The following is a 265881-nucleotide window of genomic DNA, read 5'->3' on the forward strand; positions in this document are numbered from 1 at the left end:
CTAGTCATGATGCTCCAAGCAGCACAAGTGTGGGGAAGGCTTGAAGGCCCAACTAGTCTTTACCTGGCCATCATTTTCGTATGTGCGTAAAGTCCCAACAACTCGAGCCTGAGATTTATTAGTTTTTCAGTGTCCAACAATGGCAACAATAAAGAGGATGTAGTAGAACCAACCTCACAATTAAATACAAATTTATTTTGACTTCTTGTTTTCCAATTTTCTTCCCTTGCCCTGAAAGACTGACGTGCTGAGATAAGTCCCACCCACGGTAACAGACTTCCAGTTTCTTATCCAAGTAGCCGTTCCTCATGTATAAGACTGTCACGGTAGCGTAGATTTGCGGATTGATTTCACCTAATAAATGGGCACAGCCAATTGGAAATATGATCGAGTACACCTTAATAAACACAGAAAATGCTGGAAACACCCAGCAGGTCAGGCAGCATCTGTGGAGAGAGAAACAGGGTTAGCGTTTCAGGTCGATGATCTTTCATCAGTGATTTTTTTTAAAAATCTTCACGAGAGGGGGATCATATGCTTATGGAATTCTGTTTGCCCGTATGTTTAGATAGTTGGCTTGCTTCGAGGTTTAGGGAAATCGTGTTTCCTCAGAAGCTTCACGGCCTGCTCCCAAATACCTGTTGTTTTTAGGACTCCATTTTACTTCTGTGCTCCAAAGCCACCTGTTTGTTTCAATGTGCTTTTGACATTTTTGATCTTCGTTCTTGTTGGAATTATGGTCACAGTTTATAATTTACCTTCAATAACATATTGCCTCCTGCATTGTCACCTTGTCTACTTCCCGGGCACTTCGAAGGGGGGCGGGGGCGGGGTGGGTGGGTGAGAGAGAACCTCCTCCGACACAACCCCAGCCTGCCAAAGCCATGCAAATTGTGTTATTCCCCCCCCCCCCGACCTCGTGAACTTTGGCAGGGGTCGGGGGCAGGTCCATCGCGGCACTTGCACAGAGATGCCCATCTCCGCGGTCTTTTACAGCCTTCATTCTTACTAAAGTGTGGAGTCTAGACTTGATAAACCAAACTGCCTCAGAGTTTGCCAAACATCAATTGAGGCAGATTCAACAATGACCTCCAGAAAGGGTGGGGGGAGGGGTACTCATTTATTCCACATAGTTTAATAAGAAGACAACACCCGCTGTCATTGACTGACAGTTCCACCGCCAAAAACAAGGGGATAAATCAAAACAGTGTCACCAAACTGAAGACAATGTGTCCCTAGCAGACAACTTTACACACATCATTATGCAGAAAATACAGAGAAGACTGAACCCGGCTTCTCATGATTAATGACATCCAGATAATACAAAGGTTGTGCTGCTTACAAATCTTGTACCATTACTCTGAGAACAGCTGTTATTTCTTCTCTGTCGCCACTGTAATATCAACACCGGTTGTTTAACCCTCTGCATACTTTGTAGTGCTACGTCTCGTGAAGACTAAGTCAGGAGAAGAACCAGCTGGGAACAAAATGATTTCCTGTAAAATTTCTTGAGTATCATAACCTAGTATTACAGGAAAAGAATGACAGACTGTTTCTTAGCATATGGTGTTCTTATTTTGTTTCTCTTCCTCACTTCATAGTTTCCCCGTGTCCATTGTCACCAGAGGAAACTATGGCCCTGATTTTACTCGGCCGTTCCAGTGGACTCCCCCATTAGAACTCCAGCCAGTACCACGTGAGCTGGCACCAGAAAATATGACCACGAAAGCTGCCAGATCGTCATAAGAATCCAGTTGGTTCACTAATGCACTTCACCTTTACCTGGTCTGGCCTGGCCTACATGCGACTCCAGCCCCATACTATGTGGATGATTCTTAATGCCCTCGTCTACCTTGGCAAGCAGGAGGGGTGTCAGTTCAGCGTCTCATCCAAAAGACAGCACCTGCAACAATGCAGCACCCCTCAGCACTTCACTGAAGCGTCAGCCTGGATCGTATGTTCAAATGGGGCTTAAACCAACAGCCTTTTGACTTGGAGGCACTGAGCCATGCTAACACCTAAAATTATATAGACAAGGACTTATGTAGTGATAAGAATTTGTGCCTTGTATCTATTTCTTCTCTATAACACTTCAGTGGCAAACCAGTCAGAAGTTGTTTGAATATTTAAGTTAACTCTGAGCATTGAGGTTCAAGTACAAACTGATAGGAATTACAAGCCAGCGCAAACAGTGTGTGTAAATGATTGTGTTACTTATTAAGGTGTCAGCCTTGGCTCAGTTGGTAGTACTCTCACCTCTCGAGTAAGAAGGTTCTGGGTCCAAGCCCCACTCCAGAGACTTGAGCATATAATCTAGGCTGGCACTTCAGTGCAGTATTGAGAGAATGCTGCACCGTCGGAGGTGCCAATTTTTGGATGAGACGTTAAATCGAGGCCCCATCTGCCCTCTCAGGTGAATGTAAAAAAAAATCCCACGGCACTATTCGAAGAAGAGCGGGGGTTCTCCCATTGTCCTGGTCAATATTTATCCCTCAACCAACACCTAAAGTAGATGATCTGGCCATTTATTTCATTGCTGTCTGTAGGATCTTGCTGTGCGCAGATTGGCTGCTGCGTTTCCTACATTTAAAACAGTGACAACACTTCAGAGCGCTTTGTGACATCCTGAGGTTGTGAAAGGTGCTATATAAAAGTTCTTTCTTTCTTTATTTGGAGACCACTTGACTTAAAAAGCAACACTGAGCTTCTGTTTTACCTTGTGGAGATGCCTGAGAAATCCCCAAATCATAGCAATCCTGATAACTTCATAACAAGCCTGACTGCACAGTTTCTGCTCCAATCACCTGGGAGTTCTACGGACTGCCCGAGAAATCCACCACTTTGCAATATTTGTACCAAATACCATTTTACTCATTCACTCACTGTGCAGCTGAATCTAAATGAAAATTGCAAACTAGCTTCACCGTTATATAAAAATATATATATTTATTTATGAAACTTGTGTGAAGCAATACCACCGGAATCTAGAAAAGAGCGTTCGATTGAAGGCAAAACCTCCGGCTACTGGAGTCTGTGTCTGTTGATGTACAAAATGATGTGGAATGGGCATCGCGCTTTGGGGCTGACGGAAATCCAAAGAGTTTTATTTGAATCGTTCAGACACCATTTCTACAGGACTTGCTTTCTGTGATGACAAACCCAGTGACATAAATCGCACTTGACAGGAAGCTTTGGGTCTCAGTGAGTGCTTCCTTCCAACGTTAGCTGCCAGGTGATGTTCTGGGCCGACTTTTTTTTTATATAAATGATTTTGTTTTGGATTAAATTCTAGCAGCTTTTTTAAACGAGAGACCTGAGTTTGAAAATCTCTGCAGGCAGCATTAAGCGGACAAATAGGAAAACTGAGATTGCCAATGGGGGCCCACCATATGTGCGAGACGGTGATGGGATTATATCATCATTCCAACAATGTACACATCACCGTTTTAAATCAAGAGATAGAGATAGCAGTCAGGAAAACAAGCAGTAATCTCACCTCAAACAGTGATTATTCTGATGGGGTACGGTAATGTAGTGATTGTGTTACTGGACTAATAATCGCAGAGAACATGAGTTCAAATCCCACCATGGCAGTTTGAGAATTTGAATTCGGTTCAGAAAATCTGGAAATAAAAAGCTGGGATCAGTAAAAGTGACCATGAAGCTGTCGGATTGTTATAAAAACCCAACTGGTTCACTAATGTCTTTTACTTGTTCTATGTGACTCCAGTCTCGCACCATTGTGTTTGACTCTTAACTGCCCTCTGAAGTAGCTGAGGAAGCCACTCAGTTGGATCAAAAACCAGCAACTAGAGATGAGCAATAAATGCCGGCCTTGCCAGCGATGGCCACATCCTGAGAATGAATGAATAAAATTTAAAAATTCTGCTACCAGTATGCTTTCTTTTGAGACACTTGATCTAATCCAGCTCCCCTGCTCACTCCCCATACCCTTTAATATTCCTCTTTTTCAAGCAACTATCTAATTCCCTGTTAAAAGAGTTTGTGGACTTTGCTTCAACTACTTGCTGCCAAACGCAGCCTATTCAGTCTGAAACCTCCATTCCCAACCCTAAACAAATTACACATCATTTGTGTACAGGCATAAAATGTGCACAGTGTACACAAACAAACACACACACACGCCCGTATACAGCGGGCACAATGCTCCAAGACTCCATGCCAGTGGTGGGATCTCACAGGCAGCTGGTGGCTTATCGACAAACCACAGGTGCATCAATGGTTGATTTGAATGGTTGCAAACTGTGCAGCCACCATTTTCAGATAAGACACCCACTCCGTGTCAGGCCCCCACTGGCTCATGGAAAACCTACCTAAACTTTTCCAGGGCTGTACAGGTGCACAAAGACACGTAATTACATAAATAAACACATCACAGAATTCTACTACTCTTTGGGGGGGAATTTCCTCAGGGGTCCTGCTGCTCACCCATGGAAAAGTCACAGAAATATTGGAAAATCCACGCAAGCATTGTTTACTCGATTTTTCCAGGATTTTCGTGGTCCATCAGTCAAAGTTGCAACAGACAAACGAAAGAACTCCCACTGAAATTTATCCCCTATTTGTTTAATCCAACTCCCCTCCCTGGAGTTTATAGTTTTCATAATTTGAGGGGCTTTTACAGAGGAAGGACAGAGGCTAAATGGACTTTGGGAAGAGCTCAAATATTCAAACTGTGTCTGCACATTTTTCAGAAATTGCGCAGCCTAACACAAGTACAAGCTAATCTGATGGGACCCATAACCAATCATTTAATACATACACTCAAGGAATGACTTCTTACAGTTCTACAAGAATAGTTATGATAAGGTAAATAGTGACAGATTGTTTCCATGGGTCAGTGAGACAATAACAGGAGGGCACAGAAAGAATTAAAGGGAAGGCTAGAAAAAGATTTCTTTGCAACAAGGGTGGAATACTCTGCCTCAAATCCTAATTAATGCAAAGTCCATAAGTTCTTTTAAAAGAGGTTTAGATAGTTGCTTGATAAAGAGCAATATTAAAGGGTATCAGGAGTGAGCAGGTGAGTGGGATTAGACTAGGTGGGATACTAAAGGGCAGGGGAGTGAGCAGGAGAGTGGGATTAGACTGTGGGCTATAAAAGGGTATGGGGAGCGAGCAGGAGAGTAAGATTAGACGAGATTGGTCATTAAAGGATATGGGGAGTGAGCCGAGAGTGGCATTAGACAACGTGGGATATTAAAGGATACGAGGAATGACCAGGAGAGTGGGATTAAACTGTGGGATATTAAAGGGTGTGGGGAGTGACCAGGAGAGTGGGATTAGACTACATCATTGAGTTGTATCGAGTCTACAGCACAGAAACAGTTCATTCAGCCCAACTGGTCTACTCTTTGGGTAAAGAAGTTTCTCCTGAATTCCCTATTGGATTTATTAGTGACTATCTTATATTTATGACCTCTAATTTTGGACTCGCCACAAGTGGAAACATTTTCTCTATGTCTACCCTATCAAATCCTTTCGTTATCTTAAAAACCTCTATCAGGTCACCCCTCAGCCTTCTCTTTTCTAGAGAGAAGAGCCCCAGCCTGTTCAACCTTTCCTGTTGAGTATATCCTCTCAGTTCTGGTATCAGCCTTGTGAATCTTTTTTGCACCTTCTCCAATGCCTCTATATCCTTTCTATAATATGGAGACCAGAACTGTGCACAGTACTCCAAGTGTGGTCTAACCAAGGTTCTATACAAGTTCAGCATAAATTCTCTGCTTTTCAATTCTATCCCTCTAGAAATGAACCCCAGTGCTTGATTTGCCTTTTTTATGGCCTTATTAACCTGCATCGCTACATTTAGTGATTTGTGTGTCTGTACCTTGAGATCCCTTTGCTCCACTACTCTATTTAGACTCTTATTAACCAAGCAGTGAGTGGCCTCCTTTTGCTTCCCAACAAATTGCACCAACTCACACTTATCTATATTGAAATTCATTTGCCAATTACATGCCCAATCTTTAAGTTTATTAATATCTTCTTGCATTTTGACGCATTCTTCCTTTGTATTAACTAAACCCCCCCAATTTGGTGTCGTCCGCAAATTTTGAAATTGTACTTCCAATTCCTGGGTCCAAATCGATAATGTAAATTGTGAACAACAGTGGTCCCAGCACTGATCCCTGTGGAAAACCAGTTCTCTCCTTTTGCCAGTCTAAGTAGCTATCCTTAACCCCTACTCTCTGTTTTCTGTTTTGTAACCAGCTTGCTATCCATTCTGTTACCTATCCCCTGATTCTACATGCTCTGACCTTAGTCATGAGTCTACAATGCGGTACCTTATCGAAGGCCCATTGAAAATCCAAATATATTACATCTACTACATTACCCTTGTCTACTCTTTCTGTTACTTCTTCAAAGAATTCAATAAGGTTGGTCAAGCATGACTTTCCCTTCTAAAATCCATGTTAAAAATCTGTTCTTTATTATATTTTTGTTTTCTAGATGTTTTTCTATTACATCTTTCAGCAAAGTTTCCATTATTTTTCCTACCACCGACGTTAAGCTAACTGGTGTATGGTTCCCTGGACTTGTTCTGTCTCCCTTTTTAAATATAGGAATAACATTAGCTGTCCGCTAACCCTCTGGCACTATTCCCTTTTCTAATCAATTTTTATACATATGTAATAGTGCCTCTGCTGTCATAGAATCTTAGAATGATACAGCACAGAAGGAGGCCATTCAGCCCATTGTGTCTGTGCTGGCTCTTCGAAAGAGCTGTACAATTAGTCCCACTCCCCATCTCTTTTCCCATAGCCCAGCAAATGTTTCCCCTTTAAGTATTTATCCAATTCCTTTTGCTCAATTTCTTTTTCTTTGCCCAGTACCTGGGGCATTGTAGGGTATATCAACTGACATCGACTATTCTTATTGTCTCACCAGTTTCACATCAGTTATAGACATTTGGATAATGTAGTTGCCTCACAGTCATGATAGATAGCAAGAATTGTAATTCTAACATAAACCCAGGCACATTGCTGGAATGCAGTAACTTGATATAAAACAGTTCAAGACAATAATCTCCAAACAAATCATGGAACAACTATGTTAGTCATATTATAATGCCATATAAAAGGGACTTGGTAACAATTCTGACCAAATTACATATTGGACTCAAAACTATGTTGCACAATGACACGGGAGACTTTCTTTGTGTAGAATCCTCAAGGTACAAAAGTTTCTCTTTTCCTTCCCTTCACCCCACTCACCCCTGTCTTGTCATCTGCCACCATGGTCTTTCATCAGTTGTAATAAAGTACATTCTCACATACAAATCAGCATCATTGCAAACTCAGCTAGTATTAAAGCTAATACTGCGTCAAGTTTGGTCCAAAGCTCTATTAAACTTGAAAAGTGCAAACCTCAATGATGAGCCACTGATCACAACTGCTATCCTGCTCATTAGCGGCATTAGACAGATTGGCTGGCTCTCTAATCCACATATCCTCCGTCAACATTTACAAAATCTAACACATTCCAGTATCAGTTCAAACAGCAAATGTAATCCCTTCTGCTCCATATATCTTCAGCATCGATCTAAAATAAAACTTTCCATTGAAGTAGAGAAAAGCCTCCTAATAAAATATCTCTTAACATATCCTTCAAATTAATTCTACTTTCACAAGGCACTTATCAAAAAAACATTTGATGCCTGTCTAACCTAGACACACGGGTGCTGCTGGGAAGGTCACCTGCATCTCAGGTCAGCCTATACTTTTCTCAGAACCAAAAATTAATGCAGTGCTGTTTTTACCAATTCTTTTGGGGAATGGACACTAAAATTAAAAACCTCCACGGTTTCCTGGCATAATCTGAATAATACAACCAACTTGTTCAGTTATGACGATTGTCGCATTTCATTAAGTGGCTGAAATACTAAAAATACCCCCATAAAAAAGCTTGTGAACGAAACAATAATTTGTTTTCTAACAATTCCAAGCAGAGTTTTTCTGTAAAGCTCGAACAGTATTTTGCACAGCATTTGGCTATAAATGGGGCTCGGCAAAAGAGCTTTACAGAGATAGATCTTAATGTACCTTTCACATTTAGCTTTTGTAACAAAGACTTAAGCAAATACTTTTCCCTAACTTCTTTTAACTAGATTGGTTGGGTCATTAAAGTGTATGGGGACATCTCATTTGCATGGGGCCAGCAGGTGGAAATACCAAATGGGCACCACTTTGGTGCTCACTTGCCTAATGCACCATGAAGCTGAGGTAGTCGCCTTGCAGCTTTCTCACAAGGAGGAAGAGAAAATTGGAAGGAGTCATCCCATGGCCACTCTCTTATAGCCCCCAAGGGACCAGAGAGAGAGTGGCATTGCTGAATCCCTGTGCCTACGTTGCTTTCCCTGAGCTCAACGGCCCAGAAGATGCTTAGTGTGTGAGACCAAGCAAGGAGGCAAAGGAGGATTTTTTAAAAAACTTTTTTAATAGAAGGTCTTACCTTCCCCAACAGCGATGGAAACAATGTCAATCCAAGGACCAACAAGCTCCAAGTGAGGACTCAGAGTCCACATTTGATAAAGTTTTAATTTGTAGATGTTTTTGAGATTTGTCTTACTTTGAATTTGATTAACCTCAGGGCATAGTTTTACATCTTAACATTGATGAAGAATTTGAATATAAGCAGTTTCCCATTCAAAACTGTAAAATGCATTACAGTTCTATCTAACTGATTGAAAATGTTGCTCCACTAATAAAGCACTCAAGCCCATCCAAAATGATCTTGGGTTACTGACAATGTTCCAGTTTTTGCAGACTTACATTATACACCTATCAGAGATTAAATGACCAGCATCTGGTTCTGTTGCTAATAAATTTCCCTCTTGAAATATTTGATCGCGGCTTGGCTTGCTGCCAGATGCATTTTCAGGATATTGCACGCAATGACTCATATAAGAGTTGGAATATTAGGTTTTCTCCAGCGAGTTTTTCATTACCGAGTAGGCAGACGGGCTGTCAGACCCCCTTGGAGATGTAGTCACTGTCAGATCATTGTCTAACAGTCTGAATGTCTAGCCCAATCTAAGGAAGATGCATGCTGAGTGTTTGGAAAGCACGAGACCCATGCTTTGCAATTGTTTGCTTGGGGTTCTGCCATCTTTATAAGTTTCCCACAGGTTGCTATTGGGGCCACCTGCAATTGTTTAGTATCTTGAACCATCAGCAGACACTCCAATAGACATACTAGAAATGTTCAAGCCTTCTGCTGGTTTCAGTGGGCTGGGGAAGGGCATAGATGAGCACACCTGACCATTGAGTTGGCTTCGGTATTGAATCACATGTTTCCAAATTCTCCTGATCCATGTAGCCTAACATGGAGAGGAAATTTTTCCACCTGGACTCTTGAGAAAAAATTAGTCACCATCAATCCCTCACTACATGAACCTTAGTTCGACTGATAAATGAAGCAATTTTCTACATTTTCGTGAACTTTGCTAAGTGACTGTTCCAGTGTGACCTCGGTTGATGTCTTCAAAAACCTGAGAGGATTTGTGTTTTACAGGACACGACTGGCCTAGTACTTATTTGTACGCCCTGGTAAATCACCCTTCTTTGTGTAAGGCTGTTCTCTGAACACATGTACAGGTGAGCTATGACCTAGTTAGCAAGTGTTGGAATTCAAACGATTGCCATCTACTTGCTCGATGTTTCTTTGCATCTTTATCATATGTGAAGAAAAAGGACTGGCAGGTGTACAGGAGCAATCTTCCCTGCCTTTAATCTGAGCCTTGGTTAGATTAGGGACTTGTGGGCAAGGTTCTTACTCAATCCTGACTAGATCAGTAACTGATTGAGGAGGATTGGCAGACACATGGACAGTGGCAACGTCATCTTTCGGCGGTCCCAAATTCTGAATCATTTTGCTGGTGAAGAAGATACAGACACCAAATCTGAAATGAACATAAGAACATAAGAAACAGGAGCAGGAGTAGGCCATACGGCCCCTCGAGCCTTCTCTGCCATTCAATCGGATCATGGCTGATCTTCGCCCTCAACTCCACTTTCCCGCCCGATCCCCATATCCCTTGATTCCCCTAGAGTCCAAAAATCTATCCATCTCAGCCATGAATATATTCAATGACTCAACATCCACAGCCCTCTGGGGTAGAGAATTCCAAAGATTCACAACCCCCTGCGCGAAGAAATTCCTCCTCATCCCAGTCTTGAATGACCGACCCCTTATCCTGCGACTATGCCCTCTAGTTCTAGACTCTCGAGCCAGGGGAAACAATCTCTCAGCATCTACCCTGTCAAGCCCCCTAATAATCTTATATGTTTCAATGAGATCACCTCTCATTCTTCTAAACTCCAGAGAGAATAGGTCCATGAAGATGCACTGTCCATTTTGAAATGGGAACACATTTACAATCCTCAGAATGTTTTTCTGAGTAGCAGTGTGCTGGGGAAGTGAAGCAGATGATGTCCTGTCCCACATCTGAATGCAACAGGGACTACACTTCAAAAGTACTTCATTGGCTATAAAGCACTTTGGAACGTCCTGAGGTCGTAAAAGACATTATGTAAATACAAGTTCTTCTTAAAGGGATTGCAAGCAAATTAGACAGAACACTTGAGGTAACAGCTTGGCAATAAGTGAAACCAAACATCTGTTTATATGGGGTCACCAAGTAGACTCAATGAAGCAAGGTTCACTTGCCTGTTTGTCGCCGCAGGCAAGGGGGTAACTATATAAATATAACAATTTTTCAATGACTCATTGAGCAATCCCACTTCTGACATTACGTTTCCCAAAGGTTGGGGAGTCTCTAACGAGGGGGCATAGATTTAAGGTGAGAGGGGAGAGATACAAAAGGGTCCAGAGGGGCAATTTTTTCACTCAAAGGGTGGTGAGTGTCTGGAACGAGCTGCCAGAGGCAGTAGTAGAGGCGGGTACAATTTTGTCTTTTAAAAAGCATTTGGACAGTTACATGGGTAAGATGGGTATAGAGGGATATGGGCCAAGTGCAGACAATTGGGACTAGCTTAGTGGTATAAACTGGGCGACATGGACATGTTGGGCCGAAGGGCCTGTTTCCATGTTGTAAACTTCTATGATTCTATGATTCTAATCCAATGTACCGCCTGAAATAAATGCATACTCTTGATATAAGTTCAGCTTTTAACACAGACTGAGCTACTACTTTGCTGAACACCTCTTCTTTCTGCAAGTTGTGATTCTGTGGCTCATCACTTCAACGCAATACTCAAATCTAAATTCACATTACAATACGGTGCTTTAAATACCTTAGTTTCTTATCAATATGCCTTTATATGGCTAGTCCAGCATGACCTAATCACGTCTGGGTTACATGCAACTTTACAGTGAAGTTGACTCAACCTTCAATCATCCTCCTACAAACTAAAGTAAGCAAGTTTCTCTTGACCTCCTTTTCCCAAGGTCTCCATAGCATTCTGTAATTACATTTTAACAGGGTTAGTACCAGACAGTACCATATATGGACAATGTCAAGTTCCAGAGAACGAAGGTGGAATCTGCCTTTTCAAAACCTTGATTAGACAGAGAATTGAATCTTCTGTGCTGCTTTCTACATTTTAACCCTTTCCCACCCATATCTCCTGACAGTACGACTGACCAAAACAAAGACGGGAGGAGAACAACAGACAAAAGTTGTTGGTCAAAGGGTTTAATGGCTGGAAATTATTTTTTTAAATCTGGTTAAAGATGTAAAGTGCTAAACGACAAACAAAAGTCATCTCAGTCAGGCTATGAATAGTCATGAGAAAGACAAGCGGCAAGGAAAACAGCTCCTGAATGGAAGGAAGCTGTGCAGATGTGCAGATGTGAACTGAAAAACAGGCAGGAAAATGTACGAGAGGGCTGCAGAGTTCCAGGAGGAAGTTTGTGTTGAGCTTTGTTGGAACAAAGATGGAATGGCCAGAATGGGAACGGGAGGGGGGAGTTGAAATGTTGAGCCACATGGAGGTCAGGATCATACTTAGACAGGTTGGAGATCATTCAATTGGAGATCCAATCCAGATTGGGGATCATCAAATCCACATTGACAATATACCATGAGCAATGAATCCAGTATACTAGATTGGATACAACTCACTGTCTCACATGGAAAATATGTTTAGAATCCCAGACAATGGTGTGGGAAGAAACAAATGGCCTGGTGTTGCATCTGCTGCGGTTGCATGGGAAAGTGCCTGGGGAGGACTGCCTTTTTATCCATTTTGCCTTTTGTCAAAATGAACACAGATGGTGCTGTAATCCCCAAAGAATTCAGACTTCTCTTCTAATCTGCGTTCTTTCCACCTGAAGGAAGATCTGGGACGCCAAGGGCTTGGCCATGCTCAGCTGATTTCTCCTCTCTTTTCAGGTTAATAAGCAACAGCCTGACAACTCCCCGCGGCTGTGTTGTGATAACACGTGAGGTGGTCAATAATCTCTGAAACCACGGTGTGCTTCAATTTTTAGACCGACTGCTTACATGACTGAGGACTAGGAGTCTTAATCACACCCCATCCAAGCCAAAATAGTTTGAGAGTATCTTCACTGACTGTTTAGACAGTTTTAACTCTCCCTGCATTTTGAAAGATGTTTTTGAATGAAGGACTGTCTGTTAACTTGGCATTTGATGGGTAAAGATTAGCCAGCTTACTTGGCGTTGCCTTGCATCAGCCCAACATGGGGCGTTATAAAAGTAGTTTCACCATGTACTATCGGCTCTGTGAATTCTGGGGATGAATTGCCGCTGGAGTTTTCCCGCTTGTCTGCCGTAACTTCAGCGGAGGAGCTGCGGAAACCCTGGAAAAATGGCACAAACAGACGCGTGTGAGTGAGAACTCCCCCTCCTCTCCTCTCCGTGCCTGGTGATGTTACCGCACATGTATTGCAAGTTATGGTGCTACCGGCGGAAAGAGTGCAGCGACTGTGGTACGTGCTGGTACTCAGCATTCACCGTGTAATCAGCGAGGAACGCCCACTCGAGTAAAACACTGGGATTCAATCTCCGCAGAGCTTCTCCCGATCGTCCGCTGGAACTTCAGCGGAAGATCCTAAACCCCGGAGAAAAGGCGCTTGTGCGGATCTTCTGTCAAAGTTACAGCGCAGAATCGGAAGAACCCCCGTGGAAATTCACGCCCATTATTTTAAAACAATTATTAGGAGACCCCCCCCCCCCCATCATTAGAATAAAATGGACTCATATTTCTTTTGCTGCACCTCCACTTTGCCAGCCACCAGATAGGGTTGGATTCTGCATCCCAATGTCACTTGCCCATTGGCTCCATTTAAAGTCCCCACATTGGGTTTGCCTTCCTTGGTTTTTTGCCAACTACTTCTTTTGCTCCAAATGTCCTCTGAAAAGGCTGCCAAATACTTTTAACGAATTTTTAGCCTCTGAAGGCTCAAGCAATATTTGGCCCCATAGATGGCCCTTTACCTTTAAGTGGCTGCATACCTTCAAATTTCACCCGCAGGCCTCGTGTAACTTTCCACATTCCTTTGTCTTTTTGGCAACCTACGCCTACAAACGCAAGCTCGGCCAGGAGCTGGCGTAAATTATTTAGACTGTCCAACCTCACAAAATACTGCAAGGTCAGACTTGGCAACATTTGGCAAACATCTCACTCACTGCAAACGGGTCTTGCATCCTTTGCACCCGTAGCAGAAAGTCCATCTTGATATTTCTTCCAATGGCCTCTGCTCCCTTACCCACACAGTTACCTCTGGTGTACCCAAGGGTCTAACTTTAGACACCCCCCCCCCCCTCATTATTTATATGCTATCGCCTGGCTGCGTGCCATGTACACTATTGGCACTCAGATCTACCTCTAATCTCCTATTCCATCAACCCAAGTCTGTTGCTACCTCCGCCCCGCACCCCCCACCCACCTCCCCACAACTGCCTCTTCAACATTGAGACCTGGATGAGGTGAAATTTCCTGCAGCTAAATGCCTGTAAAACCAAAAACCAACCTCTTCTGCTCCTGCAAACACCTACATACCTACGCCCTCAGCTCCAGCAACATCCCCGGCTCTCACCTGAGGTTAAGCCCAGAGGTATGAAACTGTTCTCAGTTTCCTCCCTAACATCGGATTCATTATGAAGACTATTAATTTTCACTTCCAGAACATCTGGTGCCTCTGCTCACCTCTCCCCCTCTGCTGCCAAAACCCTTGTCCCACCCTTATCCAAGCCTCAAAACTATTCAATGTCCCTCTTGCCAGCTCGCCAGCCTCCCCACAGCCATCCTCAATTCACCAAAATGCTTCAGCTTGGAACCTCTCCCCCCAGGAAGATTCCACTCCCACCCCTCTCATCTGTCCTCACCCCTCTCACCCATCCTCAACAAGCTCCACCGTCTACCTGTCCCGCTGAATTAACTTTTAGACCCTTGCTCATGCTTTCAAATCCCTTCACGACATCACCCGATCTTACCTCAGTGACGATCTCAAACTGCACACCGCTGCTCCATAAATAAGAATTCAACAGAAGATTGAGGCCTGCATCCCACACTCCTTTGATCCTCTGGAGCATTGTACTACTTTGTCCAGTCACAATTTAACCCTTAGTCTAATACATTTTAATTTCTGTTTAGTTAGGTTTCACCATCCACAGTCATAAAGTTTACTTCTTCAACCTAATTTTAACCGCCCATCTAGTAGAGTTTTATACTGAACCTCATTCAGCTACTTTAGTTTAATAAAATTTCACTCCCTGCACTGGAGGGGAGTTCATTAATCCCCAGCCTACTAAAATTTTAAAACCCTGTCCAGAAAACTAAACTTTTAATAACATTTTTAACCTCCTTTTAACAAATTTCTCTCCCCCACCCACCCTCCCCCCAATCTAATAAAGTTCAATAGTCTGCGGCCAAGATTCAACTATAGCACAAGGCTTTCCAAATATTACTGATGACACTTGTTGAGGCACACAAGTTAAAGACTAAATCATTTGTTCTGAATAGCAGCCAGAATTCTATCTCTCTTGTGCATGTTTCAAGCCCAATCTCTGGAACTTCATGATTATTCCGACTCAGTATTTTTACCATCAAGAACATCTGTTAGCCGAAAAATTCTCAACAGCTGCCCTTAGCAAATTTTCACTGTGACTGGGAGAGAGAGGTCTTTTTTTTATTTTTTTATAAGCAGCTGCAGTCTTCAAAGACAACTCCGTAACTCAAACTTAATCATTGCAATATCAATAGTAAGGTACACTCACAGCTCAGTCACGCCACAGTGTTGGACTATTTTATAAAGGGGGTTTGTATTTGGTGCAGAACACTCTTCTCCATTTGGATACTAGTTAACTAGTGTGCTGTGACATGGTTTTTGTAAGGCACAATCTTCTCCCCATATTTTTTGATACAGCGAGTTCCCAGTATCAACCAGGCAACAATTGGAGACAAGTAATTTCCCCAGTAGGAAGTTGGGGAGATCACAGGGCAACTTATCCTGGTCTTGGAATTCTAGGCCGATCATGACGGAGCAGCATTAGCAGAGGCCTAGGGACAGGCGAAATAGAAACAGAAAATGCTGGGAAATACAAAGCAGGTCAGTCAGCATCTGTAAAGCAAAAAGACAGTTTAGATTATGACATTTCAGTAGGTACTCCTCATTCAAGACTGATGAAGGGCACGTACCTGACACATCATGGCCTGCCTTTCCCTTTACAGATGCTGACTGACCAGTTGTATATTTCCAACTTTTTCTGTTTTTATTTCAGATTTGCCAGTTTTTTCACCCAGAGACAGGTGTCCAGCCACCATCTCAACCAGAGAACAGTGCATGGAACAGGCGCAAAACTTAATGGTCATAGAGGAGAGAAGCTTGCTTCTGTGTGTTCATTTGGATAATGTAACGAACTGAGGCCATTGCATCGTATCCACATAGATCGGCAGTGACGCACACCATGAGCATCGCACCATGAGAACCTAGTCATTTAATGTGGCTTCATATAATGAATAACATGGTGTTTTTGTGCTGGTTGTTAATGCTTTCCAAACTGAGCTGCTGACAGAGTCATACTTCACATTACCCAGAGGGAAATTGCCAGCACACTATTCCTCTCTTCCTGTTTCTTTCAGCTCAAGGCTGTTTTATCTTACAGTATTGAACGCCTGGTAATGGAATGTACCATCCATTATTCCAAAGTCTTCACATTGTTTTTTCGTAGTATGTCAAAATATTTCTGTTGTGATTAAATACAGTAATATTAGAGGATCTTAGTTGTAAACTCTTAAGCAATAAATGCGCTCATTAACCATTTCAGCAATGAGAAGTCTTCTATTGGTGCATTGAAGTGTGCTCTGATGTTAATCACTTGAGTAGTAATTGTCCCTTCATTTAACCCTTTCAGTAATGCCTCATCTTTCATTGAGGAATGAGTGTTCCCTTATTAACTGTTCAAGTAATGAATGCTTTTCTATTAACTGTTCACTGATGTATGGTTAATTATCAATTGTTCCCTTATTAACCATATCAGTGAATGGGCTCTCCATAACTGTGTAAGGAATGAATTATCTCTTGGTAACCATTTCAGCCATCAATTATCTCTTTTAACCATTTCAGCAATCAATAATCTCTTATTACGCATTTCAGCAATGAATAATCTTTGATTAACCATTTCAGCAATAAATAATCTTTTATTAACCATTTGCCAATCAATAATCAATTTTAACCATTTCAGCAATCAATAATCTCTTATTCACCATTTCAGCAATGATGTTTTTTATTAATAATTTCAGCAATCAGTAATTTCTTATTAATCATTTCAACAATAAATAATTTCTTATTAATCATTTCAGCAATCAATAATCTTATTCCCCATTTCAGCAATCAATAATCTCTTATTAATCATTTCAGCAAACAATAATCTCTTATTAATCATTTCAGCAATCAATAATCTCTTATTCCCCGTTTCAGCAATCAATAATCTCTTATTCCCCATTTCAGCAGTCAATAATCTCTTATTAATCATTTCAGCAATCAATAATCTCTTATTCCCCATTTCAGCAATCAATAATCTCTTATTCCCCATTTCAGCAATCAATAATCTCTTATTAATCATTTCAGCAAACAATAATCTCTTATTCCCCATTTCAGCAATCAATAATCTCTTATGCCCCATTTCAGCAATCAATAATCTCTTATTAATCATTTCAGCATTCAATAATCTCTTATTCCCCATTTCAGCAATCAATAATCTCTTATTCCCCATTTCAGCAATCAATAATCTTATTCACCACTTCAGCAATCAATAATCTCTTATTAATCATTTCAGCAATCAATAATCTCTTATTCCCCATTTCAGCAATCAATAATCTCTTATTCCCCATTTCAGCAATCAATAATCTCTTATTAATCATTTCAGCAATCAATAATCTCTTATTCCCCATTTCAGCAAACAATAATCTCTTATTAATCATTTCAGCAATCAATAATCTCTTATGCCCCATTTCAGCAATCAATAATCTCTTATTCCCCAGTTCAGCAATCAATAATCTCTTATTCCCCATTTCAGCAATCAATAATCTCTTATTAATCATTTCAGCAATCAATAATCCTTTATTAATCATTTCAGCAAACAATAATCTCTTATACCCCATTTCAGCAATCAATAATCTCTTATTCCCCATTTCAGCAACCAATAATCTCTTATTCCCCATTTCAGCAAACAATAATCTCTTATTAATCATTTCAGCAATCAATAATCTCTTATTAATCATTTCAGCAAACAATAATCTCTTATACCCCATTTCAGCAATCAATAATCTCTTATTCCCCATTTCAGCAACCAATAATCTCTTATTAATCATTTCAGCAATCATTAATATCTTATTAATCATTTCAGCAAACAATAATCTCTTATACCCCATTTCAGCAATCAATAATCTCTTATTAATCATTTCAGCAAACAATAATCTCATTCACCATTTCAGCAATCAATAATCTCTCATTAATAATTTCAGCAATCAATAATCTCTTATTAATAATTTCAGCAATCAATAATCTCTTATTAATCATTTCAGCAATCAATAATCTCTTATTCCCCATTTCAGCAAACAATAATCTCATTCACCATTTCAGCAATCAATAATCTCTTATTAATAATTTCAGTAATCAATAATCTCTTATTAATCCTTTCAGCAATCAAAAATTTCTTATCAATCATTTCAGCAATTAATAATCTCTTATTAATCATTTCAGCAATCAACAATTTCTTATTAATCATTTCAGCAATTAATAATCTTATTCACTATTTCAGCAAAGAATAATGTTTTATTAACCATTTCAGGAATTATAAATCTCTTAACTCTTTCAGCAATCAATAATCTATTTTAACCATTTCAGCAATCAATAATATTTTATTACATAAAAACAGAAAATGCTGGAAATACTCAGCAAGCCAGGCAGCATCTGTGGAGAAAGAAACAGAATTAACGTTTCAGGTTAATGACCTTTCATCAGTTGATGGAGGGACTCTATGGGTGAGTACCTGACAGTGATGGAGAGACTCTATGGGTAAGTATCTGACAGTGATGGAGGGACTCTATGGGTGAGTACCTGACAGTGATGGAGGGGCTCAATGGGTAAGTACCTGACAGTGATGGAGGGCCTCTATGGGTAAGTACCTGACAGTGATGGAGAGACTCTATGGGTAAGTATCTGACAGTGATGGAGGGACTCTATGGGTGAGTACCTGACAGTGATGGAGGGGCTCAATGGGTAAGTGCCTGACAGTGATGGAGGGCCTCTATGGGTAAGTACCTGACAGTGATGGAGGGACTCTACGGGTGAGTACCTGACAGTGATGGAGGGACTCTATGGGTGAGTACCTGACAGTGATGGAGGAACTCTACGGGTGAGTACCTGACAGTGATGGAGGGACTCTATGGGTGAGTACCTGACAGTGATGGAGGGACTCTATGGGTAAGTGCCTGACAGTGATGGAGGGACTCTATGGGTGAGTACCTGACAGTGATGGAGGGACTCTACGGGTAAGTACCTGACAGTGATGGAGGGACTCTACGGGTGAGTACCTGAGTGTGATGGAGGGACTCTACGGTTGAGTACCTGACAGTGTTGGAGGGACTCTATGGGTGAGTACCTGACAGTGATGGAGGAACTCTACGGGTAAGTACCTGACAGTGATGGAGGGACTCTACGGGTGAGTACCTGACAGTGATGGAGGGACTCTACGGGTGAGTACCTGAGTGTGATGGAGGGACTCTACGGGTGAGTACCTGACAGTGTTGGAGGGACTCTATGGGTGAGTACCTGACAGTGATGGAGGGACTCTATGGGTGAGTACCTGACAGTGTTGGAGGGACTCTACGGGTGAGTACCTGACAGTGTTGGAGGGACTCTATGGGTGAGTACCTGACAGTGATGGAGGGACTCTACGGGTAAGTACCTGACAGTGATGGAGGGACTCTATGGGTAAGTGCCTAAGTGTGATGGAGGGACTCTATGGGTAAGTATCTGACAGTGATGGAGGGACTCTACGGGTGAGTACCTGACAGTGTTGGAGGGACTCTACGGGTGAGTACCTGACAGTGATGGAGGGACTCTATGGGTAAGTACCCGACAGTGATGGAGGGACTCTATGGGTAAGTACCCGACAGTGATGGAGGGACTCTATGGGTAAGTACCCGACAGTGATGGAGGGACTCTATGGGTAAGTACCCGACAGTGATGGAGGGACTCTATGGGTGAGTACCTGACAGTGATGGAGGGACTCTATGGGTAAGTATCTGACAGTGATGGAGGGACTCTATGGGTGAGTACCTGACAGTGATGGAGGGACTCTATGGGTGAGTACCTGACAGTGATGGAGGGACTCTACGGGTAAGTATCTGACAGTGATGGAGGGACTCTATGGGTGAGTACCTGACAGTGATGGAGGGACTCTACGGGTAAGTACCTGACAGTGATGGAGGGCCTCTATGGGTAAGTATCTGACAGTGATGGAGGGACTCTACGAGTGAGTACCTGAGTGTGATGGAGGGACTCTACGGTTGAGTACCTGACAGTGTTGGAGGGACTCTATGGGTGAGTACCTGACAGTGATGGAGGAACTCTACGGGTTTGTATCTGACAGTGATGGAGGGACTCTATGGGTAAGTATCTGACAGTGATGGAGGGCCTCTATGGGTAAGTATCTGACAGTGATGGAGGGCCTCTATGGGTAAGTATCTGACAGTGATGGAGGGACTCTACGGGTGAGTACCTGACAGTGATGGAGGGGCTCAATGGGTAAGTATCTGACAGTGATGGAGGGACTCTATGGGTAAGTATCTGACAGTGATGGAGGGCCTCTATGGGTAAGTATCTGACAGTGATGGAGGGACTCTATGGGTAAGTGCCTGACAGTGATGGAGGGACTCTATGGGTAAGTATCTGACAGTGATGGAGGGACTCTATGGGTAAGTGCCTGAGTGTGATGGAGGGACTCTACGGTTGAGTACCTGAGTGTGATGGAGGGACTCTACGGTTGAGTACCTGACAGTGTTGGAGGGACTCTATGGGTAAGTGCCTGAGTGTGATGGAGGGACTCTACGGTTGAGTACCTGAGTGTGATGGAGGGACTCTACGGTTGAGTACCTGACAGTGATGGAGGGACTCTATGGGTAAGTATCTGACAGTGATGGAGGGACTCTACGGGTGAGTACCTGAGTGTGATGGAGGGACTCTACGGTTGAGTACCTGACAGTGATGGAGGGACTCTATGGGTAAGTGCCTGAGTGTGATGGAGGGACTCTATGGATAAATACCATGTCAGTGATGGGGAGATCCAGGGAAAGTACCATGTCAGTTGCATTGTTCCAAAAAGCTAACTTTCTCTTTATGGGTCCTAAATTGAATTCAATTGCACGAAGTCTCCACTTCTTTATTCAATAAAAAATACACCTATTTTGTACCTTACCTTACATTTCTTTAAACTAGATTGCATTCTTTTAACAAGAGAGCAGGAGCCCTTCTCTCAGGGTTGGATATATGCTGCTGTTGAGCCCAATCGCCCCGGCGGTGCATCATTATGACAAAGCTGACTAACCCTCCAAGTGTTCCTCTGGTGAGGAAGACCCTGGCATCTGCTTCATGATGTCTCCAAACGTCACACCCAAGATTGTCACAGATTTATTTAAGGGAGTTCACCGTGCAGTGAGCTGTCGATGTGAACACCACCCTCTTTCCTTTCTGGACACCGATGAAGGTCCTAAACTGAAACGTGTTTGGGCAATTTAAATCCGGTGATGTTGGACTTGCGTCAGCAACAGATATCCAGAATTTCCTCGGAATCATACTTTCCGCCCCACTGCCGGCAAAGTTGCGTCTTATATTTGCACTAATTTAGCGCTTAAAATAGACTAAAACAAGCTGTGGGTCATGATATTTCTGATGAACAATGGGATTCATGGGGAAAATCAGCTCAATGTGTGACTTGAGTGACTCTGTTTCTCGTACTGCTCAGGCTATATTGACGAGGACCAGTTTGTTACGTGGATATGGAGACTGCCACAAGATGCTGTGAAGTCAATTCTACACTTCCCTGCAATACCACAGGAAGTCATTGCAGCAAGTAAAGGCCAGACATCCAGTTTAGCTGTAAGTCCTAATGCCTCACAACTGGAGAAGTTTAGCATCACTAATTACAGATCAGCCAAGTTATACAGTGCAGCATATAACTTACAAGATATCTGAATTCAGCAAAGCAATCCTAAATGTATATGATATATGGTATGTAAAGTATATAATATAAATATTTTTTTTGTATATCACAGTGATGCCAGTGAAATTGGGAACCATAGTGTTCCCTCCAGTCACTGTCTCTCTGGCAACAACAGTGCAATACAGGGCATATGTGGCTTTAAAAGGACGTGAATACATTGGGTAAGGTTCAGTACAGTTCTGAGGGAGTGCCGCACCATCAGAGGTGCCGTCTTTCAGATGAGACGTTAAATTGGGGCCCCCTCAGGTAGATATAAGAGATTCCATGGCATTATTCAAAGAAGAGCAGGGGAGTTCTCCCCATGTCCTGGCCAATATTTATCCCTTGACCAACATCACTAAAAAACAGATTATCTGGTCATTATCTCATTGCTGTTTGTGGGGCCTTGCTGTACGCAAATTGCTGCGTTTCCTACATTACAACAGTGACTACACTTCAAAGGTACTTAATTGGCTGTAAAGCACGTTGGGATATCCTGAAATGGTGAAAGGCACTTTATAAATGCAAGTCCTATCTTTCTTAAGGACACTAAGGTATAAGCGGAAACACAGAGAACTCAACTTGTTGTCATCTGAGAGGAGATTGAGAGGAGGGCCAAAATTTTCTTTACATATCATTAGGAAAACCCATCTTAGGTTAGGTGGATTTGTCATTCCGTCTCAATGGTATAAACGTAGACGAACAGAACCGTGTATTATACCACCTTGTTGCTAGATGTAATTTAATTGAAGATCAGTTGCTGGGGGCTAGACTTGCAACTTCAACAAAGAACCCATTCTGGATCCCATAGTCGGAACAAGCACGTTATATTGGGAGTGAAGCATTAGGAAATGAAGACAGACAGCAGTACAATACAAAAGGAATGAGCATCAGAATCCATGTGACTAAGTGTAGGATGTCATCTCTGAGGCAATGTGTTTCTAGACATATTTTACAAGTTTAAACAGCTCTCAAGCTTGATTGGCATTCTTCTGAGAGAGAAACAACACAATGCTCTGGAGCATGTTCCTTAAAACATGTTCTGGAATACATCAAGTAATAATTAGATGCTTGTTGCATATCACTGTCACTTTAGTTAATGTCACTTTCCCAGGGCGGTGAACATTATCACTAAGACCCATGTAATAAATTCTATTTTAATACATCACCTATCGTTATATAAACCCTTGGTCCTTCTTCATCTATCATCACTCTTAGCTACAGTTTTTTTCAATCTTCTGGTTATTTCCTCTTGACAACAGGTTCTCTGTACCACTTCTGGCACCAGTTAGTTTCCCAATCAGACACCCCTATCTGATGAGTCTGAAAGAAGTGGAGGGATACTGGGCAGGACCAGCTGCCTGAGCTGGTGGCATCAAACCTATGTCTGCAGATAAAGGCTGGCAGACAAAGTGCGAGTGGAGGCTCCTCTTCCCATAGGAAGGTGTAGCAGCAGGCCGACAATAGCATCACTTAAAATGTGTGAATACCTGACAAACTGTAATGTTGGTATCCCAATCACAGTGTGTTCAGATTTCAGTGGCATAGCATGAAAGAAGGCATACCAGAGTGATCAACAATCAGCATCACCAGAGTGGTCACCCCTGCCAAGATCCCCCCCAACCATTTCTACAGCCCCTAGCACACTTACCTGCCAGTGACCATTGGAACCTGTTTTCTCAGAGCCTGGGCCAGCAGAGAGGCAGGTGTCAGCCTTGGCTCAGCTGTAGCACTCTCACCTCTGAGTTAGAAGATCATGGGTTCAAGCCCCACTCCCGAGATTTGTGTAAATAATCTAGGTTGGAACTTCAGTGCAGTAATGAGGGAGTGCTGCCCTGTCGGAGGTGCCGTCATTAAGATGAGATGTTAAACCAAGACTTCACCTGCCCTCTCAGGTGGACATAAAAGATCCTACGGCATTATTCAAAGAAGAGCAGTGGAGACCTCCCAGTGTCCTGGCCAAAATCTATCCCTCAACAAACACGTAAAACAGATTATTTGGTCATTTATCTCATTGCAATGTGTAAATTAGCTGCTGTGTTTGCCTATATTAGATTACATTTCTAAAGTTGGTTGTGAAGCACTTTGGGACTTCCTGTGGATATAACAGGTGCTATATATTTATAATGTGGAGATGCCGGTGATGGACTGGGGTGGACAAATGTAAGGAATCTTACAACACCAGGTTATAGTCCAACAAATTTATTTTAAAATCACAAGCTTTCGGAGATTATCTCCTTCGTCAGATGAATGAATGAAAAGGTTCTCAAATCGCATATCTTATACTATGTTGGGACAGCATCACACCAATCAAAAGGTGTTGTTGTTATTCAAACAGGCCAGTCACGGAGAACAGCACGTCCCAGTATACTAGATATACATTGTGTTTATTACACAGGCAGGCAGAAAGAAACTCAAAATGGCAGAGAGAGAGAGAGAGAGAATTTTAAAAAACATATAATTTTTCCCCCCTTTTTTTGCTGGTGGGGTTACGTGTAGCGTGACATGAACCCAAGATCCCAGTTGAGGCCGTCCTCATGGGTGCGGAACTTGGCTATCAACTTCTGCTCGACGATTTTGCGTTGTCGTGTGTCTCGAAGGCCGCCTTGGAGAACGCTTACCCGAAGATCGGTGGCTGAATGTCCTTGACTGCTAAAGTGTTCCCCGACTGGGAGGGAACCCTCCTGTTTGGCGATTGTTGCGCGGTGTCCGTTCATCCGTTGTCGCAGCGTCTGCATGGTCTCGCCAATGTACCATGCTCCGGGGCAATGTACCCGGAGCATGGTACATTGGCGAGACCATGCAGACGCTGCGACAACGGATGAACGGACACCGCACAACAGTCGCCAAACAGGAGGGTTCCCTCCCAGTCGGGGAACACTTTAGCAGTCAAGGACATTCAGCCACCGATCTTCGGGTAAGCGTTCTCCAAGGCGGCCTTCGAGACACACGACAACGCAAAATCGTCGAGCAGAAGTTGATAGCCAAGTTCCGCACCCATGAGGACGGCCTCAACCGGGATCTTGGGTTCATGTCACGCTACACGTAACCCCACCAGCAAAAAGGGGGGAAAAAAATTATATGTTTTTTAAAATTCTCTCTCTCTCTCTCTCTCTGCCATTTTGAGTTTCTTTCTGCCTGCCTGTGTAATAGACACAATGTATATCTAGTGTACTGGGACGTGCTGTTCTCCGTGACTGGCCTGTTTGAATAACAACGACACCTTTTGATTGGTGTGATGCTGTCCCAACATAGTATAAGATATGCGATTTGAGAACCTTTTCATTCATTCATCTGACGAAGGAGATAATCTCCGAAAGCTTGTGATTTTAAAATAAATTTGTTGGACTATAACCTGGTGTTGTAAGATTCCTTACATTTATATATTTATAAACACACAAGTTCTGGGTTCAGGCAGACATGGGGCTTTCACACTGCAGGGCAACAATGCATTCTGAAATTGTGGGTCAGCAATTAACCCCACACCCTTGCTTGTTCATTTTACAGAATGTTGCAGCTCCACAGAAGACCTCGGCAGTGACAGACAAACATCTTCTTAGGATTGCCAGTGAGATGTCCGGTCGAAAGAGAGACTGGAAGCTTCTAGCAAATAATTTGGGATTTCTAGAGAAAGACAGCCGTGCCTTTGAAGGCAGACATTCAGATGTCAATCATCAGGTAACAGAAGGAAATTGTTGAGTTGAAATGTTTGTGCATACTATTCAACACTTTGGATATTTATACACTTATAGGTACCTAATTATTAGTTCCTCACTGGTCCCCAACATCACTTTTCAAATGTTTAATTTTGAATTATATTGGTTTACAGCCTCATTGTGAGGCTCTGACAAAAACTAAGGGTAGATTTTTCAAGTACTTATCCATAGCAAGATATTTCTCCTGCTGCCAGCCTGTACCATGTAGCTTGCAACAATCGTTGGTCCATTGATTTGACTATAGACGCCGGTGGCAGGCCAGATACCTCATTGTTGGCGAGGACTCGGTAAATCTACCCATTAGTGTACAACAAGACATTTTGTGCAATTTCAACAGTTCCTAGTTTCAGAAGAGTGGCGGAAATTTGAATCTGTTTTTTTTTGTTTACTTCAATTAAACAATCGAGTGACTCTCATTGCTACAGTTGTTTTTTTTTTCTCAAGCATGTTGTGCAGTAATAGACATAGTGCTATAAACACAAGGGACGGTGGAGGGGAAGGGGCAGCTTAATTATGGGTCTCTTTCCATAAAAAAGGAATTGCTTACAATTCTGTTCATAAGAGACTACTTTCCCCATTTTCAGATCTTGGAGATGTTGCACACATGGCAGAAAAAGGCAGGATCGCTGGCTGAAGCTTCCACACTGCAGTGTGCATTACGGGCCAGTGGAAATACAGACATAAGCAATGACGTCTTCCAGCTCAGTTTCTGAATGTTCCGTGGTGGTCTGTCGTACAGGATCACTTTGGATCGACAGACAAAATCTGAGAATCAAACCTGCCAATAGAGACTGAGAGAGGTACTGTGCCATTTGGCGAGCTAAATGCTACTGATGCATCATGGGAAAATGCGCACACTTGCACATGTTCAGACTGCAGGATGTGCCTTCAACTGGAAGAGGCAGAACATCAATTCCCAGCCTAGGCTTTTGGGACAACCTGAACTCTATGAAGTAAAAATCTTTATCAAGGTTTTAAAAAAAACACAAACGACAACTCAATGGTATAAATTTAATCATGTTACTATGAAATGTTTAATTTTTTAAAAATTCTTATTTTGTTTTAAAATTGTTTTGGCCACGGGAAATTTTAGTTACTGAGAAAAAATGGCAAATTAAAATTTTTCTATAAAGCATTTCCACTGATTTGATTGGTGAATATAGGGCTGAATATACAACGTACAGAGGAGAAGTGAAGAAGGAAATAAGAGGGGCAAAGAGGGAGTATGAGAATAGACTGGTGGCTAACATAAAAGGGAATTCAAAAGTCTTCTATAGGCATATAAATAGTAAACGGGTAGTAAAAGGAGGGGTGGGGCCCATTAGGGACCAAAAAGGAGATCTACGCATGGAGGCAGAGGGCATGGCTGAGGTACTAAATGAGTACTTTGCATCTGTCTTTACCAAGGAAGAAGATGCTGCCAAAGTCACAGTAAAAGGGGAGGTAGTTGAGATACTGGATGGGGTGAAAATTGATAAAGAGGAGGTATTAGAAAGGCTGGCTATGCTTAAAGTGGATAAGTCACCCGGTCCAGATGGGATGCATCCTAGTTTGCTGAGGGAAGTAAGGGTGGAAATTGCAGAGGTGCTGGCCATAATCTTCCAATCCCCCTTAGGTACGGAGGTGGTGCCAGAGGACTGGAGAATTGCAAATGTTACATTCTTGTTCAAAAAAGGATAATCCAGGACAAAATCAATAGTCACGTGGACGAGTGTGGAATAATAAAGAAAAGCCAGCATGGATTTGTTAAAGGCAAATCGTGTTTAACTAACTTGAGTTTTTTCATGAGGTAACAGAGAGGATTGATGAGGGCAATGCAGTTGATGTTGTGCATATGGACTTTGAAAAGGCGTTTGATAAAGTGCCACATAATAGGCTTGTCAGCAAAATTGAAGCCCATGGAATAAAAGGGGCAGTGGCAGCATGGATACAAAATTGGCTAAGTGACAGGAAACAGAGAGTAGTGGTGAACGGTTGTTTTTCAGACTGGAGGAAGGTATACAGTGGTGTTCTCCAGGGGTCGGTACTAGGACCACTGCTTTTTTTTATATATATTATTGACTTGGACATGGGTGTACAGGGCACAATTTCAAAATTTGCAGATGACACAAAACTTGGAAGTGTAGTAAACAGTGAGGAGGATAGTAATAGACCTCAAGAGGACATAGACAGGCTGGTGGAATGGGCGGACACATGGCGGGTGAAATTTAATGCAGAGAAGTGAAAATTGATACATTTTGACAGAAAGAACGAGGAGAGACACTATAAAGTAAATGGTACAATTCTAAAGCGGGTGCAGGAACAGAGAGACCTGGGGGTATAGGTGCACAAATCTTTGAAGGTGGCGGGACAGGTTGAAAAAGTGGTTAAAAAAGTATATGGGATCCTGGGCTTTATAAATAGAGGCATAGAGTACAAAAGCAAGGAAGTTATGTTGAACCTTTATAAAACGTTGGTTCAGCCACAACTGGAGTATTGTGTCCAATTCTGGGCACCGCATTTTAGGAAAGATGTGAAGGCCTTAGAAAGGGTGCAGAAAAGATTTATAGAATGGTTCCGGGGATGGGGGACTTCAGTTACGTGGATAGACTGGAGAAGCTGAGGTTATTCTCCTTAGAGCAGGGAAAGTTGAGAGGAGATTTGATAGAAGTGTTTAAAATCATGACGGGTTTAGATAAAATAAATACAGAGAAACTGTTCCCATTGGCGGAAGAACCAGAGGACACAGATTTAAGGTGATTGGAAAAAAAACCAAAGGCGACATGAGGAAAACTTTTTTACGCTGCGAGTAGTTATGATCTGGAATGCTCTGCCTGAAAGGGTGGTGGAAGCAGATTCAATCGTGGCTTTCAAAAAGGAATTGAATAAATATTTGAAGAGAAAAAATTTGCAGGGCTATGGGGAAAGAGCAGAGGAATGGGACTAACTGGATAGCTCTTACAAAGAGCCGGCACAGGCTCGATGGACCGAATGGCCTCCTTCTGTGCTGTAATGATTCTATGAAATGTGTACAAGTTAACATGGGTTTTTCTCCTGTTAGAAATGTTTAATAGGCAGTTTGTATTATCAAAAGCATGACTCAAAAATTGCAACAATAGGAAATAAGGTTTGTGAACAGGAAGTTTGCACAGTCAATAGATTTTTAATAATAGATTAGTAGATCTCCCATGACATTGCTCACTGTAATTCCAAGGAATGTTCACTCTCTTACCTATCTGTATTGCTTCTCTCTTTCTCTCCTTAGTTTGTTTTGACTATACACTGTCTTCAACTTCTTTCTTTCTCTCTTCTGTCCCTTCAGGGAGTGGGGAACGTGGTCTGGTGATCAAACATTTTGAGGTGCTGGCCAGGCATCTCATCCGGCCAGGGAAGAGAGGCAAAATGAGGGAGACAGAGGGCAAAGGATGGGAAAGAAAGGTGTCAGGAGGGAGAGGGAAAGGACAAAGAGTGCCAGGCGAGGAAGGTATATAAGCAGTGCTGCAGGTCAACAAATCAAAGGTGCCTTTTGGAACCTAGGTGGCTGGGGGCAAGGATCCAGGTCACAGGCTGCATTTTTTTTGGTGCTGCCTGGAGTGGGATGTGGTCGAGGGTGGGATGTGCTGGGAGGGAGAGGGAAGGTCGAGGAGCAGGAAGGCACGGGTGTCCCCTGGTGAGACTTGGTAGGAAGGAGATGGAAAGAGGGTCGGGCAGGAAGGAATGAATGCTTGCTGCAGGAGGCTGTAGGACTGAGAGGAAAAGCACAAGGGGTGGGCACTCGGGGTGGAAGCTGAGAGGTGGGTGAGTTAAAGGGCTTGGCTTCTTTAAATTTCAAAATATACTTTATTTCATTGAATTTAAAGATACTCACAGTTCAAGTAAAAAGACACAATTCCAAGCTAGGCAGTTCAAAGCAATTCAGTGCAGATTATATACACTATGATCTCATTATTACAATTTTAAAACACAATACATCTCTTCTAATACATTCTGTACAATACAAGGTGGGGCGGCCTTACACGGTGGCCTTTCCCCATAGAGCCATTGCGTAGGTCACACCTCCCTTCAGTGCGTCGCGTAGCACGTACTCCTAGACCTTGGAGTTTGCCAGTCGGAACAGGTACTCAGGATGGGGCAAGGGAGGGTTCCTCTTCCAGGCTCATATCTGGGGAAGGCTCTCTTAAGTCTTTCTGGTTGAAATAAGAAAACCTCCTTATACTTCAACAGTAAGCTCCGGGCCTTGACCTGGAGCTAGCTTTTGAAGTGCTATGGCAGTTTCACTAAAGGGCTTCCTCATGACTTTGGGGAAGCCCCTGTTATTTATATTGCAAATACGTTAAATAGCAGGGCTTTGCGTAAAGTCGTGGGGAAACTCTTCCGAAGGGCAGAAATGGGCTTTTGAAGCAGATACTATAATAGCTTTCAAAAGGGAATTCGATAAATACTTGAAGGGGAGAAAATTTGCAGGGCTATGGGGAGTGCGACTAATTGGATCGCTCTTTCAAAGACTGAGACCAAAAGTAACTGATGTTGAATCTAATAAAAAAGCCTAAATATTCCATTAATTAGGAAGAAAAATGATTGAAGTAATGACCAGGTTCCATAAAGTTGGTTTAGATCAACTGTCACAAAAATAAATGGAAACCACAAAGCCTCCAAAATCCAAGTGAGATGTTGGGGAATTTGTTTATTGTTTTCACCCTCCTCTATCCTTCCCATTCCCCTCCTCTCTCTAACTTTTCCCCTTCCTTCCCCACACATTCCCCCATCTCTCTCTCCTCTATCCTTTCCCCTCCCCTCTCAATCCCCTCTATCTACCCCCTCTGTTCTCATTCCCCATTCCCCTCCCCTCCACCTCCCCTCTCCCCCCTCTTTCCTCCTCCTCCTCCTCCCCCCCTCCACGATTATTATCCATAGCTCATCCTTCGTTAATGAACACACATTTTAGCATCCATATTGAAACGCAATAGAGATGCTAACTTGACAAACTGCTCTTGTTCTGTGAAGTAAATCATATTGAAGGAATTGTTCATTTATGTGCTGGGAGTCTCTTGCAGAAGTGCATCGTTTAAAACATTCACATCAATCAAATTTAAATAGAGCATTAAACTTGTTACAAATGTAATGTGTGTGCCAAAAATGTCAGCCTGTAGTGGCACTTGGATAGTGGCCATCACATCAATTTCTCCTTTTTTATTCTTCATTACTTTGTTTTACAGATGATGCACAATATAAATCAGAGAAGTAAACAGAGAAAGAAGCTTGTAGTAAACCCAACTTTAACAGTGCAAAGAATTAGGAGCTGATTCTCAAACCATTTGCAGTCACTTTATTTCGATGTGTCCTGTGTTATTGACAACTATTCCTATCTGTGCCAAGTTTTGTGATGTTCTGTAAGTTCTGTTTGATGCAAATCTCGTCAGCTTGCAGGAGTACTAGTTGCATACATGCCAGGAACTAACTTTAGACGGGCGGTGGTGGAGAGAGGAGGATGGGGAGCACTATGATGTCTCCTATTCACAACCTACTCAACAGCTTTACTTCTGCCCAGTTTGTGACGTTTTATAAATACCATGTGAAAGAAAGAAGAAAGGACTTTTCTACTTGAATTTAGTAGTCTGAGAAATAATTAAGTTAAAAGAAAGAACTTGCATTTATATAGTGCCTTTCATGACCTTAGAAGCAACCCGATAGAGGCCTATAAAATAACGAAAGAGCTAGCTAGCGTGCTTGTTGATAGATTATTCTAGTTTAACAGATTGGGGAGGACTAGGGGACATGAGTTTAAGACAATTGAAGAGTAGGAGTAGATTGGATGTTGGGTAGTTCTTCTTTTTCCAGAGACTAGTGAACCTCTGGAATGCCTTCAAGAGGGAGCTGGACCAGTTCTTCACTGGGGCAGATACCACATCATATAGAAGGTTAATGGTTTTACAGATAACACTTGGTCCATGTGATCTCCTGGACTGGTTTTGATCATCTGAGGGAGTCAGAGAGGAATTTTCCAGAGTACTTTTTTCCCTTATTGGCCCTGGGTCTTTTTGCCTCTCCCAGGAGATTACATGGCTGTGGGTGGGCAGTGCTGGGAAGTGTCTAGTCATGATTAGTGTCTCCAGCCATCATGAGCATGGGGCAGGCTTGATGGCCCAGCTGGTCTTTTTCTGTCCATCAATTTTGTATGTTCATAACATCCCATCCAAAAGACAGCACCTCCAACAGTATTACATTAAAGTGTCAGCCTAAATTATGTGCTCAAGTCTCTGGGGTGGGTGGAGAGATGCACAGTTTGATTTATCTGGTCCTGCCACAGCGTGTGGGACTATTAAGAACATCAGAAATAGGAGCAGGAGTAGGCCGTACGGCCCCTCGATCCTGCTCCGCCATTCAACAAGATCATGGCTGACCTTCGACGTCAACTCCTCTTTCTCGCCCGATCCCTATATCCCTTGATTCCCTAGAGTCCAAAAATCTATCCATCTCAGCCTGGAATAGACTCAATGACTCAGCATCCACAGCCCTCTGAGGTAGAGAATTCCAAAGATTCACAACCCTCTGCGTGAAGAAATTCTTCCTCATCGCAGTCTTGAAAGGCCGCCCCCTTATCCTGCGACCAAGACCCCTAGTTCTTGACTCTCTAGCCAGAGGAAACAATCTCTCAACATCTACCCCGTCAAGCCCCCTCATAATCTTATATGCTTCAATGAGATCACCTCTCGTTCTTCTAAACTTCAGAGAGTATAGGCCTATACTACTCAACCTCTCTTCATAGGACAACCCTCTCATTCCAAGGTGCTTGTTATGCCAGCACAGCTGATCCACCTGCATAGAAAGAAGATCTGGTGATCCACCTGCACAGACAGAAGATCTGGTGATCCAGCAGCTCTCAGAGGGCCTCTGCTCACACTTCAATGGAAGCTGCACTGAAGAAATGGCCACAGGTTCTTGAAAAGGAAAAACTTTCAGGGCTATGGGGAAAGAGCAGGGGAGTGGGACTCATTGGTTGGCTCTTTCAAAGATCTGGCACAGGCACGATGGACCGAATGGCCTCCTTTTGCGCTGTAAGATTCTATGATTCAATGACGTTTTGGTAGGATGGAGGCCAGAAAGAACAGGAAACAGAAATGCTCCATTTGAGAATTCTGCCCAGGAGATGTTGATCTAGTTGGTGCAGCAAAGGACTATCCTCTTCCAAGCAGAGGGATGCCCTCCGAACAGGAGCAATATACGAACTGCTTGGGTAGAGGTGGTACAGCGAGTTAATGCAGTCTCCCATGTCCATAGATTGTGGAAGCAGATGCGTAAAAGCAAATTTAAAACTCAGGAAGATGACCAAGATTAAGAGTATCCCAATTTTCCCACTGTAAGTGTGTAATGAAGGAAAATAGAGGCTGTTTCCTTTCAGGTGTGCACTCAAACCTGCCCAAATTTCCGATGGTTGCTGCACCCAGATGATTCAGTGCAACAGGAAATTCTCCCCTCTAATGTCACACATAAATCTTGCAAATTGGGACCACCAAGAACACCATCTACAATAGTTACCTGCATGATGCATGCTCATGGACTCACACAAGGTGGCATGTAGGCTGGGCACTTGTGCAACCACTGTCCATAATCTTGCAAATTTTGAACTTCTGGATATGTTGTTTCAAGAAAAGGCCGCACACAACAGACTAGGAAGTAAAGAAGGCCAGAGGGGAGCCTCTCAACTACCATCTACTGAGTCAGTGTGAGGAGTCAACCCTCCATTTTTGGGGTCAGGGGCAATAGAGGGAGTGGGGAGAGAAACTACAGAGCCAAGGTCAAGGCTTGTACCGTGATTAAGAACTGGTAAGGGCAGTACACCTCAGTGTATACACATCTCGCTTTCTCCCCTCCTCCGCAGGTAATCCATTTTCTCCATTATGGTTGTGACAAGTTAAATTGCAGTTTCCGACAAGTCAAAATACTTGCCCCCCCCCCCCACCCCACCAAAAAAAATTGGAAAAATTCACAAAGGAGGCCTAAAGCCAAACGAGAAGCCTGTACAATTAAAAAAAAATGCAAAAATCCAACTGGAGACTGATTACTACGGGAGAACTAATTTACAAAGGGTATTAATGGCACTCACCTTTAAGAATGCACTCACCAAATGGTTGACCTACCCTTCTCTTCAGCAGCCATTTTGAATGGGCACTGAAAAACTTCAACATCCTGGGTGATGGGGATACTGGGTACTTTGCATCCACTTGAAGAATTTTTGGAACTTTGGTGTCATTGCATGAAATGATTGCACACAATCGGGAGTCGGTCCTGTAGTCTATGATTTCAGCATTCATGAAAAGCCAGTATATAACCTCTCTGGCTTTGTGCAGACCTCTTTAAATCCCAATATGACTGGAGTGGATTTTCTGCATTATCTCTGCCCTCTTGCCCCGAGGGACGAGCGCTCTGCTTTCTTAGAACGAAGGTCTCTTCTTTAACAGACAGCTCATCTTCAAGATGTTATTGCTCTTTAGTCTCAAGAGGAACATCATTTTGGCCATCTGCTCAGAATGATCTGTTTCAACGTTTGTAGGGTGTGATTTTTCGGCTGTATTTCAGCTACAAGTTATTGTGCAATTGCCAGATGTTGCAGTGCACTGGTTTTCTTGATCGTTCCGATGAACTCATCTTTGGCCAGAAGTACTTCATCATTTCTGCCTTTTTTTGGCATCATCGTTCTGGGCAAAGTATCACCATTGAAAAAATGCTCGTAATTTGCCTTCAAAGCATATTTCCACAAATGTAGCCACATTCTTTGTAAGTGTTTGAGGTAGGAGAGGTTTCTTGATGATATGTTCAATGGTTTATGGTCAGTCTCAATCATACCTCCTTTTCCATAACCATGTTGTCCGAATCACTCATACCCTACACCATGGTAAACATTTCACCACCGTACAATACAATTCAATCAGTTTCTCACTCTGAGATTTCAGATATCTTTCAGATCTCGGATTTCAGATACGGGTTTAGATAAAGTAAATAAAGAGAAACTGTTCCCATTGGCGGAAGGGTCGAGAGCCAGAGGACACAGATTTAAGGTGATTGGCAAAAGAACCAAAGGCGACGTGAGGAAAAACTTTTTTACGCTGCGAGTAGTTATGATCTGGAATGCGCCGCCTGAAAGGGTGGTGGAAGCAGATTCAATCGTGGCTTTCAAAAAGGAATTGGATAAATATTTGAAGAGAAAAAATTTGCAGGGCTACGGGGAAAAAGTGGGGGAATGGGACTAACTGGATTGCTCTTACAAAGAGGTGGCACAGGCTCGATGGGCCGAATGGCCTCCTTCTGTACTGTAACGATTCTATGATTCTATCTTTTCTCTTCTTCCTCGGTTGACAAAAATCCTTAAACTTCTGAAAAACTTTTTTAAAATTATTTTTATCGCACACTGTATTTTGCATAAACATATTATGCACAGCAACAATTTCATCACTGATCACAGTGAGGCATACTCTGCCCTTTAGGTTGCTATGGTAGTTAGTGGGTAGGGTACTGGACAAGTAATCTAAAGGCCATGAGTTTACATCCCACCATGGAAAATTATGTAATTCATTAAATCTGGCAATTTATTGGCTAGAATTAGAAAACAATGACCAAGACAGCTGCTGATTGTCAAAAAAAACAACTCAACTGGTTCATTAATGTTCTTCAGAGAAGGGAGGCTGTCATACTACATGTGACTCCAGTGCCACTCGACTCATAATGCCTTCTGAAGTTGTAACAACAATCATGAAGAAAGCAACTAGGTATTTGCAATAAATGTGGCCGTGCCAGTATCACAGGAACAAATAAAGATCAATCCTTTCCTTTCTCTCTAACATCTGTAGCTAGCTCAGAATTCACTCAGCTTTGCTTAAACTTTGGACTTCAGGTGACATTCCTTTGCCTGCTATTTTAGCCCAGGTATTACCCCATTTATCTTCACTGGGTTAATGCCTCCATTAAGATAGCATACGGAGCAATGTTGCATGTCATTTGGCTGCTAATATAGTCAACAGCACTTTCTAGGATATAACACAAAATACAGATCTATGTAGTGACAGATTGTGGGCAGTGTAGTGGATATGGTAGCAACCTAATGGTCATGAGGTCAAATCCCGTTATGGCAAGTAAAATTGCATTCAACAAATCTGGTAATTTGTGGGCTGGCACCAGAAAATTACTGTGAAAGTTACTGGATTGATGTGAATACCCAACTAGTTCACTAATGTCCTTCAGGGAAGGGAACCTGTAACCCCTACTTGCTCTGGCCTACCTGCGATGCCAGGTCCACACTACGTAATGGTTGATTCTTAAGGCCTTAGTAAGCTACTCAGCTTCAAGAAGGCAGCTCACCGCAACTATTGTCTCTGGACAACTAGGGATGGGCAATAAATGCAACCTTGCCAGTGGCACCCACAGACCAAGAACAAATTTTTAAAATATATTTTTCTTCTGTAATATAATATCTGTTGGCTAGGTGTCTCCACTAGAGTTTATTATTGCTATTTGATTCATATTTTCTGTTACATTTATTCAGAAATTTAACACTTTGCAGTGAATTTCTGATTTTACTCATTGTTTTCTCCTCCCGTCATCTAATTACTTTTTTCAAAATGTCCTTATGGTTTCAAGTTCTCCTTAACATTGACCCTTGCTTTCAAATAACTCACTTCCAACCTAACTCAGCTTACACTCCACCATTCAAGATTTAAAGTTCCTCTGAACAGTGTTAACTGGCACTAGGTCACTCACCAAGTGCTAAATATCAAGAAATGCAATCATCCCATATCCAATACAAAGTTTCTTTAAAGCTGAGTTGAATGAGGGTAGAGCTCCCCTTAGTGTCAGTCCAGGGAACTGTGCAGCAATGGCTAGAGTAAGGTTTGATTCATGTGTTTTCCAAACTGTGGAGAAGTTGGTACAGAGCTAACATACTGCATCTAAGTACAATGGTTGGGTGTAAGGTCAGTTAGGCAGAAAGAACTTGCATTTATATAGAGCCTTTCACATCCTCAGGACATCCCAAAGTGCTTCACAGCCAACGAAGTACTTCTGAAGTGTAGCCACTGTTATTATATAGGCAACTGCAGCAGCCAATTTGTGCACAGCAAGGTCCCATAAACAGCAATAAAATAAATTACCAGATAATTTCTTTTTAGTGAGGTTGGTTGAGGGATAAATATTGGCCAGGACATTGGGGGAACTGCCATGCACTTCTTTGAATCACACTATGGAATCTTTTCTATCTACCGGAAGAGGCAGACAAAGACTCAGTAAAAAGACAGCCCTTCCAACAGTGCAGCATTCACTTAGTACTGAAGTGTCAGCCTAGGTTATATGGCTAAATGCCTGGACTAGCACTTGAACAAACGATCTTCTCACTCAGAGATGAGAGTGATAGAACTGACACTTACGATATAACACTAGCAGGGTAGAAAGAACACTTCAATAAAATTAAAATCAAGCACAAACCGCATGAGACTAATCAAATGTCTCATACGGCAAATATTTTAATTGTCATCAAAGGCATCAGGGCCAGCAATAGGGGGACAATAATGCAGCAAAATGTGTGTCTCTTACACTTTCCTTCCTCTTTCAATTTGTAAACAATTTTACAACACCAAGTTATAGTCCAGAAATTTTATTTTAAATTCACAAGCTTTCGGAGGCTTCCTCCTTCGTCAGGTGAACGATGTGAAAATGAAAACCTCGAAATGAAATCGCATTTATAATTATTATCACCGGCATCTCCACATCATGACTTTCAATTTGAGTTAACCTAATATATTAGAGTCCCAGTGAGTGGAGATGAAAGCTCTGAATACTGGGTTGACATCCAGCGGGGTACTTGCATCCAATGGGAGGGGAGTGATGACCACCCACCTCCCCTTCCCATCATATCTAGCCGGTTCTCCTGGTAAGCAAGGAGCTGTGAGTTAGGCTAACAAACTGTCCACATAATAAGGAGCTTCATTAGAGAAACAGCCCACAGCACGATCCGCTGGATGTAAAGCAGTGGAAGAAATGGGTTGCCTCGTGCGCCGTTAGACACGGAAGAGGAAGACTATATTAAAGCTTATTGGCCTCCATGCTGAATACCCAGGCCTACCTCTCCCTAGGGTCCTACCAGTACTGTTCTGCAACAGCCACAGGCCTGTGTAAATAAAAATCTGTACCTTCCAGCAATGATCCGAACAACAAATACCAGCAATTCATCCATTATATCGAGTTCGTCTCATTTCTGTCGTATTTATACCCAGAGATTCATAGATTCCAAATACTTTCAAAGCTTTTAAATAAACCTTTAGTGCTAAGAGACACTGTCATATTTTGATTATGTCCACAGCCAGTGCTTTACATCTAGGTACTCCCCCTAATGTCTCCTGATGTCAGAGTCATCAATTTGGCCACAGCCAAGCTCGGTGCCTAGTAATCTTTGATGGTCAATGAGGGGTTACAAAGACAACGCACTACCTTCAGCTGTTGAGATAATTTGAGCCTGTAGTGTAGTTATTGATTCTTGTATTACCTTGTCTCCATAGGCTCAAAGGTTTTGGCACCAGCACAGGACATGAATCAACATATCCTTTACCAACTTACACTTCCGATACTTTGAGATTTCTGACTACTTTGAGTCCCACCCTAGACAGCCTCTACTGTGATATCTACGTAAATTGGGATGTCACCTCTATGTACTCCCTTTCACCATTGTGGAGTAACTCAAATTATGAATCCCTCTTGTATTGATCTCAGCCGCTGATGGAAATCTAGGGTGTAAATTTATAAAAACATGAACTATATACAACTAAGATGCTAAAATATCACAACATAGTTTTCAACTAAATCCAGGCTCCAATTTATTGAGGGCCTGGCTGCTGAACCCAGTTTTGGCCAGCACGATTCACACTCAGGTTCCTCTAGTGGGCCATTTTACTGATCTTAATCGGGTTGTGTAGGGAGATTAAGGGCAGGAGGAACACTGTTCAAGCATTTCTCTTGGCAGATCAACCAAAGAATGCCATAGACTGCATTCAACTCTGCTTTGTTTTCTGACCAAAGAGGATGACACATATGATGGCCCAACTTGGAATGGAGTGGGAGAAAGAAAATACAGAAAAGGTAGATGTTGGAGAAGTTAAATCGTTTATCTTACAAGTTTTTAATTATTTTATTTTCCTTCCTCGTGCCACATAATATAAAGGCCAAGAGGTTGAGCCACAGCCTGCTTCCAATGCCACTCTTGGCTGCTGGGAGGTCCATGAGAATGTTCCAAGGTGACTCGCCGGCCCGTTTTTTCCCCTTCCCTGTGGGAAAGTGGCCAACCGCCACCAGACAACCATAACCCCCTCCACCCCCCACCCACCGACAGCACAGTCAAGTTTGAAAACCTATCACTTGGGAGGGGAAGGGGAGTCCTATATGCCAGCCCCAAGACTTCACACTTGGTGCAGTGTGTTGAGCACTAGCATATTAAACAATATTTATATTGTGAAAACATAAGAACATAAGAAATAGGAGCAGGAGCAGGCCATACGGCCCCTCGAGCCTGCTCCGCCATTCAATAAGATCATGGTTGATCTTCGACCTCATCTCCGCTTTCCCGCCCGATCCCCGTATACCCTTGATTCCCTTAGAGTACGGAAATCTATCTATCTCAGCCTTGAATATACTCAACGACTCAGCATCCACAGCCCTTTGGGGTAGAGAATTACAAAGATTCACAACCCTCTGAGTGAAGAAATTCCTCCTTATCTCAGTCTTAAATGGCCGACCCCTTATCCTGAAACTATGCCCCCTAGTTCTAGACTCTCCAGCCAGGGAAACAACCTCCCAGTAGAACCACATTGTACTTGGTAAAGAAAGAAAGACTTGGCATTTAAATAGCACCTGTCGCATCCTCAGGATGTCCCAAAGCACTTTATAGCCAATCAGTTACTTTTGAAGTGTAGTCATTGTTGTAACATGGGCAAACACAGCAGTCAATATGCACACAGCATGGTCCCACAAACAGCAATAAGATTAATGACCAGATAATCTGTTTTTTAGTGATGTTGATTGAGGGATAAATATTGGCCAGGACACCGGGAAGAACTCCCCTTCTTTTCTTCAAATTGTGCCATGGGATCTTATACGTTCACCTGAACAGGCAAACGGGGCCTCAGTTTAACTTCCCATCGGAAAGAGTAGATTATTATTTAACGGCTTCATCAGAACTCAGAGAAAAAAAATAAAGTGAATTTATCTTCAGTACAATCTACACAGATTACATAACATAATGAAAAGTTCTCTGTAGAATAAATAAGAGCCAACACAGGTCTACGTGTGGGACTATAACTGGTCATTTTAATGAATTTATATGCAAAACTTGTTCTTTAAAATGCCTTCCGTGTGCTTCTGAACCAATAGCAGCACCTAGTGGCTGAGGAAAAGCTGTGATTCTCAGCTTGTTAAAGAATGGTATGTAATTAACAATGATTTAAACACTTAGCACTGGCTCAATATTGGGTTTTATTTTCTTCTAGTAATGCCATGCTCAAGAGGCAAAAGGCACTGAGGGGAAATGGACAAGGAAACATTGGGCAGAGTCTCCTGCACCGGGATCACCTGTCGGGAATTGGGCAGAGTTTCCTGAACCCGGATCACCTGTCGGGAATTGGGCAGAGTTTCCTGCGCTGGGATCACCTGTCTGGACTTGAGCAGAATCTCCTGAACCGGGATTACCGGCCGGGAATTGGGCAGAGTTCCCTGCATTGGGATCACCTGTTGGGAATTGGATAGAGTCTATTGCACCGGGACCACCTGTACGGAATTGGGCAGAGTCTCCTGCACTGGTGCTACCTGTGACCCTGGAAACCTCATGCCAAGGGAGCAATTGCTCAACGAAGTAGAACATAGCATGTAAGCTGGAGCCCCAATTAATTGGCTGTTACGTAATTGTTCTCTGATTCAATTCTATTTTGTCAGCCCATCTATCTGATATCAAGTCGTGGTTGAGCCAGAACCTTCTCCAATTCAATATTGAGACAGCTAATGTCACTTTACTCAGCTCCTGCCAAATATTCCGTACCCTTGTCCCCAAATTTGACCCTCCCTGGCTGCTAATTCAGGCTGAACCAGACAGTGCGCAGCCCTTTCAACCCTGAACTCAGTTTCAAACTCCGTATCCATTCGATCCCTGGCACTGCTTACTTCCACTTCAAGATCAATTCCACCCCAATCTCCGCTGGAAACCGCCTTCCACGATTTTGTTACCTCAAGTCTGATTTCTCCAGTGTTCCCCTTGGCTGCTGCCCAAGCTCCACCATACACAGATACCAACTTGTCCAAATCTCCAACACTCGCATCTATCCTGCATGAGCCCACCATCCTGGTTCTTGCTGACCTCCACTTGCTACCAGTTTGCCAAAGCACCTGGGTTATAAATCCTTATACTTGTTTGAAAATCCTTCCAAGGCCTTGCCCTACTCTAACTCTGCCACCTCCTCCAGTCCTATGTCCCAGTCGCTGCCCTTATGGTTCTCTGACTGGTCTTCGGTGCATCCCCCTGGCCCCTACCTTCCCATTCCGCCACTCCTCATTCAGTGGCAGAGAATTCAGCTGTTTCCTGCGTCTTTACGGCACTCATGGTGGGCTCCGCAGGATTGCTGCCAGTGAACGGGAGCCCACCAACGGCTCCCAGAAAACCAAAGCTATGTTCCAGAGTGAAGTGAACATTAAAGTGGACAGGAAATGGGGCAAAATTGTAATGTAATGAACAGCCACAGCGCATGACCCCAACATTTACTTTACTTAGACAAGTCCATGAGAACTAAGGAGGTGCTTCTGAGTCATACACAGGCTTCCACTTGTGAAAACAAAGTCAACATCCCATTCTTGACCATGTACTATTATACATGTAACATGCGGTACTTAACACACATTGCAAAAATACTTTTGAACTGTCCAAACATGTTTCTAAGGTGTTAGCCTTGGCTGAGTGATAGCATCTTAACCTCTGAGTCACAAGGTTGTGGGTTCAAGCCCCACTCCAGAGACTTGAGCACATAATTCAGGCTGACAATTCAATGCAGTACTGAGGGAATGCTGCACTGTAGGAGGACCCGACTTTCAGATGAGATGTTAAACTGAGGCCTTGCCTGCCCTCTCAGGTGGATGTAAAAGATCCCATGGCACTATTTTAAGAAGAACATGGGTGTTCTCCCATTGTCCTGGCCAATGTTTACCCCACGACCAACATAACTAAAACAGATGATCTAGCCATTTATTTCATTGCTGTTTGTGGGACCTGACTGTGTGCAAATTGGCTGCCACGTTCCGGCCATTCAGGAGTGAAATCAGGAAGCATTTTTTCACACAAAGGGTAATAGAAATCTGGAACTCTTCTCCAAAAGGCTGTTGTTACTGGGATCGATAGATTTTTGTTAGGTATGGGTATCAAGGGATATAGAGCAAAGGCAGGTAAATGGAATTGACATTCATGATTAAATAGAATGGTGGAGCAGGCTCAAGGGGATGAATGACCTACTCCTGTTCCGATGTTCCTAGATGCCATCTTTCAGGTGAGACAATAAACCAAGCCCCTGCCTGTCTGCTGAGGTGGAACTAAAAGATCCCATCGAGTTATATGAAGAAGAGCAGGGAATTCTCCCAACCAAAACAGATTATGTAGTCATTTTTCTTATTGCTGTTTGTGCGATCTTGCTGTCTTCAAATTGGCTACCGTGTGTGCCCACATAACAACAGTGACTGCACTTCAAAAGTAATTCACTGGCTGCGAAAGGCTTTGGGACCTCCTGAGGATGTGAACGGTGCTATATAAATATAAATTCTTTCTTTCTTCTGAGTGAAAGAAATGGGGCTATTTTTATGAACAGTATCCAGGGCTCTACATTGTTTGAGGTGAATGAGGGCTATTGAGCTCATTAGGCCTCTCATTCACTCTACATTTATATCAAGAATTATCCTATATGGCAACTGATCTAACATCTGCGATATTTAATTTAAACATGTAATCCTTGCTTTCATAACTTATTTTGATAATAATAAATAAAACTTTTAAAAAGTCTTTCTAAATGACTATTGACATTTGCACAGTTCTCCCAAATGTTCAAAGTCATGTCCTGCAGCCCACAGCATTAAATTACAGAAAGATAAACTCGTTTTTTGTTCCATTTGAAGACACATTCGGGAATAATCACTTGTTTAACTCTCCATAACATCTAATAACATTCCAAGCATGCAGAATAGGTTTTAACAGGCTGAGGAATTCTTGGCGCACATTCCCATGGGAAGGGCCAGGCAAGCCCCACAGTACGTGTGCGTTATCCTGTTCTGGTATGCAAATCCCACAAAAGCACCTTTGGTGGGAAACTGAGTCACTGCTGCACCCTCTAGGTGTGTGTAGGTGGTCAGCGGGTCTGTGCAGAGGCTGCCCTCCACCGAACATATCAAAAGGAATTTAATTAGCTAACCGTGAATGAATCAATGTGCAGTTAATAATGAATAACCCATGGATGGAGCGTGTGGTTTTGATTTAAGTGTTCTTGAGAAAGTGAATTAAATGGACACTGATTTCAATCCTTTGAGTAATGAGTCAGGATTTGGCAATCTTAAGTAATCTTATTTTTAAAATATCCGCAGCATTTGCTATTAGCTTTTAAAGTGAATTTGTGTTCATTTTCAACATGTGGTTCTGTTGTTATTTTTATTAAAAACTTCTGCTCTCCCACCCGCAGTGACCAGCACAGTTTCCCATCCTGGAGGACCACTGGATAACTGATTCCAGTTCAATGCTAATTTCACTGTGCAAAAGAAAGAACTTGCATTTATATAGCGTCTTTCACGACCACGGGGTGTCCCAAAGCACTGCACAGCCAACGAATGACTTTTTGAAGTTTAGTCCCTGTTGTAATGTAGAAAATGCGGCAGCCAATTTGCGCACAGCAAGGTCCTATAAACAGCAATGAGGTAATGACTGGATCATCTTTTTTTAGTGATGTTGGTTGAGGGGGTAAATATTGGCCAGGTTACCAGGAGAACTCCCCCTGCTCTTCTTCAAAAAATGCCACGGGATCTTTTACGTCCACCTGAGAGGGCAGACGGGGCCTCGGTTTAAAGTCGCATCCAAAAGACGACACCCCCACCAGTACTGCATTGAGATGTCAGCCTAGATTATGTGTTCAAGTCTTTGAAGTAATAACATTAGGATTTTTAAAAAAGTTATTCTCGAGATGTGGGCGATGCTGGCACGTCTGCATTTATTGCCCATCCCTAATTCCCCTGAGATGGTGGTGGTGAGCCTTCTGCTTGAACCGCTGCAGTCCTTGTGGTGATGGTGCTCCCACAATGGTGTTAGGTGAGGAATTCCAGGATATTAACCCTGAGAGTGGCCCAAGGTGGCTCAGTGGCTAATGTTCCTCCCCTTAAAGGAGTATACTTTGTAATAGTCAAGTGGTTGCTGAGAATAATAAGAATTTTCTATTTGTTAAGAAAAATGATTTTGATCAGGGCAGATTGGCTTGGAGAGCCGACTGAGCTCAGTATCGGGGGTATGGGGTGAATTAATGTACACGGAGTTGAAACAGTGCAATCATTTAAGCAATCCCTGGATTAATTACTTCAACCCCAAAAATCCGCGGGATAAGATACTCCAGGATCCTGCTTGATGGTGGCCTCCAGCTCTGACCCCATCAGGTCGTTGCACTGTCAGTGGGAGACACTTAACTTGGGCCGTGCACATCACACAATGGGCAGCCACCCACCAGCCCCAGGCAGCCAGCAAGTTCGGTGCCCGGCTGCCTTTGGGTGGGGGGGGGGGGGGTTTACTAAGGCCCCCAGGTTGATATACATAATATATTAGATATTTTTTACAGAATTGCCCAGTCTTCAGGTGTTCCAGCTATTTCCCTGGCCTGAACCCCACCTTCTCACCAGTGGGACCCACGTCCACCTATTTAGAGGCTACTGTACCTCACCTCACTGGCCTCCGGCAAAACGCTGGATCCCAACCGATCCAGGGCAGAGGGAACTCCTGGAAACGGGGGGACTCGGCCCAACCCGAGTCCCTGTTGTTTTCCAGAGGGTTGCGCTGGACTCCTGGTCAAACCCCAAGGAAATTCAGGGCCTGTATCTTACTAAGTTAATTCAGTGACAATGCAATGCTGGGATTCATTACCGTAACTGTTTCTGGTCGAGTGTGTTCAACTTCCTTACTTAAATGTTTAATAAATGTAATTCTCCCCCCACCCCACCCCCCCCCCCCACCCCACCCCCCCCCCCCCCCCCACCCCACCCCCCCCCCCCCACCCCACCCCCCCCCCCTCAAACCACAAAGAAAAAAAATGTTTTTTCACTGCATGAGATTTCATAGAAGCAAAGTTTACAGCATAGATGGAGGCCGTTCAACCCATTTTGAGTGCTCTAACAAAGAGCCAGCACAATCAAAAACTAATCCCACTGCTCTGCTCTCTGCCTATAGCCCTGTATTTTCCTCTGCTTCAAATATTTATCCAATTTCCCTTAAAAGGTACAATGGTCTTTGTCTCAATCACTCCCTGTGGCAAAGCATTCCGTGCTCCAACAACCCTCCGCATAAAGAAATTACTTTTTAACCTCTCTCCTCACTCTCTCAGTGACAATTTTAAATGAAACATATTTATATGTTCCCAACCCATAGCCCACAAACCATTAATGTATAAACAAACAAATGGCACAACTCAACGTAGCTACGGACTATTTAGCAACACCAGCCTAACCATGTTGTTGAGTAGTATCTTGTTGCCAGAACAGTGCTTTTTAATAAGCAGTGGTAGAAAACACTCCCTTAAGGTAAAGAAAAATTGCACTCCTTTGGTCTGTGACTCAGCTGTGTAATATGACAAGTGAAAAACAGCTCTTGATATAATTTAGCACTTTGGTATGCAAAACGCCTCCAGCAATATTACCCGTCACATTTGGGGTTAGTTTGGTTTTGTCAGATGGTTCTCACTGCCAAGAGAATGAATTCCCTTCTCGATTTCAACAAAGCAACAACTTCGTGTTAAAGACATTGAATAAATATGTTACCTCAGATTACATATTTTATGTTAAATGTAAAAAAAGTTGTCATTCTCATCCACGTACATTGTTAATACAGATTTTTTTCTTTCATTGTATTTTAATGCAAATGTAGGGTCTAATTCGACATACTACGAAGAACTAACTACACATTCTGATCTTGCCTTTTACAGGCACGGTGGTAGCTCTGAATTCCCTCAGGTTTCAAACGGACACTGCTGTAACGAGAAGCGTAACCGGTCAGAAAACGGTAGGGACGCCATTGTGCTGCAGCGGGGGGGGGGGGGGAACACTTTTTACGCCAGGATTTCCTGTTTCGCCAATGTACCATGCTCTGGGGCATCCTTTCCTGCAACGTATGAGGTAGACAACGTTGGCCGAGTCACAGAAGTATGAACCGTGCACCTGGTGGGTGGTGTCCTCTCGTGTGATGGTGGTATCTGTGTCGATGATCTGGCATGTCTTGCAGAGGTTACCGTGGCAGGGTTGTGTGGTGTCGTGGACGCTGTTCTCTTGAAAGCTAGGTAATTTGCTGCGAACGATGGTTTGTTTGAGGTTGGGTGGCTGTTTAAAGGCGAGTAGTGGAGGTGTGGGGATGGCCATAGCGAGGTGTTCGTCATCATTGATGACATGTTGAAGGCTGCGGAGAACATGGCGTAGTTTCTCCGCTCCGGGGAAGTACTGGACGACGAAGGGTACTCTGTTGGTTGCGTCCCGTGTTAGTCTTCGGAGGAGGTCTACGCGATTTTTCGCTGTGGCCCGTCGGAACTGTCGATCGATGAGTCGAGCATCATATCCCGTTCTTACTAGGGCGTCTTTCAGCGTCTGTAGGTGTCCATCGCGTTCCTCCTCGTCTGAGCAGACCCTGTGTATTCGCAGGGCCTGTCCATAGGGGATGGCCTCTTTGACGTGGTTAGGGTGGAAGCTGGAAAAGTGGAGCATTGTGAGATTGTCCGTGGGCTTGCGGTAGAGTGAGGTGCTGAGGTGCCCGTCTTTGATGGAGATTCGTGTGTCCAAGAAAGAAACTGATTCTGAGGAGTAGTCCATGGTGAGCTTGATGGTGGGATGGAACTTGATGTTATCGTGTAGTCTCTTTAGTGATTCCTCACCATGGGTCCATAGAAAGAAAATGTCGTCGATGTATCTGGTGTATAGTGTTGGTTGGAGGTCCTGTGCAGTGAAGAAGTCCTGCTCGAACTTGTGCATGAAAATGTTGGCGTATTGGGGTGCGAATTTGGTCCCCATGGCTGTTCCGTGTGTTTGGTTAAAGAACTGGTTATTGAAGGTGAAGACATTGTGATCCAGGATGAAGCGGATGAGTTGTAGGATGGCGTCTGGAGTTTGGCTGTTGTTGGTGTTGAGTATTGATGCTGTCGCAGCGATGCCGTCATCGTGGGGGATACTGGTGTAGAGTGCCGAGACGTCCATCGTGGTGAGAAGTGTTCCTGGTTCAACAGGTCCGTGGGTACTGAGTTTTTGTAGAAAGTCTGTAGTGTCGCGACAGAAGCTGGGGGTTCCCTGCACGATGGGTTTCAGGATGCCCTCGATGTATCCAGAGAGGTTCTCACACAGGGTTCCATTGCCTGATACGATAGGACGTCCGGGTGTATTGGCTTTGTGTATCTTTGGGAGGCAGTGGAAGTCTCCCACGCGGGGAGTACGTGGGATGAGAGCGCGTAGGATGTTTTGACGGTCTGGATCGAAGGTCTTGATCAGTTTGATCAATATCAGTTTGATCAATATCTGTAAGGACACCTACAGTCACTCTGTGCCATAGGGTCAGCACTACAAGTAGCAGTCAAGACCACCACTTTCCTCAACTGTTTTGCTGTCATCAGCAGAGATACTCTGGAGCGTTGTCCTTTGAATTCCGCTAGCCATTTCTTTTGCCTTTTGCCTTAACAGATCCTGCAGTAAGGCTAAATATTCCCCCCGCATGCAGCCACTTACCTTTAAGGGATTGATGACTGCAGTTTTTTGTCATCCCAGCACAATGCCCAATATGGGCTGGGAATTCACCATGAATAGGTAATAAGGACCAATCTCAGGACATCCCACAAGGTGGATCCATTGAGATATCAGCACAGGGCCTGGCAAATTTATCCTCTGATCTTCTTTCTGCTCAGGAAGTCCCTGTAGGGAGATGCTGTAAATAGGAACATGCTGAGGTCAATGTGAGGTTAATTGTTGCTATGCAGGAAAATTTGTTTGTGAAAATCTGATTTTTTTTTTACGATGCTAATTGCCCCATGACCGGTTCCTAACTGTACTCGTGATTTGTTACCGTTTTATGTATATAATATTTGAAAAACAGGTGCAACTGTAAAGTCTCAGTGTTGATTTAGAAGTTTTGATTCAATAACAGCATTAATATTGACGATCAACATTGAATATGTACAGGATATGCCATTCCCTTATTAGATTTAATGAAATCTCTACAGCCGGTTGAAGGCAATGGAAATAAAAATCGGGAGATGTGAATCAGGCTGCCATCTCGCCATCACCTGTTTTACACTATTGCACAAAGTCAAGATCAACCCCCTACAATGAGACAATGTTGTATGGTACAGTGACATAAAACTTGCAAAATGGGGAAGATGCTATGTTAGAAAAAACACACTACTGTGGAGGTTGTCTACTTTCAGTTTGATTTAGCGTCAGCCATGGTTCAGCGGTAGCACTCTTAACTCTGAATCAGAAGATCATGGGTTCAAGTCCCACTTCAGAGACGAGCACATAATCTAGGCCAATGCAGTCCAATACATCAGCCACTAACCACATGGGAGAATCCAGAAGTGGCTAATTGGGAATCCAGATGTGGCTGACCATAAATTTAAAAATTGAGATAGATACCATTGTTGGGCATGTGACTTCAATACTCACATTCGCATGGGTAGGCATGTACACTTTTTGTGCATTTGTTAGTAAAATGGTAAGACAAAAAGCAGAGTGTGCAAGAGTTTTTTGATCTTTGTGAGTAGTTCCTTGATTACTGAAAGGTGGTAGATGTTTGTTAAGAAAATATGCACGTGAAGTACATTTACCTGTATTGTGTGGTTATACGTAAGGGGTCTTCTACAAAAAATAGTGCATGTGGTTAAAACAGTGTAATTGTATCCACACTTGTGGCTAGTCTGCAATTTCTATTGGACAACACTGATCTAGGCTCACTCTTCAGTGAAGTACTGAGGGAGTCCTGCATTGTCAAAAGGTGCAGTCTTTCAGACAAGATGTTAAACTGAGATCCTGTCTACTCTCTCAGGTGGATGCAAAAGATCCCATGGCACTATTTTAAGAAGAGCAAAAGTTTTCCCAGTGCTATGGCCAACAACTATCCCTTAACCAACAACATCTGAACAGATTATCTGGTCACTTATCTCGTTGCTGTATGTGGGATCTTGCTGTGTGCAAATTGGCTGCTGAGTTTCTCTGCATTATAGTAGTAACTACACTTTATAAGTACTTCATTGGCTGTCAAATATTTTGAAAGGCGCGATATAAATGCAAGCTTCTTCTTTCTTTCTTGTCCTTTGAGAACAATAAACGTATTTTGCCATTCAAATCAGCAACAGACTGGGAACATATGGGGTATTAGGCTTCTGATACCTGTTCTATAATTACAGCAGCAACTTAATGGAGAGCCAGATGCACACTCGAAAACAAGACCATTAACAAAATAGCTGTTGTGCTAAGTCAAAGCAGAATTAAATCAGACGTTCGCATGAATGCAACACCCTTTTAGGTGCTTCTGTGAAGATAACAACAGATAAAGATATTTTTAACCAGATACAGGAGAAAAAGCTGCTTTAAAAGAGTTGGTAATTTGACTATCATAGTAACTTACAAACAGGTGCATTAGAACTGAGGTGATGAATGAAGGGCAGCTTTTTAAAAAAAAATCCCTAAAATCCGTCAAACTACACCCACATTTACACTACGGCCTCTTTATATTACACTCTCTCAATCTCTTTCGTTTAATGCTTGCTCCCACTGAATTGCTAGAACACCTGTGCAGAACATTATAGTTACTGGTACAGATTATTACTTCCGTTCAAGGCCATACTTCACGGGTGTTAGGGTTAAGCAGCCCACACACAGGGAAAAATCGACAGCTGCATTCTTGGTTAAAGCTCTCTGGATCGTAGGATTGAGTGTGTGAATGGCTGCCATAAGGGTTATTCTAAGTCTTGTGCATGCATAAGTCTTAGAATACATCTAAAAAAAAATCTTTATTTAATTGAGAGATTATTGACCACGATGGAATTTTGGAATGGAAGGGCCTTGGCCCTCCCTTTCTCTAAGCTCCTCTAGCCCTCCCTTTCTCTAACCTCCTCTAGCCCTATTCCCCCACCCCCAACTCTCCGTTCCTTTAACTCCGGTCTCTTGTGCCTGACCCTCCCTTCACCCAATTAGCGATTGTGCCTCCAGCCACCTAGGTCCAACTCTCTGCAGTTTCCTCTGTAAATCACTCAGCCTTTTTGAAGTGTAGTCACTGTTGGAGCGAAATTTGCAGAGCAAGGTCCCACCAACAGCAATGAGGTAAATGACCACAAAAAAAATGTTTTAGTGATGTTGGTTGAGGGATAAATGTTGGCCAAAACACTGGGAGAACTCCCCTGCTCTTCTTCAAATATGGCCATGGGATCTTTTACATCCACCTGAAAGGGCAAACGGCTTGACATCTCATCCGAAAGATGGCACCTCCGACAGTGCAGCACTCCTCAGTACTGCATTGAAGTGTCGGCCTCGATTGTGCGCTCAGATCTCTGGACTGGGGCTGCCCTTTTGACTGAGAGGCAAGAGGACTACCAATAAGCCAAAGCTGACATTCCCTTTATAAGACAGTCCTGCAAAGCTTGTGGTCAAGGCAATCAATTGGGAGTCCACTCAATTTCCAGTAGCCCTATTGTTATGTTACTCAAAATAGCTTGGGAGCTTTGCAAGCACAAAAACAAGCTCTTAAGGAAACTTCGAGAAATCTCCTTTCTACACTGACAAGACAAAACTTTTTTAACCCGAAACAAAGAATGGATAAACAGCGTTAAACTTCTCCTGGTGTGAGATAGAACAGTGACTTACTACAAACCAAAAAAAAAAAATGACAAAGGGGAACTGAGCCATTAAAGCCAGCAGAGTGGGAAAAGTACACTTTCCCTGGTATTTTTAAGCTGTGGGTTGTGGCAACACCCTCGTGGTATGAACAAATGAGGATGAGGTAAATCTCTAATATAAAGACACAATTCCTTTGTATCCCAAGTACTAATATTGGTTAATGCTTCTGTAACATCCTACTTACTGTGATTGTAAAATTCAGTTTCTCCCCCTAATTACTAACATATTCAATAAGTGGGAGGGGGGTGGAGAGAATACTTTCATTGCTGGGCGATTAGGTGCGATGCTCATCCAGCATCCTTTTTTAGAAGAGGACCCGAGAGATCGGAGTCCGCAGCCTGCCATCTGTGGAGCATCCACTTCCCACTATCTCAAGGGGGCTGGAATACAAAGGGAAGGAAGCGATGCTTCAACCTTGGTCAGACCCACCTGGAGTACTGCATTCAGATTTGGACATTGCACCTCAGGAAGGATATATTGGCCTTGGAGGGTTTACAGCACAGATTTACCAGAATGAAAGTGGGGCTTAAAGAATTAAATGATGAGGACAGGTTCCATAACATTGGCTTGTATTCCCTTGTGTGTAGAAGGTTGAGGGGTGATCTAATTTAGATGTTTAAAATGATAAAGGGATTCGATAGGGTAGATAAAGACAAACTATTTCCTTTGGTAGGGGAATCCAGACCCAGGGGACATAATCTTAAATTTTTTGTAAAATTTGTTCATGGGATGTAGGCGTCGCTGGCGAGGCCAGCATTTATTGCCCATCCCTAATTGCCCTTGAGAACATGGTGGTGAGCCGCTTTCTTGAACGCTGCAGTCCGTGTGGTGAAGGTTCTCTAACAGTGCTGTTAGGAAGGGAGTTCCAGGATTTTAACCCAGCGACTATGAAGGAACAGCGATATATTTCCAAGTCGGAATGGTGTGTGACTTGGAGGAGAACGTGCAGATGGTGTTTTTCCCATGTGCCTGTTGCCCTTATCCTTCTAGGTGGTAGAGGTTGCGGGTTTGGGAGGTGCTGTCGAAGAAGCCTTGGTGAGTTGCTGCAGTGCATCCTGTGGCTGGTACACACTGCAGCCACAGTGCGCCAGTGGTGAAGGGAGTGAATGTTTAGGGTGGTGGATGGGGTGCCAATCAAGCGGGCTGCTTTGTCCTGGATAATGTCGAGCTTCTTGAGTGTTGTTGGAGCTGTACTCATCCAGGCAAGTGGAGAGTATTCCATCACACTCCTGACTTGTGCCTTGTAGATGGTGGAAAGGCTATGGGGAATCAGGAGGTGAGTCACTCGCCGCAGAATACCCAGCCTCTGACCTGCTCTTGCAGCCACAGTATTTATGTGGCTGGTCCAGTTAAGTTTCTGGTCAATGGTGACCCGCCAGGATGTTGATGGTGGGGGATTCGGCAATGGTGATGCTGTTGAATGTCAAGGGGAGGTGGTTAGACTCTCTCTTGTTGGAGATGGTCATTGCCTGGCACGAATGTTACTTGCCACTTATGAGCCCAAGCCTGGATGTTGTCCAGGTCTTGCTGCTTGCGGGCACGGACTGCTTCATTACCTGAGGGGTTGTGAATGCAACTGAACATTGTGCAATCATCAGCGAACATCCCCATTTCTGACCTTATGTTGGAGGGAAGGTCATTGATGAAGCAGCTGAAGATGGTTGGGCCTAGGACACCGCCCTGAGGAACTCCTGCAGCAATGTCCTGGGGCTGAGATGATTGGCCTCCAACAACCACTACCATCTTCCTTTGTGCTAGGTATGACTCTAGCCACTGGAGAGTTTTCCCCGATTCCCATTGACTTCAATTTTACTAGGGCTCCTTGGTGCCACACTCGGTCAAATGCTGCCTTGATATCAAGGGCAGTCACTCTCACCTCACCTCTGGAATTCAGCTCTTTTGCCCATGTTTGGACCAAGGCTGTAATGAGGTCTGGAGCCAAGTGGTCCTGGCGGAACCCAAACTGAGCATCGGTGAACAGGTTATTGGTGAGTAAGTGCCGCTTGATAGCACTGTCGACGACACCTTCCATCACTTTGCTGATGATCGAGAGTAGGCTGATGGAGCGGTAATTGGCCGGATTGGATTTGTCTTGCTTTTTGTGGACAGGACATACCTGGGCAATTTTCCACATTGTCGGGTAGATGCCAGTGTTGTAGCTGTACTGGAACAGCTTGGCTAGAGGCGCGGCTAGTTCTGGAGCGCAAGTCTTCAGCACTACAGCTGGGATGTTGTCAGGGCCCAAAACCTTTGGTGTATCCAGTTCACTCAGCCGTTTCTTGATATCATGTGGAGTGAATCGAATTGGCTAAAGACTGACTTCTGTGCGGGTGGGGATATCGGGAAGAGGCCGAGATGGATCATCCACTCGGCACTTCTGGCTGAAGATGGTTGCAAACGCTTCAGCCTTGTCTTTTGCACTCACGTGCTGGACTCCGCTATCATTGAGGATGTTTACAGAGCCTCCTTCTCCCATTAGTTGTTTAATTGTCCACCACCATTCACGACTGGATGTGGCAGGACTGCAGAGCTTTGACCTGATCTGCTGATTGGGGAAATCGCTTATCTCTGTCTATAGCATGTTGCTTCCGCTGTTTAGCATGCATGTAGTCCTGAGTTGTAGCTTCACCAGGTTGGCACCTCATTTTTAGGTGCTGCTCCTGGCATGCTCTTTTACACTCCTCATTGAACCAGGGTTGATCCCCTGGCTTGTTGGTAATAGCAGAGTGAGGAATATGCCGGGCTATGAGGTTACAGATGTTGCTGGAATACAATTCTGCTGCTGCTGGCCCACAGTACCTCATGGTTGCCCAGTTTTGAGCTGCTCGATCCCTTCTGAATCTATCTCATTTAGCATAGTGCCACACTACACGTTGGATGGTGTCCTCAGTGCGAAGACGGGACTTCATCTCCACGAGGACTGTGTGGTGGTCACTCCTACCAATACAGATGCATCTGCGACAGGTAGATTGGTGAGGACGAGGTCAAGTAGATTTTTCCCTCGTGTTGGTTCGCTTACCACCTGCTGCAGGCCCAGTCTGGCAGCTATGTCCTTCAGGACTCGGCCAGCTCGGTCAGTAGTGGTGCTACCGAGCCACTCTTGGTGATGGACATTGAAGTCCCCCACCCAGAGTACATTCTGTGCCCTTGCTACCCTCAGTGCTTCCTCCAAGTGGTGCTCAACATGGAGGAGGACTGATTCATCAGCTGAGGGAGGACGGTAGGTGGTAATCAGCAGGAGGTTTCCTTGCCCGTTTGACCTGATGCCATGAGATTTCATGGGGCCCGGAGTCAATGTTGAGGACTCCCAGGGCCATTCCCTCCTGACTGTATATCACTGTACCGCCACCTCTGGTGGGTCTGTCCTGCCCGTGGGACAGGACATACCCAGGGATGGTGATGGAAGAGTCTGGGACATTGGCTGAAAGGTATGATTCTGAGAGTATGGCTAGGTCAGGCTGTTGCTTGACTAGTCTGTGGGACTGCTCTCCCAATTTTGGCACAAGTCCCCAGATGTTCGTGAGGAAGACTTTGCAGGGTCGACTGGGTTTGGTTTGCCTTTGTCGTGTCCGGTGGTCCGTCCGGTTTTATTCTTATGACTTTTTTTTTTAAGCAAGATTTTTACAACTGAGTGGCTTGCTAGGCCATTTCTGAGGGCAATTAAGAATCTGGAGTCATATATAGGCCAGACCGGGTGAGGACTTCCCTGAAGGACATTAGTGAACCAGATGGGTTTTTACGCGGTAGTTTCATGGCCACATTACAGATACTAGTTTTTTTTATTCCAGATTTTATTTAATTAATTGAATTTAAATTCCCCAGCTGCTGTGGCGGGATTTGAACTCATGACTCCAGATTATTAGTCCGGGCCTCTGGATTACTAGTCCTGTAACATAACCACTATGCTACCGTACCCTGAGCTAGGTGATTCAGGAATGAAATCAGGAAGCATTTTTTCATACAAAAGGTAATGGACTTCTGGAACACATCCCCAAAAGGCTGTGGATGTTGGGTCAATTGATATTTTCAAGATTGAAATCGATAGATTTTTGTTAGGTAAGGGTACCAAGGGATATGGAGCAAAGGCGGGTAAATGGAGTTGAGGTACAGATTAGCAATCATCTGATTGAATAGCAGAACAGGCTTGAGGGGCTGAATGGCCTGCTCCTGTTCCTGTTCCTAAGTTCCCACATTACTTATGGTGCCAGAGGAATCAAATGTCAATGAATGAAGTAACGCTACACATATAAAGAAACTCCAACGAAGGGTTGCATAAGCAGGTAGCTTACCTTTATTTTGGCACGGTTGTCGAACTTATTGCTGCACTGCAAAGGAGTCCTGTGGCTTCAGGAGGTGACAATCACAGCCACCTCCCTCCACAAAGTGTGGACTGCATTCTTGGTGGGTCTCCGGCTCCCAGACCTAGACCGATCCTCCTGCTTCATATCTCGTTGTGAGGAAAAGCAGGTCCGGCCCTCTGAAGTTTGTTGCTGGTTTCCTGGAGCTGGCTGCTGTCTTGGTCACTCGCGTTGCCTACTTCCCCTTTAAGTAGGTTTTACTTCCTGCTGCTGCACCAGGTCTCTGCCTCTCCACCAGGTATTTTTCAGCCCTCTCCCCCTACCTGCTTCCAGCCTCCAGGTATTTTTGGTCCTCTCCATGGCTCACATGGGGCCTATCTCCCGCCTCCACCGCAGACTGCAGTTTTCCACCCTCCCCCAGTATATCTGAGGCATTGCAGGCTGCATTTATACAACTTACACGTCTCTGCATATTTATGTGAGCTGACCACACAATTAATAGCATAGGTCAATGCCTGAAGGTGAGTGGAAGTTCTAACAGTATCATCGGAATTCCTGCCCTAAACGATCAAGAATTGGAACTTCCAAAATTGATTTGGACCCATAAGTAAACTTTTAGCACCAGAGATGGGTAATAAACTTATTTATTGCCAATGAACATTGTTCTGACAAGACAGTGACTATACTTGTTCCAAAATATACAAACAAAACTGAACTTCATATGCAGTCTGCTGCTATACAGACCTACTGAAGTGGTGACATTTGCCTCATGTTGCATTTCATCTTCCTAGCTGTAAAATTTGAAATAGTGATTGCTTTTTCTTCTGGTAGTCATTTTGCCCAACACATATTTTAACAAAGGCAGTAAACATAGCATAAGCCTCTTCATTAATGTTTGGAAAACTCTAGCTACATCCCATCCAAAAAAAACAGGACAGTGAAAACTGTGCTCATTTAATATAGTTCAATTATACGTGGACTTAAAATTATCAATATTTAGAAGTCGTCTCCTTTTCCAAGTAACATCTCTCCCATCTGCATCATGAGCGTCCCTCTCCTTATGCCTCACGGGGACACCCAAATAACTCGGCTCAAGAAAGCGAGCAGATGACCTATTCTAAGATGTCTGAAAAATGTTGCAGCTGAGGGGTATTTTACAGCAACTTCAGGTGACCGCTTCCAGGCTGCCCCTCACGTGGAGAAGTGCCTGGGCAATGCTGGACATCGTCCTTAATTGCATGACTGAGACTGGGAAATTCTTCACACTGGGAAGCAAAGGTGCAAATCCACAAATTCTAACTCCTTGTGGCACAGTGCATCAACGTTCCAAAACATGATGCCACTTCTGTAACCCTACAAAAATTAATTTCGGAAACCCAAAGAAACATCATGTGATGAACAGACTAGTCAACATCTTCATGTGGAAAAATCCCTATCCCTACTGTCTTAAGAGGTCAACTAGAAGTCAACCTGAGGAAATTAAAAACACAAAAAATTATCTTTTGCATAAAGACATCACGCACCAGTTAGTAATGTGCAGTATTCCTTTTTAAATTATCTAGAAGAGTTAACAGAACCATCCTCAGTACATGTTGTACAACGGTGCAGTTCCTATAGACTTTCTAGCGGTGAGAGTCCTTCTAGGATTACGAAGCGATAATGGCCATCAGGTAGCACAAGTAGAAATATATTCCCTAGAACTTTTGCTGCAACAGAATATCTTACTGTACAATAAGGGCAGACGGTGGCAAAGCAAATGAGAAACGGACCATCGTCAATACGTCCGATTTCTTCCTCATGTCACTGCAGGAATGATCCCACTTTCACTGCATTTCCAAAACACAAAAAGTGCAGAATAGTCTTCTGTTGTAGGATTCGGCGATACATGTTAACGGGTCTAACAACAGCAAGAAAACAGGCATTGTGTGAATTTTTTACATGGCAAAAAGGATGTCATTTAAAACTTAAAAGTGAATTCTGATACATTCAAGATTTTGTTTTAAAAATACAAGTACTTTAGTACAACAAAAATATAATCTTGCCATCTTCTGCTGCTTTCCTCTTGCCTAGCTGAATGCTCCTCACCAGGTTATCTCTGGCAATACATTTGGAGCATTGGGCCTGGCCCGAATGGCTTGCTTTTTATTTTGCCACCAGGAGTTTTGTAGTGCTAAGAAAGGTTTATCTGATAGCAAAATAGGTTCAATTAAAAAGTCCTTTCCCCTTTTTCATTTTCTTCTTGGTAGTATTGGAGATTTTCTGTGGGTTTGAAGAGCCAAACCACTCCGGGAGTTTCCTTTTTATTGACTGACTGCAGCCCTGGAAGACAATAAAAACATGCAATCAGCACCTAGTGTTAAATCCCAAAGGCACAGTTTTCATGTTCCGCAAGGATCCAGTCTGAATCACAGTCAAACTTGCATAACAGAGCCACTTGTCCATAGCATCCAAACATCTTGGTCCCAGCCACAACTCACTTCTCATGAAGATGTGCATCTCAAAGAGCATGACCTACCAATGCAAAGTGAAGAGCTAATATCCAAACATTCTTAAGCACATTATCCCAAAGGTGACGTGACCTACAAGCATAAACTCAACAACCAGTAATGCTTAATGACAGCAAGGAATGAGTGCCTTGTTAGCCAGTACATCAAGATATAGCATCAGGGTGCTTCAAAGTAATGTCTTCAGTGAATTATTTATTAACAGGCTGCCAATTATTTTTTGCTTTAAATACATTCTCAATAAATTAGTGTCTTATGCTTTCAATGAGAGGTGATGAGATTAGCAACAAAACACTGAATTTTGAGACATACACAATATTTGCTTTAACCAGACTTCTATAATTAATGTATTTGCCTTTGCTCCACTGTTCTATTGTCTGTCAGATCTGTGTATTGCACATGCAAGTTAATGAGACCTGTGTTTTTAAGAGTATATTATTCAAATAATCATTTGCTTATGAAGGTCAAGGAAGGGGAGCGAAGAGGAATTTTCCTGATTTTTTTCTCCCCTTAATTGGCAGTGGTTTTTTAAAAATATGGTTTTTTATCTCTCCCAGAAGATTTCATTTGTCCTGGAAGGGAGTGTCTTAATCGTGATGCATAAGGCATCACAACTATATGAGACAGACTTGATGGTCCTTTCTGTGAATTGTAATAATGTGATATATATCAATTAGTGTTAATTGTATTCAGGTGGTGTGTATCAATTGGGGCTCTCTTGTATCCATACATAGGAGAGCTGATCTAGGGTGTAGTGTGTAATGTGGAGCTCTGTGAATAAAGGCTTGGAAGCAAGTGAAGACCAGGCTCCAGTATTCTATACTTCACCACTGGGCTATGCAGCTTAGAACACTTTGTGTCAATCATAGCTCAGTGGTTGTGCTCTCACCTCTGAGACAGAAGGTTGTGGGTTCAAGTCCCACCCCAGACACTTGAGCACAAAAACTAGGCCGATACTTCAGTGCACTTCTGAGGCAGTGTCAGAGGAGCCATCTTTGGAAGAGATGTTAAAACGTTTTCCCTCTCAGGTGGATGTTCTCCCAATGTCCTGGACAATTTTTATCCCTCAACCAACAACTTAAACAGATGATCTGATCATTTCATTGCTGCTTGTGGGTCCTTGCTATGCACAAATTGGCTGCCACATTCCCTATACAACAGTGACTACACTTCAAAAGTACTTAATTGGCTGTAGAGCACATTGGGATGTCCTGAGGCTGTGAAAGGCACTATATAAATGAAAGTTCTCTCTTTTAAATGAATTCTCTCTCAGACTACCAATTTCTAAATTCAAGTAGAAAAGTGCAATTATCCTTAACCAGCATAGACTGCACTACCTTCTGCTGCATCTCTATCCCTTCTGCCTCTTTCTCATCCGGATTGCAGAAGTACACAATTACATCACAAGGTTAGATACGAACAGGGAAGAAAAGTGTAGAAGGATTACTTTTTTGTTCAAAGTACTTCCCCAATTGTATATTGAAAAGTCAAAAATATTGATCAAAATATTGGATCAACTTTAACATCAATTCTTTATCCCAGTGGTGTGTGCATCCAATGCACATTTGGTCTTCTTGCCTCTAAACTTTTCTAATGATGTCAGTAGTAGGGAAGAGCTCCACCAAAGAAATCATTAGAAAGAGAAGTGTAGAGGCAAGGTGTGTCAGCTTGGCTCATGAGGTAGTACTCTTGCTGCATTGTCAGAGATGCCGTCTTTCAGATAAGTCATTAAAACAAGCACTAAAACCTAGCACTGAAGAGGAGCAGAGTTCTCCTGATGGCCTGGCCAACATTTATCTCTCGAACATCACCACTGAAACAGATTATATCTAGTCAATCATCTCACTGCTGCTCGTGGGACCTTGCTGCACTTAAGGCAGTTCACTGGTTGCGATGTGTTTTGGGATGTCCTAACGTGAAAGGTCCTATATTTATGCAAGTTCATGCATCCTGGTACAGCTCCACTGATTGCAATGGAAACACGACTTTAGACTGGCCTGGTGCTGACTTGAGCTGTTTTGTCTTTGGAAGCCACGCTGCCTTCTGGGTATGCAGGATACTCGGGTGGTAGAGCATTTTCCCAGGGTCAAGCAACTCCCATCGGCTCTCAGGCTAGTTCAAAGTCAAAGCCCCCTCTGCATCAATGGAGCTGCAATGCCTCCCAGTCAGTGCCTGATGACACTGGACTGACATGGAGGCAAGTAAACCTGGCATTTAGAGGATGCAATGCTTTCCTAAAAAACTCAGGGTTTTGATGCCAACATTTTTGTTTTCAATATACAAAAAAGCATTCTAGACTTCCCTTCCTGCAGAGCTTCTAAAGCAGTACAACAGGTGAAAAAAAAATCAAGTTACTCCTTTAACAGTGTTAACAATTTTTGCAACTTTGATTAGTAAAAAGCACATCTCTTGTGGCATTACTCACAGTAATTGCGATGCATATCTCTTGGTTATGGCACACTGTCTTATTACAACAGGAAGATTGCAACACAAAGTATTATTGCGCTACCAACGCAGAGTTGTGTTTAAGCTTGCCTTTCTTTTTAAGGTCAAAGGCAATCTATAAAGTGCTGAGGTCAATTGGAGGTTAATTGCTGTTGGTGAAGGAAGTTTGCAGATTTAATTATTTACTGGCAGAACTGTGCGGATGGGGTTGTTCTTCAGGTTGCAAACAGGAAGAAATAACCAATTTTTTATTCTCCCGCTCAAAAAAATTGCTATGGTTACTCTTTAAGTCAGTCTACAGATATTCTTATTCCTGTGTTACTACAGTATTTTCTGGGGTTTTTTTGTGGGGGGGGGGGGGGGGGGGGGGGTTAAGTTTATCTATAAAAAAAGATTGTTTGCAAGAAATTTGCAAACAACTGCAAGAAACGTGCCTAGAATCCTTTTAGATAAATTTCAAACAAGGCCCAGTACAATGGTTTCTGTTATTGCTTGCTGAAAGGAGTGCAGTCAGCCTTGATGTGTGGATGGGGGCTTAATCTGGTTTGAGACTTCAGGAAACAATGATTTTCTCTCTAGTGACATTAATTTCTGAAGGGAGAATACACAAGCATCAGTCTGGAGACTGACTCCAATTAAGCCAAATCTTGTTTGACTAGGCATTGTTGGAATTGATTACACTTCTTGATTCACTTTTTGTGTTTTGTCTTCCTTTATACTACCTTGAATATGAAAGCACAGTGAGATATGTAACCAGGTGGTACCCTACATTTAGTTTCTTACTTCTCTGTGCTACTATATGAATCAGGGTTAACAATGACTGTGAGGCCTCACCTATGCCTTTGTTACCTCTAGACTTGACTACTCTAATGCTGTCCTGGCTGGCCTCCCATCTTCCATCCTCCATAAACTTGAGCTCATCCAAAACTCTGCTGACTGTATCCTAACTCGCACCAAGTCCCATTCTCCCATCACCCCTATGCTCACTGACCTACACTGGCTCGATTTTAAAATTCTCATCCTTGTTTTCAAATCCCTCCATGGCCTGTCCCTCCCTTTCTCTATAACCTCCTCCAGCCCTCCAAGATCTCTGTACTCCTCCAATTCTTGCCTCTTGCGCATCCCCGATTTTAATCGCGCCACCACTGGCGGCTGTGCCTTCAGCTGCCTAGGCCCTAAGCTCTGGAATTCCCTCCCTAAACCTCTCCGCTTCTCTCTCCTCCTTTAAGACGCTTCTTAAAACCTACCTCTTTGACCAATCTTTTGGTCACTTGTCCAAATACCTCCTTATGTGGCTTGGTGTCAAATTTTGTTTGATAACGCTCCTGTGAAGCACCTTTTGGACATTTTACTATGTTAAAGGCGCTACATAAATGCAAGTTGTTGTTGTTGTATTAGTGGTTTATTGTTCACGTAAAGCTTTTCATCATGGACTCGTGTTCAAATGTTACTGAAGAAAGCTGCTAAGACTTCAGAACCTTTGTTTTGGAACAGATGAAGTAAAGGTAAGTCCAATGTTTGTTGTATTTTCATCTGCCAATTTATTCTTGCTTCTGTATACTTTTACTTTATTAATAAAATGAATTAGTAGTTTTAGCCTGAGCTGTATGATCTGCCAGCATTGCGTTTTCGGTGGTTGGGAACAATCTGGAGTACACGATGAGTAGGCCGTATTATTTCCGATGCATACCGTGACAAAACTGTATCAGATATTTAGTGTGTAGGGTCAACGTTTGGTTCATAAGAAGCATAGGCATACCTTGATTTTTGCATATAGTACGAATAAAGGGAGTATTGGGAAATAGCCCAAAATGTAACAGTGGCACCGCTCTCATTTGCTTCCACTCTTTCTTGTTCCAACAGTCAGCAGATCTACTACGTTGATTTTTCCTTCCGTTTTTGCACGTGCGCCTCTGGAGTAATCATTCTTAGACCTCTTCCTTGTCCTCTCCTACATGATGCCTTTCAGTGAAATAATCTGTAGGCATGGAGTCAGCTGTCAAATGTATGTCAACATCCAGCTCTACCTCTCCACATCAACCTAGACTCCACAGTCATCACTGTGCTGTCTAACTGCTTGTCCAACGTCAAGTCATCAATAAGCAAGAACTTTCTCCAATTTATCAGCAAGTTGAAGTTACTCTTATCCGCTCCAACAAAAATCCCCATACCCTGTGTCCTGGATGGTGTCAAGCTTCTTGACTGTTGTTGCAGCTTCAATGTGAAGAGTGGAGTGGAAAGTATTCCATCATACACCTGACTTGTGCCTTGTAGGTGGTGGAGAAGCTTTGTGGAGTCAGGAGGTGAGCCATTCGCTGCAGTTCACGGGTCAAATGCCACCACTACCGACTAGGAAAAGAAGTCGACAACATCTCAACTATACACACAATAACATCAGACTAAAAGAACTTGCATTTATATAGCGCCTTTCGTATCTTCAGGATGTCCCAAAATGTTTCACATCTTCAAACTGTTGTTTTGTAGGCAAATGTGACAGCCAGTTTGCATAAAGCGAAGTCCCACAAACAGCAAACAAGACGAATGACCAGTTAATCAGTTTTTGGTGGTATTCATTGAGGGATAAATATTGGCCGAGACATTAGGAGAACTCCCAGCTCTTCTTCAAATAGTGCTACGGGATCGTTAACGTCCTCCTGAACAGGCAGACGGGTACTCGGTTTCATGTCTCATCTGAAAGAGGGCACATCCAACAATGCAGCGCTCCCTTAGTACTGCACTGAATTGTCAACCAAGAATATGTGCTCAAGTCATGAGACACTGACTACCTCCAGCCCCTCTCATCCTCACAATCCTACAGGATGAATTGCTCCCTGCCTATCCTGTTCTCCAGTTCCATCTGACAATATTCTCCCATGGAACTCCTCTCTCTCTCAGGCCTAGGCTCTTATCTCTCCTGAAGAGGGCCAAGCTTACCTCTGCCTCAAGCATCCTCTATCACCACTGCTGTGGCACATGCAACTTGCTGTACCCCAGAGTCACCCAAACTACCTTATTCTCCTCTCCTGGCACCTCGCTCACCTGCCATACTCCTGTCAGGTAAATTGCTCCAAGCTCCTCCCCATTCTCACCACTTCCCAACTAGCATTGCCACTGAGAATCCTCCTGAAACTGGTCTCTGACCCCCTCCACACCACCCTAATAAAAAGGTCCACTCTTGCAAACAAAGCCCTGCCATCCCAGCTTCTATCCACCCAACTTTCTTTCCTCAACACCATGCTTGCTGACATTAAAAGCTTATATGAATTCTCCAGCACTGTCCCTCCCCTCTTTAAAATCTCCATTATCATTCCACTACTCAAAATACTGACCCTCGACCCCTTGATTCTCTGAAACAAATGCCCTATTTTCCAACCTTCCCTTTTTCTCCAAATTCCTGAATACGTTGTTAACCCAAAGCTACACTCTCACCTCTCCCATAGCTCCCTTTTTAAGTCCCGCCACTCCAGTATGGCTTCTGTCCCACCTACAGCATCAAGACTTCTCTGGTCATAATGACATTTTGAAGAGACTCTGACCGTGGCTCAGTGTCTCCTGATCCTACTTGACTTCTCTGTTGTCTTCAACACTCCATCACTCCATCCTCCAGCAACAACTCTCCTGCATCCTTGGTTGCCTCATCATTTAGAGACTGCCCTTCAGTGACAATATCCAAAAGCATATAACTAGCTTCCACTTTGATGCTGATGAATCACAGCTTTACTCACCAGCCTCTCCCTTCGATTCCACTGCTGTTGCCATCCTCTCCAAATGCCTGTCCGACATTAAGCTCTTCAGTCATAACTTCCTCCAGCTTAACGTCAGTAAAATCAAAGCGAGTCATTTTTTCTACCCATGATGTAATCAGACTGCCTCCCCACGTGCCACCCCCTGTTCCCAAGAGGTTGGCCGACAGTAACCATAAAATTACTCCCCATAAAACTCCCTGACCACAAAGCAAACAATGGCAATCCAACTGTAACTGAGGGTGAGGGTAATAGCAGTGAGAGATCCTGATGCATTAGAGATTTGAAGAATGGCGAAGAGCCTAGAAGCCAGATAATCTTACCTTCTTTGTGATTAAGGCATCCCTCACACAACTTGGAAGCCATATGAAAATAGCACCAATTTAGGAGGCCGTCCCCAATCCCTGCTTCCAAAACAGATCTGCCAAAGATATTGCTCCAGGTGTTGGTCAAATTTAGACAGTAATATCCTGGTAAAAGTATGAGGGTACTCCGCATAGCTGTCTTACAGACATTGTCAATGGAAACTCAAGAGTAGAGTAGAATAGGCCACTGGGATGGCTAAATGGTACAAGGGAGAATATATTCACTAACCACTTTACCACTATATCATCTACAGTTTTCTTTTCATTTGACATAAACAACTGCTGGGACTTCCTAAAGCCCAAGTTTGATGAACACAATCTACATAGCAGCCCCTACGATATTTATCTGATTGTTCTACCCTTGTTATCTACCTCCCCAAACAATCTCCTGACTCATATTAAACTGAGACACCATCTTGGAAAATAAACTCAATGATTTCAAGGACTTTCATGCTAAATAATGATGATCAACAACATGCAGCTCGTGAATGCAGAGGGCTGAAACTAACACTAACTATACTGTCTTTCAAGTCAGAAACTTGAAGATTTTGAAATAGTGCATTTACCAGCTTATTCAAAACTACATTACAATCCCAGTAAGGAACTAGTGGAAGGACTATCTGGATGCGCCTTCCCTGCAGCTCACCTAAAGCGAGCCAAAAAGGGATGAGAAACTACCGGGTATCATGACTATCTCTGATGACAGCCACATAGACTCAAATAGAACGGGCTTTAGATCCGCCTCAAGTAAAAAGTGCAGCTATTGTAGAGTATAATGAATCTTCCATGTGTAAGGAAGATAGACCTAACTGCAAACCATTCTACAAATTCCATCGCTTGACATTATAAGTCTGCTTAGTGAAAGTTTTCCTTGAGCTTATCAGGGTCTCAACCACAGACAGAACTTGGATTAGAAGTCAATGCCATTCAATAAACATGCCATCAGCTGAAAATATTTCAGTTATGGATGCACAATCTGATTCCCTTTTTGTGACAGCAGGTCCCATCTGTGAGGCAGAAGAATGCTAGCTTGGCTTACTGCCAAGGTCACCAAGAACCATGGCTGCCGGGGCCAGTACGGGACGATCACAATGAGTTGCACCTGGTCCACATTGGCCTTCTGCAGCAAGCCCTGGATCAGTGGAAAAAGAGGAAACATATGCAGTAACTGCATCATAATTCTCCTGATGATTTACACGTGGAACATAGAAACAGGAGTAGGCCATTCAGCCCCTTGAGCCATGAACTGATATGTACTTAGAAGTCATTAAAAACTCCCCATTTATAGCAAGAAAAAAATTCACTTTTGACCCCTCTCTGTGTTTTTCTCTTATGGTGATTTTTATTCAATTTTCTTTCCTCCCTCAAAACCACACAGAATTACCTAACTAAAAATGTCAGCCGTGAATTGGAGAATGTTGAGGGATGAATGGTGGCCAGGACACTGGGAGAACTCCTTCCATTTTTTGTTGAACAATCTCAGTAACCAATTTTGAATCACTTGCTGCACCTTTATGAATTTCCAACCTGTCTGAATCACGTGAAATTGGGTAGGAAAAATCAATTATAAAACCTCATGAAATGCTGCTTATGGTAGCTTTCCCTTCCTGTGCTAACCAACAGGATGACACTTTTCCCAATGTTCAAGATCCATTTTTTTTTCCAGAGGACGTTATAATTTTCGACACATTCATCCTATAATTTATCAAGATTAGAATTACACAATATTATAGAACATATACTAGCGAGGAATCATGTAATCTGTCTTAAGAACAGCCTTTTTGCACCCTTTCAATTACACAATTAACAACTTATATTAATAGACTTCAAGAGGTCATGTGACAAACATTTGCTATTATTGCATTGAGATTAAACTCAGAACAAATGATCTCATTCAGTGTTGACTTATTTTGGACAAAATTGCACACTACTTGTATATAAAATAATAGCAGTCAACACAGGAGTTCAAAATAATTCCATAAATTGAACATACGACAAAGGGTCAGATGATACTGTAAATGGTTTTAAGAACTCCTCTGAATTAGGAGTGTGTTCTGCCATATCTTGTAACTCAATTCCAGTTGTTAATCTATACAGTTTGTTGCAGAAACAGTGATAATAAAAAAGCTAACCCGTTACAAAATGCAAGGAATCTGAATACATGGGTGAGGTCATGAGACCCCAGTAACTATGCTACATGCACTAACCTTGGACTGACATCCCAACAGTTGGCCCTTTTGTTATTGTGACTGACTGGTCTGTGCTATCTTCCAATCACTCAGTGACACAGCTGATGGCTTTGGCTGATGACTGAAAGTTGATTAATGTTACTAGCTCCATTGTAGCTTTCACTGGGCCTGCTCAATGTTTTGTGATTCTTTGAACAGTAAAGTGATGAGCAATGCACAAGGGAGGAAGTGATAAATTATTCTGAATAATTACTAAACTGTTTTTTTCAATCTTTTGCATGAATTCAATGCAAAGACTGACAGTGAGCTACATGATTCCCTTATATTAATCTTCAATACTTCATGCTAAATTACTCTGTAGTTTTGGATAATTTCCTCATGGAAATTGATGGAGTTAATATTCATTCTGTTTTTCCTTCATTAATTTCTATTTGTTAGTATCAAAAGCAACACCATCTCCATCTTCGCAGTGACATGGGCATTTAAATAATGGCAATAACTAAAGAATAAACCCAATTTAAATGGAAGGCAAAACCCTGGGGAATATAAAATATCCCACAGTGGTTATGGTACTGACCAGCAACCCAGAGGTCATGAGTTCATATGCCACTGTGGCAAGTTGCGAATTTGAATTCGATAAATCTGGTAAATTTGTGGGCTATCACCAGAAAAAACGACCATGAAAGCTGGCGGACTGTCGTTATAAGCCCAACTGGTACACGAGCGTCATTCAGGGAAGGGAACCTGCCAGCCCCACCCTGTCAGGCCCCCACGTGACTCCAGTCCACACTATTTGACTAGTAACGCTCTCGCGACATTAAAAGATTAAACAGAAATATATATTTTTTTAAAGGTTATATAATATTAAGATAATATGAAGCCAATTTTTCTGTTACTGCACTTGAGTGTAATGGATTTCCTCAACACAGTGCTTGGCGAGAAATCAGGTGGAGAGAATTGCATGCTAGTAACTGAGCCAACTCGATTTTCGGCCTATTTAAATTAACATATGGGTAGAGCAATGTGGTATTGAGGATACTGCACTTGGATAGGGTAATTTACCAGAAAGTATAAAAAAAGTGAATTTTCATCTTTAAGCAATTTTGCCAGAAGAAAACTTCAGTTGTAAAAATTGTTCCTATGTGCCTTTAGCTGGCATACAATTTTCTTGTATACAGTAGTTAAGAAATGTGGTCACACTTCAAAAGATTTATAGATACATGAAAGAATTGCAAGGGTCTGCATCACTCAGCACAGGTTAACTTGACCCACAAAGCGTCACATAAATGGTCATCAAATGAACTGATTCACTTTGTCTCACCTCTGTCTGTGAATCATTAAACAAATCTTCTGCAGAAGTATCAGTCAATGGCTGGTTCCATGATGCTAAACTAATAGAGGATCTGGTGCTCTGAACTCTTTGACTGCTGCCAGCAGCCCGACTGGAAGATATCACTGCAGGTTTTTTTGCATCTGTACGCTCCCCCTGAAGAGCGAAATGCAAATTTTTAGTTGAGAGTAATTTTTGAACCTACCTTTAATATAGAAAAACATTCCTTAAGGCTTCACAGAGGCGTAATCAAAAAAGTGGATGCCTAGCCAAAAGAGGAGATATGAGGACAAGCTTGATCAGGGGTGGGCCTTAAGGAGGATCTTAAAGGAGGCAAGGGAAATGGAGAGGTACAGGGAGAGATTTAGGGATGGAATTCCAGAGTGTAGGTCCAAGATGGCTGAAGGCACAGCTGCCAATGGGGGAGATCAGAATATCTATCCAAAACATCCTTTTAGTTTTGTGCACTGCTACAACACGAAAGTAATTATTTGAGATTCTAACTGTATTTTGTAAAAGTCTTATAGTTGATCAACCAAGCAATGTCTTTCCACAGTTCACATCTGTGCAATGATAAGAAACAGGTTACTTAGCACAGATGTAGTGACGATGTACAATGGAAGATTTCATCAACACAATAGAAGCAATAATCTGAAGAACCTGTCACCTTAGCATCACAGTGTGTGCTTCCATCAGGTGACCGGCACCTTCACTGTACCCCAAATAAGAGTCAAGGACAATCAAACCGATTTACTGATTGAACAACAAGGGCAACGGAAGCCCATGAGAACAAAGCACTGCTGCTCCAATACATTACAAAACAAAACCATAAGGTGCAGATTAATGCCACTGATTTCTCCCTCCATACAGCAACTCCCTATCTTAGCCAGGCTTTCAGACCAAAGTGCTTCACTACAGGAAGGTAGAGAAAATTAGAGGGTGAGTCAACTCAGGCTGTTCTTGGAAACCTGCAGGTGGTTGGTTACACAGCAACACTGGCAGAAGTCTCAGATCACCTGTCCACTCTCTTGAGGATTGATGCACTCCACAAGGAAGCTACAGGATGAAAAAAAACAAACACAAAATGCATGCAGGCATGCAGTGAGAAGAGAATAATTGAAAAACAAGAACATGGTACATTACTATAAAATATAAAGTAGATAGAGGCAGACATATACATACTCAAAAGAAACAGAGAACAACAGACAAACACAAACACAAAATGAGCGTGCCTGCGAGAGCGAAACAGACAGAGAGGCGGCGGTGGAGGGGACAGATTACACGAGGGAGGGGACAGATTACACAGGTAAACTCTAAGCACTCCAGATCAATTTGCAATAAGAAAGTAAAGTAGGAAAATAGCATTTGGAGAATAATCACATTTAACAAACTAGGCAGGCCAGGCCAACGGCATACAACCGAAGACATGCCTAATGTTTACACAATATAATATATTCTGCATTCACTCCTAAGGCCTTACAGCTCACTCATTGATCAAACCAAACTACAATGTAAATGCACCCTGAATCTAGAAGGATGCACAAGAGGCTAGAGTCAGAGGAATGGAAAGTTTAGCAGTCGGGGCAGGGGAAATGGTAGGGTTGGAGAAGGCTACAGAGATAGGATGGGGCAAGGATTTCAATTTTAAATTGGAGGTGTTAGGGGAACGGGATCCAATGTAGGTCAATGAGGAAAGGGGAGATGGGTGAGAAGGACTTAATGCGGGATAGGATATGGGCAATACAGTGTTGGATGAGCGTGAGTTTAGGGTAGGGGATAGGAGGCCGGTCCCGAGAGCATTGGAATAGTCAAATCTGGAGATGATTTTGGCATGGACGAGGGTTTCAGCAGCAGATGAGCTGAGGCAGGATGGAGACAGATGATGTTACGGAGGTAGAAGCTCTTTGTGACGGACAGGATATGGGGTCGGAAGCTCAACTTGGGGTTGAATACGACGCTAAAGACGTGAACAGTCTAGTTCAGCCTGAGACGATTGCCGAGGAGGAGAATGGAATCGGTGACAAAGGTACGGAGTTTGTAGCAGGGGCCAAAGATGATGGCTTCAGTCTTACAATTGTTTAACTGGAGGAAATTGCGGCTCATCCAAGACTGGATGTCGGACAAGCGGCGGAGCTGTTGAGAGGTGCTGGAGTTGGGTGTCAGATAGATCCAACAGTCTGTCAGATTAACTCTGGAGTCCATATGGAATAAACTTCAGCATAAATTGTGCAGTTTGAATGGATTAAAAGAGTAAGGATGCAGTTTAAGAATATTACACTTGGCTACAACTTACCAGAAAGCATAAAAAAGCCTCAACTGTTTTCATCTTACAAAAATCTTTCTTTAACCATTTTAAACAAAAGATTATCTCAGTTACAGAAATTATATCCATTTTTGCTGTACAACATTCTTGTGTACTTACAGGAGCTAAGAAACACATGGGTATGTGGTCACAGTTCAAAAGATTATACACACATGAAAGAGTTGTACATGAGGCTGAATCACTTAACACAGGCTTATTTCTCATAAAAATATCAAATGATCAATGGAACTGACTCACCTCTCTCTGTGAATCATCAAACAAATCTTTTGTACAAGTATCAGTCATTGGTTGGCTCCATGATGCTAGACTAATAGAGGATATGTTGGTCTGAACTTCTTGATAGCTGCCTGTGCGCTTCCCCTGAAGGGAGAAACATGCTCATTTTTTGTTGGAATAAATTACTGAATCATGAAGAGGTACTTTATGCAAAAGAGCAAATTTCACTAATACGGCACTTAAGAAGAGCTTGTATTTATATAGTGCCTTTCATGTCCTTGAAACATCCCAAAGAGCATCACAGCCAATGAATTAACTTAAAGTGTTGCTACTGTTGTAATGTAGGCAAGTGTGGCAGCCAAATTTGCACATAGCAAGATCCCACAAACAGCAACGCGATAAATGCCCAGTTAATCTGTTTTTGGTGGCATTGATGGAGAGCATCTTTTCAACATCATAAGTTAATCAGAACATTTATTTACTGGATCTGAAGTTTCAGACAACTCTCTGAATACATTGATAGTGTAAACAATCAAAACATATGGTATAAAAAAATAAATTTCACCACAAAATCTTATTAGAAACAGGTAGGTGACCGGAGTTACCCTGAGATATAAAAAGTTGTACCTAAAAATACATTAAACCAGAGTTTAATAACTCAGCTAATTCTAAATAGTCATTTGCATTTGTATTACTGTTCATAGTTTTGTCATTTGAAATAAACTTTGTACATTAATTCTTAAAAAAACATATTTAATACCCAAAATAAACTTGCCAGAGGATTAGATGGAATGCCATCCTTTCCCATCTGGATCCTTGGGTGAATCAATCCCAGACCAATAGAATTATAGTCTTTTCCCCCTACCCACTATTGAAGTCCAATGTGACAGCATGAGCACTCTCAGTCCACCCAGTGCCTGATGAATTTAGGGACAGAATGCGAAACAGTCAACATGAGATTAAATTGGAAATCTCACCATAAATATGGCAAGAGTGGGAAATGGAAAAATGAACATTGTGCAAGTTGGGGGTGTTCTTTGGAGATTGGAGTTACAGCATGTTGTTGGGGCACAGTCAGTTTGGAGATACCTATGCTATATCTGGCCTGCATCAGTTAACTGCTGACTTGAGGGGCCCCAATTGGAACAAGAAAATTGGTTCCATTTCCCTTATTCAAGGTGAGCAATATCAGACATGAGAACGAGTTTGAAAAGTAGATGCCACTTGTCTAATATGATAGACTGACCTAAAATTATCTGCATTGTTTAGAATGCATACAAGTTATAGCAAATGTTTGTTTCTCCCCCTCTCCCATTGCAGAACACATTTTTAGCATATTTATTCACTTATTAAAATGCATGAAAACAAATAATCTTAATAATCCATGTTGCATAGCAAATTGTACGTATAAATAAGGAGCAGAAGGACTTCAAAATAAAACAAACAATCTCTGGGACTCTACTGCCACCTACTGGCACGACATCTGACAAACAGACAATATCCTAAACGAATATAACCCAATGCATGAACCTCAAACAAGAAAGGCTAAAATGGAATCACGTCATGAACAAGTTTTTCTTGATATATATTAATGACTTAGACTTGGGTGTACAGGGCACAATTTCAAAATTTGCAGATGACACAAAACTTGGAAGGGTAGTGAACAGTAAGGAGGATAGTGATAGACTTCCAAGAGGATATAGACAGGCTGGTGGCATGGGCGGACACGTGGCAGATGAAATTTAACGCAGAAAAATACGAAGCAATACATTTTGGTAGGAAGAACGAGGAGAGCCAATGTAAATTAGAGGGCACAACTCTAAAAGGGGTACAGGAACAGAGAGATCTGGGGGTTTATGTGCACAAATCGTTGAAGGTGGCAGGGCAGGTTGAGAAAGCAGTTAAAAAAGCATAGGGGATCTTGGGCTATAAAAATAGAGGCATAGAGTACAAAAGTATGGAAATCATGATGAGCCTTCATAATACACTGGTTCGGCCACAACTGGAGTATTGTGTCCAGTTCTGGGCACTGCAGTTCAGGAAAGATGTGAAGGCCTTAGAGATTTACTAGAATGATTCCAGGGGTGAGGGACTTTAGTTACGTGGATAGACTGGAGAAGCTGGGTTGTTCTCCTTGGAAGGGAACTTAATAGGTACTTGAAAGGAAAAAAATTGCAGGGCTACAGGGATAGGGCAGGGGAGTGGGACTAGCTGGATTGCTCTTGCATAGAGCCGGCATGGACTGGATTGCTCTTGCATAGAGCCGGCATGGACTCGATGGGCTGAATGGCCTCCTTCCATGCTGTAACCTTTCTATGATTCTAAGTATACAAAGAACAATTGCATTTCATATTGCTATGAACCAATTATTATTTCATGTCAGTTACTTTTGGCTGTTTCTCTGGCTATTAAGATGTTCACCACTGTCCCCTCTCCTGGCAATTACAGGAGTGACCTGGAGTGTACAATGATCACTCAACCATTGAAGGTTTGGTTTAATTTGTGTTTATACATTATATCTCAGTGATAACTACAAGTTGTGATCTGATTAAGTTAAGTGAAGAGCCTTCAGATTACCTTGTTTTCTTTCAGTTAGCTCTTAATTTTGATTTCTTGTCAAAAATACAGACACACAATCACATCAATATGACAGTTGCGGTGTTTCATTAATTTTTATGAAAAAGAAAAATTAGAATCTTGAATAAAATACTCACGGCTGTTTCAATCCAGGTAAGTTCTTCTTCTTTGATACAAGGTCTGGCATTTCTGGATGGTGGAGACTTTACTTGGGGAGATTGTGTTTCAGTGCTTTGTGGCTGTCCTATTTGCTCACCATTATGCTGTGCCTCAACAGATTCCAATTTGTTGAAGTCTACAGGTGCAAGAAGAGTCGAGGGTTCATTTAAAAGTATACAGTGATACAGAGACATTAGTTAAAAAAATCTTGAGGCACTTTGGCTTGTTTTGTTTTCTTCCCCTTTCTCTAGATCTTTTCTAGTCCATAGAGTGGAAAGTTGTTTTGCTCTCAAGCCTTTGATGGTACCTTATTTGTTGCCATTAGGTGGTGTGTAGGATTAGCCCTGCTCAACTTGTCCTTCCTATCGGAAAGCATTCAAGACTGAGCATCACAGCTGAGATCACGAATTTGGGAAACTGTGGCCGCAAACTCTTAGCGTACCATTCACCAGTGCAGTAGCTTGGAGCACCAATATGACTTTACACTGTCCCATTCTACATGGGATTTTAAATTTCTGATTTCTCAAATTTAATACAGCATTTGGATAAGGGACTTACATTAATCTGTTAGGAAAGGATGTTTTAAAATGGCATCAATGGTCAACTATATGGCTCCACAAGCAAGTCTGACTGGACAACCCATGAGGAACAAAGTCATTGTGTGTGTGTGTGTGTGTGTGTGTGTGTGTGTGTGTGTGTGTATAGACATTTAGATGTTCGTGGTATTGGCCCTGGTGTTTTCCAACACTGTTACACGATTTCAACAAAAATAGCCTTTTAAAGCCCACAGAGGCATATACTGAAAGTCAGAGACACAAACAGCAAAGAAACAGACATGGGTGCAGTAGAGTTGTGGTTCTGTTACCAATAATCCAGAGGCCTGGCCTAATAATCCAGAGAAATGAGTTCAAATGCCACCATGGCAGTTTGAGAATTTGAATTCAGCTTTTTTAAAAAATATGGAAATAAAAAGCCGATATCAGTAAAAGTTACCATGAAGCTGTCGGATTGTCGGAAAAACCTAGCTGGTTCACTAATGTCGTTTCGAGATGGAAACTGACCGTCCTTACCTAGTCTGGCCTGTATGTGACTCCAAGTCCCTCACTAACTGCCCTCTGAAGTGTCCCAGCAAACCACTCAGTTGTATCAAAATCAGGGCACATCTCAAGAATGAATAAAACACAAAAAAAAACCAAGGCACAGACACATACCTAAGCAACACACACACAAATAGAGTCACAAGAAGTAGATACACAGAGCGTAAAGAAAAAGCCAGTTAGAATATATCCAAAGGTCATCAGGAAGACAGATCCCTAGCAGAAAGGAACAAAAAAGAACAAAAGACTCCTGCGCGAACTTATTTTTAAGTTATGATTACCATGCCTCCACTGGAGCCCAGTTATGCTGCATCATGCTTTATGGATATGCATTGGGTTCAGAAAGAACATTTGTTTTTGTTGAAGGCATTTACTGGCTTCAGTGAAGTGTGTACCCATTGCGATTCTGCGTTCTGTCAGGTCCCTTGCTTCTAATTGTGAGATGACAGATGGGCAATTTGCTTCTAGACATTTGCCAACTGCTTCTTTGACCAACAGCTGGGATATCTGTGATGACTAGTGATCCAGCAACAGCAGTCCCATCCAAAATCCCCTTGTCTGTGCAGGAAAATATCATCGTCAATGGAGAGAACATTTCTATTTTCCCCCCCAATATTTTATTTTCCTTAGTCTTGGGCCTCCTACTACAATGCACCATTCCCCAATCCTTGCTATTGCAAATTCTACAACTAAGTCCAAGTGTGTAAGAGCAGCTCAGTGTGACCTGTCCATCAATTTTTCTCTCTTCCTATGAGGAACTGCCTGGCCTCCTCTACAACCCCACCTCACAATAACCTAGTTGAGACTAAGAGTTCACAGGTACAAATCTATAATCTACCAATCTGTGGCACTGTGTGGAAAATTCTTCATTCGATTTTGTACCCTTCCTCTCCTATGTGTGGCAGTTGCTCTCCAGTAACTTACCCGAATGGCCATCCTTCCTGTGTGTGCCTGGACAACATACATGTGGACAATTTGACAACTAGACTGATCATGTTATATATACACCTTCAGCAGGCATGATTGGATAGTGATGGGAACTTGGAATTGGCTAATATTTTTTCTTCCCCAGCCTATGAGCTCAAGGCCAAGTGCAGTGTCCCCAATGTCACACCAGATGAGATGAGCCAACTTGGCAAGGATCAAGGACTGAAACTGGGACTTTTACAGTCTGCACAACTCAGTACCGAAACACACTATGCATTTATCCATTGAAGAATACTTTCAATTACTAAGATCTATATGGTTTTATTCCTAAATTTCAAACCGGATCCTACCTACTTAGTTAGCTTATTTTTACTGTAGATTGGGTAAATAGATGTAACATTTTTTTAAGGAAGATTGGAATAGTTGAATTAGACTAAATTCTTTTCACCTGAGTTAACTGGAGGATTCTGAATGGTGTTGATGTTCAGTTCCTGAACTGGATGACCAAGTCCAGCTTGATTAACATCCATATAGTAACCAGATTTCAGTGCATCAGGTGAATGGTGGCCAACTACAGGAAGAGCCACGTTGCTTAAATCTCCGATTCTTGTCTGAAACTAAAAAGGTACCATAGAAAATCACCAGAGTGCAGCATATAAAAATCACCAAAATGTAGCATAGAAAAAAAAAATCACCAAAATGATTTCCAGGATTAAGTTCATGGTATCTCATGAGTGATTTCTCAACAACTATATATCTATATCTATCTTTACATCGAATATATACAATATGTGTATTATATATTTGATATAAAGAAAGATATATATAGTTGTTGAGAAATCACACACACACACACACACATATAAAGGCTGGATTTCCCTGTGAAAGCAATGGCGAAGCTAACAGGGCTCACCGTTATTTCTGTGCAAATAGAAGAGCAACTTCCAGCGACCGCACATGCACAGTCAAACGCGGAAATCCGTAAGTTGCTGTACCAGATGCGACCCTCCTCCGTAAGCTGCGTGAGAACAACATCTCGCCGTTCAGATGAATGGAACAGCGTGAAGTTCCTGCACTAACCAGGTGGATATGAACTAATTTCGCCAAAAAAAGCTACATCAAGTCACTTCGGGCCCGATATTAGGAGGGCAGCGGGTTCGCAGTGGGGGCGGTCGACTGGGCGCATGGGTAACGCGCCCAGTGAAATCGGGGTGCTCCGCACGCAATCGCAGGCTAATTGCAGCCACTTACCTGTGCTTCCGGGTTTCGTGCTGGAAAGCTGCGCAGCGGGCAGACTGCGCACGCGCAGCATAGGCGGTCAGCTGGAGGAGCCCTATTTAAAGGGGCAGTCCTCCACTGACTGATGCTGCAGAAAATAGGAAAAATTACAGCATGGAGCAGCCCGGGGGAAGGCTGCTCCCAGGTTTAATGATGCCTCACTCCAGGTATTATTGGATGGGGTGAGGAGGAGGGGGAGCTCAGAGATCTTCCTCCCCGGTGGGCGGGCGGAAGTGGCCTGCATCTGCCACCAAGGCCTGGCTCGAGGTGGCAGCGGAGGTCACCTGCACCACCAACATATCGCGCACCTGCATACAGTGCAGGAGGCTCTTCAATCACCTAAGTAGGTCAGCCGAAGTGAGTACAATTACTCATTCCCTTACACTCCGTCTGCCACATCACCGCCCCCACCCCACATCTCCTTCTGCACTGCCAACACTACTCTGTCACATCACCCCTTACACCCACTCAAAGCTCATCCTCATCTTACCTGCACTTACTCACCTCGCCAGTACTCATCCTGCCACTACCAATCAACCCAATCCTCATATAATCGCATGGCTCTGTCTCATATTCACCCTCTCATGCATCTCTCTCACGGTCAGCCTCACTCAACCTGCCACTACCTGTGCTGCAGCCACAGGGCATGCTTCACATGTGTGCAGTAGGAAGCGTAAGGCAAACGTGTCGTGAGCATGAAGGGGATGCGCAAGGGTGTTTGAGGGTTTGTCATGGTTTTTACTTATATTTAATTTCTGAGCAACTCACATTACATATTATACTGTCACCACTACTGCCACGTCTTTGCGAATCCTGTCTGGTTTGTGCAATAATGCCCTTTCCTGAGGATCACAATGAAGATCCACAACTGATACCATCCATTGTGTCACTGCAGAGTGGGTATAGATGTATTTGCAGGGCTCTTTTGTGCAGATGACTGAGAGACGCCGGCGATGGCCCCAGTGGCACCTGGAAGGATGCGGAGAAGTTGTTGAGGGCAGTGGTGACTGACAGCGGCAGGTAAGAAGATGGTGCTCGGGCCGGCCGGGAGCAGCTCGGCATAAAGGAGGCTGCAGATGTCCATGACTACATGTCGAGTGACTCTGAGCCTTCGTGTGCACTGCTGTTCAGAGAGGTCCAGGAAGCTGAGCCTCGGTCTGTGGACCCTGTGGCGAGGGTAGTGGCTTCTGCTACGCATCTCTCTCTGCTGTTGCCCTCCCTCCTGCTGTGAGGGTGGATCTGTCTCAGCACTGTGTTGTGGGGCTCCACGTGTCAGAGGTGGACGGCGTGGCTGGTGATGCTGTTCATCCTCCGAGGAGGTCATGACTGCAGCTACAGCGGCCCCCATCCGGAAGATGTACATTTGAGGGGGTCCGCAAGGTAGGTACATGTGTCTGGACACCGGGGTAAGTGTGCAAGTTTGTGAATTTTATTGTTAGGAGGAGGGTGGTGGAGGCCAAACTTTGTCCAAAGTGACAGAGTGGCCTCCTGCAATGAGTGAGGGTCTCCCCCCCCCGCCCCCCCGCCCCCCCCGACCTGTCAAATGGACCTTTACAGCTGCTACAGGCTGATGGCTGTAACACGTCCATTTGAACTGGAAGCGTTTCCCCCAATACGGGAAACAGTCTCAGTTGTTTGGAAAATCCCACCCCTCCTAAAATATCATGTTAATCAGGTCTGTAAACGACCTGAAGTACCTAAATAATTACTTTAAATGGCACTCCACTGGCTTTAATAGCCGGTGGGAGTCTCACATGCAGGGACTGCGCGCGCATATCAGCGCGTCACTGGGGAACCCGGATGTGGGCAGGTTGGAGCCGGGTTCCGGACCCGCCCCGGGAATCCCCGAATTTCGCAGCCCCCCTGCCACGAACTCACCCGCTTGGGGGTGCGAAAAAAATCGAGCCCTTTATGTCTAAGCACCCTGCTAACGGTGCGGTATGTCTTAATGACTGCCAAACAACCTCTCTGGCACTGAAAATTAACTTTTACAAATGTGGAGTCTCATTCCATCAGATTTTAATTGTTGGGCATTTTTTTTAAAAATGTACACTCTTTTTTCAATATTTCTTACCCCTTCTTTATTTCACTTTCTGTACCTGATTTGATATTGAACTCACTTTCGTACTTACACTTCCTGGTGTAGTCTGTGTGGTTTATTAATAATCTTCAATCTGATTGGTTCTGGGGACACACACACACACACACACACACACCTCTTCAAATAGTAAGCAGAGGAGAGTAAGGCCCAATCGCACGTGATGCACAAATTGGACTTCAGAGAGCAAAGATGGGAACCATACCAGGGATATTAACAATCAGGATGGGAGAGAGTTAAGATTTTACTGGGAACAAGGACATCAAATGTGGAGGTGAGGGAATGGTTAAGCAGATCAATGGCTGCAAAAGTATTGTGGTAAATGGAAGACCAAAGGCTAGGCAGGTTAAAAAAAAGTCACTAAATATGTGAAAATTATGCACAGAACACCTCAGAATTTAAGAGCAGCACAGCAATCATTGTTATTATGTTACATATACTAAGTGGCCAAATACTGGACAGTATACAAACTGATCCATTTGCAGGCTATACATGCAACAATGAAAAGTGATGGGTAAAATGAGAGCACCTTTGAATGATTTCTTACCAATGGTGAACGTGGAACATCAGACGGGGGGCCAAAAGCAGAGCTCAGCTTTTGCTCTGCATTGAGAGTCAAAACAGAAAACTTGTCCATCTGGTGAAGAAATAGTACATGTGTAATACAGCTATGAATTTGGCACAAATGTGCTTTAAGTCAATACAGTAAATCTAATTTCCCAAAATTTGTTAGTAAATGAATTCTGAAATAAGTCAGATGAAATTAGATTAGATATGCATCCAAGAACTTACTTATGGCCAGTTAGTAATATTAGATGACTGCTTTGGTTACTGGACAGTTTTTTTTAATAGCTCAGCCTGACAAATATTAACATCTCAACCTTATTCACTACAAAGATCAGAAAGATATTTTATGGTGAAAAGGATAGCGGAATTTTTTTTTAAAACTGAAAAGGCAGCTTTAAACAATGACTAGCTTACATTGGTCTATCTACCTAACTATGCAATTAACTCTGTGATTAGTTGATCAATACAACACGCTTTATTACCTCTGCAGTATCATTACAAAACCTGAAAATGCTAAATGTGGATGAAATGCAGCAACACTCGCCTGCTCGTCTTCAAATAGTATCATGTAATCTTTTATGTCCGCCTGATGGGGCAGATGGGACCCTCAGCTTAACGTCTCACCCAAAGGATGGCATCTCTGACAGTGCAGCACTTCCGCAGTAATGTGTTGAAGTGTAAGCGCTAAATGGTTCTTTTTCAGTTCCATCCCTGGAATCCCAATATTTGATGCGCTCCACTTTGTCCTTACTGGAATATACTTAATGCCATGTCCCGGTTAAATATTTTCCATTGCTGATCTACGGTTCTATTTGCCAATTTCTCCATCTACTTACTTTGAGCAAGGTCCCTTTTCCTTTTCTGTTCTTTCACTTAACCAAATTACAGGCACTGCTTCCCAAATGATCCTCTACTATATTGGATCACTTCATCACCCAGAACCAGAATTACCCCAGATATTGGGGCGCCTCATCAGCCTTCCTGATATTTGATTTTAATGCATATGTGCTGCTGCTAATTCTCTGATAAAAGTCTTATACCACTTGCTGGCTATCCAATCTGGTGGCAGGTGAGATTTCTTTATTTACCGACTTGTATGTTTTGGATTGCTTATTTACAATTGTGCGCTATGAATTGGCAATGAATATACCTGTTCCAGACCAAAAGAACAGGCAGGTGGGTCCAAGGGGAAGTGCCTCAGCAATGGAACTATCTGTTGCCTGCTGTATAAGAATAGTCAAATGCTTGATCTGATTATTAGGAGTCTAAGGCCTGACAGCACAGAGTTTATGCATCAAAGGGATCTGGAGTGATTCAAAGTGGATAGAGATGGAGGTGGAGACACAGAAAACAAGAAAGCAAAGTCATACCACATGACAATACATTGTCCTGATAAATTCTTCTCTCCCTTTTGATGGCACTGTGTTTAACTGCACACACCCAGGGCACCTCAGTGTTCCACCCCCTCCCCCCCCCCCTCAAAATGTTTTGTACAAGTCTGTGTCTATGCATCCTATACTTTTAAGGAGATGAGGGAGCAAAAAAGGTGTGTCTCTTTGCAACATACCTCCAATTCATTGGCTTTACAAAACTCCTTGATAGTATTCAGGAGGGGAGCCAACACAGCAGATTTAGCTTCAGATACACCATCAATTCTTTTCAGGTTGTTAGCAGTTGTTGGCCTATGGTTAGAAGGGAAAAGAATCCAGATAGGTATTTGTATTTTAATATACACCTCATGTGAAGTCTTATTAACAAAGATGGATATGGCAGCAACAGCTGTAGGCATTCAGCCAAAAGTTACAGTACGAAGGTTGATGCAGTGAATCCAACCATTTTGACCATTTAAATCCTTTAGATCCCTGCAAAAACAGGACCCAGCTTATATCACTTGCACACGAGCCACAAAGCTAGTATTACACATAGCGGTAATTACAGTAAAACTTATCAACTGGCTAAAATCAGTTTATAAACTGACAAGTACAAGATAGTACTACATCAGTGTACCCTTCCAATTTGGGAGCAAAACGAAGTAAACTTTTAAAATGAAAAGGCTAAAACCAACAAAGTTCAAGAAACTAAAATGCCTAGAATCATAATACTGGCAAAATACACATCCCATAGTTATTATAAGGCTCTCTGCTTCAGCACCAACTCAGTCACAGATTGGACTTTGGCTCCAAAGGTCTTAATGTTCCATCTTTACTACTGAAGGCATCTTATATATGCAAAATGACTGGTTCCCAGTGCAATAATGTAGAGTGTTCCATTAACAAAACACTGGAATGAGAAGCGATGATTTGAACACTTTCTGAAATCAGCAACAATGGGATTGAGCCATCCCCTGGGTAAAGTCACATCCATGTTGGCACCTGGGGGAGGGGGAACATGCCTCACAATTTTGCAAGAGGAGCTCCTCCCTGCCCAATTTGAGTAGACTACTGGCACATGAAAAACCTGTCCAGAGAGCTCAGCCTGTAGCTCACTCAGCTGGGGAGTGCAAAATCCAGTTGGGCAGCAGTCCTTAAGGGATGCAGCTTGCCATTAAAGGGGAAGTTCTGGTGCTGGAAGGAAAATGGACCAATTGTTCACAATGGCACAACTCTGAAGCAGAAGTGGTGAAGACAGTCTTCCTCTGACATGTCAGGGATCTGTAAACACAAGGGCTGCAGTACTGATGGGTGTGGCCAGGACACATCAGGTTATTACATAGGCATTTGTTGGCCCCACACAAACTTCTCCATCTCATCTCAATTATGCAGTCCATTCATAAATCCGCAAAGGAATACCCATCTTTATCCCCAGTGTTGCAATTTAAACATCAGTAGCAATCAAAGCAAAGTACTGAGAAAAACACACACACACACACACACACACACACACACACACACACACGTGAAAAAATGGTAGTCTGCACAGCAAAACCAGCTAATGCAGGGAGCAAAATGCAAAAAAATGTAGTTGAAAATGCAAAACCTGCAACAGAAGCCACCATCTCCCTTTAAGAAGCCTACTTGAGCAGGCCAGGTCCCAGGAATTCACATGGGCCCATTTCTTATGGACAAGGCTCCACAGACAAGAAATTCACAGTGGGACCAATTTAATATTTTAATGAGGCTTGTGCATGTCAGTAGTGTGGACTCTTCCTATCCCCAAAAAATTGAGTGCCACAAGATGTGGCATGCAACGCATCGAACACATGTCAGCGTCACCCGATTTATCAGCATGGATTTGTAAAGGGCAGGCCATACTTACCCAATTTTATTGAATTTTTGAGGAAATAACAGCGCTTAGATACAGAGAATCCAGTGTATGTTGTATTTATGGATTTTCAGAAGGCAATAAGATGCTACATAATAGAAGATTGATATCTTAAAGGGAATATAGCCACATATATAGTTAGATGGCTGGGGACAATAAGCAAAGAGCAAGGGTTAACATGTATTTTTTAAATTGGCAGGATGTACCCCTAAGATTGCCAACTCTGATTGGACCTTTCCTGGAAGTTTCATCAAATGACCTCCCACCTCCAACAGCCTTCCCATTCCCCCCCCACCACCTCTAATTTTTTTTTATAACTAATAAACAAAAATGTTCAAAGGAAATGAAAGACTTCTTTTTTAAAATACCTCTGATTTTTCTCTCAGGTTGCTCACAGCAGTATCCTGGAGATGAATCTTCAATTCCTGGAGACTCCAGGATAATCCTGGACGGTTGGCAACCCTATAGTGCCCCAGTGATATGTGCTGGGAACTCTTTTGTTTTTGACATTTAAATAATGGATTTGGGCATGGCTACAAGATGAATGAGATTGAAGTTTGTTGATGAAACCAAATTAGGACGGCTTGACAAACTGAAGGAGAATGCAGGACATTACAGGAGGGCACACTGATATCAGATATATCTGAATGCAAAGAAAGGTGAAGTAGCACATTTCAGAAGCAGGAACAGTGAAGGGAAGTATACCTCAAACAGTGGGGGGGGGGGAGGTGAATTTCCTCACTGCTTCCTGCACACTTACCACCCCGGTAGGCACAGGAAACATTTTGTGTGGGGAAGGTGGGGTGGAAGCAGTTTCCACTCTACTTCCACGTTTAAGTGGCTTTCCCCAAGTTTCCTCGCGCTTCTGCTGCCTGCAATCCTCCCGCCAAATCGCCACTGGCCTCATTTGAATACGTCAAAGTGAGAACCGGTGGCAAAACACCTCAGAGTTTCCTGAAGTTGGAGCGTTGCTGCACCTAGGGTAATTTAGACACAGTTCAGTGAAGCACAGAAGCTGTCAGGATCAGCTGATCAAGGCAGAAGTGAACAGAAGAGGCCAAAGATCTTCAAATTCAGGTTTCTGGAGGCAGGAAACAATTTTTAAAGCATTTTTGTTTTTGCCATTCTGTCTAAAGACACCTGCACTTGCTTCGAGCTGCTTCTCACAGGGTCGGAGCGTCTTCAGGAGCAGGTATGGCATTCCCTGTGGGCACCTATTCTTGCGCTTCTTCTAGGTGCCACCTGCAGGCTGGCAAAGCAGGAACAGTTTTTCTGCTCATGCTCTACAGAAGGCTCATAGCACAGAGGTGATCCTTGTCTCAGGTCAGCTTGCTCTTTGGCAGCTTAGTGTCATCTCACAGTTCCATTGGTGTAGAGCAATGAGGGAGACTGCTGTCCTGAGAGATGGCAGTATCATGCACTTGCCATGCCTGGGTATCTTGGTGCTAATCATTATGTTCCCCCTCCTGTGCCGCCTGTTGGATCTGGAGGAAAGAAGGGACGAAGCAAAGGCTGAGCAAGCATCACCTCCATGAGATTAAGGAGACAGTAAACAGAGTGGAAGGTTGTCTGTGTGGTGCTTCACAGGGTTACTAGGGCAACAGTGTAGGTACTCAGTCAGTAACCTGGGGTGGGGGGTTTAAAAGATGGGGATGCCCACCCGGTGGCCTGCCTTTGGCGGGCAATGTGTGCCAATCTGTCCTGCAAGAAGATGGAGTGAATGAAGGTAAGGCTAGCAGTTAAGGAGTGTGTGTGCCAAATGGCATTGGAGAAATGAAGAAAGAGATGTGAGGGTATCAGGCTGTTAAAGTAGAGGAAGGGGAATTGGGGTTGTACATGTAAGTAATTGCTTTGAGGGGAGCTGGGTAGCCGGGTAGCCATATTGCAAGATGCTGAGTTGGCGCCCCCTTTAACCAGAGAGCATTGTGAAGAGTTAGTGAAGCACGTGTTGCTTTAAGAGAGTGAAGAGTGTGCTGGTGCTCAGCAATCTGTCCAACGATCTATGGGTCATAAAATACCCTGTAGTGTTGAATCCAGCAGGAATTAGACCATAAAAGAAAATGGTATAAAAAGTGATACAACATTTCACTCATTAGGAACTCCTTGACTACCTTGAAGATCAGATAACGTGAACAGGCTTGGATAAGCCATGCTCATGATTTCTCAGTAGAAGTTCCCTGCACAGATTGTTTTAGACGTTGGGCTAAATGTATACTATTATGTATGAAGTTTTAAGATGAACGTTTTGAAACAAGACTAAACTAAGTTAATTCTCATACATATTACTGTCTCTAGCTTTACGAATCTGTTAAAAGGATAAGGAAGGAATTATCCCAACAGCTAGCAGAAAGAGTTTGGGAGAAAGACATTTATCTGTGTCAAAGATGTGTTCCCTATCAGGCCATGGTAGATTTTTTAATACTTCTAATCCATCATATATTAAAAACGGTGAATGGGCTCAAGATGCTAATGGCATTGAACCTGTAGATGGCACCGTAACATAACGTTATGTGACAGCCACCAAACAAACCCATAGGAATCACAACTATAGCCTAGTTTGAAATTCTACCACCCTACTAAGCAAGTTTTGGCCCATCCCCATCCCACTGAGTTAGATTTCTGCCTCTAAGCCGACTGAGGCCTTTGGGCTTAAACGCCCTCCCACAATGAGCAAATTCTCTCCCCACAAACCAATATTTCAGCCTTCACCTTACCATCACTAAAAGGAAGGTTTCAGAATCCCTACCTGACTGAGCAAGATTATGCTCCCTGCCAATGAGCTAGATTTCAGCCTCATTCCCCTCCCAACCCCAGTGGCTACAATCCCAACCCCCCAGTGGCTGCAGTTGCCCTTCAGGCTACCCTTACACTGCTTCATTTCTCCTTTTACAGTAACATTCTTTGCCCGGAATCGATTTCCCATCCACAGCACCCCTCTCTTCCAACTGGCCGCATTTCTCCTCTCCCAACAGCAGGTTGTTTCATACCCCAATCCCCAAACCCCCGCTGATCTGGATTCCCTTTCCTCAGCACTCCCTTCTTTTCCACCTCCCCTCACTCTTCTCCCCTCCATGTCCCCTCCCCTCCCACGGTCTTCCCCTTCGTTTCCCTCTCCCCTAAAGTCCTCTCCCACCTCTCCTTTCCCCCTCCCCCACAATGGTTCCATTAACCCCGACATTCTGCACCTGCTCGACCTGAAAGATTGAAACTGGTCGAATACCCATATGCAACCGGTCAATTTCCTGATCTGTTCACCTGAATTCTTCAATTTTCTACATTGACAGGGCTGTCCTGCTCCTATGGAATCGTTTTTTTTTTATTTATTCGTTCATGGGATGCGGGCATCGCTGGCGAGGCAGGCATTTTTTGCCCATCCCTAATTGCCCTTGAGAAGGTGGTGGTGAGCCGCCTTCTTGAACCGCTGCAGTCCGTGTGGTGAAGGTTCTCCCACAGTGCTGTTAGGAAGGGAGTTCCAGGATTTTGACCCAGCGACGATGAAGGATATATTTCCAAGTCAGGACGGTGTGTGACTTGGAGGGGAACGTGCAGGTGGTGTTGTTCCCACATGCCTGCTGCCCTTGTCCTTGTCCTTCTAGGTGGTAGAGGTCACGGGTTTGGGAGGTGCTGTCAAAGAAGCCTTGGCGAGTTGCTGCAGTGCATCCTGTGGATGGTACACACTGCAGCCACAGTGCGCCGGTGGTGAAGGGAGTGAATGTTTAGGGTGGTGGATGGGGTGCCAATCAAGCGGGCTGCTTTGTCCTGGGTGGTATCGAGCTTTTTGAGTGTTGTGTGTCAGAATGTTGCTTTGGGTCAGAATTTTTCATGCAGCGTCACAGTTTTTCTTTCCACTTGGCAAACCCATTATGCTGTTGTTAAGCTCTTGAATCCTATTGATCCGAAGGCAGCTTAATAAGCAATTTTAAATGAGACTACGATTATAAAATACCAACTAAAAAATAAAAACAGGCCTATAACCATCTGTCACATTTACTAATTTAGACAGAGAAAGTTTCAAAATTGTCACTTTTTCTAAAAAAAAGTCAGTGAACTAAAAAGAAAAAGGATCTTTTTCTGGTTGATCAGTTTAAATTAGATGAGTTGTACTCAGCTCTCCAATCTAGAAGCAAATGTATGTTTTATATACCTTATCTTGGCAAACTCTAATAGTATCTTGTTCGTAGCCAAAATAGCTGGAGGAACATCCCTCTCACTGGCAATTTTCTGCCTTGCTGCCAACAATTTGCCATATAATTTCCCCTGTTGACAAAACGAGACAATGTAAGAACATAACATGATGCGAAGAAAATAAACTATAATCTGAGAGCTTAATATTTTTTTTAACACTCTTCATAAAACAAAGAACCTCTTATTCACAAAAGGATTAAGAAAAGCACAATGATCAATAAAGACGTAAATCCTGAATAAAAGGGGGAAATTAACAGCTAAATCTTGAGGTAAACAATACTGATACAACAACCATTTATATAGGGCATTCAAAACATCCCAAGGCTCTTCGCGGAGGCGCAAGGAATAAAAACACAGTTGCTGAAGGAAAGGAGGTGTTAAGAGGGGTGATCAAAAGCTTGATCAAAGTAGTAGGTTGTAAAGAGAGTGTCATTTCAGCCGCAATAGTTTTTTTCCACAACACCTGTCATGTTAAATATTAATGCAGTAAGCATCAATAAGCTTTTTTTTTAAAAACGCATTTATTTGTACCATGAGTTCATGACATTGTCGGGACTTTCCCCTCTCCCCAACAAACAAACTACTAACCTATTTGCATAAAGTCTTGTCGATTGTCCAAAAACTTATTGACACTGCAATTACTGAATTGATGCTGTGATCATAGTGTTATTTTCATAACCCCAACATGTTAACTTTTCACTAGCTAAAATGATACACACCACACATGTGAAACCAAACAAAGTTTCCAGTGACAAATGGATCAGCTCAGTTTCACACCATATTGTCCACAAGAACCGCAGACACTGGCCACCTCCTTTATTAAAAATTTACTGTTTTGAAAATACTAACTTCTTTATGCATATCCATAGTGTGGAATATTATATACAAGTGGTGCATTACTTAGGGTCAAGATCTTGGAATTCACGTGTGCTGCTCTGCTCATAAATTGCAGGCTTTCCCGCACGTAAAATCCTGAACTATTGGTATTCTGTGTAGATTTCAAAATTACCAAATCCAAAATCACATGGCAGCTGGAAACTTATAAAACACATTGATGGTGTGCAGGTGCTTTGCAGATGTTTAGTAATCTTGTGACACAACTTCACCCAGGATTGCTCTCTGATGATACTTGGAGCATCACAATGTTAAGATCTCAAGTAGGAATCATGTTTCTTTTGGTAGGGAGAGGGTTCGTTACCTGTTTCATGAATCTGGAAATTCATGAATATATTCGTAAATTATAAAGTGGAAGTATTTGTTGTAGGCACCCAAATGGTAATCAGTGTAAGACCTGATTGTAGGAGCTCCTGGAGATAGTTTCTTCCCCCTCTCTTATTTGTACCCAACATCCTTCTGGTACTTTGTTCAACCGCCCATTCTTCACAAGTGAAACTACAGTGAGCATCAGCAGGTAAATTCACCACAGGAGGCAGCATAGCCGAACCTGATCCTGTCCTCACAAGTGCACTTTCTGGCAAGAGGGTAACAAAGGACTATGGGTGGTATTTTACCTCCTTTGCCTGGGCACTGTGACCAATTGCAGCCGCATTAAGAACACAAACAGCTGCATTTTTGTAATTCCCTTCACATCCTCATGAGATACCAAAGTGCTTTACAAACGATTACTTATTTTTGAAGTGTAGTCACTGTTGTTTTGTAGATAAACTCGGCAGCCAATTTGTCCACAAACAACAAATAAGATGAATGACCAGTTAATCTGCTTTTGGTAGTACAGTCAAGTCCATTTAAATGAATAACTGATAAAAGAATAAAACATTGATGGAAATAAAATCTCCATGCACAAATCCCTTTTCTACCTTTTCCAATGATAACTGTCTGTTTAATGAATAATTGTTAAATGAATAAAATGATTAAATGAATTGCAAAAGTCTGGATTTTTGGATAATGGAAATGCCACCTCTAAAGATTCTTTCTCTTGCTGATGAGGTGAAAGCTGAATGGGCTGAATTTTTCCCAGATTCCCAGAGTGAAATTGCTAGTTTGGTGTATCTCAGACTTTTTTTTAAAAACAAGATTTGTTGTGCTGCACTATATTGTGTATATTATAGAATCATACAGCACAGAAGGAGGCCATTCTGCCCATCGTGCCTGTGCCAGCTCTTTGAAAAAGCTGTCCAATTTAATCCCATTCCCCAGCTTTTTCCCCATAATCCTGCAAATTAGTTCTCGTCAAGTGCATGCCCAATTACCTTTTGAAAGTTCCTCTGGAATCTGCTTGAACTACCCTTTCTGGTAGTGTGTTCCAGATCTGTGGAAAAAAAATTCTCCTCATTTCCCCTCTAGTTCTTTTGCCAATTATTTTAAATTTATGACCTCTGGTTACCGACCCACTTGCCAGTGGAAACAGTTTCTCCCTATCTGCTCTATCAAAACCCCTTGTTATTTTGAATGCCTCTATTAGGTCTCCCCTTAACCTTCTCTGCTCTAAGGAGAAAAATCCCAGCTTCTCCAATCTCCCCACATAACTGATGTCCCTCATCCCTGGTATCATCCTGGTAGACCGCCTCTGTACCCTTTCCATGGCCTTGACCTCCTTCCTAAAATGTGGTGCCCAGAATTGGACACAATACTCGAGCTGAGGCCTAACCAGTGATTTGTAAAAGGTTTAGCATTACTTCCTTGTTATTGTATTCAATGGCCGTATTTAAAAAGCCAAGCATCCCATACGCTTTCTTAATCGCCTTATCAACTTGCTCTGCCACCTTCAAAGATTTGTGAATATGCACTCCCAGGTCGCTCTGTTCTTGAACCCCCCTAAAAATAGTACCATTTAGATTATACTGCCTCTCCATGTTGTTCCACCCAAAGTGCATCACTTAATACTTATCCGCATTAAATTGTATCTGCCGTGTGTCTGCCCATTTCACTAGTCTATGTCCTCCTGAAGTCTGCTAATATCCTGCTCACTATTTACTACGTTGCCAAGTTTTGTATCATATGCAAACTTCAAAATTGTATTCCCTGTATCCAAGTCCAGGTCATTTATATACAAGAAAAGCAATGGTCCCAATACCGATCCCTGAGGGACCCCGCTGCATACTTCTCTCCAGTCAGAAAAACATCCGTTCACCACTACACTCTAGCTCCTATTCTTTAGCCAATTACATACCCAAATTACCACCGTCCCTTTAATCCCATGTGTTTCTATTTTCCGAATAAATCTGTTATGTGGTACCTTATCAATTGAAAGTCCATCTTTACAACATCTACTGCACTACCTTCAACAACCCTTTCTGGTACATCAAAGAACTCAGACGATTTGCCTTTAACAAATTCATGCAGGTTGACCCTTATTAACCCATGCTTCTCCATGTGAGAATTAATTTTGTCCTGGACAATGGTCTTGAAGTTTTCCCATTACTGACGTTAGACTGATGGGCCTGTAGTTATCATGTTTACCTCTCCCCTTTTTCTGAATAGAGCTGCAACATTTACAATCCTCCAGTCCTCTGGCACCACTCCTATATCCAAGGAGGATCGGAAGATTGTGGTCAGAGCTTCTGTTATCTCCACCCTTGCTTCCCTCAGCAACCTAGGATACATCCCATCTAGACTGGGTGACTTGTTAACTTTGAGTGATGCCAACCTATTTAACACCCCCTTTCTATCTATTTTTATCCTATCCTGCTTCTGATTAGCCATGGAGCCTCAACATCAAAGTGTTGATAAGTAAGACTGTGCTGCTGGTCAACTATCATGTTGTGGAAGAGGAGATTGTTGGGGCTGGCTTTGTACACCAATAACCAATTTGAAAAAAAAATCTTTGTCTTGCTAATTTTCTGTTCCATCCTTCTTTTGCCTCCTCGAGTCGCTGACTCCTGGCTAGGATACGGTTCCTTAAATTCAGTACCTTATCCAATTGGCCAAGCGTGAGCCATGACATTGAGTGTTGGCAGACTATTCAAAGGGCACCAAAGCCCAGCCCAATCCTGTTATCATCTGACATATGCAGTGCACTTATAGCAGGAGCTACTGGTCTCTTCCTATGCCAAGGGCACCTATAACCCCACCCTGGCTGAGATGAGCTAATTCGGCACAAACAGAAAATCAAATGTGGGGTCTTCTTGCTTGTCTAGTTCAGCTACTCACACGATAAACTCACTGATCCACGAAGGAGCTGCCCATTAAACCATTTTAAATGCTATTCAAAAGGAGCAATTTGAACATTTTGGCTAAAAAAAGGTGCAATTTAAGTTTGACTAATAAGATGCAGTATTATTGGTCACAATAGTTGAAGAACTAAGCAAAGCCACCTGGGGGAGCACTTTTACAATGCAGAAAGAGGAAATATAGTTTGGCTATCAGGGCTGCTCCACTGGTGGAGCCAATGAGACATTTAAAGAGAAAAACCCATAAATCTGACCCCAATTCTTTCGATGACTTTATCTCTACCTTTTTCCCTTCAACCTGAAAACCAGCACAAAGTTTACACTTGGTGGGATTTTGTTCAAGAAGTAAAGTGGTTGGCTGTTGCAAATGGGTAAGGGTAGGGGGCGGAGTTTCACACGGTTGGGAGGGGATGAGGTGAAAGTTTCACCGGGATTTTGGTGGGGGGCGGGTACAATTATAGGTCAACAATTTCAAAAAGAGTATATAGAATGAACAACTGAGCATTAAGGCAGGGAGAGTTTAGCAATTAGTTTGATTATCAGGCTTCTCGTGTGATGCAGCAGAGCTGGTAATATTAGTAACATCAGAACAGAAAGAACTGGACAGGTCCACCTGGGAACCCTCTGATATGGTTAAATTCACTTAAAGAATCGAGCGATCAACAGAATTATCCAGTAGACTTAGAGGCTTATCTGTGATGTTGTTCTATACAAATGAAGTAAAGGTGTTAAAACATTGTTGATACTGAGCAGGTATCACCACCATGCTCTGCCACAGGCAGTTGAGTTACCTTAGATTCTCCACATGGTGTGTTCAAGATCTTTACAAAACTGTCCAGGTAGCACCAACTGACTATTAGATGTTCCCCCCACCAAATAAAAAGGCAAAGGAAATCAGAAGGCACATTATTCCGGTTCTCTGGTACTCCTAACATCCATTAACGAGGCACTGGGAGGAACCTTGGAATGGGTAGTGTGCCAGCCTCTCTTTTCAAGGATATACTGCACAGTGTATGGGGACTGTGAAAAAGGGTCTTATTTGGTTACTTTATTGGTATTGTGAGAAAGTAAATAAATGGACTTTTCCCCATATACCTACTGAAATGTCATTACTAAAAAGCACACAGTAGTATGAGATGAAGAACACACAAGACAACATTCTGTTAAGCTAAAACACTTACCTGCAGCCCCAGTTCTCTGGGTGATATGAATGGTTGGGAGCCAACGGGTTTTACTGGAGAGCCAGAAGAAGCTGGAACAAAGAAATGACTGCAGAGAAGAATATACAGATGTGATATTTCGCATTCAGTGAGATACACGATATCCCCAGTCATAGTATTTATTTGTAAGGAATCTTACAACACCAGGTTATAGTCCAACAGTTTTATTTGAAAATCACAAGCTTTCGGAGCTTACCTCCTTCGTCAGTTTTAGGAGCTTACCTCCTGACGAAGGAGGAAAGTTCCGAAAGCTTGTGATTTTCAAATAAAACTGTTGGACTATAACCTGGTGTTGTAAGATTACTTACATTTGTCCACCCCAGTCCATCACCGGCATCTCCATATCATAATATTTATTTAACATGGATCAAAATACAGTGCTTTTTATAAATCTAAGAATCAGCTAGTCTAAAACTTGATATGTTGGCCAGTGGGACTGCTCAATGATATCATCAAGGAGATGCAGCACACTACCAAAATGGAACACCATGGAATTGAATGGTTGAGAAAACAGAATGGATTTACTGGAATATATGAGAGGGAGAACACAGAAGTGAACAGGTGAGAGAGAGAGTGAGTAAGTAAGTATGGCTGGATTCAATGCATGAACAGAGCAAGTGAGCCAAATTAATTGACATTAATGTAGAATCAGTCTGGGTGGAGTTAAGAAGCACCAAGGGGCAGAAAACACTGATGGGAGCTGTCTATAGCCTCCAAACAGTAGTGGTAATGTAAGGAACGGCATCAAACAGGAAATTAGAGATGCATGTAAAAAGGGTACTACAGTAATCATGGGTGACTTTAATCTACATGTAGACTGGCCAAACCAAATTAGCAATAATACTGTGGAGGATGAATTCCTGGTGTGTACAAGATGGTTTTTTAGACCAGTACGTTGAGGGCCCAACTAGGGAACAGGCTATCCTAGATTGGGTATTGTGAATTGAGAAGGGGTTAATTAATAATCTTGTTGTGCAGGGTCCTTTAGGCAAAAGTGACCATAACATGATAGAATTCTTCATTAAGATGGAAAGTGAAGTAGTCCAATCTGAAACTAGGATCCTAAATCTAAACAAAGGAAACTACGAAGGTATGAGGAGTGAGTTGGCTATGATAGATTGGGGAGCTTCACTGAAAGGCAAGACGGTGGATAGGCAATGGCTAACATTTAAGAAACAAATGCACGAATTGCAACAGTTATACATTCCTTTCTAGTGCAAAAACACAAAAGGAAAAGCAGCCCAATCATGGCTAACAAAAGAAATTCAGGATAGTATTAGATCCAAAGAGGAGTCATATAAAGTTGCCAGAAAAAGTAGCAAGCCTGAGGATTCGAAGCAGTTTAGAATTCAGCAAAAAAGGACCAAGAGATCGATTAAGAGGGGAAAAGTAGAGTATGAGAATAACTTGCAAGGAACATAAAAGTGGACTGTAAAAGCTTCTACAAGTACGTAAAAAGAAAAAGATTAGTGAAGACAAATGTAGGTCCCTTACAGTCAGAAACAGGAGAATTTATAATAGGGAACAAGGAAATGGCAGAGCAATTAAACAAATACTTTGGTTCTACCTTCATGGAAGAGGACACAAATAACTTCCCAGAAATGCAAGGGAATCAAGGGTCTAGTGAGAAGGAGGAATTAAAGGAAATTAGTAATAGTAAAAAAAGTGCTGGAGAAATTAATGGGACTGAAAGCCGATAAATCCCCAGGGCCTGATCATCTGCATCCCAGAGTACTAAAAGAGGTAGCCATGGAAATAGTGGACGCATGGGTTGTCATCTTCCAAAATTCTATAGATTATGGAACAGTTCCTGCAGATTGGAGGGTGGCAAATGTAATCCCACTATTTAAAAAAGGAGGGAGAGAAAACAGGGAACTACAGACCGGTTAGCCTAACATCAGTAGTAGGGAAAATGCTAGAGTCTATTATAAAGGATGTGATAACAGAACACTTAGAAAATATCAACGGGGATTAGACAAAGTCAACATGAATTTATGAAAGGAAAATAGTGTTTGACAAACCTACTGGAGTTTTTTTTGAGGATGTAACTGGTATAGATAAGGGAGAACCAGTGGATGTGCTGTGTTTGGATTTTCAGAAGGCCTTTGATAAAGTCCCATGTAAGAGGTTAGTGTGCAAAATTAAAGCACATGGGATTGGGGGTAATATACTGGCATGGATTGAAAATTGGTTAACAGACAGAAACAGAGAGTACGAATAAATGTTTTTTTTTGGGGTGGCAGGCGGTGACCAGTGGGGTACCGCAGGGATCAGTGCTAGGGCCCCAACTAGTCACAATATATATCAATGGTTTGGATGCGGGAACTAAATGTAATATTTCCAAGTTTGCTGATGACACAAAACTAGGTGGGATTGAGAGTTGGGAGGAGGACGCAAAGAGGCTTCAAGGCGATTTGGACAAGTTGAGTGAGTGGGCAAATACATGGCAGATGCAGTATAACGTGGATAAATGTGAAGTTATCCACTTTGGAAGGAAAAACAGAAAGGCAGAGTATTATTTAAATGGTGATAGATTGGGAAAAGTTGATGTAGAAAGGGTCCTTGTACACCAGTCACTGAAAGCAAACATGCAAGTACAGCAAGCAGTTAGGAAGGCAAATGGTATGTTGGCCTTCATTGCAAGAGGATTTGAGTACAGGAGCAAGGATGTCTTACCGCAGTTATACAGGGCCTTGGTGAGACCACACCTGGAATAGTGTGTGCAGTTTTGGTCTCCTTACCTAAGAAAGAATATACTTGCTATAGAGGGAATGCAAGGTTCACCAGACTGATTCCTGGGAAGGCAGGACTGTCGTATGAGGAGAGATTGGGTCAACTAAGCCTGTATTCACTAGAGTTTAGAAGAATGAGAGGGGATCTCATTGAAACAAATAAAATTCTGACAGGGCTAGACAGACTGGATGCAGGGAGGATGTTTCCCCTGGCTGGGGGGTCTAGAATGAGGGGTCACAGTCTCAGGATACGGGTTAGGACATTTAGGACTGAGATGAGGAGAAATTTCTTCACTCGGAGGATGATGAATCTGTGGAATTCTTTACCATAGAAGGTTGTGGAGGCCAAGTCACTGAATATATTTATTTAAGAGGAGATAGATAGATTTCTAGACACAGAAGGCATCAAGGGGTATGGGGAGAGAGCAGGAATATGGTATTGAGATAGAGGATCAGCCATGATCATATTAAATGGCGGAGCAGGCTCAAAGGGCCAAATGGCCTACTCCTGTTCCTATTTTCTGTGTTTCTATGACATATATCACAAGAAATTAGGGATGAGTTATCAGGTGAATGCACACAGTGGATGCCTTAAAATCTAAAATATATTTCTCCATAATGGTTTCAGAATGTAAATACGTTAGAAAAATAAGTTTTCTCTCTCTGCCCTGTTTCCTGGCCTTTCTGAGACCCCTATCTGTGTTCCAGATAGCTGGCAGCCAACCAGCTGCCAGGCCTCTGGCAGTATGGTCCTCCAGCGAACATTCAAGAACGTGTGGGTTTAAACCCATATTCCATCACTCTGTACTGTCATCTTAGTGCAAGTTATTGACGAGAAGAGTTTGCATTCACAGACAAAAAAAGGGCAACACATCATTAAAAGAAAATAGTATTACTGGTTTTTACACTGGTGCAGAAATGGTACTGTAACTCTTAGAGGGTTGAATAATGATACACCATTAAAATCAGCACGCTGTAAGTTTATACTTGCCCACGCAGGATACAACACCATGTGTCATGATTTAAAGAAACATAATAACACAATCACAGCTGATCTGCTTATTTAATTAAGGATTCCTTTTATGCTTTTACGCCTGTAGAACATGGACCCGATTCATCACTCTAAATTTCACTGTTGTGTACTATCACATTATTGGTCAGTGATATTATCATTCACAGCCACCCAATGCCACAAATCCTTTAACATCTTTCCATCACTTTTTGGGATTTATTAATATCCCACATCCAACTAGAACAGATGTCTCTTAATAATCTACAAACAAAAATGCAAACAGCCTAAAGCATAAAGGGTGCATCAACAGCTTCATTGGCATGTATAAAGTTTGAAAAGATACACATGCAAAGTTATGGAATACAGCTGTTACATTAGCTTATGGCTAAAATATTAATTGATGGAGTCGGTAAGAGAGACCTTTTTTCAACCATGATTCATTGAACTGTCAGTTTATTAAACATGAAATTAAAATCTCTTGCTGTGGATCCCACTTCCCAAAAGGAGACGGTTTCTGTTACTCTAGCTTCAGTTATGAGTTCAACTTTTGGAATAATGCCTGAATTTTTCAGAAGCTACTAATTCTGTGCCTTGTCAGTCTATGAATTATGGTGGCAGCAGGGAGTCTTGTCACAGCCTCCAAGTTATATTGATTCAGTCTTTCCACCAGCCAGAACATCAGCTGCTCATGTCAGCCTGGTGGTTAGAACACCAGGTGCCAGACCTTCAAGCAACTATAAATGGGAAGAATATCTAGCCCTGATAAACCAACGTCAAGCACCCATCAAAAACACCACAGGCATTTTCTACCTTTTAACTGCAGATGCGGCCACCAGCTTTTCGTTCTCTTGTCCAAACCTGTCACACAATGTCTTTTTCTAAAAGAATTGAAAAAAGTAGCATTGGTTTAGTAAAAAAGTTGTGAATTAAGGAAGTCAAAAATACTGAACATTTTTCAAATCGACCACCAGGGAAGTTATTCAAAATACAAATGGATAAAGAGGGATAGGATGGGGGAGAGCCGAGTTGAGTGATGAAATGAATCTCATTGTCTAAACTGGGCTGACTGAGGTGCGAGTGCGGTGGAAAGTGAGTAAATCCTAACCACGTCTGCCATTCTCCATCACGAAAATCATTGTCGCCTACTCCCTGATGCGACTTTCTGACTTCTTGACTCCTCCTTGCCACCACGCCTGTGCTCAGTTATCCAACTCTGCTGTACACTGTGGGGGCAAATTTCTAATCTCACTCCATTTTTATGGGTTGAAGAATTCATGCCCACAGGATGCAGCTAAGCTGCAATCCCAAGTAAAGCAAAAGTGGCAGGAAGGAGTTGGTAGCGTTGGTGAGTGGTGAACTGGGGGAATTGGAATGCCTCCATGAACTGGGACGAGGGGTGAAAGAAGAGTGATTGTGTTAACTGGGTGGGTGATAAGTTGGCAGGGAGGAGAATAGTGTCTCCATGAATTAGGAGGAGGGGGGAGAAAAGCGAAGAAGGCGGGATGCACAGTGGAGGGAGGCATCTGGGAATGGGTGGGAAAGAACATTCTTTCCGCTGTGCAAGTTATGGTTCTGAGTAAATAAGTAACTAATTAATAAAAAACAGCATTATTTATTGCTTTCAATATCCTGGGCTTTGTAAAACTTCAATGTTGCTTGGCTTTGACACTTGAAATTGTGCTTTTCAATGTTACTACCAAACTATTTAACGCATTATTGCGAATACTGTACCATGCCATATTAACCCATTTTTATTTATTTGGGAACTCTGGACCCCAAGATCATTATTATTTTTGGTCAGTGGACTTCTGTAAAACTAATTGAGCACCCCAGTCGATACTAAGTATTAAAAAAGATCACCATTCCCATATTGTTCACAGAGTTTTTGTTTCTAAAAATTAAAAAGGAAGTTTTGCTAGAAGAGCCTCCTTTCAAATCAATAGTTATAAAGATCATCCTTTAAGATTTTTTGTTTGCATTGTCGCACTTGCTATTTGGATTTTTTAAAAACTGAATTCCTACATTTTTCTTGCATAAAACACAAATAGATTTATCGCACAAATAGGATCAGTCCACAATTTACTGTGCCAAAGGTGTTAGTGAATCACAATGCAAAGCTACTGGCACAACTATGTCCATTTATTCTATGGGCTTTAATGTCTCACCAAAGATTATTAAAAAGGATAAGTAACTGGATAGCACAGTGGATGAAAGCACCATCCGGGTGCAAACTCAACCCAAACAAATGGGATGAAAATGTCTCTCACATCTGTAAGGGCCCCAAATAAAATGAGTTTGGTCAGTCAACACCGTTATGAGTGAGGCTGGAGGACATAGCACAAAACTGAAAGTGGCACAAATTGTCACTAAATTTTCAATCTCAGTTAAAGAGCAATTAGAATGGCCAGTGTGAATAATTAAAATAGCACACCAATGCAGTAGATGGTGCTCATCTGTGGTTGAGACTAAGGCATGTTGTTGAGTGGAATACATTCTATGCCTCTTAACTCAGTCACTTAATTCAAATTATTTGATGATTCAATTAAGTTCCTACTGTGCTGGGTTACTTATGTTGCCTAATTCAAATTATTGGAAAGATCAATTTTTTTTTAATAATGCAAAAAAGTAGGAGCGAGCAGTACAAGCAGCTTTTACATTGCATCTGGTTCATCCTACACCTGATGTAGGAGTGCTTGATATGGACACTGGGTACCCAAAGTATAAATGTTGTAATCCCCAGCACTGACATCTTTCACTTTGATGAGCACAAGTATAGCAAAGTTTGAATTGCTGGTTTAATTTATTTAAAGATCAAAGTGATTTGTTTCCTTGACTTAAGTAGAAGCCTTGTTCCTTTCAAACAAATTAACAAGGTTTGTTCTGTTTTATAATTTTGCATGATCAATACGGACATGCAAAGTGGTCACATCTCCCAGGATATGCACCACTGTCTTTGTGACATAAGCTTTTCTTTTTTTTTAATAAATTGTACAAATTTCCTTGTTAGAAGATACTTGCTTTGGCATGTCCAATAAATTACACAATGCCTGGATTTCCCATCTGTCAATTATTCTCAGCATCCTTTGGAAGGTTGTATACACTAGTGATCACCAGTTTATATTTTCACAAGTGTCTAATACCCACTGATATGAAATATAAACTCTACGGGACTGGAAAAATAAGAATAAAAGCAACAGAAGAGAGAGATTTGTACCACAAGTGCAATAATATAAAAAGTAAAAATCCCGTCAACAATGTTCAATTAAGAACTGGGAACTTATTAAGTACTTCCCATGTAAGCAAATTCTACAATAGGAGATCAGACAGACACAATTTATGCTGATTGCAAGAAGCAAATTAAATAAAGGTGAACAATAAAGACCTGAAGCTCTGACTGGCAGGCCCATGCAGAAGATCGTTGAGAGGATACTGAAGATGAGGTTGGAGACTGAACCTGACTGCAAAGAAATAAAGTACATGTGATTCAACCAGGAAAATGGTGCAGTTTTAAAATTAAGTAGGTACGTGGGAAGGTACCATTAAATGCAATGGATCAAGTACGCTATACATACACTTTCAGTGGAACATGTGGACACAGCTCTTCAGTGGCCTGAAGTAAAAGGGTACGACAGGACTCATTAGCAGCCTTATTCAACCAAGCTCTTCCCTGTGAAAATGAAAATTTTCATGCAATAATTGAATATGGTATGCCAATTTCAGCTACTGTTTTAGTGGGGAAACAACACATTTGCGTACATACTGTTTAATACCTTATTCAAAAACCTTCTCAGCAACTTTGTACACAATGATTCTGCATATTTCATACTAAAAGATTCTTCTACAGGCCCAGCGTCAATATCCCTTAGGCATATAGGTCGTCATTCATTCCACTTTAACATCCATCATTACATTTGAAATACATTTCCGTAAAGTGTATATTTAAAAAAAGTTATGGTCGACAGAAATGTGCTCAAGAGATTTGTAATTAAAAAAGACATTGCAACTGCTCAGTTTTAAGGGCCAATTTTACTTGTGTGGGTTACTGGCAGGAAGCCTCATCCACCAATCCTGGATGTTGGGAAATCACGAACACAGTCCACGATTAATAGACAGTATGTACACACAGCAGGGGAGGCTCCTTGCCGGGAGCATGTATTCATCAAATCCGCCTTCTAATTTTTTGGGGGCTCATCACAGTGACAGCCATCAGTTAACACCTTTCCACGTTGTCATCTAGTGTCAGCATCAAGCACTACAACGTAAGGCAGCACGGGCCAGATGTAGAGTACACTTCCCTCTACTTTGTACCAACACCATTAACCCCAGAGTCATAACTATAAAACTAAAAATCTGCACGATACTGACCATCAGCAATTGTGAATCAGGGTTATTTTGTCCAACGTGTTACTTTCTTCACTTTACTAGATTAGGTCAGGTTTTATGGGTGCAATGTGGGGGGAAACTATTTTGAACCTGTGCTTATTGATGTGGTCTTTGATTGAGTTTGGCAAGTGTCAGCCATGGCTCATTGGTAGCACTCTCGCCTGAGTCATTAAGTTGTGGGTTTAAGTCCCACTCAGAGACTTGAGCACAAAATCCAGGCTGACACTCCAGTGTAGTACTGAGGGAGTGCTGCAATGTTGGAGATGTCATCCTTTGGATGAGACAGTAAAAATCGAGGCAAAATCTGCCACTTAAACTTTAATAAAATTATTCTTCTGGGACAGCACTTTTGGTATAAACGAGAAGCTATTTAGTACAGAAGGGAAGAACAGCAAAAGTCATGTGAAGTGTAGCAAAAAGCTAATTTAAGCAAAAAATTTTTTTATTGATAGGTCAAGTTAAACATTTCCATTTGGAGAAATGAAGGACAGTTCTCTTTGGAAAAATCAGAGAGATAGTCCCCTTACATCATCACCTTGGGGTGGAGAAAATGGGGAGGGGATTTTAAAAAAACTTTCAAAATTCTGAAGTGAAAGGAACTTAAGAATTCGTTTCGGAAAAAAAGACATCTTTTTGATGGGGATTGAGAACTGAAGTACAAATCCCAGTTGCCGGGAAACTAAATAAAAAACTTACAAATACGGACATTGGTTTATCTCTATGGAATGGGCAGTCAATCAATTTGGCTTCAGTATGAGCTGTCAAATCTATGTCTTTCACAAAAACTAGCTTTGCGAATTTTACATAACCCCATTCTAAGAGTATTGCATTTCTCTTTTCACGACCAGATTGAACATAGAATCTCTATTGCTTGCACACTGAATGTATTTGCATAATTTATAACCACCCCGTTTCTTTTACAGTACCCCAGTACAAATACAAAATGAGCCAAGCTGACCTTCATAGTTAAGGTGCATTTGATGGCGAATCTGTTGAAACTAGAAGCTTCCTGCAGGTAGCCCTCACTGATGAGCTGCCGACCCAAGACCTTCCACCAGGTTTCAGGATGGTTCTTTCCCATGCCAAACAGATGGTGATTACGGTGCCTTTCTGGCAAACGCTGAGAGTGCTGCGAACATAAGGAAAATACGTTCATCATTCATCAAGGAAGCCAAGCACTCAATATCCCAATTACTCCTACATGCATGGTATATTAGTTAGATCATTGTCGAGATTCTTGGCTTTAAAAATAGAGACAGAGTACAAAAGCAAGGACATTGTGCAAAACCTTTATAAATCACTGGTTAGGCCTCAGCTGGAGTACTGTGTCCAATTATGGGCACCACACTTTAGGAAGGATGTCAAGGCAATGGAGAGGGTGCAGAGGAGATTTACTAGAATGGTACCAGGGATGAGGGATTTCAGTTATGTGGAGAGACTGGGATTGTTCTCCTTAGTGCAGAGAAAGTTAAGGGGAAATTTAATTAGGAGGTGTTTAAAATTATGAAGGGTTTTGATAGAGTAAATAAGGAGAAACTGTTTCCATAGGCAGGAGTGTTGGTAACCACAGGACATAGATTTAAGATAGTTGGCAAAAGAACCAGAGGAGAGATGAGGAGAATTTTTTTTACACAATGAATTAATATCTGGAATGCACTGCCAGATAGCATGGTGGAAGCAGATTCAATAGTAACTTTCAAAAGGGAATTGGATATATACTTGAAAAGGAAACAATTGCAGGACTATGGGGAAAGAACAGGGGAGTGGGACTAATTGGATAGCTCTTTCAACCCAGGCACGATGGGTTGATTGCCCTTCTTCTGTGCTGTGCGATTTTATGTCCTGTCACAAACAAGACAGCTAAAAGCGTATACAACAATATTAGTGAAAAAGACATTAAGAGATGTTTTACTTCAATCATTTGAATCAGTATATGCAGTCACACAAAGTGTTCCTATAGATAACATAAAATCTCATTTCCTCCCCACCCAATCTACTTCCCAAGTACGGGATTTGCCACTCATGCTCTTAAAAACTTACGCTTGCGTTACAATTGAAAATGCCCTTAACTCTGGTGAGTGTTAATCCAAAAAGATACCCCTATTTAGTATCAACATAACAGGTCAAAATAACTGCTCCGATCTATACGTCTTATAAATTATTGAAGTTTTGGCTGTGCAGTGCCACAAAACATTATGACATCAATAAATTGTGCCACAGCCGTCAGAGATGCAAGCTCATCTACACTGTTGAGCACCCATGTCATGTAATGCTGCTGTGGGAAAGCACCCAACAGGGAAAGGATGTAAAATCAGAAAGACGACAGGAATCCCTGGGTCTCCATCACACACTTGCAGCTGCCACCTCAGTGGCATCAGTGGAGGCTTGGGAACAAGTCACCCATCTGCCAACCTGCCCACAAGTTATACATGACCCATAAACAGCAGAGGAACTGTAGAAAAAAAAACAGAAGATGGTCGTGAACAGAAAATCTGCGTAAAGTTAAAATATGCAGCACGGAGCTACGTTCCCATAACAATGGACCTGTACCTGCAATACCTTTTTTAAAAATTCGTTCATGGGATGTGGGCGTCGCTGGCTAGGCCAGCATTTATTGCCCATCCCTAATTGCTCGAGAAAGTGGTGGTGAGCCGCCTTCTTGAACCGCTGCAGTCCATGTGGTGAAGGTTCTCCCACAGTGCTGTTAGGAAGGGAGTTCCAGGATTTTGACCTAGTGACGATGAAGGAACGGCGATATATTTCCAAGTCGGGATGGTGTGTGACTTGGAGGGGAACGTGCAGGTGGTATTGTTCCCATGTGCCTGCTGCCCTCGTCCTTCTCGGTGGTAGAGGTCGTGGGTTTGGGAGGTTCTGTCGAAGAAGCCTTGGCGAGTTGCTGCCTTCTTTCCCAGCAACGTTACATGACATATACATATTAAAAATCTGATATCTGCACACACTTTTCCTCATTATAAATTCCTGCATTTACATTTATAATGGAATCTGCCTTATGTAAATTTGCCACGCTGTAATTACACTCTCCTGCCAATGGAGGGACTGCATTATAAATGGAGGTGCTGCAAGTGCAGTTACAGCATGACAACTCTAAATGGGTAGTTTCCATTATAAATGTAACATAGTAATTTATAATGAAAAAGCTAAAAATAAGGACAAAATGTATGACTGGGGACTGAATTACATCTGCGCACCCTGGTCCAGTTATCCCCCATCCTCTAATCTCATTTCACCTGACTTGGTCTTGACTCTTGAAGTGCAATGCTATGGGAAATCAAGGAGTAGAAATAAACAGCTGATGCAACACTTGCCAGTCATAGGTTGGGAAACAAGTTCACTGGAGCCAAATACTAAAACCGACCCCCAAATTTGACATCTTGAGAGCAAATTTCTTCTGCATATTTGATTTTCACAGTAATAGACTTACAGATCCTCGCAAGAACAAAACAGGGACTCCAATACCAAATTTTTCTCCTAAAACACAGACTGCAGACAGCAGCTGATGCACTTCTTTTCCAAAATCTTGCATTTCACTTTCTGGGTCATCTGCAGAAGTGCAGCTACCAGCTCTACAGCAGGAAACAGAAAGAAAAATAAATTATTTGACTGTTAATGGAAGTTAACGTAAACAAAAAAAAACCACAAATGCAATCTTTCTCGCACCTCTGTGTTGGGGAGAGGTGGTTTGATGCCAACTGCCCTTATATTTCAGAATTCCCTTTGCAAAACTGAACAGACATATATAGCACCTATCATATTCTTTAGACATCCTAAAGTGCTCTGAACTAACAAATCACTTTTGAAGTGCAATCACTGTTTTGTTGGCAAATGCAGGAGTCAATTTGAGGTAAGCAGGATCGCACAAGCAGCAAGCAAGATGAATGATTAGTTAACCTGTATTTGGTGGTATGGGTTGAGATATGAATTAATGGCCAAGACAGCAAGGGGACTCCTTGCTCTTCTTTGAATGGTGCCATGGAATCTTTTACAATGACCTGAACCACTGTCACTTATATAGGGGAAGCCTAGGCCCAAACATTCATCATTTGAACTCTAAAATTGGGTCACTGCCTAAAATTCAGACAGCCATCCAATATGCATTTAGAATTTTAAATCACTTGAGTTTTTTTTATATCCTTAATGTGTTTTCTGTGTTTACAGCATTGATGGCATAAGATTCCAGCGATAAGTCTCCAAGTAAAAGTGGACTTTATAAAATAGATTTATTTTGGGTAGTGAATTGCGTGAAATTGTACTAAAAGTTTTATATTACAGCTTACTTCTTCTCACCTCTCCCATATAAAAATCTCAAAACATTGTGAAAGTTGTAAATTTTCATTATATTTTCAGTTAAACAATTTAATATAAATGGTCCCAGTCATATAACACATTGTTGAGTATCTTGTAATTAAATTTACAGTAATAAAAGGGAACTAACAAAACACAAAGCAAGTGTTTATTTTAAATGTACACAGAAAATTTCACAAACCATTTATCTGAACAAGATACTCAACAGGATGAATTCTACAGTGTGAAATAAATTTTTGAGTCTGCACAGCTCATATGCTCACAACTCGCCCTTATTCCCAAAATGACACCTCAATCATTAATCTTCTAACTTTGTCTGTGATCCCCAGCTGGATCACTTACTTCAATCTACAATTGTCACAGCATCTATCGGTTCCAATGATCCCAAGGGTGGCCTTCCTGAGCTGTTCATCTTCAAAATGGGACAAGATAATACTGTAGGAATGGAAAAAATGTCATCACTTACACAGCATCAGATGAACAGATTTAGGTTGAAGTTCTGTAACCTAACCGCTCAACTGTCAAAAAATTTTCAGTTCAAGACTGCAAATGAGTTAAGAAGGGGAAGAAATTGGCATTTTTACTGTGAGGTACCATAAGAAAGGAAAGAAAGATTGAAAGAATGAGCAAGCTTGCATTTATAAAGCGCCTTTCAATTCCTCAGCATGTCCTATGATGCCTCACAGCCAACAAGTTACTTTTTTTTGACGTGTAGTCACGTATGATGCAGGCAAACAATGTGTGCACAGCAAGGTCCCACAAACAACTTGCATTTATACAGCACCTTTAACATAGGAAAAGGTCCCAAGGCGCTTCACAGGAGTATAAATCAGACAAAAATTGACACCGAGCCAAAGAAGGAAATATTAGGACGGATGACTACAAGCTTGGTCAAAGAGGTAGGTTTTAAGGAGCGTCTTAAAGAAGGAGAGAGAGGTGGAGAGGTTTAGGGAAGAAATTCCAGAGTTAGGGCCTAGGCGGCTGACGGCACTGCCATCAATGGTGGGGCGAAGGAAGTGCAGGATGCATAAGAGGCCAGAGATGGAGGAACCTAGAGTTCTTGGAAGGTTTATGGGGCTGAAGGAGGTTACAGAGATAAGGAGGACGAAGCCATGGAGGGATTTGAACACAAGGACGAGAATTTTAAAATAGAGGCGTTGATGGACTGGGTGCCAACGTAGGGCAGCAAGCACAGGGGTGATGGGTGAGCAGAACTTGGTGTGGGGTAGGATACAGGCAGTAGAGCTTTGGATTAGCTCAAGTTTATGGAGGATGGAAGATGGGAGAATAGCCAGAAGAGTATTGGAATATGCGAGTCTGAAGGTAACAAAAGCAGGGATGAGGGTTTGAGCAGCAGATAAGCTGAGGCAGGGGCAGAGAAGGGCAATGCGACGGAAGTGGAAATAGGCGGTCTTTATGAATGAGAAGCTATGGGGTCAGAAGCTCAACTCAGGGTCAAATAGGATACCGAGGTTGTGAACAGTCTGGTTCAGCCTGAGACAGTGGCGAGGAAGGGGGATGGAATCGTTGGCGAGGGAACGGAGTTTGTGGCAGGAGCCGAAGACAATGGCTTTGGTCTTCCCAATGTGCAGTTGGGAGAAAATTTCAGCTCATCCAGGAATGGATGTTGGACAAGCAGTCGAACAACAAAGAGGCAGCGGAGGGGTCGAGAAAGGTGGTAGTGAGGTAGAGCTGGGTGTTGTCACTGTACATGTGAAAGCTGATGTCATGTTTTTGGATGATGTCACCAAGGGGCAACACGTAGATGAGAAATAGGAGGAGGCACAGGAGCGATCCTTGGAGTACTTGAGCTAACTGTGCGGAGCGGGAAGAGTGGAACCAGGCGACAGAAGTCTATTGAGTTGGACAACGGAGGAGGTGTTGGAGGAGGATGGTGTGATTGATCATATCAAAGGCTGAAGCGAGGTCAAGATGGATGAGAAGGAATAGTGCACCACAATCACAGAGGATGCCGCTTTTGACTTTGATTAGGGTCATTACAGTGCCGCGGCAGTTGAGGAAACTAGATTGGAGAGGTTCAAACAGAGATGTGGGAAAGATGTGGATGGACAGATGGGCACAGACAACAATGAGATAAATGACCAGGTTGGGGGCATTGGCTGAAGGATAAATGATGGCCAGAACACCGGGAGAGCTCACTGCTCTTCTTCCAATATTGTCATGGGGTCTTTTACACCCACTTGAGCAGGCAGACTGGGCCTCAATTCAATGTTTCGTTCGAAAGACAGCATTTCCAACAATACAGCCCTCCCTCAGTACTACACTAAAGTGTCAGCCTTCATTATGTGTTCAAGTCCTGACGTGGAGCTTGAACTCATAATTCTGACTCCGACGAGTGCGCTACCAAATTAGCCAAGCTGGCACTGACAGGCATAGAAAATTGATAAAACAGTGTGTAATTAGAACAAAACACTTACTTTCTTCTGCACTTGGATGACGTGAGGTATTTCTCAATTTTTTCCATCATCTTAATTTTGTAGTTACGGAACTTTGGACTTTTAATCTCACTCAGCAGCCGCCTGAAGAAGAAACATCAGCTGCATCAATTACAACATACACACTTCCTGCGTTCTCAACAGACATGCATGTTTTTGTCCACATTCTTAGAAATTATTTTATGCCCTACCTTCAACCCACTTCAATCTTTCTTGGGCTGCACACCATTCTCTGAGAAAGCAAACCTGCCATGCCAGTATGCTGGCAATGTCACTCTCAAGCTAACCACCAGAAGGTATGCAACAGTACACTTAGTATGACTTGCTTTCTGAATTTGTCTCCCTCCTTATAGTTAAGCACTTGGCTTTGACTTGGTCAATCCAAACCAACAGTGCAGCTAAGACTGGAAACTTAGTCACAATTTATTGCTTCAAAGCACAATGTGCTGGGCTCCAGCATGCTAGGCCATCTCGCTGCCCACATATACACAAGCTTTTGGTAGGACATACAGCTTTTTTCTATTCTCTTGTAAATAATGCTTCACATACAATATACAATTGTACAGGTTTCCAATGTATGATATTTTTCATATGTCCATATAGTTTTACATCAGTACCTATATTAACTTTAATATCTAAATATCCCTCATTGGGTGTAGTACTAAGCCATGCAGACCAGAAGGTCCTAAAGCTTACTAGTCTTTGTTAAGTTTGCTGATCTTATACAACGTATTAACGGGGTTCTACAATTTAGCACCTTCTCCTGGACTAGGGAGGGGATAAAATAATCAGCCAGGGTTCCTAATCCTGATTCTACACAATGACCTCTATTAGAAAATGTATGTGGATGATCACTGAGTGAGGCAGGATTGACCTCAGCCGTGATGTCTTCCAATGTAAAGTAATCTGACAACACTCCCTGTCCAGGTTCACTGATGAAGAATGGTCAGTTTGTGTGATACCAGAAGGCCGCTGATACCTGTGGAGTCATATTCTGAACAAGAGTCGGTTTCTTCAGAAATCACAAGTGACTATTCCTAGAGCAAAACGTCAAAAATGTACAGTGTTTATGGTTTAAATAATAAATATAACAATTACATCACTAGCTCTTTCATACAGACAAGTGTGCCAGCTAGTCTTCTACTGGTACAAATCATGTGGCTTCAGAGATTACACCTTGAACTAAAGTCTATGTGACAAAATCACTAACTAGTTTAGAGAGATTATAGCTGGGACACCATTCTGAGAGTGAAGATAGAAATGTATTGACACAGAAACATGTGTGGAGAAGGTGGGGAGTGGAGGAAGGAAGAATTGATTAGAATCCCACACTGCCACTAAACCTCACCATTTTTGACCAAGAAAGTCAAAAGCTGGAGTGCTGGAGAGCAGAAATTATTGAATGTCACTGGAATCCCAATCCTCAATAACTGTGCCTATCCCATTGGAAAAGTGAGAAAAATACTAAGTTCTTTTCAGTCATTAATAATTGCCTCATCAAGCAAAAATGCAGCTGTACCAGTGGCATTTCCTCCTACTGTGTACACTGCAGATCCCATTATGCCAACTAACAAACACCACCTGTTCATCTGGATGAATGCAGAGTGACGGTAGACGTCTATACCTGTTTAACATCATGTCAGCAGGGGACCACAATACGTGACAAGCACTGGGAAAACCATCTCGTCCAGCCCTCCCAATTTCCTGATAGTACGATTCCATTTCTTTAGGTGCTCCATAATGAATGACTTTTCGAATATCAGGCTTGTTAATCCCCATGCCAAAAGCAATGGTAGCTACCACACACTGGGAGAAAAGGAAGGTGGTTGAAAATGTAAACTGCTAAATTAGAGCTACTTGTGACCTACATAAAGTATTGTACAGATTTACTAGAACAGAAACCACATCTCATAACAAAATTAGAACAGTTTCTACGGTAGAACCAAAAAATTATCCAATTGTGAACATTTCAAATTTGTGAAGTTGAAGGTAAATGGGTGGTGCATTGGGTTAAGAGTACTCTTCTCTCATTTTTGGGACCTTTCCATCGAGTCTTGTATCTATTTGTAGCAGTACTTTTGGAACAGACACACTCAGCACATCAGCTGCAAAGCATTGGGGTCAATATTTACAGCCTCTTTAAAGACTGAATGCTAGTGATGATACTACTTCAGGCTTTGGCAAAGAAAAGAAACCCCCAAAAAAGACATGCAGCAGCCCTGTAAATGGAGCGTTTTCTTTAAATAATAATGGCAATAACTAGGGAGGTGCTCTACGAGCAATCATAATGACCAATCATAGTGGTTCTCCAGAGTCATACAGATCAGGAAGAGCCCCAGGATTGATCAGCGTTAGCTGATCTCAGACAAGATGCAGAGGAAGACTTTACAACTGTTTGTTGCCTTCCAAAGCCATTAAAGGTGGTGGGGATAAAAAAAAACAAATCAGCTGGAATACCTGCTCCTATTTGCTATCCACTGGCTGCTGGAAGTGTGCACATGGATGCTGGGTGGGGTCTTGGCTACCACAGCCCCCACAGTTGAACAGTCGACCCACATTCATACATGAAGAATGACCACTTGGTCAATGTACTAGAAGGTCACTGGTGATGTCAGAAATGTAGCATGAGTCATCACCACCTTCAGAAGGGGAGTAAAGGGAGAAAATTGGGAGTAAAGAAGTATAGGTCTTTGCAGGAACTGATTTCATTCAGTTCATTTTATTGTAAACAGCGATGCAGAATATTTGATGCCTTACAAAAAAGGTGAAACAGCTGGGAGACACCACCACCCTGGCTCCCAGGGTTTCTCAATTTTTCTTTTGGTGATAGTTTTCACATTCAAGGTGTAAATAGCTGCTAGGGAACACTTCCATTTTGGGAACTGAGTGCAAGCATCAAGTACAGTCAGGAGTAAAGCTCTCTACTCTGCAGCTCAGCCAGGAATAAAGCTCCCTCTACTCTGCAACAATGTGCCTTAACCTGATCCTCGGCAGTGCAGCGTTCCCTATACCAAGCCATTATTTTTAGCAATCTCACTCAGAGTCCTGTGTTTATTTAACTCTAGTGTCAACTCCTGTAATTTATATAATAAATATATATAATCAAAATTGATAAACTGAAAATACTGACCAATATTCAGCTTTACACTATGTATAATGCAGTGCAGCACCAGCCCTGGTAATTTAAACAAAAAGTGATGAAATTGTTTCAGACCTGAATTTCATCCCTCATGAACTTGTGATGCACGTCTCTCCTGGCTTTGATGCCCATGCCTGCATGGTATGTGCCACAAACAATATTCATCTGTGACAACTCTGCAGCCACTAGTCCTGTGGCTTTCCTGGAGGGGCAGTAAACTATAGTGGGACCTTCAAACTCAAAGGTGAACCTACCATTCAAGACAAAACATACATGTTCAAAAAGTTACAAACCATATTAAACTAAATGGATAGAATGTGGGGTGGGGGTGTAATTTTCTACATATTCATAATATAGCAGAGAACCAATCTGAATACAGAAAAGTACAGAGAAGATCTAAAAAAGGAAATAAGAGGGGCAAAGAGAGTATGAGAATAGATTAGCAGCTAACATGAAAGGGCACCCAAAAATCTTTTATAAACACAAATAGTAAAAGGGTAGTCAAATGAAGGGTCGGAGCCGATTAGGGACAAAAAAGGAGATCTTCTTGCGGAGGCAGAGGTAATAGACAAATACTTTGCATCAGTCTTCACTAGAGAAGAGGATGCTGCCAATGTAGCAGTGAAGGAGGAGATAGTAGGGATATTGGAGAGGATAAAAATAGATAAAAAGGAGGCACTTAAAAGGTTGGCAGTACTCAAGTAGAAAAGTCACCCGGTCCAGATGGGATGTATCCTAAGTTACTGAGGGAAGTAAGGGTGAAAATTGCGGAGGGACAATAATCCGGTACAAAATTAATTGGCACTTGGAAAAGTATGGGCTAAAAAATGAAAGTCAGCACAGATTTGTTAAAGGAAAATCATGTTTGACTAACTTGATTGAATTCTTTGATGAAGTAATGAAGAGGATTGATGACGGTAGTGTGGTTGATGTTGTGTATATGGACTTTCAAGAGGCATTTGATAAAGTATCACATAATAGTTATTAGCAAAATTAAAACCCATGGCATTAAAAGGGACAGTGACAGCGTGGATACAAAATTGGCTAAGGGACAGAAAGCAGAGAGTAGTGGTGAATGGTTATTTTTCAGACTGGGGGAAGTATACAGTGGTGTTCCCCAGGGGTTGGTATTAGGACCAATGCTCTTTTTGATATATATTAATGACCTGGACTTGAGTATAATTTCAAAGTTTGCAGATGACACGAAACTCGGAAATGTAGTAAACAATGTGGAGGATAGTAACAGACTTCAGGAGGACATAGGCTGGTGAAATGGGCGGACACATGGCAGATGAAACTTAATGCAGAGAAGTGTGAAGTGATACATTTTGGTAGAAAGAACAAGGAGAGGCAATATAAAATAAATGGTACAATTTTAAAGGGAGTGCAGGAACAGAGAGACCTGGGGGTGTATGTACACAAATCTTCAAAGGAGGCAGGACAAGTTGAGAAGGCTGTTAAAAAAGCATATGGAATCCTTGGCTTTATAAACAGAGACAAGGAAATTATGTTAAACCTTTATAAAACACTGGTTAGGCCTCAGCTGGAGTATGGTGTTCAATTCTGGGCACCACACTTTAGGAAGAATATCAAGGCCTCATATAGGGTGCATAAGAGATTTACTAGAATGGCACCAGGGATGAAGGACTTCAGTTATGTGGAGGGACTGGAGAAACTGGGGTTGTTCTTCTTAAAGCAGAGAAGATTAAGAGGAGATTTGATAGAGGTGATCAAAATCAGGAAGGGTTTTGATAGAGTAAATAAGGAGCAACTGTTTCCAGTGGCAGAAGGGTCAGTAACCAGAGGACAAAGATTTAAGGTGATCGGCAAAAGAACCAGAGGCGACATGAGGAAACATTTTTTATGCAGCAAGTTATGATCTGGAAAGCAATGCCTGAAAGGGTGGTGGAAACAGATTCAAAAGTAACTTTCAAAAGGGAATTGAAGGGAAAAAATTTACAGGGCTATGGGGAAAGAGCAGGGGAGTGGGACTAATTGATAGCTCTTTCAAAGAGCCGGCACAGGCTCGATGGGCTGAATGGCCTCCTCCTGTGCTGTACCATACTCTAATACTATGCTATCTGACCAACTTAAGTCAATACATACTTGTCCCTTTTAATTAAGAAAGGCTTTAAATCTCGTTGAACGTCTGCAGATTTACGGCCAACTTCTAAATACAAATTCGGTCGATCAAAAGTAGTGCAGACGACATGAGGGTTCTTCAGCTTCAGACTTTCTATGATGTCACATCTGATTGAAGGGCTGGCAGTGGCAGTCAAGGCAACAACTGGAATCTAGTACCATAAATGACCATATTAACAAGAGCAAAATAGTCCCATTTAAACACTAACTTTTTTTTCATTCTTATGTTGTGGGTGACACTGTCATGGCAGCATTTACTCCCTGTTAATCTCTAACATCTTCCAGTTCTGATGAAAGGTCATCGACCTGAAGCGTTAACTCTGTTTCTCCCTCCGTCGATGCTGCCTGACCTGCTGAGTGTTTTCCAGCATTTTCTGTTTTTATTTCAGTATTTATTGTTCATTCCTAGTGGCCCTGAAGACATTAAGAGACAACCACATAGTGTGGAGCTGGAGTCACACTTAGGTCGGACCAGGTAGGGGTGACAGGTCCCTTCCCCAAAGGACATTAGTGAATCAGTTGTATTTTTTGACAGCTTTCTTGGTCATTTTTTATGGTGCCAGTAAAACTTGCCATGGTGAGATTTGAACTCAATCTCATGGCTGCTAGTCCAGCACCATAACCATGAGCCCAGTATACCCAACAATTTAAATAACAATGTCAAAATCCAATTCTCGAAAGTAAAAGAATGTTTTTAATAAACTGAAATTAAGCAATTATGTGCTACTGAAGTTTCCAAATTATTAAATAAAGATCAACCTAAACTTTCCTTCAATGCATCAAATCCACTCTTCCTGGGACTGACTGACAACTCATTACGCAAACACTATAAACTTGAAATACAAAGCTGTAATAATTAAAACACATTTTAAGACACTATTCTTTACCCCATTAATGCCACTTTGATGTGCACTGTACAAGACAAAAAATGAGAAATAAAATTTTAAACCAGGACAAAATATCAAGCCCTAATCAGCGAAAACAGCAATATCTTCCTCCACATAGCCTCTGTAAATCTCACGTACACACACTCTCACTCCCATGTCCTTCTAGCCTAAAAGTGTCTTTGGAAGTTAAATGGAAGCGACATAAAATTACTTCATTTTTGTGACCGTGTCACATGCATTTCCAAACCTAGTGCACTAATCTATCATTCCAGCTTGTACATGAATGGCCATTCATCATACAATATAATGTGTTAAATTACATTTTAAAAAATCAGTTGTACCAAAGTACCAAATTACTATATATCTAACCAATAGCTTGTGTTGCTATTGACTCTTTTTGCCCCTCCATCTCCCCACTCCACATGAAAGTTAAGTCTATAAATCACCACTGTTATCATTTATTTTCTTAAGGGAAAAATGCTTAGAAAACTTTTTTGACAAAGACACTTATCAGTTCACCTGCGGCAGAAAACTCTTTAAAGCTCCAAGCTTTCTGTAGGAATCTCTGAAATCATGCCCCCACTCTGAGATACAGTGAGCCTCATCCACAGCAACAAGGGTGATACCTGGCAGTAAATCATAAAGACAACAAATATATTGAATTGCTTCCATATGTGCAATATTTAATTCATAGCTTTCATCACTGGGCAACTCTGCAAATTGGTTACTGGTCAAAGAGACAGATTACCTCTCTTCCCTTCGTGTAGTTTTCCCACACCATGTGCCTGGATGAGAGGACAGGCAGAAAAATGCTCCCAGACCTCTAGCAATTCCACTTAGAAAGCCAACAGGAAGTTCACAAAATTGGGTTGGGATGGCTGGTCCTTAAATTAACCCTCTTTCCATCCCAGTGAGAGAGCTCCTCAATGACTCTCTATGGTAATACTGTTAAAGATCAGAATTCATCATGTGGGGAACCTCAGAAGTGAACCAATGTCCTAGTGTTCTGTAGACCTCCAAACATTGTGCATCAATGTACTATGCTGGCTTGCCACGAATCCTCATCTTACAAAATAAAATTACTCACCGCCACTTATTTATGGTAACTGAATCTTGGGAACCTAAAATTGTGCTGGCTTTTCCAACATTGGTCCTTCTCTCAGTACCTACTAATGCAGCATACTATTCTGGAGTACATGCACTGCAAACATTCAGTACACAAAAAAAAGCAGCACTGAAATGGTGCATTTTAGAACACATGGCAGCAGACATTGAGAACATTCTCATACTAGTTCCAATGGAGAGTCCAAGAAGTTATTGGGAAGAAACATACATTCTTACTCTTCGTAATGCTAACCCTTTAGGTTGGTTTGGAGATAACACTATGCTAGGAAATGCTTAACAAGTGCTGTCACATCAGAGCTGTAAGCAATAAAACTGTGCCGATCCAACGAAGGATCAGTTAGGCCATGATTTTATGACCTTATCCTGTTACATTAAGAAATGGTGAAAAATGTGCCAACACAGATGCCTGAAATCAAAATTTTAGCTTTAATCCATGCTTGATGTGGAAGGAGGCATCAGTCACTCACATCAGCAATAAGAGCATTTGAAGCGGAGTCACAACGTATTTTTACCGAATATGATTGAAGTTTCTGAACTACATGCAATGAATCAACCATCAGGTCTCTTAAAAATATGATTTTTCTGTTTTTGTTGCGCACCTTGAAAACTCATTAAATAAATTAAGTTGTACGTACCAATGCAATCATCAAGTTTCTTGAGTAACGAAATAGACCCTGAACAGAATTCAGGAGTCATGTAAACGACTCTGAAATGACCCCTAAAGATTAAAACAAAAAATATGAAGTAATTTTAAAACATTACTTCCCCACAGTATGCTAAGCCCCAAAACAGTTACTATTCATATCAAGTCCATTTCAATCGACCTATAAACCTTCTAATTTCTAATGGCGTTTCACAACTTAGTAACAAACTGAACCTTTTTGTAGCATGTTGCGGTTCTCTCCCACCCTATTATTATTTGATTAGGTGGTCCATTTGGGTCTAGATTTTTTTTTAAAAAAGAGTGTTATAAGTATTCAGTGTTTCCTTTCTATCTTTCTTTCTTGCTCTTTTTTTTTTATTATTTCACTGTAGTGTTAACACAATACTAAAAAAAAAGCACTCAGAATATCTTGGCATCTGGTGAAAGAACCAGAGGGGAGATGAGGAGAATATTTTTTATGCAGCGAGATATTATGATCTGGAATGCACTGCCTGAAAGGGTGGTGGAAGCAGATTCAAAAGTAACTTTCAAAAGGGAATTAGATATATACTTGAAAAGGAAACATTTGCAGGGCTATGAGGAAAGAGCAGGGGAGTGGGATTAATTGGGCAGCTCTTTCAAAATCGCCGGCACAGGCACGATGAGCCAAATGGCCACTTTCTATGGTTCGATAATATAACGAAATAGGCTAATTTTTCTTGCTAATGTTGTACAAAGCTCAGCTCACACTGATCTTGGGAGTTTTAGAACAGTGATTTAATTTGCAAAACAAAGAAATGCATACATTATATATACCAGAAAGGCTTTGATTATTGCTTAATTAAAATCACAGTTGTAAATGGTTTTATTTTCCTACTGCAGTGAAGTAGCCAACTTGTATGGATACCAAGCATGTACTCTCACCAGTACTACAGCTATGAGCTAACCGAGTGCTCTCCAAAGTAGGAAATTCAAAATGTGTGGTTTCCTAGAACAAGTGCGACAAGTGTTGATGCCCTTTTTATTTGAAAATGGAACATGGTTATTTGAATCTTTTTCTCACGTTAAATTACAAGGAATTGATGCAGAACTAATTTTGAAGCAACAAGTAACATACACCTAACGGCAGATGTTTTTCAAAGAGAAAACAAGTCAACTCAACTTAGCATTTCAAATAGGAAAAAGGTCATAAAAGCTACATGGCAGAGATTTCCTGCATCAGCTTATCATTCCCTCGGTATTACTATTATCCACAAAAATGCCATCATAACATCACAAATTTACATATTGATAGGAACAATTTTTAAACATTTTAATATCCTCAAAAGATAGATGCCACAACATATTACAAATTTACCAAGATTAGACTTTGCAATAATTTTAATTTTTCATCAATGTACAATTGAATTTTTCTAACAAAAGGCTAAACAGCTTTGTGTTTTTTAAACTTTGTTTCAATCACTACACATCATCCAAGGATTAAAGAAGAACTATAGAGTGTTGTTTTCTCTTCAGCTTCACTTCACAAGGAGAGCACATAAGAATTCACTGGCTGCATACTTACTTTGTCAGTTCATGGGAAAGATTTTTTGACTGGGAAGAGCCAAGGAAACAAGCTGCTACGTTGGACATGCTACAAAAGAACATCAGATACGGGGATGGTGAGCCATTTTGTTGCATTAATACAGTTTATTTAATTAGCTACATCGTGAAGCAGATGCAATGACTATGGATGACAAAAGTTGACAACTGGTGCATCTAATGCCTCCGTAATACTAGTGTTGCCTCTGATGGCAATCCTGTATCTAAACAGCCTGACACACTTGCCAGATGAGATGCTAAAACCCCCCTGGAATTAATTTTCTCTGTTTTTCCTCGTGCCTCTGTGAAACACCTGGTTAAAGGCATGATATCAATGCAAGCAGCTGCTATTGGTGCTTTGAATCAAAACTGGTGGCGACAGCAACTATATAAACAATTTGCACTGGTGACATTGAGTCAGGGTGCCATTTTGGGTACACAAAGGAATTATCCACTAACTGCACACTGGTGGGATTTGCGCAGGTGCAGTATCATTAACAAGTCAATTCTGTGATTTCGGAGCACTTTACAATCTCCCACTGTTGCCATATCTGCCCCGTAGTAAAAAGGGTATACAATGGGATATTAACAAACGTGTATTATAAACAAACACCATTTGCTGATACTTCCTTTAAAATTAGCATGGAGCTGCATAGTCTTGCCAGAGTGAATGAAGTGAGAAACTGTGGTGGTTGTACTAGGCGACAGTATAGTTAGGGGGATGGACACTGTTCTCTGCAGCCAGGAGCATGAGCTCCGAAGGCTATGTTGCCTACTCGGTGCCAGGGTTAAGGACATCTCCTCCGGGCTGGAGAAGAACTTGGAGTGGGAGGGGGAGGATCCAATTGTCGTGGTCCATGTAGCTACCAACAATATAGGTAGGACTAAGAAAAAGGTTCTGCTAAGAGAGTTTGAGCAGCTAGGGACTAAATTAAAAAGTAGAACCACAAAAGGTAATAATATCTGGATTATTACCTGAGCCACGAGCAAATTGGCATAGAATCAGGGAGATGAATGCATGGCTCAAAGATTGGTGTGGGAGAAGTGGGTTTTGATTCGTGGGGCACTGGTACCAGTACCGGGGAAAGAGAGCGCTGTTCCGTTGGGATGGACTACACCTGAACCATGCTGGGACCAGAGTTCTAGCGAATCGAATAACTAGGGAGGTAGATAGGGCTTTAAACTAAATTGGGGGGGGAGGGGGGCGGGTGTCCCGGTGGAGAGAACTCTAGAATGCTAAAGAGAAAAGACAAGGAAGCAATACAGGAAAGTGTTTGGGGTAAGGATAACCAGATTGTGTCAGGAAGGGACAGAGCGTACAAACAAAAGAGTGCACTAACAAATAAAGTCCGGGTAAGAAAAAAATGGTAAGACGACAAGTAGGGCCATAGTACAAAAAAATGGTAAGATGTCTAAAAATGTTAAAAAGACAGATCTAAAGGAACTGTATCTGAATGCACAAAGTAATTAACAGATCAAACAGATGTAAACGGATACAATATAATTGCAATTACTGAGACATGGCTGCAGGGTGACCAAGGCTGGAAGCTGAATATCCAAGGGCATTCGATACTTAGGAAGGACAGGCAAAAAGGAAAAGGAGGTGGGGTGGCGTTGTTAGTAAAGGATGAAATCAGAGCAATAGTGAGAAAGGATATTGGCTCAGAAAATTAAGATGTAGAATCAGTCTGGGTGGAGTTAAGAAACATCAAGGGGCAGAAAACCCTGGTGGGAGTTGTCCATTGGCCTCCAAACAGTAGTAGTAATGTAGCGGACGGTATCAAACAGGAAATTAGAGATGCATGCAACAAGGATACTACAGTAATCATGGGTGACTTTAATCTACATATAGACTGGCCAAACCAAATTAGCAATAATACTGTGGAGGATTAATTCCTGGAGTGTGTACGAGATGGTTTTTTAGGCCAGTATGTTGAGGAGCCAACTGCTGCCAGACTGCCTCAAGTCATGGACCACTCAACTTCCTCCTGAATATTAAGTAAACTGAAGCCATTGTTTTTTTGGCCCCCGACATAAACTCTGTTCCCTTGCCACTGACTACAGGCCCCTCCCCATCCGCACACTCAAACTGAACCAGGCTGTGTGAAACCATGGAATTTTGTTCAACCCGAGAAGAGATTCAAACCCCTTGTTCTATCCATCATCAATACCACTTATTTTATCCTTTAATATCGCCACCTTCCACTACTACCTCAGTCCCTCTGCCACTGAAACCTTTCACCAGGCTTGTGTCACCTCTAGACTTAATGGGCTCGATATTAGGAGGGCTGCGGGTTCGCGGCAGATGGGGGGGGGGGGGCGGGGGGCGCGACTGGGCGCGTGGGTAATGCGCCCGGTGAAATCAGTCTGCCCCGCGCGCGATCGCAGCCTAATTGGATCCACTTACCTGGTCTTCCGGGTTCCCCGCTGCTGAGCTGCGCGGCGGGCGGACAGCGCATGCGCAGTAAGGTCTGTCAGCTGGAGGAGCTCTATTTAAAGGGGCAGTCCTCCACTGACTGATGCTGCAACAAATAGCAAAAATTACAGCATGGAGCAGCCCAGGGGGAAGGCTGCTCCCGGGTTAATGATGCCTCACTCCAGGTATCATTGGATGGGGTGAGGAGGAGGAAGGGGCGGACAGAGATCATCCCCCCGGCGGGCGGGAGGAAGCGGCCTGCCTCTGTCACCAGGAAGGCCTGGCTCGAGGTGGCAGAAGAGGTCACCTGCACCACCAACATATCACGCACCTGCATACAGTGCAGGAGGCGCTGCAATGACCTAAGTAGGTCAGCCAAAGTGAGTACACTTACTCATTCCCCCACACTCCATCTGCCACATCACCGCCCCCACCCCACATCTCCTTCTACTCTGTCACATCACCCCTCACACCCACTCAAACTTCATCCTCATCTTACCTGCACTTACTCACCTCGCCAGTACTCATCCCGCCACTACCACTCAACCCAATCCTCATACAATCTCATGGCTCTCTCTCATGCTCACCCTCTCATGCATCTCTTTCACAGCCAGCCTCACTCAACCTGCCACTACCTGTGCTGCAGGCACAGGGCATGAATCACATATGTGCAGTAGGAAGCGTAAGGCAAATATGTTGTGAGCATGAAGGGGATGCACAAGGGTGTTTGAAGGTTTGTCATGGTTTTTACTTATATTTAATTTCTGACCAACACACATTACATATATTGGCACCACTACTGCCACGTCCTTGCGAATCTTGATGTGGAGATGCCGGTGATGGACTGGGTTGACAAATGTAAGGAATCTTACAACACCAGCTTATAGTCCAACTGTTTTATTTGAAAATCACCAATCTTTGAGCCATGCATTCAAATAAAACAGTTGGACTATAACCTGGTGTTGTAAGATTCCTTACATTTGCGAATCTTGTCTGGTTTGTGCAATAATGCCCTTTCCTGAGGATCACAATGAAGACCCACACCTGATGCCACCCATTGTGTCACTGCAGAGTGGGTGTAGATGTATTTGCAGGGCTCTTTTGTGCAGATGACTGAGACATCAGCGATGTCCCCGGTGGCACCCTGGAAGGATGCGGAGGAGAAGTTGTTGAGGGCAGTGGTGACTTTGACAACAACAGGTAAGAAGATGGTGCTCGGGCCAGCCGGGAGCAGCTCAGCACGAAGGAGGCTGCAGATGTCCACGACTACATGTCGAGTAACTCTGAGCCTCCGTGTGCACTGCTGCTCAGAGAGGTCCGGAAGCTGAGCCTCGGTCTGTGGACCCTGTGGCGAGGGTAGTGCCCTCTGCGAAGCATCTCTCTCTGCGGTTGCCCTCCCTCCTGCTGTGCAGGTGGATGTGTCACAGCACTGTGTTGTGGAGCTCCACGTGTCAGAGGTGGACGGCGTGGCCGGCGAGGCTGGTGATGCTGTTTGCCCTCCGAGGAGGTCATGACTGCAGCTACAGCGGCCCCCATCAGGAAGATGTACATCTGAGGGGGTCCGCAAGGTAGGTACATGTGTCTGGACACCGGGGTAAGTGTGCAAGTTTGTGAATTTGATTGTTAGGAGGAGGGTGGTGGAGGCCAAACTTTGTCCAAAGTGACAGAGTGGCCTCCTGCAATGAGCGAGGGTCTCTCCCCCCACCCCCACCTGTCAAATGGACCTTTGCAGCTGCCACAGGCTGATAGCTGCAACACGTCCATTTCAACTGGGAGTGTTTCCCCCAGTACGGGAAACAGTCCCAGTTATTTCCAAAATCCCACCCCTCCTGAAATATTCCCTTAATCAGGTCTGTTAACGACCTGAAATAGCAGAATAAATACAGTCAAGTGGCACCCCGCCGGCTTTTATTGCCTGCGGGAGTCCCACATGCGGGGGCTGCGCGCGCAAGTCAGCGCGTCTGTGGGGAACCTGGAAGTGGGCGGGTTGGAGCCAGGCTCCCGACCCGCTCCAGGATTCCCCGATTTTCGGAGCCCCCCCCGCCAGGAATGCACCCGATAGCGGGTGCTAATATCGGGCCCAATAATTCTCTGCTTCCTTACCAGCCTCCTACCCTGCACAAACTCCATCTTTCAAAACTCCGCTGCCCACATCCTGTCTTACAACCTCGCTGCGCCCTTCACTCCACTGATTTTAGCCTTTTCTGCACTCCCCTTCCTTTACCTCACCTTTTTAATTATGCTCCAGAGTAATTACACTCTGAATGGAATTTGGCTTGGTGCTGTGGAAGAGCAGAGGGATTTGGGGGTACAGGTCCACAGGGCATTAAAGGCAGCACCTCAGTCTGATCAGGCCATTAAAAAAAGCTAATAGAATTCTAGGTTTTATCACAAGAGGGAAAGAACATGAAAGCAAAGAGGTAACGATGAGCCTATGTGAAACCTTAACAAGACCTCAGTTACAGTACTGTGTGCAGTATTGGACTCCAAACTATAGGAGCCATTTGGTGCACTAGAATGCTGACTGATATGAGGAAATACAAATACAAAGACAGACTTGAAAAATTGGGGCTTCTTTTCGTTAGAACACAGATTATGAGATGATATGTTAGATGTGTTTAAAATTATGAAAGGATGGGACAGTGTAGATGGAAGCAGACAGTATCCAGTAGTTGAGGGGCCTAGGATGAGGGGCCATAGATACACGATTAAATGTAAGACATTTAAAACAGAGGGCAGGAGAAACTTCTTTACACAGTGAACCTGTGGAATTCACTTCCAGGGTTAGTGGTTGAGGCAGAAACTATGTCAACAACCAAGGTGAGATTGGATAGGTGGATGAAGGAAAGGTGTGGATAAATTTGATTAGTCTTAACTTGCTTGTGTGGAGGGTCAACACTGACAGTCTGTTAGGCTGAATGGCCTGTTTCCATGTTGTAACTTCTAAGAACATCTATGTGCAGTATTTCTGGAGCAGGGCTTCAACCCACAATCACCTGACTCGGAGGCGAGACTACTATCACTGAACCAAGACTGACACTTATAGTTAAGTATTGATAGCATGTGCTTTTCTGTTTTGCAATTGATTTCAATAATCATATTCGACAAAGCAAATGACCAATCACACTGTCAAAAAACACTTACCTTTCTGAATTACCAATCATCAGTTACTTAGTTACTCAGATAGGCTAAAGGACCTTGGTCTGTTTACTTTAGAGCAGCGTAGACTTAGAGGCGATCCAATAGAGGTTTATAAAATAATGAAAGGGCTGGATAGTGTGCTGACTGATACATTATTCCAGCTTGACAGATTGAGGAGGACCTAGGGACATGCATTTAAACTATGCAAAAGCAGGAATAGACTGGATGATAGGCAGTTCTTTTTCCAGAGAGAAGTGAGCCTCTGGAATGTGTTGTCAGCTGGTGCGGTGGGTGCCTTCAAAAGGGAGCTGGATCAGTTCTTGACTGGGGCAGAGATCACAACATATAGAAGGTAAGTGGTTTTTCAGATAACACATGGTCCATGTGATCTCCTGGATTGGTTTTAATCACCTGAGGGAGAGGAATTTTCCAGAGTATTTTTACCGTTATTGGCCCTGGGTTTTTCGCCTCTCCAAGGAGATTACTTGGCTGTGGAGGGATAGGCAGGAAGTGTCTGGTCATGATGCTCCAACCATCAGGAGTGTGGGGACAGGCTTGATGGACCAGCTGGTCTTTTCCTGTCCCATATTTTCATAAGTTTGTATGTTGGAAGGTCCCCTGTTCAACCCCCATTCTGTACTGTTGGCTGATCTGAACCAGGGCAGAAATAACAGGACTACAAAAGGGAGTCAGCAACCTGGATTTGTGAGGGGAAAAATTAGGCAGGTTTCCTACTGATCATTATTGGTGACCCTGTTAGAAGTGTACGTATGTGGACTTCGGGTGAAGACAGGACCAGGCTTGGCTGTGACGTCCCTTGTAGTCAAATAATCTACTAATATTCACGGTTTGGTCTCAGTCATGAAGAATTGGCCAGAGGGCAAGTGGCTGATATGGAACTGTACCCCAGCAAGAAGTCTTCCAGCAGAGGAGAGGGGGAAAGGATAAAGAAAAAAGGAGGGAACAAAGTTAAATAAACTTACTTCAGTTGTAATACCTGGTCCTCCATCAAAGAGATGAGCGGCGAAATCACTACTGTAACACCTCCTGTGTAAATAGCTGGGAACTGGTAACATAAGCTCTTACCATAACCTGGAAAAAAAAGTAATTGGTTTCTCAAACCCCACCATAGAAGAAAAGTTGTAAGTGATCTGTACAGTCACAGTCATTATGGTGCATTATTTCTTTTCTGCTTCAGGTGTTTACATATGCTGAGATACAGTTCTAGGAGCAGCAGGAGACATCTGGTGCCATCCCCAATTGCCCTTTATTCATAGGTGAGTCAGGACAATGAGTGTCAGGACTTCTAATTCTATTCTTAACTGTCATGGCTCTCAGGCAGCCATTAGATGGCACCTTTGGAGGATTCTGCCACTGTATTGCTCAAAAGAGATTATCCAGCAAACCATTCCTGTATTGGAGAAGTGCAGTTACTGTCTGCTGTATATAACTGCATTATTTGTATATCAAAAGATTTGAAACTTGCATACTATAATTATACTGCCTCTCTTCCATTCACTCAGTATGGAGCAGGGCAGAGGCTGGGTATTGAGTGGCAAGTGGCTCACCTTCTGACTCCCCAAAGCCTCTCCACCACTACAAGACACAAGTAAGGAGTGTGATGGAATACTCTCCCCTTGCCTGGATGGGTGCAGCTGCAACACCATACAGGACAAAGCAGTCTGCTTGATCAGCATCCCATTCACTGGCTTAAGCATCCACTCCCTCCACCACCGGCGTACCGTGGCTGCAGCGTGTACTATCTACAGGATACACTGCAGCAAATCGCCAAAGCTTCTTCGGCAGTACCTCCCAAACCAGCGACATTTACAATCTAGAATGACAAGGGTAGCAGGTGCATGGGAACACTATCATCTCCAAGTTCCCCTCCAAGTCGCATACCATCATATATCACCGTTCCTTCATTGTTGCAGGGTCAAAATCCTGGAACTCCCTACCTAAGTGCATTGTGGGGGCACCTTTATCACACAATTGCAGCACTTCAAGGAGGCGGCCCACCAGGACCTTCTCAAGGGCAACTACAGATGGACAATAAATACTGGCCTTGCCAGCGACGCCCACATCCCGAAGAATTAAAAAAAGTTCTTTGTATTGCAGCACACATATTCTTCCAACACTCACCAGTTGCCATAACAACTAGATTATCTCTTCTCTCCTGAAGTACTGAATAGATAACCTGCCACTGAACCCTATAATTCAAGAACAGAACAATCAGATCAATTGACATTGCAAAATGTAATTTAGAACCTCATGGTTGATGCACCAACCAGTTTCACCTTTTGAAATAATTCAACAGCTTGCATTTATATAGCATCTTTAACGTATAAAAATGTCCCATGATGCTTCACAGAGCAATAATCAAATCAAATTGGACGTTGAGCCAAAGGATATTAGGAGGGGTGACCAAAAGCTCAGTCAAAGCAATGGGTTTTAAAGGAGGTTCCTAAAAGGAGGAGAGGAAGGTGAAGAGGCGGAGAGGTTTATGGCCGGGGTTGGGGGGGCGGGTGGAAAGTTTCAGGGCATTGAGCCTAGGCAGCTCAAAGCGCACACACGGACAAAAGAGGGAGATGCACAAAAGGCCAATGTCAGAGGAACGGAGAGTTTGTGTGTGTGTGTGTGGGGGGGGGGGGGGGGGGGGGGGGTGGGGGGGGAGGGGAGGGTTGTAGGGCTGGAAGAGACTACAGACATAGGGAGGGACAAGGCCATGAAGGGATTTAAACACAAGGATGAGAATTTAAACTCTGAGCTGTTTGAGGACCAGGAGCCAATGTAGGTCAGCAAGGACAAGGTTGATGGGTTAGCAAAATATGAGCAGCAGGGTTTTGCAAGATTTGAAATGTACAGATGGTGGAAGACAGGAGGCCAGCCAGGAGAGCACTGAAATAGGGGAATCTGGAGTGACAGAGGCATGGATGAGGGTTTCAGCAGCAGATGAGTTGAGGTAGAGACAGAGGTGGGTGATATTAGAGGTAAGAGGAGGCAGCCTTTGTGATGGAGCAGATATGGGAATGGAATCTCAGCTCAAGGTCGAACAGTTTGGTTCAGTCTGAGACAGTGGGCAGATGGGGGATGGAATCAATGACAAGGGTACTGGGTTTGTGGCAGGGGTTGAAAACAATGGCTTCGATCTTCGTACGGTTTAACTGAAGGAGACTGCAGTTCATCAGAGACTGCAGTCTGACAACACAATAGGATTGGAGAAGTTGAAAGAGGTGGTGGAGAGGTAGAGCTAGGTATTGTAAGCATACATGTGGAAGCAGGAGTTGCAGGAAAAATGAGCACAGATTTGAGATGCGACTCTGTTAAAAGACTTTCGAGAGAAAAGGGGGGTGGTCGGAGATGGGATGGTAATTTGCAAGAACAGATGAGTCGACGGTGATTTTTTTTTGAGGAGGAGGGTGATAATGACAGATTTAAAATGGAGGAGGACAGTATCTGAGAGGGAACCATTTACAATGTCAGCTAGCATAGGAGTCAAGAAGAGAAGCGAGGCGGTCAGTAGTTTATTGGGAATGTGGTCAAGGGAGAAGGTGAGGTTCATGGGCAAAATGAGCTCAGAGGGGGCAAAAGGGGAAACAGGAGAGAAACTAGAGAAATACACAAGTTCTGGGCTAGGGCAGAGGAGAACCTGGGGAGAGGTTTGGCTTGGTGAGCAAGGGGAAGGGGAAAAGCAGCAGAGGCAGCTGAACGAATGGTATCACTCTGAATCTTAGTGACAAAGAGCTCCTTGCACTTTTGTTGGAGGCAAGGATGGGGTGGGGAGAAGGGTTTAAAGAGGCAGTTGGTAGTGGAGAAAGGAAGCCGGGTGGTTTTGGCAGAGGAGTGATTGCACCAGATCCAGATCTGATGATGGTTGCCTAAAACAGCTGTGAACCAGATACACTCAAGTCTGCACCGCTTGGACTTGACAGCAAAGATGGGGGCCATATTAGGGGGAAATACCAGGATAGGGAAAAAGTAACGTTTTTGCTGAGGACAAGGGCATCAAAGGTGAAGATGAGGGAGTGGTTAAGCAAATCGACAGCTGCAGAAGTATCATGGCGAACGGAAGGCCAAAAATTATTTAGCAGAAATAGTATCATACATTATTCTGAAGTCGTTTTGGGAGACCATGGTTTAAAATCCAGCCTTACATGGTGGGGAACTGAGGAACATTATTATACTTATAAACTAAACATTTATCTCCACTCAGCTACAGTTCACAATGGCCTAACCTTGTTTCTTTAGGGTGCATTTTTTCCTGACAGCAAAGAGCATCTGGAAGGTCAACAAGGGTCACTTTTATTTTAAACTTGCATACCCCAAAGAAAAGTATTGTGTTGGTTAGTCAGTGTTGATATGATTTAAAAATTTAGGTATTAACATTTTTTTTTAAAAAACTAATCTCCATTTGTCACCTTTTGCTCATTCCAGAGACAACTTCTGTCTGGTTTAAGCAGCAACATTTAATGCACAAACTCAGAAGATTCTTAGCAAAAGTATAAAGTACTTATCAGTAATTAACCAGAGCTTAGTCTATACTAGACGTTTCGGCAGATTCACAACTGGCGAGCGCAAGGGTTGAAGTTCCAGAATTTTCCTTAAGCCAGTGAGCCAAAGCAACTGATTTTGCCATTTGGTAGTACACTGCACGTTTGTTCTGAATGCAACATTGAAACCAGAAAATATACTATCAAAATACTCGTACGAGACCAGCTCTTCCAGCTGGTCCAAAACTTGTGCAAATTTTGAAACTATGGTGGGTTTGTCCTGTTTGAATGCACTTTTGGGTTCAGCTCAATGCCTAAGATGGCATGATGCCAGTACCATATGTGCAGCAGAAATATATTAAAGCTGGTTAGAAATGCGCACTCAATAATTAACATTTTACGATAAGGAATGCAACTGGGAAATGTGAACAGAGATTGTTGCCTTGATGTGCAGCTGAACAGGTTGCCAATGTAAAGAAAGTCATGTAGAGCACCCAAAAAATTGAAACATTCTAAAATTAAGTTAAAACCAGATACCGCTTTCCTTACAACAAAAGAGGATTATTGTACCTCGTTTTCATGGAGTCTTAGTGTTCTAATCCAAGTATTAAAACCGACAGTGGCAGACCGAGTGGAGCTGCCCAATTTTCACAGCCACTTTTTTTTTAAATTTGAGTATCAACATGAACATTACACCCCATCTATATCAGACACTGCATAATACATACAGGCAGAATACCCTCCTCCTCCCATCCTGTTTACCATGAGAGAACACAGCAGATGTAGCAACAAAATTAATGAAGCCACAAATCTAACAATAATTTGGACTACGCTGCCTATGAAATTGGTCTTGTTTACACTGGCAGATCTCGAATCCACTCGACCGACTGCCCGTCTGAAAAGAATGCCAGACTTCAAGCAGGCAGGTCACAGAGACTAATTATGAAGCCTCTGTTTGGTGAGCCTTGGAAAGTGTAAAGTGTTAAGTTGACATGCTCTTTTTTAAAATGTTATTTTATCTTAGCTGAAAAATTATTCTACTATAACATAGATTTTGTGTAAAACAAAAAAAAATTATAAACACTTCTATTATATAGTTAACATCTCATGACTATTGGTAGAGAAAATGACAAGAAAGGTACATCAGACAGCAGGAAGATATTCCAAGGCTGCAATCTAATCTGTGGGTTCAGATGGTGATTATAAGGATACTGAGTTCTTCCATTTGACACTGTCTTATAATCACAACTTGCTCTTTTAGAATCATTTGGGCTGACAAAGAAAAATGATTTTCTCTGGTATTGGGGGAAGCTGGTACCCCTTTCATTTTCCATAAATGGAGTTTAAGTTTCTAATTTCAATTAGTTCAAGCCATTTTGGTGGGATTTTTTTTTTAAAAAAACAAAAGCATCAACTTTGTCAAGAAAACTGAAAAACCATTATGTGTAGATTTTATGTGGATTGTAGTATTAATTCATGCCAAGTGAGCTAAGTGTTTTGTAAAAATAAAACTTACGGTTTAAAATTAGAATGTCCAAAATAAGTCTTCAGGCACTTGATCTGTTTTGCATTTGGTTCAGGTATTGAAGGATCTAGATCAAAAATAACAAAATGGACAGGTATGTAACAGATACGCAGCTTGAAATATTTTGATTACAGAAGAGTGCAAATTATACATTTATTATACATACATGCATATAATGGAAATTACTTAGTTGGACTCATTCTATGATTGTAAGGAATCTTACAACACCAGGTTATAGTCCAACAAATTTATTTTAAAATCACAAGCTTTCGGAGATTATCCCCTTCGTCAGGTGAATGAGTGAAAAGGTTCTCAAATCGCATATCTTATACTAGGCTGGGACAGCATCACACCAATCAAAAGGTGTCGTTGTTATTCAAACAGGCCAGTCACGGAGAACAGCACGTCCTAGTACACTGGATATACATTGTGTCAATTACACAGACAGACAGAAAGAAACACAAATGGCAGAGAGAGAGAGAGAATATTAAAAACATAATTTTTTTTCCCTTTTTTGCTGGTGGGGTTATGTGTAGCGTGACATGAACCCAAGATCCTGGTTGAGGCCGTCCTCATGGGTGCGGAACTTAGCTATCAACTTCTGCTCGACGATTTTGCGTTGTCGTGTGTCTCGAAGGCCGCCTTGGAGAACGCTTACCCGAAGATCGGTGGCTGAATGTCCTTGACTGCTAAAGTGTTCCCCGACTGGGAGGGAACCCTCCTGTCTGGCGATTGTTGCGCGGTGTCCGTTCATCCGTTGTCGCAGTGTCTGCATGGTCTTGCCAATGTACCATGCTCCGGGGCATCCTTTCCTGCAACGTATGAGGTAGACAACGTTGGCCGAGTCACAGGAGTATGAACCATGTACCTGGTGGGTGGTGTCCTCTCGTGTGATGGTGGTATCCGTGTCGATGATCTGGCATGTCTTGCAGAGGTTGCCGTGGCAGGGTTGTGTGGTGTCGTGGACGCTGTTCTCCTGAAAACTGGGTAACTTGCTGCGAACGATGGTCTGTTTGAGGTTGGGTGGCTGTTTAAAGGCGAGTAGTGGAGGCATGGGGATGGCCTTAGCGAGGTGTTCGTCGTCATCGATGACATGTTGAAGGCTGCGGAGAACATGGTGTAGTTTCTCCGGTCCGGGGAAGTACTGGATGACGAAGGGTACTCTGTTGGTTGCGTCCCGTGTTTGTTTTCTGAGGAGGTCTATGCGGTTCTTCACTGTGGCCCGTCGGAACTGTCGATCGACGAGTCGAGCGTCATATCCCGTTCTTACTAGGGCGTCTTTCAGCGTCTGTAGGTGTCAATTGCGTTCCTCCTCATCTGAGCAGATCCTGTGTATTCGTAGGGCCTGTCCATAGGGGATGGCCTCTTTGACGTGGTTGGGGTGGAAGCTGGAAAAGTGGAGCGTCGTGAGGTTGTCCGTGGGCTTGCGGTAGAGTGAGGTGCTGAGGTGCCTGTCTTTGATGGAGATTTGTGTGTTCAAGAAAGAAACCGATTCTGAGGAGTAGTCCATGGTGAGTTTGATGGTGGGATGGAACTTGTTGATGTTATAGTGTAGTCTCTTCAGTGATTCTTCGCCATGGGTCCATAGGAAGAAAATGTCGTCGATGTATCTGGTGTATAGCGTTGGTTGGAGGTCCTGTGCAGTGAAGAAGTCGTGCTCGAACTTGTGCATGAAAATGTTGGCGTATTGGGGTGCGAATTTGGTCCCCATGGCTGTTCCGTGTGTTTGGGTAAAGAACTGATTATCGAAGGTGAAGACATTGTGATCCAGGATGAAGCGGCACCACACAACCCTGCCACGGCAACCTCTGCAAGACATGCCAGATCATCGACACGGATACCACCATCACACGAGAGGACACCACCCACCAGGTACATGGTTCATACTCCTGTGACTCGGCCAACGTTGTCTACCTCATACGTTGCAGGAAAGGATGCCCCGGAGCATGGTACATTGGCGAGACCATGCAGACACTGCGACAACGGATGAACGGACACCGCGCAACAATCGCCAGACAGGAGGGTTCCCTCCCAGTCGGGGAACACTTTAGCAGTCAAGGACATTCAGCCACCGATCTTCGGGTAAGCGTTCTCCAAGGCGGCCTTCGAGACACACGACAACGCAAAATCGTCGAGCAGAAGTTGATAGCCAAGTTCCACACCCATGAGGACGGCCTCAACCGGGATCTTGGGTTCATGTCACGCTACACATAACCCCACCAGCAAAAAAGGGAAAAAAATTATGTTTTTAATATTCTCTCTCTCTCTCTGCCATTTGTGTTTCTTTCTGTCTGTCTGTGTAATTGACACAATGTATATCCAGTGTACTAGGACGTGCTGTTCTCCGTGACTGGCCTGTTTGAATAACAACGACACCTTTTGATTGGTGTGATGCTGTCCCAGCCTAGTATAAGATATGCGATTTGAGAACCTTTTCACTCATTCACCTGACGAAGGGGATAATCTCCGAAAGCTTGTGATTTTAAAATAAATTTGTTGGACTATAACCTGGTGTTGTAAGATTCCTTACATTTGTCCGCCCCAGTCCATCACCGGCATCTCCACATCATTCTATAATGAGAGAGGGAAACATTGGGGAGCGTTGTGGGGGAAAATGTACCATGGAAAATTGACAATACAAAGGAATGATACCTGTTAGATACTATTAATACAAAAATATACCTCTACCAATTATGCTAAGTTCTTTTGACGTTTAGTTTCAACTATCTTACTAAGCCAATTTACCCCACTTGTCCTCCTCTTCCTTGATTCTTTCATCTTCCTCATCCTCCACTCCACAAAATTCCTCTGATGCATCAGTCTTGTCAGTTAAATACTTGTGAGATTCTTTAGTCTCAACTCCAGAACTGCTGTCCAGATCCTGCAGCGCCTGGAGAGTGAGCAGACCAGTGGGAAAATTAACAGAAACAGTTAATGAAAGTTTTTTCATGTAATGAGGTGTCCTGGTTGACAGTCTTCCTTGGAGCACCATTATCGTAACAGATTAACTCGTAATTCAGCTCAATGCTACTTGTGAGAGCTTGTTTCAATAAATATTCACAGATTTTTCTTCTATTGGGATTTACTCTTATCTGTTAGAATATTCTGAAGGTCCCAGTGCAGGTCTCAAGAGTAACTGGAACCAAGACAAGCCACAACCCCATTAAGTATTTTTGCATTCAAAATATCTCATAGAAAATCATTTTATGCTTATATTATGTGTGCTACCAGGGCGTAAAGTTCACATATAATAAATTTGTTTTTGAAAGACCCTAGATAAGGAAAGAATCATACCTGCGTTTATATAAGATCATCATTTCTTTCAGAAAAATCCCAAAGTGCTTCACATACAACAAGTTACTTTCAAGTTACTATCCTTATGCAGATGAACAAGGCAGCTACTTGTGTGATGTTGACTGAAGGAAGAATGTCGAGCAGGACAATAGAAGAACTTCCTGCTCTTCTTTGAAAAAGTGTCACTGGAACTTCCAGAACAGATAGGGTCTCAGTTTAGCGCCTTATCCGAAGGACAGAAATAACCCTCTCCCCTGAAGCATTGACAATTTCCACAATGGGGACTGAAGCAATAAGTTCATGGTATCATTTCATAAACAAAACAAACTGTAGCACTGAGTCAGTGAGCTAGGTTGAGATTAAGGTATTTTCAGCTATTAAGATCACAATACAGTTCCACTAATCTGTGTGTTACTAAAAGTGAGTGTGTTGGTAAAACCAAGAATGCAACCCCGCCATTGCTCATATCCCCTCCCATGGAATTCTACAATGCACAGGAATATGGTTGTAGATCTGATGTCCCCCTAATTAGGCAGACACCTTCCTTCCTTCCTTTCATTTTAATTTGACCTGTGGTGCACCAACTTCAGGAGATCACAATTATATTATTTAGGTTATCACTGATGTTCCAAGCTGCCAACAGAACATCTGAAAAGTAACATGTTACAATTTTGGGCATTCCATTATAGAAGAGGCATTAAAGCCATAGAGATTGATCAACATAAATTTGCCAGGTTGATAAATTTATAGTTATGAGGAGAGATTTGAGATACTGGGACCATTTCCAATGAACCAGAGAAAGCCAAGAGACAATTTCATGGAGATATAATTTTTTAGATTTTTTTCCTGTATTATCTGAACTGAATTTTGTTAACTTATAATAGTTCTGTAATATTCAATTCAGCTGTCTGCCTTAACTTTAAGACAGCAGACATGGATTCAGATTGGTTACCATAGTGTTTGGAATGCTAATAAGTAAACAAAGGAGTGATCATTGTGTACAATCTCAGGCATTTGAAACAAGGAGTGCAGGAAATATTAGGTTTCATTGTATTCTGTACACATCTATACTTTATGTAAAATAAACCAGCTTGTTGGTCTGCGGTCCAACCTAGTCATGTTGGGCTTTTCAGTTTGCCTTCCATGGAAGGAGAACGCACGTAGCAGAATATGCTATTATCACAGTAGCCAGAATGCGCAGCATGGGTTTTATGTTATGATCCTTGGGTGATGCTAGTACTTAACTAGATATTGGGCAGGAAAAGGTATACTTCGGATCGTAGGAGGTGCAAAGTTCACTTACAGGAGAGACTAAGAAAATATTACACAAAACCCAAAAATTCTAACAGGTTTTTAAAATTATGAAGGACTTTGATAGAGTGAAGAGAGAAAAATTATGTCCTCTGGTCGGGGGAGGGAGTCAACCATTTAAAATTGTCACTAAGAGAGGAAAGAGATTAGAAGTAATTTCTTAATGCAGAGAATTGATGGAGCAAGGAATGCTTTGCCAGAGAGTAATTGAGGCAAAGACCATTACATCTCTTAAGGGAACAATGGATAAATATTTGAAGCAGAGGAAGATACAGAGATACAAAGAAAGCAGTGGTATTAGTTTTGGATTGTTCTAGTAAAGTATCAGCATGTACACGAAGAGCACAATAGCATCTTTCTGTGCTTTAAATTGCTATGGCTCTTTTTACAAGCTAAGCTTCCCCCCCCCCCCCCCGCCACACCACCAAAGAGCTGTGTACAGCTGCGTGGCTCCATTAAAATTCTAATTCAACTGCAACTTGTTTTCTTTGCCTGTATTCAGCTGGGAAATGTGGAAGGGAATAGTCTATTCAGTAGGGAGACTGCAGTTTACACCCTTCCTTGAGCAGTTGTTTTCATGGCCTTCCAGGGAGCCATCTGTGCCAATGGCCAGGTGAAAACAGGCTAATTCAAGTTTCCACATTCTGGTGGGAATCCCTCATCATATCCAAAAACACACTACATGGGAAAAATTGGCTGCCAGTTCAGCTAAAATACCACTGCATGAACACCCATGGGGAAATTACTCCTGCATTGCAGTTCTGTTCCTTTGCATAGCTATTACTGGGGTGCCATCTAGTGGGTATCTCTAAATGAGCAGTTTGGAATTCTGCTCTGAATCAAAATGCTCTTACCCATAACACCCTTTCCATCCCTATACTGAAAAGACCTTCCTACCCTCAAATGAAATCTCCAATTACTGGGCTTCCCAAGTCAAAAACTTTTGATCATATAAGCTACCCATTACCATTGTTCAACAGGCAGGCCAGGACAGGCTTTACAGGCACCACCAATACAGCAAAACTGGAAGATGCAGCAAAGTTGTGTCAGGTTTGTGAATCCATTTACATAGTTACATAGAATGTACAGCACAGAAACAGGCCATTCAGCCCAAATGGTCCATGCCGGTGTTTATGCTCCACACGGGCCTCCTCCCAACCTTCTACTTCTAACCCTATCGACATATTCTTCTATTAAACTTGACAGACAGCATCTCAGTTTTTTGCTTTCTCAGAGTCTAATGTACAATAAGGGTACTGCCGATACCAGTACAGCAGCACCCTTAATATACTGGTACGAACAGAGAGTACACAAGTTGTACTGCTCCTTGAAATTGCAATGGATTGGACAGTAGGGGCACACTCAAGTAAATGCACAGCTTGTGCTCTGTGTTTTCTGGACAGTAAGCTCTTTTCAGTAATGAGGAAATAGCAATGGAGCCTTCTATATCCGAACCTTAAGAAAAAGTTAGGCTTCACTACTAAGTAAAACTGATGAAAGATGACCTCTTGCTTAAATTGACTGGAACCAACAAAATTAACACCTGGCACAGTAGCAGCATCAAAACTGACACAATGACATCAGAAAGCACAGGACGCAAAACAAATGACTTATCTATCGCCTTTCAAAGCTTGAAAAAACCTCTACATCTTTATTGATGATCTAATATTTGACAGTCACAGCTAAGCAAGACGTTTTAAAGAGCGACTTTGGTGTGAATATTGAGAAGATTTTCTCTTGTGTTATAATAACTTAGTTGATCCAGTATTATGTTTCCTCATATTTCAATGATAACAAGGTAAACTTCCTAAATGTAACACTAGGTACTAAATGAAGATGGTCAGGCCCACAGACTTTCAACTACTGTCAATGGCCATTAAGGTGGGGCAAGTTGGACAATGTCAAGGTTCCTTAACCAAACACTTCACTTCCTCAGTGTTCCCATGAGAGCTCCAGTGAAGAAAGAACTGAACTTATTCAAATGAGACAAGAAAGTTTAGCTGACAGGTGGGGGTTAGGGTTTTAAGTACCTGAGCTACTGTGCCATTTTTGCCAAAATCAAATCAAACCAAGAGACTTCAATGGATATGTAGAGTTGAGGAGACTGGTCAAGTTATATTTTGCTGTTACTGTTCCCGTGCTTCATTCTACATTTCAAAGTAACATGCTACAAACCTCCACTTTTCGATCTTACCTTGAGCATCTCATTCTCCAGCTCCTCATCACTTTCAATCACACAAGAGAAATCTGTTTCTTCATCAGCATTAGCAGCCTGCAGAATTACAAAACATACAATTACTGCGAAATGAAAACAAAGTGATGTTTCATCCCCCATCAACATCTGCCCCAATATGTTGGGGTCATCAATGACCAGTAGATTAAATGGACCAGCCACACACCTGAATCATTGGCTTCCACACGAACAATGATGACTGGATGATCTCCCTCTCTTTGCAAAATCTTTCCAGTCTATGCGGTATGCCCCTTCTCCTAGTACCAGGGAGCCAACAAAGACTGGCATTTTGAACTGCAAAAGATCAAGGCAGCTCCTCTAACTGTAAAATCCCTTATCACTACTGCATTTCTCATTGTTTTGCTAATCACTTCCTCCCGAACCATCTGTTGGTGCCTTTGATATTTATTTGATGGCCCTATCCAGAATGGCCATTTTCACCACAGCAAGCTAGAGCTTTAAATCTGTTTGAGAGCGTAGTTGTTCTGGGTTCTCCTTTTCTAACCTTTCCTTCCTGCCCCTCGGACAGTCACCCAATCTTTCCTCCTCCACTGCCTGCTCCCTATCTGTCATCGGTGTGACTATCCTCTCAAACTCTCACTTCATAAAATGCTCTCCCGCCCCGATGTGTCAAATTATCTCCATCTCCCTTCTCAAGTTCTGAGCTTGAGCAACGTGAGTTGGTGGTGATTCCCACAGATGGGTTTGTCCAAGTCAACTCCTGATGCTCAAAACTCCCACATCTTGCAGGAATGCTGTGATGTGTTCTTGGCTCGAGCTGGAACTCTTGCAACTACCTCCTTTTCAGACACAAATCAGTTTCAACTGGTCAGTGAGTCCCCAACTACACACTATCTAATTAACACCTGGCCGGTCACCTACTTACAGTTGACTGGCAGTTAACTGCCAACTGACTTGCAGTTACACATTAAAAATTCTAAGCTTAAATTTCAGTTCAATAAAAAGCACAATTTCCGTTCTACTTCCTCACAGCTTATTCCCTACTTACCACTGAATTCCCACTCACCAAATTTTCATTTTAGAAGTCCTTACTCTCACTCTGTTCCCAGCTCACTCTGATGTGCTCCCAGCTTGATCCAACATTTTCTATTTTTGCTTCATTATAAATCAGGTCGTTGCCAGGACAATTTTTTGTGCTAGTACCAATGCAATTAGTTTTCACAGATTATATCGTAACATGATATGTTACCTTCATTGGCAAAGAAGAAATCGTATTTTCCACTGCATCTTCTTCTTGTGCTTGACGCTCTAACATCTGAAGCTCATATTCAGTTATGGCCAAAGACATCAGGTTTTCCTCATGCATATCTTGACTGGATTCTGCACAAACATCGCCATCATTTTGGTCAATTCCATGCGGTTCCGAATGTGGCACATGAGCTACACCACCGTTATGTGGATCCAACGGCAAGTCAGTCAAGTTATTTTCTTGGTCTACTCGGCAACTCCCACTTGCCTTTTGCATAGCTTCTAAGCCATTTTCTGAATAATCATTTGCAGCTCGGTTGTCTGTATGTAATTCAGTTTTCAGTCCATTTCCTAGTTCTGCACCAGTCCCTGGTGTTGATTCAAGCAAAAGGTTCCATAAAGCAGAAACATTTTCAGAAATGACACCCAAGATATCTGCAGCTCTGTTTTAAAAAACAAAACAAATATGTTAGTATATGGCACACTAATTCGTCAAGGCTTCTTAGACAGCACTCCCAAACCCGCGACCTCTACCACCTAGAAGGACAAGGGCAGCAGGCGCATGGGAACACCACCACCTGCACATTCCCCTCCAAGTCACACACCATCCTGACTTAGAAATATATTGCCGTTCCTTCATCATCACCAGGTCAAAATCCTGAAACTCCCGACCTAACAGCACTGTGGGAGTATCTTCACCACACGGACTGCCGCAGTTCAAGAAGGCGGCTCACCACCACCTTCTCAAGGGCAATTTGGGATGGACAATAAATGCTGGCCTTGCCAGCGACGCCCACATCCCATGAATGAATAAAAAAAAAACACTAATGCTAAATGTCACAGTAGAAACAAGTGTTTGTAATCTATATCGCTTCCACACACCAGACAACTATAGCCATACATGTACAATATCGATTGGATTATGATGTAGGAAAAATGGAACCTGTTCCTTCCAGTGGACTATGGACTCTAATGGACAGTGCCCAGGTTATCTAATTTCCAGAGGGAGTTGAATATCCAGAGGTAAAATATCAAAAAAAATATACAATTAACTCTGAAATTCTTTCCTGCCTCCCCAAAGTAACTTCATAAGTGAAAACTTGTACATGCACGGTTTAAAAGTTGCAGCTGGGACTTTTATTTTCTGACCACTGACCTTCACAAATGGCTTGTCCACGAGGCCATTCGTGTGCGAGCCTACAGTGAATCGGGCAGGCTACACAATTTGATATGGGAAACAAAGCATCTGAGAACTACCAGAAAGTGTTGGCATTTGACATTTATCAAGTTAAAAGCAGCAGTTTTGAGACGGTCCTTCTGAAAGCTAGAGATTTTTAATTACTCTTCTCCAAAAGATAAATGGAATTTGCAGTGCAAAAAACTATAGTCAAACTGAGAGCAACATTTGAAGCACATCTGAAAGCATTCTCACTGAGGATAATTGACCAAATACAGATATTCTCTTTAGGCTTATGCTAAATATGTATTGTAGTTTTAGGATTTGCAGTTTGTTGTGTTTAAATTGCTATTTGTTTCTAAATAAACTTATAGTGACTTTTGTTTATAGACCTTAGATTGTTATGATAATACTCACCGTTTAGAAGAGGATTGGATAACCCGGTACAAGACTACATGAAATCTACTATATTACTGTTGAGTATAGAAAAGGCATAGCTTCCAGAATGTAGGGCCAAAAGTTCACTTGCAGGAACAGCCATTACATTGTAGAAAGAGAAGACAATAGTAGGAAACTCAAACGCTAACAAGCCCAATTTGAAAGACTGATTAAAGTAGGCATTTTTTTTGATTAATACAAAGACAACAAAACCACGATTGGCAGATCATCGTATGCTATCTCCCATCACTAACCTCTGCACACCGCTAATGTAGGAATCAGGAACCATCTCTGCTAATTTCTGCATCTTACAGGCTAGAGAGGTCAGTTTAGACCTTAAAAAAAGGGAAGGGAGCAGTTTCTGGTCTGAAACACAAGGTAGAAAATTATCAGTTGGCAGGTATGTCATCCATATGTACAGCGCAAAGTCAAGCTCATTTTTTTTCCTGTCAACATTAGTCACTTTAGGTTAAGTGATCATTTTTACCTAATACCCTTGTTTTTTTTTGAGGGGGAAGTGGGAACCACAAAGCAACAGGAAATAACAAGAATCAGGGTTTTTTCTTTGGCTGGAGAGTCTAGAACTAGGGGGGCATAGTCTCAGGTTAAGGGGTCAGCCATTTAAGACTGGGATGAGGAGGAATTTCTTCACTCAGAGGGTTGTGAATCTTTGGCATTCTCTACCCCGAAGGGCTGTGGATGCTCAGTTGTTGAGTATATTCAAGGCTGGACTCTAGGGGAATCGAGGGATATGGGGATCGGGCGGGAAAGTGGAGATGAGGTCAAAGATCAGCCATGATCTTACTGAATGGTGGAGCAGGCTTGAGGGGCTGTATGGCCTAATCCTGCTCCTATTTCTTAGTTTCTTAACTCCTTTATTTCCCTGATCTTTCCTATGGCACTGTAGGACAGAGTGCTCATTTCAGCTCCCAAAATATCTCTGTGCAGGGCTCCCTGTATGATCAGAATGAAACTTATGTTGACTTTTGGGAATCCCAATTCTAACCAGAGGGTAGTCCTGCTATTAAACAAACAACTGTTGTGATGTCCATTTGTCCATAAAAAAGCAGTTCTTTCCACTTGGAAACCCATTATAGATGGAGGAATACAATCACTACTGAGTACCTGAAACAGGATCTCCAGCAGATGAACACAAAATTAATAAATCAATTTATTGTACAGTTTTTTTTTAAAATGGTATTATAGATTTTCTTCTTTCCCTTTTCTAATTAACAAATTAACATCCCCACTAAACACTATCATGGTCATCCAGGCCTCTGTAAATGACAGTTTGAAGCTGACTGCTAAAAGGTGTGCAAGACCAGCTCAGTTGATGCCTCTCATTTCTATTTCTCTGAGGGAAATGCATGACCTCTGCTCGGCGCCTGCCGGGAACTCAGCAGTAAGAAGTATTGCCATAAACCCACTTCCTACTGCTCTGTGGCCTAGTGCTCTGGTCCTCCAATGCCTTGCACCATCGTACGGCTTTCCTTTTTTTAAAAAAAGAAACTGTACCTCATTGAGGGGGGAGCAATAGAATCATGCACTGACATTCTAGGACACTGTGCTAGATTGGTAGGTAGTGTGTTTGTGCCTGGTAATTCTACACATAAGCAGCACCATTGTGGGGCTGCGTTTCCACATAAGCAGCACCCCAACACATCGAGTGGCGGTCAAATGGTTTCCCACTGAAAATGGGCAATCACCCCAGGCTGTGCTCTCACACTTGTTATCAGCCAGTGAAGTGTCAGCACTTTCAAGAGGCTGGGAACAGGTTCTCTGTCTTTTAAATCTACTAGAGCATGAATCATCCATTCTGAGGATATTCTCAATTCTACTAAGACAATACATCTTCAGAATTAGATTAAATAAATTACCACGTGGCAGCCTGGCAGGGTAAGATGTTGATGCACAAATTTGCTTTAAAATGGAGTAGCAGAACATACAACCTACCAATCTGGTACAGTGATTTGCCCTACGGGACACTTCCTAATCTCAGCAACCAAAAGGTGATGACTGATATTGTAGGCATTAACTACAAGCAAATATAGATTGAGAAAAATCTTTTTAAATTTGAAACAAATAAAAAAAAATTAGAGTTTTGGTTAAAAACGATAGTTTTCCATTTAAAGTACACAAAGACAATAACAATCTAAAACAAACATACAAACAGTAAGGTGAAAAAAGATCACAGCCATCAAAGCTCACTGGAATATGCAACTGCAGCTGCTAGCAATGATAATCCCTGAGGAAGCCAAAAAAAAGTGGGAAAAAACCTGAGCCAACTTCAGGAAAAACTCGAGAAATTCCTTCCCGATGTTCTAATGGAATCGAGCAAGCTTAAGGAGACTTTGGTTACTAAGACGCATCATTTGGGGAACTTATCCAACCCACACACAACTTACCATCTTTATTAGTAAACAGTTTTCCTATGCTCACATCCAAACTATTTAATTTTTGGTAAATTAGAAGACCGGCCTAGAGAAAGAAAAAGGAACACAAATGAGTGCTATCTTAGTCAATTATAAAATATCACCACACTGCGCAGTGGACCTCCTGACAACAAACTCAGCATTATCTTACCTTCCTGCCATGTGATGTCGTCCTGTTGTGAGCAGCAGATCCAAAACAGCAAAACATACCACTGGCAGTGGAGGGCATGAGCCCAAATGGCAATATATAATAAGAAATGTTCTAAAAAATATACAACCCAATTAATAGCTTAATGCTTGTTACAGGGCTTCAAAAAACTCTCAGAATTCAGATAACTTAAAAAAAAACTCCTATCGATTTGAACCCTAACACTGTGCTATGACTATACTATGCCATGGCCAAGATGACACTTACTCAACTTGGTCCCAACCCTCCACTAATGCTACTCTGAAACCAGCTGTTTGAAGGCAAGCAAGGGCAGTCTGGACTAATTCCCTACTCTGCATTCTCGATTTTCCTTCCCTCTCTCTGGCGATGTGCATGGCTTCCACTTGCTATCTGGACAACACAACTGACATTGAAACCTCAGCACATGGACAATTTTGGCCACAACTCCACATCTTACTAAGGTGCTGTAGCACAATAGGGTCATTGCCTCTAACTTCAGGATATCATCTTGGGTTCTTGGAAGTAAATGGAGTTAAGATACAAATCAGCCAAGATCTAACTGAATGGTGGAACAGGTTCGAGGGGCTGACTGCCCTACTCCTGTTCCTATGTACCATTCAGTAGCACGGCACCACCATTAAGCTTCTCTATACCTTCTCGTTGCAATTTTAGTTTTTTTTAAAAAGGAAATTGAAAACCAATTAAAATTTTTATCCCACAGTACATAAAAGATATATGAATTAACGTCTAATTTCCTATTGGTACAAACTATATTAACAAAACAAAAGCACTTGAATTAAAGAGTGTTCCAATTAGACATATACATACATATGCATCGGTTGCTGCATACCGCTGCTGCTCATCACTGAGTGGAAATGTATCCCAGTCACTGCAGCGGACAGATGCATCCTTCCACAGCTGTTTCCCGCAGATATGTTTCACCAACCCATTCAGACTCCACTTCTCTGCACATTTCAACTATGGCGTATCAGAGGAAAAGAAGTCTCAGAACCAGAACGAATCTTTTCAAAGCCTTTGCAAAGTAATTTCTATTCAGCTTAATGTCATGAAAAAAAATCTGTACTCTCGCTTTAACAAACGTGGCACATGCTTCTAGAAAGGAAGTATACCTTGGGTTTCTATAAACAACCAGACTTTTACATTAAAGGTTAAGATAATAGTGACTATCACCTCTCAACTGGCTCAATCAAGATCAGAAACTGACCTTGACAGGAACTGGAGATATTAAATTTTATCCCAGAGCTTGCAGTGGATACCCAATTACATTATTACATCATGTTGACATTAAAAACTCAATTAGAATCTTCAGGCAGATGGGATTGCAAAAAGCTTTTCGCAAGAATGAAAGGGCCCTTTGATACGTGGTTCAGATACAGTCAAGGGAAAGAGCAAGAAAGTCTTCTCTTAACGACAATTCATAGAAACATAGAAATTTACGACACAGAAGGAGGCCGAAAAAGAACCATCTAGCCATTAATTAGATTCACAAACTTATGGTTCGTTAGAGCCTTGAATTTTCCACTAAAGAGCAGCTTAACTGGAAATAATGCAAGTTAAAAATTTATTTATAAAAAGATTCTTCAAACCCAGTTCATCTTAAAAATTGCTATGGCAGCAATTTTACTGTTAGAACACAAACAAAATTAAAATGTTAGCATTATTCTACCTCCTCAAAAAGAAATGTTAAACAGATTTTTCACCAGAAGTATGAAACAGAGTTTCACTTCTCTGTGAGCCATGTTATTTTAGCTCACCTCCAGCTTAAGGACATTGCTCACGTGGAAGGTAAATGCCAAATATAATATTTGGGCAAAGCATCTTTTGCTCACTTCAATTAATTTATAAGAAGAGATGCAGATTAGGGTCAGGTCAATTGCCAATTCATGCCAATATCCCAGATATCAAACTGTGTGACTGTATCAATCATTTTATAAAAAGTACTTTTCAGTTCAATTTTGTCAAACAAAACATAGTACATGATTATGTGTGGATACACAGTGTGAACTGAGTTTGGTGAGTGTGGGAGTTCGGTGAAGTGGGGGAAGGAGGTGCTGCTTTGCCTTGCTTTTCCTAACTTTTTCCCCAGAGCGGCAGTGGACCTGAGAGTAGAAGTCTGAGATTGGGGAATAAAAAGCAGCAGCAGACCTGCAACAAGAGACAACTACTGTGCGACGTCACAGGTGAGGCAGGAGAGTCCGAGAGGTGAGCACAGTATAAAAGGAGAGACCTAGAGCGGGAGGAGAGTCTGAGAGCAAGTCATGGCAGCAGACCTCGCACCCGTGATATGCTCCTCCTGCACTATGTGGGAAGTCATGGACACTACCAGTGTCCCTGGCGACCATGTGTGCAGGAAGTGTGTCCAGCTGCAGCTACTGGCTAACCGTCTTTCGGAGCTGGAGCTGCGGGTGGACTCACTGTGGAGCATCCGCGATGCTGAGACTATCGTGGATAGCACGTTCAGTGAGGTGGTCACACCGCAGGTAAAGAGTACGCAGGCAAAAAGGAAATGGGTGACCGCCAGGCAGAGTAAAAGGACTAGGCAGGTAGAGCAGGAGTCCCCTGGGGCCATCTCCCTCTCAAACAGATATTCTGCTTTAGATACTGTTGGGGGAGATGGCTTATCAGGGGAATGCAGCAAGAGCCAGGTTCGGGGCACCACGGGTGGCTCTGCTGCACAGGAGGGGAGGAAGAAGAGTGGCAGGGCTATAGTGATAGGGGATTCCATTGTAAGGGGAACAGATAGGCCTTTCTGCGGCCGCAAACGTGACTCCAGGATGGTATGTTACCTCCCTGGTGCTACGGTCAAGGACGTCACGGAGCGGCTGCAGGGCATTCTGGAGGGGGAGGGTGAACAGCCAGTAGTCGTGGTCCATATTGGTACCAACGACATAGGTAAAAAAAGGGATGCGGTCCTGCAAGGTGAATTTAAGGAGTTAGGAGATAAATTAAAAAGCAGGACTTCGAAGGTAGTGATCTCAGGATTACTACCGGTGCCACGTGCTAGTGAGTATAGGAACAGGAGAATAGACAGGATGAATGCGTGGCTGCAGGGATGGTGTAGGAGGGAGGGATTTAGATTCCTGGGGCATTGGGACCGGTTCTGGGGAAGGTTGGACCTATACAAGCGTGACGGGTTACACCCGAGCAGGACCAGGACCAATGTCCTCGCGGGGGTGTTTGCTAGTGATGTTAGAGTCATAGAGTCATAGAGTCATACAGCACGGATAGAGGCCCTTCGGCCCATCGTGTCCGCGCCGGCCATCAGCCCTGTCTACTCTAATCCCATATTCCAGCATTTGGTCCGTAGCCTTGTATGCTATGGCATTTCAAGTGCTCATCCAAATGCTTCTTGAATGTTGTGAGGGTTCCTGCCTCCACAACCCTTTCAGGCAGTGAGTTCCAGACTCCAACCACCCTCTGGGTGAAAAAGTTCTTTCTCAAATCCCCTCTAAACCTCCCGCCTTTTACCTTGAATCTATGTCCCCTTGTTATAGAACCCTCAACGAAGGGAAAAAGCTCCTTAGTATCCATCCTATCTGTGCCCCTCATAATTTTGTACACCTCAATCATGTCCCCCCTCAGCCTCCTCTGCTCCAAGGAAAACAAACCCAATCTTCCCAGTCTCTCTTCATAGCTGAAGCGCTCCAGCCCTGGTAACATCCTGGTGAATCTCCTCTGCACCCTCTCCAAAGCGATCACATCCTTCCTGTAGTGTGGCGACCAGAACTGCACACAGTACTCCAGCTGTGGCCTAACCAGTGTTTTATACAGCTCCATCATAACCTCCTTGCTCTTATATTCTATGCCTCGGCTAATAAAGGCAAGTATCCCATATGCCTTCTTTACCACCTTATCTACCTGTTCCGCCGCCTTCAGGGATCTGTGAACTTGCACACCAAGATCCCTCTGACCCTCTGTCTTGCCTAGGGTCCTCCCATTCATTGTGTATTCCCTTGCCTTGTTAGCCCCTCCAAAGTGCATCACCTCGCACTTTTCCGGGTTAAATTCCATTTGCCACTGTTCCGCCCATCTGACCAACCCATCTATATCGTCCTGCAGACTGAGGCTATCCTCCTCGCTATTTACCACCCTACCAATTTTTGTATCATCAGCGAACTTACTGATCATACCTTTTACATTCATATCCAAGTCATTAATGTAGACCACAAACAGCAAGGGACCCAGCACCGATCCCTGTGGTACCCCACTGGCCACAGGCTTCCAGTCACAAAAACAACCTTCGACCATCACCCTCTGCCTTCTGCCACTAAGCCAGTTTTGTATCCAAAGTGCCAAGGCACCCTGGATTCCATGGGCTCGTACCTTCTTGACCAGTCTCCTGTGGGGGACTTTATCGAAGGCCTTACTGAAATCCATGTATACCACATCCACTGCGTTACCCTCATCCACACGCCTAGTCACCCCCTCAAAAAATTCAATCAAATTAGTCAGACATGATCTTCCCTTGACAAAGCCATGTTGACGATCCCTGATTAATCCTTGCTTCTCCAAGTGGAGACTAATTTTGTCCTTCAGAATTTTTTCCAATAATTTTCCTACCACTGATGTTAGGCTCACTGGCCTGTAGTTCCCCGGTTTTTCCCTACTCCCCTTCTTGAATAATGGTATTACATTAGCGGTTCTCCAGTCCTCTGGCACATCCCCTGTGGCCAGAGAGGTTCTGAATATATGTGTCAGAGCCCCCGCAATCTCCTCCTTTGCCTCACACAGTAGCCTGGGATACATTTCGTCCGGGCCTGGGGATTTATCCATTTTTAGGCCTGCTAAAACCGCCAATACCTCCTCCCGCTCGATGTTAATATGTTCGAGTATATCACAGTCCCCCTGCCGTATTTCTATGTCTGCATCGTCCTTCTCCATAGTGAAAACAGATGCAAAAAATTCATTTAGAACCCCTCCTACATCTGCCGGCTCCACACACAGATTGCCATTTTTGTCCCTAATGGGCCCTATTTTTTCCCTAGTCATCCTCTTACCCTTAATATACTTATAAAACATCTTAGGATTTTCCTTTATTTTGCTCGCCAGTGTTATTTCATGGCCCCTCCTAGTCCACTTTAATCAATTCCGCTCTCATACCATCATAGTCTCCTTTAACTAGAGTGGCAGGGGGATGGGAACCTGAGCGGGGAGTCAGAAGGGAATAAAATTGAGAGCAGCAAGAGAGGGGAAGACCCAGGGGAAATCTACAATACAAATAGTACAAACAGTTGTTCAAGAACAAGTGAAAGGGAAAAGCGTAGAGCAGCGGAAAGAAAGTGTACTTTAGGCACGACAGAAAAAATAAAAACTAGAAGGCGTAAGGCGATTAACCCAGCATCAAAGCTGTGGCAGGGGGTTGGGAACCTGAGCAGGGAGACAGAGGAAAGTGTGTCAGGAAGGGACGGAAGGTATGGAGTAAAAGGTAAAGTGTTAAAAAAGGAAAAAGCAGGAACTAAGTGTCACAAAACATATTTGAAAGTTCTTTATCTGAATGCACCTAGCATTCGTAACAAAATGGACGAGTTAACGGCACAAATAACTACGTATGGGTATGATCTTGTGGCCATTACAGAAACATGGCTGCAGGGTGACAACGACTGGGAATTAAATATGCCAGGGTATTTAACAATCAGGAAGGACAGGCAGGAAGGAAGGGGAGGTGGGGTGGCTATGTTAATAAAGGAAAGAATCACTGTAATACAGAGAAATGATATTGGGACAAAGGATCAGGATAATGAAACAGTTTGGGTAGAGATAAGGAATAATAAGGGGAAAAAAACACTAGTGGGCGTAGTATATAGGCCTCCTAATAGTTGCAACTCTGCTGGAAGAAATATTAATCAGGAAATAGTCAGGGCATGTAATAAGGGAACAGCTATAATTATGGGGGATTTTAACTATCATATTAACTGGACAAATCAAATTGGGCAGGGCAGCCTTGAGGAAGAGTTTATTGAGTGTATTAGGGATGGATTTCTTGAGCAGTATGTAACTGATCCTACAAGGGGGCAAGCAACCTTGGACCTGGTCCTGTGTAATGAGCCAGGATTAATTAATAATGTCCTAGTTAAGGATCCCCTTGGAATGAGTGACCATAACATGGTTACATTCCATATCCAATTAGAGGGTGAGAAGGTTGGTTCTCAAACAAGCGTACTGAGCTTGAATAAAGGAGACTATGATGGTATGAGAGCGGAATTGATTAAAGTGGACTGGGAAAATAGATTAAAGGGTAAGACGGTACATGAGCAGTGGTGTTCATTCAAGGAGTTATTTTACAACTTTCAAAAAATATATATTCCACTGAGGAAAAAAGGGTGTAAAAGAAATGACAGCCATCCGTGGCTAAGTAAAGAAATTAAGGACAGTATTCGACTAAAAACAAGGACATATATGGTAGCCAAACTTAGTGGGAGGATAGAAGATTGGGAAGTCTTCAAAAGACAGCAAAAAGTAACTAAAGGATTAAGAAAGGGAAGATAGATTATGAAAATAAATTAGCAAAAAATATAAAAACAGATAGCAAGAGTTTCTATAGTTATATAAAAAGAAAAAGGGTGGCTAAGGCAAACGTAGGTCCTTTAGAGGATGAGACCGGGAAATTAATGGTGGGAAACATGGAAATGGCAAAAATGCTGAACAAATATTTTGTTTCAGTCTTTATGGTAGAGGACACTAAGAATATCCCAACACTGGACAGAGAGCTCGAGGGGGGGAGGAGTTAAATACGATTAAAATCACTAAGGAATTGGTACTCAGTAAAATAATGGGACTCAAGGCAGATAAATCCCCTGGACCTGATGGCTTACATCCGAGGGTCTTGAGGGAAGTGGCAGTAGGGATTGTGGATGCTTTGGTAATAATTTTCCAAAATTCTCTGGACTCGGCAAAGGTCCCGGCAGATTGGAAAACTGCTAATGTAACACCCTTATTTAAAAAGGGTAGTAGGCAGAAGGCTGGAAATTATAGACCAGTTAGCCTAACATCTGTGGTGGGTAAAATTTTGGAATCTATTATCAAGGAGACAGTAGCGGAACATTTGGATAAACATAATTTAATAGGACAAAGTCAGCATGGCTTTACGAAGGGGAAGTCATGTCTGACAAATTTGCTTGAGTTCTTTGAGGACATAACGTGCAGGGTGGATAAAGGGGAACTAGTGGACGTAGTGTATTTAGACGTCCAGAAGGCATTCGACAAGGTGCCACATAAAAGATTATTGCTCAAGATAAAGAATCACTGGATTGGGGGTAATATTCTGGCATGGGTGGAGGATTGGTTATCTAACAGGAAGCAGAGAGTTGGGATAAATGGTTCATTCTCAGACTGGCAACCAGTAGCCAGTGGTGTTCCGCAGGGGTCGGTGCTGGGTCCTCAACTCTTTACAATCTATATTAACGATTTGGAGGAGGGGACCAAGTGTAACATATCAAAGTTTGCAGATGATACAAAGATGGGAGGGAAAGTGGAGAGTGAGGAGGACATAAAAAACCTACAGGGGGATATAGACAGGCTGGGTGAGTGGGCGGAGATTTGGCAGATGCAAAACAATATTGGAAAATGTGAGGTTATGCACTTTGGCAGGAAAAATCAGAGAGCAAGTTATTATCTTAATGGCAAGAAACTGGAAAGTACTGCAGTACAAAGGGATCTGGGGGTCCTAGTGCAAGAAAATCAAAAAGTTAGTATGCAGGTGCAGCAGGTGATCAAGAAGGCCAACGGAATGTTGGCTTTTATTGCTAGGGGGATAGAATATAAAAACAGGGAGGTATTGCTGCAGTTATACAAGGTATTGGTGAGACCGCACCTGGAATACTGCATACAGTTTTGGTCTCCATACTTAAGAAAAGACATACTTGCTCTCGAGGCAGTACAAAGAAGGTTCACTCGGTTAACCCCGGGGATGAGGGGGCGGACATATGAGGAGAGGTTGAGTAGATTGGGACTCTACTCATTGGAGTTCAGAAGAATGAGAGGCGATCTTATTGAAACATATAAGATTGTGAAGGGGCTTGATCGGGTGGATGCGGTAAGGATGTTCCCAAGGATGGGTGAAACTAGAACTAGGGGGCATAATCTTAGAATAAGGGGCTGCTCTTTCAAAACTGAGATGAGGAGAAACTTCTTCACTCAGAGGGTAGTAGGTCTGTGGAATTTGCTGCCCCAGGAAGCTGTGGAAGCTACATCATTAAATAAATTTAAAACGGAAATCGACAGTTTCCTAGAAGTAAAGGGAATTAGGGGTTACGGGGAGCGGGCAGGAAATTGGACATGAATTTAGATTTGAGGTTAGGATCAGATCAGCCATGATCTTATTGAATGGCGGAGCAGGCTCCTATTTCTTATGTTCTTATTATCCCTCCTAATATCTCATTCGTTGGCTCAAAATCCATTTTTTTTTCTTACGCCTCTGTGAAGCGTGTTGGGACATTTTTCTATATTAAAGGCATATATAAATACAGGTTGTTTAATATTTGTTCAAAGTAATTAACACTGAAGATCACACCAACATTTATTTATTAATAATTAAAATAGACAAATAAATTCAGCCCCCCACCCTATCTCACACCAAAACCCGCTTACCCGTTAAGCAGATGCTCACTGACCTACATTGGCTCCTTGTCCAAGGAATTGAATTTAAAATCTTCGCCCTGGCCGTCAAATCTCCAGTTTTGCCCTACCAATGTCTACAATCTCACCCAGCTTTATATCCCCTTCCATGCCCTTCCGTCCTCTGACTTGGCCTTTTGTGCATTCCCCCCAACTGTTGGTAAAGCCTTCAGACACCTAAGCTCTGGAACGCCATCAGTAAACACCTACATCCCTCCTTTAAAAACTGTCTCAAAACCCATCATTTTGACCATCCTTTTGGCCGCCCCTCCTAATCTGTCACTCCGTGGCTCAGCATCCCACTCCCCCATCTATTTCCATTAGTCTTAGGACATTTTTTTTTCATGTTAAAAGATGCTATATAAATGTCAGCATTGGCTCAGTGGTAGCACTCTCACTTCTAAGTCAGAAGGTCATGGCTTCAAGCCCCACTTCCAAGACTTGAATACATAATTTAAGCTGACACTTCATTACAGTAATGAGGAAGTGTTACATTGGAGAAGATGGTGTCGTTCAGAGATGTTAAACCGAGGCCCCATTTGCCTGTTCAGGTGCATGTAAAAGATCCCATGGCACAATTAGAACAGGAGCAGCAGAGTTCTCCTGACCAGCATTTATCCCTCAACCAACACCACATAAAAAAAATTAACCGATGATTTATCTCATTGCTGTTTGGGGGACCGCTGTGTGCAAAATTGGCTGCCTCGTTTACCTACATAACAGTGACTACACCTCAAAAGTAATGCATTGGCTTTGAAGCACTTTGAGCTGTTCTGAAGACAGAAAAGACAGTATAAATGCAAGATCTTTTTACAAGTTGTTGTTGGAATGATGGCACAACTGGGAGGACGCATTTTAGCTGAATTTAGCGCAGTAAAGTCCCCAAGATTAAAGATAGGCAGGAATTGCAAGCAGAGATATGATTCTGAAGTCAGCAAAAGTCACAGGAGGAAACCAGGGTTAACTTAGAAGTCACCGGACATTATGGAGAAAGATGAGAATTGGAGTACTTGACACTGGCCCATCTGAATGCACATATGAAGTGTACGTTTGGTGATCCAGATCTGTTATTGTTACCTTGTGACTAAATCTATCTGTAAAATCTGGAAAAAAACAAATACATTTCTTAAAAAGGTCTGGCCTATAACTGATTCCATGAACTAACTTTGATCTCAGAAGACCTTGCATCAGTGACATTTTAACCAGAGGTGGCGGTACAGTGATATACAGTCAGGAGGGAGTGGCCCTGGGAGTCCTCAACATTGACTCTGGACCCCATGAAATCTCATGGCATCAGGTCAAACATGGGCAAGGAAACCTCCTGCTGATTACCACCTACCGTCCTCCCTCAGCTGATGAATCAGTCCTCCTCCATGTTGAGCACCACTTGGAGGAAGCACTGAGGGTAGCAAGGGCACAAAATGTACTCTGGGTGGGGGACTTCAATGTCCATCACCAAGAGTGGCTCGGTAGCACCACTACTGACCGAGCTGGCCGAGTCCTGAAGGACACAGCTGCTAGACTGGGCCTGCGGCAGGTGGTGAGCGAACCAACACGAGGGAAAAACTTACTTGACCTCATCCTCACCAATCTACCTGTCGCAAATGCATCTGTCCATGACAGTATTGGTAGGAGTGACCACCGCACAGTCCTCGTGGAGATGAAATCCCGTCTTCGCACTGAGGACACCATCCAACGTGTTGTGTGGCACTACCACCGTGCTAAATGGGATAGATTCAGAACAGATCTAGCAGCTCAAAACTGGGCATCCATGAGGCGCTGTGGGCCATCAGCAGCAGAATTGTATTCCAGCACAATCTGTAACCTCATGGCCCGGCATATTCCTCACTCTACCATTACCAACAAGCCAGGGGATCAACCCTGGTTCAATGAGGAGTGTAGAAGAGCATGCCAGGAGCAGCACCAAGCGTACCTAAAAATGAGGTGCCAACCTGGTGAAGTTACAACTCAGGACTACATGCATGCTAAACAGCGGAAGCAACATGCTATAGACAGAGCTAAGCGATTCCACAACCAACGGATCAGATCAAAGCTCTGCAGTCCTGCCACATCCAGTCGCGAATGGTGGTGGACAATTAAACAACTAACGGGAGGAGGAGGCTCTGCAAACATCCCCATTCTCAATGATGGCGGAGTCCAGCACGTGAGTGCAAAAGACAAGGCTGAAGCGTTTGCAACCATCTTCAGCCAGAAGTGCCGAGTGGATAATCCATCTCAGCCTCCTCCCGATATCCCCACCATCACGGAAGCCAGTCTTCGGCCAATTTGATTCACTCCACGTGATATCAAGAAACGGCTGAGTGCACTGGATACAGCAAAGGCTATGGGCCCCGACAACATCCCAGCTGTAGTGCTGAAGACTTGTGCTCCAGAACTAGCTGCGCCTCTAGCCAAGCTGTTCCAGTACAGCTACAACACTGGCATCCACCCGACAATGTGGAAAATTGCCCAGGTATGTCCTGTCCACAAAAAGCAGGACAAATCCAATCCGGCCAATTACCGCCCCATCAGTCTACTCTCAATCATCAGCAAAGTGATGGAAGGTGTCGTCGACAGTGCTATCAAGCGGCACTTACTCACCAATAACCTGCTCACCGATGCTCAGTTTGGGTTCCGCCAGGACCACTCGGCTCCAGACCTCATTACAGCCTTGGTCCAAACATGGACAAAAGAGCTGAATTCCAGAGGTGAGGTGAGAGTGACTGCCCTTGACAACAAGGCAGCATTTGACCGAGTGTGGCACCAAGGAGCCCTAGTAAAATTGAAGTCAATGGGAATCAGGGGGAAAACTCTCCAGTGGCTGGAGTCATACCTGGCACAAAGGAAGCTGGTAGTGGTTGTTGGAGGCCAGTCATCTCAGCCCCAGGGCATTGCTGCAGGAGTTCCTCAGGGCAGTGTTCTTGGCCCAACCATCTTCAGCTGCTTCATCAATGACCTTCCCTCCATCATAAGGTCAGAAATGGGGATGTTCGCTGATGACTGCACAGTGTTCAGTTCCATTCGCAACCCCTCAGATAATGAAGCAGTTCGAGCCCGCATGCAGCAAGACCTGGACAACATCCAGGCTTGGGCTGATAAGTGGCAAGTAACATTCGCGCCAGATAAGTGCCAGGCAATGACCATCTCCAACAAGAGAGAGTCTAACCACCTCCCCTTGACATTCAACGGCATTACCATCGCCGAATCCCCCACCATCAACATCCTGGGGGTCACCATTGACCAGAAACTTAACTGGACCAGCCATATAAATACTGTGGCTACGAGAGCAGGTCAGAGGCTGGGTATTCTGCGGCGAGTGACTCACCTCCTGACTCCCCAAAGCCTTTCCACCATCTACAAGGCACAAGTCAGGAGTGTGATGGAATACTCTCCACTTGCCTGGATGAGTGCAGCTCCAACAACACTCAAAAAGCTCGACACCATCCAAGATAAAGCAGCCCGCTTGATTGGCACCCCATCCACCACCCTAAACATTCACTCCCTTCACCACCGGCGCACTGTGGCTGCAGTGTGCACCATCCACAGGATGCACTGCAGCAACTCGCCAAGGCTTCTTCGACAGCACCTCCCAAACCCGCGACCTCTACCACCTAGAAGGACAAGGGCAGCAGGCGCATGGGAACAACACCACCTGCACGTTCCCCTCCAAGTCACACACCATCCCGACTTGGAAATATATCGCCGTTCCTTCATTGTCGCTGGGTCAAAATCCTGGAACTCCCTTCCTAACAGCATTGTGGGAGAACCGTCACCACACGGACTGCAGCGGTTCAAGAAGGCGGCTCACCACCACCTTCTCGAGGGCAATTAGGGATGGGCAATAAATGCCGGCCTTGCCAGCGACGCCCACATCCCGTGAACGAATAAAAAAAAACCCGCGTCAAAAATACAAAAATGAATATGGTTTTACCTTTTGATTAGCCACATCAGTTAGTTCCACAAAGCTTTTAAGTTTAATGTCATAGTCCCTCATTAGTATCCACTGATCGCCATTAATTCCAACCCCAACTTTTTTAATTGCTTCATCTTCCAGTAACCTTTTGAGTCCACTTGGAAATCCTAAAACAAAATTAACTTCATCAATACAGATTCAGCTCCTTTGTAAATGGCATATTATTGCCAAGGAACCGTTTCATTTTCCAAATCCTTTGTTATTTATTATTCATTGTGACTTTTAAAAAAAAATTATACAGAGACATGATTATTAAATTGATACAGCAGGCAGGCCAACCTGCAGCCAAGCCTTTGACAATGCTGCCCGTAGCGAGGATGTGTGAGGGAGCAGATCAGATTAACTCACTGGACACATCTCTGATCAGCACCTCAGTTAACAGCACAGCCAATATCATGGTGGTTGGAGGGAGCAATAATCTACACTTTGTGTTTTTCTAAATGTGAAAGTGAACACTAAGAAGTATGTTCTAGAGCACAAGTTCTCAACTTAGCGTTGGTTGATGCTGGCTGCATGACCCTCCAAATACAATGAAGGCCACATTTACTTATTAACAATGAACTTACCGCTGTGGCCGTTTACTGTCTCTAACAGGTGGAACAGGACCACAAGAACAATATTGTAACCAGAGTTGGAAAGAAAGACAAAGGCGTCAGCACATTCTGACTGCTAGTCAGGCTACAACAAATTACATTTATATAGTACCTTTAACATCCCAAATTGTTTAACAGGGACATTAAAAAACCAAAATCGATGCTGAGCCAAAGGAGGAGATAGTAGGGGATCAAAAACTTGATCAAAGTGGAGGGTTTTAATGAGTGTCTTGAAGGAGGTGGAGCAGTTTAGGGAGGGATTGCCAGTGCATAGGGCCTAGACAGTTGAAGGCACTTTCACCAATGGTGCAGCAAAGGGAAAGGGGGATGTACAAGAGTTCGGCATCAAAGAAAGAGAGTACCAAGGAACTGGGAGGGGAGTTGCAGACAAAGAGGAGGTTACAGAAATACGGAAGGGGTGAGGCCAAGAATCGATTTAAACACAAGGATGAAAATTTTAAATTCGAAACTTTAAGACCAGGAGCCAATGTAGGTTAGAAAGAACATGCGCGGTGGGTGAGCGGTACTTGATGTGGGATAAGATATGAGCAGCAGTGTTTTGCATGAGCTAAAGATTATAGAGGGTGGAGGACTGGAGGCCGGCCGGCCGGGGAGAATAGGTATAAATGGTGGTAACTTTATATGGACTCTGGGTGGTATAGATTTGATGCGCCGATAGGCCTTTTCTTACACTGGACTTGCTTATGAACCCCCTCCCTCCAGCGAGCCGTGTTGGAGCGTGCAAGTGTGTGGATGTCAGACGAAGTCAGGATTGGGCTCAGCGGTCAAATATCTTGCTGACACTCACTGCCTAATTTATACAAGAACAACAGCCACTTCTGTGAGGTATCAAAGGGCTGCCAGTACCTGTCTTCAGGAGAGGAAGGGGGAAAATTGGAGAGAAAAAAAAACATCAAGCTCTTACCTGACATAGAAGAGATATGGAACAGGTAGCACTTCTTCTCTGAGGCACACAGCTGAACAAGTGCTACTTTTCCCACCTTTCCTTTTATGTATGTCGGAGGCCACTCTATGTCAAACCCAATGGCTGATTCCTGTGGCATAGAAGACCTGAAACCAAAATAAATTACACTTTATTCCAAAAAGAGTGCCTGGCGTTTACAATCTGTAAATATTCAAAACCTGTAAATAAAATCCACAGTTCTAAAAGAGAGAAACTCACCGCTAGAACCTCCTCTTTGTAAAAAAAAACTGTTGAAGAATAACTAATGAACATTCATCTATATATTTTTATTACTCCTTTTTAATGAGGGAGTCTGGACGGCATCAGAGGACTGATTTACCAATTCTGACAGGGCAAGAATCTTGAATTATCAATACCCAGAGCTTCTCCTCAGATAAATGAACTATGCCTTTTTTGATTTGGGGGGGTGGGGGGGGGGGGGGGGGGGGAGGGGGGGAGGGGGGGGGGATGAAAGAATGTAATACACCATTATTTCACCCACTCACCTTTTTTGTCATTTTCTGGTCTCCCCATATTACATATCACTCACAACTGACAGAACAAGAGGCAAGTGACCTGCTCCCAGGCTTGTGCCAATGCCACTCAAGCTGGCTCCTAGAAGGAGAATGACAGCAGCCAAATGATGACTGCACCGATGATGTTCCTTCACTCTCTGTGAGTAAACAGTCCACTTTTGCTTGATAACTCTCTGCAGGGAAGTGGAACTAACTTAGGAGAGTGAGGAACTCTTGTCAACCAAAACAAGGAGACAACCTAAGCACCAACCACTAGAAAACCATTGTGCTTCATCCAAATCAATACACAAGGAACATAGGGCTATTCAATTTAGGTATCAGAGGCGAAGTATAGCTCACTTTCAGAAATCTTACCTTAAATCTTCCGATAGAAAGGAACAGTCATTTCCTTCATAGCTGCAAATAATGGACCCAGGAAACTCCAAAAAGGGAAGTTTGTCCTCCAGAACATTTTTCTTGATACAAGAAACCTTGAAAACAAGAAAACCTCTTTTTTTCTGTGTTTTAAACAAACACCTGTCAAAACATGTCTGCTATGCCCTCTAATAAAAAAGGTACCTGGTAGCATGATGTTACGCTAATCCACTATCCCACAGAGCAAGCTCCCTGCTGTGATTCCCTACTCAGTGAGTTCTACCTTGAGCTGTCGTAACTGGGGTAGTAAATTGCCAAAAGGAGAGTGAGTTGATTTTATATTAGTGGTTGAGTTAACCCATGCAAATTTTGCTTTTCCTCCCAAACAGCAGCTCCATCAAACAGTAATAGCAAATGCCCAGAAAAAGTGTGTCTGGTCCCTCTATTGGGTGGAGAATAATTCATGGTTGAGAAGCAATTTGGCCCAGCTTAAACTGCAAAAATCACAGTGCAGTTTGTTGGGAAATTGGTCAAAATCATGGGCAGTTTGTTGGGAAATTGGTCAAAATCATGGGCAGTTTGTTGGGAAATTGGTCAAAATCATGGGCAGTTTGTTGGGAAATTGGTCAAAATCATGGGCAGTTTGTTGGGAAATTGGTCAAAATCATGGGCAGTTTGTTGGGAAATTGGTCAAAATCATGGGCTGTTGCAGAGATTGTTTTCTTGCAGTCCCAATCAGTTTCTCCCCTCAACCCGCACTTCCATTTTCATCAGCAGCGTGCTTTCAAGTACTCTACTTCTTCCAACCCACCCATGGGTGAAGTAAGTTTCCACCATTCATAGGAATGTTAACTAGAGCTGTGGGGGAGGGAATAAACTAACATGGCAGTGGGAGGAGAAAAGCAAGAGTAGAGCAAACAGATTGGAAGGGAAAGTGAGCTCATGGTGTACAGTAATAAAGAGGTACAACAGGACAAGATAATAAAAATGCATCAGGATGTGGGAAGAAAAATTGCTAAACCAAAATGTATAGGTATCAACACACACTGTAACAAACAAAATTGGTGAACTAGAATCCTTAATTCAAATGGAAATGTGGCTGCAGCTAGGTCGGGATTGACAATTAAATATTCTCAAGCATAAAATTTTCAGAAGGGATAGGGAAGGAAGAAAGGGAGGGGTAGCATATTAGCATTGAGCTGAGGAGTAACAAGAGATGAATCACATTATTGGGAGTTTATTATAAACTATATTACATCACAAGTATGTTTCTGGACTGACCAAAAGCTTGGTCAAAGAGGTGGGTTTTATGGAGGTCAGGAGTTCAAATTCCACCATGACAAGTTGTGAAACTGAATTTCTGGGCTAGCACCAGAAAATTACCATGTAATCAACTGGATTGTTATTAAAAACCCAACTGGTTCACTAACACCTTTCGGGAAAGGGAATCTACAGTCCCTACCCAGTCTGGCCTGGATGTGATTCCAGTCCCACACTACATCGCTTCAAGGAAGGGGAACAAGGGATGAGCAGTACATACTGCCCCACCTACATCCCAAAAACAATTTTTTAAAAATACCAGCAAACAGTGGAAAGATGCAAGAGTCACAAGGGTAGATCTTAATTGTCCAAAAACAGACTGGGATTGGAAAAATGTCCGAGAGAAAGTGGAGTTGTTTTTTTTTTAAAAAGAGTATGTTCAAGACAGTTTTCTCAGTCAATATGTAGCCCCTCCAACAAGCACTATTTGACTTGCCTCTGGGTAATGAAGCAGAACAAAGTGACCTAAAGATAGGGGAACATTTGAGAAACAGTGATCATAATGGAATCAGATAAAGTGCAAGAATAGAAAAGGAAAAAGCAATGTCAAGGACAAGGGCACTTGATTGGAAATGGTGAACTTGTAAAAGACCTTAATTAGGCTGCAGCTGGAGTATTGTGCAGTTGTGAGGAGCACCATTAAAGGATGGATATAAAGGCATAGGAAAAGGTGCAGAATAGATTCACCGGGATGATTACAGTTATGGGCAGAGGCTTGAGAAGTTCGGGCTGTTTTTCACTAGAGCTGAGAAGGTTAAGAGATTACCTAACAGTGGTCTTCAAGATTATGAAGGGATACGATAAGGTAATGGTGATCGTTTTGCTCACCAGACAACCCAAGATAAAAGCAATATTAGTAGCACTGGATGCAATGGTATCATTCTCTTACTAATTATATCAATGCACCTCCTCAATTCAAAAACATGAGAAAGTTTGAGATCCTCTATTTCCACCTTTTGCATTTTACTATCTAGGTATATAAAAAAAACTTAGAAAGTAAACGAAACAGCTGATTAAAATGTGCCAAAATTAAATTAAAAACAATTACATTAATATATATTTCAAACAATATAGTACACCAAACACCGGTAGAAAAATAGTCAGTCATTCCTGTGTACCTTCTGTTGCTTTTCAATTTCTTTTATTTCTTCCAATGACATCCATTCAGGTAGTTTACGCTGCTGATCGGTCATCTTTTCACCATTTAATGAATCCTCTCAAGATTTTCTGCCCAAATACAAAGACATTTTTTGTTATCACTGATAAAACGTTGATAGCTACCAGATCGCAGAAGTAAAATTTACGGAAAGATTCTGTCCGTCAAACATGTACTGGCTAATAATCTCACATCCTGACTAATTTCTGCCCATCACTGGCCATAATAAAAGGGAGGTCAGATTTCCAGACATGAAAGAGGTCAGATTCTTGCTTTCTCAAAACACAATGGAGCTATCATTTCAATTTTGACCACATATTTTATAGTATAATCTCAGATTGATCTCACAAACTTGTCACAGAGACAAATGAATATTAATTTGTACTTGTTCCAATATATTTGTACCGAAGTGGTTATTTCTGACAGCGCCCAGTGCTCAAGGCCGAGACCTTTACTGGGTTGCTGGTACAAACCTTCTAACGCACACTCATTGCTAAACAATAGGAACATATGAAATGCTACATGGAAAAAGACCAAGGTCCATCTAGTTCGCCTTCTACCATCCTGGTGGTTGCATGATACATTGATAATGGAGTTGTTGACTAACCATGGCGATCAATCTCCATCAATTAGTCTGCAACAGGCCCAGACATGACACGAAGTAAACCCCAGTGGTGGAGAGCTTTGGGAACCATAGGCCCAAAAAGTCACATTTTTCCTCCCAAGCATGCTACACTTACCACGGGTCATATCTCAAATTACTCATACTATAGCCCAAAATGTTGCTTTCCTGAAAGAAATCTATCTAATTTGCATTTGAATGAATCAATACTAAATGCTTCCACTGCCTCCCTAGGGAGCCATAAATCATCACATAATATGACATATTAATCAGAGTAAATGAAGGGTTTGTGGCAACTGAAAGCTTCTGAGGTCCTAAAGCAGCACCAGAATCTCCACTTGACTGTGTCTTCATCCTCAAAACATTTGCTGGATTGGAAGGTAGTTCAGTCAATACCTTTTCATTTTCCTCTATTTGGTCACAGAATGGGTGGATCTGCTGCACCATGTTCTATGTGGTGATTATAGTGATTACTTTCAAATTACAAAACAAGTAAATAAAAAGTAGGATGAGACAAGGGTTTCATTCCAAGAACATGTTTTGTTCCCACGGAGAAACATTAACGGTGAACTATTTTCCAACAAAAGGTCACTTTCACTAGCAACTACGACTTCAGTTTTCTTGAGATCTGAGTTGTATTATCTGTTGGAAAGTGGCTGCAAACACCTGCACATGATTGACGTAATGCAAGTTTCTACAAGTTGCATGTGACAGCTGGAAATGAGAACTGGCTCAGGTTTTAAAAAATTGTACTCTATCTATATAATCAAGATTGCGTGACAGCAAATGAAGTGTAATACAAGAGATAACTAAAAGTAAGTGTAAGCCTTGGCTCACCTCTGAGTCAGAGGTTTTGGGTTCAAGACCCACTCTTGAGTCTAAGGCACATTATCTAGGCTGGCACTTCAGTAGTACTATAGGAATGCTACACTGTTGGAAGTGCAATCTTTTGGATGAAACAGTAAACAGACGCCCAGTCTATCCTCAAGGTGGATGTAAGAGACCTCGTGGCACTATTCAAAGAAGAGTTCTCCCAGTGTCCCGGCCAACATCTTTGACGGCACCTCCGACAGTACTGCAGTGAACTGTCAGCCTGGATAATGTGCTCATGTCTCTGATGTGGGACTTGACCCCACAATCTTCCACTCATCCGAAAGACAACAGACTTGCTGACCCGCTATTTATTACATTAACGGCGTGTACATAAATGCAAGTGTCTAGGGGTTGTGTTGTCCAGCAGTCTGCAGAAAGGACTTGGCAGTGAACAATTTTAACTCTCCTGCTGGTCACAGCATGCCCAAAGAAGCCGGCAAATAATGCATCCCAGACACAAGAGCAGTTCTTCACACAACGCACAATTACCGGGTCACAGAGTGGCGGTCACCGTTGCTGCTGCCGCCGCCGCAGCCGGGATGGGCTCCAACCAAACCCCGGGGCTCCCTCACGGCCCAACGCGCACCCGCCGGTGCTGCCACTCAATCGGTCGGCCTCCCGGCAGCATTGGCAATCAGGCTTAAAAAGTGGAAACGCGACTTCCCGGAAGCCTCGAGAAGATGAAGAGAGGGGAAGGGAGAAGAAGGACGGCGGCGGCGGCGGCAGTCCCCGCGCGCCAAAGCGCTTCACCTTACGAATTAGAATCGATTAATTATTCTGATTGCGCCCACCCCCGCCGGCCCGGGATACTGGCCACGTGATCCGCACGCGCACGCGCAAGTCTGACCCGATCCCTTCGGTCGCGCGCGTTCGGGTTTTTCGGCGCTCGATTGACGAGGTCTCACATCGATTTCTCTCACTCCCTTGCTTCAGGAAAAGAAAGTGCCAAATGCAAGCGGCGGTGCCACCCGCCACCCTATCATCATTATTATTATTATGATGATGATGAAAAAGAAGCTTCGATCCACCTCCCGGCGAAGGATCGAACATGTCTTCCCCACCGCCCTCCATTCTCAGTCTCGTCTTCTTTTAATAGGAGCGGCGCCGCTCGTTGTCATGGTGATGGGCGTTCCTCTACCTTCTACCCCCCCCCCCTCCCACCCCCGCCCGCCTCGATCCGCGTGCGATCAATGAGTCTGCGCTCTGGTGGAGGGGTCTGTTGCCGAGCGGGAGAGTGAAGGTAAATGAATTGAAGAAGTGGTTGCGGGGCGCGCGCGAGCGGCGGCGGTTGACAGTTGGTGGCACGCGACGGACGGAAAAGGCGGTTTGAAAACAACAACGACGACATCACCCCCGCCTCCTCGAGCCACGGATCCGGGGTGACAGTGAACGCGAGGCCGCCGCGTCTCGACCCTGATCCGCCACCACCACCACCACCACCACCACCACTCCCAATGGCGAACAGAGACAGTGACCGCGGCACAGGAGGAGCTGCACCGGCACCGGCCGACGCCACCATTACCGCGCCCCTGGATACTCATCCGTCTCCGCTACCTGTCGCTCTCCCACCTCCCGAGGAGGAGGAGGAGGAGGTGGTGGTGGTGGAGGCGGCGCCGCAGGAGGATGGAGAAGGAGGAGAAGAAGAAGAAGAAGAAGAGGCGCCGCAGTGTCCGGAGGCAAGGGATCCCAGCCCGGCCCCCGGCGCCCCGCCGCCTCCAGCCCCCCCGCCGCCGCCGCCGCCGCTGCTGCTGATGATGCTCGAGACCCAGGAGCTGGCCTCCAAGCGGGTGGACATCCAGAACAAGCGCTTCTACCTGGACGTCAAGCAGAACGCCAAGGGCCGCTTCCTGAAGATCGCCGAGGTGGGCTCGGGAGGCCACAAGAGCCGCCTCACCGTCTCCATGTCGGTGGCGGCCGAGATGCGCGACTACCTGGGGGACTTCATCGAGCACTACGCGCAGCTCGGGCCCAGCGGCGGAGGCATCGGAGACGCGAGCTCCCGGAGGCAGCAGCAGCAGCACCACCACCAGCATCAGAGTCCGGTCCAAGCCCCGGCATCAGCCCAGCCTCAGGTCCATGCCGGGCCGGGCCGGCAGGAAGAGCCGCCGCCGCTGCAGCGGGTGTTGAAGAGCGAGTACCTGGTGCGGGAGAACCGTAAGTACTATCTGGACCTGAAGGAGAATCAGCGAGGCCGCTTCCTGCGCATCCGGCAGACCATGAGCCGAGGCCCCGGCTGGGGCTACTCGGGCCAGGGGCAGACCATTGCCCTCCCCGCTCAGGGACTCATAGAGTTCAGGGACGCTTTGGCCAAACTGATCGAGGATTACGGAGCCGGTGCGGCGGAGGCCGGCGGCGTTGCGGGCGCGGGAGGAGGCGGCGGCCTGGGGGACGATGGCACGGCCCTGATGTCGCTGGAGCTGCCCGAAGGGATCTCGGTGCCTGTCGATAACAAGAGGTTCTTCTTCGACGTCGGCTCCAACCGTTACGGGGTGTTCCTGAGGGTGAGCGAGGTGAAACCGTCTTACCGCCACTCCATCACCGTCCCTTACAAAGCTTGGGCCCGCTTCGGGGATAACTTTATCAAATACGCCGAGGAGATGAGGGGTATCCAGGAAAGACGCAGTGACAGGAGGGCCGAGCTGACCACAGAAACTGCCGCAGATAGTGAAGAGGAGGAGGAGGAAGATTGACATCCAACATCTGTTCCCTTGATATCATCCCCCGCTTGATCTCCCCACACCCATCATCATCTCCCCCCACCCACCATCGTCAGAGCCTCCCCCCACCCACCATCGTCAGAGCCTCCCCCCACCCACCATCGTCAGAGCCTCCCCCCACCCACCATCGTCAGAGCCTCCCCCCACCCACCATCGTCAGAGCCTCCCCCCACCCACCATCGTCAGAGCCTCCCCCCACCCACCATCGTCAGAGCCTCCCCCCACCCACCATCGTCAGAGCCTCCCCCCACCCACCATCGTCAGAGCCTCCCCCCACCCACCATCGTCAGAGCCTCCCCCCACCCACCATCGTCAGAGCCTCCCCCCACCCACCATCGTCAGAGCCTCCCCCCACCCACCATCGTCACCGTCCTCGCGCCACCCAGCATCGTCACCGCCATCTCGCGCCACCCAGCATCGTCACCGCCACCCAGCATCGTCACCGCCACCCAGCATCGTCACCGCCATCTCGCGCCACCCAGCATCGTCACCGCCATCTCGCGCCACCCAGCATCATCACCGCCCAGCATCGTCACCGCCACCCAATCGTCACCGCCATCTCGCGCCACCCAGCATCGTCACCACCATCTCGCGCCACCCAGCATCGCCATCTCACCCCACCCAGCATCGTCACCATCGTCATCTCGCCCCACCCAACATCGTCAACTCCCCCCACCCACCATCGCCAACTCCCACCCACCCACCATCGTCATCTCCCCCCACCCACCATCGTCTCCATCGTCATCTCCCCCCCCACCCACCATCGTCATCTCCCCCCACCCACCATCGTCATCTCCCCCCACCCACCATCGTCATCACCCCCCACCCACCATCGTCTCCATCGTCATCTCCCCCCCCCCCCCACCCACCATCGTCTCCATCGTCATCTCCCCCCACCCACCATCGTCATCACCCCCCACCCACCATCGTCTCCATCGTCATCTCCCCCCACTCACCATCGTCTCCATCGTCATCTCCCCCCCCCCCCCACCCACCATCGTCTCCATCGTCATCTCCCCCCCACCCACCATCGTCTCCATCGTCATCTCCCCCCACCCACCATCGTCTCCATCGTCATCTCCCCCCACCCACCATCGTCTCCATCGTCATCTCCCCCCACCCACCATCGTCTCCATCGTCATCTCCCCCCACCCACCATCGTCTCCATCGTCATCTCCCCCCCCCCACCCACCATCGTCTCCATCGTCATCTCCCCCCCCACCCTCCATCGTCATCTCCCCCCCCCCCACCCACCATCATCTCCATCGTCATCTCCCCCCCCCCCCACCCACCATCGTCTCCAGCGTCATCTCCCCCCACCCACCATCATCATCTCCCCCCACCCACCATCGTCTCCATCGTCATCTCCCCCCACCCACCATCGTCTCCATCGTCACCTCCCCCGACCCACCATCGTCACCTCCCCCGACCCACCATCGTCACCGCCCCCCATCCGCCATAGTCACCATCGTCATCTCCCCCCACCCGCCATCGTCATCTCCCCCACCCACCATCGCCACCATCGTCCTCTTCCCCCCACCCACCATCGTCATCTCCCCCCCCACCCACCATCGTCACCATCATCTCTTTCCCCCTCCCCCGCCATGATCTTCCCCCTCCCCCCCCCCTCCCCTCCTCCACAATCAACATCATTTCCCCATCTCTCCCCCCCCCCCCCCCCCACCCAGCTATTCCCCAAGACCACCGCCGACTGATCGCATGTACAATAGAAAAAATTATCTGGCCCCGTTATACTTTATTGGTCCAACCCTCGAAGTAGCAAATTGATGGAGTTGGGTTTGTGTGCTCGGTTTAGCCTCCTTAAAAGGAGTTAGAATTTGCTGTGGTTAACATTGCATTTTAAAACCCTCCTGCCACGCTTTCATAAATCCTTTAGATTATACAAACAAGAAGCATTTTTAATATAAAAATGCAGTTGCTTTTTCTTTTTCAGTACAAACCTACCAACAGAAATATGACTGGCATCTCAATAGTTGTAGAACCATCCACGGAAAAAAATACTCTCCTATTCTCTACGTGAACAGTTACAGCCTGCCTGCTGTAAGTAAAGTTGTAGCAATTTATTTCACTTGATTCATGGCGTAAGCGCCATATGCCCATTCTTTTCCTGAAAGAATCAAGTTTTTTTACAACTTTTAGGCTATCAAAGTCTATGTAGTTGTCATGTGATATGGCAATTTAAAATTCAAGTCATCTAAAAATTCAAATCAGCACAAAATATGATATACGTTTTGCATGTACTGTATTGTGATTTTTAGTTTACCAAAATTTGAACGGTACTTTCTAGAGTATTCAGTACTAACTCTGTACAATGTGTACCGCATCGAGCGCACTTCTTTTCCTTCCCCCCCCCCCCCCATTGGAAAAAAAAATGGGGTTCAAAAGCAGGCAATAACTCCCTAGATTGCTCACTTTAGCTTGTCTAATGCACTTTAATCAATTTATAACCAATGAGAATAAGTGCATTATAAATATTTTATTCCAGACTTGTATTGAATAACCATGGGAAATAAACCACAGACCAGTGTGCCATAGGATTGTCCCCAGCCACAAAAAACTGTCCACTCTGGATTGTGTAAAATTCTTCTTTCTTTTTGTTAGGACATGGTTGGGGGGGGCAGAGAAAGCGGAGTCACTACCGTACCTGACACGTATAACTGTGACAGGTACTTAATAGCCTTTAATATTGTTTTTGCACTTCTTTTAAAGAATAGAAATGGGGTGCTGCTCTCCTTTCCCTATAATAACTGGGGACAGCCCTTCACCAATATAAGTTTTGTTCTGCACCAAGGCAGACCACTCCAGTGCAGTGCCTGTTACTTGTCTGAACAAAATGGCAAACTGTAGCAATCACTTCACTTGAGTACAGAGGCGGTACCAAAAACATTCAACAATAAACCACAGTAATTGTTATAACATGAGTATGGAATAACTATGCTACTTCATACTGCAGTTACTTTTATAATGATGTAGACCATGGATTAAGAGCTCTGCTGCAGTACTGGGTGCATGACATTAATCCTCTGCATCATCAAAGAGAAGTGTAGGACTTTTTATAACATATTTACTGACATCTGGGGATTTTTTTGATTTGTGGGTGCACATTGTTATGATCTTGGTACCCCCATGCAGGTTATCCTGCAGTGTTATGACAGCTTTTTGGACTGTGACCTATTATCAAAGGCACATAATGTAACTTTATAGCATCAGCTGGAATTAATTGCATACCTAGTATATTTGCAAAGTTTCTTTGCTGTGTTCTATAGAACTAACTGCACTACAAGACATCGGCGACCATTTCTGTAGTGTGTAGAAAGGACTTGGGGATATTTTGGAAATGAGTACATCTAACTAGTAGAGTTGTCAAGTAACCTGCAAATTAGCCCTCATTTTGCTATCAAAAGTCTCTAACCCTTGTAATTCAAACTTTGCATGAGACAATCAAGTAGATATCCAGGCAAAACACCATGGCGGTTGTAAATCGTCATACAAATTCATAGGCTGGAAATTGAAATTATTTTGTGTTGTAAATTTTTCTATTGTGCTCTACATTTTACACTTTTTTCCCCCTAAAGCGGAGGGAGAAAAGATGGTTTACGGGGAATGTTGCACTTCAGCTCCTGTTAGAAAGTTGCCATTAAACTGGTGTTATAAAGTTATACATTTATTTTCTGGGTGGGGAGAGAGGAAAGTGTTTCAAGAACCAACAGATTTGTAAAGCTTAGTGTTTAATCTGTTTACATTTTGAAAAGTTTCCTGCCACTTTCCCAAAAGGGATTGTTCCAGTTGCCTGGACATGTGGGGTGTGTTTCACTATATTTGCACATCTATATAATGTCAAGTTTGAGTTCAGTTTCTTCTGATTTAGAGTGGTGTAATGATTTATAATCCACAGTAATGCAGCAGTACGGTTCTCATTGAAATAGTGAGTGCTACCCTTACTTGTATACATCATGTAGAATGTATTGCACATTGGCACTGTGCAGGTACATAACAAAGAAATGCTTATTTGAGCCTTCATTAGTCTCCATATTTCCGATACAATCAAAATTAGGATAGGTAAGCTAGATTAAAAAGGATCTAAAAGTGCAGTTGGCTTATAAATTAACAATCCATTCTAAGATTCCCTACAATGAATGATCGCAGTACAATCATAAATACAAGAGTAGACTGGAAATGTGTACAAGCTGTACAAAGCATTTTTATGTGCAGTTTGGAATTTACTAATGATCATTAGCAATAGATCTTGTAAATGCAAGTCAGTTTCCTTTTTTTTTCTTGAAATCAAAGAGTTGTCATTAAACTGATAATTCCTTGTAATTAAGTTAAGTAATAATAGACCAGCACAGTGGGTCATAACTGAGAATAGTTTTGATGGAACAGCCCAACCGTCAGTCAAGCTTCCTGTACCACCAACCGTACAGTAATTTTCCATTATGGTTAGTCAACAGCATTTTTAAAATAGATTTTCATATTTGTGTTCCACATTATTTTCCTTCCAATACTGTATTTATCTCCCTTATTTACTATAGACATTGAACCAATATGATGTTGAGCATCATCAATCTCACATGCCCATCAGTTGAAATTAAGAACTCATAACTAATCAAATTTCAGTCATTGCAGAAGGTGTGATTACATTATTTAATTTCTTTTGGCCTGGTTTTCTCATTTTTGTTGCTCTTACTTCTTGTCCTGTTTCAGCCAGGTCGATGGGACTTACTAGGTTGTGGATTGCTTCATAACTTTCATTAATGCCTTTCTCAGTAAGTTAATAAGGTAACTTTGTAGGGTGAGATTTAACATCTCGTGTTTTTCTTCTATCGAGCTGGACCAAGGTGCTGCATGTAACTGATCAGCCCACTTCATTTAATAGGGGGCAGTTAAGTTCAAAAGACTCCCAGTAGCAACTGGGTCATCCAGAGAGTTAGAACACTTTCAGTTCTCTGACCTGGGTTTGAAAGCATCCCAGATTGGTAAAGTGAAAGTCCATGTTGTGCTGACCGTAAAGACTCAATATAAAATTAGTTTGGCGTGATCTAGTGCCTAGTTAGTGAGTTGGCAGTCCAAAACTGGCAGTTTCCCTTGGAGAAGTATGATGTGGGAATGGAAATGTCACATTTTGTAATAGGTAGTGTTCTGAGGTTGGTTAAGGCACACTGTTGAGCAGAGCAAAAGGATATTTACTCTGCATCAAATCTGTGCAAAAGCTGAGCAGGGAGTATTTTATGCTGACACTAGGTGACAAAATTGCAGGGGTGTCCATTCCCCAAAATTTATATCACTAGTCTTCATATGAGCACAAAATTCTTTTTTTTAATGCCTCCCCTCCCAAAATAATTAAGGCTAGGATTTAGATCTATGCTCCAAGTGATGGTCCAGCATTGTATCACTGGAGCCTCTTAATTCTCCAACTACTTCCAATTTGTTTTGGTTTCCAAGTATACAACAATATTAACCCAGTTTGTATAGCATTTATTGGATTGCTTTCTAGTTTTTCTTTCAGTTTATGTTGTCTTAGATTTAATAATTGATTAAAAAATATAACCACATTGGGTTTTTTTAAAATGGAGAGTCAAACTAGTACATTTTCAGTTTTTCATTGACATGCACTTTGCTAACATCTTGGCAGACGTGGCATGTAGGTGTTCTGCAATCCAGACTGACTTTTAATGGATGACATTAGACCCAAATGATGTGTATTGGCAAGTTACGATTACCAATGAATTTTAAATACAATTGTCTACTCTACTGATTGCTTGCATCCTTATCGCTGTCATAATACAGGTGTTCCAGTCATTTAATTTTAAAGCAGTTCCAAACATGTGGAGATTTTTGCACATTTTGAATCTGAAGTATCACCGGTATAGTGCAATAGGCAAATGGTTACCATTTGTCAAGAGTTTTGCTTGCACCTTATGTTGCAGAACTGTGTGGTGTTTGTTTGATCAGTGTACTGTTGTATGAAGTGTAATAGAATTTGTGCACATGCTGCAATTTAGAAACTGTCTAGTTTTGCTTTCCTTTTTGGGCTCGCCTACCTTTTTTGTCTTTTGGAATGTTAATCCTTTTTGCTAGTTCAATTTATTAGATTACAGCTAAATATTACCATAATGAATTATTATTTGAATTTGTGATGTACATGTTTTGAGGGAGAAAAAAGTTAATCTATGTGTGCATGCTTCTATCTAATATGTACACATACTAGATCAAGATTACGTAATGAAAACTCCATTGCAGTTTAACAATGAGTAGGTAGTTCCTTAATAATAATACCTACTATGATCAAAATGAAGAAAGAGTTGGAATACAATGCAAACACTTAACTACCATAATATTAGTTATTGTAATCTTGATATACAATATAATTATAAGTATGACCACTGAAGAAGACTGTAGTAATCCTGTAAATGCTACAGTATTTTGCTGTCACGTCTTTGGTTAGAGCCGTTGAAACTATGCTATTGTAGAGGAGGATGGAAAAAGTGTGCAAACCAGGTGACGTTAAGGCCATCTATTGATTTCAAAAGATTGTGTCTTCTCGCAGATTTTATTAGAATTGAACGTTGTACAGATACTTTATTTTGACATAGGTAGTCAAATGCTAAGGGACGTGATGGTTCCTGTGCTGTTGGTGCATTGTTGAAAGCAAGTGTTTGGGATTGAACAATGGAAGTTGCATGGCTAGATTATATTCTATTAACTTTGGGTCTTGAAGAAATTTTGCTTCATCTTCCTGGAAGTTTTATCTTTGTTTGATTGCATCTCACAGGTGGCCTAGATATGTTGAATAGAATACACGATGAAGGTAAATTGTTCTGTACATGATCTATGGAAGGAATGGATTTGATAGGAGTAATGGGTCCTTTCTCATTTCATGCTTATATTTTTGTTCCTCCCAAGAGCAGAAATGTTGTGGCAACACCGTCACCTCCAAGTTACACACCCTCCTGACTTGGAAATATATTGCCATTCCTTCATCATTACTGGGTCAGAATCCTGGATTTCCCTACCTAACACCATTATGGGATTGCCATCACCACAGGATTGCATCAGTTCAAAGAGAAGCCCCATCATCACCACCTCAGGGCAAGTAGGGATGTGCAATAAATGCAATCTAGCCATCATTGCCCATGTCCCAAGAACAAAAAAAATCCCATTCAGAGCAGCAAGATTATAGTTAATAGCTTAAAGAAAAAGTGCTGCAGGTCTAGAATTTTGTGTTCTCTTCAATTTAAATACAAAACATTTGAACAAACATTTTCAGTGCAAAATAGTTAAACAAAAGTTTTAAATACAAGGATGGAATATTCCAGTCCCGTGAGGCTAGTATTCATGTTGAATAATTTCAGCTCTTTTGGCTGAACTGAAAAAATTGGCACTTGAGTTTAAAAGATATATAGATGAGCACTTCACAACTTAATCGCAAAGATTGATTTGTCATGATCAATACCAACTGAAACTAATCCAAACAAATCATTGCTTGTGTAGCTTTAAACACACCCATTTCAGACATAACCAGATATAGTGCAGTGCACTAATTCCACCCTTTTACTTTTAATACAGCTGCCCCTAAAGGTTTGTATCTGTGAATACCCAGAAAGCAAGTGTAGAATACCAGTTGTGGGATTTGGTTTGATATACCAGGTTCACTAACTTAAATTCTAGCCCTGCAGTGAATACATTGGTGCATTGTTATAAAAATGCTATTTTTTCTTTGTAAATTTTCTATCAACATGATTTTTATTTTCTTCTAAACTGGCCACTTACCTTGGAGATTTAGAAGGGAGTCCATTTCACAAGGTCATTGTATATTTTTCCATCCCTGTTAATAATGTGGACGGTTTGATATGTACTTTGTGTAGAGTGAGAAAGCAGATGATGTAGCTTAACGTGCACACTTAACATTGTCTGTTTCCCGTTTAGCCTTTTAGTAACTAAATTTTCTTTTGTGGCTTCTAATATGGCTGAATCAATATCTTAAAGTAGAATTAAAGACATACCAAATAATGCAACATTTTTGTTGGCATTTGAAGGAAAAATTTTAGGTTTTTGATGCAAAAATGCTGCTGCAGCACAAGATTGAAATTGCAATTATGCTTTCCCTGGGTTATCAATAGGTCTTCACTGAAATCTATTAGAAGTTTTAAAACTACCTTCTCTTCTGTTTCATTCTTAGGGTGTTGTCTGAGTATTTTACGGTGGGGGGAGGGAGAGAAACAGTAAGAGAAACAAAGTTGTGGGTTTTTTAAAGCCCTTCTGTGAAATACCGAGATAAATGATATTGCAACTTGAGTTTATTGTAATTTCAGATTCAAATAAAAATTATGGAGAGAGGTTCTGAAAACCATTTTGGTACTGGGGAGGAAAATTGCTAATAGGCTAGTATCTCAGTGGAAAGTTGTTACCAGTGATTGAAGATTTGTTCATGAATCATAATAGTTCTAGAATTTCCCCTCTTATTGTTTTTGAATTTTTTGTTTTGCCACCTGTATGCTGTGAATTGTATTCAAATGCATGATACTGTCAGTTGAAATGTTTCGTCTGTATATTTAATTGTTAGTTTGATTGCCTGACCAGCGCATAAAAATGAATCAGAAGTTTCATTCCACTGCATTATTTTGTTTGTATTTTACTATACCTCTCAACAGTTGTGCATTAAACAACTCAACATGATTGTTGCAGTAAGCGGTACCTGTTCTTTTGGCCCATGTAAGATTGAGAAAGCATCAAAAATCAAACTTTATTTTTTTACATGTGCTCCCATGAAATTAATGCTAGTTTTTTAATAAAAATAGATACTGTAATAAATCTGTTTGGAGCGAACAATTCAGTAGTTAGGTTTTACTATAAATAGATTTGGATGTATGTAAATAGTGATATGATTTTGGTCAAGCGCATGGCAAACATTTGGAAGTGTTGACTGTAGGAAGCTACAGTTCAAAATATCCTTTCATTTCCATAGATGGAGAAGCAATTAATATATTAGAAAGCAGCCATAATTGTGCTTGAGTCCCCTTCCCCTTTTGCTCCCCACCCCCTCACCAAAATAGCTGCATCTTCCTGTAAAATGCCTTTGAAAAAGCATGATTAGTCTTTATTATACCACTAATCAACTGGAGTCAATTCCAGGTTAGCTCGTGATTTTGACAGTCTTTTTAAAAACTATGCAGAGGGTGATAAACCGAATACCAGGACTCTGGCAATACAGAAATTGAGCCTTCTGAGTTTTGCTTTAATTAATTGGCATTTGAAATGTTGCTACATTTGTTCCAGTTTATGATACCAGTGCCTCAATATTTGCTATCTTAGCTTTGGAATTATTTGCTGTGTATTTGTTTCCCTGCGGTCCTGACTATTGCTTGCAGGCTTGGATTGGTTAGCATCTTAGCTGCTGATTTTCTGTAATGCTGAACTATTTTTAATGGTAAACTTTATTCGTTTTGAATTTGTTTCCTACAACATTGCAAATTTTTACTCAAGTATTAAGAAGAAATATTGCCTCATATGTCTATATGAAAAATCCTGCATCTGCTCACATTTTCCTTTATAAATTCCTCTGTCCACATTTGTTATGGGAGCAGCCTATATAAACATGCCACACTAATTACATCCTCTTCCCAGTGAAGGTGCTGCAGTGCCACCAGTGGCAGGAAGGTATAATTACTGTGACATTTTTACATGGGCAGCTTCCATTATAAATATGGATAGAGGAATTAATGATAGAAATTTAAAAGTAAGGACTGAATGTATGACTTGAAAATTAGGATTGAATCTGTACATTATCCCTGGCATCTAACCCCACCTTAGTCTAAAGGCTGTACTTGGCCTTGAAAGCAACTGGTATAGTAATAAATGTGTTATAAGGTGAGCATCTAGAAAACAATCCAAATTTAGCATGAGAATTGTAATGAAGGATTATGTTAACATCTAGGAATTTATAATTTTTCCAAAAAGATTCTTTATTTATATTAGATTTCTAGGAAAATATTACATACGGCTTGCAGTATTTACTTGGGTCATTCTTTAACTAAAACAATGGCTGAGTGTAACCAGAGCTGCTTTTATTTTGTAATGAACTTTATTCTGAAGGAAATAACCTTACCTTTTATTAAAAGCACAAATCGTTTAAAATATCCAACTACAATACAAGCATGGAATTTTTAATTACCTATGAAGATCATAATTAAAAGATGAAATTACATTTTCAATTTAAATTTGATTCAAACTAGTGTTTCCCCCCTCCTCCCGCCCATCTCTGCAATCTCTTCCCCTTCAAATAGCTGTTAGAGATGTCTTCTAATCTCTCTTAATTCACTGAATTCTCAACGGAGTTAACAAAAACTTCTTAAACATTCTTGCATAACTAACAATGTACACAAAATAACGTTAATACAGAACAGCATCAACACAAGCTACCAGAAGATTTGAATAATGTATCATAGTTTGAATTGTCGAGGTTGCATAAAATAAGTTGAATTCTTCGAAGAAGCTTGTCTATGATTCTCACTAAATTGTAAATCTGTTGAATAGGTTAAAGTCATCCTTTTAAAATTTAAATGCTAACGGAAGTTCTTTTTGAGTCCCATCTTGTGCAACACAGTCTTACAATTTGTACTGTTAGTTGCTGTAAGATTACGAAAAGTATCTCTGGAGAACAAAATGCTTTTCCATATCTAGTCAGAAATAACTTTGACTTGAGTTCATTTTCGATTCGTTCGCTGTAACAAAAAATGCTGGAATATGCAGTGGTTTGATCAGCTTCTGAAAAGATAAGTGAGACAAAGAGTCTCTACCCAAAAATTTAACTTGTCTTATCTCTTCAGATGCCAACAGAGCTGTTGTGTATTTCCAGCATTTGTTAGAAATTATTTGGGAATCATTTTCTCTCAAAATGTCATTGTAGGAATGATCCCAAAAGAGTGATCTAAAATTTAGGCAATTTTCATTTGAAGGTTTTGAGTTGTTTACTAAAGTCAGAGACTCTCATTTATTTCAATCATGTATATTTTCCCATATTTCATCTACATAATGTGACAATTTTAGTGTTAGATTGTTGTGCAATATAGTATGTGCTCTGAGATTATTTTATCTTGCTACCCATTCACAGCACACTGAGTTTTGAAGTGTTACTAAATAGCCAGATACTGGTAATTGCATCTGATTCTATCAAATAACTTCATCTTTTCACTTCCCCTTTGTATATAAACCTATATAGATTTATCCGGTTATCTTTCAGGATAGCACATGTGTATTACTTTGGGAATATGCTTCATCATGAACATTAGAATATCTGTCACAATAATTAATAAGCTGCATTCTCAGAAATTGTACTGTTCAAAGCCATGAGTCATTTTGTTAGCAAGTCATTTTATTTTGGAGAAAATGTGCATTTTTTGTTAAGAATTTCACCTTCTTTGTGTCTGCACAAGTAATCTTTTGCAACTTTGTGGCATTCTACAAATGCACTGTGCCCCTGGTGGATGTAACTAGCCAAAGACCATCAGTTTTCAATTTTAATATAACAGAGAGCAAAATCTAAAAGCAACTGGAACAACCAGCACAATAACCATGGCTTTTGAATAAATATGGTAGGTTTACAGCAATTTAAGAAAACAATTATCAGGCTGAACTGATTGCAGAAATTATGGCAAAATGTACATTCATTCCATACCCGTTACAAATAGCCTACGCATTTGTCAAGCATAACATTTTGTATCGTGCATCGGTCTAAGATTCTGGAGTGTCGTTTTACTTACAGTTCGATTTATCTGAAAGTCCACAAATCAAACTGTAATTATTTATTTAATTCTAGCCTTTTAAAACAAAATCTTGCACTATTTTAAGAAACCTATTCAAAGCTGCACAAGTCTGCATTAAATGTTAAATCATGTTTAAATTACTGTACTTGGTCACAGCTGCCAGCCATGTAAGTGGAACCTATTAAATTATATAATTACTTTAGGCAATCAAAACATCTAGGAAAGGAATGCTTCAACCATAAGACAGAATTTTGATTAGCTGTCTTGTTTTTCTGAAGGTCGCCTTTGTTTTGCATTTTGTTGAACTATCAGTGATTGGTTTAAATGTTTCATGGGTAGAATGACAATTCTGAGGTTAAGAAAATACAGTAAAATTACTTAATTAAAAAAAGTGTGCAAAACAAGAAGCTTATTTTGTTAAAGTGTCAGCATTTTCGCTCTGAGCTGTTTCCATGGTAAAAAGGTTAAAATCTGTACTTGTATGTGGAATCTGTAAACAACTACAGCATTGGAGACCTAGCAGCTCAGCCTCTCATGTTAATTCACGTAGTTTTGACATTCATGGCAATGTAGATGAGAGATACAGTAACAACTGAATTTTTGGAACTTTTTGATTTTTTTTTTAGTATTGCGTATATTTATTTTCCAAAACGAATGCATCTCTATTAGTGCAAAAGATATGCTGAGGTTCATTTTTATATAATAACTTTTAATTTGATTACTTAATACCTTTGGGTTTAAAAGTTTGTGCCTATTGATGCTGCATTATCAAAGAGCCAGCAATGAAATGAACGGGAAGCCATTTCCTGCAGCACTGTCTGCATTTTACATCAATAGTAGTTGTGATGTAACTGGAAGCTCACTGGGGAAGAAAAAGTAATGGCTTTGTTGTGGGGAGAATTTTTTTTGCCCACTCTGTTAATTCTCTTAATATATTAAAAGGTTAAATACTGAATTAAAGTCTTAAGATTACAGGGGCACTTTCAACATTTCATTCAAGAACTAGCATTTTGTTTTGTACAGATAGTGATTGAGTTTGTGTATCGTGGCGGGGAGGTGGCAAAACAAACTAATTTTACAGGTACATTTACAGCATGTACCTAGCTTTGGGTCCCTGTGGATATTTTGGTGTATTAATAAAATGTGACATTGGCTGCTCAAAAGAAAAGGAAACTACTTAATACATGGTTATCCACAGTAATACTCATGGCACCTAATAACCACAGACATGTTTGTCATCAGCTCTCCTCGAACTGATATTTGCTGGAACAGCATGCTCTATTTGAGAGAGCGGAATTGGAAGCTTCAAATTTAAATCTTTATTTTTTATGGCGACTTTGAATGATTTGATAGCGGAACTAGAAGCAGGATAGTGCTAGAAATTTTACTTTGGGAGTGAATATGAAATGATTTACTAAACCAATTTGAGAATTTTCCTGCTTCAAAAGGGGTCACACAAACAATTAACTCTCAGTTGAAAAGCAGGCTGTTGTAGATCATTTTTATCTCGGAGGTTATGGTTAAAAACAAAACTGAAAGAAAATCAAATGCATGTGATACAAGGAGCTTCAGCTTGTTAAAATGATGACCAAAATATTAGAGAACAGTGCTGCAAGGCAACATCTACGGGCTGATGCAGTAAAACGTCCCTGAATTGGTGTTTTAAGAACTATCCAGAAAGACGTTGCAATCTGTGGGGTAGATTTTCAACTTGCCACCCAGGCGTAAAACTGGCATTGCTGATTGGCCACCCGTTATGGCAACTGTCTGATTTTCATTTCAAATCAGTGGAAATGAAAATCGGGCGGTTTCTATAACAAGTCGATGTGCAAAGGCAGTTTTACGTCCCTACAGCAAGTTGAAAAATTACCCCTATAACTTTTTTAATTTTTCAAATATCTAATGCATAGTATGCACTTTGGCAATTCTCTTTGCTACATACTTTCCCATGCAGAGAGAATGAACTGGACACTTGCTCTTTTGCTTGTGCTAATACCTCTCTTTTGCTGATGGACCCTCTTATTTTTGAGATCCAGAAATACCCAGTTTGGAATCAGAAGCACAGATCTGCCTCCTACCACTCCATGTTGACATTCTAGTCTGCTGCGCTATCATGCTGCCCAGGTAAACATACTTTTCATTCTAGTGCTTTCTGAACTGTAGGACTAGGAAGGGTTGTCATCAGGTTAAGTTTGTGAAATGCATATGAAGGAATAACTATTTTCATTTAATTAACAAGTAAACACTTTATTTACATTCCTCCATTTACAGCAAAAGTAGGAACAACTGTGGTTTTACAGGATCTCTTGCCCTTTCAGAAATGTGGAATAACTTCATGAGAATTGCGTTTAAAACTGGATGCATTAATTTGACTGTGTCGTCATACATTGGTACTTTATAAAATGCCAAAAATGCTTTGATGTATAAAATTTGAAATAGTTTTTACTTAGAAACAACAAAGTAAAGCAACATTTATTGTGTAATTTAATGGGGTCTCAATTTGAACATGCTGTAAATTCTTAAATGCGTAACCCTCCACAACTTTAATGGACGCTCACGTGCATTACGACTAAGTCATAGCGATTGAAAAATTCACATAGCCAAACATTGATAATATGAATGCGCTGACTCAATGGAATGAAAATCGGACGGGTTCTACAATGGGCGGGTGATCCGCTCCACCAGGTTACTTCCCAGGCAGTGAAAATGAAAATTTACCCCAAGAAGTCTGGATTTTAGGGGAATAATGCTATTTTGGTACTGAAAAAAACAATGCTGGTTAAAATAAAACACTATAGAATGAGTTACAGTGAGAATTCCTTAAATAATACCCTATAATGTCCTGTGGGGTGCACCCTGCCTCTTAAATTTATGATTTGGTCAGACATAGTTTTGATTAGTGAAAACAGTCTGATACTAGCCCATCACAGATGCTTTGGTAATGTATAATGAATCTGTGATCAATTTACACTCCTCACTCTATTTATTAGTGACATGACATTAAGTCACTTTTGGTATAACTAGAAAATGATTGAACAAATAGGCATTTTATGTACATTCCTTCATTTATACTGAAAGATGGACCATGCTGGTCTTACAGAATTTATTGTCCAAACACATCTACTCTGAATACTTTTGGAAGCATATAAATGGGCCTTATTTTCTCAGAAATGAAACAACTTGAGGCCTTATATAAGGTATCAAGTAAGAAATTCCATTTCCACACAGTTTACATTGCACACGTGTTTCACCAACAGTTTTTGCTCATCAATTTAAAAAAACTCAAACCCTGTTTTGGAGGGACAAAAGTTAATACCTTTTATATCGCCACCTTTTATTGCAATACTGTATGCCTTTTATCACAGTCTGTCCCCTCCCCCATTGATTTGTGATGTAACAAATGTAGTCTAATAGCAGAAAGTTACAATTTTATTCATTATCTTCCCCATACTGTGCTTAACAAAAATCCATGTAAAATAGGAATTTATGAAATAATCTGATTTTTTTTTTAATTCAAGGAGTTGTGTGTATATAAGAACATAAGAAATAGGAGCAGGAGTAGGCCATACGGCCCCTCAAGCCTGCTCTGCCATTCAATAAGATCGTGGCTGATCTTAGACCTCAACTCCACTTTCCCGCCCGATCCCCATATCATTTGATTCCCTTAGAGTCCAAAAATCTATCAATCTCAGCCTTGAATATACTCGATGACTGAGCGTTCATAGCCCTCTAGGGCAGAGAATTCCAAAGATTCACAATCCTCTGAGTGAAGAAATTTCTCCCCATCTCAGTCCTAAATGGCCGATTCCTTGTGTCCTCCTCACAGCTTACTTTCCCACCTAGCTTTGTATCGTCAGCAAACTTGGATACATTACATTCAGTCCCTTCATCTAAATCATTAATATAGATTGTAAATAGCTGAGGCCCCAGCACCAATCCTTGCGGCACCCCACTAGTTACAGCCTGCCAACCTGAAAATGACCCGTTTATTCCTACTCTCTGTTTTCTGTCCGTTAACCAATCCTCTATCCATGCTAATATATTACCCCCAACCCCATGAGCCCTTATCTTGTGTAACAACCTTTCGTGTGGCACCTTATCGAATGCCTTTTGAAAATCCAAATATACTACATCCACTGCTTCCCCTTTATCTACCTGCTAGTTACATCCTCAAAAAACTCTCATAGATTTGTCAAACACGATTTCCCTTTCATAAAACCATGTTGACTCTGCCTAGTCATATTATGATTTTCTAAGTGCTCTGTTACCCCATCCTTAATAATGGATTCCAGCATTTTCCCGACTACTGATGTCAAGCTAATTGGCCTGTAGTTCCCTGTCTCCTTTCTTGAATAGCGGTGTTAAATTTGCTACCTTCCAATCCACTGGGACCGTTCCAGAATCTGGGGAATTTTGGAAGATCACAACCAATGCATCCACTATCTCTGCAGCCACCTCTTTTAGAACCCTATATATTGTAAATACATAGTAGAATCACTGCTACCACAACAGTAGTCTGACGATAGATGTCTGGAAGTCACCTCAGAGCAGTAATTCAATCAAGTGGTTCAGGTGCTATGGTTTACAATCAGCATCTGTATCCACTCCCCACTAAGGTATTAAGGGATATGGGGCTAAGACTGGTATATGGAGTTACGTCACAGATTAGCCATGATCTCATTGAATGGTGGAACAGGCTCGAGGGGCTAAATGGCCTTCTCCTGTTCCTATGTTCCCTAATGTTTTATAAACTTATTTCATTTTTTTTGCTGAAGAGAAATAGAATTTAGCTTTGGAGTCTGATTTGCTATTGCGTGTAGTTTAAACAGGTTAGAACCTCATTTTAAAAAAATAACGAACAAAGGAATTTCAGACATTAACGTATTTGTATGCTGATATGGACAATGTCATTTCACCCCAAAAAAGCCATTCTTTGTGTGAACCTGGACAGTGAGTGTTGGCAAACAATTCAACACACAAGGGCATCATAGCCCAACACAGCCCTGTCCCCACCTGCAACCCACTGTTTAAATCTGGCACAGATCATGGGTAGTAATCAGGAGTGGAATTCCTGGCTCTTTTCTTTCCCCCCCCCCCCAACCCTTCCTATCAAGACACTACGGTCAATTTTATTGCCTCTCAGCCTGAATACTGCATAACAAAATACTCAGAGGGTTTCTCTGCTTATAATGCCCTCTAAAGAAAGAACTTTAATCTTGTGTTTTTGCCACCATCATACGGTTATTCTGTCTTGTCTTTATAAATATTTTCAATCTTTTATGCCTAGACTTTTCAATGAAGGTTGTGCTGACGTCCTTCTAATACAGGATAATGTACTGTATTCAAATACAACCAAAGATGAAAAATTCGTTTTTGTAATTTTCAGATGTATAAAATTAACGAATTGCCTCCCTCAGACTGAACCTAGTAAATGAAGTTCCAGCGTATGAGTATACTTCAAATGTTTTTGGTCCATCTCTAATTTTTATATTTATGAGCATTTATAAATTTGAATACTGATTCCTGTCTACCTTACAGTAGAGAAATCCTTCAATAATTGAAGGGGTTACTTATTGAATCCATCCGAACCCTTTATAGGTCCACAGCAGTGGACCTATAATGGATCCTTCTGTCACAAGCACTTTTTTTTTTTTAAAAACTTCCAGTGATGTTTGCATTGAACAGAAAAAGTGAGAAACTGTCCATTGAATATTCTGCTGGCTTTTGCTGATGCTTACATGGCATACTTTTAAAAATAAAAATCAGTTGGTAGAAATCAGTAAAAGTAAATTATGTATAGTGGTCACATCTTCATACAGAATTTTATGGTTTGCAAATTTGTGGGTGGTTTAAACTGGAATTTAACCCAGGTATAACAAATAGAACTAGATTTGTAACAGCAACACCCATGGTTAACAAACACTTTCACAAGTTTGCATGGTGATCTAAACTGCCTTGTAGTAGTACTTAGAACCTTGTTGTCACAATAATTGTGTTGTACAATGAACAGAATGAGAGTATTGCATCAGGGTTAGACGGTATTTGTTTGCTTGCATGCTGAAAGAACCAGTGTAAGGACTGAGTGGTCAGTCGTTAGTCACCTCAGTGCAGAATGCTATCTCTGGAGTGTTTCCAACTACAGCATGATCAGCAGAAAATATATTTTCTCAGCTGTAATTGGTTTAAAAAAAAAAATTTTTTGAATAACCTTTATTATAATTACATAGAATAGTTTTGTTTCAAACCCTGCTGTTTCCTGTAAACTTCGATGTCTTGAGTGGAATATTAAGTGATTTCATTACAGTTGAAACCTATTAGTGAGTACACCAAGACTATAACATTCCCTTTAATTCAGTTGTTCCTATTGAGTGAATTGTACAAAATGTGAGGGATTGAAGTGGTGTCAGAGTAAATGCTCCCTTCAAACTAACATTCATATTCACAGCAAGCCTAGAACTAGCGTGTTGTGAAATACAAAAGCATTTGTAGTGGTTTTGCTCTGGCTAGTTGGCAGTAAGTTTACAATTTAAACTATTGCACTACTATACTGTTTCAGAATCTTTTGGTACTTAATTGTTTAGCCAAAATTCTGCAACTTTGCACTTTGAGTAGTTTTATCCTCAAAGGTGTGCACTGACTTTTTTTAGCCTGGCTAAATACGGCAATGTAACTTTTTAGTGGTTCATTCAAAGACTGTATATATTCTACCAGTTTTTAGTTGCAGTTTCTATTATATTTATGTGAAATTTTTAGGTCTTACTGCTGTGAACATGATATTTAACTGCTTGAAAATAATTATACAATATGCAATTTTGTTAGATTCTGCAGTTCTTTGTCACTGGAAGACTTATTTAACAATTGTATTAATTGGTAAACAATTAATAATGTAATTTCTTTCAGTGTTGTTGTTAGGCTTGAGTATTGGTACCAAAACGCTTTAGAGAAAATCACAGTTGAAGTCCATATGTTTTAATGTTGTGCCAATATACTGCTATGTGATGCTTTTATTTCATCTCAAATAACTGCACTACCATGACCAGTGACTGACCCGTAACCAACAACACTTCACCCTGGTTTTGTATTGCTCAAAGTACCCTCCCCAGGCACAACACAAATTTGGAGGGGTAAAATATATGATCATCACTGGAAAGTTTTTCCACAGTGCTTAAATATTCACATGACCACAATTACCCTTTACAGCAATCCTAGTAATGACACTCCTGTACTTCAAATACTGAAACCTTGATGATTGGTTTGGAATATTTAAACTAAATGTTGCTCCCAAAAAGGCCCATTTTACATTTTTATCTTTTAAAAGCAATAGTGAAAATGAAACCCATGTTGTAAAATTTATACAGCATTTGAATCACTGAATAGATTTCTTGAGGGGAAGGTGGGTAGATTTAATTTTCATAGTGGAAGATGTGTATGAATCCTTGTATTTGGTAGCCATTTTCTATATTAAAAGACATCTCAAATTCCTTGCTTACCTTTTTTCAAAATTTTTACTTTCTATAAGTGTAACCCCCTAATTGCTATTATTATTATTATTATTATCGCTTTTGATGCAGTGATATAGTATCCCCATTTATACTCAACAGGGAGCATTGCATTTCAAATCTTATACACTTGTTAAATTGCACTAATCGTGTATCAACCTACACTTTGTGTGTGAGGTTTGTACACTTGAGAAAGCTCTTACTAGTCACTGTACAAGTGAGTTTATATTTCTGCATGAATATCTGCACAGTACAGTGATAACATTATGAGATAGTCACAAAAAAACCAAGCACTTTATATTACTTCCTCAATATTTCAAAACGTTGCTTTGGTAAACTCTTAAAAAGACTTGTCTTAAATGTTATATGCTTATTCATCTATTCAAAAGTAAAAGTTTATTTCTCAGGTAAACCTTCACTTTTTTTTACTTTTTTAAAAAAAAGCCTTGTTAATTATGTACATAAGCTTTGAAAAATCCTCTGTCTATTTAATAAGATAAGCTGTACCTTCTCCCTAACCTCTCTTTTACTGCCCCATTATTCTTGATCAATAATGTACAACTTTTAGCTTACAAAGTGAAGCTGTCAGCAATGTCTTAATGTATCCATATATGTCCTGTTCACATGCATTAATATTAAAACCATTATTTGTATGTGGGGTTCCTGAGCAACACAAAGATAACTTGGTAGCACAGTAACACTTTATTACATTTGATTTGTATTTTGTTTGCACCATTCTTTTTACTGTTCTATATGACTAAATATGTAATATATTCAGAAAAGTGAAAGTGTGCTATTTGGCAAAATTTACTGTTGTATTTGAGAATTTTTAGACCATTTGTTTCATGTTCAGAAAAATGCAGTGTTGAAGCACTCAAAAACTGCCTTTTTATTTGATAACATGATATGTCAGAGACAAGCAGTTAAGGCTTGATGCTGATTGTTTTGCCTGTATGTCTTGTGGGAGTGATTAAATCCACAAGGGTAGGACACGCAAGTAGCTGATCCTGCCGATCAGATCATCGCTGCTTAACTTCAAGCTTTGACTACCGTACATGATTTTTTTTTGCTACAAGATATCATCCCATGGTAGCTGAGCATCATGCCCTTGTTAAGGAAGAGATCATTTTTCGAGGAGAAACAAATGCTGTAATTGCTATTTGAAATGGTGGTCCGGTAAGGGTTAAAGGTTATATATTGTGAAAGGTTTTACGCCCATAAACGCACAAATAAAACATAACTCAATCCTAGTTTTTTTTAAGCATAATGCAGTTTGTTAGTCCCTTAAAATAATGTTGAAAAACAACAATCCCCTGTGGGAAATGGGTATTTTCTGCTTCTAATATATGAGCTGCCAAAGTGCACACAGCATTTCCCACTTATGGTGCTTTTGCAGACCCTAACTGCATATGTGCTAAAACCTTGGAGTTTAAAATTTAAAAAAAACATGCTGTTGTATTTGTACTATAAAATGTTCATAAATTAAATCACTCTTTGAAAATGATCTTTGCCACATGTTCATTTCTAACAATCACTGACAATCCATGAAACAAAATTATTTTATTAAACTTTTAAAAAATTTAAATATTTTTATATGGAAAATGATCTCTTCCCCTGAAGTCTTCAAATTCAAAACTGGTATGTCACAATGAAATATGTATTTATATATATATGTAATAAAATTGCTTTACTGTATTTGTAATTGTGAGGTCTAATGCAGCTGGTATGTTTGTAATGCATTTGATACTGTATGTAAAACCTAATAAATATGGTAGTCTTGTGAAACTGTAGTGACCACTTATGTTTGATTATTAAGGTTGCATTAAAATGGCTGCTTGTTTGCAAGGAAAAAAAATTCAGCATGTATTGATTACCTTATTCCCAGTTAACCCATTTTAATACTTACTGATCAATGAATAGTTTATGCAATTTTCGCTATCTCCTCAATACTTTGGATGGCTAACTAAGTCTGCAGGTACATTCTATAAGATTCCTTTTGGCAGATAAACCTTTTTACTGGATTGTTAACTAGGTCTGTCCCATCTTGGTGTGGGCATGCAGTACTGTCTGCATTTTGAAGAAGACCGCTGGTGCTGATGCAAAACAAATGATAAGTTGTATTTTTGGTTTTAATTAATAGCTGGGCAATTAATTTACTGCATATGGGGCTGAATAATGCAGTGTAAACATGCTGGGGTTTATTCAACATTTTACCATAAAATAATTCTGGAATTTCTATATGTAGTAAATTGTTATGATCATCAAGATATAAGATACTAGTGCTAGGAAATGGTAGTGTTTTCCGCTATCGCCTCCCTGTATCTGCACCAAGCACATTCTGGTCAGGTGTAGTATAGCTAGATAGAGAATGGCTCCCTCCTCCTGCCCTGCAATGTGCCTTAGCCCCAACCTCCATACTGCACTCCTTGCTGCACCAGTATATTTCCCACATCAGCCTTATGGCCTCTCAGACTTGCGATTTTGTTTAATGCTCAGCAGTTTGTGATGTGAACTCTCAAGCCCACTAGTAATTGGGTAGAGAGTGCAGTGGTTTATTTCATATAAGATCATTCTATAAAGGGGCCTTCATCTAAATCGTTCTGGGCTTGATCTAAACCCACATTCCGGAGGGGAAAGAACACAATTAACCCACTGAACCTCGTCTTACTTTTCTATTCAAATCTAACTGATTACGCAACATGTAACACTTACTTGCTGAATCATGGAATGGTCGAATACAGGCATGCACACAATTCCCATGCGTCAAGTTCTTATCTTGGCCTTTCCATTTGATGTGCTAAACAGGAGCTGGGTGAACCTAGCGAAAGCAAGATAAAGCCAATTGTGCGTGCTTCTTAGATGACTGGAGTGAAATTGGCAAAGACTTGTCCGCAGGCCAATCAGCTGCAGAACCATACCACAGGTGCCTAAAGGAAAAGGGCACGAACAATTTTTTTTAAGGGTCCAAAAAATAAATAATCAAGAACAATCCTGATGTTTAAGCCAACTTTTGTGCACAGAGAATTGTGTCATGGGATAGTGGCAGTTGGGGCATCTCTGTGTGTTTACCCTATTTGTGAACTGGCTAGATAACTAATTTGGAATGATAGATACTGGAATTGTAAGTAGGAGTTTGACATCTTTACCCATAAAACTGTCCAAGTTCTGTTAGAAATCCAAACCGTAAGTTGTGCACTTCTGAGGTCTCCTTTTGCGTGGGATTCTGGGACTGCAGTTTTGCTCTTTTTCTGGATTTTTGTGTTCCACTGCGATCACCCACTGGCTACCTTCAACCCTTCTGGTGTGGCTGCTGCCATTGATGCTCTGCATTGCTACCTTACAGTTTCAGTGTGCTTCACACCAAACTGCTGTATAACTCCAGCACTGTCAAACCCCAGATCCTCCTCCTGCCCCCCCTACCCCTCTCCCCCAGATCACAGCCTCCATACTTCATGTGTTTTTATGTTTTGAATATGTTACAGCTGCCCATAATCAGTGAGGTGTAGCTACACAGGGGACCACTGGATGTCACTGTTTTGAATTGGAGATCCAGTAAGCTTAGAATTCCCAGAAACATGGGGGGTAATTTTAACTCCAAAGAACGGGTGGGTTGGGGGCCGGTGGGAGATGATAATAACATTTTTTTGAAGTTTTTTTTTATTCGTTCATGGGATGTGGGCGTCGCTGACAAGGCCAGCATTTATTGCCCATCCCTAATTGCCCTTGAGAAGGTGGTGGTGAGGCGCCTTCTTGAACCGCTGCAGTCCGTGTGGTGAAGGTTCTCCCACAGTGCTGTTAGGAAGGGAGTTCCAGGATTTTGCCCCAGTGACTATGAAGGAACGGCGATATATTTCCAAGTGGGGATGGTGTGTGACTTGGAGGGGAACGTGCAGGTGGTGGTGTTTCCATGTGCCTGCTGCTCTTGTCCTAGGTGGTAGAGGTCGTGAGTTTTGGAGGTGCTGTTGAGGAAGCCTTGGCGAGTTGCTGCAGTGCATCCTGTGGCTGGTACACACAGCAGCCACTGTGTGCCGGTGGTGAAGGGAATGACTGTTTAGGGTGGTGGATGGGGTGCCAATCAAGCGGGCTGCTTTGTCCTGGATGGTGTTGAGCTTCTTGAGTGTTGTTGGAGCTGCACTCATCCAAGCAAGTTGAGAGTATTCGCACACTCCTGACTTGTGCCTTGTAGATGGTAGAAAGGCTTTGGGGAGTCAGGAGGTGAGTCACTCGCCGCAGAATACCCAGCCTCTGACCTGCTCTTGTAGCCACAGTATTTATATGGCTGGTCCAGTTAAGTTTCTGGTCAATGGTGACCCCCAGGATGTTGATGGTGGGGGATTCGGCGATGGTAATGCCGTTGAATGTCAAGGGGAGGTGGTTAGACTCTCTCTTGTTGGAGATGGTCATTGCCTGGCACTTGTCTGGCGCGAATGTTACTTGCCACTTATCAGCCCAAGCCTGGATGTTGTCCAGGTCATGCTGCATGCGGGCTCGGACTGCTTCATTATTTGAGGGGTTGCGAATGGAACTGAACACTGTGCAATCATCAGCGAACATCCCCATTTCTGACCTTCTGATGGAGGGAAGGTCATTGATGAAGCAGCTGAAGGTGGTTGGGCCTAGGACACTGCCCTGAGGAACTCCTGCAGCAATGTCCTGGGGCTGAGATGGTTGGCCTACAACAACCACTACCATCTTCCTTTGTGCTCGGTATGACTCCAGCCACTGGAGAGATATCCCCCTGATTCCCATTGACTTCAATTTTACTAGGGCTCCTTGGTGCCACACTCTGTCAAATGCTGCCTTGTTGTCAAGGGCAGTCACTCTCACCTCACCTCTGGAATTTTTTGAAGTGGGACCGCACCTGGCTCCAACACTCCCTCTTCCGGGTTTAATCCAGGCGCGTTTGGACACCCGTCCCCACTTAGTGCTGGCGGGCGGATTGTTAAAGGGGCAATGTACCTCGTTGAAATAGTTGAGGTACTTATTTTTTGTGGATTCTAAAGCTGAAACGAATTTAAGCTCACCTACATGGGTTTCCCATGGCTTCTGATTCTCGTCAGGTGAGTGCCTTTATTACATTGCTTGTGGGCCAGGAGGAGCAGGAGTGCTTCATCCAGATCCAACAAGCTCACCTGGCGCGATTGGAACCCCATGATCGGTCGACCCACTTCCCCCCTCCCCCGATGGTAGACTCCTTCTAACCTCCGACTCATCACCCAACTGCCGATCCGATCATGTCCCTGCCCCCCGATCTTCTTCAAGGCCCACGATCTCCCCCTCCCTCCCTCTCTCCTCTCCAATTTGCAGCTCCTTTCTCTCCCCGCAGGCAGCTAACCTGTCAACCTGGCTGGCTGTCGTGCGGGAAACTTGGAAGCAAAAGTAATTTCATTAAGTTGCGATCGCAGATTGCAATGCACTCACTTGACTTCCGGGTTCCCCACACGAACATCTACCCACCCATTGGTCTCCTGCTCAGAGTAAAGGTCATGCCCATGGCATTTGTAACAGGCAGGCTGTTACTATCTACCACCCATTGATTATGACCGATGGTAGGTTAATCTCGCCCCCTATAAGAAATAGATTAAAATAATTTACTGAATGCTGGATGGAGATGTAAAATAAAGTAGGTCTTGTACTAGGGGGTTGTTGATGGTCTTCACAACTACAACAACTTGCATTTATATAGCACCTTTAAAGAAAAACGTCCCAAGGCGCTTCACAGGAGCATTATCAAACAAAATGACACCGAGCCACATAAGGAGATATTAGGACAGATGACCAAAAGCTTGGTCAAAGAGGTAGGTTTTAAGGAGCGTCTTAAAGGAGGAGAGAGACGGAGAGGTTTAGAGTGGGAATTCCGGAGCTTAGGGCCTAACCAGTGGAAGGCACGGCTGTCAATGGTGGAGCGATGAAAATCGGGGGTGCGTAAGAGGCCAGAATTGGAACAGTACAGAGATCTGAGAGGTTTATAGGGCTGGAGGAGGTTACAGAGATGGGGAGGAGCAAGGCCATGGAAGCATTTGTAAACAAGCATGAGAATTTTAAAATTGTGACGTTGCCAGACCAGGAGTCAATATACGTCAGCGAGCACAGGGTGGTAGGTGACCAGGACTTGGTGCGAGATAGGATACTGGCAGCAGAGTTTTTGATGAGTTCAGGTTTATGAAGGGTGCGAAGTGGGAGGCTGGCCTTAACAAGTCATGTCCTCTCGTTCTCTAGGCTCGTTATGAAAATAAGGATGACAAACATCAGTGAGTCTGTAAGTAGTCTACAGTTCATTGCAAACTTGTCATGTTACTAATTTAAACATGTTTTTGAATGCAGTGCACTGGAGCACCAATTCATCCTGGGCTGTTCATATATACTCTCCCAAAAGCTTGTGGATGCTGTGTCAAATGAAATTTTCAAGACAGATCGACAGAGGTTGTACAGTTTGGTTCAGCCGGAGACCGTGGCCAGGGAAGGGAATTTGTGCCAGGGGCCGAAGACAATCGCTTTGATCTTTCCAATGTTTAGAGAAAATGCGACTCATTCAAGATTGGATGTTGGTGAACCAGTCTGACAACACAGAGGCCATGAAGGGGTTGAGAGAGGTGGAGCTGAGTGTCATCCCATGTCTTGGAGTGATATTACCAAAGGACAGAATCTGGATGACAAGGATGGGGTAAGGATAGGGGTAAGGGGGAGTCTGGCGGTAATGGTGGGGGGTGGCAAAAGGAAGAGAAGTCATTGTTGGAGATGTTCTGGCAGCAATTGGATAGACACGAATGGGCAGTCCCTGAGCTGTACATTGGTAGAGGATGATGTGGTCGACAGTGTTAAAGACTGCAGATAAATCGAAAAAGATGAGCAGGGTCACAGTCACAAAGAATGTCATTTGTGTCTTTGATTAGGGCTGCTTTGGTGCTTCATTGGCTGTAAAGTTCTTTGGAACATCCTGAGGTAATGAAAGGTTCCACATAAATGCAAGTTCTTTTATCCCAATAAAAAAAAATAAGCATTCCACTGTCTTTGAACTACTGTCTAGAGCTGGTGAGTAAGTAGTCACGTCTTTTAAAAAGCATTTGGACAGTTACATGGGTAAGATGGGTATAGAGGGATATGGGCCAAGTGCAGGCAATTGGGACTAGCTTAGTGGTATAAACTGGGCGATATGGACATGTTGGGCCGAAGGGCCTGTTTCCATGTTGTAAACTTCTATGATTCTATGAATCCAAGGCTAAAATTCAAACCAGGATTATCCAAATGGGACTCCAACGCTCTTATCACCAATTCAGCTGGCCCTCTTGGGAGGTGAAATTCAGCTTCGGCAGGGGCACAGTGCGGGCAGTAATGAATCGGCCGCCTGTTATACATCCCAGCCGATTTTTCTTTCCATTGAATTTGCTATCGCCTGTTTTGCACCCCAGGCAAAGTTGAATTTCACCCCTCTTGTGACTCTGGACTTTTGATTCAGAAACATAAGCCCATTAAGTCTGCTGCTTCCACAGATCAAGTACCAATAGCCTACAGTCCATCGTGGACGCTACCCAAATTGTTCAATCTCTTGAGGGAAAGCTCTGCAAAATTTACTGACCCCCAAATATAATTGAGAAAACAGATAATATCTATCCATTATCTGTCTCAATTATTCAAGACATTAGTTGTTTTCTACAAGTGACATTTCTTTGGCCTCCGCAGTACAGAAGCCAACTGTGAAGTAGTCAATTATTCATGCTGGTAATCTTCAGTCCAAATTATAACTATGTATTCATCCAGCTTTTTCTTTGAAGGATTTAACTGACACAGAATTAACCACTTCTACTGGAATGTGTTCTGTAATCACTTCTTCTATTTTCTGTCTCACTTGATTATTAGGAGTGAAATTGATCTTCGTCAGTCGTGCAAAACGGGTGATAGCAGCCCGTTTCACACTGCACTCGGTTTTCGTTGGCTTCAACGGAAAAGTAAATCAGCGCGGTAAACCAGGCTGCTGATCCGCTGTTGCACATTTCGCGCTACGGCCGAAGACCAATTTCACCCCCATTCGTTTTGTAGTCGCCTCCACTATACTTGAGCTGATATCCCGAGTTAAATAGTAACCATACATCTACATCATCTACTCCAATCCGCCAGATTAAAGACCAGACCTGCGCTGGGAATTCCCTCAGGGATTCACTCACTCCGCCACCGTAACTTTGGCGGAAACCCCGTTTACGCGCGTAAGCAGGGTCTCCACCGAAGTTATGGCAGTGAAGCAGGAGATTCCCCGAGGGAATTCCCGATGCTGGATCGTGTTGCGCCTCACTCTTCTTTCCTCCAATGGAATCAAGTTCAGCTTTGCAGGTCTGCCTTCCAAATATGAATTATTTACATTGTTACTATCTTGTCCTGTGAATGGTATCAATCCAGCCTAACAAGCCAAAATGATCCAAAGCATAGCAACAATACAAAATTCATATCTTTATGTGCAGACACTAAGTGTGTAGAAATTTATTTGGTATAAGAAAACTCTCACATTTGTGTTAACATGAATTGTCCCTTTTTTTGCTTGGAGTGACACGTGCTCTTTATTGCTTGTTCACTACTTTGCTTTCTGTTTGATTTTCACCAATTTTGCAAGGTAAGGAAAGAATTATTTTTAAAATTTCTGTGCAATAGAAGCAAACCAATGTGGCTAGAGGGGGTGTGGCCTGGCAGCCATGTTTGTGCTACATCATTAGCAATGAGATTGGCACTGTACACTCCCATCAAATTGACAATGGCATTTATTAACAGGGAGCTGAAAATTCCCCTCTTTGCTCTTTATAGTATTGTTGTAAGTGGACGATTTTCTCTAGCAAAATTATGAATGTATTCTTTAAGAGTTTGATTTCTTTAGAAATTGGAAATCTTTCCAAATGCACTTACGATGTTGCTCTACAGCCCGACCATTGGAATTTTCATATCAAATGAAAGATTGCAAATAATTTTAATTTAATTTCCTTGGCATCTCTCTAAAACTCAGGCTTTCAAAATGCCTGGTGCTAAAGGAATGACATGTGAGGAAGGATTGACTATCCAGGTTCTTTTCTCTCTTGAAAAGAGAAGACAGGGGATATGAAAGAAGTGTTGAAAATTATGAAAGGTTTGGACAAATTGAATCCAAGTAAGCTTTTCTGTTGTGCGTGGAATTTCCATATTATAGGGTCATATTTACAAATTAAGGACAACAAAAGAAAATAGGAAACGGAGGAGGAACTTATTTAATAAAAGGGTGGTGAATATATGGAACAGATTACTGGCACGGGTGGTGGAACAAGAAACCTTAACCGGTTTCAAGAAGGAATTAGACAGGTTCTTGTCAACAAATGTGATTCAGGATTATTAGAAATGGAGCAAGGAAACACTTGTGGATAGGTGGACTAGATGGACCGAAGGTCTTCTCCTGCCTAAAGCTGTTACTATGTTATTACGTTTTAACCTGGGAAGTGTTCCATAATGGATGTTTGCTTTGAAATGCAGTGTGAACCAATAAAGAATATACATGGTTTTAATATCAAGGTGTGTGATTGGCACACGAGGTGTGCCTTGTATCAGCAGAGCCTGCTCTTTAATTTAAAAGAACACTGTATTCCCATTAATGCCCCACCACCAGCTACTGTTACCAGGCACCATCCTGCAACCTAGGGATCAGGCATTTGATTTCCTGGACTAATTTCAATCACCTGGGTGGGGGTGGGGAGTGGTCGGAGAGGAATTTCCCAGATTTTTTCCCCCACCAAATTGGCTTGGGTTTTTATCTGGTTTTTCGCCTCTCCCAGGAGATCACATGGTTTCGGGTGGGGTAGGGAGTGTATATATTGTGACACACAAGGTATCACAATTGTGTGGGATAGGCTAGATGAACCAAAGGGTCTTTTCCTGTCTGTCGTTGTTGGTATGTTCGTATGGCTCTGCTGACGTCAGTAAGAGTACAAGAGCAGCCTGCAATGACCCACACTCTGATCGACAGTACTCTCTTTTCGTGTGAGGAAGCAGCTGGTCTCCACTTAGCTGAACATATTCAAAATACCAGTCACCTCCAACCTCATCAGTGTCTGCCCAGTGGGGATATTGAGACAAAATACTTCATTCTGAAACAGCAGCTTCACTGCCATACACAAAATATGAGAAAAGAGAGAAGTGCCCTTTTTAAATCTGATTGTTTATCCTTGTATAGTGACTTGGAATATCAAAATTTTCATTAGTCAGCAGTTTGGATGATGTTATTTGGGTCGTTAAGACTGTTTAATGGTTTTGAGTCTTTAAATTTGATGTTGAGTGTAGTCAGTTTCTGGGATGTTTTGTACTTAATTTATTGCAGACTTTTCGCCTTACTGTTTTTCTCCCCGTCCTTACTTTTAGATCACTATCCGGTCAAGAGGATGGACAGACATCCTGTTCCCAGTGTTTCGCTAATGCTGCTCTATAACTGGCCACAAGGTACTGCACAGGCAGAACATGGACTGATTTGAACTCTGATTCCTTTTGATATTTGCCCTCTGCGAGGTACAGTTCCTTTTTTAAGTGAAGATTTAAAAATAAAATCTCTTTTCTGGTCCGATTAAGCACCTGTCAATCAAACAGGCAGGGGCTTCTGGGACTCCTCCCTAAGGTTTAGTGCTCATTGAAGCCTTAAATCTCCTCTGCTGAGAAACTAGCCAATTAGCACACACCTGCACTGATGGTAATTTCACAACATCTTGAGCAGCTGATGAGAGGTTTAACTAGTGTTTATTGCAAAGAGGTCGGAAATTCAGGTGTGTGGGAAGAAATCTAGGGGTCTTAATTCTACACGACATACGTCCAACCAATGCAGATCAGCAATCACCAGCTGGAATGCTGATATTTTCAAAGCAAATTGGGCCAGTCCATTCTATATCTAGCTCTACATATATGAAGGTGACACCAGCTAGTTTCTTCCCTTTCCTGGACTTCCCGAGAAATGCACTTTTTTAAAAATTTGTTCATGGGATGTGGGTGTCGCTGGCGAGGCCGGCATTTATTGGCCATCCCTAATTGCTTTGAGAAGGTGGCGGTGAGCCATCTTCGTGAACCGCTGCAGTCCGTGTGGTGAAGGTTCTCCCACAGTGCTGTTAGGAAGGGAGTTCCAGGATTTTGCCCCAGCGACGATGAAGGAACGGCGATGTATTTCCAAGTGGGGATGGTGACTTGGAGGGGAACGTGGTGTTGTTCCCATGTACCTGCTGCTCTTGTCCTTCTAGGTGGTAGAGGTCGCGGGTTTGGGAGGTGCTGTCGAAGAAGCCTTGGCGAGTTGCTACAGTGCATCCTGTGGCTGGTACACACTGCAGCCACAATGCGCCGGTGGTGAAGGGAGTGAATGTTTAGGGTGGTGGATGGGGTGCCAATCAAGCGGGCTGCTTTGTCCTGGATGGTGTCGAGCTTCTTGAGTGTTGTTAGAGCTGCACTCATCCAGGCAAGTGGAGAGTATTCCATCACATTCCTGACTTGTGCCTTGTAGATGATAGAAAGGCTTTGGGGAGTCAGGAGGTGAGTCACTCGCCACAGAATACCCAGCCTCTGGCCTGCTCTTGTAGCCACAGTATTTATATGGCTGGTTCAGTTAAGTTTCTGGTCAATGGTGACCCCCAGGATGTTGATGGTGGGGGATTCGGCAATGGTAATGCCATTGAATGTCAAGGGGAGGTGGTTAGACTCTCTCTTGTTGGAGATGGTCATTGCCTGGCACTTTTCTGGCGCGAATGTTACTTGCCACTTATCAGCCCAAGCCTGGATGTTGCCCAGGTCTTGCTGCATGCGGGCTTGGACTGCTTCATTATCTGAGGGGTTGCAAATGGAACTGAACACTGTACAATCATCAGCGAACATCCCCATTTCTGACCTTCTGATGGAGGGAAGGTCATTGACGAAGCCGCTGAAGATGGTTGGGCCTAGGACACTGCCTTGAGGAACTCCTGCAGCAATGTCCTGGGGCTGAGATGATTGGCCACCAACAACCACTACCATCTTCCTTTGTGCTAGGTATCACTCCAGCCACTGGAGAGTTTTCCCCCTGATTCCCATTGACTTCCATTTTACTAGGGCTCCTTGGTGCCACACTCGGTCAAATGCTGCCTTGATGTCAAGGGCAGTCACTCTCACCTCACCTCTGGAATTCAGCTCTTTTGTCCACGTTTGGACCAAGGCTGTAATGAGGTCTGGAGCCGAGTGGTCCTGGCGGAACCCAAACTGAGCATCAGTGAGCAGGTTATTGGTGAGTAAGTGCTGCTTGATAGCACTGTCGACAACACCTTCCATCACTTTGCTGATGATCGAGAGTAGACTGATGGGGCGGTATTGGCCGGATTGGATTTGTCTTGCTTTTTGTGGACAGGACATACCTGGGCAATTTTCCACATTGTTGGGTAGATGCCAGTGTTGTAGCTGTACTGGAACAGCTTGGCTAGAGGCACAGCTAGTTCTGGAGCACAAGTCTTCAGCACCACAGCCGGGATGTTGTCGGGGCCCATAGCCTTTGCTGTATCCAGTGCACTCAGCCGTTTCTTGATATCACAAGGAGTGAATCGAATTGGCTTAAGACTGGCTTCTGTGATGGTGGGGATATCGGGAGGCAGCCGAGATGGATCATCCACTCGGCACTTCTGGCTGAAAATGCTTGCAAACACTTCAGCCTTGTCTTTTGCACTCACGTGCTGGACTCCGCCATCATTGAGGATGGGGATGTTTGCAGAGCCTCCTCCTCCCGTTAGTTGTTTAATTGTCCACCACCATTCACGACTGGATGTGGCAGGACTGCAGTGCTTTGATCTGATCCGTTGGTTGCGGAATCACTTAGCTCTTTCAATAGCATGTTGCTTCCACTGTTTAGCATGCATGTAGTCCTGAGTTGTTGTAGCTTCACCAGGTTGGCACCTCATTTTTAGGTACGCCTGGTGCTGCTCCTGGCATGCTCTTCTACACTCCTCATTGAACCAGGGTTGATCCCCTGGCTTGTTGGTAATGGTAGAGTGAGGAATATGCCGGGCCATGAGGTTACAGGTTGTGCTGGAATACAATTGTGCTGCTGCTGATGGCCCACAGCGCCTCATGGACGCCCAGTTTTGAGCTGCTAGATCTGTTCTGAATCTATCCCATTTAGCACGGTGGTAGTGCCACACAACACGTTGGATGGTGTCCTCAGTGCGAAGACGGGACTTAGTCTCCACGAGGACTGTGCGGTGGTCACTCCTACCAGTACTGTCATGGACAGATGCATCTGCGACAGGTAGATTGGTGAGGACGAGGTCAAGTAAGTTTTTCCCTCGTGTTGGTTCGCTCACCACCTGCCGCAGATCCAGTCTAGCAGCTATGTCCTTCAGGACTCAGCCAGCTCGGACAGTCGTGGTGCTATCGAGCCACTCCTGGTGATGGACATTGAAGTCCCCCACCCAGAGTACATTCTGTGCCCTTGCTACCCTCAGTGCTTCCTCCAAGTGGTGTTCAACATGGAGGAGGACTGATTCATCAGTTGAGGGAGGGTGGTAGGTGGTAATCAGCAGGAGGTTTCCTTGCCCATGTTTGACGTGATGCCCTGAGATGCCATGAGATTTCATGGGGTCCAGAGTCAATGTTGAGGACTCCCAGGGCCACTCCCTCCTGATTGTATATCACTGTACCGCCACCTCTGGTCGATCTGTCCTGCCGGTGGGACAGGACATACCCAGGGATGGTGATGGAAGAGTCGGGGATGTTGGCTGAAAGGTATGATTCTGTGAGTATGGCTATATCAGGCTGTTGCTTGACTAGTCTGTGGGTCAGCTCTCCCAATTTTGGCACAAGTCCCCAGATGTTCGTGAGGAGGACTTTGCAGGGTCAACTGGGCTTGGTTTGCCTTTGTCGTGTCATGTGCCTAGTGGTCCGATGCCAGGTGGTCTGTCCGGTTTTATTCTTATTGTGACTTTTTTAGCGAGATTTTACAACTGAGTGGCTTGCTAGGCCATTTCAGAGGGCAATTAAGAATCAACCACATTGCTGTGGGTCTGGAGTCACATTTCGGCCAGACCGGGTAAGGACGGCAGGTTTCCTTCCCTAAAGGAAGATCAGATGGGTTTTTACGACAAACCGGTGGTTTCATTGCCACCATTACTGATACTAGTATTTTAATTTCAGATTTTATTTAATTAATTGAATTTAAATTCCCCAGCTGCCGTGGCAGGATTTGAACTCATGACTCCGGATTATTAATCCAGGCCTCTAGGATTACTAGTCCAGTAACATAACCACTATGCTACCGTACCCTAGAGAGGCAGGCTTGGTTGAACTACACCGAAACCTCCAATATCCACACTGTCGACCAACTGTTGGGTGCTGAGGAATGGGCACAGGTGACAGTTCCTCCAATATTTTCCTCCCTATGGGGAAGCACCTGGCTCCTGCCTGGCCCCAAGAAGCAGTGACCTCTTTTGCCCAAACTAAAATTGGATAAAGGAACAGGACAAGGTGTGGGGTTATGTTTGCATTTGGTGCAAAAATCTGAGCAACCTTGAAAACTTAACAAACCAGAAGACTTAAGTGCGGAGGAGGAAATTGACTTTTCTTTTTAGGTTCTGATTTTGGGGGTTGGATTTTCCTCCAAGGAAATGAATTAGAATGGGCCATCCCCCCCCCCCCCAACCCAACCCACTTCCTGGGCCTTCCTTCCCCTCCCCCCCCCCCCTCAACACTGCAACTCTTCAATGAACCCGACCCATTTTCCTGGGTTAGGCCTCATTATATGAGCAGGGCAGGCTCCTGCTCTATGAAGGGGGGAAGGAAGGGAAGTTCGATAGTGGTGTCGTCGATGAGGGACCACTACCAAAGGGATGGAAATGCCCAAAAGAATGAGCTACAGCCAAGGGAAAGAAAATTGGGCTGGTGTAAATCAGGCTGCCGATTCAGTATTGCCCTGTCTTGTACTATCACCGAAGACCAGTTTCATCCCTGCTAAGGTTTCAGGTGTAATCCTTCACAAGAATTGGAAAAATTAAAAGATGAACAACATTTAAAAAGGACCAGAACAAAGGGAAGGGGGAGGAAAAACATCGCACAAACATACAAGAGAGGCTGTATGCGTAAAATAACCTGTAAAGTGCTAAAAAGGAAAACTGGAGACGGTTAATGACTGAAGTGATATTAACATGAGACAATAGGAAGAGGCATAAAAGAAATTAAGGGTAAGAGACAGAGAATGTGTGCGTAGCTGAGGCATTGTGGGTAAGGCCAGTCTGAGGTGGAAGCGGGAGAAGTTGGCAAAGTGGAACAGGAGCCAGCAGCCTGAGAAGAAAAAAACAACAGGAATGGTGCAGAGTGCCCCGCTACCAAATATTCTCACAGCCTGAGGAGCAGCAAGACCTGTATTCTGAAATTCCAGATTTACAAATGTTAGTGAGTTGTTTCACAATGGTCGTCGCGTTTCTTTTCATTTTCAAAAGGAAATGTGTTTGCAACCCTTCTTTTCATCTGTTTGCAAATACTCAATGCAACGACCTAAAACAAGTCGAAAGCGTGACTGTGTCATTTGCATATGTTGGTATCACGACAAAAATGACGCATGGGTTTCTCGTCCTTTCTCAATAAGAGAAGGTTCGACAATCACTTTTCACTGAGGTGGTGAAATCTTTGTAACACCCTGTTAAGTTGCATGAACCCATGGAGAATAATGCGTACAATCCCATGATAGTCTGGAGTTGATGTGATGCACAATTAATGCAGCCATATGTAAACAAGATAAGTCTACAACCAGCAAAGGGGCTGCATGCAAATCTACACCTGTGTGTTATTTTATATATCATTTTATAGTTATATATCATTCACTTTTTGACTGACGTTTAGTAGTTTGACTGAGATGTTGTGCATGAATGGATTGTGTTAATAAATAGACTAAAGGGTTGAGGTGATCAGAATGGTGTTTATTGTTGAAAATGATTGATAAAAGACCAGGTTTATTAAAGTGCATTTCCATTATTTGTTTTTTGAAAGAAAGGATGCTTTTTGTAGTTTAATGTAAGCACGAACATGAATCGCTATTAAATTACAGCCCACTAAACATTACTGATTTATAGATAATCACTACAATCTTCAGGAGATCATTTTCTTTTTTCTTTTGCACACCATCTGTCTTGTTATCTATTATAGTGCTCACTACAAGGTAAAACCTTTTAGAAAAAGAATTTCCTGCCACCCCCTTTTTAGTCTGTTTTTGTTTCCTCTTCATTTTTTTAGGTTCGTCACTTCAACTGGCTAAGTTCATGTCTGAACATCTACCGTGCTCGTACGACACTCGTGTGTGCGTTATTTTTACACAAGTGTTAATCCATTTATTTTAATGTACTATTGAGTACATTAAATGTTTGCATGTGAATACCGCCAATCAGAAATTCAACCTCATGTCAGTGACTATAATAACATTCAAGATTCATAGCAATGAGATCAAGTTCTTATAAACATCTACATTAAATAATGATATTCCTCTTATCTGGTAAATGGGGACTGCTCAAAGCATCTACGTCTTCTCATTTAATTTGCAATGAGGCAGCGCCGTTGCTTTTTTTCAGGTGCCTACTTGTGTCTCCTTGCCTAAAGTCTGGGCAAAATCTAAAGGTCCATTACTGTTAAAGAGATTCTTTAACTTATGTTCAAGGCATGCTCTTTGAGTGAACTGTAAATTTTGAGAGTACTGCGAGTCCTGCAGAATGGGTTCATTTTTGTACGAGAAGCTAACCTTACATCATAATCATCATTACCCTGATCATAAAGGTTTATTTTAATCATGTCAGTTCTAAAAGTCACCCAGAAATTACAAGAACTATTTTCTGTGAACAACTTTGCTTTTTATAAAGGAGTCCAAATAAACAAAAACATTTTTGTTTGTGTATGTGTGCAAGAAATCTAGTTGCTGTAGATTGAGTGAAGCCCAGAGAGTTGACTGGCCAAATGAGATCATTTGAAATTCCCACCCCCCATTCCCTGTGTGTTCTCCAGGGAGAAGAAGTCTAGACAGGATGGGTGTTGTTTTGATGCTGCTGAAAGGGGTTGCAGAGTTCACACCAGCTCTTCCATCTCAACAACAACTTACTTATATAGCACCTTTAATGTAGTAAAATGTCCCAAGGCGCTTCACTGGAGCGTTACCAAGCAAAATTTGACACCGAGCCACATAAAGAGATATTAGGACAGGAGACCAAAAGCTTGGTCAAAGAGGTAGGTTTTAAGGAGCGTCTTAAAGGAGGAGAGAGAGGTAGAGAGGTGGAATTATTAGGGAGGGAATTCCAGAGCTTAGGGCTTAGGCAGTTGAAGGCACGCCTGCCAATGATGGAGTGATTAAAATCGGAGATGTGCAAAAGGCCAGAATTGGAGGAGCATGGGGATCTTAGAGGGTTGTGGGGCTGGAGGAGGTCACAGAGATATGGAGGGGCGTGGCGAGGGCATGGAGGGATTTGAAAACCAGGATGAGAATTTTTAAAATCAAGGCGTTGCCGGACCGGGAGCCAATGAAGGTCGACGAGCACAGGGGTGATGGATGAACGGGATGATACACGTTTAACCTAATCAGTGCAAATTTATTTTTCTTCTTTCAGCTGCTTACAATAATTTTGACAAAAGGAGAAGCGCAAATAATGGAAATCGGCAACAAAAAGCAAAATTCCTGGCGATGCACAGCAGAGTTATCAGCATTTGAAACAGGGAGACATTAATTAGCACCTCCGTCATCAGATCCCTGACAAAGAGTGTTCACCGATCTTTCTCTGCCAAGAGCTGGCAGATCTGTTATGCAATTCCAGCACTGCCTGTTTTAATTACAGAATAATTTTAGTCTTTTTTCATATCAAAAAATATTTAATTTATTAAGAACCTGACTACACCATGAAACTATTAAATGGTTAGTATAGATTTTTTAAGTCATTTTCAGTGATTTCAAATCAGGTTACTCACAGGTGGAGGAGTGGACACCCTTATCAAAAAAGCTCATGTTTGGTGAGCTCATATTTGTATTAATAAAACTGCACCAGGTCACCACTCTTAAATACATAAAGGAATACTTTTTAATGGAAAGAAAAAAAGGAAATCATTACGTTCTATTACGCTGCCCAATTGCACTAGTTCATGGGCATAGGTGTAAGAGTCAGGTGTGGGCGGAGTTTGATTCAGGTGTGGGCAGAGTTTGAGTCCGGCACGGGAGGAGTTTGGGTCATGTGTGGGTGGCGTTTGAGTCATGTGTGGGCAGAGTTTCAGTCAGGTGTGGGCGGGGTTTAAGGCAGGTGAGGGTGGGAATTAAGGCAGGTGTAAGTGGGGGGTATGTGTCAGGTGGGGATATGTGTCAAGCGTGGGTGGTGTTTAAGGCAGGTGTGGGTGAGGGTATGTGTCAGATGTGGATGGGGTATGTGTCAGATATGGGTGGGGGTATGTGTCAGATATGGGTGGGGGTATGTATCAGGTGTGGGTGGAGTCTAAGGCAGGTGTGGGTGGGAATATGTGTCAGGTTTGGTTGGGGTTTAAGACAGGTGTGGGTGGGAGTATGTGTCAGGTTTGGTTGGGGTTTAAGACAGGTGTGGGTGGGGGTATGTCAGGTTTGGTTGGGGTTTAAGACAGGTATGGGTGGGAATATGTGTCAGCTGTGGTTGGGGTTTAAGGCGGGTGTGGGTATGGGTGGGGTTTAAGGCAGGTGTGAATGGGAATATGTGTCAGGTGTGGGTGGGGTTGGGGTTTAAGGCAGGTGTGGGTGGGGGTATGTGGTAGGTGTGGCTGGGGGTTCTAGTCAGGTGTGGCTGGGGGTATGGGTCACGTGTGGGTGGGGTTTAAGGCAGGTGTGGGTAGGGGTACGAGTCAGGTGTGGGTGGGGGTACGAGACGTGTGGGTGGGGGTATGTGTCAGGTGTGGGTATAAGTCAGGTGTTGGTGGGGGTATGAGTCAGGTGTGGGTGGGATTTAAGGCAGGTGTGGGTGGGGGTACGTGCCAGATGTGGGTGGGGGTATGAGTCAGGTATGGGTGGGGTTTAAGGCAGGTGTGGGTGCGGGTATGAGTCCGGCGTGGGTGGGGTTTAAGGCAGGTGTGGGTGGGAATATGTGTCAGGTGTGGGTGGAGTTTAAGGCAGGTAGAGGTGGGGTTTAAGGCAGATGTGGGTGAGGGTATGTGTCAGGTGTGGCTGGGGGTACAAGTCAAGTGTGGGTGGGGGTATGTGTCGGGTGTGGGTTGAGGTACAAGTCAGGTAGGGGTGGGGGTACGGATCCGTTGTGGGTGGGGTTTAAGACAGGTGTGGGTAGGGGTACGAGTCAGGTGGGTTGGGGTTTAAGGCAGGCATGGGTGGGGGTATGTGTCAGGTGTGGGTGGGGTTTAAGGCAGGTGTGGGTGGGGGTACATGCCAGATGTGAGTGGGGGTATGTCAGGTGTGGGTGGGGGTATGTCAGGTGTGGGTGGGGTTTAAGGCAGGCGTGGGGAGTATGTGTCAGGTTTGGTTGGGGTTTAAGGCAGGTGTGGGTATGGGTGGGGTTTAAAGCAGGTGTGGGTGGGAATATGTGTAAGGTGTGGGTGGGGGCATGTGTCAGTTGTGGTTGGGTTTTAAGGCAGGTGTGGGTCGGGGTACAAATCAGGTGTGGGTGGAGTTTAAGGCAGGTGTGGGTGGAGGTACGTGCCAGGTGTGGGTGGGAGTATTTGTCAGGTATGGGTGGAGTTTAAGGCAGGTGGGGGTGGGGGTTAAGGCAGATGTGGGTGGGGATATGTGTCAGGTGTGGCTGGGGGTACGAGTCAAGTGTGGGTGGGGGTATGTGACAGGTGTGGGTTGGGGTACAAGTCAGTTGTGGGTGGGGGTAATTGTCACATGTGGGTGGGGGTATGTCAGGTTGGGTGGGGGTACGAGTCAGGTGTGGGTGGAGTTTAAGGCAGGTGGGGTTATGTGTCAGGTATGGGTGGGGTTTAAGGCAGTTGTGGGTGGGGTTTAAGGCAGGTGTGGGTGGGGGTATGTGTCAGGTGTGGGTGAGGTTTAAGGCAGATGTGGGTGGGGGTATGTGTCAGCTGGGGGTGGGGTATGAGTCAGGTGTGGGTGGGGGTATGAGTCAGGTATGGGTGGGGTTTAAGGCAGGTGTCGGTGGGGGTATGTGTCAGCTGTGGGTGGGCTTTGAATCAAGTGTGGGCGGGGACTGAGTGAGGCGGGTGAAGAGCTTGGATGCTCCTGAGAGTGAGTGAGGGGAGGAGACGGGGTGGAGGTTGAGTGTCCGGAAGCCAACAACGAGTGGCCCAATCCGTGCGCCCGATGGACCTGTGGAGCCTTTGATCGCAGAGGAGGAGCCGGGAGAGCAGCAAACGAAAGACGGGAGGTGAGCGACAAACAGGGAAACAGCGACCGCCAGGAGGGGTGGGAAAGGGAGCGACTTCAGCCCACTCACCGAATACAAGGGCTTACAGTGTACGGACTGAACCACCGTCATCCCTTCAGTTTACTTTAAAATAATAATTAAAATGGGTTCGGTGGTTTGAAATATATGCTTTTTGCAACTTCTGTATTTCCAGCATTTAAAGTCATTGCTGCAAAACTTTCTTCGTCAATATATTTGAGTTAGGAGTTGCTGTTTTATGTAACAGTAGTTTAGTGATCTGGGTTGTTTCTTATAAAACTATTTCTAATTTATACTGTTATCTCAATCCACTAGTTTTATAGAAGAGCTCATTTAACTTTGATCTAAGTATTCATATTTGTCTTAATCAAAATCGTTCAATCCTACATACAGGTGTTTTTTTTTAATGTAAGACTGTAATTCTTTAGCCAGTTCCCAATGGCGTGTATATCATTCACCCTCCTGAACAGGAGATCTACTACCTGAACCATAAACGCTGAGAGCGAAACACAACGACAGGCTACTCCTGACCATTTGAAGTCTTTTTTTGTGCACTGAAAAAAATGAAATCATCCAATAATTTGAATTAAGCAATGTGAATAATGCAGCAAAATGGAACGGTAGTGCTTAAAAATGAATGATCAGATAATTTGAATTAAATGACTTTATAATTGATAGTAGAAATTATGTGGCATAATGTTTTTTTCTCTAAATTATGTAGTTCGATGATATGTAGATTAGATTAAATACCAGTGCTGTTGACAGTAAATATTACTTTCCACTGATTAACTAACTATGGGATATGCATCATCCTATGTCCCTGCATTTGTCATACCATGGAAAATTTTGCTTGCTTCAGATCAAGGACGTGTATGTAACTATATGTAATAGATGTTTAATTGGATAGTTTAAGGTCTATAGTAACAGTCTTTCCTTCTCTCTGTGCAACAGCTTTTCAATACATTGAACTGCCTTGTAATATTAGGTTATCCTGAACTTTTCAAAATTACTGCTGCATATTCCCTTGTTTGAATAAGCACCTTGCTAAAATTTTTTTAAGTTAATAACAGCGCAAATAGAGAGGACGTTATGAGTGCAGGAAATGTTCCCTTCAACACAAGATCCATTGGTGCGTCTCAACTCGAGTCTGCATGCCTTCTCTGTCACCCTTCTAAGTAAGAAAGACTGTGACTAGTGTCAGGGGATGGGGGAGGTAGACCCAAGGAGAGAAACTGGAACAAAACGTTATATTAATGACCTGGACTTGGGTATAATTTCAAAGTTTGCAGATGACACAAAACACAGAAATCTAATAAACAATGTGGAGGATAGTAACAGACTTCAGGAGGACACAGACAGACTGGTGAAATGGGCAGTCACATGGCAGATGAAATTTAACACAGAGAAGTGTGAAGTGATTCATTTTGGTACTAAGAATGAGGAACGGCAATACAAACTAAATGGTAGAATTTTAAAGGGGATGCAGGATCAGAGAGACCCGGGGGTGCACATACACAAATCTTTGAAGGTGGCAGGACAAGTTGAGAAAGCTGTTAAAAAAGCATATGGGATCCTGGGCTTTATTAATAGAGGCATAGAGTACAAAAGCAAGAAAGTTATGCTAAACCATCATAAAACACCGGTTAGGCCTCAGCTGGAGTATTGTGTTCAATTCTGGGCACCGCACTTTAGGAAGGATGTCAAGGCCTCAGAGAGGGTGCAGAAGAGATTGACCAGAATGGTACCAGGGATGAGGGACTTTGGTTATGTGGAGAGACGGGAGAAACTGGGGTTGTTCTCCTTACAACAGAGAAGGTTAAGGGGAGAAACAGTTTCCAGTGGCAAAATGGTCAGTAACCAGAGGTCACAGATTTAAGGCGATTGGCAAAAGAGCTAGAAACATTTTTTTACGCACAAGTTGTTATGATCTGGAATGCACTGCCTGAAAGGGCGGGGGGAGCAGATTCAATAGTAACTTTCTAAAGGGAATTAGAAAAAATACTTGAAGGGGAAAAAATTTACAGGGCTATGGGGAAAGAGCAGGCAAATGAGACTAATTGGATAGCTCTTTCAAACAACCAGTACAGGCACAATGGGCCGAATGGTTGTGCTGTACCTACTCTGATACTATGATTCAATGAAACCAGGAAGCTGAAGCAGATTTTGATATGCTATGGTGCCATATTTCAAGGCAAGGCCAACTGGGCTAAGTTTGATGCCATCAGAATGGCAGCAATCCTGTCATCATGTAATTTTCATAAATATATTTTTGAACCATTTCAAATGTTAATGAGCATCAATATTACAGGCGCCTCCATGAAACTGCTACATTGGATGACCATAATATCCATTAGCTCCGTGGAGTTTTCCTCTTGCAGTGCAACATTTGTAAAATTATAAAGTCACTTAAAATTTATAGGTGAAATAGGAATTTGAATCGGAAACTGTATCAGTAATGCGAGTGAAGAAACTGTGACTTCAAACATGGCATCGCTTTGAAGTGTGGAAAACACAGCACCGCACCACCACACCCGGTGGTCTTTGTTTCCAGCATTCTAATTTATAAAACTGACTGAGGAAAACAAATCATGATTCCAAACAGTTTAAAGAACAACACATTCTACCTCACAGTGACAGTCAGGCTTCTGTGCATTGTTTCCCTCTGATTCTGCATTCCTTAAGGCTTCAACACAAGTTAACACAAGACCAACAAGACAAACACAGTCTAGAAAATCCAATCAGCCCTTCTAACCAGAAGGAAAAGCCTACTCCGTCCCATTGCGCCTTCCAACAGGCCATTGGGTGACTCCACTACTCTCATTGGGAGTCTGGTCCAAGTGCTGATTACTGTTTGTGTGAAGAATTTTTTTTTTGACATCAGTCTTAAATTTGCCCTTCAGCCTTGCCCCACTCTCTCAGTTTATCTTGTAGCAATGCTCCAGATTTAACTCTTCTACACCACTTAATATCTTACTAGCAGACCTTCTGTGGCATTGCTCACGGTGAGTCACAGGGTTATCAACAAAGTGTGACGGGGATGTGTCACGGGGAGGCGTTACAGTTACGTTAATCGTGACAGTGAGGGAAAGTGCATACTTTAATGGAAGACTTAACATAGCAGACCTTTTGTGGAATTACTCATAGGAGTTGGATGTATTATTACAATACGGATATTATGAATAAACTGTCACAGGGAAAGTGTGACCAAAAAAAGTACGCTTTATAGAAGACTTTTAATATATTGTAGGGAATTCTGCGTTCCTCCAATTCTGGCCTCATGCGTATCCCCGATTTCCTTTGCCCCACCATTGGCAGCCATGCCTTCTGCTGTCTGGGCCCTAAGCTCTGGTATTCCCCCTCTGCCTCTCTCTCCTCCTTTAAGTCGCTCCTTAAAACCTACCTCTATGACCAAGCTTTTGGTCATCTGTCCTAATATCTCCTTATGTGGCTCAGTGTCAAATTTTGTGTGATGACATTCCATTGAAGCGCCTTGGGACGTTTTACTTCATTAAAAGGAGTGATATAAATGCAAGTAGTTGTTGTTGTTTTACTAGTGTGTGTCCTGTGACACCGTTGACAGAAAGCTGGAATTTCTGTCATCTTTGTGTTGCTGTTTCTGTTTCCGTCCCCATCTTGTTCTGGTTGTCTCTCTCCTGCTTCTCTCTCCCCTTTTTTTTTTGTACTTGTCTCTCTGTGGTTTGTCTGCTTCTCTCATTCTTGCTCTTTCCTTTCGAGTAGAGGCGGTTAGTCCTATGGCATTGTAAACCAGCCACAAGACAGATTGGGGTGGAAGTGGGTGGGAGTTTGGGGAATCTAAAAATGGCTGGAGGCAGTTTTTGAGTGGCGGTTGGGGGGAGAAAGACAGAGATGTAGAGGGGGGGTGGAGGGGGAGGAGGGGTCATTCTCAACGTCACAGCCTGGGTGCTAATGTGGTGGAGCAGATCGCCCGCTCGCCCATTATAGTACTCGTCCAATTTTCGTTCCGTTGATTTCAATGCGATGAAAATCAGAGTGTTCTACAACAGGCGGGCGATCCACTCCGCCACATTACTGCCCAGATAGTGACCCTGAAAATTACCCACGTGGACCATTGACTGAACCTGGAGGCTTCACCTCTTATCTCCTCTCTCTGTCTGACCCTTCATTCCTTCCTTCTGGTTGATCTCTGCCCCTCCCCAATTCCCTTCCTCTGTCTGATCCCTGGTGTCCACAGGTTGACCCCAAAGCCCGTAATTTTAAAGCGCTATGTTCTATTTACAGGTTTTTTTTCGAGAGCAGGATGCCTCGAGCGCAAAAGCAGGGGAGCTCCAGTCTCACCAGTTTTATTGGTGGCGACACAGGCAGCGGGATTGCGATGGCCTGATGGGTTGAGTGCGGCCAGAGCAAGCAGAGCTTGAAGCCCAAAGTTTAAAGAGTGTCCCTCACAGCAAAAGTGACGGGAGCCGGGAAACAAAGGCTCCAGGACAGCAGTAAGAAGGTAGAGGCCGAGGATTTAGGACGGGTTAGAAGCGACTGAAGAAAGGTACAGGGACGACAGGGAAGAAATGGCGGGAAAAGTCCGCCGTGGGAAATGGCGTGGCAGAAGCAGAAGCCAAGAAACGAGGGTGCAGGCTGGCCAGAGACACCAAGAGCAGGTGAAGGAATGGGGCTGGAAATTGAAGATGCCAAATGAGCAGGGGGTAGCTGAGAAAGGGAATTGTGTGGCACCACAGTGCCACCGGTGATGGGAGGCTTGAAACTGCAAGCCAAAGAACCAGAGTATTTTCTCAATGATTTTTTCAGGAAGCATTAAAGGCCAGTGATCCGATCCTATCAGAGGGCCTGGTGTCACGAGGAAACATCATCAGTAAAGAGTAACAACTACCTGTGGGCATTTTATCATAGGAATTTCCATATGGAATGTTTACATAAGGATTAGACTTCACATGCCAAAAAACGGTCAGCACAGACTTACCTGAACCAAATCGAGAGATCACACAAAGGGTAGCGGGCTCATTGTTTGAGGCACTTCTCACAGGGCACATCGTCTTAAACTCAGCTCAGCCCCAACATTTCTAAACCACTCCCTAAGCTTGAACTCAATAAAGGAGACTTTTCATAGAATGATAGAAATAACAGTACAGGAGGAGGCCATTCAGACCCTGTGCTGGTGCTGGCTCTCTCTCCTGTAACCCAATTCCCCCCCCCCACCCCCCCAGATCCTTTAACATTCCTCCTTTGCGAATACTTAATCTCTTTTTCTTTTAAATGATGTTCTAGTCTCTGCTTTAATAGCCACTTATGGTGAAGCATCCCATGGTCTAATAGCCCTCCGTTCAAACGCCTTCAATTTCCCTACCTCCTTGCTTCTTCCAGTGAGAATCCTCAGTCTCCATCCCCTTGTTCCCCATTCCCCCACCAGTGAAAACCATCTTTCATTGTTTACCCACAGTAAAGGCCCTGGGTTTCACTCGCCCCTTTACTGGCTGCTCCTCTCTCGGTGCCGCTCCCACTTACCACATTGCTGCTGCTCTACAGGAAATTCTGGACACTACACCCACTCCATTCCACAGTCTCCCTCTCTTCCCCCCACCGCCCAAGCCCTTATCCCTCAGTCCCTCCAACCCCCAGTCCCCCCCAATCTCCAGTGTGCCTCCCTACTCCCGCCCGAGCCTTCAATCCCCATTCCCCAGTCTCCCTGTCTCCCCGTGAGTCCCCATCCATCAACCGCCTGTCTCTCTCTCCCCCGACCTCCAGTACGCAGTCACTCTCTTCCCCCCGCCCTGAGCCACAATCCCCTATTGCTCCCCATTCCCTGGTCACCTGTTCTCTTTCCTGTCCACCCCCCCACAACCCCGTCCTTTTTCACCTTCTTCCAACCCAGCCCCGCACCTCTCCCCTCTCCTCTTTATCTATCTATCTCTCTCTCTCTCTCGCTCTCTCTCTGTCTGTCTATCCAGACTCCCAGTTGTTTCACCAGCAGCCGGTCCCATTTCCGGTCACCCCCAAGCGATGTCACCCAGCCGGAGGCTTCTCTACGATGGCAGTCGGTAACGTCATGGAGCGTGAGGGCTGCTGCCACGGCGAGAGATTTAAAGGGCGGAGTTCTCCGGGACAATCCGGGACAGTTGGCAACCCTAATCTAAGTTAGCTGTCTAAAGAGGATTCTCCAAAATAAATATTCCGGACAATTTCACTTTGCCTATTGGTAGCTTCTTCTGACTGCTCATTGTTGATTAGTTCCCTTCATATATCTGTAGCAATTTTTCATTGGATGTTTATGGACCCACTTTGCCTGCTTTTGATTGGTACAGTTATGATTTGTTGCAGATTTATGAATGTGAAATTTGAGCTAATCGGGTTTAAGAGCGAAGCCTGAAGTATGACAGACACTGGCGTGTGCTCGATGTAAGTCTTTGTAGGGATGGGTAAATTTGGATATATTTGTTCGGTAGCTTTCCCTGTAGGAAGTGGTCGAGAGGAAAAGATGCAGGTTTGAGTTCATAAGGGACACAGTGCCTTACACAGTTTACAGAAACTGTTGTCAAACTGATCACACAAGTAAGAGTATGAACTATAGCAATTTGACAAGAGTACAGTTTAGCACTACCTCATACTGCACTAATTTTGGCAAAATAGTTCAGCTTTCTGTTTTCTGAGTTAATTTGCTTCTCTGCAATGCTACAACATGTTAAGTGCTGAGTCTACACATCTTCAGACCTCTTTCAACATCAACCTTCAGCTAATTCTACAGCATCCATAAAGTATTCATATGGCCCATTTTTTTTCCAAAATAGAAGGGGGATTCCCCTCCCTGAATGTTCATATAGTTTGTGTCCAGCAGCAACAAATTCTCCATGTCCGTACCGAGTTGTCCTGAAACTTCTGTTGTGAGGAACGCCGAGCTCTTCAGGGAAGACGGTCACGTGTTGAGTTCGCTTCTGGGCAACACTCTACCTTTTGCTTCCAAGGCTCATGACTCCACTTCTAGTGGCAACTTTACCAGGCCGACTGAGGCCGATTCATCAATCGGTTGAGGTGGTCATTGAGACCACTGTTGGGATTCTGAAGGGGAGGGTCCGGAGCCTTGAAAGATCAGGACGGACCTGCAGTACAGCTGCAGTAAGCTGCCGAACACGTCCCTCACATCGTGGATGCTTACTGTGCCCTGCCCAACTTCAGGAAAAGAAAATAAAGACTTGCATTTATATAGCGCCTTTCACGACCCCAAGATGTCCCAAGGAGCTTTACAGCCAATTAAATACTTATGAAGTGTAGTCACTGTTGTAGCCAATTTGCACACAACAAGATCCCAGATAATCTGTTTTTTAATGATGTTGGTTGAGGGATAAATGTTGGCCAGGACACCGAGGAGAACTCCCCGTTCCTCTTCGAATAGTGGCCGTGGGATCTTGTACGTCCACCTGAGAGGGCCTTGGTTTAACATCTCATCTGAAAGATGGCACCTCCAACAATGCAGCACTCCCTCAGTTCTGCACTGAAGTGTCAGCCTAGATTTTATGCTCAAGTCTCTGGAGTGGAAAGGAAAGGAATGGAAATGGAACCCCTGGAGGGGATAGGCTGCTGTAGAGGCTGAGGAACCTGGAACTCAACTGACTCCAACAAGCACTGACGCTGAAATGTTCTGTAGGCAGGCCCTGTGAGTTCCAAATACCCTGGGCCGAGTGTGGCATCAAACTGGTCTTCGAGCCAGCAGGTTGTCTCCTGCAATTCTAACCGTACTTTCTCCACTTTACTCATGCTCAGTGCTTTGCCAAGTGCTCCCTCCTGCAACTCGCTAACAGTGCCTCCCAGTGTGGGTATATCTGAGCATGCCACAGTGGGTGATGCGGGGTGCTAGAACTGCCACCTGCTCTTCGTAATTTAAAAGAAGCGCAAAAAGTACACGCTTTACAATGCTTGCAGTAACACTTGAAACAGAGCTACACATGTCAAGAGACTACGGTGTGTTACACTGAAATGCTCTAATGTGTGTCTGAATGAATGACTTGAGTAAATAAGGAAATAAAAGCAAGAGCTTGGGGAGGCCTCTAAATTCAGGCTCCCTCAATCTCATTATTGTTTCTACACTCATAAGAGGGTAATTTTAACCTGGCCCACAAAATGGGGCACAAGTACCCCGTTGGATATCGAGCCAGTATTCACAGGCCACAGCTCTGATCTCCTGCTCGCTGGGACTGTGCAGCCTTCCCCTGACAGCAAGTGTGAAAGAGATGCCTGTAAGAAAAATTACAGTGCAAGAGAAGACGACATCTGCGTTAAGTGTTCGCAGCAACAGTCTCCTTATGTGGGTGCATGAACATGTAATGAACTTTGTGTTGGCATTGGACTTGGAGCCTGATACTTGACCCATTCAATGGCCAACACGGGCAGTGCTGTGAATTGGCAAACAGCCCAGGGAAACAGAGAGAAATGAGCATGCATCACTATTCTCCCTTAGTGATGGTGTACCAAGCTTACAGCGAGAAACAGTAAAGAAGCTTGGCAAGACAATCTGATTATGATATTGTCACAATTTTGCACACTTGGCAACCTTGTGGAAGCCAAAACATTTTCTTCCTCCCCTGCTTCCAGGTTTGGGTCACAGATGAGACTGTATTGACATGCTCCCTGCCCTTCCCTCCATGCTGCTCTGGTGGTACTCTTATTGCTGGGTGACCCTCTCCTCCAAATAGGACCACCCTTCACTTTGCAGCTGGACCTCCAGCACCAGATCATTGAATGCCGCCATTTTCTATCATTCAATCGGGGGGGTCTCAAGAGCAGCCAGCAGACCTTTAAGAGCTGCTGATGCCAGAATTCTCCACACCGCCATATGCTCCCAGCTCATTATGCACTACGCGCTGGGAGAGCTGTCAAAGTATGGTAATGAGCCTACCTTGCATTGTGGGCATGAGATCAGTTCATTCAGGGGGTAGATAAGACCAGTGCTTCAGCAGTGGAGGTGCTGGCCCAGCCAGGTTGGCATTATTGGCCCAATAGTTTTATGGGTTAACGTCTTTGTTTAAACTTTGGTCAGAGGAATTTCATGTTAACGTACTGATTCAGGAATGTCTATGCATTTTGTCCTTGTGGGCTGCTCAGGTGCATACCTTTTTAAGGTTTAGCTTTAAGAAAATCAGGCACGTTGTAAAACGGACTAACGATTCGCCATGAGCCCATTTCACGCTACTGGCATAGACCAATTTCACCCCCTGGGCCTCATATAAGGTCAGACTTTCCTCTGTTGCGCTTGGGTGTAAATAACTGCCTAGGAAGAGACTATAGAGGAGAATGAGGCAGGTGGGATGTTATCCCAATAACAGAGCCCACCCGACTTTGTATCTTTGGAATTCTCTGCCCCAGGGGGCTGTGGCTGCTCAGTTGTTGAGTATATTGAAGACTGATATCGATAGATTTTTGGACACTAAGGGAATCAAGGGATGTGGGGATCGGGCTGGAAAGTGGAGTTGAGGTCGAAGATCAGCCATAATCTTATTGAATGATGGAGCAGGCTCAAGGGGCCGTATGGCCTACTCCTACTCCTATTTCTTATGTTCTTATATTCTGTCCAAATACTTGCCGCCCCCCCCCCAAAACTCATCTACCTCAAGTGCCCACTACCCCAAATCCCCACTACTTTCTTCTCCAACTACCTGCTACTCTCCCTAAAGAACTGCTTACTTCCCCAGCCTCCTTAACTCCTCCCACATCCATCCTCTCCCGAATCCTCACAAGCCCAGCCGCCATCTCCCAAACAACATAGCCTCTCGCCTACTGTGAGCAGCACCACAGAATATGTACTCCCTCGGAAGACACTAAGGCTGACTTCAACTGCAGAAAATGGCCGGCAGCGGATCAAAGACAGCGGAAAGAAAATCGACCAGGGGATATGACGGGATCAGCTACCGCCTGCTTTCAGCCACCGCCGAGAGTTAAAATCAGCCCTACTGTGTCCTCTGACTTCCTGCAAGCAATGCCGTGGAAGACCAGCTACTTGGTACGTCTGGTACGTGTTACACTCCAGGCAGCGCACTTTAATGCTGGTTGCTTCTGACCTACAACCTGAAACTGACGGGCAGTTTCCAATGTGCAAAATTCCCTGGCCAAAGAAGAACTGAACTCTGACAGACCTTTGACCCCGTGTTTACTACTTGAAATTTCTTTCAGCCGCCATTTTGTTTCATCAGCCAGCCAACTGCGCACAGGTTTAAAAAAAATACAATTTATAACAAATAATTTGCAAAAACCATTTCAGTTTACTCATAAAATTGCCCAATTCCTGTCAGAAATGCGACTATGAAGTTGCTCCCCTCATCCACCTCAAGAACTAACTCCTGCCAGGAACTTGAGTTTGGCTCCAGTGTTGCTCTGTCTTCTCCATGAGCAATGCCAGAGGAGCACCCCCTCCTGCTTACAGTCCATCCTAAGCTTTCCCAGCCTGGCCCACCACAACCTGCTCTGGCTCTTTGCCATCCCATTGTGACACCGACGCATGTCACGCTCATTTCTGGCTTTTCTTTTCATTCATTCTTGGGATGGGTGTCACTGTCAAGGCCACATTTATTGACCAAGTTGCCCTGAGAAGGTGGTGGTGGGTGACCTTCTTGAACCGTTGCAGTCCATATGGTGAAGGTACTCCCACAGTGCTGTTAGGCAGGGAATTAATGGTTTGATACAACTGAGAGGCTTGCTAGAGGGCAGTTGAGTCAACCAGATTACTGTGGGACTGGAGTCACATAGAGGCCAGAATAGCTAAGGATGGCAGGTTTCCTTCCCCAAAGGACATAAGTGAACCGGTTGGGTTTTCGTTAACGACAATTTAACTGCTTTGTGGTCACTTTACCGATACCAGCCATTTCTCAAACAGCCACGGTGGGATTTCAACTCATGTTTGCTGGATTATTAGTCCAGACCTCTGGCATACTAGTCCAGTAACATAAACACCACGCTACCGCACCCTTCAGGCTTCCTCCCCCCTCCCCCATCCATCCGTTCGTTCCCCCCACCCTCACCCGATGCTGTTGTTCCTGACATTTTTGACCCTTCTCTGAGTTGTTGCAGGTCTTTCTCCTAGAGCCACCTTTCTGTGCTATATTTGACTTTACACTACGTTTGCTTAATGTAATCTGAGCTACTGTCATCAAAAAGAGTGGGAACGTGAACACTGTGATGAGCCTGAAACTGAAGAATAAATACTTCAAATGGATCAAAAATGTAAACAGCTGGCAATACTAGAAAGGTAAACATAATACAAGTTATTTTAGAGCCACTGCTAATTTTAAATAATGATTTCAGGTACCAGGTGGCATCAAGCACACTTGGAAGCACTTTCCTTAATTCAGCATTTGGAAAACCAAGGAACAAGCCTGCAGATGAATGTTGCCATATTAGCAGGCAAACATTTGACGCATTCCTTTGCCCGCTGTTTTAGTGCAGTGTTGTCCTAAACATTAACCACTAGCCACATATGCCTAACTGGGAATCCAGATGAGGAGAATTACATTTCCGATTAGTGAATAAAAAATGAGCACCGGACACCGTTGTTAGGCGAGTGATAAAGTAGAGTGTGCGCGTGTTTTTCGATCGTTGTGAGTCCTTTACTTCCTTGGTTACTGAATGGTGGTGGATGTTAAGTAAATGTGAAGTACATTTACCTTTATTGTGTGAGTCTGTGTAAGGGGGGTTTTCTACTAAAATCAGTGGAAGTGGCTAAAACAGTGTCTCCATAGTCTCACCTGTGGCTAGTCAGCAACTTCTATTGGACAACACTGTTTTATATTAACCCATTTAAAATAAATGGGCTGAGGCTGGCATTAACAACAACATCGCCTTGTGTTTATGTAACACCCTCAATGTAGAAAAATGTCCCAAGACACTTCACAGGAGCGTAATCAGACAAAAATTGACACTTGGCCAAAGAAGGGGAGAGTAGGACGGGTGACTAAAAAGTTTGATCAAAGCGGTGGGTTTTAAGGAGGGTCTTGGAGGAGAGGTGGAGAGGTGTAGGGAAGGAACTGCAGAGCTCAGGGCCAAGGCAGTTGAAGGCACGGCTGCCAATGGTGGGTCGAAGGAAGTGGGGGATAGACAAGAGGCCAGTGTTGGAGGAATGCCGAGTTTAGACTGATATTATTGTGTCACTGTTACAATTTAGGTTTTAATAGAACTGTTTACTCGCTCACCATTTTTGGAGCACTTACCTTAATTGAACCTTGTCCATTAAGACCCAGAAATTGAATTTTCATCGATACTCTCCCCTTCGCAGATTCACACGATCTGAGGATTAACGTTTCCCTATTTTCCTACATTGTCAATCTGTTTGGGATGCTGGATGTTAGACACAGATCAGATTTTACAGCCGAAACGTCCAGCCAAATGATCTACACACAAGAGGTGTAAGTGAACAGATTGGTGAATGCTAACCGTACTTTAGTCTGGGTGGAGGTGCAGGAACTACAGGCGAGGGTGGAAGCGGCCTTGTCTATTCCTTGGCAGTGTCATCCCTATGGTGCATTTTGGCTGCAGGACTCTTTGCAGCAGATGGCACAGCCATGCAGCCACCTCCCTGCTTAACCTGAGCCTACGGAGGCAGTTCTCCCTTATCGCGAGGTAGCTGTGCCTGGGCTTGTGGATAATGACTCGTGGCATAATGGCTCTGGTGCCAACTGGTCTCCCTGGCATGGCTTCTTTGCTCTTCTTCATCTGCTGGTGTTATCCTACGATGGGGAGCATCGAAAGCAATGGAATGGCATAGCAGTGTGCCTACAAGAGACCCTTTCGTGACAGCTAATGAGCTTATAGAACCATAGAATCTTACAGTACAGAAGGAGGCCATACAGCCCATCATGCCTGTGCCGGCTCATTGAAAGAGCTATCCAATTAGTCTCACTCCTTCCTCGTAGGCCTGCAATTCTTTTCCTTTTCAAGTATTTGTCTAATTTCCTTTTGAAGGTTACTATTGAATCTGCTTCCACCACCCTTTCAGGCAGTGCATTCCAGATCATAACAACTCACTGCATTAAAAACATTTCTCCACATCTCCCCTCTGACTCTTTTGCCAATTATCTTAAATCTGTGGACCCTGGTAGAACATAAGAACATAAGAAATAGGAGCTTGAGTCGGCCATATGGCCCCTCAAGCCTGCTCTGTCATTCAGTAAGATCATGGCTGATCTTTGGCCTCAACTCCACTTTCCTGCCCGATCCCCATATCCCTTGATTCCCCTATAGTCCAAAAATCTATCGATCTCAGCCTTGAATATACTCAATGACCCAGCTTCCACAGCCCTCTCAGGTGGGGAATTCCAAAGATTCGCAACCATCTGAGTGAAGAAATTCCTTCTCACCTCAGTCTTAAATGGCTGACCCCTTATCCTGAGACTATGCCCTCTAGATCTAGACTCTCCAGCGTGGGAAAACAACCTTTCAGCATCTACCCTGTCAAGCCCCCTCAGAATCTTATGTGTTTCAATGAGATCACCTCTCATTCTTCTAAACTCCAGAGAGTATAGGCCCATTCTACTTAATCTCTCCTCATAGGACAACCCTCTCATCCCAGGAATCAATCTAGTGAACCTTTGTTGCACCGCCTCTAAGGCAAATATATCCTTCTTAGATAAGGAGACCAAAACTGTATGCAGTACTCCAGGTGAGGTCTCACCAAATCCCTGTACAACTGTAGCAAGACTTCCTTACTCTTTTACTCCAACCCCCTTGCAATAAAGGCCAACATGCCATTTGCCTTCCTAATTGCTTGCTGTACCTGCATACTAACTTTCTGTGTTTTTTGTACAAGGACACCCAGATCTCTCTCAACACCAACACTTAATAGTTTCTCACCATTTAAAAAATATTCTGTTTTTCTATGAATAACCTCACATTTCCCAATCTTATACTCCATCTGCTGCCTTCTTGCCCACTCACTTAACCTGTCTATATCCCTTTGCAGACTCTTTGTGTCCTCCTTGCTGCTTACTTTCCCACCTAGCTTTGTATCATCAGCAAACTTGGATACATTACACTCAGTCCCTTCATCTAAGTCATTAATATAGGTTGTAAATAGTGTGGCACTCCACTAGTTACAGCCTGCCAACCTGGAAATGACCCGTTTATTGTAGCAGTAACGGTTTCTTCATATTTACTATCAAAACTCCTCATCATTCTGAACACCTTTATTAAATCTCCCCTTAACCTCCTCGGCTCTAAGGAAAACAATCCCAGCTTCTCTAGTCTCTCCACGTAACTGAAGTCCCTCATCCTTGGTCTTGTTGGCCTTTAATGTCCAATTTAAAATGGATTAACTTAGCGCTGGGAGGGAATGAGGCAGGAGGACAGGAAAACCATGTGATGTCTCATTTTGCCCTGATTTTGAATTAAATTTGACTTCCCGGTAAGGTATGGCTGGTGGGTGACAAAAGCCAAAAACCTCGTGCGTAGGGTAAAGATCAGGGTGAGCCTGCGAGCTCCATAATTTCTGGTTTTCCGCCCCTTGTGTCTCCGTAGCTTCCAAAGCTGTTGTTTAGAACCTTTTTCAACAATTGAAAGCCCATGGGCTCCCTTGAATATCGCAACATCATTGTAAAATACGACATCGGCTGCTGTCAAATAGTTTCAGCTCCTACCGAGGTATACAGTGAGAACAATGTGCAAAAACAGATGTGACTTTTTTTCTGCCTCGTTTTCCTTCAACTTTTGTGACTTTCCTGTGATCGTAAATCTTTCATTTGCTGTGTTTTGAATGTGACAACGTTTTGAGCCTCTACACAGATGTGGAAAATGCTGATTTGTTGACATGAGCTGAGAATGTTCCGGTGCCTTCCCCCTTTTAAGGAAAGATGTGGTTTTGTCGTTCTGTTTGGGCTAACAGTTATTGGCTTTTCTTCAACTATTAAAGGGGCAGACGACATGTACTTGTGCAGACAAGGAATCTGTGCTGTTTATACAGTGTGTAGATGATAGACATTCTGCCTAAATATCTGACCTGCGGTACTGTTTAGCATTGTAAATGCTTGGAGTTCAGTGAAGAAAACAGCTAAAAGTGCCCATTTTCTGGTGAGTACAAAATGAATCTTGAGCGGATATAATTTTGTAATGTGAATTTTGAAGTGTTAAAGGGGGCAGGTACATGACTCTCAGCGATTTCAGTAGAACATTTAAAGTGTTCCGCTGTAATCTTCAGATTGAATGGATATATGGGCTAACCTGGGAGGACAAAAGAGGAAAGAAAGCAGAAAACCAAAGAAAAATCTGGGTGAACAGAATTGTGAATAAAGTACTGAAGCTGAGAGAGGGGGGAAGAAAAGTGGAGAGAACAGTGAGTAACACAAACAAGGGGAAAATAAGACTTTGGGGGGGGGGGGGAATGAGAAAGAACTAAAAATAACCTTTAATTTATAGACAGAGGTTCAAAGAAAAGTGCTTTGTTGACTTTGGTTGTAATTTCCTTTTCAGAACTGAGAGGCTATAACTATCAGGAAAGACTGAATGGGCCGAGGCTCTTTTCTCCAGAAAAGAGAAGGCTGAGGGGTGACCTAACAGAGATCTTTAAAATTATGAAGGGGTTTGATAGAGTAGATGTAGAGAGGATGTTTCCAACTGTGGGGAGTCCAAAACAAGGGGCCTTAAATATAAGATAGTCACTAATAAATCCAATAAGGAACTCAGGAGAAACTTCTTTACCTAGAGAGTGGTGAGAATGTGGAACTCGTTACCACAAGGAGTAATTGAGGCGAATAGCATAGATGCATTTAAGGGGAAGCTGGATAAACACATGAGGGAGAAAGAAATAGAAGGATATGTTGATAGGGTTAGATGAAGAGGGGTGGGAGGAGGTTCATATGGAGCGTAAACTCCATCAAAGACCTGTTGGGCCGAATACCCTGTTTCTGTGCTGAAAAATCTATGTAATAATCACCAATTTCTCTTGTCTGACACAATGCCAGAGTAGTGTTCCCAACCCTCCTGGAATGACCGGGAGTTTTCCGGAATGGGGGGTTCCTCCAGGAGATCAGCGATTTTAAATTTCCCGCTGCGTCTGCAGAGCCGCGGCCGCGTGGAGTTCCGTCAGAAGGAGGCTGGAGAGTCGGGAACCGAGGTTCTCAGCAATCGGGGGGTCTCAGCAGTCTGGGGTCTCTTAAATTGGGGAGGTCTCTGAAATGGGGGGGGGGGGGTTCTCGGTTTCCCCTCCTCCCCTCTCTCGGTTTCCCCTCCCTCGATGATTAGTGATTAACGCAGGCGAACGTGCGTTGATCACCAATCGTTTGGGGCACCAGAGGACATTCTACTATGCCGTGCATCTTCGAGGAACAGAAACAAGAGCTTGCCTTTCCATAGCACCTTTAACTTAGGCCACACTTGGGGAGTTCTGTGCACAGTTCTGGTCTCTATATTATAGAAAGGATACAGTAGCATTGCAGAGAGTGCAAAAAAAGATTCACAAGGATGATACCAGAACTGAGAGACTATCCTTGTGAGGAAAGGCTGAACAGGCTGGAGCTCTTTTCTCTAGAAAAGAGAAGGCTGAGGGGTGACCTGATATTGGCCTTTAAGATAATGAAAGGGTTTGATAGAGTAGATGTAGAGAAAATGTTTCCACTTGTGGGGGAGTCCAAAACTAGAGGTCATAAATATGAAATAGTTGCCAATAAATCCAATAGGGAATTTAGGAGAAACTTCTTTACCCAAAAAGAGGTAAGAATGTGGAACACGCCACCTCAAGGAGTAGTTGAGGCAAATAGCATCGAATCATTTAAGGGGAAGCTGGATAAACACATGAGGGAAAAAGGAATAGAAGGATATCCTGATAGGGTTAGATGAAGTAGGGAGGGAGGAGGCTCGTGCGCAGCATAAACGCCGGCACAGACCAGTTGGGCCGAATGGCCTGTTTCTGTGCTGTAGTTTAGATGTAACTCGATGTAAATGCATCCCAAGGTGCTTCACAGAGGTGTAAGGAAATCTGACGCCGAACCAAAGAAGCAGAGATTAGGAGGGTTGTCCAAAAACATGGTCAAAGGGGTAGCTTTTAAGGAGGGTCTTAAAAGGAGGAGAGGAAGATGGAGATGGGGAGGGCTTTAGGTAGGGAATACTAGGGAGTAGGACCCACGTGGCTGAAGGCAAGGCTGCCAATAATGGGGTGAAGGCAAGGGATGTGTAAGAGGGTTGAGGTGGGGCGGGGGGGTGGGTGGGGGGGGGTGCAGGTGAGAAGTCCAAGGTCATGGAAGGATTTAAACACAAGGATAAGAATTTTAAATTTGAGGTGTTGGGGGACCGGGAGCCAACTTAGGTCACCGAGCAGGACTAGGTGTGAGATTGAACAGGGCAGCAGAGTTTTGGATGAGCTGAAGGTTAGAGGGTGGAGGATGGGGGGCTGAACAAGAGAGCATTGGAATAATCAAGTATGGAGGTGATAATGGCGTGAATGAGAGTTTCAATAGATGCAATAGCCAAGAACCAATGCAATAGATCAGAGAGCCTAAATAATTCTAACTTGTAGGGATCTGGCCTGCTACCCAAAAAGCATTTGTCCACTGGTTCAAGGCTATTATAACTGACAGCAATGTGGTTGATTCTTAATTGCCCTCTGAAATGGCCTAGCAAGCCACTCAGTTGTAAAATCTCGCTAAAAAAAGTCACAATAAGAATAAAACCGGATGGACCACCCGGCATCGGACCATTAGGCACCGGACACGACAAAGGCAAACCAAGCCCAGTCGACCCTGCAAAGTCCTCCTCATTAACATCTGCGGACTTGTGCCAAAATTGGGAGAGCTGTCCCACAGACTAGTCAAGCAACAGCCTGACCTAGCCATACTCACAGAATCATACCTTTCAGCCAACGTCCCAGACACTTCCATCACCATCCCTGGGTATGTCCTGTCCCACCGACAGGACAGACCCACCAGAGGTGACAGTACAGTGATATACAGTCAGGAGGGAGTGGCCCTGGGAGTCCTCAACATTGACTGTGGACCCCATGAAATCTCATGGCATCACGTCAAACATGGGCAAGGAAACCTCCTGCTGTTTACCACCTACTGCCCTCCCTCAGCTGATGAATCAGTCCTCCTCCATGTTGAACACCACTTGGAGGAAGCACTGAGGGTAGCAAGGGCACAGAATATACTCTGGGTGGGGGACTTCAGTGTCCATCACCAGGAGTGGCTCGGTAGCACCACTACCGACTGAGCTGGCCGAGTCCTGATGGACACAGCTGCCACACTGGGCCTGCGGCAGGTGGTGAGCGAACCAACACGAGGGAAAAACTTACTTGACCTCGTCCTCACTGATCGACCTGTCGCAGATGCATCTGTCCATGACAGTATTGGTAGGAGTGACCACCGCACAGTCCTCATGGAGACGAAGTCCCGTCTTCGCACTGAGTATACCATCCAACGTGTTGTGTGGCACTACCACCGTGCTAAATGGGATAGATTCAGAACAGATCTAGCAGCTCAAAACTGGGCATCCATGAGGTGCTGTGGGCCATCAGCAGCAGCACAATTGTATTCCAGCACAATCTGTAACCTCATTGCCCGGCATATTCCTCACTCTACCATTACCAACAAGCCAGGGGATCAACCCTGGTTCAATGAGGAGTGTAGAAGAGCATGCCAGGAGCAGCACCAGGCGTACCTAAAAATGAGGTGCCAACCTGGTGAAGCTACAACTCAGGACTACATGCATGCTAAACAGCGGAAGCAACATGCTATAGACAGAGCTAAGCGATTCCACAACCAACGGATCAGATCAAAGCTCTGCAGTCCTGCCACATCCAGTCGTGAATGGTGGTGGACAATTAAACAACTAACGGGAGGAGGAGGCTCTGCAAATATCCCCATCCTCAATGATGGCGGAGTCCAGCATGTGAGTGCAAAAGACAGGGCTGAAGCGTTTGCAACCATCTTCAGCCAGAAGCCGAGTGGATGATCCATCTCGGCCTCCTCCCGATATCCCCACCATCACTGAAGCCAGTCTTCAGCCAATTCAATTCACTCCACATGATATCAAGAAACGGTTGAGTGCACTGGATACAGCAAAGGCTATGGGCCCCGACAACATCCCGGCTGTAGTGCTGAAGACTTGTGCTCCAGAACTAGCTGCGCCTCTAGCCAAGCTGTTCCAGTACAGCTACAACACTGGCATCTACCCGACAATGTGGAAAATTGCCCAGCTATGTCCTCTCCACAAAAAGCAGGACAAATCCAATCCAGCCAATTACCGCCCCATCAGTCCACTCTCAATCATCAGCAAAGTGATGGAAGGTGTCGTCGACAGTGCTATCAAGTGGCTCTTACTCACCAATAACCTGCTCACCGATGCTCAGTTTGGGTTCCGCCAGGACCACTTGGCTCCAGACCTCATTACAGCCTTGGTCCAAACATGGACAAAAGAGCTGAATTCCAGAGGTGAGGTGAGAGTGACTGCCCTTGACATCAAGGCAGCATTTGACCGAGTGTGGCACCAAGGAGCCCTAGTAAAATTGAAGTCAATGGGAATCGGGGGAAATCTCTCCAGTGGCTGGAGTCATAACTAGCACAAAGGAAGATGGTAGAGGTTGTTGGAGGCCGATCATCTCAGCCCCAGGACATTGCTGCAGGAGTTCCTCAGGGCAGTGTCCTAGGCCCAACCATCTTCAGCTGCTTCATCAATGACCTTCCCTCCATCATAAGGTCAGAAAAGGGGATGTTCGCTGATGATTGCACAGTGTTCAGTTCCATTTGCAATCCCTCAGATAATGAAGCAGTCCAAGCCCGCATGCAGCAAGACCTGGACAACTGATAAGTGGCAAGTAACATTCGTGCCAGACAAGTGCCAGGCAATGACCATCTCCAACAAGTGAGAGTCTAACCACCTCCCCTTGATATTCAACGGCATTACCATCGCCGATTCCTCCACCATCAACATTCTGGGGGTCACCATTGACCAGAAACTTAACTGGATCAGCCATATAAATAGAGTGGCTACAAGAGCAGGTCAGAGGCTGGGTATTCTGCGTCAAGTGACTCAACTCCTGGCTCTCCAAAGCTTTTCCACCATCTACAAGGCACAAGTCAGGAGTGTGATGGAATACTCTCCACTTGTCTGGATGAGTTCAGCTCCAACAACACTCAAGAAGCTCGACACCATCCAGGACAAAGCAGCCTGCTTGATTGGCACCCCATCCACCACCCTAAACATTCACTCCCTTCACCACCGGCACACTGTGGCTGCAGCGTGTACCAGCCACAGGATGCACTGCAGCAACTCTCCAAGGCTTCTTCGACAGCACCTCCCAAACTCGCGACCTCGACCACCTAGAAGGACAAGAGCAGCAGGCACATGGGAACAACACCACCTGCACGTTCCCCTCCAAGTCACATACCATCCCGACTTGGAAATATATCGCCGTTCCTTCATCGTCGCTGGGTCAAAATCCTGGAACTCCCTTCCTAACAGCACTGTGGGAGAACCTTCACCACACGGACTGCAGCGGTTCAAGAAGGCGGCTCACCACCACCTTCTCCAGGGCAATTAAGGATGGGCAATAAATGCCGGCCTCGCCAGCGACACCCACATCCCATGAACGAATAAAAAAAAAAGGTACTTCCCCTCTGAAAAGCTTTTGTTCATCTGTGTTAGAAAGTTCTGTTTGAACAACAATGAAAAGAACTCAGCTAATGAGTTTGTCTGTTTAACCCTTTATGCCCTTATAACCCTTTACAAACCCACCTTTCCGAAAATGGAAAGCGGGGAGGTGGGGATGCAGAAACGCAACTCAACCACATTTCCAACCGCGTCCACCCCAGAGTCATAGAGTCTTAGAATGATACAACACAGAAGGAGGCCAAAGAGCTATTCAATTAGTCCCACTCCCCCGCTCTTTTTCCCCTTCAAGTATTTATCCAATTCCCTTTTGAAAGTTATTATTGAATCTGCTTCCACCACCCTTTCAGGCAGTGCATTCCAGATTGTAACAACTCGCTGCATAAAAACAGTTCTCCTCATCTCCCCTCTGGTTCTTTTGCCAATCATCTTAAATCTGTGTCCTCTGGTTACCGACCCTTCTTCCGGTAGAAACAGTTTCTCCTTATTTACTCTGTCAAAACCCTTCTTGATTTTGAACACCTCTATCAAATATCCCCTTAACCTTCTCTGCTCTAAGGAGAAAACAACCCCAGTTTCTCTAGTCTCTCCACATAACTGAAGTCCCTCATCTCTGGTACCATTCTAGTAAATCTCTTTTGTGCCATCTCTAAGGCCTTGGCAGCCTTCCTAAAGTGTGGTGCCCAGAATTGGCCACAATACTTCAGCTGGGGCCTAACCAATGTTTCATAAAGCTTTAGCATAACTTCCTTGTTTTTGTACTCTGTCCCTCTATTTATAAAGCCAAGGATCCTGTTTGCCTTTTTTAAAGAACCTTCTCAACTTGTCCTGCCACCTTCAAAGATTTGTGTATGTGCACCCCCAGGTCTCTCTGTTCCTGCATCCCCTTTCAAATTGTACCATTTAGTTCATATCACCTCTCCTCATTCTTCCTTCCAAAATGCATCACTTTACACTTTTCTGCATTAAATCTCTGCCATATGTCTGCCCATTTCACCAGTTTGTCTTTGTCCTCATGACGTCTGTTACTATCCCCCTCACTGTTTACTACATTTCCAAGTTTCATGTCATCTGCAGACTTTGAAATGGTGCCTATATACCCAAGTCCAAGTTATTAATATATATCAAAAAGAGCAGTGGTCCCTGCACCAACCCCTGAGGAGCATCACTGCACACTTCCCTCCGGTCTGAAAAACAACCGTTCACCACTACTCTCAGCTCTCGGTCCCTCAGCCAATTTCGTATCCACGAACTGCCCCTTTAATCCCATGGGCTTCAATTTTGCTCACAAGTCTATTGTGTGGCACTTTATCAAACGCCTTTTATATGCTTTTAAAGGGTTGAATAAACACACTTGAATATGGTATTTGAAGCTGTCCGAGTTAATACTTTGTAGTCCTGTGAAAGTTTTGATTCTCTAAGCTTAGTTATGGACAACCACTTGTCAGAATTTTGCTAACACTAGTAAAAGTATTCTGGGGTTTATTTTTCCTCAAGTGTTTGAACTGCTCCGTGTCCTGCTCGTCTCTCTTCTGACTGTCTGCAGTATTTATTGCTGTTGAGCATTACAGCAGTTTTGCATGAGTAAACAATAGCTGTGTGGAGCAGCCTAATTGGGTAGAGACAGCAATACGTAACTGCCTGATAGATTGGCACTCTTTAGTGCAGTGTTCTGTTCCATTTTAATCGTTGTTTTCTTAAATGGTAATATCTTCTTATCTGAAGGTAAACCTTCTGATTTAAGGGATGAATCTTGATAATTCCCCCCCCCCCCAACAAAAGTAGGATTCCACAATTAGAATTTAACCCATTAAAAGCTGGAGATGCCAAAGTCAGGTGACCGTAGACTTTCCTCAGAACTCAAACCCCTGACACTGGGGATCAGACGTGAGGAACCTCTCTGCACTGCCCTCAGTGCTTGACGCAGCATGTGGCAGAGGTGTTGTTCCCCAGGGTAAACATGGCCATCATTTTTCCCCAAGAAAAGTCAGCAGCAATCAGTTTAGTTTCTCTGGAGATTGCAGGTCTGATTTTCTTCTGCTGTGTACTGTATGTAGTTTCATCTAATGGGATGCTTTATGGCAGCTTTGTGAATTCGCAAATTCCTGTACCTGTTGTGAGCCTTCACTTTAAAAATTACTTGTAAGAATTGCGAGGCGAGCTCAGAATTCCAGGTGCAATATACAGTTTTTTGTTCATCTATGTGGGTTTTTATTCATGCTTTCCGTTTTACAGTTGGTTTGTGGCATGATTGCTGTGGTAACAGCATTTTGAAGTCAGCCTGTAATACTTCATGATAATCCAGAAATTGTGGGTACTGGATTTGTCCGTAGTTTAAAGAAGCATTGTTATTATTTGTAGAGATTTCTTTAAATTATGTTTCTCCAGTCCCCTCAATCTCCCACCTCTTGCAGCCAAGGCAGTGGTCAGTCGATTTGCTGGCAGGACTTTATCATTGTTATTGTTCAAATGCCTGTTCAGAGCCAATCAGGGATACAGTAGTGTAGTAGTAGTGTAACTGGACTAGTAATCCAGAGGTCTAAACTAATAATCCACTGAATGTGAGTTCAAATCCCACCATGGCAGTTTGAGAATTGGAATTCAGTTCTTTAAATATAGAAACAAAACACCGGTATCAGTAAAAGTGACCATGAAGCTGTCAGATTGTAATAAAAATGCAACAGTTTCACTAATGTCCTTTAGAGAAAGAAACCTGTCGTCCTTCCCTATATATTACTCCAGTGGTTCTCTAGGAAGAGGAATACTTCATAAGAACATAAGAAATAGGAGCAGGAGTAGGCCAATAGGCCCCTCGAGCCTGCTCCGCCATTCAATAAGATCATGGCTGATCTGATCCTAACCTCAAATCTAAATTCATGTCCAATTTCCTGCCCGCTCCCCGTAACCCCTAATTCCCTTTACTTCTAGGAAACTGTCTATTTCTGTTTTAAATTTATTTAATGATGTAGCTTCCACAGCTTCCTGGGGCAGCACATTCCACAGACCTACTACCCTCTGAGTGAAGAAGTTTCTCCTCATCTCAGTTTTGAAAGAACAGCCCCTTATTCTAAGATTATGCCCCCTAGTTCTAGTTTCACCCATCCTTGGGAACATCCTTACCGCATCCACCCGATCAAGCCCCTTCACAATCTTATATGTTTCAATAAGATCGCCTCTCATTCTTCTGAACTCCAATGAGTAGAGTCCCAATCTACTCAACCTCTCCTCATATGTCCACCCCCTAACTCTTTGCCTAAGAGTTTTATATTCCTGCCGCATAGTCCTACCACCCCCATCCATCTCAAATAACCTATTCAACTGGATGGAATCTAATGCCTTCATCATTTTAGAAACCTCAATGCATTTCTCTTTAAACTTGGGTTTCTCTAAAGAAAATAGACCCAACCCCTAGAGTCCACCCTGACAACGAGGTGCCCCAAGAGTGGGTATCATTTTGGTCGTCCTCTGTACTTTCTCCAAAGGCCTTGAGATCCCTCTTCAAATGTGGGGACCAAAACTGGACACAATACTCCAAGTGTAGCCATACCAAAACTTAAAAATTGCGGCCCTGGAATTCCTGCTTCAACAGGGCTCGCCAACTCTACAAGGCGTTGACCTCTCCCAAATCGCGGAAAGAGAGTTATTCAAATAGTCGGGGTTTGGTGGGGGGTGGGGAGCAGGGTGTGGGCAAGCATCCTGTGCCCGCAGGGCACCTGCCCTGGTGAGGTCCTGAAAAACTGTTGTGGCACGCTGCCATTATGATGAAGGGAGCTCAACGGAACGAAGGTAAAGTGCGCAAAAACTATTTATTCTCAGGAGGGGAACAGCCTTGGCTCCTATTACACAATCGGACCCCTCTGGGATCAACTGCCATTCCCCCTGCAGAGGTTTGAGACCCACTTGTGGCCCAATATTGAACATACGCCTGCTCTCAGCAATTGTGAGTTCCACTGGCCCTATCAGGGAGCGTGCTGGCCACAATTCCACATTTCCCATTTGTGTTCCCTGTGGAGATCAGTATTATTATTATTTATATTTTGTGGAATGTTTGGCTCTCCACAGACCTTAGTAATCGCAATTCATTTGATAATCGTGGATAAAGATTATCGGATAGGTCTGCAACCCATGTCAGTTAACTGGCAATTTGATTGAAGCTTTATCCTTTTGGCTGCAATTATTATTTGCGACATGTTTTTAAATTCATTCTCGGGATGTGGGCGTCACTGGCAAGGCCGACATTTATTGCCCATCCCTAGTTGCCCTTGAGAAGGTGGTGGTGGGCTGCCTTCTTGAACCGCTGCATTGTAGCGGTTTGGTATGACTGAGTGGCTTCCTAAGCCACTTCAGTAGGCAGTTAAGAGTCAACCACTTTGGTGTAGGACTGGAGTCACATATAAGTCAGACCAGGGTAAGGACATTAGTCAACCTGTTGGGTTTTTATGACAATACAACAGCTTCATGGTCAGTTCTACTGATACCCACGTTTTATTTCCAGATTTTTTTTTAAAAACTGAATCCAAATTCTCAAGGTGGGATTTGAACTCATGTTCATTGGATTATTAGTCCAGGCCTCTGGATCCCTAGTCCAGTAACATAACCACTACACTTCCGTACCCACAATATTCTACAATGCAGGACATTATTTATAAAGTCTGTGCAATGGAGGGTGCTCTCACTTGGTCCACTTTAGCATTAACAAGCCTTCAATATTCTTGAAAAAAATCATTAAATGTAGTTGGAGTATTTAGAAAAACAAATCAGTATTTTTTTGTAAGAATCTAACTCTTCTTTCCCCTGCTTATTTCTCCAATGTTAGTGTGTGCGTGATTGAAATATTAATGTATCTGGGCATATGTAAGCATTTCACATTGCGTGTGGTCTAATCCTAACCTCTGCTAGAATATGAATATGAGACATTGTTATCAGTGCGTCACAGAGCAGCGTGGATTTAACGATACCATCTACTCCATCTAGTATTTATTCCATTTAAAAGTATTCAACTTGGCTCAGCGGTAACACTCTTGGGTTCACACCAGGGCTTGAGCACATAAGCTGACACTTCAGTGCAGTACTGAGGGTGTGCAGCATTGTCAGAAGTGCCATCTTCAGATAAATTGTTAAACTGAAGCCCCATCTGCCTGTTCTAATGGATGTAAAAGATCCCATAGCACTATTTGAAGACGAACAGGGGAGCTCTCCTGATCAACATTTATTGCTTAACCAACACCACCAAAAACGAAGTAACTGGTCATTTATCTCATTGTTTGTGGGACCTTGCTGTGTGCAAATTGGCATTTGACTCCATAACAACAGTGACTGCACTTCAAAAGTAATTCATTGGATGTGAAGAGCTTTGGAATGTCCTGAGGATATGAAAGGTGAGACATAAATGCAAGTTCTTTCATTCTTAATAGTGCACGCATAGGTGTACACCTGCAGTGGCTCAGCTGGAGAAAAACCCTCTGATACATGTCAACTTAACAGTTTGTTGATAGCAGAGGTAATATCTGAAGTGGTGCTTATGTGGCATTTAAAAAGTTCCATATCTAAAGACTTCTTTAAAAAAACTGTTTTTATGCTTCAGAATGTTAGATATCAGTTTTAATGATAAGAACAAAGTTGCATGATATTAGCTCCTTGCTCCAGCATTGGGATAGACGAGTTGGTGTTTCTCAGAAGCGGCAAGTTGCCAAAATTCATATGGAAGTTTTTTTTTATTACTAGTTGTTCTCAAGATGTGGGCGATGCTGGGATGGGCATTTATTGCCTATCCCTAGTTGCCCTGAGAATATGGTGGTGGGCCTTCTTGAATCGCTGCCGTCCATGTGGTGATGGTGTTCCCACATTGGCGTCAGGTCGGGAATTGTAGGATATTGATCCAGCGATGGTGAAGGATACTGTTTGGTAGTAGTGCAAAGGAATCCTCCATGAAAGTTCGTCCTCTCCCTAAAAATAACTACGGAGCATCTACTAACTTATTGATAATATATTTGGCCCCAATTGCTCTCTTTTTAATTTAGAAAAAAACTTCTATTTGTAAGTAACTGTTCTTATTTCTTGCTGTTTCTGTCCTTTATTGCATGGTGGCACGTTGCATATTCCTGCTCATCATCCAATTCTTGACAAGTGATCGAACTAGAGATGCTGCTTGGTCAAGTCAGTATTTGGATGTAATGTTGTATTTTTACCCTCTTTCCACTTTGCCGACTCTCATATTCGGTAGGTAGAGTCACCTCGCTGGGCCAAAATCCTAGGACTCCCTACTTTTAACAGCATTGTGGGAGTACCTTCACCACACGGACTGCAGCAGTTCAAGAAGGCGGCTCACCACCATCTTCTCAAGGGCAACTAAGGGTGGGCAATAATTGCCAGCCTTGCCAGCGGCACCCACATCCCAAGAATTAATTTTTAAAAATGCAGAGCAATACCATTCAAACCAGGTGATTTTAACCCATCAAACAAATGTGCGTTTCCATTGAAAAATACTCAAATGTTCTGAGCTTTTTTTTAAAAAAAATGGTGCACTAGAAATGGTAAACAAAAAGGAGTATGCGAGTATTTGTGTCATAAATGCCCCATCCTCCATCTAATTATGCCGTGGGATCGTTAACATCCACCTGAGAGGGCAGCTGGGGCTTCGGTTTAATGGCTAATCCGAAAGACGGCACCTCCGACAGTGCAGCACTCCCTCAGTACTGCACTGAAGTGTCGGCTAAGATTATGGCTCGAGCCTCCGGAGTGGGGCTTGAACCCACAACCTTCTGACTCAGAGGCAAGAGATGCAATGATTCAAAAATATGTCTTGATTCTGATATGGTATATGTGCTTCACTATGTCCTGTATATATTTCACTATACGTTGTGTACATGTGGTTATATTTATATATTTTTAATATATTTGAGGATCTCATTCATCAGAATGGTTTGTTTCTCCAACCTCAAATGGTCCTCCATAAGCCTGAAATTGTGAGACTCGTCCCTGACATGGAGTCTTGCTTGATGGGAGTGCAGATCAGAGAATCAGATGTGGAGGTTAGCAGGTCCGATTCATGGAATTCTCAATTTGATGCCCATTAAAATATTCCACGTCATTTCTCTTGGTACCTTCTTTGATGACTCCATCAGTGACTGCGTTGTTTACATACTGTCGCTAATTGATTTGTCATGACCCTACAAAATTCTCAAGGTTTCCTACAAGAGACCTTTTGAAAATTCCAGCTTAGTTTTGAAAATGTTAAGCCATGCTGCATCACTGTTTTAGTTCCAATTTTTTTTAAAAATGGACAGTTACAACCAGATTAAGAATCCAGGCTTTTAGAGTTATAATTGCATTTTTTGTCAAGTAAACATGGCAACTACACATGCCTTAAAGTCAAATAGGTAAGGCTCATTTGCTTGCTGTTCAAATAGCAGTTTACTGACTGATGGAAAGAAAGTTCATTGATTTACAAAGCACCTTATCACTTCTCACAAGACTGAAGGAAACCAATAGCATCTAAAGCAATTTGTGTACAGTGAATTATCCTGAAGTGCAGTCAACAACAATGACAACACCCTGCACTTATGTAGTGTCTTAAACGTAGAAAACTGTCCCAAAGCACTTCATAGAAGCATAATCAGACAAAAATTGGCAGATTGGAAAACTGCTAATGTAACACCCTTCTTTAAAAAGGGTAGTAGGCAGAAGGCTGGAAATTATAGACCAGTTAGCCTTACATCTGTGGTGGGTAAAATTTTGGAGTCTATTATTAAGGAGACAGTAGCGGAACATTTGGATAAACATAATTTAATAGGACAAAGTCAGCATGGCTTTATGAAGGGGAAGTCATGTCTGATAAATTTGCTTGAGTTCTTTGAGGACATAACGTACAGGGTGGATAAAGGGGAACCAGTGGACGTAGTGTATTTAGACTTCCAGAAGGCATTCGACAAGGTGCCACATAAAAGGTTATTGCTCAAGATAAAGAATCACTGGATTGGGGGTAATATTCTGGCATGGGTGGAGGATTGGTTATCTAACAGGAAGCAGAGAGTTGGGATAAATGATTCATTCTCGGACTGGCAACCAGTAGCCAGTGGTGTTCCGCAGGGGTCGGTGCTGGGTCCCCAACTCTTTACAATCTATATTAACGATTTGGAGGAGGGGACCGAGTGTAACATATCAAAGTTTGCAGATGATACAAAGATGGGAGGGAAAGTAGAGGGTGAGGAGGACATAAAAAACCTACAAGGGGATATAGACAGGCTGGGTGAGTGGGCGGAGATTTGGCAGATGCAATACAATATTGGAAAATGTGAGGTTATGCACTTTGGCAGGAAAAATAAGAGAGCAAGTTATTATCTTAATGGCGAGAAACTGGAAAGTACTGCAGTACAAAGGGATCTGGGGGTCCCAGTGCAAGAAAATCAAAAAGTTAGTATGCAGGTGCAGCAGGTGATCAAAAAGGCCAACGGAATGTTGGCTTTTATTGCTCGGGGGATAGAATATAAAAACATGGAGGAATTGCTGCAGTTATATAAGGTATTGGTGAGACCGCACCTGGAATACTGCATACAGTTTTGGTGTCCATACTTAAGAAAAGACATACTTGCTCTCGAGGCAGTACAAAGAAGGTTCACTCGGTTAATCCCGGGGATGAGGGGGTGGACATATGAGGAGAGGTTGAGTAGATTGGGACTCTACTCATTGGAGTTCAGAAGAATGAGAGGCGATCTTATTGAAACATATAAGATTGTGAAGGGGCTTGATCGGGTGGATGCGGTAAGGATGTTCCCAAGGATGGGTGAAACTAGAACTAGGGGGCATAATCTTAGAATAAGGGGCTGTTCTTTCAAAATTGAGATGAGGAGAAACTTCTTCACTCAGAGGGTAGTAGGTCTGTGGAATGTGCTGCCCCAGGAAGCTGTGGAAGCTACATCATTAAATAAATTTAAAACAGAAATAGACAGTTTCCTAGAAGTAAAGGGAATTAGGGGTTACGGGGAGCGGGCAGGAAATTGGACATGAATTTAGATTTGAGGATAGGATCAGATCAGCCATGATCTTATTGAATGGCGGAGCAGGCTCGAGGAGCCGATTGGCCTACTCCTGCTCCAATTTCTTATGTTCTTATGTAAAAAATGGATGCCGAGCCAAAGAAAGAGGTATTGGGAGGGGTGGTCAAAAGCTTGGTCAAAAAGGAGGGTTCTAAGCAGGACCTTAAAGAAGGAAAGGGAGGTGGAGAATTGGAGGGGTTTAGGGAGAGCATGGAGCCTGGATGGCTGAAGGCACAGCTGCCAATAGCGGGGCGAAGGGAGGGTGGGGGGAATGCACAAGAGAACAGTCACTGTTGTTATGTTGGAAAATTGTACTGGGAAATAATCTGAAATGTACATTGATTGTTCTTCACAATCTGTTCCCTTCAGTGAGTTGTTTTTTTTTAGTGCTAACGTATAAACAATGAGGAATGGAGCCAAACAGCAAGAATGAAATCTCGTATGCCAGCCCGAACATAGACAGTTTGAAAAAGTTCACGATACCCAGGAAAAAGAGTGCTGACAAAGGTAAGCAGCTAAAGGACAGTTATAGAAAGAGTGAAACGTTAACTATTTTTATTTGTTCTCAGGATGTTGCTTTTATTGCCCAATCCTAGTTGGTCTGACAACTGAGTGGTTTGCTAGGCCCCTTGAGAGGGCAGGGTATTAAAGGTCAACCACATACTGTGGGACACGTGTAGGCCAGACTGGGTAGGCAAGTTTCCTTCTCTGAAGGACATTAATGAACCAGTGGCTTTCATGATAATTTTTTCTGGTGCCAGACTACAAATTATCAGATTTATTGAATTCAGTTTCACAACAATTGTCAAAAAGAAAACTGGCCAAGGGGATTTTCAACTCTAGAAATCAAACATTCAGGTAGGGCGAACAGCAGGGAGTTAGAAAGAAAAATCCTCATCCCCTCCGAGTGCTCAAAATCACGACCATCCTCGTTGGCGGACCTTACTACGTTTGACAGTCTATTAGTGAGCGTTGGGCAAGGATGCAGCCACTGCACAAGTAGAATGGACTCTGATGGGTCTTGCCTTATCCGATAGTAACATGAGGAAATGCACGAGTGCCCGACTTTAGCATTCCTTAGTTGCTAATAGATTTGGCCAAATATTTGTTCCCAGATAAGATGCAAACAGTTGGCTGCATGGGCTTAATCTTTTAGTTTTATCTATACAGCAGATTCAAGCTTCACACACGTCAACAAAAAGACATTCGCTTTCAATAATCGGGGGTGGGAGGGCTGCGGGGGTAGAAGTTTGCTCTGTGATTTTCAGAGATACGTAGAACCTGCTTACAATTGTTTGGCAAAACAATGAATGGAATCTCATGACTGCCCCACCTGCATGCAGGGCCAGATATGCAAGGTATGCAGCCATCATTAGCCCTTTGTGACAAAATAAGGAATAATACTAGGGTGCCAGCTATAAGTATGAGGAACTGAAGGTCACATTTATCCATCTCCTTGGTTTTTTGAAAAAGGATAAGGACCCCTCGTACACTGCCTATCTTCTTACTCAATTGCAAGTTTTTAAAAATTGAGAAAAGCTTTAACAATGAGACTGAACAAGTTTATCACCAAATTTGTTAATCCAGATTAAACTGGATTTATTTGCAGGGCGTGCTGCTCCTCCAGTGTCCGTTACCAGTTGGACATTATTCACACCACAGTCCTGCCTAGAGAAAGCAGTGGTACTTTCCCAGAATTAGGAAAGGCTGTTGACCAAGGTGAATGGACGTTGCTTTGTGGTGCGCTGAAGAGGATGGATTTTGGCGACACCTCCATCAAACTTGCCTTTCTCATATACTGTAGGTCCTGATTTTCGGTGTTGAAGAATGGCTCAGTTTGGTTTTGTCTGAGACAATTTCAACTTATCAAGCGACTCGTGCTGGGGCTAGTGTCCCCTAATTCCCCCATTAATTCTCTCCAACCATTCCTGGTCCAGGCATTGTTTTTGGCAGCAGGTACCGAAGAATTTGCTTCGTGAGATTAACTACCTCTTGCTGATATCTTGCAGACCTCACTCCTTGTTGGATGGGAGTCCCAACTATATGACAATGGCCCAGACTTTGCTGTAGCAGGGCAGCGACCGGCGCCCGTCATTAGTTAGACTCGCCCTTGTCCGTTTAATCTCGATATTTTGCGCCGCGAGTTGCTGGAAGTGGGAGATGGAATCGGCGCGGTGCCCCCAACGGGGCATCTGGGATCTGAGTGAACAGGGCACGCAACTGTGTGTCTCCTTAACCTATCAGATTAAAGGATTGTGAAATTAACAGCACAGGGACTGAGAAGGAAGTGTAAGTTGGAATGGGTGAATTCAATATCAAATCAGGTACAGAAAGAGAAATAAAGAGAGGGAAAGAAAGATTGGATTAAGAGAGACGGAAATGAAAAGTGAAAAAAAATGTAATTTAATTTTTTTCAAATCTCCAACATCAATTAAAACCTGAAGGAATGAGACTCCACACTTGTAACAGTTAATTTTCAGTGCCAGAGAGGTTGACTGGCAGTAATTATCACTTATCACGTTGTTAAAAGGGTACTTAGATTTGAAATGACTTGACTTAACTTCCTGTAGCGAGTTTAGTTCGTATCTGCCGCAAAAAGACAGCAACTTCAATGCATTTCAACGGTGGGGCAGAGCGCAAGGTGCCATTTCCGCGAAGCTGTCGGTGGAGCGGTACCGGCGCCTCGGACAGCAACTTTTGGATATCCACGTTTAACCGCGCATCTGCCCCTTGCCTGAAGTTGCTGCACCATTTACGCATAAATAACGGAGAGCTCCATTAGCCTCATCGTTACTTTGACAGCAAATTCTGGGCCATTGTGTTTGATCTGAAAGGTCAGTAATACTAAGAGCCGAAACTGTCGGGCTCACCCCTCCCCCTCACAGTTCCTCCTCTTTTAGAGTGACCTCCTTCGGATTCCGATAGCTGCCATTAACCACTGGGGATTTAAACCAATTCATCATAAACGCCCATTCTTCCCAGGAGAGTTGCTCTTTGCTGAATCCTGGGAGGGCTCTTATTAGCTAGTCAATGAGGTAAAACTGGACATGTTGGTGCTCCATTCAAAGGACATTGCCACTTGGGATAGGCACCTGGTAAATATCCCAACCCCAAAATTAATTTAAATGGGGGGGGAGCTTGCGCTGTTGACGAATCCCTTCCGAGTTAAAACTCTAGTCTTAGTTGCGGGATTCCTTGTCATCAACCCACTGGAAATTAAACTTGCTTAGTTCCTCTTTGCTACCAATGCTGCCTTTATTAGTGCAAGTCTCCTGCTCTCCACCTTTCTCTTTCCAGCTCCTGACCAAATTCTCCCCCGTTTCTCTGTCTTTCCTGGATCGAAGAAAGAAAAGTGATATGTTGGAATTAAAAAAGGAGAGAAACCCGTTTCATAATTTATTTTGGAAATTTAATGTTAAAACAGACTTGACTAATCCTTTACTTTTATAAAACGGATCTTATAACATGACCATAGGGTAGACATCACGAATGGTGCTCATCATTTATTGTACAAATGATTGCCAGCATTGAAGAGCGTGAAGTTGCTGTATCAAGCTCCTCTCTCTCCTGAGGCATTACCTCATTATAAAATAAACAGGTTGATTCCTGTGTCAAAGTATGGAGAGAGGAGTTTGATAGGAGAACATTAAACATTCATGTGATAACATCACCAACAATAATTTCTACCCTGTCATTATTTTTTTAATATTTACAGAACAATATAGGCATTTAAGAATTGCACACTTTCATATTTTTCAGCATTCACCTTCTGCAGTTGTTGTTTCCGTATCTTCACGCTCTTCCCTTGGAGAATCGTGTGACGTAGTGGGAGGATCCGCAGGCTGATTAACAGTCTGATAGGCCATGACGTGAACGCTCCTTCCATGGCCGTAACCGTCTTTATACCAGCCCATAGGGTGGTTAATCCTGTACGGTGGGAGGGTTTTAGCGACTTTGACAGCCACCCAATGCGAGTATCCCGCTGGATGTCAATCCAGGTTGGCATGAATTGCCCATCCCTAGTTGCCCTTGAGAAGGTGGTAGAGGGTCGTCTTTTCGAACCGTAGCAGTCCGTGTGGTGAAGGCGCTCCCACAGCGCTGTTAGGCAGGGCGTTCTAGGATTTTCACCCAGCGATGATGAAGGAACAGTGATAAACGTCCGAGTCAGGATGGTGTGTGACTTGCAGGTGATGGTGTTCCCATGCACCTACTGCCCTTGTCCTTTCAGGTGGTGGAGGTGCTGCCAAAGAAGCCTTGGCAACTTGCTACACTGCATTCTGTAGCTAGTACACACTGCAGCCATGGCATGCCGGTGGAGGAGGAAGAAGATGTTTATTGCAGTGGATGGGGTGCCGATCACTAAGCCAAATGCTCGCTCCACCTGCTGCTGTGATTCTGATTCTTGTTGCAAGTGATTCTTATTCTTATTAATGCCCTAATTTCAATCACATTTTGTTTCAAAGCTTACTTAGAAATTTGTCATACGGATTGGCGTGAGTACAGTTTCATACAGTCGACTTTAGACGGATCAAAGCTTGACAGCAGTTACAGTTTGAACTCCCTGTGGAAGTTTGGTGATATGAAGCTCATACATAATGTAAAACTTGCGCAGCGATTTGCAGAGAAGAGGTAGGTACAGGACGAAAATCATGGTTCACAAACTGAATATATTAGCATGCAAATTCCGCAATGCTTTGGGGCAAAACTGGGGCATGGTTCTAGCGGGGGAAGGGGTATAATTTGGGGCAAAATTTGGGGTTTCCACTCCTCTAAACTCGCCCCACAAATGGCGCTCTGGTAGGGGGGGTGGGGAACAGGTACTTCTTCTGCCCATCTACGTTGCGTTCTGTCTGGCACTTTGGGGAGGTTACCACAGGGAATGGCACCCATCTCGCCACCGCTAAGCCCAGCGGGACCCATGCCCGCTGAGAACAGGCCCGGGTACCCGGGGAAGGTCCGGTGAAGGCCCCCTTGGGAGTAAATAAAATATAAAAGTAATGTTCCTTGAGGGGGAGTTTGAAACGATTTTGTTGCCAATTTTCTTCGGCCCTCCCCCCCCCCCCCACCCCCCCCCGGTGTGCCCCTCTGCGCAGCTCCGAACTCCTCCGGCTCTGGGGTGAACACCCCTGCTGTTCCACCACAGGCGCTGGCGGGCGTCTGCCCCAAATATTTGAATTACCCCATCCTCTGGGATTTGGGATGGAGCCAGCAGCAGGGCAGAACGGCTGGAGGAAATCCTGCATTCTAGGGTTAAGAAAGGGGGTGCCTACATCTGGCCATTATCCAGTGACATCTGCTGAAAAGTTTGTGTCGATGTCTGGGCCCAAAATTCCTCTTTTAGCAAAAAAAAGTGAGGACAATATCTGCTTTCCTGCACAATTAACAATCTGCTGATGAAATTGCAGGAATATTGCGAATTTAAATTGTGTGATTGCCGACTGATGTAGTCTCGGTTGTTAATTACATGGAAAAAAGGGAATTCTTGCATTTTTCATTAAAAGAGTAATATCAACTTTTGGGTCCCAGAACATGATCAGGCTCGCCTGTGATGCCCACACAGTCGAACAGCCTGTAGACGTTCATTGACTTGGACCACACAAAGCTACAAGGGCGATTGACCATAGGGCTGCCATTGCCTATTGAACTGTATCTCAGCAATTTTTAGAGAGGGAGGGAGGACATTGAGATGGGGGGGGAGGAGGGAATGTACAGAAGTTCTTTACCGTTTGACTTCTTTACTCTTTACTTTTACACCTTGGTACTCTAGTATTTTAAAAGAGATTTTAATTTTAATAATTTTTAACACTAGGTCTAAGATGCGTGAAGATGGTGGACGTGGGAAAGAACTTGAAGAATACACGTTCTTCTTAGTGACGTCCCACAGTGCAGCTTTAAAACTGTATCAGGAAGGATTGAATGTCAACTTTTCTGCTATAAGGGCACTGGGAAATCCAGCTTGTGGTGTTTATCTTTATCGGCATATTGATGTCCTTCTGAGGTACCATCGACAGAACAACCTGGTCACGGAAGCGATTCTGTTTTTTAAGGTACAGTTATTTGACTTTTAGCAAATTCACAGCGATGTACAATTCTATTCCAGTGGGATATAAAGGCTCACAGCCTCCGACCTTTACTTATTTATTTATTCAAAGCTGGTAAATCCCTCCTTTTTTTTTAAACTTCCATTTTCTTGCCAAGTCACATCCCTTCAGTGGTGAATGAAGCAGTTTGGTGACTCGGCCCCCAAGCATCCGTCAGCACAGCTCTTCGGGTGACTGCTGTGCTTCTCCCGTTCCTGTGCGCACACCTCCAGTGATTCTGTTGATAGCCTTCTGTAGTGCTGATCTCAGTAGAGCAGACGACTTGTAAAATCAATACAGAGCCGGCTTGTTTAAACACACTTCTGTGACAGTGAGCCAGGCACATTTTGTGAGTGTTAACACCCGCTGGTGTGTGTTGGAGTGCTGTGCAAGCAGGTCAGCTGATACATCTACCGATGGATCATCTTTTCTCATTCCACTTATTCTTGAGATGTGGGCGTCGCTGGCAAGGCCAGCATTTATTGCCCATCCCTGATTGCCCTGAGAAGGTGGTGGTGAGCCTTCTTGAACCACTGCAGTCCTTGTGGTGATGACGTAGGGAATTCTTTTATTGTTCTACTGGTAGTGGTGGTTCTACAACTGATAGAAAAGCATGCGGGATCCTGGCTTTATAAATAGAGGCATAGAGTACAAGAGCAAGGAAGTTATGCTAAACCTTTATAAATCACTGGTTAGGCCTCAGCTGGAGTATTGTGTTCAATTCTGGGCACCACACTTTAGGAAGGATGTCAAGGTCTTGGAGAGGGTGCTGAAGTGATTTACTAGAATGGTACCAGGGATGAGAGACTTCAGCTAAGTGGAGAGACTAGAGAAGCTGGGATTGTTCTCCTTAGAGCAGAGAAGGTTAAGGGGAGATTTAATGGAGGTGCTCAAAATTATGAGGGGATTTGATAGAGTAGATAGGGAGAAACTGTTTCCACTGGCGGGAGGGTCGGTCACAGGACACAGATTTAAGGTAATTGGCAAAAGAACCAGAGGGGAGATGAGCAGAATTTTTTTAATGCAGCAAGTTGTTATGATCTGGAATGCACTGCCTGAAAGGATGGAGGAAGCAGATTCAATAATAACTTTCAAAAGGGAATTGGATAAATACTTGAAAAGGAAATATTTGTAGGGCTATGGGGGAAAGAACAGGGGGAATGGGACTAATTGGATAGCTCTTTCAAAGAGCTAGCACAGGCATGATGGGCTCAATTACCTCCTTCTGCATTGTATGAATCGATGATACTGTGAAGTGAGTTGCTCGGCCGCTTCAGAGGTCATGAAGAGTCAACCACGTATTGTAGGACTGACGTCATATGTAGGCTGAGCCAGGTAGAGATTTTCTCTTCCCTGAAGGACATCAGTTTTCGTGACAAATTAACTATCTGGTGCCTGATTACCAGATTTATTTTCAACTTCACAATTTACCCATGGTGGGATTTTGAACTCTGGACCTCTCGGTTCCTAGTCCAGTACCGTGTCCAGATTTTCCATCGCCCGCTGATCTTTTTGACTCGGGCTGGAGAAAGTAGAAAGAACTTATATTTATATAGCGCCTTTCACAACCGTAGGATGTCCCACAGCGCTTCACAGCCAATGAACTACTTTTGAAGTGTAGTCACTGTTGTAATGTAGGGAAACACGGCAGCCAATTTCCAACCACAGTGTAATAATCTGTTTTAGTGATGTTGATTGAGAGATAAATACTGGCCAGGATACCAGATGAACTGCCCTGCTCTTCTTCAAATATTGCCGTGGGATCTTTCACGTCCCCCACGGGAGGGTAGACAGGCCCTTGGTTTAAAGTCTCACCTGAAAGACGGCACCTCCGACAGTGTAGCACTCCCTCAGTACTGCAATGAAGTGTCAGCTTGGATTATATGCTCAAGTCTCTGGAGGGGGGGACTATGAACCCACATCCTTCTGGCTCAGAGGCAAGAGTGCTACTCACTGAGCCAAGGCTAACACCAAGGTTAAAGGTGTCATTCAAAATGCAGAACGGCAATCCAGGACTCTCAATTATCTGCCGATGTCCATTGTCCACTGTGGGGAGTGGTCTCTATATTATCGCGGATAATCAAAGACCTGCTGTATTCTTTTAAAATTAAAAACCCTTTATTTTCTAGTCTTGTCAAGCTGCTGTCCTCGTTCCTTCAGATCAGAAGAAGAACTTGGGAGGAGAAATCTGTGTGCAGGTTACAGATGTGTTAGAGATGGAAATTGGCAAATAGTTTTAGACAAACTGACTAATTTTTTTAATTTTCTCTCACTTGTAAAGGTGTTGTTAGGAAAAGTAAGGACAATTCCACCGTGTATGAAAAACAAAATGACTGATGTGGACCCTACAGCAAAATTTGATTGCCACATGTCTCAAAACCCAGCCAACCTCAAGGACCCAATTGATACTCAGATCATCAATTCAGCGGTGAGTTTTTGATTCTAAACCTTTGAAGAATGACTGGCTCATCAATGAATAATGTAGGCTTGTTTAACCCGCACTCATCATATAAAGTAGATAATTCAGGCACCAGAATCAGAAACAGATGAGGCCCTGACTGCACCATTGTCACCAAATGGTGTCGCAAGCATATATAACTAGTTGCTAACTATGATGTGGAGATGCCGGTGATGGACTGGGGTGGACAAATGTAAGGAGTCTTACAACACCAGGTTATAGTCCAACAGCTTTATTTGAAATCACAAGCTTTCGGAGCTTTCCTCCTTCGTCAGGTGAGTGTAGGATTCCATAAAGGCACAGCATATATATGCCTTATAGACTCCTTATAGTTGCTAACTGGCATTGCTGGATTACTCCAGTTTACACCTCACTAGTTCGGATCAGGTTGAGTTGGTTCAGACCTATTGTCAGTCAACTTGATGTTTTGTAGGCAAACTGAGCAGTCAATTTGCACATCAAGGTCCCACAAATAGCAATAAGTTACATGATAGTTAATCTGTTTTTGGTGGTGTTTGGTTGAAGGACATAGGTTGACGAAGACACCAAGAGAAACTCCCCAGCTCCTCTTCAAATAGTGTCATGGGATCCACCTGAACAGGCAGATGTGGTCTCAGTTTAATGTCTAATCCAAAAGACAGTAGCCTAGAAATTCAAGCACCCCCAAAAATGTAACTGCCTTATCTACACAACTTACTGTGCCTCCTAACTTAGTGTCACCTGCAAAATTGGATATACAGCTCTCTATTACTTCATCCGAATCATTTATATATATATATATATATATATATATATATATGGTGAAAGCTGAGACCCCAGTGCAGATCCCTGAGGAACATCACTTGTCACACTCCGTCAATCAGAGAATGTTCCCTTTATCCCTACTCTCTGTCTCCTACCACCCAACTAATTACCATGTCACAAGGTTACCTCCAATTCTGCTTTCATTTTTGATAATCTCTTGTGCGGAACCTTATCAGATGCCTTCTGGAAGTCCATATTGACCAGATTCACCATGCCAGCAACCTCCTCAAAACATTCAACTAGGTTGGTCAGACTTACCCTTCACAAATCCAAACTGACTGTCTTTGATCAGCTGATACCTGTCCAAGTGTTCAGTTATTCTGTCCCTGATGATAGATTCCAGTAACTTCCCCACAACTGTTGTTAAACCGACAGGTCTGTAGATTCCTGGTTTCTTCCTCCCTCCCTCCTTAAATAATGGAGTGACGTGCAATTTTCCAATCCATCGTCACAATCCCTGAATCTAGTGAGCTTCGTTGTATCTGCAATGGATTTAATTACATTCCTGTTATTTTACATCCTATGTTTTAGGTGTACTTGTATGAGTTTAATGCGTTGTGTGAGACGATGGAATGCCCAAGGCAATGCCTGCCTTACGCTCTTGTTGCAGTAAGATTCGTTGGTCAAGACGTGAAAACTGCTGTGCCACCTTTGCGGTTTAGTTCTGCCACAACAAACCCTTCACTGCCCGGTAAGGAAACACAATGGGCCCAAAAATCATAGGGCTCGCTGGCTTAATCCCCTCCGCCGCTGGCCTCCGCCCCTGACCCCGACCCTGCTGGAGAATCCAGGATCATCTTATTAAAATATTTTTGGTACCTTTGCCATGCGGGCACTCGCAAAATGGGGGTGGGGGGTGGGAGGAAGCAGCACTGGCGAGCCAATCGGAATGCCATGCAATGCCACCGATTCCATTTTTTTTTATGGGGTACAGTCCAGATTTACCAGAATGATACCTGATACCGGGGCTTAAAGGGTTAAATTATGAGGACAGGTCGCATAAACTTGGCTTGTATTCCCTTGAGTTTAGACGGTTGAGAGGTGATCTAATTGAGTGATGAAGAGATTGGATAGGGTGGATACAGAGAAACTGTTTCCTCTGGTGGGAGAATCCAGAACAAGAGGGTACAATCTTAAAATTAGACCCAGGCCATTCAGGAGTGAACTCAGAAAATTTTTCACACAAAGGGCAGTGGAAATCTGGAACTCTCTCCCCAATGGCTCTGGATCCTGGGACAATTGGAACTTTCAAGACTAAGATTTTTGTTGGGTAAGGTTATCAAGGGAAATGAATCATAGGCAGGTAAATGGAGTTGAGATACAGATCAGCCATGATCTAATTGAATGGCGGCACAGGCTTGAGGGGCTGAATGGCCTCCTCCTGTTCCAATGATCTGATTTGCCCTCTTTATAAAGGGGCCCAATTTGACTGAGGTAGCCAGCAGATTTCAGGGGTGTCCAGGCCAGGATGTGTAGGTGGACCACACTTTCACTGTGAAGTATGGTGGGTCATTGGTGCAGGTTACAGGAGGGCACGGTCCAGATGTAACTTCCAGGCAAGTGCTTTTTCTTCCTCCTCCTTCCTCCCCTTCCGTCCTCCTCCTCTCCTGCAGCCGTTAAATTCTGGCTCTACGGGGACTGATCCTGCTGTGGCAGCTCGCCCCAGTGCTCATTCTCCGTATGACCCCTAAACAAAGGGTTGGCAGGCTATTCTGGCCGAACGGTGCTTTACAGACACAACCCATCCCATTCCCACCCGGCATCCCCACACCATCAGGAGTGGGAAGCCCTGCAGATCTTACCTTTCTCCCAAAGCAGGGGCACTGAGGCCATCTGCGGCACCATTATCACCATCCCCGTTGAGATCAGTTACCTCTGCACCGCAACCAGGGTCAATAGTAAAGTTTTAATAATAAAGCTAGGCAGGAGGAAGAGCTCAGTTTGCAAAAATATTTTTTGTTTACTATTGTTTTTGTAAGTATTTGTTGCAGTTGTACAGAGGTAATGTTCCAGCATATTCCTGACATCTGGGAAACTTTATCACTGTTAGAATATGTTTCAGCATCTCTGTATCTGCACCGTTTTTTGTTTAATGGGTGTGCCAGGCAGACAGGAACTTCTCTAGATTTGCCACCAAAGGGTCAATACTTTAACACCATGGCCTGAAATTGCTTGGGCCGTGATCCCGGCACTTACTCCAGGATTATGCCCTCTGGTGACCTCTGGTACTGACCTCGCCAAAGTATGTGGGGTTAATGGGAGGGACGTCACCTCGTTGAGGGTGCAACTTGCCCCATGGGCCAAAAGGTCTGGTTACAGCTGCAGGGCTGCTGGGGAGTGGTGTTGGCGGAGGAGCCCCTTCAAAAGAAACACTCAGCACCCCTTTGCAAGGGGGTTGCATTATATAAATGCATTTTAAACAGTGCCGTTAACTTTTGGGGGGTCCAGGCCACTGTTCTTGACCGGAACCCCCATGGTGGCCCCCATTGTCCTCCAGGTCTCAGGCCTCTTGCTTCTTGGCATGACGGCCTCAGCCAAGCCTCTGAGAGGCCAGGGATGCCGGGGTTCCCAGTGTAGGGAATCCCCAGGCCCACCCCTCATGTCATTGGCCTTATTTGGGAGCAGGCTGAGGCTCCTCCAACCCCCCCCCCCGCCCCACCAAACAATGCTGCAAGAATCCTCAACGTAAGGCCGGGAACCAGCAATCCAGCCTGTTTTCTGGCCCATCCACTGCACTTCCAATGGAGTTACAGTGAGAGTGAACCGAAAGGACCGAGGAATTTGGGCCCCTGTTGAAAACAAAAATCACAGTAACGTATTGCTGTTGAGTAGGGTAAGGAAGATCAAGACTGAGAAATTCAAACTAACATCTACTTTATTTCTTCCGTTATTCCAACCATAAAATTATTACCAGAAGTGTCCACGTTGAAGAGCTGTACAGTCGCCCAAAGACTTGGCAGAGGAAAAAATGCCAAAGTTGTGTACCAGCATTATGGCAAAAAGGAAAACACTTCTGTTCCTCTAGTTCAGTTCTCTCCAGTTCAGTTATCTCCTGCTAATAGCCTCGGCAAAGTGGTAACATCAAGGATTAACCATGATCCAAGGCTGCTGAAAAGGCCTTGTTGTGCGGAGGATGGAAAGGAATATTCAGTTCCGAACCAGATTTCACGGCCCACCGAGTACCTTTACAATATTAACTCCCTAATGAAGACTCTTCGTTTTCTGAATGCTCATTCCTCCACACCTGCCCATCATCCGTGTGCGAATGAAGCTGAGCATCAAGCACTGGACAGAACTGTAGAAGAGCAAGTACAGAGTCAGGGCTTGGAGAACACAATAGTGGAGCATGAGGAGTTAGGGCCTTCTGGAGTGTCGACGCCGGTTACTGCTGCAGCCAGTGGTGGATTCCAGAACACCCCAGACAGTCCTGCAGTTGTACCTGAAGCTGCTAATTACCATGAGCAAAAGAAAGCCAAACAAGACAATGACCCTACTTCATTAACAGAGTTAAATGCGAAAATTGGCTCAGGTATACAAATAAACAAGGTCCCATCCCAGCCGAGCAAGACCGAAGTCTTTGACCAACCCTTTTGTGAAGACTTAAAGTTATATGAAAGTGAGGTGAAAAAAAAGTTGAGAAAGTATTCTGCGTACTTGGTGCTATGTGACAAGGAGAGAATATCAAAGATACAGTCACTGGAGAAGTTAAGCAGGACAGATAGAAAGGCCTTTTACTGCAGACTTAAAAAATACGATAAGTATTATGAAAGATATCAAAATGAACTCGGTCTTGACAAATGCTGCAGTGCAATCGTGTCCAAATCTCATGACATTGCTTATCCATGTAACTCGAATTGTTCTGCAGAACGAGAAGCAAAGCCCTGCTCGTGTATTTTGAGACATGGGGACGATTCGTCTAGCAGCAGCACTGAATTGGTCGTTAGTGACACTGCCTGCAATTTCTCGGAATCTAGGGGACTCAAGCAAAGCAAAGCCACGTCATTTGATGTAAAAGGGATAAATGATAAATCAGTGGGAGGTTTGCAGACCTTCGCTGCAGCGGCAAATGATTATTTATGTGATTTGAGCTGGGCTGGCAGTGGGACCTTGCACAGAGCGGAGGACGTAACTGCAGAAAGGTTTGATGTGAGCAGTGAAAATGTTCCTGAAGCTAGCGATATGGTTGGAGAACTGAAGGATGAACTGCAGTACTCTTTTGATAATGAAGAGATAATTATGACTGAAGATGAATCAGTAGTTACCAAGCCTCAGATGCAGGTAGCTTGTCCATCTATTACTTCCAATAAATACATAGGTGCAACTGATCAGCCAATACAGTTCAACTTCCAGAGAGCTGTTGCAGGAGTTAATCACTCACCTGATCAAAGGGTGGTAAATGCAGAGATTACAGACAGAAGAGAAGTACCTGCGGTAATAGAAATCCCTGAAGGAAGCAGAAACATCAGGTCAAACAATGAAGAAATAATGGCAGAAAAAATGCAGAGCTGTTGGGAAAATGGAGAGATCAGCAAAGTTGAAGTCAGATCGGTTTCCGACTCTCAGCTGGAGGAAGTACAGATGTCTGTTACTTTAAGTAAATACATAGATGAAGCTTATGAAGAGCCACCAAACTTGGACTCTTTGCTCCATTTCCTAGCAGCACGGATTGAATGGGGACAACTGTTTGAAAAGTCAAAAGAGAATGAGTTAAAAATAAGTCCAGATTCAGCAGCAGCAGCCACAAATCCGAAGAACTTTGGTCAGCAAATTCCACCTCCAACAGTAACTAAATCTGGTCAGTTGACTCTTCGTTGTTCAGATTTTGCAGATGGTGAAAGTGAAAGGATCCTACAGAATTCAGTATCAATCGGTGAAAAATTATCAATCCCAGACAGCCAAACAGCGATTCCTAATCTGCAAATAACATTAAGCAATGATTTTAATGCAGAATATAATCTGCATCCGACACTGACAGAGTCATCTGTTGGAAGTGGTAACTGTTTAAGGTATTCTGGAGAATCTCATATCCAGACCAGAAGCATCACTGAAACAAAAACAGAGAGATGTTTGAAAACAATTGGGAAAGGCTGTGAGGCGGTTTTGGATGGAGGAATTAGTAAACCTTCATCAATACCAGAAAATCTAGGATTAAAAGATACATTACACACAGACAGCAAAGAGCTAAACCAAGTTTTCACAAATACAGAAGATGATGCACGTGGACTGAGATCTAAAAATAGTTTGCATCATGCTTTAAACAAAGTTGTATCAAGCTGTCCAGATCCACAGCCTACTAAGAACTGTACGCAGCAAGGTTTGCTTTGTGCTTTGCCCTGGAATAAACAGCCTCCAGGTGGTGAACAAAGTGGTATTCCTCAGAGGCCAAATAGTCACCATTGCAAAGTGGAAACAAAGTGTGTTGAACAGTTGGCAAGTGTTCAATCTGACGAGAAGGTCATGGCATCTGACAATGCTGAGGGATTAGCAGAGGTGGAGTTTCTAAATGAATCCCATGATACCAGGGGCATTCACACAGGTAATGCAATGAGTCGCACTGATTCAGAAGGTGAATATCCCAATAGCTTAACTGACAACTTGAGTGAAGCTGTGTTGAAAAAAAAGATTAGAAAAAAAACAACATTGAAACCACAAGATAAGGATATGAAAAAGCTGAAACACAATTCCAACAAAAGAAATTACTTAAAAGAGGATTCGAAACTTACCTCAAACGATGGCGTTTCATTGAATCTAGAGTGTGTGGATTGTGAACCTTACATGAACGAAGTAATTGCAACTGAAAAAAACAATCCCAAACAAGGATTAGGTAACAGAATGCCCATTCACAAAGGGGTTGCATTCCCCAGAAGTAGACAACACAAAGGCGAACTAAACCATAGTGGCATTTTAAGTGAAAATTTGTTCGCTTTAAAATGTATTGAGAAGGCCAACTCAATTCAGTTTATTGGTGAACCCAAAGGCACATTATGTCCTGATAAAAATGTTAAAACATTATCAAGAAAACAAAGATTCCCAAACAATAAAGCCTTGGCTCTGGTTCAAACAGGGTCGTCTGCAAAGTATGTCCCACGTGGGAGAATATATTCAACAGATGGCAGTAAAGAGAAAATCCTAGCGACTGACCGTTCCACTGCTGATGTTACCCCTCTGTATGAAGGGCGTATCGATGCCTTTAGCAGTTGTAAAAGGCAGATTGCACAAGTGGCAAATGTTCTGTCGACTGAAGCCTCCTTAAGCAAAAGCAGACGATTGTCTAAGCTCCTTGCCAAAGCAGTGACATACTTAAACAAAGCTTATGAGAAAGTTGGTAAGTCTTCAAAAATTGTGAAAAGAATTGGTATGACGATGAACCAAAGTTCTCTGCCAAAATCCTACCAGAGTAACTGCAATACTTTTTGGGAAAGCTGCGATGTAGATGGTCGTCGATACCATAAAAGGCAGTATCGATCCATTACAGACACTGACCCAAAATATAGTCAATTCAACAAGCAAAAACAAGTGAAGGGGTTAATAGTTCCCCACAAGAGCGGTGACCTACTCTGTAGAGGTGTGCCAAGTGTACATTTCAGAAGACGGACTAGCAAAAATGAGCAAGCTACTTGTGTTGAGAAGTCTGATGGAATCGTCAACGTAAAACTGGCCTCGTTAACAAGCACAGCCAGAGCATCTACAAATTCAGAAACGTTTCAAAGCACCATGGAAAATCAAATTCACCAACACAGTGTCGTTATGCGAGGAGCTCATGCAGAAATCACGCATTCAAACCCGAATCTAGTCCAAGAACACAAGTCTTGCGAAGCAAATCTCCCAGCTAACGTATTTGAACGGGCTGAACCACCTACTGTAGACGCTCAAGCTGAGTTCACATCAGTTAAATCTCAAGTTGAATGCCATCTGGTGAGTTCTGAAATAATGGACCTCCCAGTGGAACCAAAACTATTGGATTCCCAATCTAAATCCAAGCTTGATGAATCCCAAATGGAATTGCATATCGATTCCCAAGAGGGTAGATCGTGTGTTGGGAAAAAAACAGAGATGGAAACTATATTGGAATTACCTGTTGATTCGCTGGTAGTAGAATCTTGCTTCGACTCTCAAAAGGCAGAATTCTTAAACAAGTCCCAAAAAGTGAAAATTCCTCTTGTTTCCCAAACATTGGACTCTCTGGATGAACGCCAACTAATGAAGTCCTCCACTGAACTGCAAATAACAGAGGCCCAACCTGAACATCGCAGGCTGAAATCCCAGTGTGAGTTCAAAGCAACAAAATCATCAACCGAGGACCAAATGGGCCACTGTAAACGCGGTGGATCAGACGTGAAATTTCCTGGCGTATTTCAAAAATTGGACCATCCTGCTGCTTTCAAGGCACCCAAGTCTCCTGCAAAGTCTGATGCGTCACGACACCCAGTTGAGTCTCAGCTGGTGGAGTTCCAGATTGATGCCTTGGACGTTGACACAAAACTGGAAGGCCTTTTTCAATGTGTCAAAATAGAATGCCCCGTTAAATCTATCGCAGTCGAATCCCAAATGCTCACGGAGTTACACCTAAGTGTAGAAAGTGCTGTTGCTTTGCAAACAGTGGCAACTGAACTTGAGCGTCAGCGACCCAAATCTTGTCTTGAATTAAAAGTAACTGCATTCCGTGCCGAAACTCCAAAGCGTAAATCCCAACTTGAGCTCAATATGATAAAATCCCAAGCAGCGGAATCTCGGGATGAAACCCAAATCGCGAGCAGTGGAAGCAACCAGACAGACATGGAATGTCCTGCTGTGTTTCAGATTGCAGAGTCTCCTGTACAGTGCCATATGAAGCACTGCACGGCTGATTCCCAAGCAGCAGAAGCCCACACAGAATCTAGAACAATAGTTTTCCAGGATGGCTCCTGCCTGGTAAAATTCCGAAGAGCAGATTCCAGAATTGAATCTAAAAATGAGGAATCTCAAAAAATGGAGAGGGAGGAAGGAGAAATAGTTTCCGACAATGAATCTGAATTTGTAGAAAGTAGGAACAGCAAGGTGGGTCAGAAGGCAGGCAGTGTGAAAGATCAGGGTACTTGCATGGAGGGAGACACCAAGAGAACAAGCAGTAAAAACGGTCCGTCACAAAATGCGAAAGAAGCTCAACTATCTGGAAGTCTTGTAGCTAAGATATCTGAGATTTTACACCAAGCGGACAGCTCATCGTTGCCAGATAACTTAGAAAAGCTGAAACTGACCTGCGAGAAAATGCTTCCCCAGTTTGTTTCAGGTTTTGAACGGTCGCAGGGCGAGTCTTTTGCAGATACCTTTATTTCTAGAGACTGGTTGCTTCGCAATAGCATGCAGAACACCGTCAAGGCTGTGCAATTAAAATCAAGCGCATTAGATTCGTACGTGGAACTCCAGATGATGTTGGAAACAGTGCAATTCTTAGAAAATAAGATTAGCTTTCTGAGAGGTCTTCCAACGTTTCGGAGCTTGCTGTGGTACGATGAGACTTTATACAGCGACTTATTGACCGAGAAAGTGGGCTATCAGCAGCAGTCTACGTTATACCCTTCTTTCCAAGAAAGAGTGCAGAGTAACGGTTTTGAAGCACTAAGTGACTACCAAGCTCAGACGCTGAAATCCTGCCAAACGGAAACTAAAGGGCAAAATGCCTATTATGTCTACCTCAAGAACAGACGAGAATTAGATGAATGCTCGGCAGTAATGCAGAGCACCTCAGACTGCTGCTACTTTTGCCTCTCTGTCCCATTAACGTCTAGTGTTAACTATGGGGATAATTTGGAAGATTTAGAAACACTGCGAAAAACTGTTTGGATGCTGATAAACCGATACACCGGCCTACCCGAGAGCCAGCGTGATGTGGCTAAATTGGTGCATTTATGGACCATTCTTGACTTTGTAAATGCAAAAACCCGCACCATCCACGGCAGTTTGATGGCGAATGAAGACCTCTGGTGGTTTGGACTCGAACACATCCAGTTCAGTGCTGCCAAGATGCTTGCTTGGCAGAAGAGAGAAAAACGTGGACCATTAAACGACAACTTAACCAAATTGGGAGAAGGCAACGGTCAGATAAATAAGACGAAAGAACTAATCATGGAGTTAAACAGGGACGCATTGTGCACGTTGTACAATAAATATAACAACTTGGCCTCGGAGAGGATGTCTATCAGCAGCAGCGACGAGCAGACGGACACACCCTACGACGATGACCAGCTCCTAGAGGCTGATGGCACCGTTGCACTCCAATCAGCAGAGGGTAACCTCCCAGAGCAGCGAGTAGCCGGACTTGCCGATTGTCTCAAAGGTTGCTTCCGTCTTCTCTCGGACCAATTTGGTTCTGTCGGAAGAATCCTCGAGCGTTCCCGGGCTGCCCAGCGGGAAGAATTGGAGCAGCTCCTGTTCAAATGCGAAAGCCAGCTGGAGTCGCTGAAGAAACATTTCCAAGTCCTGCAGGAAGTAGAAGCAGAGAAAGTTTTGGTGACCGAAGCCAGCTTTTTAGCTTTGTCCACTTCTCACGATGTAAACCCTGTTCTCTTAAACCCTGAAGCTGTTGAGATCTACATTGAGCTAATTATGATGTACGAGACTGTTCACTACCTGAGAAACTTGAGGGCACTGCAGTTAAACCAGGCAACGTACAGAGGGATGCTGTGGTTTGACTCGGCCTTACTTCCTGAACTTCTTCACAGCCAACAAGACACCTGGATCTTCTCATTATTCCGTGAGAAATATTTGCAGGATCCGGCCGAAGCACTAGAACGGGCAATTTCTACACTGGAACAAGAACTGGATTTAATCTTTGAGTACAGGCAAAGTACCAACTACACTTATGCAGTCCAGCTTCTGTCAAGGGAACTGTCAGAAATAATGGCTGTTAAAAAGTACATGAAACAACCTAACTTTCACGTGAAAACGTACGTGAATGCCGTACCGTATGCGGCATCTATAAACTATGGCTACACTGAATCGGACTTGAGGCACAACTACCAGCAGTTGGTGGCGGTTCTGGAGAAACTAGTCAAGGCTCCCGAGAAAGATTTGGGGAAAATGGCACATATCATGGAAGTGATGAAGAGCATTATGGACATGAGGCAGGTGGCTGCTGAAAACAGCACATTGGCCCTTCACGTTCTCACGTACCAAATGCGACAAAACGGTAAGAAAAGGAAGCTGCTGGAGGACGCCGAGATGGCTCACAATTCACCCAAGATCGGAAATAGCCTGGATTGTGGGGAAACAGTCCAGTTGAGTATGTGTACAGACATCTCTGCAGGTTGCAAAAGACATAATGTAGAGTTGTCTAGCACGAGAAAAAGACGGCTTTGTGACTCTCCGTTGATCCAAAATCCAGGAGAACATGAATCTGGCAATCCTACCTCAGATAAGAGAAGAACGGTAAGATCAAAGTGTTGTGACTTTAGTTCCCATGGAAAGTGAGTTGATTGTGTGAAATATTTTCCACAGAATTACAACACGGAAACAAGCCGTTCTTGTTTATCCTCCACACCAGCTGTGGTCCTAATCCCATGTGCCTGCTCTGTCCCCAAATCCCTTTATTCCCCTTTCCTTCAACCACCTGTCTAACCTATTCTTAAATGTTGACGTTCGCCCCGGTATTAAAGCGCAGACTGGATCAGAGGAGGAGGAGGGGGGTGGGGGGGGGCATTAGCAGGCGACAGACGCGCAACATGGTGGAACGGGTAGGAATGTCCGATTTCAACGGAGGTGCCTCATTATCATTTTGCTTCCGGGTTTCGCGTCTCCAGTGAGCGGGCGCGAGGCTGGCCCTCATGACGCGATTTCTCCTCGACTATTTAATGGCCCGGTTCAGAGATAAACGGAGGAGGAGGAAGTTTGGAGGGTTTCATTGTAAAAGAACAACCAGGAAGTTGGAAGGATGAGTGAGAGAAGAGGAAAGGCTGCGCCCAGATTTTCTGATGCGTCTCTGATGTGCCACCGAGGGCAGTAAGGAGCAGGAGGGAGGTGCTGTTCCCAGCCAGTGAGATAAAGAAGCCTGCTGCCACCACCAAGAAGGTATGGCTGGAGGTGCCAGAGGAGGTCAGCAGCGGGAGTGTGACCTCTAGGTCGTGGATTCAATGCCGCAAGCGGTTCAATGACCTGGCCAGGTCAGGAAAGGTGAGCATACGGCTTTATTCTCCCAGATCCTGCACTGTTCCCTGTCTCACTTTGTCATGTCAGTCCTACTCCATTCGCACCACCCCTCACACCCTCACATCACTCTCATCGCGACCAATCGGACCGACCCAATGCGCTTCCTCTCACCCTCACTCCCGTGACATGCTTACCTTCCGATTCCTCTCTTCACCACTGCCAGTGACCGCAATCCTCATCTCTTCTCATACAAACTGGGTCACCTCCAACCACTCTCAGCTCACATCCTGATATGGCACCGTTAGCACAATCCTTAAGGGCGTGACACTCGCACTCCTTATGCATGTGCCTGATTCTCACCTTCACCGATTGCACTGCATCCATCGGATGTACGCATTGCTCAGAGCCACTCATAGGTTTGTCGTGCCACTCTTGCAGGAGAACAGAGCGCTAAACAACAGGGAGAGGGCGAAGACCGGTGGAGACCCGCAAGACATAGTAGAAATTTCCCAGGCAGAGGAGGAGGCACTGGAGATCAGTGGCATTTCAAGCTCCCTCAGCGTTAGCGATGGTGAGGCTGGCGGTCCAGCGGACAAGGGTGACCGCATTAATGTCTCATAGCTGCATCTCCCACAAAGCAAGTTCACCTTCAATGGACCTCAGAACATTGACAACTCTGATGAAGCATTTCATGTGCAGAGCAACATTCTCAAAGCGCCATCACTTAATATTATCCCTTTCTTCTCTCCTCCAGGGCCATCACAGAAAGATTGCACCCCTGATGGGGGAGGACGAAGACTCCTCAGAGGAGCTGATACCTGCTGAGGATACACCATCACATGACACTGGTGTTGCGGGCACCAGCACAGATACCAGCACCTCGGTTTGGACAGGTAGATGGGACCGCGCTTGGTTACTCTCACGGTACAAGTGAGCAAGAGCAGAGAATGGTGGAAGGGGCAGCTGATGAGATTACATGCCGGAAGGGCGCCGTCCTCTCCAAGCTCTGCCGATCAGGACAGAGTTGCAGAAACCCCTGGGGCCAGCGCTGGAGAGGAAAATACTGGAGGCACGGCAGCAACTGTGTGAGGTGTTGGCAGTCCCGCCAGGCGCACTGTCCGCAGTGGCAGAGAGGAGTCCAACTCGAGTATATGTGGGGCGATGTCGCAGGGCTTTTCAACTCTGCAATCCACCATGGGTGCGCGTGTGGCGAGCTCTATGGGAGTTGTAGCAGGCCGCTCAGATGAGTCAATGCAGACAGCCGTCAGTGTCCTGCGCGCAGACTCTGGGCACGATCGTCTCTACCAGTCTTGACAGTCTCTACAGTCATAGACAGACCAGATCGGGGCTTCCAAGGCGTCACTACTCTCCTCCACTCTGCTCTCCCGCAGACAGGTAGGACTGAATGTGCCGCTGCCCCAGGGGAGGGAGGATGGCGGAATGGGTGAGGCAAGTGCAGATGTTTCTCAGAACATCTGCACGTCTCAAACATTGACACCCCATCAACAATACCCCACATGGTGCCTCTCCACGACAACTGGCTCACACTACCCCTGCATAGGTGCAGGAGGAGCAGTCAGTGGCAGGGCTCCCACGGACTCCAAAATCTAAAGGTCGTAGGCCAAGAACAACTCAGGACACTGAGAAAGGTGAGCAGCAGCCTTCCACCCTCTCTGCTGAAGCCACAGGGGCAGCACTACATGGTAGCGGTAGGCATAGAAAGAGAAAGAATATATAGGTCACAGAGGTTTAACACAAGGGTGTTATTTTTTTTTGTCTTAATCCAATTAATTTGTTCACTAATAAAAATGTGTTACGCCATTCCACTGTCTCCCATTATTGATTGCAGACTTCACAGCTCGGTTTTAATTTAATGGGTTTGGAAGGTGGAGAGATGATTTGAATCTCACAAGTTGGAGGATGTTGGACCATTGCATTGAGGGTCACATGACTGCTTGGTACGGCAAAAGTGGTGCAGTTGACATTGGTCTAACTGAACCTACGTGCCATTAAAGCATCCCTTGCATCACGGGCAGCATTATGTTCCACTTGTCATGCGTCTGGGTCATCATCATCTCCATTATCATTGTTGTCCTCGTCTGATGAGGGGTCACAAGCACCTTCTTCATCCTGAACCTCCAGACCTCTTGTCTGTGCTATGTTGTGTAGGACACAGCACGCAGCAATGATCTGCCAGACCCTGGCTGGCAAACACTGTAAAGATGCTCCGGACCTATCAAGGCACCTGACCCTTAACTTTAGCATTCCTATGCTTTCTCGATTACGCATCACAGGGTGATGTGTCTGGTGTTGTATCTCCCGTGGGGATGACTGGGGGGTTCCTTGGAGGTGTCATGAGCCACGGTTGAAGGGGGTATCCCTTGTCCCCAAGCAGCCATCCTGTCAGGTTGGTCCCGGGTACAAACATTGTGGGGATATTCGTCCGCCGCAGTATGAAGGCATCATGGAAGTTACCAGGGAATCACAGACCTGCATGAACCTCTTTTCACGGTTGCAGACGAGCTGCACATTGATGGAGTGGGAGCCCTTGCGGTTCACAAATGCTCCTGGCTGGTCGGCGGGTGCTCCGTTTGCCACGTGCGTGCAATCTATGGCGCCCTGCACCTGTGGGAAGCCTGCCAGAGATGCGCATCCCAATACTCGCTCTGTCTGACTGTCTTCATCGCATGGAAACATTATATACCTGTTGGCCCTGGAAAATAATCCATCCGTCACCTGCCTGATGCATTTGTGAGCTGCCGACTGCAACACCGTTGATATGTCTCCTGTCGCAGCCTGGAAGGAGCCGGAAGCAAAGAAATTCAGGGTAGTGTTTACTTTAACCGCGACTGGCATGGCATGGCCGCCAAGTCCAGCTGGCAGAAGGTCTTCCTCTAGGAGGCTCCACAGGTCGCTGACCACCTGCCATGTCATCCAGAGCTCCTCCGAGAGGTTAAGGAAACTCAGCCTCTGCCTGTTGGGTGGGTATGGCCTTCTGCAAGCACAGGCCCTATGTTGCTGCCTTCTCAACTCGCTCTTGCTGCTGGTGCTGGTCTTCCTCCTCCTCTTCGTCAGTCCAGCACACTGCAGCAATGGCAGCACCCAGCATGGACTTCTCCCTTGCCAACTCTGGAGTCTCAAAGTCACTATCTGGAGCCAAGTACGGTAACAAAACTGCAGCCCACAATGAACCAAGGAAGCACCTGTGAGTGTTGAAGCTTTCACATGGGGAGTTAAAGACCAAAATACACATCCTGCCAATCCCACCTCCCGTTTCCTTGACGACCTTGCCGACCCACTTAACACTCATGCACCAGTACTTAAATTCAATTCGGGGTCCTTATTGCCTCATTGGACCCCGATTTAAATATGTTAATGAGCTTCCCACCTCTCTATAGAGGGACTGTTAATATCCCCCTCGCTGTTTACTACATTTCCAAGTTTTGTGTCATCTGCAAAAATTGAAACTATATCCCCCCGTACTCAAGTCCAGGTTATTAATATATATCAAAAAGATCAGCGGTCCTAATACCAGCCCCTGGAGAACACCACTGTATACTTCCCTCCAGTCTAAAAAGACAATTGTTTACCACAACTCTCTGCATTCTGTCCCCTAGCCAATTTTATAACCACGCTGCCATTGCTCCTTTAATCCCATGGGCTTCAATTTTGCTAACAAGTCTATCATGTGGTACTTTATCAAATGCCTTTTGAAAGTCCATATACACATCAATTCGACTACCCTCATCAACCCTCTCTGTTACTTCATCGAAGAACTCAATCAAGTTTGTCAGACACGATTTCCCTTTAACAAATACGTGCTGGTTGTCAGTTATTAACCCATGTTTTTCCAAGTGACAATTAATTATGGACTCTAAAAGTTTCCCCACCACCGACATTAGGCTGACTGGCCTATAGTTACCAGGTTTATCCCTCTCCCCTTTTTTGAACAGGGGTGTAACATTTGTAACCCTCAAGTCCTTTGGCACAACTCTCATATCCAAGGAGGATTTGATAAATGCTATTTCCACCCTTACTTGTAAGATTTTTAATATATTAGATTGTTTTGTCTGCACTGCTTCACAAGCTGGATTGTTAGTCACATAAACTGATTTGGCTAACAGGTTAAAAATGTGTTTTGGTTTGCCATAGATCTCTTTCTGTGTATTGATCTCATTACCCTGTGCCCCAATAACTAGGTAATGTTGAGTGACCATGGATTAACACTGTAGTCCATATTTTTCTCTCCACTGAATAGAAATTTTGCACAATCTCCGAGTATTTGAATTAAGCCATATAGTTAAAGATTGATAATAGGCATCGATCTGAATAATGATAGAAAACAAGATATTTACAATTCTAATTCTGATTTACAGGATGAGGAGATCAAAATTGAAAACAAACCGTACAGCAGAGAAAGATATTGATTTTCTAAAGAGTTGTTATGATGTCTAGACATCTTGGGTGGGAGATTGATCTTCACCGCCTGGGTGGTAATCTGGCGGATTGCCCATTCTTTATAGAACCCAATTTTCCGTCCATTGATTTTACAGGTTTGGAAGACTGTAAAAATAGTTGGATTCACAATGTACTGTAATGATGGTGCACTGCACTAACACTGTGAGCATACAGATTTCCCTTTGTTGCTATGTGCAGTGACATCATAAACAAATACAGGAAGCTTTCCTCTGATCAGTATTTCTAACGAGTCAGAGTATGAGGTTTCTGGATTACCAAGTGAATATACAAACATATGAAAAGATGGGTGGCAAAAAATCATCAAAACTATCAGCCCTGGCACATCTACCTTCTATTACTCAAGACCACATGAGCTGCTGTACAACCCAACCCAGACTCGAATGAGCTACTGAATGCATGAGCTATTGGCTCACATATGACCTGTCCCTTTTCCTTGAGCCTTGGAATAAATGACACCAGGTCCTGAAGCACTACCAGCCTCCAGGTAATGTTTGCTGAAACCATTTGTGCAGTTGCTTCTAATGAAGGGATTTTAGCTACGCACCGACCCTGTAATACTGTGACCGTGACATTGTCTTCAGAAGTGAAAACTGATGTAAAGTGTCTGTTCAGCTCATCGGCCATATCGTTATTTTTGTGCAAGACTGAGATCGGCAGATTTTTCTATGAGGTGAGGGTATCAAGGGATATGGAGCAAAGGCGGGTAAATGGTGTTGAGATACAGATCTAATTGGCAGAACAGTCTCGAGGGGCTGAATGGCCTACTCCTGTTCCTATATCTAACCTGCCCTGACAAACTTTGATGACAAACTGTATAAAGAACCAATCCAGTCCTTGATTATTTTCTGACTCCTGCCACGAGAAAAGGCTCATCAGCACTGCTGGACTAGCCCCCCTATTTCCAATACCATTTTAGTCTTGCTAATACTGGCTTGAGTTATTCTTGACTTTTTTTATACTTTTCCCTACTTTCCTAACAATTGAACTTTTTCTGCAGATTGAAATATATATACTATATACAGAAAATACAGGAAATACTCAAAAAGTCAGGCAGCATCTGTGGAGAAGGAAACAGAGTTAACGTTTCAGGTCGATGACCCATCATCGGAAGTTCTGGCTAAGGGTCCTCGCCCTGAAGCGTTAACTCTGTTTCTTTCTCCACAGATGCTGCCTGACTTGCTGAGTATTTCCAGCATTTTCTGTTTTTATTTTAGATTTCCAGCATCCGCAGTATTTTGCTTTTGAAATATACGTATATTATTTAAGCTTTGTTTCTTTACAAGGGTTTCTATTTTGGCTTTGATTTTCCTTAATCCCTCCCTTTTTCCGTAGGGATTTTCTCCCCTGTCTTTCAATATCACTTTAAAAATGATCTATTTTTCTTCTGTTTCACAATTATTATCACCCAACAGCATATCCCTTTGTAAAATTGGAAAATATTTTGTGTTATTAAGCATTCCTCTTGCAACTTGGCATGACTTTCAAATGCTGGTTTGCAAAACGAGACTTTTTTTTGTTGTTAAGTACTGGAATTCTCAGGGCCTCTTCCCTATACTTTTGAAAACTTTGAAGAATCCCATAATCTCACACCAATTTTTATTAGATGTTTAAAATAACATTTATTTAATAAAACTTTGGAATCTTAGGAGTGCTGGGGACCAGTAGCAATCAATCTTCAATATGTTTGAGTCTGGATACTTGTGTATTGCTTTAATTTGCTGCACATATCAACTTGCAGGGAACTATCATTAGAAAATGCTCAAAATAGTGAAAAGCAAGCAATACAATCACACAACTCAAAGTACGGAGACGCCAGTTGTAAGATCTGCTGGATCCTGCACTACGCGGTTTATTGCATGGTAAATCTTGAGTCTTCCTCTCAGAAAAACCCTTGGCAAAGCAATATCTCAGCACCACCACCAATTATTATAGGTATAGAGGTCACTGTTTGATGTGAACTAGCTCTACTGTCAGTGATGTTTTTCATCAATTTCCCTGCTCCCCACTCATTCTCCCTTCTGTCTATTTTCCTCAAAGAGCCTTCATTCAAAATTCAACTTAAAAAAAAGTCATAGAATTACATAGAATGTACAGCACAGAAACAGGCCATTCGGCCCAACTGGTCTATGCCGGTGTTTATGCTCCACACGAGCCTCCATCCACCCCTCTTCATCTAACCCTATCAGTATAACCTTCTATTCCTTTCTCCCTCATGTGTTTATCTAGCTTCCCTTTAAATACATCTATGCCATTCACCTCAACCACTCCTTGTGATAATGAGTTCCACATTCTGACTGCTCTCTGGGTAAAGAAGTTTCTCCTGAATTCCCTATTGGATTTACTAGTGATTATCTTATACTTATGGCCCCCAGTTTTGGTCTCCCCACAAGTGGAAACAAGGAAATGTACTCTGTCTACCTGTATGTGTCTCTCTTTTTCTTTCACTTTGATGTAAGCGATTAAAACATTTACCATTCCAACTATCAACAAAACGCAGGTGAGATAATTAGTTGGCTTCAAAATCCAATTTTTTTAAAAATTGAACTAACATTAGCCTTAGCAAAGGTTCTCAGCTTAATACGCTTTATGAAATTTATAGAACACAAAATGAAATATACAACAGGTGTTGTATATACAAGTGTATACAACAATACACTTATCTCTCGCTCTCTCAATCACTCACACGTGCAGTTTAAAAAGAGTCTCAATATAAACGTTACCTGAATAAAGCTTTTGAAATTGACCTTTGACTTTTTCTTAATTTTGGAAAACTACTGGACAGAAACTGCTAGAGACTAAAGAAAAATATTCCATCGGTACAGCTGATTTAACAATGTGGGGGTGATTTGCTAGAGGGGTTTAAAATTCAGAAGGGATGGCTCAGGGTAGATAGAAACAGACTGTTTCCAGTGCTTGCATTATCTAGACCAAGGGGACATAGATACAAAATTAAATGTAAGAGATTTAGGAGAGAGAGCAGGAGAGACTTTTTTACATAAAGGTCATGGAAGGCATTACATTAGTGGTTGAAGCAGAGAACATGTCAACATTTGAGAATAGATTAGACAGGTAGTTGAATAAATGGATATGGGAACAGGGCACATGGGATTAGGACTACTGCTTGTGTGTGTGCTATGTCTGATATAAACAGTCAAGTTGGTATGGTAATGTATTGGCTGCTTTTATTTCAGACTCTCTGGAACATTCTCCCTGGATATAAAATTCAATATAAGAGGAGACCCTGCAGGATAATTGCTGTAGTATGCTTCCTCCCATCAAGGGGCCCTCTGGCATTCAATTATACAATATGGAAGTAGAATATCACTGTGGGATAAACACCAAAAAGGTTGGGCCAAATGACCTGTTTCTGTATTGTAATTTCTATGCAATTCTCTGAAAAAAATTAACAAGAAAGATAACATTTAAAAGAATAAAATATAACTGTCAAAATTACAAAGTTCTATGTGAAGTAAATCTATGAGGAATAAAGATTTTCAAACTAGCTGAGATGTTTTTGCAGACTTTCCCTTTGGAAATGAGTAAACATTTACCAGGGTAAGAATATCAGGGATCTAAATGTTAATAAGGACATCAAGTAAACAAAGCCCAGGTCCTTCACAAGAGCCAATCGCAGTCATTACTGGTGTCTCTGAAAGCCATGCCCCCTGAGGAGCGTAGGCTAATGTGAAGGAAACCATCTTGTGGGCTGACCTAGAAGATTTTAATTGACACCCAGGAGCACAGAGTGAGGTATAAGTGTGGATGCAAACTCAATGTGCACTATTTTCTTCCCCTCTTTGATGCCCTAAAATGCTGAGCACGCACCACTCCCTCAAATTCACAGGTGGTAAAAGATTGTACACTGTTATAACATGATACTGTATTTAAGAGTATATTTCGTAGCCTGAATGGGTTACTGAGTCATAAGAACAGAATTAGTTTAATACTAACAACTGAAAGGACTACACCCTCTACTTTACACACCATCCTGACTTGGACATATCTGGCCGTTCCTTCAACGTCGCTGGGTCAATATCCTGGAATTCCCTACTTAACACTATTGTGGGAGCACCATCACCACAAGGACTGCAGTGGTTCAAGAAGAAGGCTCACCACCAACTTCTCAAAGCAACTAGGGATGGACAACGAATGCCAGCCTTGCCAACGACGCCCACATCCCAAAAATAAATAAAAGCCACTAGAAGTTGCATGAGAATGAGCCACGGTGATTGACCATCTAATTTAGCTTTGCTGTCTGGGGCACCACGAACCATCTCCTCATGGTGCGTTGTTGATTTCCAGAACTCAACAGGCTGAAATTTGAGTTCTCTTGCCCGGCGCAAATGGAGCGGTAGCACCCCGAAAATCGCGGGGAAAGACAATGCCTCGTTCCTGCTGTCGCTGTGGCCGCGGCAGTCCTCCCCTGGGTCCACCGCTGGGTGGCTGAGTCAGGTGGTAGTCCCGTTAAAATGGAAATCTGGATCCTACGACGTACGTAGGACCCCGACTGCCATATTAGGAGAGCAGTGGGCGGAGAGTGCGCCGCGTGCTCTCCGACCAGTACCAGCTGAAGAGGATCCCACGGGTAAGTCTGTGTTGGTTTTTGTGGGGCCGTGATGTTCCCATGACATTGCTGCTCTTGTTCTTCTCAGTGGTAGTGGTTGCGAGGCTGAGAGGCACTATCAAAGTGGGCTGGCTACTTGGAGTGGTACTTGGAGCAAGTCTGAAGCCTATTCTTTTGGCCAGGAAGGTGTATGGTGCAAGGGCACCTCAAGGGGAGATTTGGGAAGTAGGGAGTTTACAGAACTCTTATTGCGTTTGGTGTAGAGGATTGCCAGGGTGGAGTGCTTAGAACAAAATCAATCAGGATAGGTCACACACCCATAACAGAACCCGTCCAATTTTACGCCCATTTAAATGAATGAGGGACTTCAGTTATGTGGAGAGACTAGAGAAGCTGGAATTGTTCTCCTTAAAGCAGAGAAGGTTAAGGGGCGATTTAATAGAGCTGTTCAAAATAACTATAGAGTAAATAAGGAGAAACTATTTCCACTGGCAGTAGGGTCGGTAACCATTGAACCCAGATTTAAGATAATTGGCAAAAGAACCAGAGGGGAGATGAGGAGAAATGTTTTTTACACAGCGAGTTGTTACGATCTGGAATGCACTGCCTGACAAGGTGGTGGAAGCGGATTCAGTAATAACTTTCAAAAGGGAATTGGATAAACACTTGAAAAGGAAAAATTTGCGGGACTCTGGGAATAAAGCGGGTGAATGGGACTAATTGGAGACCTCTTTCAAAGGAGTTGACACAGGGACGATGGGCCGAATGATCTCCTTCTGTGCTGTAAGATTTTATGAATAGATGGAAAATAAGGCGGGCTCCATTACAGCCAATGATTGCGCCCACACACACACACACACACACACACCCCCCACCCCCCCCCCCCCACCTCAGTCCCGACTGTCTTCTAAACCCACCCAAGAGGAAAATATGTCCCACATTTTTTAAATCATCACTGGGGGTCTATAAGCTACAGTTAACCTGAATGGGCCCTATGAACTCCCTGCTCTGTACTTAACTTTGTGATCTGTTCACTAATTTTTTTTTATTGTTTTCCTTAATTTGTAGAATAAACTAATTTTGTTTTAATTTGCAGATCACTGGCAATGAACTTCCAGAGTGTGGAAAATCCTCCCATACACTACAAACTTCTGTGAGCACTGCCTGATCTGTAATTAAGTAGGAACGACGAGCGCTATCATGAAACTAAATAGTGGGGTGAATCTTTTAAACCAACAAGCAAACGTGACCTTGGTACAATGGGTTCATATTCGAAGTAAGATTATGTGTTTTATTTGTTCTTCACTGTGAGGAACGAGGTAATTACAAGTTAGTCTGCATGTGTCAAAATTAACAGAAAGCGTGGAGGGGCACAGTATAAACTGGTTCATACTTGTGTGTAAATGCAAAGATTACAGTGTGTAAAAATGGACAGAAAAAATTGGTATCAGGTCAAAATAAATGTCTGATTAATGGAATCATGACTGAAAATAATACCGGTAAGTCTTATAAAAGATAGGGGTGGATAAAAGACCAGCAAATGTGGGCTTTGAATTTTCCATTGGTTTTACTGGGGGTGCGTTTACAATGTGTTATCATTTTAATTTATTTTAATAGGAAAGTATTTTATTCCATCTCTTTGTGGAAGAATTGGAATTGATAGCAGCCTGTGTACTTGATGCAGGACAACAGGAGATAATCTCAACGTTTTGAGCACTAAAGAACGTTTAATCTCTGGGAATTCAACATTTTTTGCTGATGTACTGTTAGATATTTTAGTATAATGGGATTTAAATGTCATGTTTTTTTGCCACATTCATTGAAGTTTAATTTAATTGTGTAATGCTTTTTTTTTGTTGGCTTTGAAAAATCTCAAAATGGGGTGAAAGTTTAATCCCAACAACATTTATTTTGTGGCAATTCTTCTGAAGTGATATTTTCAAGAACTGGAATTTGCAGATGGCCTGAGAGCACGGTTTCTACGTGCAGATCATATCTCTGTTTATAACACAGAGAGGAAACAAATTCTAATCTGGGATTTATTAGGCATTTGCAGAAGTGCTGTCGAGCTTTCTGAGACAGTTAAAAGTTTGCCGTTTCCACTTGAATTTCCTTTAATTGGTCAAAAATAAACATTTTGTCAGATAAAAACATGTCTATACCAGTCATAGGAAATTTTTAGATTCCTGATACACTTGTCATGGCTGTTTGCATTTTTGAGGGTTCACTATTTTTCCATTTCTATTTGCAAGATAAATCTGAAGATGTTACAATGACGCGTTGCTTTTTCATTCCATTGTCACTGTTAATGATTCTAGTTGTGCTAGTCAGTGTGATGTGTGCCACCTATAAGAAATGTGAGTTGGTGTGTATTTTTATAGTTTTCTAAGTTTTTGCATTTGATGGAAATACACATTTGATATAGTGCATGTGTTAAGTGTTTTATTAAACAATCTCATTTCAAAAAGCAAAAAAACAAATTATTCAGGGACCATTGCTTCGTTGGGGCCAGGCTGAGAAAGCCATGTAATGTATTGTGTATCCTTAGCCTTTAGAATACACACCTTAGACAGGATCAGCAGAAATGACTTGATTTATACATATGAATCACAGAAATTTACACCGCTGTAGAACACTTCATTATTCTTAGAGTGTCTACTTTAAGCTTTTGTTCGGTGTTATAAAACACTGCGTGAAGCCACATATGCCTGAAAACTACTAAAGAAGAAAGAAAGAGAAAGAACTTGCATTTATATAGCGCCTTTTACAACCTCAGTACGTCCCAAATGCTTCACAGCCAATGAAATACATTTGATGTGTAGTCATTGTTGTAATGTAGAAATTGCAGCAGCCAATTTGCACATAGCAAGGTCCCACAAACAGCAATGAGATAATGACCAGATAATCTGTTTTAATGATGTGGGTTGAGGGATAAAAATTAGCCAGGACGCCAGGAGAGTGCCTCTGCTCTTCTTCAAATACATCCACCTCAAAAGGCAGACGGAGCCTCGGTTTAATGTCTCATCCGAAAGACGGCAGCTCCGACAGTGCCACACTCCCTTAGTACTGCACTGAAGTGTCAGCCTAGATTGTGTGCTCAAGTCTCTGGAGTGGGACCTGAACCCATGACCTTCTGACTCAGGCGGGAGTGAGCCAGGGCTACCACCCATCAGCTTTTGTAGCACCTCCGAAACTGTTTCCAAGACTTTTATGGAAACCAAATAGGTTCCTCTGCTCAGTGTGTACATCCATCCCCAGCTGACTGCAAACTTAATTATTCCTGCAAATTCCTTCCACTAAAAAAAAACAGATTACCTGGTCATTATTTAATTGCCGTTTGTGGGACCTTGCTGTGCACAAATTGGCTGCCGCGTTTCCTACATTACAACAGTGACTGCACTTCAAAAGTACTTCATTGGCTGTAAAGCGTCTGCGACGTCCTGAGGTTGTGAAAGGCGCTATATAAATGCAAATCTTTCTTTTTTCTTTTTTTCTTCGTTATCCCAGATATGTTAAGAAATCAACCCATATTTCTGACAGGTTGAGATTTAATGACTCTCTGTGGTTGCAGTTCTTTATGACAGGCATATCTGTTATCTTCCCAGCTCACACTGCAAACCAGGCTTCGCATTTTCAGTAGCATTATTAATTTAGTCACTCAGCTCTTTACATTAAAATATATTTTCAATTGAAAGGCTACTGGGCCTCTTAATTTCTATGAATAGAATTGTGATGCTACAATGAGGTACAGGGTCAGCTGTTCCTTCTTAGCTGTTTACGCTACCAATAACCAGTATGCTGCATCATGGGTTACAAGATTCACTGTTAATAGTTAATTCATGTCTCACTTGAGTAACCTGGTAAAATTAATTATGCATATTAAGAACACTAGCTTCATTAAATATGCAGTAATTGTTCAATGCTCAGTTGATATAATTTATCCATTGTAATCGATCTCCCGTTGCAATACGCAAAGAGAGTCAAAACCATGTGAAGTGTGTTGTGGGGAAGTTACTAGAATCTATTATTAGGGACACAGTGACTGAGCATTTGGACAAATATGAGCTGATCAGAGAGAGCCAGCGTGGATTTGTAACAGGTAAGTCATGTCTAACTAACCTAGTTGAATTTTTTGAGGAGGTCACTAACATGGTAGATAAGGGAGTGTTTATGGATGTTATTTATATGGACTTCCAGAAGGTATTCGATAAAGCTCCACACAAGAGACTATTAGGAAAAATGAAAGCGCATGAAATTTGGAGGCAACCTTTTGACATTGGTAGGGAACTGGTTAGGAGGTAGGAGAGAGAGAGTAGGGATAATGGGTATGTACTCCCATTGGCAGGATGTGACTAGTGGTGTCCCCCAGGGATCTGTACTGGGGCCTCAGCTTTTCACTATATTTATAAATGACTTAGATGGAGGATAGAGAGCCGTATATCCAAGTTTGCTGATGACACTAAGTTAGGTGGCACAATAGTGTAGATGGGAGCAGAAAGTTGCAAATGGACGTTGATAGATTAAGTGAGTGGGCAAAACTGTGGCAGATGGAGTTCAACATGGGGAAGTGCGAGGTCATCCACTTTGGGCCTAAGAAAGATAGATCAGAGTATTTTCTAAATGGTGAGAAGCTAGGAAATGTGGAGTAGCATAGAGATTTAGGAGTCCATGTACAAAAACCACTAAAAACCAGTGGACAGGTAAAAAAAATAATCAAAGAGGCTAATGGAGTGTTAGCCTTCATTTCAAGGGACTGGGTGGAAGTTATGCTAAAGCTGTATAAAGCTCTGGTTGGACCACATCTGCGGTACTGTATTCAGTTCTGGGCACCGCACCTCAGGAAGGATTTACTGGCCTTGAGGGGGTGCAGCTCAGATTCACCAGAATGATACCAGGACTAAAAGTGTTAAATTATGAAGACTGGTTGCATTGATTAGGCTTGTATTTCCTCAAGTTTAGAAGATTAAGCACTTCTTCACACAAAGGGTAGTGGAAATCTGGAACTCTCTCCCCCCCCCCCCAAAAAAAAAGCTGTTGGAGCTAGATCAATTAAAAATTCAAAAACGGAGATTGCTAGATTTTTGTTAGGTAAGGATATTAAGGGATATGGAACCAAGGTGGGTAAATGGAGTTAAGATACAGATCAACCATGAATTGAATGGCGGAACAGGTTTTGAGGGGCTGAATGGCCTACTTCTGTTCCTATGTAAGTCTTCAGGTGAAGCACAGTTAAAGGGAAGGTCACTGGACATCGTGAAAGGTGCTATATAAATACAAGTTCATTCTATTTTTTAACCTCCACATTAGTTAGTAATTCTTGACTAAAGGGCATCCTTGTTAGAAGATTTTGACATCACCCAAAAATCTGATGATCCAGTTTTCTAATAGAAAAACGAGGGGCTTTGATAGAGTAAATTGGGAGAAACTGTTTCTACCGGCAGGAGGGTCGGTAACCAGAGGACACAGATTTAAGGTAACTGGCAAAAGAACCAGAGGGGGAATGAGGAGAATTTTTAATATGCAGCGGGTTGTTGTGATCTGGAATGCATTGCCTAAAAGGGTGGTGGATGCATGCAGATTCAATAGTAACGTTCAAAGGGGAATTGGATAAATACTTCAAGGGGAAAAAATTCCAGGGCGGTGGGGAAAGAGCAGGGGAGTGGGACTAAGTGGAGTGGTC

The 265881-nt window shown here is 43.2% G+C and overlaps 2 protein-coding genes across 9 annotated transcripts; one reads left to right on the plus strand and one right to left on the minus strand.

Annotated features, from left to right (window-relative positions):
- Positions 1-55503: 55503 nt before the first annotated feature.
- On the minus strand, positions 55504-159592 carry wrn (WRN RecQ like helicase). 5 transcript variants are annotated; one of them, XR_010964922.1, is made up of 37 exons: positions 159262-159592; positions 157240-157348; positions 154802-154917; positions 153873-154018; positions 152313-152461; positions 140576-140725; positions 139552-139624; positions 137401-137512; positions 135533-135974; positions 134284-134361; positions 130230-130374; positions 127476-127551; positions 123612-123679; positions 122453-122561; positions 115896-115964; positions 114324-114406; positions 113083-113189; positions 111641-111828; positions 109610-109784; positions 108020-108201; positions 106378-106479; positions 104282-104374; positions 103059-103200; positions 100575-100745; positions 98806-98900; positions 98616-98691; positions 96044-96111; positions 91451-91538; positions 86099-86211; positions 80261-80375; positions 78674-78763; positions 75199-75367; positions 72705-72862; positions 70012-70134; positions 67443-67607; positions 56918-57194; positions 55504-56772 (listed from the first exon to the last, which is right to left on the minus strand). XR_010964922.1 is itself a non-coding variant. In XM_067994410.1 (36 exons), the coding sequence occupies exons 2-36, from the start codon at positions 157312-157314 to the stop codon at positions 57078-57080; spliced, it is 4428 nt and encodes a 1475-aa protein (XP_067850511.1). In that variant the 5' UTR covers positions 157315-157348; positions 159262-159592; the 3' UTR covers positions 55504-57077. The 5 variants fall into 5 exon arrangements, 3 of the variants coding, with proteins under 3 accessions (XP_067850511.1, XP_067850512.1, XP_067850514.1); XR_010964924.1 differs by lacking the exon at positions 55504-56772 and adding an exon at positions 63891-64128 and having other exon boundaries at positions 57111-57194; XM_067994410.1 differs by having other exon boundaries at positions 55504-57194.
- Positions 159593-159704: 112 nt separating this feature from the next.
- LOC137329383 (transcriptional regulator protein Pur-beta-like) lies at positions 159705-198984 on the plus strand. Of its 4 annotated transcripts, none has more exons than XR_010964927.1 (4): positions 159705-161273; positions 163444-163550; positions 191137-191280; positions 198348-198984. XR_010964927.1 is itself a non-coding variant. In XM_067994415.1 (3 exons), exons 1-2 carry the CDS (start codon positions 160227-160229, stop codon positions 163528-163530), a joined length of 1134 nt encoding a protein of 377 aa, XP_067850516.1. In that variant the 5' UTR covers positions 159705-160226; the 3' UTR covers positions 163531-163550; positions 175309-177945. The 4 variants fall into 4 exon arrangements, 2 of the variants coding, with proteins under 2 accessions (XP_067850516.1, XP_067850515.1); XR_010964929.1 differs by having other exon boundaries at positions 191137-191214; XM_067994415.1 differs by lacking the exons at positions 191137-191280; positions 198348-198984 and adding an exon at positions 175309-177945.
- Positions 198985-265881: the final 66897 nt, after the last annotated feature.

The sequence above is a fragment of the Heptranchias perlo genome, chromosome 1, assembly GCF_035084215.1.
Source record: "Heptranchias perlo isolate sHepPer1 chromosome 1, sHepPer1.hap1, whole genome shotgun sequence".
NCBI lineage: Eukaryota > Metazoa > Chordata > Chondrichthyes > Hexanchiformes > Hexanchidae > Heptranchias > Heptranchias perlo.

Coding starts and splice junctions, on each gene's coding strand:
- wrn (XM_067994410.1), bottom strand. CDS start 157,314: ATGACCGATCAGCAGCGTAAACTACCTGAATGGATGTCATTGGAAGAA. Junction 140,726..152,312: donor CTGATGTGGCTAATCAAAAG/GTAAAACCATAT, acceptor GATACGCCATAG/TTGAAATGTGCAGAGAAGTG. Junction 113,190..114,323: donor GAAACTTGATGATTGCATTG/GTACGTACAACT, acceptor ATTTACTGCCAG/GTATCACCCTTGTTGCTGTG.
- LOC137329383 (XM_067994415.1), top strand. CDS start 160,227: ATGGCGAACAGAGACAGTGACCGCGGCACAGGAGGAGCTGCACCGGCA. Junction 161,274..163,443: donor GTTACGGGGTGTTCCTGAGG/GTGAGCGAGGTG, acceptor TTTCTTTTTCAG/TACAAACCTACCAACAGAAA.